A 240,828-nucleotide genomic window follows, 5' to 3' on the forward strand; every position below is an offset into this window, starting at 1 on the left:
GTTCTGTGAAGAACTGAGTTATGAATATAAAGAGTTTGAAATCCAGACCACTCTAGTACCGTATGCCCAAATAGTTATATATTATTTCGAAGGAGTATCAACGAGCTGACAAATATATTATTTTTGTATGGGAATCATGAAGTCAGTCAGTATCAGCTTGTCATGAATCATGGAATTTCTCAAATCCAAATAATGAGAGCATCGCTATTTATAATTATGTGAAGGATCATCCAGTCCGGATCCGAGGCTTGTTATTAGTTCTGAAAGCGATTTCGAATTTAATTTGGGATGGAAGAATACCAGAAAATATAAAGATTATGTTATATGAGAAGTATTATGTACCTATCATGTTGTATGGTGCTGAGACATGGGCGATGAGAGAGAATGGAGTAGAATATAAGCAGGAGAAATGAGGTACCTCTGGGCAATAAAGGGAGAGATACGTAGAGACAGAGTTAGGAATGAGGAGATAAGAAGAGAACTGAAATTGGAAAGCATAAGGGGAACGATAGAACGCATGAGACTACGCTGGTTTGGACATGTGAAGAGAATGGGAGAGGATCAGCTGCCAAAGAAAATGGAAGAGATGAGGATTGAAGGAAGGAGACCAAGAGGACGATGGAAAGACATAGTGGTCAACGAAGTGGAGAAGAGAGAACAGATGGCGTCAGGTTGAAGACGAGCGTTGGAGGGAAGACCGAGGAAGATGAGGAGGCATTGTTCATACCCAGACCCGGCACTAGCTGGAACGGGACACGAATATGTATGTATGTATATGTATGAAGGATCATATAAATAATTTTGAGTTAAATGTCAAAAATCTGGTTTGGCGCACTCACACAACTTTCCTTGCTCATTGAACTGTAGGCCCCATTCTTAAAGGAGAATAATTTAGGGGAATAACATAATGACGATTGGCAGCAACATATTTGAAACTACGATCAGACTACTATATATGTGTATATATTATTGTTTTCAGAGTACTTTTTCCTTTGTGTAAATTGTGAAATCCGATATTTTTTAAAAGTCGTCAAAACAGCTGTTCTACAGATGAAATATCTCGACTATGTGTTATTTTTATGAACTGCTCTACCTACCTACCTTATGCACGAGAAGGAGGTTACAAAGTCCATTTCTCAAGGATGGGGTGGACCCCCCATAATTTTCCCAGAAAGGAGACTCATGCCAGTTTATAGAGCTGATAAATAACTATACAGGGTATGAATTAAATAAAAAAATCGGTCAAGTCATTTTTCAGAAAATCGTAAAAAACATGGTTTTTTAGTAATCATCCGCCATTTTTCTCAAGAATATTATAGAGATCCTGCAATTTTCCCAGAAATGAGACTTATGTCAGTCGATAGGGCTTATGAATAGCTATCCATGGTATTTATTTAAAGGAAATCGTTAGAGCCGTTTTCGAGAAAACCTTGAAAAACATGGATTTTTAGTGATTATCCGCCATTTTTCTCAAGAATATTACGGAGCTCATGCAATTTTCCCAGAAATCAGAACCATGTCAGTTGATAGGGCTTATAAATAGCTATAGTCTACATGGTATAAATTTGGAGAAAATCGTTAGAGCCGTTTTCGAGAAAACCATGAGAAACATGGTTTTTTAGTAATTATCCGCCATTTTTTCCGCCATCTTGAATTGCATTTCATTGAATTTCTTATTTTCGGATCCTCATGGTATAAGGACCTTAAGTTTAAAATTTCACGTTGATCGGTTAATTAACGTATAGAAAACTTGAAATTAGGGTACATTATTTTTTTTTTTTTTTTGGTAAGCAATACTTTCCTTACCTATGGTAATAGGGCAAGGAAAGTAAAAATACTATTGAATACGAATTACTTCAGAGTGCATGGCATGAAAAATCTGCAAAATTAATACAGTAATAAATAGCTCCGTACATTGTATTTTGTGAGTAAATGCTTCAATCAGTCACTTCTCACAAAAGTGATAAGAGCTTTTCAGGTTTATAATGAAATCTTTCGAGGAAGTTTAATGCCGATTATCATCAGACCTAAAATATGCTGGCAATCTGAATATAAAAAAAACTATTGACTTAGCCTATAACAAAACAAAACATTTTTCTCCAGGAATGGGAAAGGGGTGCAGGAGTTTATTAGAAAACTTAGACTAAACGGAAGCCATCTTTACTTTAATCGCTTATTTATGACTATCCTGTTGATTAACTCCTGCAAAGTTGCACAAGCACCGTGAACTTTACTCCCAAGAACTTGTCAACTTCCTGGAGCGTAAAGCACTTTCGCATAATATTTACGGCAAATTTCAACTCACCTCCAGCTACAAACTAGAGATTCAAGCTCTTCTTATTATGGAAATACTCAATAAGGTGAGTCCACTGTATATACTATGTAAATACTCTAAGGTGTAAATACTCTAAAGTGAGTCTTCGAAGCCTGCGCTTCGAAGGATTCAGTAATAAACTGGACTTACAGATAAATACTGTAAGTCTGACATCACCTTCTGTATTTTAATTTCGAATCGCAAATCAATTATCAACATTGGCCTTTCCATCAATATAAAAATAATTTATTATTGATTTTATCTTATATTTATTCAATTGAGGCTATCTTAATTTTTTAGCACATTCAGATACGTATGCTCAATACCAGTTTGATTACATCTCGACTTCAAACCAACAATCCGTAACTAGACACTTTATAATAATTCCACAAAATTGATCTAACCATAATAAAAAAATTAATATTGTCAAATTTCACTGAAAATTTATTAAAAACTTTAAAACAGTACGGTACCATGGTTTTACGTTTACCAACGCATCAGTACAGCTGATGATGCGTTGGTGAACGTGAAACCATGGTACTGTTTTAAAGTTTTTAATAAATTTTCAGTGAAATTTGACAATATCCTTGTTTTCTTATTATGGAGAGATTTCACAATATCACCATCAATTCTACTAATTTTATTATGATCTAACCATGTACGGTTTCAATAATTGGCACTTGATGTAAGATGCTATTGAGTGTAGGGGCCTCAATCTCATGGCATTCTAATGAATAATGATGGTTTCAAAAAAATATGTATCATATTTCTATTCTCAATATTGTTATTGTGTCCATACTCAAAACAGAATCTTTATTTGAAGTTGATATACCCCTTCAACTATTTATATGTCTACAGCATCAGTGTCTTCTTTCTTTGATTATCATATCCGACTGAAAGTCGTGTATATAGTAAATACCGTCTTCCATGTATCCAAACGTAATGTTAGCCTATTCCTTCCGTTATTTTTATGCTAACACTTGACCGGCACTTGATAAACTGATAATTCACTATAAACTGTTCATTGCAGTCCAAATTTCCCAAGAAATAATTAATATTACTCACATCATGAATACTTACGATGGAAATCCAGTTTCGAAAATGTAACAAGTCTAAAAAAGCTCCTCTTAATTGAGTAGCATTACATTATTTGAACTTGAGAAACGATGTGTTGTGAACTATTCCAGCATTGCGCACATTGTAAAAAACATTGATATTCACATGAAGTATAATTGTAGCCTACAATGAACAATTATTTTTATTGTGATTACTTGATGTTTATCGATTGTACCGTAGTCCGTAGACCTACTAACATTGTGAGTCGAGCACCGGTATTACTGTTTATCAAATCGCTACATGTCGTCAATACTATCTACCGTCTCCTACTGATTGCAGACTTCAAAACGTATGAGGAAAACATCAACATTTCCTACTTGTTATTCTTTACCAAGCTTATAAAATTAGTCTTGGAGGGGGACGTGACTAGTTGCAACCAAAGACCAGAGTCTGAGAATAAGTGGTTCTACAGGTAATCATTAGATAACTTGAAACTCATGAGCGGTATGAACTTGAACAAGTTCAACAGCTTCTAATCATGATTTAGCCTTGCAAGGCTATTTATAAAAATAGTCTACACGTGACTGAAAAACTCAAATATTCAATAATTATCATTTCTTACCTGTACCTATTGTGAGAGAGGTAGTTGATATTTTACTATTTTCTGAACTATTAAATTATTTACAACAATATGGGAGCATATGGAACCGTCGTAGCAATGAATGAATGAATGTAGCCTATTGTTATTGACTCTATTATAACTGTATACTGTATTGAATCTATGTATTGTATATTTAAAACGCCAATATAGGTCTCTATGTCTCACAGACATTCATAGATGAATAAGAAAATAGACGTTTCATGATACAAAGTATAGGGTTGGAAATGAAATATGGATCATTTTAAGTAGCCGTTACACACTCATTTTCGAACGAAACTAGAAAAACTTTTCTTCTCACTAGTGTAAACTTCAAATACTTTGCCATTTTAATGATAAGAGAGGAAATCAAGTGGTCAATATTACTATTCCTTAATCAATTGTACTACAATTTTTCCTCACTAATTATGAAAATGGCGAAATTGAAGGTAGACACTAGAAAATTCAGATCAGATTCGTTTAAATGATAAGTGATAACTTCTAGTCTATTTCAAATTATTCATACTCCATTGCTGCCCAAAAAATTTTACAATTAACTCAATAATATACCAGAGTTTGTAAAAGATGGCAATTTGATGATTTTCAATGCAATATTATTATTATTATCCTTATATCCCTATATATTATCCTTTATATACTCAAACATTCAAAAGATGTTTATGAATGTGTATGGGGAAACTTCATGATTGAACTTCGTTCAACCATTCTTAACTGTTTCCCTGGAATGGTCTCTGTTAAATTCATTTTTCCAGGAGGGAGAGATTCATCAAGACAGATCTGACGACAAATGGAAATCGCACAGGAATACGCGCTACCGTGCAGTACGTCTCGTCTTATAAAATACTAGCCGTCAGGCTCGCTTCGCTCGCCGTATCCGTCTAGCCAGGGGGCTCCGCCCCCTGGACCCCCGACTGGATCGTCCAAAAATGAGATCAGCGGGCTCGCTTCGCTCGCCTGCATGTAGACCTCAGCGGAACCTCTGTACCGAATTTGAACGTATTATGTCAATTTGATCACGAAAAACACCTGTTACTATATCGGCGTGTCTTTGGCAAACAAAATTCTTCCACCTCAGCTAAACCTATGTGTACTGAATTTTTTTAAATATATTTCCATCAATTATTGAAAAAGGTGAGGAAACGCAGAAAAGCTGAGAAAACGCTAATTTTGGCTAATTGGATAAATTGGTATTTAGGAGGTCCTGGATAAATGCATTTCAATCTTCAACTTGGTGCCAACCTAACAAAGTCAACTCAACTTAATGCCAACCTGACAACATTTTTAATTTAGTTACCAGAACAACTGTTTCGAAGAGGTACTCTCTCTAGATTATAGTTCTATATTAACATATGGTATGGACATTTCAATTATAATAATTTTAAGATATTGGAATAAGAAGAATATACATGCTAAAAGAACTTTAAACCCTTAAAAACCACCCTTAGAGTTAAAATATCGCCAAAAGATTTCTTAGTGCGCCTCTAAAGGGCCAACTGAACATACCTACCAAATTTGAACGTTTTTGGTCCGGTAGATTTTTAGTTCTGCGAATGAGTGAGTGAGTGAGTGAGTCAGTCAGTCAGTGAGTGACGAGTGCCATTTCGCTTTTATATATATATAGATAGATTCCACTTTGATGACACGCCATAACGAGTTCAACCTTTTTGCGGGATGATTCTCGCCAGTAGCGCCCAACTGAAATAGCAATAATACGAAAAGTTGAGTCATCTTACCTACAATACCACCTTGCCACCTCTGCTAAAAACATCTCGTTTTCATTCTTTTTTCAACGATCTCTGCAAAGGAAAACAAAAATAATACTTCACCTAGCCCAGGCCTATACGTTTCCTTCCAAACAAAATTGAATCGTGTGAAATATTGAAAATTATTATCTGATCAAAGACAGTAAAGAAAGGGTCCTGATAACGAAGGTATAGTCTTTATGAACTATTTCATAAGTATTTTATAACTATTATATAAACTATAATATGTGATATTTCTGACAACATCCCAGTGTTTTATTATGCCATTATTTTTATTTTGACGTGACAACGTCTTATAAATTGGTTTGCCGGGTGACACTTCAAGAAACTGCGTTACGTTCCCACGTTATGCGCTCACAATGAGAGCGAGTGAGAGCGTTCACGGTCGTCTGGAAAGAGCACGAATAGGAGCAGTGGCGAACAATGCAGTGGCAGGCATTCACCTGGAGAGAGAGTGAAACGGAGCAATCTCCTGCGACTGCGCCACTGCTTAGTGAATAGGTTATGTGAATAAGAATAAGTGAATAGGTATAAGTGTAAGTATAATAGGTATAAATGAATAGGTTATGTTGTAGTAATCACAATGTTGTGGTAGTTTTCAATCACAAAAGTAGTATAAATCGTTTCTCAGCCAATAATAATTTGTTTAACTTGAAAAATGAGCGCGACTTGCTATGTAAAAAATTGAATCGAGCACAGTTAGCCCGCCTAAGAGCGAGAGAGACAGAGTGATTTTGTTGAGGATGTGTGAAGGTAAAAATAAAATTTTGTTAATATGAAATTCAGTGCGAGATTCTTTGTATAAATTAATGTTTTCAATATAATTCTTTGTATAAATAAATGTTTTAAATTGTTACTATTATTTCATCCTTCTTCCTACTATAGGAATGAATATTCACATTAAAATTATTTTACCACTCAAAGTCGTTGTCACGTAAAACTTTCGCCCGTATACCAACTTTACAGGCAACCATGCAATTTTTTTTTTACAACAATAATTACTTACCTTCGATTGTATCGTCTGTTTTGATTTAAATTGATAGAATCTGAAAGTAGAATTAATAACATGAATGAATCTTAATTATTTGTCAAAACAACTACGTTGATAGTAGCCTAATGTAGGACTGTAGAAAGTCGATGACTAAGTAATAAATAGCATGGAGTAAAGATATCGTATTGTTTATTTCATTTTTGTCTTTGGTAATAGCAAGTCAAATCATGAACGACTCGATTACTAATAATAATAATAATAATAATAATAATAATAATATAATAATAATAATAATAATAATAATAATAATAATAATAAAATAACGTTGATAGTAGCCTAATGTAGGATTGTAGAAAGTCGATGACTCAGTAATAGCATGGAAGTAAAGATAACGTACTGTTTAATTTATTTGTCTCTGGTAATAGCAAGTCAAATCATGAACGACTCGATTACTAATAATAATAATAATAAAATAACGTTGATAGTAGCCTAATGTAGGATTGTAGAAAGTCGATGACTCAGTAATAGCATGGAGTAAAGATAACGTACTGTTTAATTTATTTGTCTCTGGTAATAGCAAGTCAAATCATGAACGACTCGATTACTAATAAGGATGGTATCGTCTTGGGTCAAATAGCTCATCTTTTTTTGTAGTTCGCCACATTGAATGAATGAATGAGGTTTTATTCTCAATAAGTTTAATACAAGAAAATGTAAAATACATTTAAATACATAAAAAACAAATAAACAAGTTCATAATATACAGAACTGCATAGTGACGAATCACAAATCAAAAAACGTTAGGTACTTATTAAGAAAAATACAATCCAGCACATAAGATGCAACTTACGGACCGCTGGAGGGAGTCTAACACACTATTTTACTAAAGCAATAGAATGAACTGAAAAAGAGAAAAATAAATAAAATAAAAAAGAGAGATAAAAAATAAAAACATTTTAGGGCTTTAATGAAAATAGGAAATTAGTATTAAATTATAAAAGAGATGATGCAAATTAGAGAAAGCAAAAAATCATTAAAAACAAAATAGGGATTCATATAGTACAAAAAGATTAATTTATTGATTTATGTTGACCAAAAAAAAAACTGTAAGAAAAGCAGGGAAAATATAAAAAAAAACAAAGAGGAGAAAAAAAGAAAGCAAGATAACAGAATGCAAAGTTAACAGAGTGGAAAGAAAAATAGACAGATCAAACAATTATTAGGAACAAAAACTCTATAGCTTCGGTAGTGAGCGACAAAAGCCAAATTTTAATTAATCTCTTAATCTTACTTCCACAATTACATTCAGCAATGGCATTCTTGACCTCAAGCGGGCAAAGAATTAGAAAATCTAGGTGCCAGGAAAATGAACATTTTACGAAAAAGAGTACAGTTGGATTTAGGACATCTGAATTGGGAAGTCGCAGTTTGCCTGGTCTGTCGAAGTGCGGTAACAGTGAGTAACAGGCTGACAGTAATCAATATTGTCACACCTCTATTTCCACTTGTATATTCTATTTCCACTTATTATATTAAAAAACAATGACAAAACCTTAAATACATATAGGAACCTAACAGCCAAAATTTTAAGATGACAGAACAGTGGAAATGCATGATCGTCAAACTTACTGCCCCGTCATCAATCTTATATGAAAGCTTTTTGATGTTTAATAATTGGATCCTGATTAGCATAATAGGAGCTTCCCCAACATGTGATTCCATATTCAATTTTGGAATGTACAAATGAAAAAAAAGTTCCTTCATTACATTAAAATCGCACAAATATTTAATGCGATGGAAAATCATCAAGACTTCTTCAGAGTTTCAATTTGGTTCTTCCGATTCAGATTTTCATTTAGTGAAAGACCCAAATTTGATAGTCTTTGCTGGACTGATACTGAGACAGTCACAGCTAGAATAGGAACAAACTGGAGAGTGAAAGCGCAGTGGAGCAGGCAAGTCAGCACTTCCAGAAAGACTCAACATCATATAATTAGTTTTGGCTACATTAATTTTAAGTTTGTTACATGTAAAACATAAAGATATTAGAAGTGAAGTTGTTGGCTTAATTTCAATTTCAATACACATCTCATTAAATACAAAATGCATATATATTTTAATCCCTCTAGCTTTTAGCTATTTGAGGGATGTTAAAAAAAATACAATTCCCATTTACTTGGTTGCAATAACTTAAATAGTAAACAAATATAAGTATATAATATATTGAATGATGGTTATTAACAAAGTAAATTAGAAAATGCATAAATAATATCTTATAATATAATGTAAAACCTTCCTATATACCTATTAAAGTGAAAAGTGTAAATTTAAAGTATTGTGCTCACTATAACCTTAGTGTCCGGTTTCCCATTAGACAACTTTGGACCAAATAAGGCGAGGTGGAACTACCCTTGGGTCTCCCCATCATTGAAAGCCATACGCTAATAATTTTTTTTTTTTATTCAGATTTCTCTCACATTACATGAATGATAAGTTTCACAAATTGAATTAATCATTATACATATATCATCTTATATCTATCATACATGAAGTGAGAATCTATTAAAATTTTCTTATATTTTTGTGGCTGCCCCATGAAGCTAATTTTAGCTTATATTGAGGCATTGTACATACTCAGAGATATTTTTCAAAGATTTGAATTTATGGATGGAAATTTTTTAGGAAATACAGATTTGTAGATGTGTTTATTTCGTGGTAATAATGTAAGAGTGATATTTTTATCTATTGAATTGTGGAGTAGTAATTTTTAATTTCTATTTTCACTTGTCTGTAAGTGTCTAGATGTTGTAGATGATTCGGTAGACTATTGAGAATGGATGGTACAAAATATTGTGGTACAGCCTTTCCTATTTCAGTGAAGTATTCTGGTGTTCTATATTGTGTGTGTCTGGTGTTGTATCTGTTTTCATTGGTACGTCGATAAGCATTTTCAAAATAGTATTTCAGCAGTATTATATAATTGTATAGGTTTCTGAATGAGAGCAGTTTTAAAGTGTTTGTATCCACTCCTTGGAAAAATATTCTTTTGATTCTGTTGATTAGCTGACTTACTGGGTTCAATATATAATTGGGTGCATGTCCAAAGACAGTTATACCATATCGTATTTGAGATTCAACCAAGCTGAAGTAGACTGTTCGTTTTGCTTTCAGAGGCAGTAATTCTCTCATTTGGTAACACCTATGTGCTATGTACCTCAGTTTTTTTTGCTAGTATCTGGGAATGGGTGTGCCACTTCATGTTTGAGTCAAAATTCAGTCCAAGATATTTTACTGTATCTGAGTGTTTAATTTTCTTACAGTTGCATGGATTGAAAGTGGTGAAGCATTTATAGCTATGACTTTTAACTCTATTGTTTGGGTCAAGGATGTTTATACTCATTTTTGGGTTTTTAAATACTATTGTTTTTGTCTTTGTACTGTTTATATGTATATAGTTGTTGTGAAAGTATTTTGTTATTGTGTTCAAATCTTTTTGTAAATTTTTCAGCTGCAGTTGTTAAACTTTTACTTGCAAATAGCATAATGGTATCATCCGCATAGTTGTATACTTCTCCCTTGAAGTTGCAGTTTTTAAGATCACTTATATATAAGTTGAAGAGTAGTGGTGATAGAGGGGAACCCTGAATGACTCCAAATGTTTGAGATTTTGGTTTACTAATATTGTTTCCAATTTTCACCATTGTTTCTCTGTCACTGAAATAATTCTTCAATAACTCTAGATCCATTCCCAATACTCCCATCTTGCTCAACTTCTCTATCAGTATTTCATGCTGGATAGTATCAAACGCCTTGCTCAGATCCAGTAGTACTGCAAGGGTTGTTACTCTTTTATCTATATTCTTATTTATTTTGTATGATACTTTTTCTAGCAGTTGTGTTGTAGATTTGCCGGGTACAAAGCCATATTGATTTTCATTCAGCAGATTGTTTTGTGTTGAATAGTTGAGTAGGTCTTTGTGCATAATAAACTCCAGTATTTTCATTATAATGGAGATCGCACCTATGGGTCTATGTATAATGGGTCTATGGGCCTATGGGTCTAATAATAATAATAATAATAATAATAATAATAATAATAATAATAATAATAATAATAATTTTTTCCTTCGTCCTGGTACCCCCAGAAGATGGGAGTTTATTATAGAAAATATAACAAACAAAAATAAAAAATACACTTATAAAAAGAAATCTTACAAACAAAACAAATTAAGAATAATAAAAAAAAGCAAGAATGACAAAAGATAAGAAGATTCCCTTTCAGTAGAACATTTCAAATATTATAAGCCAGACGAATTATAAATTCTCCAAATAATAATAATAATACCTATTAAATGATCGCTAGTCTGACTAAACTATTGTGAGCTTGCATTTATACTGTTAAATCCAACCATATGTCTTATGTCAATCATCAATTATTGTAATGAAAAATAATTTCAATTTTGTTTTAACTTGACCTTTCCTTTGTAAATTTTGCAATTCCAGAGGTAATGACTTCAAAGATATGGGATTCTGCACTCAGGAGTTCTTTTACCATAATTATTGTTGAATCTCTGGGGTCTATACATTCTGTTTCTCAATCCATAGTTTATTTAATTTATTTCTCTAAATTGGTTTTTGAAATAATTCCATGTCAAATCAGTATAATTGGCTAGGGCCCCCATGGACGTAATTCCCAATAGCTGGCGATCAATACCATTAAAAGAGTTCTTATTATTCTTTTTACAATATTCTGTAATGGCTGTTTCAAAAAAATGAACTAGATTTCGGAATAGACTACGGTATCCTAATACAGTCATTCGGACACTGACGGTGTGTTCTGCAACATCGTTCAGTAGGCCTAACTTGAAAATAATATGGAATTAATGGTCATAAAATGATATATATTATTAGAATATAAGAGATATAATTATTATTTAACGAAAATCCCAAACAAATGCTGCAAATCACCCCGAAGACTTCTGCTACTGCAGACATTGACAACAGGGTTAACAGCTAGATGGAAATTCGATGAGAACTACTATCCAAAAATTAGTTGCCAGCCCGGGAATCGAACCCGGTACCTCCCAATTGCCAGTCAGGAATGCTTACACCAAACTGACAATATCTGGATAGCAGCGCTCATTATATTAGTATATTATATATTAATTAGCATTTGAATCAGTGCATTCTCTATTTAATTCCATCTGTAATATAAGAGATCTACTGATCAATGCTGTGGTGGTAGGTATCCGTCGTCCGATTGTTTTGGCAGTTGAATCATTCGATTTCTAATTAGAAGATCTGAATTGAAGAATTCTCACCATTTTTCGACAAAAGTTACAATTTTCTGGTAGTTATCATTGAAAATGTCCGCCATTTTGAAATGTATTGTCAAACTAATCTGGTTATTTACACTATGAACAGAAATATTGTGGATTTTCTCCATAGTTAGGTGAAATAGAAACGATATTGTCAGTTCCACATAATTTATTTGAGCCAAAATTGAGTTTCAATGACCTAAGACATCATCTTCGGTCTTTTTTGATTAGACTGTCTAACCAATTAATAGTTCTTCGTCTCGGGAGATTGTCTAACCAAAAAAGACTACTGAAGATTATTTTATGCCTTAATGAAGAATATGTCTTCCTGCCTGCTGCCTGAAGAAGATGCTGTCTGAAGAAGATGCCTGCCTAAAGATGATTTTGATGCCTTAATGCATTGAAAATTATGTGGAACTGACAATACTGTATCGTTTCTATTCACCTATTAATCTTGTTATGTTTCATCAATTAGGTCTTCACCTAATAAGTATGAAACATTCCAAATATGAACCCAATTGGTCAAAAACTGATCCTAAGTTTAAATTATTTTGTACAAATAAAAAATGGCGGATATCTGGTAAACGAAGCGTTTTTAGAAAAATTGTTGTTCTTGATTTTCTTTTCATTTTGTCCCATAAAACCATTTAACAAGGTTTGGCCACTCTGTTTACTCATTTCACATAAGTGTAATATAATCAGCCTAATAATAGAGTAAAATTAGTATACAGTCAAATGCAACCTGTACCGTACAAATGCTACTTTTCTATAAAGAAATGCATAAAATATATTGCAGCAGGTAATAGATTTGAGTTCTCATAAAGTGCTACAGTAGGATGTCAACAATACAGATTTTTTGAGCTCCCCAATGTAATAATAATGCTTCAGACTTCATCTTATGCAGAACAAACGACATGGTAATACGGTACGTGAAGGTAATCTGTTCGTTTTATTATTTCCATATGCTCAATTGAATTAAGTTGGTTATGGTCAAAGAATAGAAACAACAGACAATTAAAATATTTATTTAGTTTTAAAAATCTGAGCATATTATAACTCGATTACAAATATGTACAATTGAAATTATAAATACAATCACAATAAATTGGATTAATCGATATGTCTCTAGTTGCACAATCAAAGAAGAAATAACAAGGATAATCTTCTAGGAATACAACAATTAATTCTCTGGAAAGTTTGAAAATAAAGTGCAATATTATTATAAATTCTCTTAAATATTATAGCTGGATAACAACCATATAGCAAATATATATATAGCAATCATATTATGCAACAGGAATATTGGCAATAGAAGATTTTAAGGACACATAATTCAAGCATGATATACAACTATATCCTATTCAATACTGTATTTTATTTCCTCAATGATTGTTTAATTCATCAATGGTGTGTTGGAGTGCAGAGAATATTAACTTTATTTCATTCCTTTTTTCAACAGCATATACTCAAAAATAGGTATCTTTAATTCCATCAAGTATTGACATGTAACTAAGCTATACCTGTATGGAGATACATATTATGCATATTGGAAGATGTTCACTATAAACAGAATACATCCAATATTGGAAATAATATTTTTTCAATAAGGAAATAACTTACTAACAATTCAAGTGCTTCCGAATGCTTCAGTTCCATAATATACGAAGCTACTGTACCTAACTTAAAATAAATGCATTCCGTACTATTAATTTCATTGCAATATTGCAAGTAGGATTAACAAGTAGGCTACGGTGAAATACCTTTCAAATGTTATAGGAATTAATAGAAATTCAATCATGTGAATTTTAGAGCTTTCCATTCATGCATTCCGTACTATAATCTCATTCCAATATTGCAATTAGGAATTTCATGTACGTTGAAGTACCGTGTGCATATATATTATGGTACGGTCCTAGTTTAATAGGAATTTATTATAATTCAATTGAATATCATGTGAATTCAAAAGTTTTTCTAATATGAATTATGCGTTATGAGGTAGCAGGCTGTAACATGTAATATTATTTGTCCACAAATTTTCAGAAAAGGCCAAACATTCTCAAAAACTTGTCTCCTATTTCCAGAGATTTCAAGCCTTCAAGAAATGCAATTGTCACTTTGAAAGATCTTTCAGATACGATTGAAATATACAAAAGTCGGATTTCGTATTCGTACAATTTTCTATTCTTTTTTACAGTCACTCCTCCTTTACCAATATATTCTAAATGCAGAGTATTATGATCCCATATGGAAACAGTATCAAAATTTCAGACTTCTTTTGAAATCATTTCTTTTTCAAAGAAAAGTTGGCTATTCTACTGATATTCTTTCATAATTCATTTTTAAATTCAAGTGATAGTCATTACCGCTAATTATCGTTATTTAGAATCAGTTAATTTAATTAAGATGAAGATGTTTAGCAGCTCAATGATGTATTCTATTCACTCTCTACTATTATATGTCTCTTTTTTATTATGATTTGTATATTATGTTCCTATCTTTTAGTGAAAATACTTATGTGGATGCTGAGGTGAAATAATGGAGAGGAATGGAATCAAGGCACCAATCTGTACTATTTATCAATACAAGAACTGTGTCTTGTTAATTTTTCAGTTAGTTGTTAATATTTTACATTTTTGTGATAGAAGGCTACTTTCAAATTTTTTTACACAAATTCCCATCGTGATGGGGAATGAGATTGGAAATAGAAGAAACAAGGCACCTTAATTGACTGGAGGTATTTTCTCCAATTATTTTCATATCATTATCTTGGAAATCAATTGAAACTTCTCTTTTTTCATACTACATTTAATCAGGTTTAAAACTTGAGGCTGCGAAATCAAATTTAAATTCATGAGAGATAAAACTATTCGTATTTTATAGCTTTTTAATAATAAAATACAGTAAAGTTGGAAGAATCTGGAATCTTCTTCAGGTTTTGATATTTCAACGTTTTAACGATATGAAAAATTATATCAATACGGTTTTTTTATGTAACCATACTGAAAAAAAGATAGAAATTTTTCATGACTAGTTTTTTAGACTAGTATATAAAGCTTTCTCCTACAACAATATCCTTGTTTGGACGGATCTTTATAACTCCAAGCTCTTCATATTGAAGCTTATCTCTGGTTCTATCCTTTACATTTAGCTTTAGAAACTTATTTTACACTCAACTTATTCGACTAGATTAATTAACTGAACCATCTGCAAATCAAATTTCTCCTTCGTTGATCAAAATCTATAGAAACCCTCTAGTAAAAATGCTGCTTGATAAGGTAGCATCAATAATATTATATTTTCCACATTTTTTAGTGATTTATTTTTACTGGATAATATGAAGGAGCTGGGATTAAATAAATTTGATTTGTTTGATATTACTGTGTTCTCTGTGATTTACAAATTGCATTAGTTCTATGTTATCGTGCTTATAGTATTTTATTAACATGATTCTTAATTCATTTTATGCATATCATTTTTATATTTATTACGGTAAACTCACATTCAATTACTTTTTCCAAGTTTTTAATTTCGAAAACATTTCAATTTTAGATTACTGATTTTGAGTACCTATTTCATAAAGTATTTCAAGATGAGAATATTGTAATTTTGTATTACTAAATTATTTTATTATTTAGAAGTCTGATTTGACTAGGTCTTCACTGTATTGAGCTCATAAACAGCTTGGACTTTTAATTTTAAACAATCCATTGAACTCTTGTTCAATCCTTTAATAAGGATGTTTACTGGGCCAGTCAAGGTTCATTAAAATATTATAGGTGTACTTTATCCTTTATGAATATTGATTCTAATTTTTTTCGTAATATGAAGTGTTAATGAGACCTGAGTAGAGGTTTAGACCTGAGTATTGATATCTGAAATGAATAATATTTCTCTTCTATTGGTTGGCTTCTCTTCTATTCTTACTTTCAGCATCAATTGAATAATCTATTGATTATTTTAAACTCAATTTACCGTAGGCTAATGTATTTCAACATTGACTATATTTTCAAAAAGTATTTCATGTTTTACAGTACTTTGAAATTTAAGTTGATTGCAGTTTGTTCAACTTTTCATCAGTCAACCGGTTTTAACAATAGGTTTTAACAACCTTATAATTAGCCAAAGGAATCTATTTGGACCAGCTAACTTTGGAATAGATTAGCCTTCCATTGAGGTCGAAAGAATCACCAGGCTACGTTTCAACCTATATATGATAGGCTACTCCTTTTCCATTTCTATTTGAGAAAGTACCGTATCAAGTTAATTTGAAAAAGTATCAATTGTATTTGAGAAACATCACTTTTAATTGAGATAATGTCAGATGTAGATGAGAATAGTCAATTGTATTTGGGAAGTCATCACGTGTAATTGAGAATAGTGAATTGTATTTGAGAAATTGTCAAATGTGAATGAGAATATATCAATTGAAAATGAAAAAAATTTCCAATTGACATGTCGTGACTCTTCTGTAGCCTACAGGGCAGGTTTGATTTGAGCAGGAAAGGATACTGTACTTACATACACAGTATTCCAATTACCATCATAGGCTTCGCATGGGGAAAATTAATATTTTCAATGGTGAAGGTATTCCCCTGTACTGTTTACGAATGATTAATGAGAATTATTTCTATTGGCAACGCGACTTTTGTCTCCAAACATTTTGTGAAACATTGCACTTGATGAAGATCAAATTCTCTATGTTTATAGAGAAATCTCCTTGGTTAAAGTTGAACTTTATCATCAATCAATTGAATCTCTTGATCAAACAATTCGGCAATTCTTCAATGGATGTTGGGGCTTGAAAACAATGTTTTATTCAAAAACTAAACGTTTTATTGGAATATTAAATATATTATCATATTATTTCATATGAGTACAGTTATGAAAAATATAAGTAGGTACTGGAAGTACTGTTTTTTTAAAATCATTTCCCAATTACAACTGACAACATCTCGATTTCAAATTGTATGTTCTCTAATTGAAATGATACTTTCTCAAAATAAAATTCACTATTCTCAATTACAAGTGATGACTTCTCAAACACAATTGACTATTCCCATTTATATCTGAAGTTTTCTCAAATATAAATGACTATTCTCAATTACAATTGATAATTTCTCAAATACAGTTGGAAAAGGTGTAGATATAGGAAATCTGAAAACATTCAAAGTGTCAGAAACATTACCATAGGCTATGATAACAAATAACGAGAGAACAATGAGATTACTGAAAGACTGGTTGCACATTCCTATTCATTATAGACAGTATACTGATAACGAAAAAGTTATTTTGAATGAGACATTAACATTTTCTATGAGGCAGTAAAAGAGACGTTAACACCAATGGAATAGCATACAAACTGATACTATAAAAGCCTGGAATTCTTCTAAAATATTTATGTATTTATATTATATGAGGAAAGTGTTTTTTTATCCCTCATTGAGTGACGGACCAGGATCACATTGAAAACCAGATACCTATTTCAGCAAGGATCACATAAAAACTAGCTGATTTAACAGAGAATCACATTGAAATACTGCACGCTCAGCCAAGATTGCGATAAAGATTGGTTAATTTCAGGTGAGGATTTCTTTGAAATCAAGCATTTAAGCCTAAGCCACGATCACATAAAACCCATTACATGATTAAGCGAGGATCAAATTCTATTCACACACGGTTCAATACGAAAATTGAATGATTCATGCAAGGTCACATCCGAGGAATAAGCAAGGAGAGAATAAAAATCTGCTGATTTAGCGAGGATTACAGCTGATTTCGGCAGGATTCGATGGAAAATCAGCTGCTTAAAGAGGTGCCACAGATCTGCTACAAGATGTGGCAATGCTTAAGAGCCCAGCAACGTTTCCATTTACACCTGGAAATTGTCTTGTTGCATCCAACTCCTGTGCCCTGTTCTTCTTCCTCTTCTTCTTCTCTCACTTTCCTCCTGATATAATCTGAAAAAGAGCAGAGAATCAATTATTATGTTAGGGAAATTAATATTCAAGAAAACCTCTATTTTTCATTAATTATTGACACATCCCTCGATCAATGCAATACAGCTACTTGAACAATTCGTATGTTTTGACTAATGCAAAACTCATGAATAACTTTCCTATCCAAGCATCTACAAAAAGCATAACTACAAAATTGTTCCAGTCCATGAGAGTTGAATAACTTCAAGAGACATAATTATTTTCAGAGATAAATTCTCTAGAAATGTATATGTTCTTCAGTAAGTATTTGCAATTATTGACAATAATTTCAAGATTCCAACTCTATTGCCCGGTTGCACGAAAGACTGTTAAATTTTAATAATCATTTAATGCCATGATGAGCACCAATCGGAAAAGGCTTCTCGAATTGTTTTAGTGGTGAATTCATGATTAAAATTTAACAGGTTTTTGAGCAATTGATACATAGTTTTTTCCACTCATTCTGACTCGAAGAATTCTGATTGATATATGGATATTTTTGGTCTACTACTTGAAGATTAACATTATTAATTCTGATTGATGGTTATTTCTGGTAAATTTTGGTCTACTTGAAGGTTTTCTGTTTGTTTACAGATATTATACATACTTTTTACTATAAAATAGAAATAAAAATCTCAGTAGCCTATTTTAAATTATTTTATCACAACATGTTTCAACTCATGCCATTTTCAAGTTTTATTTTTGTTGTGATAAAATACTTTAAAAAGGGTACTGATATTTTTTCTATTTATATTACAAGTAGCCCTAAGCATAAAAGAGACAATACATTTCACTGTATATTCCCCAATAATGGTTCGGAACTCACCTGATACTGTCACTATCATACCTCCCACTATCAATACACACTATTTCAGTAGAAGAAAAGGACAATATTTCAAAACTTTTATTAGGTACGGTAGGCCTACTCTATTCTGTCTTATATGGAGGTACAGTATTTTTGCTTATTAATAACGATATATTTATACTGTATATATAGTCAAATATTAGGTTTATCTGTGCTAAAATCTTCATAAGGATAGCTGTTTGATCAATCTCTTTTTCTTTCCTGATTTACCCTACTTGATTTTCTTATTTGCTTCATTCCACTTTATGCTGTTTGAATATTTTGCTGAGCAGTGAATCTTACCAGAAACCTTGCGTTTTTCAATGGCGTCCAAACTGTCACAGAGCTCCTTGATCGGATCGACTTCGGGCTCAAGACCTTCGTACCAAATCCACAGCATCCTATGGCAATGCTCCTTGTAACTGTCTTTACCTAGAAATATACCAGTAATCATTGAAATATAAAAAACTTCAAAAAGTCTAAAACGATTTTCGTTTGATATGAATGAGTTGAGCTCAACTCACACTTACGCGACTCAGGTCGAGAAGAGACTCGACTCTAGTCGAGAGCATGTTTTTCCAAATGGTGACTCAGACCAGTCGACTCTAGTCTCCGCGACTGTCACCATTTGAAAACACATGCTCTCGACTAGAGTCGAGTCTCTTCTCGACCTGAGTCGCGTAAGTGTGAGTTGAGCCTTAATTGACCATTAGACAATTACTATATCCATGTTGTACATTAAAAAAGTTATAATAGACTTTTTTTTTATTGCATTTGTTATTTTTCTGAGAAACGACCGGATTTAGCCAATTATGCCATTATATAATGGCAAATAGGAAGCAATACCTTACTTTAAACAAAAATACAGATATTAGTTTCACTTCAAAATTTGGAATCCCTCAAGGATCAGTTCTATCCCAGCTATTCCTCATCTATGTAAATAATCTGCTGAAAATAGCACAACTCTGTCTTCTGAGATTACACCACATTAATTTCCAGTGAGTGGAAACATTAATAATGCCAATTCAGTGGGTAAATATTGGCAGAAACATTTGATTATGCCAACAATAATTGAAAAAAAGTTCAAAAATGGCTTCAAGAACACCTATTGACTCTAAATGCAAATAAAACAAAACACATTACATTCTCGCCCACAGTTATTGGATAACCATAAATTTATTCAAGTTCGAGCATTAAGAAATCAAACAATAGTAACATAAATCAAATGATAAATGTGGTGGCACATGAGGAAAATACCATTAGTACGAGTTCAATCCATCAGATATCTGGGAATTTCAGTAAACCAGCATATTAGGTGAAATAAAGATATCGATTATTAAATTTTTGGTGAGGGTTACTTTCATATTTGACTTTTCTTTTGCTGGTGCCGCCTGAAACAATTCAAGTTTTTTAGTTCTGGGTAGTTAATTTTATTTTATCTTCTTGTGATAAGTGTTTGAATTATTAACCTTTGATTTGTTACGTTGTTTTTTGGCAATAAATAATTGAATAATTGAATTTATCAGGAATTTGAAAAAATTCAAGTAAATTTATTAAAAACTTCTATTCACAACATGCTTCAAAATATTAATGCCATTTTCAAGTCAAAAATATTCAAATGGTACACGAGAATCTATACTTGGATTTTTATATCCAGATGTAATAGAATATCTATGATCCATAAAAATTTCTATAAAATTTAAGAGCTTGATACGAGGGTGAATCAAATGAAAACCTTAAAAGTGCTGTAAAGTTCCGAGAAGTTATAGGATTGATCCGGTAATTGGCAGGGATGTTTGTTTAAGTTTACACAATGACCACCAGGTGCGTTAAGTGACCTTGCTACACACAACTAGCGGTGACTTCAGTTGCAATATGGCCGCCCCATTATCAATATGCACCGCGTTAGATCAGCGATCAGTCATACGTTTCTTGAGCAGTTAAGGTTTCAAACCAATGGAAATTCATCGCAGGATGACAATACAGTATCGTGATTCATGTTTGTCCAGAAACAAACATTGCCATCAACCAGAAACAGAAAGAGCAAGTAAGGAAAGGTGCCATAGCTCATCGCCAAAACAAAAAAAAAATCCGAACTCAGCGATCAGCAGGAAAACTCATTCTGACTTTCTTCTGGGATGTAAACGGAGTAATTTTGGAGCAATACATTGACAGGGGAATGACGGTAAACAGTACCTCTTATTTAAATCGCTTAAAAAATCAACTTCGGCCAGCAAGCAGGAGTAAACGGCGAGGATTTGTAATTCAGGTGTGTTGTTACAGCATGACAACGCCCGACCACATACAGCCCGTCTCTCGGTTCAAACTATCCAGGATTTATCAAATTTTAATGCCTAATTCACCCACCTTATTCTCCAAACCTCGCTCCTAGTGACTTCCATGTGTTCGGAAGGCATGAAGATGCAATGGATGGCAAGCATTTCCAAAGTGATGAAGAAGTTAAAATCGCGGTGCATATGAGTGGCTACAGGCACAACCAAAAGAATTCTTCAAACTGGTATTCGTTCGCTTCCAAAGCGGTTGAACACTTGCATAACACTTCAAGGAGACTATTTCAAATAATGGTAAATGTAAGTTTTACTTAGTTGTCGAAATAAATAATATATAACACTTCTAAGGTTTTCATTTGATTCACCTCGTATAAGAAAAATGTTGCTTATGAACATTTCTAATTTCAATATGTTATTGAGTTGTGGGGTGATGCATTCGATACTCATGTTGAAAAACTCGTTGGTCTCCAAAAACGTATAGCCTATAGAATTTTTCTCAATTGTGATTCATGATGGAACTTGTATTGATTTGAACTGACCAGTATACTGATGTTTGATAGCCGTGATCTGGTCGTCGGTGAACGCCCAGTGTAGGGCCAGCTTCTTCCAGTCAGCGCTGTCCAGCTTGTGATAGGCCACCTTCTTGAATATGGCCGCCAGCCGGCCACTTCCTCCCTCCTTCGCCGCCTCCCTGTCGCCGCCCCCACCACCACCGCCCCCACCCAGCTTTACTCGCCGCCTCCGCTGCCGCACGAGGCTCAGTGTCACGTCCGCGCCACCCCCGCTTCCGGTATCCTTGTCTGCGCTCTCATCTTCCTAAGCACACACACACACACACACACACACACACACACACACACACACACACACACACACACACACACACACACACACACACACAAATGTTGAAATAAATTAACAAGAATCAATAATTTTATTCAAATCAACACAATACAATATACATAAAATGAATCAAAACACAAAAAAATCACAATCAAAAATAAATTTCTAATAAAATACAAAAACAGGCTTCATGGCGGCGGGGTGTGCTGAAAAGAAAGAAAGGTGGAAAAATACCTAGCCAACTATGGTTTCCCTTGTAATACGCAGGTACAGGGTATAAAAGTAAGGAATGAAGGGTGAAGAGGAGAAGAAAAGGGAAGTATTGGAGAAGAATGTAGTATGTATTATCAATACATATCAATATAAATATTAGATTTACCAAGATACAACTATACAATATATTTACAATCACAACTATACACTTCTCACAGAAATCAGTGGAAACGGAAAATTAGCGAAAAAGTATTTCCTATTATTTCACTATCATTGGAATATTTCATAAAAATGATATATTTGAATATATATCTCCAAATCATATACAGTGTGTCCCACGGAAGGTGTAACAGCCGAAGACCATGAATTCCACATGATCACATTTACATCGAAAAATTCCCAGTAAATTTTTCTTATATCGACCTTAGTTTTCGAAATCTATGAATCTAATGAGAGGTTGGTGACACTGTCAGATGATGATGGCACTGGAGGTGTGCGTGTGTGTGTTCTGTAATGGGTTGACAACATATAAAATAAAGTGCTTTTATAATAACATTGCTTTGTGCTTATTTATAAATTACTTTCGATATTTTTGAAAAACTGATTACACAGATATTGTCAAATCTACATAAAAATATAGGCATTTCTTACTTTTTCCAATATTATCCTTATATTGTTTGACAAATATTTTTCTAGTTATTGACGTTTTTCAAAAATGAACACTGACCAGAAATGTTCTGGAACTTCTCCATGATGAGGTGAAGAAGTGATTACTCAAATATTGTCAAATCCACAAAAATAAGTTTATTTAAAACCATACTCTAGTTCCGACGTCATACATGGCATTATCTTCAATGGAAACTCATATACTCATAATGATATTTATTAACTCTATTCCTTTTTATTTCTAATTATTATATTTCTTATGATTGTAATTATTTTATTTCATTCATACTTCATATTAATTTAACGCTGTGAATAATTTTGTTCTGATATGGCACCTGCTGAAAAACCCACGGGTTTAGCAGGACCCAACAATGTGAAAATGCATTTCCAATAAAAGTTATTGATTGGTTGACTTGTATATGATGCCAAGTATGGCTTTGAAACTCGAGTCTGGTTTTAAATAAACTCATTTTTGTGGATTTGGCAATATTTGAGTAATCACTTCTTCACCGCATCATATATGGAGAAGTTCCAGAACATTTCTGAAGACAGTGTAAATTTTTGAAAAACGTCAATAGCTAGAAAAATATTAGTCAAACTATAATATTAAGGATAATATTGGAAAAAGGAGAAATTACCTATGAGATTCATATAAATTGCTCTTTTGTTTGACGTCTTTAAACTTTTTATGAACGCTCAAAGTTTAAGAAAGTACATTTTTTGTCGAGTTCAAAGCCAAATTTCAAACAGTTTGAACGCTCATTAAAAGTTCAAAAAAGGAACAAATTCACAGGATTTGTAAAGGAACAAATTTACAGGATTTGTATGAATCTTATTGAAAATAAGATTTCCTCCCCACTGTTCACATGAAGTTTATATCACTATGAGATATAAGTAACGAGGGGAATGCTCCGATGTGTCAATTGTCGAATATTGATGACTGTGTGAATGCGTGTGTGTATGTGTCATATCATTTTCATATGTCCCATTATTCAAACTCCTATTCACGGACAAGGGCTTTGCGGAAGCTCTTTTGTGAATAGTATTTTTGTTTGCATCGGTTCTCACATAAAATGTTAAGGTTCATTTCCACCATCAGTACCATTATTCCAAAATGTTGATATGAGTTGTGCACTTATAAGTTTAAAGTTAATTTCTACTGTATTAATGATACATTATTATATAGTGCCAAATTAACCTTTCAGAAGTGCTTAGTATCTTTAAATTGTTAGTTATAGGTATCTGATGAGATTTTTATTTATTTTTATTTTTTTTTATTTTGTTGTATTGCTGATGTAGACAATAAAACTTGAAACTTGAAACTTGAAACTTGAAAATTTATTTCTGTTTCCAACTATATCCTTATAGTGAGATTCTGGTAGTTTTATAGTTACTGTATTGACGTTTTCAAATTATCGAGAAATCTATAGATCTCGAAAACTAAGGTCGATATCAGAAATTAATGTTACTGAACATTTTTCGTTGCAAATTTTATGTAGAATTTATGGGCTTCAGCTGTTGTTACACCTTCCGTGAGACATTCTGTATATCAATATAAAAATCAAATTTACCGGAATAGATTGATATTCTATTTGATTTTTTAATGGAAGACAGTGGAAACAAGAAAATGGCATCAAAGTCATTCCTAAAATGTTCACGTACTTCATAACAAGAATCTCAATAAGAGCGAGGGCAAATTGGAACAAAGCATTGGGATAAAGACTAGTGTTTTGAAATTTAGAAGTAATGTAAGATGTTTGAAGTGAGGAGTAATGTTTATTTCTTCATTTTCTAATATTAAGAACACATTTTCATAATAGTCGTAGTATAATAATGATGATGAGTAAAATATATAACACGAACTAGAAGAGGTTCAAGAGGTTTTGTCAGTTATCATCACCGCCTGAGCTCATTCGTGAATGCTGGCTATTAAATGCTCTTCATTAATTACAATGTGGATAGATCACAACATGCTATTCATTTGAACAATTGATAAGTACCTAGATATCTAACATAATTCAATATTAATTGACTCTCATCCATGCAATACAAACACAAACACAAAGTATACCAACTCGATTCACACAGTCGCTCACACATAGACCTTCATGACATTTTTTAAAACTATGCTAAACATTTTCACATTTTGGGAAAAATACTGTCATGTATTTGTAGTTCAATGTTGAGGCATTCCTATTCATTCTTCTAGATGAATCAATCGATCTCTGTCAATAAGGATATGGTAGCGGGTTTCTTCAAACAAACCGCATGGACATATAAATAAAAATAGAAATCTAAGTACCCTTTTTACTTTCCTTGCCCTATTACCATAGGTAAGGAAAGTATTGCTTTCCAAAAAAAATTAAGGTACCCTAATTTCATGTTTCCTATACGTTTCAAGGTCCCCTGAGTCCAAAAACATGATTTTTCGGTGTTGGTCTGTGTGTGTGTGTATGTGTGTATGTCTGTGAACACGATAACTCCATTCCTAATTAACCGATTGACTTGAAATTTTAAACTTAAGGTCCTTATACCATGAGGATCCGACAATAAGAAATTCAATAAAATTCAATTCAAGATGGCGGAAAAATGGCGGTTAATTACTAGAAAACCATGTTTTTCATGTTTTTCTCGAAAACGGCTCTAACGATTTTCTTCAAATTTATATCATGGATAGCTATTTATAAGCCCTATCAACTGACATGAGTCCCATTTCTGGGAAAATTTTAGGAGCTCCGTAATATTCTTGAGAGAAATGGCGGATAATGACTAAAATTACATGTTTTTCACGGTTTTCTCGAAAACGGCTCTAATGATTTCCTTCAAATTCATACCATGGATAGATATTCATAAGCACTATCAACTGGCATGAGTCTCATTTCTGGGAAAATTCCATGAGCTCCGTAATATTCTTGAGAAAAATGGCGGATAATGACTAAAAAACCATGTTTTTCACGGTTTTTTCAAAAACGGCTCTAACGATTTTCTTCAAATTTATACCATGGATAGCTATTCATAAGCCCTATCAAATGACATGAGTTTTTTTTTCTGGGAAAATTGCAGGAGCTCCGTAATATTCTTGAGGAAAATGGCGGATAATTACTAAAAAACCATGTTTTTCACGATTTTCTCAAAAATAACTTGACCGATTTTTTTCAAATTCATACCCTGTATAGTTATTTATCAGCTCTATCAACTGGCATGAGTCTCCTTTCTGGGAAACCAATGGAGGGTCCACCCCATCCTTGGGAAATGGACTTAGTAACCTCCTTCTCGTGCATGAGGTAGGTAGGTAGCGCAGTTCATAAAAAGAGCACATAGTCAAGATATTTCATCTGTAGAACAGCTGTTTTGACGACTTTAAAAAAATGACGACTGAAAAAATCATCGAATTTCACAATTCACACAAAGAAAAAGTACTCTGAAAACAATTATATATACACATATACAGAAGTCTGATCGTAGTTTCAAATATGAGCAAGGAAAGTTGTGTGAGTGCGCCACACCATATTTTTAAAATTGTTTACTTACAACGTGTTTCGGCTATATGATGATATAGTTATGGTATCAACCGAAACATTTCTATTTTTATTTATATTCAAGAGTAGCTATAAGGGAAAAAACACGTATGAACATAGTATATTTTTAGTTGAATCTTGAATCAGTAGCTGTACATTCTGAAAGGAATACTTTCATTTCAATAGTAAAACATGGAGGCTCGCTACTACACAATACGCATTATTATATTGTATGATTAATATTAAAATTTCATCATGATGAATGAATTGAGTAACAATAAATTTTTGGACTAACCGGCTCTGGATAATCCAATCTTGACGTTTTTATAATCATATCTACTATGGCTGTAAAACTACCTCTTGCTGCTATGTATAAAGGTGTCCTTCCACCCTGTAAAAATAAAATCAGTTAAATAATGAATCGGGCCCAAGTGAACCAATTAATTGAATAAAAAATTCTTCAAAATATACAAAGTACTATACTTCAGATTGAAATCAACCTTCCTTATACCCGCATTTATCAAAGTTTAATAACAATTCAAATGTAAAATAACGTTTTACAATTTTTCAACAAGAAATATTGTTCAAGAAGAATCAGTAAAACACTCATCGGATCAGGCCTATGTTTTTCTTGCTTAAATCTTATTGACGTAAGCCAAGTAATGGACAACTCAACCCATATAGATTTAATGCTCCATTAGATTTAATAAGTGTCCTAGAAACAGGGCTGTAGACTACAAAAATTTGAAACAATATAACTTACATAGAGGATAGAGCAATAATAAAATAGAATGACTGTTTATCTATTATCACAAAAGCCAGTGAGCGAAGTTAGGGCGTAGCCGGCCCTCTCCTCATAACTCGACCCTCAAATATAGGCAAATATTAATTATGATATGTATTACCTTGTAATAATTTACTTATTATAATTAAATAACTTATAAAAATTACAATATAAATGGACAACAATTACGAATATGATTTACTAAATCTTTTCCTTGTTTAATCACGAGTAGGAAGGGTTTAGACACTTTACATTTCATAATTCATTAATTTATTCGATGCTTCATAAGAATAATTTCAGTTCATATTTCGAGTATTAAATGTGATCAATAAGAGTACTATCAAGCTTCTTCTGGCATAGCAGAACAGAAGAACGAAAAAACTTTACACCAGGATAAGTTTATTTTATAATATAAGGAAAAAAATATTTTATTTAAAGCTCACGGCATAATTATGATGATGAGATTATGATAAAAAAGATAAGCGAATTAATTAATGTTCATAATTCAGTAAACTATAAAATTTTATCTGTTGCATCGATATAGGATATACATAGTGACATATAGTCTACAATAAAACGTAATTATTGTTCAATTAAAGGAGTATATGATGGGAATTTTCACATTTTTTCAAATGAATCAAACTATCAAACATGTGTTATTTGCCAAGGCTTGTAATAATTTCACACTGATTTATTAATGTACGGTATTTTGAAAGATTAATCTGTATGCCAAGTTGGTATGTTCTTCTACTGAATTTAAACAATCAGAACAATTGATAGGAGGTAAGGAATGGACCAACTTGAAAATTGAAATAAAATTACAATTATGACATAATTATATTAAAATACATTGTATTTGGATAATGACGACTTACATGATATTGCCAATAACAAATGTATAGAGGTATACTTCTCTGAAAGTAAAAGTAGGTACCTAACAAACATAAAAGGCTACTGTTAAATATATTTACCTGCTCCTTTTCAGCTATATTGGCACCAGCATTGAGCAATAATTTGCAGATATCTGTGAAGCCACATTCAGCTGCTAAATGTATTGGCGCTTGTCTCCTCTGAAATAATTCAAATATCACATGTCAATTAATTTGAATGAATTCACGTACAAGATAAAATAAAGTTGATATGAGATCCTAAGTGCAGTTCATGGTTGGCTATTATCACTAAGCAGCATAGTTTGGAGTTCTATGTCAAACATTTTTTCACATACAGAATCAAGAATAGAAAGCAGTTTATTTATAAGGGAATTGAGAGCAATTCTATTATCTATACGGATGAATTAGAAAAAGATTTGTAGTTCCCGAATAATTAAAAAGTTATTTCCACTTATTTGGTTGTTAGACTTAGTTTTGGAGGAACCAGTATATATTTTTTAATTCTTCTTTGGTTATTACCGTATATATGGAAGAAATTTGTTAGTCAAGTTACAGAGGAAGAGAGGATCGTGTGAAATCTTTTTGGTGTGAAAATGTTCAATGAATAAAATAGGTAATAGGCCTATAGATATTTGTTTGACAGTACAATATATGATGAAATAATTTATTTAAAAACTATATGTGTAGCCTAGGTCTATGATATGTGAATATATTCACATAATTTGTCAAATTTAACGAAAACCCAAACATAAGAAAAAAATTTTTTTTTGCTTAGGGTGATGCAAAAAATAGGCCTATGATCTGTGAATATTATATTCACATATAATTTGTCAAATTTAACGGAAACCCAAACATAAAAAAATATATTTTTTGCATCACCCTCAGCAAAAAAAAAAAAAACAGTTACCAACAGCCATTCTGTAGACTTCTGCGACTGCAAATATTGCAGGCTGTTGCCTAAAAATTATCTTTTGAGCGGAAATCAAATCATGTTTGCTGGATATGAATGTTACACCAGCAGTCAATCTCTGTATAGAAGCGCTCAATCATTTTATACTAAGCCAAAGCGGCTATAAATATTATGTAGGCCTATTATAGCCTAAAAGGATCAACTGTTGGTTTATACTCTACAGGTCTATTATAGCATAGAAGGATCACCTTTTGGTTTATACTCGATATGAGATTATATATTCGAGCATATATGCCTAGATGCCTAGTCTTGCCGCTGTAGGAAAGGACTCGGGATCGCTGGCTCTATCTCTACCCTTTACAGCATATGAGGACAGCGAAATAGAGTTATAGTTGTTACGACAGTTGAATTACAAATTTATCAGTCAGTCTATAACTACACCATAAGGTTCAATTGAGCAATATGCCATACAACCTTCATTTATTTATTTATTATTTATTTATTTATTTATTAGATAGAGCGAACAATACAATAGTCGGAAAAGAAAAAACAGGCTATTGCCCAAAACTTCTTCAATTTCCTGATTTTGTAACAAATCGTCCAAATATGTAGGCTATGTTCACTTCAATTTCAACACCAAATCTTCAATCTGAAACTATGAATCAGAATAAAACAAAGAATTTAAAATTTAGATAGATTGATAATGAAACTTCCGTTAAAACAAAAACCAAACTTCAAATATTCACAAAATATAGAGTAAAATCACTTAAATTTTGAGCTCGAAAATATCACTTTCACCATAGCTACTACAGCTTTATTTGTTATAGTTAAAGGCTACCGTATGACTCCTAAAACAACCTAAGTGTAAAGTGCAACCAATCAAAATGTAAAGTGTAACCAATCAAAGTGTAAAGTGTAACCAACAAAAGTGTAAAGTGTAACCAATCAAAGTGTAGTGTAACCAATCAAAGTGTAAAGTGTAACCAATCAAAGTGTAAAGTGTAACCAATCAAAGTGTAAAGTGCAACCAATCAAAATGTAAAGTGTAACCAATCAAAGTGTAAAGTGTAACCAATCAAAGTGTAAAGTGTAACCAATCAAAGTGTAAAGTACAACCAATCAAAATGTAAAGTGTAACCAATCAAAGTGTAAAGTGTACACTCACCTTGTTCATGATGTTGACATTGGCCCCTTTGTTGATTAGCATTTCTACTGTTTCAGTATCATTCAGCTCCACAGCCATGTGTAATGGGGTGTTACCGTTCTGTTTGGAGAAAATACAATTTAATTAGGCTATTATTCAATGTTTATATCATGAGCAGGTGCTCCGCAAAGGCGGGTAAAATAAAACACAATAAAGATAATATACTTTGAAATTGGAGATTTGTAGCAAAAAAATATTGACTCCAGCTTGGATTGAGCCATAGACCAAAATATGTGCCCAAAATATATGAGACCGATAATAAATTTCATATTCTCTATTGTTCTTGATATCGACCTTCATTCCGAGTCACGAATAATGGCAAAACGTCATGGATGTACTGGGCGAGTTCATAATTTGATAAGAATTTTCTTGCACGTAGCCTATATAGGACAAATTAGATAGTTCATTTTAATTATCGAAATTGGAATCAACTTATCAATAAATAAACATGAAACAGGTATGATACAGAGTGTTTATAAATGATTATCGGGGTTTAAACTCTTTATAAAATTTAATTGAACTTACAGGTGCCTATACTGTATATTGGATGCACAGAACAATATTTAGTAACATACCTAACATAAGTATCATGAAGAAGATAGTGAGTGATTCAATCAAGCAGTCTATCAATAAGTCGCCCAGTTATTCGCTTTTGAATATTTTTTCTTGCTTACACGCGTGTCTTATCTATGTATTAGTAGAGATCAGCCTTATTCAGTTAGATCTGTCAGCCGGACTGAAGGCGATCTCTCTCCCATGTGCCTAAAATATGACCGATAATAAATTTCATATTTTCTATTTTTCTTGATATAGACCTCTATCAGTAGCGAAACAGAGGGCCGAAAATATGAAATGTTATATTTAAATATACAGGATAAACGCTGTATTTATGGATTTGTCTCATTATGCTTTGGTCAAAAGTTTAGAGATGTCTAGGCTGAGAGATAAGTCAAGGCTGACTTATCAGACTTGAGGCCGAGATCTCTCCCAGATCTCTACATAAAGGATATTATTTATAAGCACCCAAACCCAAATATCGAATTCTAAATTCTAATTGCTATTTAACAGCTGTGAGAGGATGATTTTTTTGTGATTTCGACAATAATTATTGATTTATATGATTATAAAAAATTTATGATTCGTTATATAGATTTTGTCAGTATAAAAGTTATTGCGGACTTCCAAAAAAAAACTTACAAAAACAAGTTTAACAATACAAAATACCTATGTTAAGTACACTAGCCTAAAAGTTATGAATTACAAAAATTTACACAATATACACTAACTTTTTCAGTCTTAGTTAATATTCACACGAAAGTATGCTTTGACCAATATAATGTTCATCTGCACTTATAGGTAAAATGATTTTCAAAGAACTTACACTGCATTGTTTGTTGATATCACTACCGTGCTGCAGAAGAAGTTCTATCGTATTTCGGCAGCCTCTACCACTTGCTATATGGAGAGGTGTTTGAAGTTTCTGAAAAGCATAATAAGACCATATTTAGTGCCGTTTGCATAGTGAAAGCTTACATTGAATTGAATGGTTTAGTCTCAAAATGGATGAAATTATAGCAAACTTGACTTTAGTGCCTTTGCACAGTGAAAGCTTACATTGAATTAAATGGTTTAATCTCACAATGAATAATATTAAAGAAAGCTTAACGTAGCATTGATTTGATTCAGTTTAGGCTAATTTTTTGTTTAAACTGTCACTACAGAAGAAGGAACACCTACATTGAGTATTTACTACATGCTGGCACTCTGCAAACGACTCTTTTTGCTGGTTGCACAAAGTCGGTTGAATTTTAAACGTAATTATTTCCAAGAGAATCAATCAATGAGGCCGTCTTTTCAAAAACGCCTTCTCTGATTGGTTCTGGTGGAGTTAATCACGGTTAAAATTTAACCGGATTTTGTGCAACCGGGACTTACAATAATAAGTTGCGATGAAATAAGAAACGATCAAGTGACAGGAATCATTTGAGAATACACAGGAGAAAGAACAGGAAAATTTCGACCTTATAATTATGTGCTATTTGTAATTGGAAATATTAGGGAGAGCCATCCTCCACACCTATGGCTAAACTTTTCAAACAGGGAGTTTGAAATAGCTATGTGTATTGAAAATAATATTTTTACATATAAAATGACGAAGCACTCGGGAGAAATAAGTAACTGACAAATACTTTCTTCATTAACAATAATTTCTTAACTAGTTCAACTTATCCATTGTTCATTCTCTATATATAATTAAGCAGACTTGATGCTTACATTCTCAAACAAATTAATGTTTTCTCAACTGCATTAAATAATATTAAAATAAATATGATGTATTTAAATTATATAATGCTTATTTCATGAGTAAAAATAGAAACTCTTTTTGTATCATCATCATTTTTCTTAAAACTAACAAGTCTAAAACTTGTGCTAGCACATCCCAATAAAAAAATCGCATTCCAATGAGAGTACGTGTTATTGAATAAACATTATTGGAACGATTATTTAACAAAGGCACTCGCCATTCAATTTACAATCAATATTATTAACCTACTCATTATTAATGATTTTACAACACTTTTATGAGTGAAGTTAGTTTTGGAAGTTTTCCAGTTCATCGCATGCAGACCGGACTCCCCAAATTTGTTTTACTTTTTGTAATCTGAACAAAAAGTGTAGAGAATTCAGCAAGCTTTATTTTCGAATAGTTAGTTATGTCGATTGAACGCATTGTTCTCAAGATATGAGCGTCGAAGCAAACGCTGAATAATGCAACTTTTAAACCACGCTCATCCCCTTAGCACATGAGTTAGGAATGGGGACTTTTGATATGTTCTCCTCCTAACTAGTCTCAACAGAGCTGCAAAGTCGAAAATCTTGTTTGAAACATCCCCTCCAAATTCCTTTGTCAATTGGTCTATTGTTGCAAAAAAAGGTGTAGGGAAATTCGTAAGTGTGTGAAATTATACATCAAATTGAAGAGAATTCAATGCTCTACAAGCTCATAATCAGCATGGATTTTTCCCATCGATTTTAAAAAAGTTATAAGAGCAATAAAAAAATTGGTGGCGAACGGGTTTTTTTTAGAAAATGTCACACCTTCAAGAGCGTATATCTCGAGAACTAGAGGAGATATGAAAAAATTTGTAGGATGAATATTGTAGGAAATTATGTAAGCTTTAATTTGTTATATGACAGTGAAGTTCTTAGGATATATAGTTCTTGAGTTTTATTCGAGAAACCAAGAAATGGTACCTTCAAACCACCTCCACCCCCTTAGCACAGTGAGTAGGGGTGGGGGCTTTTGATATGTTTACCTCCTTACTACCCTAAACAGAACTGCGGGGTCAAAAATTGTCTTCCCAACTTTTCCCTCTATAACCTTTCCTTGACTGGACTAATAAGCGTAATTTGTCAATAATAATCCCATAAAATCAATTAGGCCTAAATTCTTATTTATTATAATGGAGAAGTGGAAGCACCTGAACTATACTTTCCCTATGATTGAAAATAATGTTCCAGGAAAATGAAAAATAATTACCAGCTTTACTGGCCACAACAATAAAAATAATGAAATGTTATAGCCTACAAAACAATCATGATAATCATAAAAACTGAAGTAGGATGTACAGATGTACAGAGAGCCTTATCAAAATGATATGATATCAATGATGAGGAACTAATATATGAAACTATATATGGAAAACTCTGCTGTTTCAATCGAATAAACAGTTATCTATCAAGGTTCATCTATTTTACTTGAATTTTTATAATTTTGACAAAAAAAATCCTCCTCACGCAAACGGATACGCTTCAAGAGATTTATTGATTATGTCATTCAATCTACGAATCTGCCAAGTCCTCTATTCATTCATAAGTCGTGTGCAAGGTTTGTTGTCATTGTTCCTATAATGAAGAAGTATTATCAAATCATTTTAGTTTGGCTGACTGCTCTAAGTCTTAATGTAGAAGCAAGTTCTATATTTGACATGGTAAGACAACATAAGAATAACAAGCGACATTATTTAAGAATAATATAGATATAGTTTAAATAATAATAGGACTGAAATATAATGCATACTAATGTATACTATTGATTTTCACTTGAACTGATTTGTAGTCATTATTTAACAACCAGTTGTTTCATCACTAGCTTTTCTAAATATAATTGGACTTAATATTGCCAACAATGGCTTATTTTCCATTCAAAAGCGTACGTCGATCCAAAAGTGATTTGAAGCAAGCACTACGGTACTGTATTCTTAATACTTACAATTGAAATCACTATAATCTCGTATGATTTTAGAAGCCAAACTTCATTCTTTCGACATTATTAATTCGTTTACATAATTAATATGACAAATATTATTATAACCGAGCTCCGCTCTGGAGTACAAAAACATATTAAATTTATTACAAAAGAAGAAATCATAATATATATGTATAGTTCATACAGAAAGGTTCTATCTAATCAAAGTGGATTGAGATCAATTTCCAGAGGAATGCATAAATTTCTCTCACAAAAGCATGTTAAATTTTAATCCAAATCAGAGAAGACCATTTAAAAAAGATAGTTTATCAGATTGGTTCTACTGGAATTAATCAGGATTAAAATTTAACCGGTTCTTGTACAACAGGTAATTGAATGATTACAAAAGTTCAACAGCTGAGTCATAATTTTGTCTCAGTTCCACACACATGCACTCGCTAATTCATTTCCATCATCAACAGACGTCAAAATTTCCAGCTGTTTTCCCAAGGACGTATTTATCCTTTTAATGTCTTTCAGCGAGTTGTCCCATGGTTGAGACCTAGTGCAATCGAATGTTTATATCATAAACCTACTTTCTTCTAAATTTCGTGAGAATCGTTAGCCGTTTTCGAGATCTGGTCAAATACAGATAGTCCAGTCAATATAGACATAAAAAGGGGGTGTGCTTGCAATTTATATTGTAGTTCTGATTTTCTAATATATCATTTGGTTACATAAGAGAAGTCCAGAACCAATTTCTTCATGCAAAATTTCCTTGTGCTAGATACAGAGTGGCCCAAAAAACCTCGTATTTTCGGCTCATTTTCGAGTTTTCAGCTATTTCTGCCAAATTTCATAATCGGACAGAAAAATTTGCTCCCGCCTTTTTTTTCATATCATGAAATTCTCAATAAAAAGAGATCATTCGGAACTCTCTATCTCCAATGAGTACTGAGTTATGATTTTTCAAAAATGAGTGAAATTTGAAGGAAAAATCAATTTTAAAGAATTTTAGTTTTTGATCAACAATATCTTCCGATTGTTGACATTTAGATGCATAATTCAAAATCCCCTCTATAGGCGTATTTTTCTGCTCTACAATCTGAGAGCAGGGAAAGCGCTCTATCTCAAATAGATTTCCAGGTACACCTGACAACAATGCTCCTTGTATTGTGATAAACACCTAATTTTCAGCTTCAACCATCAACACCAACTATATTGTCCTCACATTGATATTTCGCACAATGACATAAGTTTATGAGACCATGTTCTATGAGAATCACCCGCTAGATGCACTCCATTTCAGTATTTCCTAGTGGAGAGGCGTGCTTCAGGTCACCTCAAGGATAAACATTTCAAACACTTATAACCTTTGACACAATGCTCAGATTTCATCGTACCACACTTCATTCTTCTCGGCTCGTCAAGGCGGTCCAAAATCATGCATCATAAGTCAAATTCGGTCGAAAAATGAAAAATTTATTGTTGAGTGTACTTAAGCCCATATTACAATACACAAAACATGGCCAATTTCTATATTCAAAGCTACATGTCTTGTGAAAAAAAGGCGTGAGCAAAGTTTTCTGTCCGATTACGAGATTTGGCAGAAATAGCTGAAAACTCGAAAATGAGCCGAGAATACGAGGTTTTTGGGCCACTCTGTATCTAGCACAAGGAAATTTTGCATGAAGAAATTGGTTCTGGACTTCTCTTATGTACCAAAAAAATATATTAGAAAATCAGAACTACAATATAAATTGCATGCACCAATGTATATAGTGACTGGACTAAAATATATAACCATCTAAACAGAAATTGCTCGTTTAATAGTATAGAATTTACAATATTATTATTGTAATGCTGTGAATATTGAGAGTGTATCATGGTAGTTTTTTGTGCATTTCCATGTCTTGCCTTTCAGGTTTCAACTGATAAGAGTTGAGAAATTTTCTGAAATGGGTTTTGATCCTTGGAGAAATTATTGTGAGACATAATGATTATCTGGGCATTTTAATGAACGAATTTATGTAAGCTCCCAACCAACCAAGGATTCAAAAGCGATATGATAAGAGGTAATATTTAATTGGAGTTGCAGAAAAACCGGGGCATAACATAATTGAAGAGAAGAAGAACCACAGCCAGTTACATATAGATATTTATCTCGGGCCACTCCCGTGTTTCGGATGGACACGAAGCCGTCGGTCCCGGCTGCCTGAAAAGCAGTCGTTAGGTCATGTCAGAGGCCCTGAAATTGATCAGTTGCGACCTGAGAACTCTGACACCAGACCTGAGCCAGCCAGGTCACTCGACATTATTATTATTTTTAGTTACATATACAAAACAAAAAGCATACTATCGAAATTTTTCAAATTAACTGAAAAAAATTAATTTATTCCTTAAACTCTGAAACGTTTTCATCACTACTGTAATATGTGGGATGATATTCTACATTAAGATCTGTCTGGTTGAATTATAAATTTGAAAAAGTCGCACTTCCACGTGATTTGGGAACGTTGATGTTTTGTCGGGTGGAGGGCCGAGTCTCAACTTATTCAATTTAGTCTTAAAAGGTGGCTTGTTTTTGAAGGTTCTTTCTTGACAAAGTTCTACATGATGGATTTTTAACTGTAGAGTAAGCTACAGATAGAAGCTCCCTAAAATATGAATTTTCAAAATTGTAAATACATAATTCAATTGACACATACTTGATTTGGTTTTTCTATAGTGAGACCTTTCATGTAAATGCTAATATTCTATTGGTTTCCGTCGAATGTGCAGGGTCCCTACAAAGTCGACCAGAAACAGATAGGAATAGACTATTGTCCCATCAGCAGTAGAAGATGCGTCTATGCCAAACACCATAGACGCCGGATTGCTGGCACTTCTGACTGGCTTTGGAATGGGTCATTATCAGTCATTGATGTTTATATCAAGAATACAACAACAGTAAGTGTTAACGGTTCAAAAATACAATTTTTATTTTACTTCAAAATTAACGATCATAATAGCCAATGCTGGCAACCGCACACAGAAACAGACGGACGTATGCAGACAGACGGGGAGACGGGAGAAAAACCCTCCCCAGGTGTTCGAATGTTGCAAAGCACTTGGAAGTCCGTCTATCAGCAAATGTCGACTCACGTCTGTCACTGCTGAGAGTGTTGGCCAAGAAACCTTCATCAACTGCAATCTTTGAACTGTAATTGTTTGTTTGCTTATATAACATGAAACCATTTATAACAGGTGTAAAATCTGACAAAGCATTTATTGGAACGGTTCCACTTGTTACTCGTTCCGCTACTATGTAGACATCATGTCGTCATTTTGTCCGTCTGCACTGGCCAGTGACGTCACATCACGGTTCTACGCCACTGCTTTAATCAAGTTGGTTTTCTTATTATTCGTCGTGTTATTATTTGTCGTTTCAATTTTAATATTTATACTATTCGATTTTTTTGGAATTTATTTTGTCTTTAGGCATCTTACTTTCTAGATATTTGTTACTTTTTCACCAAACGTTTGTAAACGTGTTGCTTACGTTTCTAACACATCCGGCATGTTCCTTTTTTCAACGAGCATTTAGCGGTTTCCATGTCTTTTGCAATGGTTCCTAGTCAAGAGTGCATCTACGCTCTCGGTCTAAACTTTTTATCCATATTCATCTGATCTACGAAACGTTTTTAAAAGTGAATTATTCTTCCAAATTAATTCGTTTGTTCTATTCTTCAATTGTGATTCAACTATTCATCGATTTCTTCGCATATTTACTCTGATAAACTTTGTCAAAATTGCAACCTCGTGTGGGCGTTTATCGCTATTTATTTGATCTACGGAACGTTTTTAAAGTGTGAATTACTTCTGCAAATTAATTCGTTAGTTCTATTCTTCAATTGTGATTCAACTATTCATCGATTTCTTTGCATATTTACGCTGATAAACTTTGTCAAGTTCACAACCTCATGTGGGCTTCAATTGCCATTCTTCTAACAATTGGCTTCACCTCGTGTAACTCAAACTTTCAAGTTCATCATCTCTACCATTTGGAAATCATTCTAAAAATTCCACAACTTGAAAGTCGGATTATTCATTTGGGATTCTACATGTTCCTGCCTACATTTCCACTGGGGGATTGGCCTGCTGTGGTGGATGCTACTATTTTTGTCATCGCATGGCCGGATCACATCATCGCTTGCTGATGTCCTGTTCCTTTGGGTACTGCAGATTCATTGCCTGTCTGCCTGGCTGCATCTCCTCTTCAAAATTTTATTCAGGTTACGTAAATCGTTCTATTCAATTTTCATTTACGTATGTATCACATAATTGTTTTATTGATGTCTATCTTGACATTCAATTCACTGAGGCCACCGACGCCTATTAATTGATCTATTGATGTCTATCTTGACATTCAATTCACTGAGGCCACTGACGCCTATTAATTGTTTTATTGATGTCTATCTCGACATTCAATTCACTAAGGCCACCGACGCCTATTAATTCATTGGATTTGACAGCTACCCTTGGCTTTACAAGTGATTTTCTGAGGCCAATGACGCCTATTAATTGTTTTGTTGATGTCTATCTTGACATTCAAATTACTGAGAAGGCCTATGCCGCCTATATTTTAATGTATTCTATTTGTTGAGCACTAGCTACAGCTCATTGTCATTTATTATTATTCCTTTTGTAAATCATTGTCATTTATTATTATTCCTTTGTAAATCATTAAGATTGAACTTTGCAGCAATAACTTTTCATTATAGCACTCAATTTATATTCGCAATTCAGGTATCATTAATATTACCTTTTCGATTATTGTCAGGCTTCAATGGTCATTAATGTCATTGACCTAATCTCATTTAAATTTTGTATTTCTCTAACGTTTTATCACATGTTGTAATTTTCCCAAGATATTTGACTCAATCTACTTACAATTGTTTTTGTATGTGGCCATCTGCCTATTATTATTTTATTGTTATTAAATCTCATCTTGTTGATTCATTTAGTCTTTTATTGGCGTACTTACCACACTTCAAGCTATCAGTATTTTTATGCACAGAATTCAAAGATTTATTTGTAGGTATTAATACCAACTATCATTCACAGTCCACTGCCCTGACCTTGGATTCTGTCATAAAAATTGGTCCTCCAGCCCGTTCATTTTTGATCTAGTGTTTACCTAGGATAATTGTTAATTTTTATTACCCATTTCTTGGTCCATTGAACCTTAGGGTTTCAGTGACCATGTGCCTAATAGTCTAGCTTGACGCCAATGATTAGGTCCCACTCTAGAGTATATTTTATTCCATTGTACCTTTGTATGTTTATATTGTTTAATATTAAGCATTCACACACTTGTTTCAAATTTTCAGTACTGGCTGCAACTCAAAGCACGCTGCGACGTGTATGCACCAGCTATCAACTATCTTGTACCCTGAGAGACTGAACCGCACCACAGAGAAGGGATTCTTCTCTGTGACCGCACTGAACTGGTCACAGACGGCTATTGCGCATTGAGAAAACAACAGACGGCAAACTACACCGCCTTGCGAGCTCGCTACTTGACTCGCCGCACAGCAAGGTTGATACAACTTGCCTCAAACGCACAGGCGTGCCTCTCTGCGTACTGGACCAGCGCCCAAAGTTGCTTGTTGGCGCAGCAATCGCATTGCTACAGTGCAGCATCGTTTCGTTCACTCAGGTTTTTCTGTTAGTTTTTAAGCATGCCCGATCATGAGGAAGATTCACTTCCTGAGCCTTCTGCTCTTTCCAATGCAAGAGACAATTTACACCATGAAATAGATTGGTTCATAACCAGCTATAGCGATTATGTTGTGGACACTGAAGCCACTTATTATCAATTGTTGACTGTCAAAAACAAACTAGGTTCACTTAGAATTAAGTATGATAAAATCCATGAACAGTTATGGAATTCAGAGTTGCAAGCACAAGACACTTCAACTCATTTTGAAATACTTAATAAGTTTATCTCCATTACCTCTAAGGCAAACGCTGCATTAACTGCTTTTGAAAGCAGACAACGCAACAATGAGGCCACTGCTGGTGCTTCCCAGCGGCCAACATCTCAAAACTCACATTTGGCAAATTTTCAGTTGCCTCAGATTCCGCTTCCACGCTTCAATGGGGAGCTTTCAAAATGGCAAGCATTCTCAAGTGCTTTTACCAATATTATTGGTAATCAGGATAATATTAATGACTCATTGAAATTTTTCTATCTTCGTCAATCACTCAGTGGTGAAGCTCTTGCTAGAGTGGAACACATTGAAGCTGACGAAAATGGTTTTCAGCTTGCATGGAACCTCTTAAGGGAGAGGTATGACAATAAGAGATTAATTGCTGCCAGGCACGTCACGGCAATTGAATCTCCTCCTACCATAAAACGTAACTGTCCGCAATCATTACGGGCATTCATTGACTTTTGCAAGTCCCACATTACCGCGCTCGAAGCGCTTCAACTTGGAGTCCAAATCAAGGACTTATTGTACATGAACAAAATGTTGTTGCAGTTGGATACTGCTACTGTTCGAGAATCAAATTCAAATCAAATTTATTTCCTCCACAAAATTCAACAATTACAAAATTTAGGATAATGTACCTTAATCTAGTTTACTTACATTCTATCAACAAAATAAAGGTACAAGAGGTGGAAATGAAACCACTGGCATAAGTGAAAATCACTTGTTCGCCAGTAGGAGTAGCATATTGTCAAACTTCGGTCATCCACATCTAATTAAAACAAAAAAAAAGATGTATACAAAATAACATAAATAAATTACAACTTATATTCTAAGAGAATTAATCAAGCTATGTATCGAGACTCTTAAATTTAGCAGAATAGTAGTACAATTACAATGGATGTAAATTAAATTATCTACACAATATACAAATCAAAATAATGACTCTCAGTTATCCATTTCTTAATATTCCTTGGTACACTTTTGGAAAAGTGTACATGTATGTACATGAATGGGAAAAGAGTGTTGGTATACACGACATTCCCACCATTGATAAATTTTGGAATTTTTTGGAATCACAATGCAAAATCATGGAAGCTGTTGCTTCAAGCTCAGCTAACCATCATCAAGGAAATGTACAGCAAAGTACATCCAACTCGGTTGGTGCTCATAGCAAGCCGAAGTTCAATCAAAATCAATCGAATGTTCAAGCTAGGATGCAGGTTACTACCTCTTCTATGTCACCTTGTAGTTTTTGTAATTCTGTTGGTCATTTTCCAAATCGTTCATCCTATTAATTCATTGGATTTGACAGCTACCCTTGGCTTTACAAGTGATTTTCTGAGGCCAATGACGCCTATTAATTGTTTTGTTGATGTCTATCTTGACATTCAAATTACTGAAGGCCTATGCCGCCTATATTTTAATGTATTCTATTTGTTGAGCACTAGCTACAGCTCATTGTCATTTATTATTATTCCTTTTGTCAATTGATGTCTAACTTGACATTTAATTCACTGAAGGCCTATGCCGCCTATATTTTAATGTATTCTATTTGTTGAGCACTATTTACAGCTCATTGTCATTTGTTATTATTCCTTTTGTACTATTGATGTCTATCTTGACATTCAATTCACTGAGGCCAGTGACGCCTATTAATTGTTTTGTTGATGTCTATCTTGACATTCAAATCACTGAAGGCCTACGCCGCCTATATTTTAATGTATTCTATTTGTTGAGCACTAGCTACAGCTCATTGTCATTTATTATTATTCCTTTTGTAAATCATTGTCATTTATTATTATTCCTTTGTAAATCATTAAGATTGAACTTTGCAGCAATAACTTTTCATTATAGCACTCAATTTATATTCGCAATTCAGGTATCATTAATATTACCTTTTCGATTATTGTCAGGCTTCAATGGTCATTAATGTCATTGACCTAATCTCATTTAAATTTTGTATTTCTCTAACGTTTTATCACATGTTGTAATTTTCCCAAGATATTTGACTCAATCTACTTACAATTGTTTTTGTATGTGGCCATCTGCCTATTATTATTTTATTGTTATTAAATCTCATCTTGTTGATTCATTTAGTCTTTTATTGGCGTACTTACCACACTTCAAGCTATCAGTATTTTTATGCACAGAATTCAAAGATTTATTTGTAAGTATTAATACCAACTATCATTCACAGTCCACTGCCCTGACCTTGGATTCTGTCAACAGGTGATTCAATAATGTAGCATTATACAATATGTAAGATAATAGTAAGGTATACCATATTTTTATGTAAGAAGTTGATGATGAGGTCATATCAATTACATCAGTGTAATGTTCAATTCTGTTCACAAACATTAAACATAAAAAGTTTCCAAGTACTGGTTTGGAATCGGTGTGAGCTATATACATATACGGCGCGAGAATTCATGGATTCTTATTGGCTGCTGCCCATGATTATCTTTTTTTCCAGTGTTGTTTTCAAGTACACTCAATTCTATTCCTTTTTACATTGAAAGGTTTATAATTATTGAATGTATCTTCAATTATTTTATTTATATAAGCTATGGTATGAGAGGATCAGACCATTATTTCAAGAGTTATGAATGTTCAACATTTTGATCCTTGAGGGTTTTGATCCCTTCTCCACTAGGAAAATTGAGTGTATGAGACGGGTGATTATGATGTGCGAAATCGAGAACCAACGACAAATGAGTTGGTGATCGATGGCTGACGCTGAAATATATTTTCGAAAGTAAGAAAATTCGTTATCAAGTGTATTTTCAAAATCTGTTTGAGATAGAAAAGTCACAGTAGGATCCTACCCACATATTGGCTTTCATTATACACTGGTAGGTAACCCATGCTCCGCAAGGTGCTAATTAATAGCCTTACAAACTGATAACTTGACGTGATGGAATCTTGAAGGATTGAGAATAGGCCTATAAACCTCCTTAGTGGAATAAGATTCTATATGCAAAATTTCAAGTTAATCAGTCCAGTAGTTGTTTAGACGTGATGATGAGTCATTCGTCAATTTCCTATCCCTTACGTGTACAAGCCAGTTCTTTCCTTTATTATATGATTTGACTGCCTTGACTACAAAGAAGATTTGACTACTGGAAGATTCTATTATTTTTCAAAAGTTATAAATGCGTCCTAATTCTTTGGTCCTTGAAGGTTTGTATATGCCTTCGTCCATCAGAAAATAGCAAAATTCAGGTCAAGGGTAATTCTGTTGGTAGACCTAGGCCTACTCCCTACATGATCCTATAAGAGCTCATACACGCGCGATATAACGACCAAAAAGTTGATGTTACAAACATGCAGCCTGTAGGCTACCATGAAATATGGGTATTGTGAACATAGGTACCTAGACACCTAATCAAGATAAAACGGCCTGCCGGTACTTATTGTCTCAGATTGTAGAGAACATGAATACCTGAACTATCCATTCAGGATATTATCCTTCCAGGTTGATACCTTTATATTAACATTCAGGAAATATAGTTAATTGAAATATTAGTTACCTCCAAAAATCAGGGTTTCAAAAAACAGAAATTGCAAGATAATTGTACAGTTTCAAAAAACTGAAAAAAGAAAGTGAACACTGAACGAATCGATTTCTTGGCTACTTGTATGTGAGATTTTGGTGGTATTGTGAACATAGATGATTTTAGAAACGATTATCCTCAAATCATTTTTCCATTTTCAGATGAGAGTTGTAGCCTATACAAAAGGTGCAAACGGACGCTACCAAAGCCTGATTGATATTACGCGACCATTCTGTTCATGGTTGCGGCTTGTAGAACCATCGATGAACGATTTTTTGGAACCATGCTGGCTACGTTTACAAATGTTATTTTATTTTTCCGGTAATATATTGAAGACTTTTCTCAATCATTGAAAATTGATTTAGGTTTCCAACTATTCGATTGAAAGAATTATAGATTATATGTTCTGTTTGTTTTGTAAACAATCAACCAATAAAACCCTCTTTCCGCTACCACCCAAGTGGGTGCAATGCACCCAATTTGATGCATTGATGATTAAACCTAACCGCCCGGCGTAATCATATGATCACAGGCTAAAGCGTCAAGACATTTTATCGCAATGAAGGGATTTTTATTGTTTCTTAATTGGTATGCATGTCATGACATTTTGAAAGATATTTTAAATGAATGGAAAGAAAATAATATTTCTAGAGTAAAATGTTACCTATTACAAGTTACATGTGACACTGGTCAAGTGAATAAGCCTACATGTGACAAGTGAGCTTTTGCGACGGGTAGACACATTATTGAGGTCTATTTCATTTGCACAGTGACAATTTTAACATATTTATTTTTTTATGGAGTTGAAACTTGGAGTTGACATCCAAATTGATAACGTGGTGAACTTCAGGTAAAATACATCAGGATTCATCAATAACATCAGGATGTTATTGTAAATACATTTGTCCATTTTCGCTAATTAATGGGAAACGCACATACCTTACCATGTAGTTGTTCAAGGACTGGACAGCCTTAGTAAATCATTGAGTCAGAGTGATAAAAATTTAGAAAAATTATAACTGATACTAGAAGCCAAAACATTTTTCCTTAATTTTTTCAAGTGAAGATATTTCATATTTTCTGTAATAGTGTGAAATTGAGTGGGCATATTGTAGTTGTTTTTTTTGTGTGTCTTATTCATTTTTCAGGTTTTTGAACTGGAATGAACTTTGATTCGTACTTTCAGATTTTAGTGTGAGAATATTCGACCATGTTTATTGAATTTGCTAACTTGTTGCTTAGATGTCAAAATTAAAGCAATTTTCGTGCATTTTCCAAATACAGTTTCAATTTCATGTCGAAAAAGCCACTACCTATATTTGAAAATTGTACAAGCATTGACCTTTTTGCAGCTTTGGCTTTTATACTGGAAGTTATGCTCAATACTCGTGGTGGAAGAATAATTTTCAGTGAAAAATCCACAGTTCGAATTGAGACATAACCGGAAAAACATCATGTAATGGTGCGCGAGCCTCGGCCCTCCTCTGAATGGGTCTGTTGCCTATCCAGAGGGACAAATTGAAAAGTTTTTATAGTTATAAGTAATTTTTATTTAGTTAAATAGGAACCAAAATTTAATAGAGAAAGTGGGAGTAGAATATCCTATTATATTAAAGTCAGGAAATTATTTGTGCGTGTGAGTTCCAGTATAGTGAGTTTTCTTAGATCGAATGTGTGTGTTTCTGAAGAGTCCAAATTTAAACTGTAAAAATAGTGAGTGCTAAACTTTTGTTGTTTTCGTATTATAACTCAAAATTTAGTAACATCGGTTACATTTCAATAAACAAACAAAATATGCATATAATGGGAACTGCCTCGATAATTACCAGAGCATTCAAGGCTCACATTTGTTTTTGAACAATATTTGCATAAATTGTGATATTTTTCTGTCTAACTGCTCTTACTCCAACCCTTCAATCCTACGTACTCTTAATTTCCTAACACAAATACAACATACATATTAAAAATCAAATACAATAGAATGCAACATTTTTCATGAGAGACAATAATAATAATTTGGCTTAGATTATTTTTAGTGATAAAACATCTCACAATGACAGGAAAAAATACTACCATATTACTTTAAAAATAAGATGAGAAAAGTAATTCAATTGGAAATATTGTTTCAGGGCTTTTATGAAACAAAAGACTTCTTTCTACAACCGCAGAAGCATTTCCAGCTAGCTGGAGTTCCAGTTCTACCCTATGGATCTTACAAAATTGAATTCCGCATCAACAATGATATCAGAATCAACTGTTTTTGTGGTGTATTGTTCATTGATTTGGTTCCAGATATAGATGCCATACGAAATAGAACAATACAACATAACCAATTTTTCAATAATTCAACATATCCTTTTTGAACATCTAGATCTTCGGGTGACAACATATGTGGGCTATTATAGTCTGATTAAAACAAGTTGTAAATGTGCTACTAGATGACAAAAAAGATACAGTAGGATATCCACGAGGACATATTGTGCAGAGTTGCGACCTTCAATTGCAAGACCATATCACTTAATGTATTCAATGAGACAACCCTCTGTATCAACTGCCTAGTCAAATTGAATGTATCCATTGTTCATTCTCTTTATATAATTAAGGAGACTTGATGCTTAATTAGACATAATTAATTAGACTTGATGCTTGAAGAAGATCGACATCCTCAAACCAAATAATGTTTTCTAAACTGGATTAAATAAATTGATTAGCTACAACTTGAAATTCATTTGATCACTTCACTAGTCTCTAAGATGATTGTATGTATGCGTATGCTTTCAGTTTTTGAAATAATCTATTAAAAATCATTGACATTTTTGGCAAAGAATCACACTAGATTCTGAATCACTGAAAAATCTTGGATCGCTGATTCTCGAAAATATAATTATATTGAATTAATCAAATACTGTAGTGAATTAGTATGTTTTTACATATAATTTTGTTTAGCATTGAAAAAAATCAAATGTTATTTGAATATTCATTTATCATGAAGGAAGATTTCCATTTGGCATAATATGAATGAGTCAATGACAATCCATACCGATTTGGTTCCAGCTAATCTTATACATAATATATGCATATTATATATATTGTTTATATTATGAGTTAAAATAGAAATTCTTCTTTTATCATCATCATTTTCGTTGAAACTATATCAAGTCTAAAGCTTTTATGAGCATACCCAAAGAGAAAATCGCATTCCAATTAGAGAGTAGTTGTAGGCTACAGGCTAAATTGGACCGATAATTTAACAAAGGTGTTTGTCAGTTAATTTACAATCAATTTACATACTCATTACTAATTAGGTAATTTACAAAACTTTTATGAGTGAAGCTATTCTTGGACGTTTTTCAGTTTATCGCATGATAGTGATATCTTGTGGATGAGAACTGACTCCCCAACTTTGTAAACTTCCTCTTCAAATAGTGTATATCTATGGCATGTTTTCCCTCACATCTTATAAGCATAATTTGTCAAAATAATCCCATAAAATCAATTAGGCCTGAATTTTTTTAATTATAATGGAGAAGTGGAAGCACCTGAATTATACTTTCCCTATGATTGGAAATAATGTTCCAGGAAAATGAAAAATAGTTATCAGCTTTACTGGCCAAAACAATAAATATAATGAAATTTTATAGCCTACAAAACAATAATGATAATCATAAAAACTGAAGTAGGATGTACAGATGTACAGATAGCCTTCTCAAAATTATATGATATCAATGATGAAGAATTAATATATGGAACTATATATGGAAAACTCTACTGTTACAATCGAATAAACAGTTATCTATCAAGGTTCATCGAATAATTTATCTATTATACTTGATTTTTTATCATTTTGACAAAAAAAATCCTCCTCACGCAAACGGATACGCTTCAAGAGATTTATTGATTATGTCATTCAATCTACGAATCTGCCAAGTCCTCTATTCATTCATAAGTCGTGTGCAAGGTTTGTTGTCATTGTTCCTATAATGAAGAAGTATTATCAAATCATTTTAGTTTGGCTGACTGCTCTAAGTCTTAATGTAGAAGCAAGTTCTATATTTGACATGGTAAGACAACATAAGAATAACAAGCGGCATTATATAAGAATAATATAGATATAGTTTGAATAATAATAGGACTAAAATATAATGCATAATAATGTATACTATCGATTTTCACTTGAACTGATTTATTGTCATTATTAACAACCAGTTGTTTCATCACTACCTAGCTTTTCTAAATATACATTGGTCTTGATATTGTCAACAGTGGCTTATTTTCTATGCAAAAGCGTACGTCGATCCAAAAGTGATTTGAAGCAAGCACTACTGTATTCTTAATACTTACTATTGAAATCATTATAATCTCATATGATTTTAGAAGCCAAACTACGTTCTTCCGACATTATTAATTCATTTACATAATTATTTACAATATTATTATTGTAATGGTGTGAATATTGAGAGTTTGTCATAGTAGTTTTTTGTGCATTTTTATGTCTTGACTTTCAGGTTTCAACTGATAAGAGTTGAGAAATTTTCTGAAATGAGATTTGATCCTTGGAGAAATTATTGTGAGAAATAATGATTATCTGGGCATTTTAATGAATGAATTTATGTAAGCTCCCAACCAACCAAGGATTCAAAAGCGATATGATAAGAGGTAATATTTAATTGGAGATGCAGAAAAACCAGGGCATTACATAATTGAAGTGGGGAATAACCACAGCCAGTTACATATACAAAACAAAAAGCATACTATCGAAATTTTTCAAATTAACTGAAAAAATTGAATTTATTCCTTCAACTCTGAAACGTTTTTATCACTACTGTAATATGTGGGATGATATTCTACATAAGGATCTGTCTGGTTGAATTATTATAGATTTGAAAAAGTCGCACTTCAACGTAATTTGGGAACGTTGATGTTTTGTCGGGTGGAGGGCCGAGTCTCAACTTAATTAATTTAGTCTAAAAAGGTGGCTTATTGTTCTTGAAGGTTATTTCTTAACAAATTTCTACATGATGAAATTCTCAACAGTAGAGTGAGCTACAGATAGAAGCTCCACTCCCTAAAATCTGAATTCTCAAAATTGTAAATACATAATTCAATTGACACATACTTGATTTGGTTTTTCTATCATGAAACGTATTATGTAAATGCTAATATTCTATTGGTTTCCGTCGAATGTGCAGGGTCCCTACAAAGTCGACCAGAAACAGATAGGAATAGACTATTGTCCCATAAGCAGTAGAAGATGCGTCTATGCCAAACACCATAGACGCCGTATTGCTGGCACTTCTGACTGGCTTTGGAATGGGTCATTATCAGTCATTGATGCTTATATCAAGAATACAACAACAGTAAGTGTTAACGGTTCAACAATACCATTTTTATTTTACTTCAAAATCTATTCCTCATTAACGATCATAATAACCAATGCTGGCAACCGCACACAGAAACAGACGGACGTATGCAGACAGACGGGGAGACGGGAGAAAAACCCTCCCCAGGTGTTCGAATGTTGCAAAGCACTTGGAAGTCGGTCTATCAGCAAATGTCGACTCACGTCTGTCGCTGCTGAGAGTTTTGGCCAACAAACCTTCATCAACTGCAATCTTTGAACTGTAATTGTTTGTTTGATAAATAACATGAAAACATTTATAACAGGTGATTCAATAATGTAGCATTATATACAATATGTAAGATAATAGTATAAGGTACCATATTTTTATGTAAGATGTTGGTGATGAGGTCATATTAATTACATCAGTGTAGTGTTCTTCAATTCAATTCACAAACATGAAAAATTTCAAGTTTCCAAGTACTGGTTTGGAATAGGTGTAAGCTATATACATCTACGGCACGAGAATTCATGTATTCTTATTGGCTGCTGCCCATGATTATCTTTTTTTCCAGTGTTGTTTTCAAGTACACTCAATTCTATTCCTTTTCACATTGAAAGGTTTATATTGAATGTATCTTCAATTATTTTATTTATATAAGCTATGGTATGAGAGGATCAGACCATTATTTCAAGAGTTATGAATGTTCAACATTTTGATCCTTGAGGGTTTTGATCCCTTCTCCACTAGGAAAATTGAGTGTATCAGACGGGTGATTATGATGTGCGAAATCATGAACCAACGACGAATAAGTTGGTGATCGATGGCTGAAGCTGAAATATATTTTTCGAAAATAAGGAAATTCATTATCAAGTGTATTTTCAAAATCTATTTGAGATAGAAAAGTCGCAGTGGGATCCTACCCACGTATTGGCTTTTATTATACACTGGTAATTAACCCATGCTCCGCAAGGTGATAATTGATAACCTTACAAACTGAAAACTTGACGTGATGGAATCTTGAAGAATTGAAAAAAGGCCTATAACCATCCTCAGTGGATAAGGAATCTATATGCAAAATTTCAAGTTAATCAGTCCAGTAGTAGTATAGACGTGATGAGTCATTCGTGAATTTCCTATCCCTTACGTGTATAAGCTAGTTTTTTCCTTTATTATACGATTTAACTGCCTTAACTACCAGAGGAATACTAGAAGATCCTATCATTTTTCAAAAGTTATAAATGCGTTCTAATTCTTATTTGGTCCCTGAAAGTTCGTATATGCCTTCGTCCATCAGAGAATAGCAAAATTCAAGTCAAGGGTAATTCTGATGGTAAACCTACTCCCTACATGATCCTATAAGAGCTAATACACGCGCGATATAACGACCAAAAAGTTGATGTTACAAACGTGCAGCCTGTACCATAAAATATGGGTATTGTTAACATATGTACCTAGACACCTAATCAAGATAGAACAGCCTGCCGGTAATTATTGTCTCAGATTGTAGAGAACATGAATACCTGAACTATATCCTTTCAGGATATTATCCTTTCAGGTTAATACCTTTATATTAGCATTCAGGAAATATAGTTCATTGCAATATTAATTACCTCCAAATATCAGGGTTTCAAAAAACAGAAACTGCAAGAAAATTGTGCAGTTTCAAAAAACTGAAAAAAGAAAGTGAACACTGAAGGAATAGATTTCTTGGCTACTTGTATGTGAGATTTTGTTGGTATTGTGAACATAGATGATTATCCTCAAATCCTTTTTCATTTTTAGATGAGAGTTAAGACCTATGCAAAAGGTGCAAACGGACGCTACCAAAGCCTGATTGATATTACGCGACCATTCTGTTCATGGTTGGAGCTTGTGGAACCATTCATGAACGATATTTGGAATCATGCTGGCTACATTTTCAAATGTTATTCAGTTTTTCCGGTAATATATTGGAGACTTTTCTCAATCATTGGAGAATTAATTTAGGTTTCCAACTATTCGATTGAATGGATTATGAATTATGATCTGTTGGTTTTGTAAATCAACACAACCAACCAATAAAACCCCCCTTTCGCTATCACCCAAGGAGGTGCAATGGACCAAATTTTGATGCATTCATTAAACTTTAGCGCCTGGCGTGATCATATGATCACAGGCTAAAGCATCAATAACTTTTTTCGGAATGAAGGGATTTTTTTATTTTTTAATTGGTATGCATGTCATGACATTTAGAAAGATATATTAAATGAATGGAAAGATAATAGTATTGCTAGTGTAAACATTTTACCTACAGAAGCTCATGTGACACTGGTCAAGTGAATAAGCCTAAATGTGACAAGTGAACTTTTGCGACGGGTAGACACATTATTGAGGTCTATTTGCACAGTGCCAATTTTAACAGATTTTTTATTTTATGGAGTTGACATCTAAATTGATGAAGGTGATGAACTTCAGGTAACATACATCAGGGTTCATTAATAACATCAGGATGTTATTATAAATACATTTGTCCATTTTCGCTAATTAATGGAAGATTTATGAAGTTCTATAGTTTGGATGGAGAATGGGAAACGCACATACCTTACCATGTACTTGTTAAAGGACTGGACAGGCTCAGTAAATCATTGAGTCAGAGTGATATTTTTTTAAAATTATAACTGATACTAGTAGCACGAAACGGTTTTCCTTAGTTTTTTCAACTGATAATATTTCATATTTACAATAAACAAACAAAATCTGCATATAATGGGGACTGCTTCGATAATTACCAAAACATTCAAGGCTCACATTGGTTTTTGAACAATATTTGCATAAATTGTTATATTTTCCTGCCTAACTGCTCTTACTCCAACCCTTCAATCCTACGTACTCTTAATTTCCCAACACACATCCAACATACTTGGTATTAAAAAGCAAATACAATAAAATGCACTATTTTCATAAGAGACAATAAGAAGTATAGGCATAGATTATTTGTAGTGTTGAACCATCCTACAATGAAGGGAAAAAATACTACCATATTATTTTGAAAATAAGATGAGAAAATTTGGTCAATTGAAAATATTGTTTCAGGGCATTTATGATGCAAAAGACTTCTTTCTACAACCTCAAAAGCATTTCCAGCTAGCTGGAGTTCCAGTTCTACCCTATGGATCTTACAAAATTGAATTCCGCATCAACAATGATATCAGAATCAACTGTTTTTGTGGTGTATTGTTCATTGATTTGGTTCCAGATATAGATGCCATACGAAATAGAACAATACAACATAACCAATTTTTCGATAAATTCAACATATCCTTTTTGAACATTTAGATCTTCGGATGAAAACATCATGTGGGCTATTATAGTCTGAATAAAACAATTTGGGACATGAGCTACCAGATGACAAAAAAAGATAGAATATCCACGATGACATATTGTGCAGGGTTGCGACCTTCACTTGCAAGACCATATTTATCACTTAATGTATTCAATGAGACAGCCCTGTATCAATTGTCTAGTCAAATTGCATTTATTCAAGTATATTGTCCTGCATGAGAAGTCAATATAGCACTATTTGGCAACACAGATATTTGATCATCTGGGAGCTCAAGTCTCAACTCGTTCAATACAGAATAGCCTATCTAATGATAATGATACGGATGTTCTATTTTATGATAATTATTTGGGAGTAATAAATTGTTTTTGAATTTTGTTGTGAATATTAAATTATGATGGATGATTATTTTACATTTTTTTCTGAAGATCCCATTTTAACTCCAGCACAACTCATCAGAGTAACTTATAGGACTAACGAGTCAGACGAAGAGCCAGAAATTTCAAATAGCCAGAAATGTATAATATGTGAGAGAATGTGTGTAATAGAAGTTAAACTTGATAAAGTTGACATGACGAAAATATATCCCAGAGAACCAATAATAATTGAAATTTGAAACAGTGATGTCTTTTGATTAACTACTGATAGCTTCCAAACAGCACCTTATTCATTTATTAGGTTTACTACAATATTGTTTAATCAACCAATTTCAATATTTACACCCCAAAGTATTTTCCAATTTATTGTACTGTGAATATCCTACTACAGTTTTTATCTCTTATACGCGGTTGTTATGAAATTGTTTAATTTTTATGAAATTGTATTTATCTGCCTGAAAAACCTGGCTGATTAGAGGTTGAACGTAGGCCTACATAAGTCCAAAAGTTTCATGATTTGAAAACTTATGTGAAGGAGATTCTTATTTTATAAGATAATAAACAAAATGCAAAATGTTAATAGCATGTTCTGTTCACATACTATTCTGTTCCCAAATTTTGATAAATAATAACACGTCCGAAAAAAAAGGTTATGTTCTTACTGTGGAAAGTTAAAGTTCAATTTCTGTCCAAAAATATATATGAACTAGAAATTTTGAATTTAGAATGATTACAACACCAAATTATAGTCAAATATTGCACTTAATATCACCGCACTTTGAATAAATTAAGTTATTTCAGAAAATTTTGAAGCCAAAAATACAGACAACTTTCCACTAGGCACAGCAGTTACCATGAAATTTATTGTTAAATCAACAATATTCTTACTATTAAATTTTGTAAAACTTTAAAGTGAAAAAACACTCACATTCTTTGATGTGGCGACGTCCGTTTCGTGCTGGTATCGCACATTTTCAAAACATAGAAGATAACCTTAGGTTATCACCTTAAACACTTCAGTTTCTGTTTGGCTTGAAAATGTGCGATACCGTACCAGCACGAAACGGACGTCGCCACATCAAAGAATGAGAGTGTTTTTTCACTTTAAAGTTTTACAAAATTTAATAGTAATAATAATAGTGAAAACAAGATGGATAACCAATAACAAACAATATTCTATTTGAATCAACAAAATATTCACCTTATTGTTGTCACAGATAGTAGAAAAAACAACTGAATGCAAATAAAAATCAAAATGTATGTGTTGATAAATCAAAAATGTAGATAACATCAAAATCAATGTTTAAAGACATTGAGTGCTCCAAATACGAGTAACTAGTTGCAATTAGAAATCTGCAGGGATTCTGATTGACTGACATTGTTGTGGAGATGTGGGGACGTGCCTGCCCCCAGCAGGAGGGAGGCCATGGGCAGGTGGCGGTTCTCAATGGCCAGATGCAGTGCGCTGTTGCCGTCCAAGTCTGCCGCCTCCAGAGCCGCCTCTTGAGCGCTGCCCCCACCTGCTCCTCCGCCCCCAATCAGGAACTCAGCCACCGCCAGGTGACCTTGCTCACCCGCACAGTGCAGCGCTGTTCGGCCTCGCTATTTCAACATCAAAATTCAATATATTACAACATTATAACAATAAACAATATTGTAAAAATTATAACAATATACCATTCATTGTCGTCTGTGCAAACCTTAGATTGGAGCATTACACTCATAAGGAGAACAGTGCTACCAGACTTCACAGAAGGCAGACATTTTGTGAGAGAAAGAGTGGATTTTTTTTTTGGTATGAGTCGTGACTAGTATTTTATTATTACGATACTTGAGTTTCAATTATTTATTCCAATATTTAGCATAATACTTTAAAGAGAAAATAGGTGAAGTAGACAATGCACTATTGAGTCAACCAACTGATCCTAACTTATCATATACAGGGTGATTCTTAATTATGGTAAAATAATTTAATACTTCATAGTGGAGGTAAAAATAAGAAAAAAGTTCTTATAAACATATATCCATAAACGCTTCATTAGCGAGCTAGCCTATACTGGATGAAAGATTTCGCACGGAATTCAGTTCCTCTGGTGAAATACACCGATGCTGAACTGTTTGGGGACTAGTTTTTGAAAAACTTATGGTGGATTCATATGGAAAAATGTCTGTAAAACTGAATAAAACTAGTCTGGAAGCTGTAGTGTGAGTAGTTTTTGAGAAAAAAGTTGAAATATGCAAACAATCTAAGTAGAAAAACACAGACTTCTACGTTTGATGCCCAATAACTTTCTTTAATATAGTATAGAATAATAATATAGATAATTTTTAATATAAATTAATATTTAATATATAGTAATATAATATAATATAATATAGAATAATATTCTTTAACTTTCTTTAATATTCCATATTTAACAAATAATTTTTCGCAATAAAAATTGTAGAGAATTTAATTCTGAAAAGAATTATGTAAGCTGTGTAAACTAAATTTAGATAAAATTTTAATAAAATGTATTCTTCAAAGGAACTGAATTCCGGGCAAAATCTTTCACCCTGTATAGCTCGCTAATGAAGTGTTTATGGATATATATGTTTATAAGAACTTTTTTTCTTATTTTTACCTCTACTATCACGTATTAAATTATTTTACCATAATTAAGAATCACCCTGTATAGTTCAAGTTGAACTGTTGAATTGAAAATTTACTACTGGATCACTTTCTCATATTAACAACAGTACGTTTCCAGCTTACATTAAGTTTGTAGAACAAACTAAGTTTTGAGTGCCTGAAAACAGTTGTTAGGTGATGACAGAGGTCCTGAAATTGGTCAGGTGCGACGATCTCAAACCTCTGAAATCAGACCTAAGCCAGCCAAGTATCACAAGTGGAATAATTGTGGAGATGAAGGTGGAAACTTTTTTCTATTCATCAACAATATCAATTTTTGGCTTCATTATTGTTATAAAATATTTAAGTAGAAAATTTTAGTAGTTTGAATTGGAATTGAAATTTCAACTGAAAAAGGGGACATTGAAAGAAAACAAAGAAATATTCCCAATTGTAAACACAAAGATAGGATTTTTCAAGTTGACTCTTAATTGCAAGCACTGTATTTATTCAACTTCATAAAAATACAATCAATCTCTTGCAGAGAGGATCAATAGGCACTGTCCAAAGCTTTTCTTATTCCAATTTATAAAACACAGTAAAACCAATAGGTTATAAAAGGTGCGTAGAGACTTATGCGCTCTTCATCCGCTGCTTATTATGAATGTATTTGTTCAAAAACAGATATAATAAGCTAATGAGAAGTGGAATGCGCATGAGTCTGTATGCACCTTATGACACCCAGATAGCTTGTAATATTCTATAATACTTTAATTTATTCAGGACACAGTTAAGCATCATCAACTGTGCTTTGTGCTATTGGTAGTGATGTAATGATTCAATGATTTATTTCAGCCAAAAAATACATAAGTACATTAGGCTAGGTCATATTACAAATAAGTCATATTATTACAAAACATATATATTATCAGCTTAAAATTTTTATCACAAATGCACTAAACTTAGTCTTTGGAAGTATAAACAATAAATGCCATAATTCATGCAAAATACTCATACGTTTTAATCCTTAGAGATGAAATTAGAATAGCCTGAAAATGTAATGTGGTTAACTTGCGAATATGATAGATAAATTAATTACTGTGCAGATGAGCTGGCAATCATTGAATTGAAGTTGGCCTCCCTGAATTCTCCCTGATAATATACAGTAGCTGAATGTTACAAGAATACTAGAAGTAGAAGAATACAAGAAAGAGACTTCACTGTGTACAGCAGCAGGTACAGAACAAAATAGTGTTCAAAAATCCACCTTTAAAATTGTGGATTTTAAGAATGAAGACGTCAATGAGCACACGCCACCATCAATATCTACCTCTGATACTGTTTTTGGTGCGACTATTATGAATAGAGATACTATTGAATAGAGAATATTCTAGTGTTCCATTATCAATATTCACCTTGTCAGTAGCTTTGACATTGGCACCACAACGCACCAGCTGGGTGACGCTGTCCAGATGGCCGCCCAGGGCGGCGTGGTGCAAGGCAGTCTGGCCCACGCCGTCAGCCGCCTCTATGTCCACGTTCTCCAGTGTCTCAACCAGGAATTTCACAATTTTCGCACTCTTCACGGCACACTGCAGCAGGGTCTGGCCTTTCTGCACAAATTACATTCAAAATTAAATTAAATGTCTCAAGAACGACAGTAAAACTTAACGATACAGAGCATGTGCATATGCATATTTATTCAATATAATCAGTAAATCTTGACAATTGAAACAAATAGTCAATCTATTTTTTCTGCTGACGATGATGTTTACATGAGCTCCAGAGGCTTGTGAGTGGGTAATGAAACCAATGATGATAAGAGATGATTGGGCCTACAGCTTTAGATGTATTCCGAACCACCGGTAAACGCTTTTCACCAGTGTAGTGATTATATACATCATGTAGTCGATGAAAATTTTATTTTGTTGTCATTATGATTTATCATTTTTTATTCATCTTCCTCTTTTCTTATACCGATATATTCTTTCTCTAAAAAATTAATAATTATAAATCCCAAATAGTAACTCAACTAATTATTATATTCTATGTATATACTCAATTTTACTGTTCTCAGTTTTAATAAGGCCGAAATATGCTACTCCTACTGGCGAACAAGTGAATTTCACTTATGCCAGTGGCTTCATTTCCACCACATGTGCCTTAAACGTTTTTGCTAGTGCTAATATAATTTATTATACTAGGTTAAGGAACATGTACTATAAAAAAAACTTTGTATCTGTTAAGTTATGTGGAAATAAATTTGAATTGAATTTTGATTGATTAATGATATTCGGAGTTGGCTCTTAAAGTGGTCACCCTTAGAACGGGAGTAGTAGTAGTATTAGACGACCATTTTCTAGTTGCATATCACTTATTAAAAGAGCAAATCTTGCGTGCTAGCCATAGAAAGATTCATTGAGACTGTCAGGATTGGTTGTTTGAAAATAGTAGTTTGATATTTTTTTCAATTACCGTATATCAAGCGCAGTTGAGGAACCAATCTTGCGTGCTGACTATTCTATGTGGGCCCAATATTTAAAATTTTGAAACATGTAGCTTGTGATGCTATACGGTAATCTACTACAATTTCTCAATAAGCACTTCCAACGTTCACCTGTTATGTTCTGGACGAAAAAGTGAATCAATGTAGTTGGCAAACAAACTTATTCTGTAATATGGTTCCAAGAATATTTATGTTTTGAATTCAAAGTCGATTGGGTGAAGGGTTTTTCCAAGGTTGTACAACACACGAAAAAAATCAAGTCTAAACTGGAATTTCGTTTCGCTCGTTCAAAAGAGTGAATTGCTGACAATAATAATCAGTTTCACTCAATTATGGAGTAGTCTCCACAATATCAACAAGCATTGAAAAAATTTCATTCTCACTACTGTAAATCTTGAGAATTTTTCCTACATTTTGTACAAGGAAATTTAAGACTTCCATAGAATTGGATAATTTATTTTCATCCCTCTCTATTTTCGATTAATCACACTGTATTCCAATAATCATACTGAAATATTAGGCCTATATATCAGAAATACAAGATTAACTTTGCAAATGACACAAATGTGGAATTTATTTCAATAACCATCAACTGCATTGACTTAACGAATAGAAGTAGATAGGTAGTTTTTCAGATTCAACACATTTATTAACTTGAAAATTTTAGTAATGACAGCCAGTTTCACAAAAGTCTGTTAACTTTTAAACCAGATTATCAGAGAAGTCTTCTTTTCAAAAACAAATTTGTTATTGGTTCTCTTGGGAGTTAACCATGATTGAAATTTGAAAGGCTTTTGTGCAACTGGGCCTAAATTTTTTAGAAGAATTCACTGAAAAGGTCGCAGACAATGATAGTAGTATGTGGGAATCTGTTTCAAGTCTAATGGAATCATTGAGTTTGCTCCATTAATTTCATTACTTTGAACTAGTAAATAAAGCATACAGTAAAAGATACTGTTTCTAAATTAATATACTGTCTCTGATATAAGTGAAGTAATAGTAAGTCATATACAGAATGTCCCACGTAAAGCTGCGTACACATATTCGCGCTTCCAACCCGCACCGAGCACGCTCCTCCCTCGTACCGCCCTCGTACCACCATCGAACCACAGTCGCTCCGCCCACGCACCCATCATGAACGTTACGGAAGATGTTAGATCTTCTCGCGTTCCCCGGTCGAATCACTGTTGCTCGCCGGTCGATCATCAATCGCTCTGCTGGAGTGACGTTCGGTTGCGGAGCAGAGCGAGAGACTGTACGCACCTTTAGATGTACCAGTCGCAGACCACAGGTTACACATTAAATTTGCAAAAAATTACCAGTGAAACTTTCTTGTATCGACCTTAGTTTTCGAGATATATAGATTTTTCGATATTTTTTAAAAACGTCAATAACTAAAAACCTATCAATCAAAATTCAATTCCAAGGATATGGTTGAAGAGAGGAAGACGTTTCCAATAAGTTTAGTTCTAATTTATTCGTTTTTGAACTTTCTATGACCGTTCAATATTTTTGTTTGAAATTTGGCTTTGAACTCGACGAATGATTTTTCAACTTTAAGCGCGCATGGAAAGTTCAAAAACGTCGAACAAAGGAACAAATTACATGAATGTTATTGGAAATGTTTTCTTCTTTTCAACCGTAGTCGAACCATCATCAAAAATATCGAAAAATTGATATCTCGAAAACCAAGGTCGATATAAGAACATTTTATTGGTCATTTTTGTTGCATGGTCTACGGCTGTAACACCCTTAGTGGGACACTCTGTATAAGTAAATATGAATGTATTCTATTAAGCCCAGACAACTAAGAATATAAGAAAACTGATATTGAAAAATTGATAAAATCACTTCACTTAAATTAGCTACTTTATTCAAATTAATAAAAACAATACCGTATAAGAACTTGTAGTAACCTTTTATTAAAAACGATTTAAAAATCATTTTCGACCATTGGTCATCTTCAAGTTAAATGAATATGAAAAAAAATGAAATGTTAATTTTAACTTGAAAATGACCTATGGTCGAAACTAGTCGTTGAAATATTTTGAAGTTTTTAATAAAGATTAGTACAAGTGTTTATATTGGTTTTACTAGCCGTCAGGCTCGCTTCGCTTGCCATAACCGTCTAGCCAGGGGGCTCCGCCCCCTGGACCCCCGACTAGATCGTCCGAAAATGAGATCAGCGGGCTCGCTTCGCTCGCCTGCATTAAGACCTCAGCGGAACCTCTGTACCGAATTTGAACGTATTATGTCAATTTGATCCCGAAAAACACCTGTTACTATATCGGCGTATCTTTGGCGAACAAAATTCTTCCACCTCAGCTAAACCAGTGTACTGAATTTTTAAAAATTTATTTCCATCAATTATTGAAAAAGATGAGGAAACGCAGAAAAGCTGAGAAAACGCTAATTTTGGCTAACTGGATAAATTGGTTTTTAGGCGGTCCTGGATAAAAGCATTTCAATCTTCAACTTGGTGCCAACCTAACAAAGTCAACTCAACTTGATGCCAACCTGACAAAATTTTCAATTTAGTTACCAGAACAACTGTTTCGAAGAGGTACTCTCTCTAGATTTCGGTATAGTTCTATATTAACATATAGTATGGACATTTCAATTATAATTTTAAGATATTGGAATAAGAAGAATATACATGCTAAAAGAACTTTAAACCCTTCAAAACCACCCTTAGAGTTAAATATATCGCCAAAAGATTTCTTAATGCACCTCTAAAGAGCCAACTGAACATACCTACCAAATTTGAACGTTTTTGGTACGGTAGATTTTTAGTTCTGCGAGTGAGTGAGTGAGTCACCCCAGTCAGTCAGTCAGTGAGTGAGTGCCATTTCGCTTTTTTATTTATAGATTGATTGATTTGAAAAATTGATATATTTCGAAAACTAAGGTTGATTTAAGAAAGTTTTACTGGTAATTTTTTTTTCAAGGTCTTCGGCTGTTACACCCTTCATGGGACACCCTTTATGAATAAATATAAATTCTATTCTATATCTATAGTATTGAGCTCACCTTATCCCTGGCATGGACATTGGCGCCAAAGTTGATGAGCAGTCTGACGGCCTTGAGGTGGCCGTGCGAGGCGGCCATCATGATCGGCCTCATGCCTGTCTTGTCCTGCGCCTCAAGGTCGCAGCGGGCCGAAATCAGCTGTTCCATTATGTCCACATTGTTGAACGACGCCGCCCAGTGCAGGCATGTGCGGCCAAACTGCAAAGCATTCACAGAATACGTCAACTACAATAAAAATATAATAAAACTAGCTTACCCGGCGAACTTCGTACCGCCAAAAAGTCAATGTATTTCATGTCACACTTGACTTTATTTGGTGAATCATGAATCTGACAATCAATATTTTCATTTACATATCAATACGGACTTCCTATATGCTCAGTCATGCAGCATTTATTATTCCGAAAACATATTCTTCTCAATAAATTGGTAGTAATATCTATCAGTTAAGTGTGAAAAACTAGATAGGTTGAATCAGTGTTTCAATGATGAATTTAATGTTTTCATAGTTGTTTGTTGTCAATAGATGGTCCAGGAAATATGCGATGCACGATGAATTACACAGAATTCCATATTCTTTCCATCTTCCATTTTAGGATGAATATAAGCTAAGCTAAATTAAAAAAAAGTAAATTATTCTGTCATTCTTCAGTATTAATGAATGCAATATGAACAACACTCTTTCATTAGGTGAATAATTTCTTTCAACATTTTCCATAAAGTGTTTATTACAGCTTGTAACTGTAGAAGCCAAATCATATTATCACAATATGATCTTGAATCATGATCATCTTTCCGTTCTTCGGTAGCCGCTCGGCCGAAAATTTCGATAGGTCTGTAAAATGGATTAATAAATTTAATAATAATTATTATTAGCCCCCCCCCCCCAATTAAAATTTCTGGTCAGAAACCATCCCCAATATTCACACAACATATTCCTAAAGTTTCATGCCGTTCTGTCAAGTAGTTTTCAAGTCTATAGGGAACAAACAAACAAACACACAAACAGACATTAATTTTTATATATGGATAATACATAAACAGCAGAGTATAATTTATAATCCAAACAATTTATTTATTATTTGAAGAAATATTGTACAACTACTTCACATTGCAATGATTGGGAAGGGGAAGTCAAGTGAACCCGCAGTTATTTCTCTCTATTTCTATTGATCGATAGATTTTTAGTGATAATAATGTAACAGACTGCAGAAAGCCATGCATAATACACTTCCAACTAAATCTCATAGTAGTGGGAAGAGAGTTGTCTACGGAGACAAGAAAAGAGTATTCAATTGTGTTTTTGCTCCTACTCTCATGTATGAGGTGAAAGCTGGGGTACCCTCAAAAACCATTGGAGTAAGATAACTGCCACAGAAATGAGATACCCAAGAAAATTGGTGGGCAAAACGAGAAGAGATAGATGGAAGAATGAGAGGGTATGACAGGAGGTGGGGAGGAAGGCGCTGAGTGAGGATGTAAAAGAGAAGCAGCTCAATTGGTTCGGACATGTCACTAGGATGCAGGAATGTAGAGGAAACAGGAAACATGTCACCAGGAATGTAGAGGGTTGATGCAAGTGGTGGAGGCCAGGAGAGAAGGAAAACGGAGGAAAGGTAGACTGCGAATGAATTGAGAGTACTACCTCAAAGGCCTGGGTCGAGAGAGAGGAAGTTCCATGAGGGAAAGGAGAAGAATGGCTGAAGACCGGGAAAGTGGAAGAGATGGGCCGAGACTCGGGGACCCCTACGCTGTAATGGCAGAAGGGGGAAGAAAAAAGGAGAAGGAGTGATAATAATGAGAAATATTTCTTCTATATTTGGTTTTGAAGCATCTAAATTTGATAATCTGTTTTATCGAATTATTTAAGGATTGAAAACGTTGTGAAGTGATGTAAGACAAGACAGCCTATTTCGGACTATGTGTAACTTATCTAAATTTGGGGGAGGTATAGCACAAATTACATTTTTTCCTCCCCCTATCATTTTGATGATGAACGGTACTTATTGTATTCATTCATTCATTTACTTATTCATTTATACAATAAGTACATTATCAAAATTATAGGGACAGAAAAAATAAGGTAACCTTGTGCTATTCCACTCCCAAATTTAGATAACACATAGTCCGAAACAGGTTAAGTCTTGTAGTTCTTCAATTCACACAATTTTCAATCCTCAAATATTTTCACAAAGTAGATTTTCAAATTTAGATGCTTCAAAACTGAACATAGAAGAAAATATTTAACATTATTATAACTAGAATAGGAAATATTCACATATTAAAAATATAATTTTGAAGAATTACGGAAACAAACTTAATTCTAATTATTCATGTATGAATATAAATAAAAAATAAAATAGTTATTAACAGTTTGAAATAATTAATGTGGGACATAAAAGGAGCCTCCACGCGTGCAGAAAGTTTTCTGGCGTCCACTGGAAACGTCACGTAGGCTATATAGAGACGGCCACCGGACTTTCAAATGCACAACGGAACATCAGGCCCACTTTTTTGACAATAGTAAGCTTTAATGTTGAAAGCTTATCTAGACCTAAAGAGGATACTCCGGACACGAACAAGTAAAAGTAGTTCGAAATGAGCTTAGATGTGCATCTTTCCACTTTTCATCACATTTCACTGTAGGTCTACAATATACAGAGTGATTCAAGAAGAATGTCTCAATTTCAAACAGTCAAGTTATATTTTATTCTAAAAACGATACACACAATTGCACATAAATTTATGATGGTGTATAAGTGTCCTATGTGCCTCCTTTTGAGGCTCGGACGACATCTACAAAAGTGTAGGGTTTAGGGTTCACCATGATTTGTGAAAATGCACAAAAACGTTCACTTGAGCGAATCACATTCATGCTTCACTGTTTGATGATGTTTTCGGTTTCCCATATATGAGCATTATGTCGATTGACTTAACCGCTTACATGAAACGTTGCCTCATCGCAATGAACGAGACACGCCTAATCAATTGAATGAAAAAGACTAAGAAATTGTCAAAAAAACACTGATTTATAAGTGGTTTATTTAAATCAGTAGTTTTTTTGACAATTTCTTAGTCTTTTTCATTCAATATGAATAATTACCACAATATCAACTTCTCTACTACAAAAAAAATCCTTATCAATTCGCATGATTCATTTTGAATCACTCTGTTTCATGATATTCAATTTGTTAAGATACAAAATACTGATTTATAAGTGGTTTTTTTAAATCAGTGTTTTTTTGACAATTTCTTAGTCTTTTTCATTCAATATGAATAATTACCACAATATCAACTTCTCAACTACACAAAAAAAGCCTAATCAATTCGCATGATTCATTTTGAATCACTCTGTTTCATGGTATTCAATTTGTTATGATACAAAATATAGAAAGTGACCTTGATGTTTCTCTCATTCCAATATAATTAATATAATGTACATTCATTATTTGTATAACATTATGCTATGATAATAAGGAATATATGTCGCAAATTTAACACAACAAGCAACCGAGATTCACTTGTGATGTACCACCTATGTGCAGGGGTTCATGACAAAGGATAGGTCTACTTATAAACTTCATGAATGAAGACAATCCAATATAAAAATGGTAATAGTTTTGATGCAACGGGCTTAAAAATTCAATAAGAAGTAATATTCATAAAAATTCTTGTAGGCCTACACACCTGTTAAACCAAAAATAGATTGCTTTTTATAAATTAAATTGACTTGCAATATAGATTTTTCGTGTTTCCCTGAAGTGTCACATAAACAAAATTCAAAATTTGTTTATTTGCAGAAACCCTTGAGGACATCAAGGGCATTACACAAGTCAAGGATACAATCAGCAAAAAATATTTAACATACAAGCAATAGAGTCTCACTATTAACTAATAAGAAAATCCAAATAGCAATCAATAACAGTCTCAATACATTAAACACATTACAGGAGGTAACTACAGTACATTTATGATGAATTGTCATGGAAAATATTCATAGAACACACACTTTCATTGTCTTAAACATTGTCTATGATGTTCTATAATATTGAAAAATATAAAAATTAATATAAAATATTAAATAAAATTTAATATTATTATTATATTATTTAATATATAAAATATTAAATATTATTCGCCTCCATGGTGCACATTGGGTAACGCTAGATGATCTAGCAAATAATGGCGGTCAGACAAACTTATGTTCTCCTGACCAAAAACTACACAACATCTCAAAGAAATTGGAAATATACAGTGTATATGTAGGCATTTGAGACTCATGAACTTTATATGTGTTGTGTATCTGCCATACTCTATAATAATAGCGAAAAAAATCAATAATAATTGAAAAAAAATCTAATGGGAATTTTATCTTTGTTTTCTGAAAATCCAACACACTGTCATCATTTCATAATGATTATTATTTTACGAAAATCCTAAATAAATGCTGCAAATCACCCCGAAGACCTTTGCTACTGCAGACATTGACAACAGGGCTAGATGGAAATTCGATGAGAACTACTATCCAAAAATTATTATTATTGGATAGTAGTTCTCATCGAATTTCCATCTAGCTGTTAACCCTGTTGTCAATGTCTGCAGTAGCAGAGGTCTTCGGGGTGATTTTCAGCATTTATTTAGGATTTTCGTTAAATAATAATTATGAAATGATGACAGTGTGTTGGATTTTCAGAAAACAAAGATAAAATTCCCATTATTTAGAAATTATTATTATTGGATAGTAGTTCTCATCGAATTTCCATCTAGCTGTTAGCCCTGTTGTCAATGTCTGCAGTAGCAGAGGTCTTCGGGGTGATTTGCAGCATTTATTTAGGATTTTCGTTAAATAATAATTATATATTAATTAGCATTTGAATAAATGCATTCTCTATTTAATTCCATCTGTCATCATTTCACTTATTTTTTCATATTCACCTCATTTCTATTGAGGAAAAGTTAGTCATATTATTTCAAAAGGACTCAACACGATCCATTGAAATTTGGTTGGTATACTAAAGAATACAAGGTCTATAAGTTGAAATATCAAATTCCTCAAGTTACTACTGAATTTACCAGGATTTTCAAGTTACTACAGATTCTCCATCAAAGAAATTGGGGAGAAGGAAGCAAGAATTGATTGAATGGATAGTCTGTAACTATTTTTTTTCTTCAGCACTACAGCCCAATATGAGCTTTGGCCGCCACCACTACAGCTCTCCACGCTTCCCGGTCCTCTGTTAATTGTCTCCACCCTCCTCTGATCCTCCATTCGCCTCTGATGGTCAGTGAGTGAACACGTGTGCAGTTCGGCTCCGTTGAAAAGCGTTATTTTGTAGGGTTATCTTGTTAAAATCGATTCGAGCTTTACATTAGTGCATTAAGTTTTTCACATAGTTTAATAAAATATTTTTAAAAGTCTGATTTTCAATCAATTATTTGATCTTATCTACCTATATAATTATTTTACTTTATCAATTTTCTGTTTTTTTCTCTTAAATATTCATATTGATTAAAACTTTCACAATATTTCCATTAATAAATAAATCCTTAGTTTAAATAATGAAATTAATGTTCTGGTAGAGAGTTAGTGGGGAGGATATTTTTAATATTCTTTCCGAAGAATGGACATTGATATGTCCAAAGCTCCGCCAATTTATGTAGATGCATAACAATATAATTATTATCTATAGTTATTATATTACAAAATGCTTTTTCATATCATATACAGTTCAATAATTATTTTCTTAGTCTATATCATGTAAATTCATCTATAATTTTGCTGTATTGTAAGCTATTGTATATAAGTGTATAAGACAGTATATATTGTAATCTACATAAATAAAGTACTCAATCAATCAATCCTCTATATCCCATTTTTTGGAGATCGTCTCTCACTTCATCTTCCCATTTATTCTCGGCCTTCCTATCTTTCTTCTTGAATGTAGCCTCTCCTTGAATATTATTTTAGGCATTCTGTTTTCGTTCATTCTACAGATATGGCCAAACCATCATCTAAGCCGCTGTGCCTTTATAAATTTTACAATATTTCGGCCTTTTATCAATGCCTCGAGCTCTGAATTAGTTCTTCTCCTCCACTCCTTTCCTTCTTTAACTGGACCATAAATCTTTCTTAGGATTTTCCTTAGAAAAACGCCTAAATGGTTTTTGTCTTCTTTTGTTAACGTCCAAGATTCACAGCCGTACGTTACAACAGGTCGAATCAGGCTCTCATATATTTCAAGTTTCGTGTTTCTACATATGAGTCTGTTCTTCAAAAGTTTCATGTTACTGAAGTATGCTCTATTTCCAGCAAATACTCTTTGCTTTATGCTGTAACCCATCTTGTTCTCGTTATTTAGTTCAACCCCCAAGTAGCTGAAGTTCCTTACACCTTGAAAGATTTTATTCCCAATTAGGAGGTTTTAGTCTGTAACTATAGAGAGGAGAAAAGAATAGAGGATAAAAAGAGGGAGTTCTGTAAGTGGCCTTCATATCTGGAGTGGAACAATGGAATTACAATGATGGAATTGTCAATTGAGCACATCTCATATAGAAGTGCTGCTGCTGACAAGCAGTTCTGATTCTCAGTCCCAAGTACGAGGGTATATTAAAGGGGTTTCAGGACCACTCAACCTGCTTCAGTATTTTCCGTTAAGTGCCTTTCAAAGTTTTTCACCCACCTGAAAAAGATCAATTTTTGAATTCAGGACAATTGTGTGGAGCAAGAGGGGAGGAGGAGGAAGTGGAGGAGGAAATTGTGAAGGAGGTGAGGAGAGAAAACTGGATCACCAGAAAGAAAAGGAGAAGGGGAGGAGTAGGAAAAGGAGGAGGAGGAGGAGGAGGAGGAGGAGGAGGAGGAGGATAATGTAAATGAGAAGGAAGAAAAGGTGGTGGAGGAGGGGGTAGAAGAGGAAAAAGGAATAACAGGAGGAAAAGAAGAAGGAGGAGGAGAAGGAAGAGGAGGAGGAGGAGAATGTAGAGGAGAAGGAAGAGGAGGTGGTGGAGAAGGGGGTAGAAGAGGAAAAAGGAATAACAGGAGGAAAAGGAGAAGAAAGAGGAAAAGAAGAAAGAGGTGGTGTGGGAAGAGGAGGAGGAGGAGGAGGAGGAGGAGGAGGAAGAAAATGTAAAGGAAAAGGAAGTGGTGGAGGAAGGGGTAGAGGAGGAAAAAGGAATACCAGGAGGAAAAGAAGAAAGAGGAGGAGGAGGAGGAGGAGGAAGAGAATTTAAAGAAGGAAAAGGAAGTGGTGGAGAAGGGGGTAGAGGAGGAAAAGGAATACCAGGAGGAAAAGAAGAAAAAGGAGGAGTGGGAAGAGGAGGAGGAGGAGGAGGAGGAGGAGGAGGAGGAGGAGGAGAGGAGGAGGAGGAGGAGGAGGAGGAAGAGAATGTAATGAAGGAAAAGGAAGTGGTGGAGGAGGGGGTAGAGGAGGAAGAAGAAGAAGAAGAAGAAGAAGAAGAAGAAGAAGAAAAATTAGAAAAGTTATTGGAAGGAAAAAAGGTATTTCCATTGTATTTTGGAAAGAGGTTTTATTCAATATTCTAGTCATTATTACCTCAGTAGTTTAATCGATAGGACAGCTGTAGTTGAATAACAGTTACTGTTATCATTTTGCAGTTCAGATTGAAACAAGGTGTAAGAGGTGAAACTGTTTTAGCATCATATATCACTATGATCAACTGCGACTAGTGACAACGGCAAACTGCATTCATTATGAATATCTACCACGTCACTGAGAGGATGGATTACCTGCATGTTATCACAAGTCAGATTTGGAGCACGCATGCAACAACATTATACACATATGCGCACACATGCATCGTCACAAGCACGAGCAGCGAGCAGCGTTACATGCGAGCTGATTACACTCAGCTGGATACGATTCCCACTAATTTAATTAGGCCAAGAGACATTGATAAGAGAGTCAAGTTACGCTCCGCTTTCCTTGCCACCGTGAAACTGAACGAGACTAGAGAGTGATTAACAAATCTGTAGGGGAAAAGGAAAAATCCGCTACGCAGTTCACTGTTAAGGGCGCTATTTATGAAGTTGGAAAATATGTACAGATTTCTTACAAATAATGAATAACTCGAAATCTGAACAGTTAAAACGGTGCATGTGTGAAATAAAGCAGTTGCATTATTCACTGAAGAATAAAATGTGAAGTAAATAATTGAATAAAGAATTGTTTAAAAGTATACCGGGTGAGCGTGAGGTCCCATTACGCCTACATATCTAGTGAATATGCAGGATGAAAATATTTATTCGACCGAGATATCGACTAGATAGTGATGTAACATGTGGACTGGTTTTACACCTACTTGAGAAACGAAAATGATTCGATTCAACTTTTAATGCGTTTTAGTGATAAACCTTCCCAACAATTATTATTTATATCTTCAATTAACATGTTATATCAGTGGCGGTCGCCACCAACCCCCCCTCCCATGACCAGGGGATTTTTTTTCTATTTTTTTATGGGGCCGTTTAAACACATTTGCTAGTGTAATTTATACCTAAATCTTTTGAAAAACTTGTGTTGTTAAACAATAGGAATACTGAAAATAATAGAAATTGTATTAATTGCCGAACTGTTTAATAGAATATTAGACACCTTACAAAACGGCAAAACTACTCAACCTAAAAAGGCCTTTTCACACCGAGTTCGCAGACGTCGTCGACGTCCTGGACGTTTTTGAAAAAATAATTTGCTGACCATGCTATCGAATGAGTTAATCCACACCGCGCATACAGGACGTCCTGGACATCCCGGACGTCGGCGACGTTTTTCTGAGAATCACTCGCTGAGCAATTTTTCACAAACGTCCGCAATGTTACCATACAAATGGAAAAATTTAGAAGTGCCACCAGTAAAATGTTCCCAAAATGGCTTTGCACAGCCTTAAAATCACTTAACCTTACATTAACCTTCTTTGCCCCCCCACACAAAAATTCTATATTTGCCACTGATCTGAACTTCAAAAAAATATGTATTATTATTCATAATAAAAAAAACTATTCGGTAGGTATTCTATTCCAATTTTGGCCGGTGTGGAAAGGCCTTAAATAACAGTGAATTTTAGTGCTCAAATGCTTGAAACGTGAGTTTTAATAAAAAATATTGCCCTCCCGTACCTTCCCCTTTCCAGGTGGAAGTAACCCCCTGGACCCCCCCTGCTGTTGGACTACCGCCCCCCCCTTACAACTATCGTAAGACCATCCCTGTTTTATATCAATCTATAAAACTTCAAATCAGAATTATAACCACAAATAGAAATATAAATATAAATTGGTTTATTGACAAGGACATTTACAACAATGCATGGTCAATCGTCTTGTACAAAATTTCAAGTCACAATACAAAACGTCTAATTTTGACTTATATCATAAAATCAAGTTAATAAAATATCATTTGAACAGAGACAGAAATAATACAGTACATACATTAATTTTGATACTGTTTATGTACAAGTTTTCCAATTTATAGAGAGATAGTTACTTCATATGGTGTTAATCTAAATTGTCTTCACTTTTATTTTAAAAGATGTCTTGCTCAAAGTTTTAATAAAGACAGGTAGGTAATTATAGAGTTCCACAGCCATATAAATATAGAGTTTCTGAGAGGAGCTATGAACTCTCAAACTGTTTCGGTTTCTTATGTCATAAACATGGTGACTATTCACATCAAATATTTCATTATTGGAATGTAGAAATACAATCGAAAAATACACATACAGAGCTGGGAAGGTCATTACCCTCATTTTCTTGAATAAAGGTCTACAGCTTTTCTCCATACGATGCATCGAGAGGAGAATAATAAGTTATATATTATATAACTTCAGTTTTGATTGGATAAATAATATGTTTAGAAGACTAGCAACTACAAATGAGAGGTCAACAATCAGAAGTCACAACTTCTTAATATTGACTTCATATTCACAAGATATGACACTTGGAAGACTAAGGATAAGGTGGAGAGACAGAGTGGAGGCTGATCTGCGGTCGAGAGGGGATGAAGACACGGGGAGGAGATGGACAGGATTTTGTTGAGGAGACGGCTGAAGGAGGGAAATGACGACCCCATATGATTGGGATAAGGCGTAGCCAAAAAAGAAGAAGAAGAAGAAGAAGAAGAAGAAGAAGAAGAAGAAGAAGAATTCACTAGATATGACACTTAGATAGCCACCTGGATATGTAGGTACGTTAGGAATCCTAGAGAACAGAACAAGTTACATAATTGTAAAATAGTGGAGATTCAAAAAATCCTATTCCTACAGATAAAAAATGGGATTAAACAAAAAATATTAGAAGACGTGAGAAGTATGGGTTGATAAGGTGATAAGAACGAAACTAACAATAATGGAGGGACTATGAAGAGACTAAAAGAGAGATACAGTGTGTGAGAGAAAGAGATTGATTGAATATATGCCCTATTAAGGCTGTGCAAAGGCTAAAAATAAACTTTCTACTGGTGATAATTTTCAAAGTTTTTCGATTTGTATATCATTTGTATATTATTTGTATATCATCAAGCTATCAAAAAAGAAAAGTTTTCTCAGGAAACCATTTTCTTTTTTATCATTACTCTTTGAGATATGAGCGCCTAAAGTTTAAAATTTTGGGACAGAACATTTCAAATTCGGTGAGACATACATCCATGAGATTTAGAGAATAAATTCTTCATGGTATTGTTGATCTAGTGGAACTAAATTTTTCTGAAAATATCAATTTTTGATAAAGTTATTCAATTAACAGAAATTTACCTGAGATAACTAAACAAAAAGGTGAGTTAAAATAGAAAGTTATTTTTGATCATTTTTAGTAAATTGAATAACTTTCTCAAAAATTGATATTTTCAGAAAAATTTAGTTTTACTAGATCAACAATACCATGAAGAATCAATCCTCTAAATCTCATGTATTTATCTCTTATACCTAATTTTAAATGTTCTGTCCCAAAAATTTTAACTTTAGGCGCTCATATCTCGAAAAGTAATGATCGGAAAAATGTTTTCCTAAGAAAACTTTTCCATTTTGATAGCTTGATGATATACAAATCGAAAAACTTTGAAAAATATCATCAGTAGAAAGTTTATTTTTAGCCTTTGCACAGCCTTAAGGGCGGTACAACCACACAGCCCTCTACATAAAATGAATTTCATTAGATTACAAATTAATAAATGACAAGATAGAATACTTACTGGAAAATACAATAATTGAAATGAAAAGAGAATCTAGAGAAAGAGAGAGATTAGATTAGATTAGATTTCTTTATTTATGTAGTTTCAGTATTTACTGGCTTATACACTAATTTACATTTAATGACGATAATGCTAGTTATTCAACGAATTTCACAAGGTATAAATAATTAATCAATGAGAATAAATATAGGAATGCAATTAGAATAACGATAATATAATAATGTGATGTAACTTCATAGATCGGCGGTATTTCAACAAATTCTATTCTTTTAGAAGGATATAAAATAGACATTAACACACGACCGGGAGAGAGAGAGAGAGAGATTATATGCCTTTATTGGGGCGGAATTAGGTCTCCTGGTCCTCTCTGCCACACAACCCTTTACAAAAGAAGACAAATTTACATAAGAACAGAAAAAAATAGATTACATTATGTAATAAGATTACATAAGATTAATATAAGTAAATTAAACTATTAATCAAAATACAATAACATATAATAAAAGAGTATTTTAAACTTTATTTATTTATACAATTGGAAATTGTATTTTGAAATTATCTTCAGAAATGAAGATATGAAGATCTAATCAAGTTGCCATTCACTCACACATGCACACAAAAAACCCTAAAAACAAAGATTTTACAAAGTATAATAATTATCATAAAACAATATATTAAGATGAAATATTTTTTGTATCTGTGGTTGCAAAAAAAGGGGGAAATGAGTTAAATTCATGTAGATTGATTGATACAATGTAAATAGACAATAAAAATAAAGCTGAACCCGACCCAAGCCTAATCTGCGCCACCAGATCCCAGCCAATTCAATACTGCCGCGCCAAACAGAGCTCGATCGCCAATACTCTTCACAGTTGGAGGTAACAGATTCCAGATCCGGCAAGCTGATACATGGAATGATTTATTATACATAGATGTTTTATGATTTGGAATAACCAATAGTTGGGAGCCCTGCCTGGTACCTCTCACACTACGATCTCCAATAAAAACAAATTTATGAGCTAAATAACCTGGGGTTTTTACATGCAAAAGGTCATGAAGCAGCATCAGAATGTGATACTCCCTCATTTGCTTGAGTTTTGGCACATGTAGTTGCTGGAAAAATGGGGTGATATGATCATCTCTTCTTAGATTGAAGATGAACCGGATGCAATAGTTCTGAGCCCTCTGCAGTCGCTCGGACAAGGCCACAGTCATGTCATGTGATTGAGAGAGAGAGAGAGAGAGAGAGAAATAGTAGCATAAAGTGAGGTTCACTACTCACATTGTTTCTAGAGTCGACGTTGACAACGTATTCCCTGAGGACCTTTCGACAGGCTTCGGCGTCATCCTTCAACACGGCTTCGTGAAGTTTGGCGTCATGCTTGCCTGCAAACCACATCAAACCACTCATCAAATACAAACTCAAACCTCAGTTCAACTTATAGTAAACAACCAGTGGGGATATAACACAGTTATACTTGAGTAATAACATAACGCGATCAGCTGCACAGTAATCAAAGCCGCGATAGTAACGTCTGGTAGAAATGATAGAAGAGTGACAGAGTGCGAGTAACTTGATGAGTGACGCCAATACCTACTATTACTTCAGGCAATACTACTATTACTTCAGGCAATACCTACTATTACTTCAGGCAATACCTACTATTAAGTAATAGTAGGTATTGGTGAGGCTGGGACTGAGTCAGATCGGTTCGCCACTGTGATATGGTACATCAAATGATGGCTTCTGTCAATAACTTCGTTTACACTGCTATTGCCGAGTCAGCTTCAAACGGTCCGGTTAGGGGAGGGTGTGAAACAATCTTTCATTGTACATTATTTTGGGAGCTACCGGTACTCCTGATTGTAGCAATGCGCTGTATCAAGGGAGAGTACTTCCTTTTTCTAAAAAGTTCTACTTTTAAACTTGAAGTCATAGACTAAGAACACAAGAGTTATATCCACTCATCTCTCATCATCATTAATTCCATTACTCACGCAGAGCCTGGAGATCTCGGTGCATTATCCTCAGCAGTTAAAAGCTAATTAAAACTACTTTGAATTCAAGAAATGATATTCACCATCAAACTACAACAAGATTATGCACAGAAAACTTGAAGAACGTGTGAATTTAGAAGATTTATTTTTTTAGTGTTAATAATGTATAAGACAAAGGGACAGGGAAAGGGACTGGGAATTTAATTACTAGGATATGACCGACTCCTGGCAGACAACTTCAAAGCCAGTCACCAACCTAATAATATCAAAAATAATTTAATTTATTGTGTAATAAATTCTATTATTGTATTGTATTGTTTACTACGATTTTGTAAATAAAGTTTGTTTTACTACTACTAAAAACTAATTAAAAATAATTGCGGTAGATGAACAAAATGTTGATTTCACTTCTTCGAAATAATGATGAGAGCATCAAATCTCAATGTTTGAGAGAAGCATTCTGGCAATTGTAAGCCTCGAATTAACAAATTATTAAGCCTCAATCTTAGTGAATTTTGGCTTCAAGAGTCAAAAATCTAAAACAATTTTCATAAAATCTCAAGAGGAAGAGAATACTATTGGAAAATGTAACATAGCTACGCTACCCCAAGACTTTTCCTATAGTGAGGTCGACGTTATAATGACAGTATTTGATCAACTTTGGTTTTGCTATCCTTGTCTATCATTCGACAAAGCCGGTGGTACTATCCTTTCCTAGGTCCGTCCACAACGATGCCAATTATGTTTTTGACAGTGTAGAAATATAATTAATTAATGCAGAGAATCGGCATCGCTATTCTTCTATCTTCATCCACTGTCATTATAACGTGGACCACACTATAGTTTAGCTGCTTAGTTAGCAGTTTAGCTTTTTTGGCTTGTTGAAATCCACGTTCTTGCCAATATATAAAAGACTGCTTTGTTAAAGAAACATTCTGAAAGCTTTTTCTTGACATTGACATTGAAGATTATAAAAGTTGTCTCTGCTCTGAGCTTGGAAGTCATAAACGTTCCGCTTCGTAATTGGAGATAGTAAAATGTGTATCAAACTTTTCACAAGCAGCCAGTCTCGCCTGCAGCTCTAGTTGGAAAACTAGGCTACCGCTAACGAGCATGTTACGTGCAGTTGTGTGCAATTTTATATAAAATGACATTTTAAGTTACCGTATCGTGACTTGATGGAACCTCACGTTTCGTGACAATAGTGGGTTCAATAGCCTTTATCTCAACTCAATCTCGCTTAGTTTACTCCTCACTCTGGAAATATCACTTAATGTGGACAGAAAATACTAAAATGAGTACGATAACATACTTCATTTCCGAACACACAATCACTCATTCCTCCAATCACTTTCTTGACGAGCTGTTCACTTTATCCCTCCAGAAATTTGGTTCCACTCTCGAGCCTCAATAAAGGTTGCACGTATCAAAGTATCTGACATAGGTAGATTTTAATTTCCGTCAGGATTGGAAATCACACCACCCTTGATTATAGTGAGGTCCACGTTATAATGGCAGTGTTTGATTAGCAATGGTATTGCTATCCTTGTCTATCATTCAACAAAGCAGATAGCGCTATCTCTTTCTCGCTTTCCTCTGTTGCAAGATCGTCTTTTGACAATGTAGAACCCTATTATATCAAGCGAGCAATTCTGTATTTTTATATCTGGTTATTTATGTTCAACGGATCTCAAAAACGGCTCTAACGATTTTCTCGAAATTTGGAACTTAGTAGGTTTATGATATAAAAAAACTCGATTGCACTAGGTCTCATCCTTGGGAAAACTCGCTGAACGACATTAAAAGGATAATTCATCCTTGGCTGAAACAGCTGAGACTTTCGTCGTCTGTGGATAGTAAAAAGTGAGCTAGTGATTCTGTGAAAAATCAGAATATCTTATCCCCGAAATTCATAAGCTGACGTATAGCCAGCTGTGAAATATAAACACGATCATTTTAGAGAATTGTGTTCTGTTTATCAATAAATAAAAATAACCAATATTTAATAATAAATTAACAAAATATTTCATCTTAGAAATAAAAATTCATTATGAAATGATTAAAAAATATAATCATTATAAATGTATTTTAATATATCGATTCAAAATCGATGTGTGTGAAATTAGCATTAGCAGTGATCTTCCACGGATATAACTTCATCAAATAGCTTTTATTCGATCAACTTTTATTAGAAATAATGTACTTAGTGATTATGAAACATCAGACACAACAAAATAAAAACATAGTTGTCATGGAAAAGATAGCTCAATGAGTCATATTACTCATTTAAATAGATAGATGAATACTAACTTCCAACTACTGTTTTACTCTACTCAATGGGCTCTACAATATATCATTGATCATCTTAGCATATAATCTCAATTTATTTTTGCAATCAATTTCTAACAATTAATTTGCAAAATTGTACATGAAACATTGAACCTATTCTAAAGATGGGTTTACATGTTTGTGTGTAAATGCTGTCGTCGACCACAACAGGGTGAGGATCTCAGATTGAATAAATTTAAATTTGTCTAAATAACCTAAAAGAATATGTTCAATTATGTTTTAATGGAGTTTATACTTTTAAATGGCAATATGTTGATATTATTAGAAAAGTTCTAATTCTTGAACAATAAGCAGAAATAATAAAAGTCATTTGATCAGTTGTTTTAGCACACTTGAAATTTGGACAATATGAATGTCAACAATGCTTGTCGTCGTCGACCGCGAAAGTTTACGCACAAACGAAAATGCACCTCAAGGTAAATTGAGTAAAGGGCCCCATACACTAGAGAACTTGGATCGGCGAACTTGGTTCTTGCGAACCATGTTCCCCAGTGTATGTGGAAAATTGGCGAACCGCGAACCAAACTCGTGACGAATTTGGTCTTCAATCTGGATTAAAAGCTTTGTTCGGTTCGTCCGCTAGGGCGATATATTCTATCTATATATTTATTCAATATATTTTCTCCCCACAGCAGCTGCAAGCTTTGATACACTCATCTCTAGACCCCGAAAGACACTGAAGTAATGAACGGTTGTTCGCTCTCCCCACTGCAGTGTGTGGGACAAATCCTACACGAACTTGCTTCCCCGAACCAAGTTCGCTGATCCAAGTTCCCTAGTGTATGGGGCCCTCAAGGTTAGCTACACACACATCGATTTTTGTTCGGATGATTTTTTGCCGTGCTCATGATTTCTATCAGATTAAACGGAACTTGACAAATAAAATCTTTATTCCTCCACCTACTGTCTAAAGTACTTACTTTACTCCCTGAAACATAATACTAAAGTGTCACTTTTTCGCTCTCGGTAGTAAAAAACAGAAAAACTCCCTATGGAGGAAAAGTGACTCCATTTAAATAACATGGGAAGCATCTCTATTTTAAAACTTACATTGTAATAGGTTAGAAGGTCTAAGCTCAGATGAGAAAGCGTAATAGAGGTGTATGTCATTGAGTCAACTGAATTCAATACCACAACAAGAAATTTGATCAACTCATGAAATATATGTTTATATGATATTATATCAAGTAGACGATAAAAATTTATACAATTTTTAAAATATTTTATTCTATTCAAAATACCAGCCAACAAATATTTTTGATCTGAAATTCAAATCTGAAACGCGTTATCCGGAGTCAGCCATTTTTGGTAGCCGCTCAGCTGATATAATTGTTACAACTTTAGCCGATAGATAGCGCAATCGGCAGTGCCAATCAGCCGACCGGTTTTTAGGTTTAAGATTTTAGGTTATGTTGTTAGGAAACATCGTCACCAATACGTGAGTTATTAAAATGATTGTATTTGCAGTTTCTATCAAAAAATGTAGATGGAGGAAAAATGTTGTGTACATCACGAGCGAAAAATACTTTTTCTCCCTCAGGAAAATTGTTGCCCTCGGCTTCGCCTCGGGCTTCAAACTTTTTCCCACAGGGAGAAAAAGTCGTACTTTTCACTCTAGATATACAAATAACTATTGATCTAATAGAATTCATAAGGACGGCAAAAACTTGTAGGAACAAAAATCGATGTGTGTAGCTAGCCTAAGTTATTGGAGTGAGTATGTATCAGAGTATTTGAACAGTAAGTTTGGTAGTGTGGGAGTGAGTGCTAAAGTATGCGAGTGAAGGAGCAAATTTTGGGAACCGAAATCAGCTCATCAGGTGAAGAGAGCCCATGCTTATCAATGAGTCATGGCCAGGCACTGAAACTCCCCTGCCAATGTTCACAAGTCCTGTCCTCTCTTATCAATAAACTATCCCGATTACTCACTTGAGATTTACAGCCATGTAACTAGGTGTTGACTCAATTTGTCAGAGCCAACGATGTAGCAGATATGTGGAGAGGTCATGCTAGCATTCGGAAGACTCCTCTATACTTCTTCACTGTGATAGCACTTCTATTCACAGCTGGTGATCTCCGGTTGAGTTGAGAGCTCTTCAGCGTTGAATTGTAGGTACACACGAGTTCAGCGCAGATTTAACGTTTGATTTTGTTCAAATAGAATGTTACCCTGAAGTAGGGATTTGTTATTCATACTGTTTGGAGATAGATTTTCAGACTCTCGAAATTTGTGGAACCATACAATGGAATATCAGCATGTTTTGATGAGATTCCATTTTTCGAGAAGAATATGAGTAGCCTATTACCAGAGGAAAATATTAGATAGAAAGATAATAGTATCTTACGTCACATGCACGTGAAGGGGCTTTATGCAGGCGAGAATGATGACTCTAGTCGAGGCGTGAGCCGAAACTAGAATTTCATTCGAGCACTGCAAAAGACATTCACGTCCAAGTAGTGTACACTATATTTTGTCATAATAATCTAAAGAAGAATAATTGAGAAATAGAAAACATTACCTGCTTGTGCTGAAGTTACTACATGCATTCTATAAACATATGTTTACAAATTCCGAATCAGGAATTTTGTGGAAGTTGACAAAACTTCCACCTGGAGCGCTGATTGTGTTTTTTTGTAGCAGTTTTGCTGGTCCCATTTCGGAACTAGGAAACATACTCGACTGTAGAGAAAACATATGGTTTCATTACAGTAGAGTATGCTGTAATGAGAATCATATTATGTTTCTTTGTTCTGCAAACAGCTGTTTACCGGCTTGATTTCATGCATGGAAAACAGCTGAGATTGAATGACTATAACAAAAATGCCTTTTTATTTGAACTTTACAACCTTAAAAGTGGTGTGGACGAAGTTCAGGCATCTCTTAAGGTGCGTACAGACTTTCGCTCTGCTCCGCAACCGAACGTCACTCGAGCAGAGCGATTGATGATCGACCAAGAGGGGAGCAAGAGTGGAACGCGCGCGAGAAGAGCTAACATCTCACGTAACGTTTATTATCGGTGCGTGTAGAGAGCGGGGGCGGAGCGATTTCGGAACGAGGGCGGAGCGTGCGCGGAGCCGGTTGGAGTCGCGTATATCTGTACGTAGCTTTATACAATTGATATTACAGGGTTTCACAAGCAGAAGGACCGGTTTTAGAAAAAAAATATTGAAAACATTCATACAGTATATTTATTCAGTACATTCATGAAGTATATTTTCACGAAATTATGAAATTTAAATAACGGCAAGGACTTGGCCCCAACTTTTCACATACTCAATTACTCACAAAAGGCTTGAGTTAACGAAAATACGTTATGAATGTTCAATATTGTCTTTCTTTGGCGGCACAGACAATATTACCAACTCTGCTAATTCATCCCAAATTGTAAGTGAGGATCGGTCTTCTATCACTGAAGCTTTAGAGTCTGATATTCTGTTTTAAATAACAGGAGGTGAGGTAGGTGAACTACATGACTATCAACAACTCTAGGGTGATGATTACTAACAAACTAAATTGAGTTATTGTCAAAAAATATACAATATAAATAAAAATATACATGCTCTTTTTTCCAAAAATTGGAATATAATAATATAATAAATAATTCCGATATTATTCTTCCCAACATTCTCCGTTATGTGTTGTTTTTTTTTTTCATTTTTATTTATTTAATTTAATGACAAAAATTCTGATTTTTATGGAAAGAGGTATGTTTGCTGTTGTAATGTGTAGCCTATACAACAAGTGAAAAACTTAATTGAAAATCGATAGTTGTTTTTAAAATTCGTCCGAATCAGCAAACTTACCGGTCCGTTTACGCTTGGAGGCGGTAGTTGGGCGCCTGAGGTTGGTTGGTGACGTCACGGGTGCCGCCTCCGCCTGAACCACCCCCGACCCAGCCCCCAGTCCACCTCCGGTCCTCTCTTCTTCTTCGTCTTCTTCACTGCAAAATAAAATAATTTGAAAAATCTAATAGAATAGAAATATATCGATTGAAACTTCACTGTAAATATGTAGGTAGCTTTGCAGAATATACAGGGATCGGCATATTAATCTGACGATTTTGTAGTAATTGTTATGTTGGCACCACTGTCATTGAAAAGGCGGGAGTGTTGTACATCGACATTGCTATTTCAGTAGCCAGTATTTCGTCGTCAAGTGAACATTGAGCGTTTGTGATTGAAGCCATTTTGAGTTAAATCGCAGAGTATCAATAACATCTCATCTATACGTAATCATGTTGAATTTCTGCAACGGAAAGTAAATTACATTCAAGGACATGAAATTTGGTTTCAACAGGATGGTGCCACTGCCCATAAGGCGAGAATCGCAATGAATGTTTTTCCGAATGGTTTCCCGATTTGGCGACATCCATTGGCCAGCCCGTTCACCTGATCTAGCAGTTTGTGATTTTTTGTGTGAGGCTATCTCAAACATAAAGTCTTGACTAGTCGATCACAGTCAATTACATAACTAATGGAGAAGTCATTCAACGCGAAATTAAAGCAATATTCTACAAGTGATGATTGGGCGAGCAATGGCAGATTTTAGAATTAGGTTAAGTTAGTGTGTGAAAGGTAACGGGAAACATTTGGATGACATAATCTTCAAATTAAATAACTTTTTGAGTAATCTATGTAATTCACTGTAAATTGCAAAATCTGATCTTCGATTTGATATTTCACATGTTTTAATTGTACGAAGACATTGATTATTATCACCCAAAAATCATCAGATTTTCATGCCGGACCTTATTTTCTTTAAAACAATGAAAAAGTTAAAATCGATAATTCTTGAAACTGGAATATTTTACAATCATGAATCAGTCTTGAAATTTTTTAATGAATGAATGAATGCCGAGTGATCTGGTTGGTTCAGGTCTGGTTTTCAGGTCGCACCTGATTAATTTGAATGAATTTTATTCAATTTCTACAAAAATTTACAGATAATAGAAGAAAAACTGAGGATAGGTTGTACTATTTTTTATTAAATGTGAGATTAATCTTCATATAACAAGAGTTTACTTTATTGCTATTATTTCTTCAGTCTACAAAAAAGATGTCTGGGCAGAAAATCATCAGACAGCACTCATATTAGCGTAAATATATGAGTAATGAGATGTTTGTAAACGCAATATTACACTCAATTTAAGAAGTAGTTAACAAACGACATCACATTACATGGTGAAAAGAAGGCAATTTTCCAAATACATGTTTCAACTGCTTCTGCTCTATTTTTCTTGAGCTTGAGTGAAACAGACGTTTCCTCTGAACTCATCGAACAGGAAAAACCTTTCACTTGCATGAACAGCTATTTTTCTTTAGCACAAATAGACCAGACTCGGTTAACAGACAGAATGTTCAATTCACTTTCATTTTATCAAGAGAGTAAAAGGTTTTCCATGACAGCAGATCGCCTCCTGTATCAATTTCAACGCTTGTATGAACATTATTTCTCATCACAAATTGACCTGAATCGGCTAGCAGACAAAATGTTCAATTCACTCATTTTATGATAAGAGAACCGAGCGAAAGTTTTCCATACGAGCAGAGACGACGCCATTTTTATTGGATTGCTTGTTGAAACGAGCAGCAAACGGAACTGAATTCAGAAAAGCTGCTGCATTCATCTCTGTATATTTCATATTAGGCGAAATGAAAACACGTAGAATTGCGTTTACCGTGCTGTTTGCCAATGCTGGAAAGATCGACAGATAAGGACTGGAGAATGGGAAGAAGTAAAGAGAAGAGAGGGTAAAGTGAGAGAAGGGTGGAAGAGGGTCATAAGGAGGGGGTTAGAAAGGGTGAGAGGGGGTTGGAAAGGAGAAAGATGTACGGAGAGGGTGGTAGGTGAAGTGAGTGAGATACTCGAATACAGTAAGAGGGGTTGAAATATTAGAGAAAGGGGAAGCGAGTAAGTAGAACAATGAGAATGGAAGATGCAATGGGAAAGAAGTGTGAGGAACAGGTAAGAAGAGAGAAGAAAATAGAGAAAGATTTGAAAATGGAGGGAAACAAGATGGTTTGAGGGTTTGAAACTGTGAAGGGAGATGCAAAAGTTGAATAATTATGAAAAAGGAGAAAGTATAGTTGAAAAGAAAGTGATACGAGACAGAGAGTACACTAGGTTGAAGTAGCTAGCAATTGAAAAAAAGGAGAGGAATTCAAAAAAATGAGAGGGAAATTTGTTCCTCGTCATCTAATAAAATAAGGGGGAAGGTGAACGTGATCGTATGCTGCTTGAGAGAAGGAAGAAGTTTGAAAGTGCGACAGAAAAAAGGAGGGGGATGTTTGACGGGCGGAAATGGTGAAAAGAGCAATGATATTGGGGGAGGAGGAAGGAAATAGAGGAGAAAGTGGGAGGAGGGGTGAACAAACGCATTATAACACGACCAGAAACGGAAAGGCAGAACCAAGCAGCAAGCGGCAACACGCATCAAGTATTCACGTCACAGGGTGTTTTCTTCCTTCTTCATGTTTTTCTTGCTCATCTTTGGTATTATTGTTTTGTATAAATCCTCTATTCAACGTATCATCTTTCCTTTTTCATCAAATTATTCACTTCCAATTCATTCATCTTGTCAATTGTTTTTCTCTCTTTGTATCAATATCTAGTATAGAAGTACAGTATTAATATATTTCCTCATTAAATTTCAATTGAATTTTTCACTCTTCCAATGTCCGTTTTTAGAATGCCAAAAATAGTGCTTAAAGAGAAGCTTCACTCGAGAAGAAAACAAGGCAGACGATGGGAAGATGAGATGAGGGATGATTTGATAAGGATGGGTTATAGAGAATGGAGAGGATTTATAATGGATAGAAATGTTTGGAGAAATGTTGTGGAGGAGGCCAAAGTCCACAATGGGCTGTAGAGCTACAGAAAAAATGTCTGTTTTATATGTATTCTTGTCTATTCTTCATTTTTCACATCCAATTTTAACCTTCATCTAGTCCATGTCATACTTTTTAAGCACATTCATAGTATCCATCCATAAAACAGATAATATTTTTTCAATTCTCTTCTTTTTCTCTCGCTTTTTTACATTTTTCAACTAATTTCTCTTCACTTTTCTTTCTTGATTTTCTACTACCGTACCTCTTTTTCCCTCTCTAGAACTAGAACTCTCCTTTTCATTGACTTCTCTACTTCTTTCTCTTCTTGAGAGTCAAGTGTTAGAGAGGGCCGACTGCGCCCTAACTTCGCTCTCTAGGAAAAATAAAGGCAGTCATTCAATTCAATTCAATTAAGTACAATGTATATATATATATATATATATAATATATATATATATATATATATATAAGTTCTACTATTACTCTACTTCTACTCTGACTTCTCTCGACTCTCTATCACCTTACCTTTTTTTACCTTCTCTAGAACTAAAACTCTGCTTTCAATCTGACCTTCTTTTTCTCTCTTTCTCCCTGCTTTTCAAGTTTTCTCTTCTCTTACGATATCATTCATTCAATAAGAGTACCACAAATCATAGAATACATAATGATTGGAAGAGGACAACAGGCTGAGCTCAACAACAATGTCTCTCCCACATTTTAATAGATAGAAGTTTCCAAAACAATGAGATTATATATTCTTCTTCTTCTTCTTTGTCTCTCCCCACTATGCATTCACTTTTCTAAAATTATGAACCCAATCTCTCCCCACTATGTATTCACTTTTCTGAAATTATGAACCCAAAATTATGAACCCAATCTCTCCCCACTATGTATTCACTTCTATAAAATTATGAACCCAATCTCTCCCCACTATGTATTCACTTTTCTAAAATTATGAGCCCAATCCCTCCCCACTATGTATTCACTTTTCTAAAATTATGAACCCAATCTCTCCCCACTATGTATTCACTTTTCTAAAATTATGAACCTAATCTCTCCCCACTATGTATTCACTTTTCTAAAATTGTGAACCCAATCTCTCCCCACTATGTATTCACTTTTCGAAAATTATGAGCCCAATCTCTCCCCACTATGTATTCACTTTTCTAACATTATGAACCCAATCTCTCCTCACTATGTATTCACTTTTCTAAAATTATGAACCTAATCTCTCCCCACTATGTATTCACTTTTCTAAAATTATGAACCCAATCTCTCCCCACTATGTATTCACTTTTCTAAAATTATGAGCCCAATCTCTCCCCACTATGTATTCACTTTTCTAAAATTATGAACCCAATCTCTCCCCACTATGTATTAACTTTTCTAAAATTATGAGCCCAATCTCTCCCCAATATGTATTCACTTTTCTAAAATTATGAACCCAATCTCTCCCCACTATGCATTCACTTTTCTAATATTATGAACCCAATAATCATCATTGAACATTGAAGCCAATCGACTGTAACCAACTGGAAGGAGCACTTCCCATTTCATAAAAATTTTCTTTCATTTCATCTCTTCCACCTCGTCTACTATCCTCACTCGGCTCACTTCCCACCACATGTTGCTTAATGGAAATGTATTCAACGTTCCATCATCTTCCCTCTTCTCCTCGATTCGTTGCTTCTGTTGTTCTCCAAATCCGCTGTTTTTGTAGAATATAAATCCCACTACTTCCCATCATTCATTGCCTCTTTTGTTTCCTCTCCAGTCTCCACATTCAATGCAATGAAAAGCTTCAACACTGGGCCTACCCTTCACTGTTGGCTCCATTGTTTCTCATCTCCAAATTCACATTTCATATTACAGAATGACTTTCACCATTTCCTAAAATCACTTTGGTTGTTTCTCTAAATCACATGTCGAGTAATAGAATAAGTTTCACATCCTATTCTCTTTCATCTTGCCTTCAGCCGTGTTTCGCCTGCAAACTCGCATCTCGTATAATGGGGTAAGCAGTACATCAAGCCACTCTCAACAGCTACACCAGGCGCGCTCAAACAAATCTATTCGATTCAGGAAATTCAATTCAGATCAGAAAACAGAGAACTCGCGCGATCCACAAACACCATTCTGCTACCGAGTTTCTGAACCTCACTTTTCCAAATTCGTTCATCGTCTGTACTTTTATCTACAGTAGTGACTTTGGTTGGGATTCAGAGTGTTATAACAGATTCACCAGTCAGTTTTAGCTCTAACTAGAAACGAGTGAAATACCAAAGAAGATGGTATTTAAAAAAGGATTTATTAACCCTAGAGAGGTCGCGCAAGTGAAAATCACATGAGGGGTCGCGTTGGGTGGATTAGACCAGGTGCAGTAATATGTGACAGAGTACAATGAAATTTGAGATTTTATTGTTGGATTTTCTAGTCTTTCTTTTTCACTCACGTCTTTCTTCTTTTTAACACTTTCTAAAAGTCTCAAAACTCGTTCCTCTTCATTTCATTCATGTTTGAGAAGTAAAAGTAGCACACCCAAGGAGTCGCGCTGGGTGGATTCGACCCATATTCGGATAACGCGACAGGTCGCACTGGGTGGATTCGACCAGTACTTGTTGAAAAGCGTGTGTGACAGTGTCTGGGACAACGAAAATAAGGCGGCAACTGCATCACTGTCTAGTGCGAGAGTCCATTTGAAGGTACTTAGGAGGGGGGATGCATACTTTTCATGAGTGCAAAGAAATAACCTTGATCAGTTATGACTGGGTGCAAAAGACCAAGCGCGACCCCTCCCGGGTTAATATTTCTATTTTATTTGGTAATTCTTACAAATCAGTTGCAATAATCTCCTCAAGCCCTAATCTCAATCCCTGCATGAGGTGATGTTCACTGAAGAAAACTTGACAAACCTATTTGACCGAGCGAAGTGAGGTCTAAGATTCAAGTCGACGGTTTTGCATTTACCTTTATGTTTATACATATTATGTTCTGCATTTACGGCGAAACGCGGCAATAGATTTCCATCCAATTTGACAGGTATGTTCCTTTTTGAATCTTGCGTCGACGTGAGGTTTTTTAAAATTTTACATTTTAAGGATAATACAGAAGGAAAAGGAGTCTTGAATGAAAAATACTAAGAAATTGTCAAAAAACCACTGATTTATTGATAATTAGAAAGACCGGTTTCGGTTATTACACCATTGTCAATCTCTGATAAACAATGAGTTTATCAACTGAGTTTATCAGAGATTGACAATGGTGTAATAACCGAAACCGGTCTTTCTAATTATCAATAAATCAGTGGTTTTTTGACAATTTCTTAGTATTTTTCATTCAATATGAATAATTACCACAATATCAACTTCTCAACTACACAAAAAGAGAAAAGGAGTCTCCTTCAAACGCCAATATTACCGTAAAAATCAGACTATAGAATTATTCATCATAAATTAGCTGTCGAGTGGATTATTAATTGCATGAAATTATGCATGCAATTAATATCTCAATGTCAAAGTTAGTAGACAGATTAACGTTGTCTGTCTACTAACGTTGTCTCAATGTAACTTTATAAAAAAATCAGCTGTCGTGTGGACTATATTATATTGCATGCAATGACGCATGCAATTAATAACTGTCCAATTTTTCCGTCCTTATAGATTCTATTAGATTGAACTTATCATACACATGTAGAACATATGTGTTTGTCAAGCTCCGTTCAATCCATTAGAATCTATAAGGACGAAAAAATAAACATTATGTTAATAACTTTGGTGTAAATGCAGCTTAGTATTTTCTCTCAACCTTTCTCTGCTTTCAACTCGGGCTGACCTGTTGCCAGTATGTCTTGAAGGAGATTAGCTTTTGATGTTGGCATTTTTGATACATCAATCCCAACAGCCATTAGCTGTTTTCACACAGATATCTCTCCGACACGACATTATAGACAAGATGCACTCTGATGGACATTATAAGATGAGGCTGTGGTTTATAACTGCGCGATGTCTACTGTTCACAGAGCTTATAGTAATTTTTAATACCTACTCATTAAAGTCTAGTAAAATCTTATTTCAAACTAGATTGTATAATCAGTTCTGATAGTATATTTTTCATTTTATTCGTGACAAAATTACTCTCATCAATGTTCAATTACTATTTGAAGCCTTTCAACTCAGGTCATCCATTAATAAATCAGTTCAACCTCATCCGATCTTTCGCTTTCAATCCGCCGATAATGAAGGATCTAAACTCGTTATTACTGCGAGAGGCGAATGAGGAAAACTTTTAATTCGATTCACCCTTAACTATGTTGGCAAATTTACTTGCAACCGACACTCATTTATCGTCTTTCTTCCTTGTTCAACTTCATCTATGTAGTAATTTTCCTTCCTTTTTTAATCAACTTTCTTCATCAAACCTTTTTTCTCTCTGGTTTACCTTATCTACTTTATCTACTTCTTTCCAACGTTATCGCTTCTTCAACGTTTTCTGTGGAATTCGTTAATCATCAATCATTATCACGTTTATTCGTTCATAATTTTTCTAATATTTTATCTCGCCCATTTCTTATAAATTATTTCGATTTTCTCTTCGTTCAGCTTCCTTCTTTATTTCTTTACTTCTATCTGCCATACTCGTTCTTAATCATTATCCAACTTCATCCCTTTTATCTTCAAATTTAAATTCAATTTATTAAACTAAGTACCGGTCGCACAAAAGCCGGTTAAATTTTAATCGTGATTAATCCCACGAGAACCAACCAGAGGAGCCGTCTTTTCAAAAAAGCCTTCTCTGATTGGTTCTAGTGGAATTAATCACGGTTAAAATTTAACCGGCTTTAGTGCAACCGGGCCTTAGAATTACAAATCAAATAGACAAAATGCAATCTTCTTTTAGAACTTCATAATCTAACTTAGTTTACCTTTCCATCTTCTTCTATCGAATCTCTGCGATATTCTTCAATCATATTTCCACTTCAATAATCATCAACTATTCAAGACTTTCTTACTTGTTCTAACAAGCCTTCTTCAATATTACTTACACTATCACTTGGCTTTTTAAATTTCATCTATGTGTTGTACTCCACCAATCGATTTGTTCCACCCTTCTCCAATCACCAATACTAGTAGTTCTGTGAACAGAAGACCTCACGCAGTATTCTCATCCACAAGTACCTGATTGAAAATATAGACCTTATGGAAATACAGCAATAGACTGGCTTCTTCACACATCTGTGTAATCACTTGTCAGCTGATTTATGATGAATAATTCTACAGTCTGATTTTTACTCCAATATTGGCGTATGAAGGAGGCTCCTTTTTCCTTTTATATTATCCTTGAAATGCAAAATTTCACAAAAACCTTTTATATACGTCGACGCGCAATTGAAAAATGAACATTACTGTCAAATTTCATGAAAATCTATATAACCGCATTTCGCCGTAAATGCGCAACATAAAAACATATAGAAATTTAAACATTCAAACATTTGAACATTAAGAGAAATGCCAAACCGTCGATTTGAATCTTAGACCTCACTTCGCTCGGTCAATTATTTATATTATCACTGGGCTTTCATCAATTTCATCAAAGTGTTGGCCTACTCTACCAGATTTGTTCCAATGGATCAAATCACTTGAATCGCTTTTCCATCCATCATTCTTCTTCACTGTATCCTTCTCGTCCGACTTATTCACATACAGAGTAAACTCTATTCTGCAACACTTGTGAGAAGAAATGAGTGTTAAATAGTGCATTCGTATCCCTCATACCTTATTCCTCCCATAGTGAGGTCCACGTTATAATGGCAGTGTTTGATTAGCAATAGTACTGCTATCCTTGTTTATCATTCAACAATGCGGATAGCGCTATCTCTTTCTCGCTTTGCTCTGTAACCAGATCGTCTTTTAACAATGTAGAATTAATAAGGGCTGTTCGGTACACTTTTTTATTCAAATTGGATAATCGTTTTCAATATAATTGTTAAGATCCGTTTATGATCTGGAAAGAAAACGGAGTTAGCACTTCAACAACCCATAATTCGCTTATTAGACCACTTAAAAATTTCAGTTGCCACTTTTTCTCTACCTAATAATGATCTTAACCAGGGCTCTCCAACCTACGGCCCGCGGGCCACATCCGGCCCGCGGATAGATTTTGTCCGGCCCGCCGAGAGTTATTGCTGCAGATTTTTAAAAATATATATCTATACACATTTTTGACAACAACTGTGAGTTCAGTACTCTTCTCTTACTAGCCACTACATTTCTTAATAAGTGTATAAAATTAGCTGTAAACAAGCAGCGATCAACCATTGTGAGATATTAGCAAATGGTCTGCACGGACTGTACATGTCTCTCCCAGTAAAAGACTCTAAAAACATGCTCGAGCTATGTTTTCTCTTTTCGGATCTACCTACAAGTAGTGTGAGCAGAGATTTTCAAAAATGAAGTTTGTTAAATCCAAATACAGATCTTCCTTGTCAGATGAACATTTGAAAACAATTTTAATGATCGGAGCCACAAAGTTTGATCCTAAATGGGCGGACATTCTAAGTGGAAAAGAAATGCAATCTTCTCACTAAAAATAAGTATTCTCTTTTAGCTTGGTAACTTTCTGTAAATTCGTGTATTGTCAAGTTGTCTTATTACTATTAAAAAAATTATTATCATTTTGTTTAACTTGCTAAATTTATGCATTGTCAAGTTTTCTTATGACCTTTCTACACTCAAAAAATTGGACTTTGCATTGAAATGAAATGAATTGGTTTGTTTTTTCCTGTGTTTTAATTAAACCTACTTGAAACTCCTCATATTATTTAAATGGAAATATAAAAATTTTACACCCCACAAATCCCCTGTCGTGTGTGTCCCCACAAGTCAAATTCCACGTACATCCTTGTTATTGGCCCTCTAAGCCTCCCAAGAATTAACAATGTGGCCCTTGGATAAAAAAGGTTGGAGACCCCTGATCTTAACAATTATATTGAAAAAGATTATCCAATTTAAATAAAGAAAAGTGTACCGAACAGCCTCAATTAACAAAATATTTAATCTTAATTATGAAAATTCATCATGAAATTATTGAAAAATATAATTTTATGCTTGATAAAATTAATTGATTATTTTAAACGAGAATGAACAGTTAATATGAATCAATAAACCTGTATCAGCTACCGTTTATAGAAGGCATTGTCAAGACAGAGGATCGGCAACATGATTCTGCTATCTTTCTTCACTGCCATTATAACATGGACCTCACAATAATTAAATTTTAAATACCAATCAGATAATATTCCTCCAATGCCAATTTGATCGGGGTTCGAAACATTCTAGTCTCCCGATTGAGTATACTAAATCTCCAACGGATAATATTATTCATTCCGTCCTTTTTGCAAGCTCACCACTCCAGATTATTCTTCTCTCTTCTGTCACGCTGACGCACGCGTGACACGTAGAAAGCGCGCTCCCCACACCCTTTACAGACTCACCCCCTCTCCGAAGAGCAGCGAGAGCTATTTTCGAAGATGACCCGAGCGTGACCTTGCCTTTACCTAGCCCGTGCCCGCTGACTCTGTTATCAGCATCCCTTCCCCCCTCTCCCCAAACTCACGTTTCCCCTCCATCCGTTGCGCATGCGCAAACAACGCACACGAGTTCCCGCGTCGATGATATCACCCCCCCCTCATCACCTTTTTCCAGCGAGAGGGGGTTGTTGGTATGATGGTAGGGTTAAAAGCAACACCGTCTGATATGCTGTTCTGCTACACAATACCCCTTACAAAATAACATTCAACTCACCCCCACCCATTGAAAAGAGGGAGAGCTTGATGTTTGATTATAAACCGATCCATAATCAAATCGGAGAGGAAAGAATTTGAAATTTCACATCAGTGAAACTTGCGCAGACTGTACTGCTAATGTCATAATAATTATTGGTGTCAAAAGTGATGAATATTGACGTTAATCAATGATGGGATCTGCTATGATATTAGCACCCTCATTAGCATCAACCCACCTGTTAATACGGGACACAATTGTGAGATCTCAAGAAATAATTTGGAATTTCCCAGAAAATAGCATACACTGTTAATTTCATACTTATCATTGTAGTCAGAAGTGACATAATTATATTGACGTTAATCTCTGATGATGGGTGATACTCTACATACTCCTCCCCTCTCAGTAAACTCAAATTTGAGAGAAAAAAAGCAAATAAGTGAGTTTCATTAAACACACTACCATGCAGGGGCGTATATAAGGGGGGACCAGCCCCTTCCCCCTATCATGGGGTAACATACACTGTAAAATAACATACTGAAATGTATGTTATTTTGTATGTTATTCAATAACATACTAACATTAAATTACATACTAGAAAATTACTCACAAATTTTCCAATTAATGGTGATTTAATATGATATTTTTGTTTTTTATTCTGTTTTCAACCGTCAAAATTTAAAAACTTAGTTTTCGTTGTTTTTGAGTGAAAATGGACTAAATTTTAGTAAAGTGAAATCATAACCCTATTTTGGACTTTTGAAATGTTATCTAAATTTGGGAGATAAATAGTACAAGGTGTGTCCTTAGTTTTTCTCTCCAAATCAGTGCTTCTATGTAAAAAATATAAATAAATAAAAATAAAATAACATATTTTAACCTAACATTAAGCTTGACCCCCCCCCCAAAAAAACAAAAACAAACATTCTATATACGCCACTGCTACCATGGAGAAAAGATAGCATAATACTATATCTTCTCTCTATGACACTACTCTTCTCTAGCTGAAATCATTATAATTATCAGATTGTCAGATGTTATGAGCATTGGCGTTAATGATGGTATGATATACTCACCCTTTCAGTAAATTGTGTGAATAAATGATCAGCTCAACCCTCTCTTACTGGGTTTCAATAAACCCTCACCCCTTCCAACCCACCACCATGCGTTGAGATGAATCGAGGTATCGAGTGATACGGGCTCGTCTGATAATACAATTTCCGAACCACCTAGCCATGATTTGAAATTCGAGTCTTGTTTCTCTTGAATTTGGCTGAACCTTTCTCACTACTGTACCTCTTCTTGTTCTTCTCTCAATCCTGTTAGTTCTTTTCTTTCTTCCTTCTATCAGTCTTTGTTGTCCTATTTTCATAATTTGTCGTATTTGAGGATTTCCATCGTCTCTTTTTCCTTCTCTCTCAATCATGTGCGTTCTCTTTTTCTCATCTTTCTTTTGGTAGTATTCACTCTATATCTTTTTCCTCTTTTTTTGATTATCTATACACTCTCAAATGTAACACTGATTAACACCCTCGCTTTTCCAATCATTTCGCCTACTCTTTCAACTTTTTCCGGGTCATTTATGATTTTGAGTTTGAATCGTATACGATTCTCTTCAATGCGACTGAACATCCCTCACTCGTTCACTCTCTCCCTGTTTCTCTCTCCTTATTTATTCTCTTGTCCTAGTTTATTCTCTCTCACACACTCTCTGTCTCTCTCTCTCTCTCTCTCTGTCGTGTGATGACGTAATCAAGATGGCGTCCCCAACACATACAGTAAATAAGGGTCATTAAGCGCTAACCCTGTTAGATGTAATGAGTTTGCTTTACCACCACGCTTGGTTAAGCTTAGATAGGACTACTAAACTGCGGTTGCTTCCAAGATCTATATGCCACAACATATATAGTTATGGAAGGATTAGTGAATTTTTCACGAGATTTATTATCGATGTGTTCGATTTTTCAGTTCGTTTCGTAGGCAACCGTTGAAGCGTGTATGAATTCAACAGTCAAATAGTGATCAATCATTGGTTGGTTCAATCCAATGACGGCTCAATCAATAGTCAATTATTACCAACAAATAAAACGCAAATAACAGAGAATTTGCCAGATTCTCGTCGGAATTTACAATTTTGTCGACTTTTCAATTCGATATTCCCAACTACAGGATTTGATTTTCTCTTTTCAATGAAAACGCAGTATTGAAAACACAAATTTAAATTGGGTTTTCATTATGGAAAAGTACCACAAAATCACTCACAACACAACTGTAAGGTTAAAACGCAGTATAATTATTATTATTATTTGAGATGCTTTTACTGAATTATGCTCTACATTCATTAATTTATAAATCAGCTTTCATAATCAAATGACATGATTTCAATAAGAATAAATTGTCAAGGAACAAGCTGACAGAATAATTTCATAATGGAAATTAACAATAATTTATTTTTGGCTCATCCCTACTTCGCAACCTAAGAAACAAATATGGGTAAAATCATGAATTTATTGTAAATCAGATACAGTAGAACTCCAATTATCCAAATTAATGGGGACCGGGACCCATTCGGATAATCGGAGTTTTTTTTAATTGCCATTGGAGAGAAAAAAAGCTACGTTTTGATATTGCACTATTTTTTTATTTAATTAAATGAAAGAAACATGATATTTTCACATGTTTTAAATATAAATAAAATGTACTTATGTACAAGGGAAGGACAATAGTGAGCGAATGCGCAAACACTGGCATCGCAGGGGGAAGAATTATAGCGCATTTGGACATTTTTTTCTGAAATTGATTCGGATAATCGGTGATTCGGATAGTCGGAGTTCGGATAATTGGAGTTCTACTGTAACAGCAAATATGAATTTATTTGAATCATTATTATTAAAACGTTGTTGTAGTCTAGACACTGTGTTTTAAGTGAATATTTAAATATCACTTAATTTTTATGATGAAATGAGGAGGAGGTATTCAACTCCTGAGGAGGAGCTTCATCACTGTTTTTAAACTGCGAGTGTTTTTGAAATATTTGTCACGACTACAACAAAGTTATTATAATAGTGTTTCATCGTGAAAAACAACATCAATTTCAAAAATATATAAATTACTAAGATATAATGTCAAGTAATAGAATGGTAATCGATTTAAATATTAAAAAAAAAATCAAAAAATAAATAACATCAAATACATTCCAAAAAGCAAATACAATAATGTTTCATAATTTCTAATGTGTTCCCTATAGGCTACCCTGTGTGGGGACACTTGAATATTTATAATAAAATATTAATATACAAATTTAAATATTATAGCATGAAGAACATGATAATTGAATAGGCTATGATATTATATTGAAATAATCAATATGTCAATTATAATCATTCTCGCACACACATTCACACATGCACACACACACACATACATACACAAAACTTAAAATTATGTAAGAAGTGGTTGCTGTTTTTTTCATATTTAGTTCAATTCAATTCATAGTTAACGTTTCGTTTTTTCAAAGTGCTGATGTGATTAGACCATAAATGAATACGCGTTTTTGAAGAAAGAGACAGTGATTGAAATTTAATACAGTCTTACTGTTTACGCATACCGGACGGGATTTGTGAGTTCAATGATCTTTAATTGTTGCAATGTTCATGTCGTGTAATGTGTATAAACCCTTTAAATGAATATAAGGGTTTCTGAATAAATAGACTTCCTGCTGAGCTTCCGATTCTGTTGCACACCTGAACCCAACATGAACTGTTTGAATATTTTGAGAAATATTTATAGAGATAGTGCAATGCACCAGAAGAGACAGCTGATCCCAGGAATTTAATAAGGAAAAATGAATACTGGAAATTGAGCCGTCTGGCATTCTGTATGTACATCATGCGCCATTCATTTCCGACTGAAAGCAGGCAAAACCAGCCTTCGGAAGGAATTTGCTGTCATAATGAAGAGAGACTCCAAGCAACAGGTATAGAAGGCAGAAGGCAGGCAGCGTGGCGCTGCCTTTGAGTTCCACTCTTGGAACCTCATTCTGGAATGACTGAGGGCCCATTACATTACACGCCAACCCCTTTCTTCCCCCTAACCCATCCCACAACCTCATTCTACCTCATAATCATCATTAGAGGACCCTTACCGCACTCCTCATTCCACCAATTCTCGTCCATCCATTCCATTCACCCTCTGCTTCTTCATTCAACAAGATCCTTCTCAATAATAATGTATGTTCGAGTTTGCTTCTTTTTTAATAATGAACTTGGTTTGCAATACGTTCATAATATAATTCCTGATACTGTAATTATCAAACGAAAATCCAAATTAAATGCTGTAAATCCCCCCGATACTGTAATTATTATTAGACGAAAATCCAAATTAAATGCTGTAAATCCCCCCGATACTGTAATTATTATTAGACGAAAATCCAAATTAAATGCTGTAAATCACCCCGAAGACTTTTGCTACTTCAAATATTGACAACAAGGTAACGGATGGATATTCCTGATAATATATTAGGCGAGATATAATGATACTTATCCATGATGGAAACACAAGAATATAAAAGAATTACAGACATATCTCGACACCTATGGTATCATCTTCAGTGTAGAAAATCTGAAACTTGAATTTCAACATAATGAAATGGAGGTTGGCTTCAATATATTAAAGATTCAGTTGTGTTGTAAACTTGGAATAATTTATGTTGTGATATTTACCCATGATATTGAAAAAGAAACTTGAAGATTGTTGAGATTCATAATCCAATTTTTGGTGATTGATAGTGTGATTTTTAAGTGTGATAGTGTGAATTTTAGGTGATTGACACTTCTTATTAGCAATCCACTATTTTTACAATTATATAGATACATTTTTTACCCTCCACTGAATAATTGAATCTAATTTTTGTAAAGTCAATATTCTGTTACATTTTATTTACAACCTATAAGTAAATACGGTACGTTGAATTAGTATACTACACCAATCAGACCTATATTCAAGACCTAATTACCACACATTCCTTTCCAATAATCATTCGTGGTTTCCTGATGCTCTATCATGGTAAAATCCATAATATTACTTCCATAATTGACCGAGCGAAGTGAGGTCTAAGATTCTAGTCGACGGTTTGGCATTTCTCTCAATGTTTATATGTTGCCCATTTACGGCGAAACGCGGTAATAGATTTTCATGAAATTTGACAGGTATGTTCCTTTTTTAATTGCGCGTCGACGTATATACATGGTTTTTGGAAATTTTGCATTTCAAGGATAGTATAAAAGGAAAAAGGAGCCTCCTTCATACGCCAATATTAGAGTAAAAATCAGACTAAAGAATTATTAATCATAAATCATAGTCCAGGCAATTAATGCTCAAGAAAGGGTATAGAGGGAAAAGTTTGGAAGACAATGTTTGACCCCACAGTCCTGTTTAGGGTAGTGGGGAGGTAAAAATATCAAAAGTCCCCACCCCTACCCCCTGTGCTAAGAAGGTGGGGGTGGTTCAAAGGTACCATTTTTGGCTTCTCGCATATAACTCGAAAATTATGCATTTTACAGACATGACTGTTCTTGAAATTGAAGCTTACATAATTTCCTACAATATTGATCTAACAACTTTTTCTATATCTCTTTCACTTTTCGAGATATCCGCTCTAAAAGATGTGACATTTTTGAAAAAGACACATTTTCCTTCGATTTTTTGCTATTTTTGCTCTTATAACTTTTTTAATATCGATGGGAAAAATCCATGCTGATCATAAGCTTATAGAGCATCAAATTCTCTTCAATTCGATGTAAAATTTGACAAGTTTACGCACATCCCCACGACTGTTGCAGCAGCTTCAGTGTTGAGTGTGAGATCTTCAGTTTTGCAAAAATAGACCAATTGACAAAGGTATTTGGAGAGAATGTTTTGATCACAATTTTTGACTTCGCAGCTTTGTTGGGACCAGTTAGGGGGTGAACATATCTAAAGTCCTCATCCCTACCCCTTGTGCTAAAGGGATGAGGGTGGTTTAAAAGTGACAGTTTTCAATGTTTTGCTTACATGTTCATATCTTGAGGAAAATGCGTTCAACCGACATGACTAACTATTCAAGAATAAAGCTTGATAAATTCTCTACAATATTTGTTCTGTGGAGATTTGTGATATCTCCAATAATTTTCGAGATATACGCTCTTAAATGTGTAAAATTGTTTGAATAACAGCTTTTAATCTAACTTTTTGATGTTTCAGGGCCAACAACTCTCCAACAATGCATCGTAAAAATGAATGCTTCTTTAAAAATATTTGTATCTCGAATAATCAATAATTATAAATTTCAAGTATAAAACGTTTGAGCTATTTAACTGATATTATAGTAATGAATCACGCGACATGATTTACTTGACATTCACTTCATGATTGAAATGAACAAATAGCTACAATTTATCGTTAGATAGCTGAGGGTACTGCAAACAAAAAAGTCTCTCCTAATTAAAAGTTTCAATTCCACTTCAGTAGCAAGACTGATCAATCCATCAAAACAGCAGCGATACATTTTCTACTTTCTTTGGAGAGAAGACAAAAATAACAAGGAAAAGTTGCTGCAAACAAGGAGAGAAGGTACTGTATTGCCAAAGATGAGAGCAGAAATTTGTTCCAGGTTAGAGATTGCTTGTTGAAAAGTTGAATAGCGTAAAGGAACATATTTCCCGACTCGTGCAGCTCAACTTTTGCAAAAATAATTATAATCTTCAGTCAACAGCGAAATTGGAATGTAGTTGAGATAAATGCCGGCAACTTCCTTTTTTATTCTTACTTTCTAAACTTCAAGATTGGATTTTTGAACACTCGAGGCAGCGCTTCTGCGGCAAAGATTTATGAGAAGAGCTGCACTGTTCACCCCTTTTCGCCCCAAGATTATTGCTGCCGTTCCGCAAATTAAATTCTAATATTCGATTCATTGTTGGAATATTCATCAGCTAGAACCTTGGAGCCTGATAAAAAATTTATAGATGTTCTTTTAACAGGATTTTGTTTGCTGAGGGCCACTGAAAGCTTTGCCTACCACTTTGGGTATCCACCACTTCATTAATAGAACTCTTCAGTTTTGCTACAATGTTGGGAAAAAATAAAATACCTCTTGATGAGGCTCATTGTTTATTATGTAAGAAGTCGAAACTAATAACATTTTTCTACTTTCCAGGAAGGTACTTTTAGTTGAAGTTGAATTGGAATGTAGTTGAGATAAATGCCGGCAACTTCCTTTTTTATTCTTACTTTCTAAACTTCAAGATTACTGAATAATAGTTGGACTCAGAGTATATTTTGTCACCGAGTAGTCTGGACTTCGACCCATTTTTGTCCTTCCCTATTCAGTTTATGATAATTTATTTCGAGCCCATAGAAAATGTAGTTCTTGGAAGAAAGTTTATAAAACATTGACTATTTACGGGGAAAATGTTACTGCAGTTTTGACAGTTGCCAAAAGTTATGTTGGCGAAAGGGGTCGGGTTAATGTGAGAAGTTGAATAATAAACTCTGAACAAATGCAGGGTGAAAGATAGAAACCAAAGTTGAAGTTACTTGTAGTGAGATAAAACTTCCAAAAACAAATTTTATCCTATGTACTGTACTTACTATACTAGTTGATAATTTATTCCATTGAGTTCATTATTGAACTACAGTAATCATACTTCTGTGTCTTGCAAATAGTATATTACCAAACATCTCTAGAATGCTTTAGATGATGTTTCAGAATTACTTGACTCAAAGCTCGTGATGAGTTATTTATTATGATTGTAAATTTATTTTTAGTTATTATACATGTCAAGTTATTTATAAATCTATTTTTTATTCAATAAAATCGGAATATCTATGAAACAAGAATGAAAATAATGCATTGCACTTGAAAAAATGTACTATACAAATTCATGCGAGTCAGGTATAATTGATTTTATTTAATCCAGTTGCCATCAATCAATTGTCCCTGTTTCAATTGAATGAGGGGTACGAATAGACAAATCATACGAATGGGCGAATACAAATTTTCCAAGTAAATCAGATACATTTGTTTTGAATTACTTGAAGTTTAGGGAACACAGAATATAATCAATCTTCTCACGTTTTGAGGGATATTGACAAAAGAGTTAATTAGGGACTAATCAAAAGTTTCCAGACTAATTAGTCTTGGTTAAACCAACCTGAAGTTTCGGTTTACTCAATTCAGCTGCTACGTTCTAGAAGAATATCGGAGACATGGAACGGTATCTGATCTCGAGAGCTTGATAAGCACGTTAATGACACTACTAAGCCTCGCTTAGTGTAATTTTACACTATCAGGTTTACTTATACACTAAGAATATTCATCATATTTATTGGTTTAGTTAATTCCAACCATAATCTTGCAGATTCCCAAGGGTATTTTCTCACTCCATTCAATCACTACATAATCTCTATTTTCAAATAAAAAAGGCATTATACTCTATTATATTACATCAATTCTACAGCTATTTACAGCAATTCTATTACTGACTATATGCTTCCATATAGCAAAGATTCTCACTATTTTTATTTACTTACTGTGAGGTACCTATGTTTACAGCATTTATACTTTATATGTTATGGATCGATAATTTTTTTCAAACTAATATCCATCACTATGTTTCTTGAAAATATTGGTAACGTTTCTCAACTGAAGTCGGCTATGTAGATAGTACATATATAGTGGAATAAATAGTATGTAGATACTGTAGTTAATATACTAATCATGATATTCATGTTCGAAATATTATTTAAGTAGATACAATAATCAATATTTGTATTCATTTACCAAATATTATACGACCAGGTTTATTCTATGAGATTTATAATATTAGGGAACTATTTTAACTGTACTCTAGTTGTATTCTTATAAAATATATAAGTTATTATGTGTTTTTGATTAATTTCAACGTTATAATAAAAGTATATGACCAGGTTCATGTGATGAAATTTATGATATTAGGAGAATTTTTCAACTGTACTCTGAATCTAAATTTGGTGAGAAATTTCAACTCCTTATTATACGACCCGGTTTATGATATGACATTTATGATATTGATAGAATTTTTTAGCTGTACTCTGGGACCATTCTTATAATGGGACCTTTATATAATGTGATGTTGATAAATTACAACTTCTTATCCTATCCTATACTATTAAACGAGCAATTTATGTTTAGATGTTTATATGTTTATTTATATCTGTATGTGACCGGATCTCGAAAACAGCTCTAACGATTCTCACGAAATTTGGAACAAACTAGGTTTATGATATGAAAATTCGATTGCACTATATCTAAACGCTCGGATAACTCGCTGGAGGACATTAAAAGGATAAATACGTCCTTGGAAAAACAGGTGGAAATTTTGTCGTCTGTCGATACCGTAATGGAAGAGAGTGAACGAGTGCATGTGTGGGATCATCCAGTTGATCTCACGAGAAGATTAATATTCAGCAAGAAAAACTGGACTTGAACTTAAAACTGAAAAACCTTTTTTTCGTTTATTTATCTCTTTTTTAAAAACATTTTTACTTCAGAAAGTCCAAAATAGTAACTAGATGCTGTTAGTGTAGAATAGTACATTAACAAATATTGTAGCAAACATAGTATATCATTCTAAATCGAATTCATAGTATATTTTGTAATTGATGATGTTTTTGTTTTTTGAAGTGTGAATAAATATTGTAATTTTGGTGAGTGATAGTCGCTAACCTAGATTTTGATTTGGACTGTAGTATAATTGAAAAGGGACAGTTTTGGGCATAAGCCTGTTGTGCCTCCTCATATAACTGGGAAAATAATTGTACGACTGATAAAAATAAAAATATTAATCTGAGTACCCTTATAAATTATTTTGTCACTAAATGTTACGGCTACTAATGCCAATGGAAATGGCAGCATGTAGTGACGGAATAATAGGCCTATATTATGGTACTAAGATAAATTTAAACTAATTTTAAAATTTTTTTTTATATTAAAAGTAGCCCTAAAGAAAAAAGACAATTATTTATTATATTGACAGAATGTCAGCTGTACTCTTATAGTATGAGCTGTTAATAAATTCAATTTCTCAAAAGAAAAAAAACTCGGTCAGTTGCAATTACCTCATGGCGTGTAGAAACCGTCGACCACCGACCGGCTTTTATCAGATAAGAGCACGACACAGAACACGTCCAACACGCAAGAGATCGCGAGTGACACTGAAAGGGATGTTGGAGGAGAAGCCAACATAGGGAGGAGAGACAGAGAGAGTGAAGGAACAGTTTCACCTTTCCAGCGTTGAGCATGCGCAATTCAATTCTCACTTTGCTCTCATGGGAGACACGAGGCTGTGCTGTGGTTTGAGACTGAACCATCTCTTAGCATACAGGATGAGATAGCAGCCTCCCATCAACTCCCTAATGCTATCTATGGAAATGGACCGTGATGTTTTCAGTAAACTCCGACAATAATTCTTCCGGCTGACGGAGTGCTTTGGGGACTTATGATGGAAGGCATGGAATGGGGTAGTTGACTTGCCAAGTTATTCTGAATGTCAATTCCGTCTTCTATGAATGAAATAATGAATTATATCCAGAGTACATAAGACCAACATCACAAATTAGCGGGACCAGTCTCAATTTTATTTATTCATTTACAAGGGAGTGTCTCGATTAGACACTCGATTATACCAGGTCCTATTCTACAATGAAGCTCTGGTACAGTAGTTCGATTGTACCAGGTGGTATAAACAATACCTGGTCTAAGCGAGACATGAGCTTCCGACGTATATTCCGATTAGTCGAGGTGTGCGATTACACCAGGTTGTAGAATTTTGTATAGTCAAATGTGTAGATTGCTCCAGGTACAGTCGGTTCCTTGTAAAATGGTCCTTTTTCGCAAGGCTCTTTTTCATGCATACCTTTTCATTACCAATGTCGGTGAATAAAAGCACTAAATACATGTTTTTTGGATTGTTCGAATCACAAAATATCATTTGTTGAGTGAGCCAATTTTCAAAAATGTTCATGAATATTCAGATTTAGAAAAGGCATTGACAATAACGATATACGCTTCAGCCGGGCGGGTCCTATTTTTATGGTAGCGTAGCTACCGACTGTACTTAATATATATATAACAGCTCGTGCTTCTGCCATTACAGTATAAATGACACCTGGTACAATCGAACTACTGGGCTAATCGAAACATTCGATTAGTAGAGGTGATTAGTTGATTGAATCGATTCATAGATGAGTCGTTCAAGATATGATTGGGTCGTAGCATAGCCACCTCTAAAGCCGTGTTCACACTGAACAAATGTTCGACATACATGTTCGGCAAACATGTTTGTTGAGGAGCTCAGGGACAAACATTTTTAAAAGTTGGGACAATTATCGCTTGTCAAACAAAAAATTACTATTTTGACAGCTGTACAACATAAAACCTGTTCTTCCTACTTACAAATATTTTGTTTGGTGACGCGTCCACACTAGCCACGGGAAAACATTGTTTGTCAAACATAATAAAATTTTCCCAAAATTTTTCGACAAACATGTTTGTCGAACATTTGTTCAGTGTGGACACGGCTTAAGACTGGTACGTCGGCTGTTCGTTGTATGGATTAAAAAGAAGCAAAAATGAGCTGTTAGAACTACTTGAAGGGAAATTCTAATGTAATGGGATAAATTGAGGAAATATATTGATAGATTCCATATTGCAAGCATAATATGGTATGAGGTGTAATAAATTATTGTAGTAGAGAATGCGGAGATCGAAATATTATACTCACCGATTGTGGAACTTGCTGATGAGACGCTGTGTTTAGTAGGAGCAGTATTAATCATCAACTTACAACTTCTCCTGAATGCTTGTATCCAATTTATGGCAGCTTTTTGTGAGTGGACAAGTGAACTGGAAGAAACAACACAGAGTGAATAAATGGAAATGGATTAAATAATGGGAATGGATAATGAAAAAAAACTGGTGTTGCGCACTCACACAACTTTCCTTGCCGTTATGGAAATTTATCACCTGACGTTAGTGTTCACGCGCATCGAATTTACTATGCAAAGATCCAAGCCAGCTGGTGACAGGACAATAACGCTGGAGACACACGAAGTCTGCTATCTCTTCATAGTGAATGATTTAATAGAATCAACAGTTGTCAACAGTTTGCAATTGAAATAATAGGGTCTAACATTTTCTCGAATTTCGAGCTTATTTTGAGTTTTAGGTGAAAATGTTACTGAACATTAATTGTAGAGATTTTCATGCTCAATCTTTTCCATTTGGAATTTTTTGTTCAAATTGTATCTGAAGCATGATAATTTGGAATCTAAAATCGAACTTTGCATAGATGGGGCGGAGCTCCTGAAATTTTTACAGATATGGGACTTGTGACAGTTGATATAGCTCATCAATGACTATTTTAGGTATAAATTTGATCAAAATCGTTGGAGCCATTTTCGAGAAAATCGCAAAAAAACCCTGTTTTTGGCAACATTTTCGCCATTTTAGCCGCCATCTTGAATTGCATTTGATCGAAATTGTTCGTGTCGGATCCTTATAGTGTAAGGACCTTAAGTTCCAAATTTCAAGTTATTACGTTAATTGGGAGATGAGATATCGTGTACACAGACGCACATACACTCATACACACACACACATACATACAGACCAATACCCAAAAACCACTTTTTTGGACTCAGGGGACCTTGAAATGTATAGAAATTTAGAAATTGGGGTACCTTAATTTTTTTCGGAAAGCAATACTTTTCTTACCTATGGTAATAGGGCAAGGAAAGTAAAAATGAAACAGGAAGAAATTCGATCGAGAGCTAAAATTTAAAACTTCTTTTAAAAAAATCTTCAGGGTGGTTGACAGTATTTAATTTGTATTCTCGTTTATTAATTAGAATATTCATAATACACTAGAATCAATTGAGTTCATTTAATTAACAAATTTATTAAAGGTACCACAACAATTCTAATCTGTGTAAGATTTTAAAAATTCTACTCACCTTTAGATGCTTTACGTCATCCAGAAAAGTAAACATGTAGCCTACTGTATCTACAGTCTAATCCCAGCCATGTCATAAGTCGAAGGATCTATCAACTTCCAAATCAATACTTGTCTTGATTATTACCAATAATGATAGCTTGATGATGATGATAATAATAATAATGTCTTGGAAAATAGTTTTAAAAAATCATTCAGATAGTGATCACAGTGGAGGTGATTAGTTGATTGAATCGATTCATAGATGAGTCGTTCAAAATATGATTGGGTCATAGCATAGCCACCTCTAAAGCCGTGTTCACACTGAACAAATGTTCAACATACATGTTCGGCAAACATGTTTGTTGAGGAGCTCAGGGACAAACATTTTAAAAAGTTTGGACAATTATCGCTTGTCAAACAAAAAATTACTATTTTGACAGCTGTACAACATAAAACCTGTTCTTCCCACTTACAAATATTTTGTTTGATAACGCGTCCACACTGGCCACGGGAAAACATTGTTTGTCAAACATAATAAAATTTGTCCAAACTTTTTCTACAAACATGTTTGTCGAACATTTGTTCAGTGTGGTCACAGCTTAAGAGGTATTAGAGGTGGCTATGGCCATAGATATAGTTGAAATCTCCGAAACTATAGAAACACTTTCATTCTAGAAGCATGATAATTATCGAATTGAGATGTAAAGGACCGTGATAATAGATTGAACACTAGACCAACAATAAATTGTTTGGATTAATACCAACAGTAACCAATGGAGGCAAAACAATTGATCAAACTAGTTGAATAATCAAATTATTCTCAGTGCAATTTTAATGAAATCACACGTTTTTCTTGCAACACCATAAATTCGATTGAGATTTTTCTTGCTGTTTAACAGAAATAAACTATAAATGAATGAGATTAAATGTAACCTAGAATACTAATAACATGTTTGATGATCCAAATGGATAGGAACCAAAACAAGGAGAGATGAATGAATAGAATATTTTATTTATTTATGGATGAATACAAACCTCCATCAATCAACTAAATTATAATAAAATAGCTCTATTCTGAATATGATGAATTATTTTCGGAATTCGTAATATTTAAAATTTTCATCACTGGGAAGATATAGTTTGACTTTGATATCATTTGAATATATAGACTTTGATATAGTTTATACTGTATCCTAGGCCTACACTTTCTGGTAATGACGCTATGAACAAGCGAGTATTAACAAGTAGCAGGTAAGAAACAAGTAGAGTTTTAGTAGTGTATACAGTATAGTTTTCTCAAGTTTAAAATGCATACTTCATAGAGCACCAATTTCAATCAAATGATCCAAGAACTGAGGAATATTCTCCCTCAATGACAGCTGTTGACAGGATTCAGCATAAGGATTCTCATTGGGGAAATCTTTGACATAGTCTTCAGTAGTCACATTATCGAAAGACAGGGCTTTCTTCGAGTCTAGGGTACAGATCGGAAAGAGACTGACAGCCACAACCAAACCAAAACAGTCGGTTCTTCTCAATTCTTTGTCAAATTTCTCCCTTGTCATTTGCACTTGAGTGGGCAGACGTGAATTCAAACGATCGAGATAAATGTCAGTTAGGATGGCAATGTCAGCCACACTTCGAAGGCTGGTATAGAAGAGCATCTGCAGATCGAACGCGGGGCTTGTCCAATGGCAGAACTGGAGATCGACAAATCTGCAACAAAATTATCAATAATACATTATACAACATATAGTTATTCATAATATAATGTATAATTTATACACATAGTTATTCATAATATAATATGATCATAAAATAATTGAAGGGACTTGAAATGTTGTCAAAAATCCACTTTATTTTAATAAAAATTAATATTTTACAAAAATAAAAACACTTCACTTATATGGGCTACTTTTGAACAAATTAATAAAAGCAATATAAAAATCTAAAAACTTTAGTTTTTTTTTAAATAAAAGATTTGTACTACAAGTACTACAAGATTTTTATATTAAATCACTTTTTGCTTTTTGAAAAAACGACTAGCAGTCAAATATTTTACAATAAATGAATAAATCACTCACTGGACGAGATCTTTCGGCAGTTCCGCCATCTTCTTCCGCCATTTTTATATTGTTTTTATTAATTTTCACAAAAATATTATGAACTTAATGTTTTATCAATATTCATGCCACAAACTTAATTATAAAATAATAATTCATAATATGATACATAATTCATGTTAAGTATATAAGTGGAACCTTGATATAGCAATTTTTTTCTGGAGTACCTTGAAACGTTTATATAGCTCAATGTTGAAAAGACTCCTGAATAGTAAATTATCCAATATGAAGTATGAGCCCCTTATAGTAGATTTTAAGTGTGAAGAACCATGCCTTTGAAGTATATGAAAACCTATGTGTACAAAATTTCAATATTTACTATTTTAGTGATAGGCTAATAATGAGAAAAATTTTTCCTATGTTTGGTTTTGAAACATCTGTGAAGTGAACAACTACATGACTTCTATTTTGGACTATGTGTAACCTTATATAAATTTGGGAGAGGAATAGCACAAGGTTACCTTATTTTTTCTCTCCCTATCATTTTGATGATGTACTTATTGTATGAATCAATAAAGAATTTAAATTTATGTAGTACATTCCCCACGAATTTAACCCCGTCATTATACAGTGTGGTTTGCCGGACCCCTATATAGTACGGTACATATTTTCCAAATTCGATCTCTATTTATATAGTAGACCCCGAATTAGTAACAGACCTCGTAATAGTATATTTTTTAACGGTACCTTGAGATGTAGATCGAGGCTCAAGTGTATTAGTTTTGCTGAGGATTATACACATATTTTAGACCCTGAGCTTGTGCGTGAACGGAATGATATGATGAGAGATGAGTGGTAAGTTATTAATGTTTCAGTCACAAAGTGATACCAGAGACAACTGATATCACGCTATCTTTTCTCTAAGGTGATACACAGTTCCAGAATGCTGAGTAATTCACATCAAAAAATTTGAGTATAAAAATAACAGCATTTGGTGATTTGATTATTGTGATGAAAATTTGGAAGTATTTTATAAACCAATATAATTGAGTTGATAAGTCAATACAGTAATTGAGAATATAAGGAGGCATTCGGTATTTCTCCAAGATTAGACCCGTACTAAAGCTTATTAAATTTTATTAAGGCCCGCCGCAAAGTAGACCCACGCTAATCCACGAAAAGCAACCCACGCCGTGGGATGTTTTGTAAACCATTGCTAAGCTTCTCCAGACATCTGTGTAATACATGCAATGAATAATCCACTTGTCAGCTGATTGATTATGAATAATTCTATAGCAATGGTTTAGAAAACATCCCCCACGGCATGGGTTGCTTTTCGTGGATTAGCGTGGGTCTACTTTGCGGCAGGCCTAAGTTGAACTCTAGTTTGTAGAGTGTAAGCCTGGTTTCTAGAGTGTTTCATTTTTAAACAATAACATTTCTAAGTGATCAATTCTATTGTTAAAACGCTTTTATTACTTGAAAACAATCACAGTTATGCTGAATTTGATTTGAGTATCAAGTATTATATTGAAGTAATTATAACGTTTTTTTCAAAATTTTCAACAAAACCTATTATGTAAGTTGGAAGAGAAATATGAAATTTATCAGAGTCAACAATAATTATAGAATAATACAATGGTGCTAGTATAGCTCTTAGTATTCAAACATTTATCAGGTTTTCTATTTTCCAAGTGTCACGATAGTGACAGAACCGTGTCTCAAAAATAATTTAATTATAATTTTTTTTAATAAAATACAGTACTTTCAATTATTTTAAATGTTATAAAATATAGTATAATTTAAACAAATTCATTTTCATCTTAAACTGCAGAGCAAGAGAGGAAAACGTTCTATTCAATAAAAATGTCTTAGCAAAGCTTCCACGCCATTGGCTAAGAACTTAATACAAACTCAGCAGTTGCGCTGACAAAATTTTTATTCCTAAAAAGACCACTCGCTTCTCGTTCAACTGCGGTATCGACCACGAGTCCAGGTTTACCCAGGAGAGTCAGCTCCATATTTTCTGTAAGTTTCTTTTTCTTTAATTTTCTTTCAAAATTCATTGTCATCCTTTTAAACAGTAATATCTCAAATAATAATAATAATAATAATAACAACAATAATAGAACGTTTTCCTCAACATATTTTTTTTAATAAATTTAAATTCTTAAATAAAATCAATTTCATTTTAGATAATTAAATATAAGCCAACGGTTTCATAAGAAAGGGCGTAATTGTTTAAAATAAGATTTGTTTTGTTTAATCATCCGTATTACCGATTTTCAACCTTTTGTATCTTTTTAAATATTGTTCAAAATTGATAAGAACTTTGTGTCAATAAAAACTAAATTACTTTTCCAATTCTTACTTCTTCTATTTTCATCCTATTTCAAAAATTCAAACACCTTGTGTGAGTCAAAATTTTTATTATCAAAATTTCCAAGTTTTTGTGTTTTTTCTTTATATAAAAAAAGACACTGGTGGAGGCGTTCCTGTTCCTGTGAGGTAATTGAATGAATTGATCGAAACCCATACGATTGGAGGAATCTGGGGATTAAATCATTCAATTATCCACAAATTTAAAGATCCTATAATTTTTGGTAGTGTGCTTTACCAAACATCGAGTAGAGGCACTAACCACTAAGAAGAATACAATCGATCAGTAGGCCTACTAACGAATTGATTATTTGAATAAATCACATTAATGTGAAGAACATAAATAGATGATGAAATAACACATAACAAAACACTTATAATCTTTTCGTTAGACTGGTCATTTCTCTTTATTCTTTTATTTGTTACATATGGTGAAGGCGTCGATCGCCCATCATCCCATATATTTGTTACATTTTGTGGAGTTTAAGCCGGGTTTTGTGACTTTTATTCTATCACATCCAATCTGACAATAACTGTTGGACTTTTTCGGTAACCTTTTGCTATCCCATTTACAAGAATACTTTCTACTTAAAAAAAAAAATTATGTTTGTAAAACACAAGGTTTTTGGATTTTTAATCATCAAATTCATTCTTATTTAGTTTTAAATCAATCAAGTTCATTATGGATTAACATTGACAAAAAAAAACTTATTATTTTCATAAAATCTAAATATTGAAAAAATATAATATTGAATAATTATTTTTGAATGAATCCGAACGTAAGGATAAAATATGAGTAAATAGGAGTAAATTATCAAATAAATATCCTCCCAGAATAAACAGGAAGGAAAAAATAATAATAATAATAATAAGAATGTAAAAAATATTTATCTCATCATTCAATCTCGAATAATTCGTATAGCACGAGTAAAACTTAGTGTTTGTAATTAGTTGATTGTTCTTTTGAAGAACGTAAACTTGCATTATATTTCATTCTTCTAGGTCACGGTCACCTTTCACTTTCATTTCATCTTTCCATTGTGTGCATGCTATTGTAATAATTAGAATCTTATTCATTGTAGTATAAAGTGAAACTTATTCTGGCCCTATGAGGTTGTTGCTTCAATGAACCGTAATATTCCAGACTTGCGTGATATAAAAATAAAAAGTTTAAACCTGGAACAAGCTACAGAATTAGCATCACAATACAGATTATACATTCCCAAAAACGCAGATATCGATTACATAAGATCCAACCTTCGACTGCTTAAAATAACTTTAGTTGATGTATCTAAATATTTAGAAGAACAAGAGTTTGCTATCCAAAATATAATAAATAGAGTTCCTCTGTCTGACACACTAAAAATCAATTTCCTGATTTAGTTCTATTGGAAAAGACATTAAGAACAATATATAAAATTCAAGACGGTGAATGTTCTTCCAAAAGCATCACTACAAATAATATCACACAAACAGATCAAATAAGCAATAATACTAACACTACTCAAACTGATTCCATAATCAACGACACAAACACTACTCAAACTGATCCCATAAACAATAGTATCAACACTACTCAAACCGATCTCGTAAGCAACAGTACAATCACTACGCAAACGGATCCCTTGAGCGATAATAAAATGACGGATAAAAAGCGCCCATTTATTACGCCAAAAACATTTTCGGCCACCCCAAAGAAAACATATGCGAGTTTTTCTCCTATTACGACAGAACAGCCACTCTGAATGGTTGGGATGACACCGAAAAACTACAATACTTGCCATTCTATCTGAACAATAGTGCATTACAATATTTTGAAACTCTCAATGCCTCAAATCCAAATAATTTGACCTATCAACACATGAAAGAATCTCTGACTAAATATTTCGAGCCAGTAGGTCAAGCTGAAAAATTTGAAATTCAATTGAATAATAGAAAAATGCAAAACACCGACACACTTCAAAGTTTCATGACTGATGTTCTATTCCTTTGTAGTAAAGTTGATCCTCAAATGGGATAAAAACAAAAAGTCAGGTTCATTCTACGAGGTTTGCAACCATCCATATTAGATAAAATCATTATGCTCCCAAACAACTCAATCAAGGAGCTGGAAGAAAATTTGAAAAAATATCAACTAGCACAATTCATACATGATGACAGATTAGGTATTTTTGATCAATCATCAAATCAACAACACACCCACAACAGCGACCCAATTGAAAAACAAATTATTACATTAACACGCAAGTTAATCAGTTAGAACACGAAAGATCTCAAAACACACACCAAACACATAGACAAACACACAATCCCACAAACACAAATCACGATGTAAAGCAGGGATTCGCTGAAACCGATTCCAAACATGTCTGTGAGGGAAAAAGATTCCACAGAACAGACAATTTATTCTGTAAAATTTGTAAAAAAGCTAACCACACTACACAAAACTGCCGTTTAATAATTTGAAAAATGTGACATCTGTGGAAACTCATCACACAACACACAGCAATGTAAATTTAACGGTCTAACTCAAAAATCCAATGCAAACACCCAAAACAAATGCGCGATTTGCAATAAAATTTTGATTCAAATATAATATGATAATATTGATATTTAAAATGCACAAAAATAAAGATCTATAAATTAAAGTAAAATGTTTTAATTTACAGTAGCGAATATTCAATCAATAATATGTAGCAGTGAATCTAAATGCCAAACAAATAATAAATTTAATATCTCGATGTAAAATAATTATTATTAACTTTTCAGAAGCCAGAACCCACCCAGTAAGTCATGTTTCCTCAAGCCCTTCCCTTACTATTTCTGATATGGTGTATGGAAACAGCAGCTGTCAAGGTGTTCTCAGGAGTAATTCTTCAACCAATTCCTCACGTACACGCTTATGAAGCTTCTGTGCCTATCAGCTACAAGACGAACTTTCCAATGGCGCAGATGACTCTTCTCCAAGCGGACAAAGTATTCCAATTCAGATGCCCACTACACTCTGATTGCTCGATCGAAAAAGTTATTGAGCAATTATACAACTCAACAAATGAAATCATCAAACATGATCACCAGAAAACCTCGAAAATGAGTCGCACTACTCGGTCGATCGACGCAATAGGAGACTTCCTACACTTCTGCTGCTGCACAGCGACAGACGGAGAGCTCCATGGACTCGAATTCAACGAGCAGCATATTACAGACCACCTGAATGCTTTCCAAAGTCTCGTGAAAGAAGACCATCAAGATCTAATCAAAGTGACGGGCGAATTAAACCTCTTCACTACCAACATCTCTAATCAGTTCCATGCAGCCTACAAACTTTTCAAAAAATCACAAGTAGCAGCAGATGAAGAACTCTACACTCAAATGATTGCATACGCTTTTCACACATACTCACATCTATACCTCATTGCCAGACGAAACTTCATCACATCAATAAAAGAAACCTGCCAACAAAAATGAATACCAGCAAACGTCATCAAACCAGAATTGTTATTGAAGGACCTCTCTCAGCTACAAGAGAAGATGAATTCAACAACAAATCAACAGTTGGCGGTCGATCTCAAAAATTATCAGCAGCTATATCAACTTCCAATAACAACATGCCGAGTCACAGAAGAAGACGTTACAATCACGGTGAAGATTCCAATTGTCACGAAAGCATCGAACTTCACTTTATTCAAGTACATTCCCACCCCACTCAGCTGGAAAAACCAATCGTGTTGGCTGCCAAGAGAAGACATGATCATTGCGAAAAGCGGAAACACCATTCAAGTTTTGGCCGGAAAACAACTAGAGCTTTGCCAAGTACCCAAAACAAAGCTCTGCTATCTACCTAGACAGCAGCATTCAGGAGAATTATCATCAAAATGTACGGAGCATCTCGTTATGTCATCAACGTTACAACAACTACAAGAATTTTGCGTTTTCACCTGTACAAGCAACACGGATGCCGTCCAAATTCTAGAAATGTCACCTACGGTATTCTATGTCACCAACATTCAACCAGGGACATCAATTAAATGTGAAGGAGGAGAAGAACAACTATTATCGACTACTCTTCCAGGAACAATTCAAACATCTATCCCGTGCAACTGTGAGCTACAGGAGAAGAACAAAACACTTATCAGAAAGACATTTCCTTGTGACTCCCGTGCTCCTCTAATTCCAAATATTCAACACTTCTTACCTTTACACTGGCTAAATATTAAATCATTAATAGAAATCCTCATTTTGATAATTTTACTGATATTTTGAAAGATGACTGGAATGTAACAATACCAACATTGTTTATTCATAACAATATATCACCAGATTTTTTTGAAAAAGTAACACTTCCAAACAGTTGGTATGATATTTTTAATTCTACTTCCATGGCATTCTATTTTATTTATGCATGGTTAGCACTGATTACTTTGGCATTACTGTACTTCATAAATAAGATTCACATGCTACTGACTCTAAAAAAGGCTCAAGAAAAACCCACAATACATATGATGGAGCTTAAAGATTGAACAGTCAAATACCACAGAAATTGTTAAAAAGAAAAACGTTTTGATGTAACTTTTCTTTTGTGTGTCAATTGTCTTATGTAATTAATCAAAACTGAACATAGGATATTATTTAGTTGTGTTATTGATCTGTATTATTTATTTATTGATCTATTGAATGCTCTATTGATGAATATTAATTTACAAATTATTGATATTTCAATTGAATTACATGATTTACCTATTGAAGATTAATTAAATGCATTATTGTTGAATATTATTTTATTACTAATTATGGATTTTTCATTAGTATTATAGTATGATTGACCTTTTGCATATTATTTTAATGTATTACTTATGAATAGGCTACAATTTTTATTCTAATTTTGGATTTTTCATTTGTATTCCACGATTTACCTATTGAATATTTAATTGAATATTATTTGAATACATTATTGATTGACTTTTCATTTGTCTTGTATGTATTAAATATAATAAAATTGAATGCATTATTGATTAATATTATTTAAATAATTGTTAATTTTTCATTTGTCTTTGATTTAAGAAAATAATTTTATTATGTCTATGCATTATTAATTAATATTATTTAATTCATTGATTTCCAATTATATCAGTTGAATAACCTATTTTAATTTTTGTCTATTTTATTATCGGTATTATTAATGCATTATTGATTTCTTTATTAGTATGGAATAAGATCCAACTTAATTAATTAATATTATTCAATTATCATTTTTTAATTATAAGAGAAACAATTATTATTATTATTATTATTAATACATTTTCATAGTTAGTAGGATTATTTGTATTATCATTGGGTATATATGTATTTTAACGAGAAGAGTAAGCATAGTTTTATTGAATTCTTTGAATAACATTTTTTTTTAAATTCTATAAATGTAAAAGAAAAAATATCTATATTCAAGCTACCACGACCAAGATGATTATTACTGAATAAACTATTGACAAGAAAGAAGGAATTTATCAAATTTATGTTACCATATTGATTTAATGAACTGTTAATGTAATTATTATGTTATACTCTCTCTCAATCAGAATGTGTATTGTGAATTATTGTTCAATAATTGTCTCTTGCTTTGCACTTGTAGAGCCAAGGTCGGCTCTTCCCCTAGGGGACGGGACATGTCACGATAGTGACAGAACCGTGTCTCAAAAATAATTTAATTATAATTTTTTTTTAATAAAATACAGTACTTTCAATTATTTTAAATGTTATAAAATATAGTATAATTTAAACAAATTCATTTTCATCTTAAACTGCAGAGCAAGAGAGGAAAACGTTCTATTCAATAAAAATGTCTTAGCAAAGCTTCCACGCCATTGGCTAAGAACTTAATACAAACTCAGCAGTTGCGCTGACAAAATTTTTATTCCTAAAAAAGACCACTCGCTTCTCGTTCAACTGCGGTATCGACCACGAGTCCAGGTTTACCCAGTAGAGTCAGTTCCATATTTTCTGTAAGTTTCTTTTTCTTTAATTTTCTTTCAAAATTCATTGTCATCCTTTTAAACAGTAATATCTCAAATAATAATAATAATAATAATAATAATATAATAATAATAATAATAATAATAACAATAATAGAACGTTTTCCTCAACATATTTTTTTTAATAAATTTAAATTCTTAAATAAAATCAATTTCATTTTAGATAATTAAATATAAGCCAACGGTTTCATAAGAAAGGGCGTAATTGTTTAAAATAAGATTTGTTTTGTTTAATCATCCGTATTACCGATTTTCAACCTTTTGTATCTTTTTAAATATTGTTCAAAATTGATAAGAACTTTGTGTCAATAAAAACTAAATTACTTTTCCAATTCTTACTTCTTCTATTTTCATCCTATTTCAAAAATTCAAACACCTTGTGTGAGTCAAAATTTTTATTATCAAAATTTCCAAGTTTTTGTGTTTTTTCTTTATTTAAAAAAAGACACTGGTGGAGGCGTTCCTGTTCCTGTGAGGTAATTGAATGAATTGATCGAAACCCATACGATTTGGAGGAATCTGGGGATTAAATCATTCAATTATCCACAAATTTAAAGATCCTATAATTTTTGGTAGTGTGCTTTACCAAACATCGAGTAGAGGCACTAACCACTAAGAAGAATACAATCGATCAGTAGGCCTACTAACGAATTGATTATTTGAATAAATCACATTAATGTGAAGAACATAAATAGATGATGAAATAACACATAACAAAACACTTATAATCTTTTCGTTAGACTGGTCATTTCTCTTTATTCTTTTATTTGTTACATATGGTGAAGGCGTCGATCGCCCATCATCCCATTTATTTGTTACACAAGATACAAGTAGAAACCATACAATTATCGGGAGGGAACAACAGGGCCAGCCCAAAACTGTTCCTTTCTCAAATTTTGTTGGAATATTATCGAAATTTGTACTTCAATTTAAAAAAATGTTTCCACTCACTGACACTTTTTAACTTATAGTCTTCAAACTACAAAGATAGATAAATCATTTAATAAGTGATTCCATTTCAAAACTAATAACCTCATAATGAAAAGTTTCCTCATGTAACTTTTCCCCACTTATTCACATATTGTCAAAGTGTGCAGCAACATGAAATTGAATTCACAATTAATTATACATTTACAGATGGAAATTACTAAGATATTGCAATCATGCAAATGCTAATGAATTAATAATCATTATTAAACGAAACTCCGAATTAAATGCTGTAATTCACCCCGAAAATTTCTGCTACTGCAAATATCGACTACAGGGTAAACAGCTAGATGGAAATTTTCCCGGGCTGACAAATAATTATTGAATAGTAGCGCTCATCGAATTTCCATCTAGCTGTTTACCCTGTTGTCAATATTTGCTGTAGCAGAAGTCCTCGGGGTGAATTACAGCATTTTATTTTGGATTTTCGTTTAATATAATTATTACATATACATTTCTTCATCTTCTTCCTGTTGAAAACTGACCTGGTTTCCAATATTCTGCCCTGTTTATCATGCTTGAAGAGAATGTTATTGGTCCAAAAATCTCCATGATTGAAAACGTAGAATCCTCCCTCCTTGCACTGCACTTCCTCGACCACCTTATCCCATACACTCTCTGCGGCTTTCCTCAGCCTCGGACTGTACTTTCTCAATTCATCGAACTCCTCGAAAACATCACTCATCGTCTTGAAACTGTTGAGGATAAACGATTTCTGAAATATGTTCGAATTCACATACATCGTTTCTCTGGAAACTTCTTCGAAAAGATTCGGATTTTTTCTATGTAAGAGATAAGAAGCGGCATGAAAATCGGCCAGAGCAACCAAAGCTGTCTTACAGTGATTCAAATCCATTCTAGCGATTCTATCCACCATTTCGAAGCCCAGTGGTTTCAGGTCTTCTAAAATCAGTAGATCAGTCCTGTCGCATTTCAGAGATCTGTGGAAAGCAAATAATATCTTTAAAATAAGTTAATAGGGATATGCACAATGTTGTTTTAGCCAGCAAAAGTGCTATTTGATAACTCTGGATTGTGAACGCCCCATCTAAATCCAACTGCAATAGCGCTCCAATCTGATAATTTGTGTAACTCGAAGTTTATAACCTAACTTATGCTACCAAATATGACCAAAACAAATATGGCCGCCGTTTTAACAGAGTTAGCTAGAGTTAGCGGACTCAAACCTGCGCTATCTGCTATCTCGTCTGCTATTTTTTTTCTAATGTACTACTATAGCATTGAGTTAACACAGACTTAGCAAATAGCAGGAGTTAGCGAATAGCTCGACTTAGCCAGCTAACTCCAACATTGTGAATACCCCTATTGCATATAAAATGTATATATTTGATGTATTTGAGAGCTGCATAACATAATTTAAACCAAATTGATTTCAAATTATTATTCAAACCAAATAAATATGGAATTAATGATCAAGTATCTCCATGATTGAAAACATAGAGTTCTTGCTCCTTGTATTGTGCTTCTTCAATCTCCTTATCCCTACACTCTGTGGTCTCTGCGGCCATTGGTCTATTCGAGGCAGGATCGGTGTAGTGATTTCACAAGTGCTCTGATAAACCAGTGGCACAGACAATATTCAATAATAACGAAAAGATTTAAATTAAATTCTAATAACCATGTTATGCAGTATAGATTACAATGATTTCATGCATGTATCTACTCAAGAAATGCAAGTACCCTACCCCAGAATTGACCTTATCCAAGTCATGTACTGCTGCAAGAGTATTACGGCAGAAATAGAACAATATATAAATTAAAACAATATACAAATGGAAATAAATGAAAAATTGCATATTTTCAAATTCTAGTGGATATGAAATAATTATTATTATTAGACGAAATTTCAAATTAAATACTGTAAACCACCCCGAAGACTTCTGCTACCTACTGCCAATATTGACAACTGGGTAAACAGCTGGTAGGAATTTATATGAGAGCTACTATCCATAGATTATTTGCCAGCCACTGGAAGTAAAGATAGCATAGTTTAAAATAATTATGCTTAATAAAAAAGGATAATTGGAGTCTAATATCATTTAAATTAGAATAGTCTGAATAAGAATAATGGAGGGTCCACGTCTCGAACCTAAGTTGCCAATCTATAGTGAAATAAAAACACACATAGGCTATATAATCAAATTCTACAGTTTTATTTGGTAGAGGACCATGGTTTCGTGATTTTCAAGCTGAAAATGTGACCTGTATGGTCACGAAACCATGGTCCTATACCAAATAAACTGAAGAATTTGATTATATAGATGTGTGTTTTTATTTCATTATAGATTGACAATTCAGGTCCTAGACGTCGACGAAACCATGGTCCTGTACCAAATGAAACTGTAGAATTTGATTATATAGCCTATGTGTGTTTTTATTTCATTATGGAACGGTTCTACAACGTTGACAGTGACTCAGTCGAATTTTTGACAATCTATATTGATCCTGGGTGAGATGTACTTATTAAGAACTAAAGCTACCCTGAAGTATAGCAATTTTATTGGTGGATTTTAATAAATTAATATCAATTGAGCATGACAATAATTTTGGGTTAAATGTTGATAATGTGTATATTATAATATTTTATAATAATAAAAAGTGGTTGACAATATTTTATTTCAATTTGTGTTTTCATTACGGAAAATTACCACATCACTCAAAACACAACTGTAATGTTGATAATATATTTACAACTAGCCGTCAGGCTCGCTTCGCTCGCCATATCCGTCTAGCCAGGGGGCTCCGCCCCCTGGACCCCGACTGGATCGTCCAAGAATGAGATCAGCAGGCTCGCTTCGCTCGCCTGCATTTTCGTTTGAGCATTTTTATCATATGTTAGGACAATCCAGTCGGGGGTTCAGACTAAACGTCTGGCTAAACGGATATGGCGAGCGAAGCGAGCCTGACGGCTAGTAATATAATATTCCCAGGATTGAAGTAGCAGTGCCCAATCAATTATTTTTCCGCGATAAATGCATTTAAATCTTCAACTTGGTGCCAACCTAACAAAGTCAACTCAACTTAACGCCAACCTGACAAAATTATTAATTTAGTTGCCAGTTAACAACTGTTTCGAAGAGGTACTCTATCTAGATTATAGTTCTATAGCAACATATGATAATATGGAAATTTCAATTATAATTAAGAGATTGGAAGAAGAAGAATATACATGCTAAAAGACGAACTTTAAACCCTTAAAAACAACCCTTAGAGTTGGAATATTGCCAAAAGATTTCTTAGTGCGCCTCTAAAGGGCCAACTGAACATACCTACCAAATTTGAACGTTTTTGGTCCGGTAGATTTTTAGTTATGCGAGTGAGTGAGTGAGTGAGTCAGTCAGTGAGTGAGTGCCATTTCGGTTTTATATATATAGATGAGATGATAGATCAATTACTATAACATATATATAATAATGGAAGATTTATTACCTTGGCATGAATTTAATTCCGATCAATTCTTCCAAGGAGGGCAAGACCTTCTGATAAGCAATCACCTCCTTCTCGTTCAACGAGTAGTCCTTGATAAAAGTGTGCATTACACCCTCCGGAAACGTTTTGATTATAAGGCTGGTCGTTTTCTGAGCTCCATCTGCCTCAGAATAGTCCACATTGAGTCTGAGAAGTGTGCTGAGGTAATGCTCACCCACTGAGGCACCTCTATCCACCCTCACTGAGAGGAGCCGATCACATGCCAATGCCTCACAAATCACATCCTCACTCAGGAAATCTGGGAGGCTCAGGGTCGACATCTGCAATGAAAATTAATAGTACCAGTCAGCATTAAACATTAACATATTCCAATACAGTTTATTGAATAACAAATTTATTATTATCAATTTGGCCATTAAATGAATTTATGGATTACACCCATAAAAAATCTCAGAAGAATGTATTTTATATGTCGGTTAAATTACATAATCACACTCCCGACCATTTCTAACAGCTGTCACACAGCCAATTTAAGCTGGGTTTGAAAGATTTATCAAATTTCTAAGTGCTTGTACACTGAATATTTTGAGATTGACTGGAGCTAAGTGTTACTGTACATCCTAATAAGTATAGTAGTATATTTTACTGATAGTTTTTTCAAGTTTTGTAAACCTTCTATTGTTCTTTGATTGTCTGACATGGTTCATGTATTCTAAGATATTTATGACCGATAAAATATGTATTTATTGAATTATGAATTCACGATACCTACGGTACCTATACGGTGGTAGAAGTCCTAAAATGTAGAATATTGGTACTATAAAATAATATGACCCTATGAGAGCCCTGTAAGAACCTAAATAAAATATTATCATTACTAAATGCATTATTTCTGAGTTGTAATAGCAAGAACGTAAAAGACTTACAGCAATTCATGAAGTATTTTCTAACATAAATATGATTTCAAAAGCATATGAATGTGAAGTTGTAAGGAGAACTTTTCAATTTGTATTATTTCTGTTCTTTGTATTCAATTTCCACATTACTGAGTTGATTTGGAAAACTAGAATTTAGAGATGATTAGAATCTATCATTCATAATTTTATTCATATTAATAATAGCTCTGAGGTCTCCATTTCTGAGCCACTACTTTTTATTTTCCCGCAATAAAATCATAGTTCAATTCTCAATATTTGTTTTAAGCTAGTTTATCAACGTGAAGTTGTCTCATTAGTTATGTACATCCCACCTCAACTATTAAAACATTTATTTCACCTTATTCCATGCATAAAAATTCATAATATTATATGAATATTGTACTTACAATAAGCGTGACAAAACAGAGTTACAATTTAAGTTTTTTTCGACTTCTTATTAACTCACCTTGTCTTCCAATCGCATCCACACTAAACTACTTGAAAATAATGAATAATGAAAATTTTAAAAGAAAGATAATAAATTAATAATTAATTATTAATTAATTTTAAAAGAAAGATTATAAATTAAAAATTATTAATTAATTAATAATTATCTTTAGAAAGATTACCAATTCTGCTTGAGTAGTTCAACCGTGGCATAAATTATACATAATAGGCCTACCTAATATCAAGAACAAGTCACAAACAATAGATATTTGATAGTTATGAATATTTCACGAAATAATTGGAAAATTTTCAATCTCTTACCACAACTTTATGTTCTCGTCACCACCACAATAAAATTAATAAAAAATATATTTTTCTAGTTATGCTATCGTTATTCAATTTATTATATATTTCGCACAGCGGCTTACAAATGGAGACTCCAGAGCTATTCTCTTATTATTTGTTTTGCATGAATGACAGATTTTAATTATTCTTATCAATGACAGTAGTTCATCAAACTTCAAACCGTTATAGATTATTCTGAGAATGTATCCAGCTGCTACACATGATAAGAAAAATCAATATTGTCACAAAATTATACAGCGTGATGGATACAATATCAAAAATAGCCGGATTATAATATTTTGTGGGGGCTTTAAACAGTTTAAATTCAATTCAGAGTGCATTTATACTATATATTGTATTTCTAATGTTTTGAAACTTATTCAGCTATCATTGAAGAATATTGAACATTACAGGCGTAAGCCTTTTGTGCCTTCTCACATAAGTGTAATAATTGTAGTATACATGACTAAATAAATAAATAAAATGAATAAATAAATTATATTCTCTCGATGTTGAACAGAGCATTTATTCTATGTGGTATGTTCTACTTTATGTGTTGAAAAACCAAAAATTAATAAGTAAGGAATAATCAGGTCATGAATGAGACTCACCTTCAATCAGACAGATAATTGAGATGTTTTCTGAATTCAAGCCTAAAAAATTGAGAACATGTAACCAATGTAACTGATCCAACTCATAGGGAATGTTGAATTTCGTAAATCTCAACAGCGGGTAATTGGCGCTGTGTTGAGTGTTGAATATTAGTATTATCAGAGCTGTAAAACAAACAGAAAGATAGCATGAGATGAATATTCTGTAGCAGCAATATAAGATCTTGAAATAAATTAATAAAACTTCGCGAGGATTTTTATTATCGCGAGATGTTTATAGTGCCGAATTACTTCAATAACTTTTTACAACAGAAAATTTTATCCATTTTAGAGGTATTTTCAATGGAAATTGGGAAATCTTTCTTAAAATGCACAATCTGATATTATGATAAAATTGAGACAGTGATTTGGATAGAATCCTTGATAAGTTCAGTACAATATTTTTGTCATACTTGATTATTTCATGCTTACCATCCTCATACATTAAGTTTCATAAAACACTTATTGACATGGGCTACTTTCAAATTAATAAAACAAAATAAATCTTATAGCACCCTTTATTTAAAAAAAAAACTTTTAAATAGTTGAACAACTAGTTTCGGTTTAACTACCGTTTTGGTCTACCGACTATGGTCTACTCACCATCTTCAGGTTATAAAATAAAATAAAATTCAATAACTAAGTTATTGAATTTTATTTTATTTCATAACCTGAAAATGGTGTAAACCGAAACTAGTTGTTCAAAGTTATTGAACTTTATTTTATTTTATAATCTGAAGATGGTGTAAACCGAAACTAATTGTTCAACTATTTTAAAGTTTTTTTTAAATAAGGGTGCTATAAGATTTATTTTGTTTTATTAAGTTTCATCTACTCAACTCTTGCCTGGATTTTGAAAAGTACGGTATCCATCTAAATTCAACAGAATTCGTTCAACATACAAAATTTAACAGTATAAAATATATAAAAATTTACACATATACTGGAAAGTTCAAGAATTATTATCGATGAGTGAATCTTCTTCCAATATATTTGAAAAACAAATATAGTTTTATTTTAGCAATTTTGTTTTGTATATATTCCGATTACAGACTGTATGGACTGAGCTACTAATCTGCATAATCTTGGATTTTGATTGCTGATAAGTTTGTAAGTTAACTTGAAAACACACCAACCAGTGAGCATTGGTTCCTTCTACTCATGTTTCATGGAGTTCCGTTGCAAAACGAAGCACCCACAGTCTGCTTTCGCTGCGCCTGATTGTGGGTTTGATTCCCGCCACGAGCAAGGATGTTTCATCATCTCATCACGTTACCTAAGCACAAAGTTATGTGAGCATTATTTATTTATTTATTCAGTCATGTACAATTATGACACTTATATGAGAAGGCACAACAGGCTTATGCCAAAAACTGTCCCTTTTCAAATATATACTACAGTCCAAATTAAAATATAGGTTAAGCTACTATCACTTATTAAAATAACAATTTAAACTTCAAAAAACAAACTAATCTTCAATCGAATCATCCAGAAAAAGAAATAATATTTAAGTCAGTTTCGTTTGATCAATATTTATTATTTCATGCAAGGACTTGAAAGCCTTGATCAGCTTCCTGATACGTGTACATAAAATAATATAAAAATAAATCATTAATTTAATATAGAGGAAGACTTACAAATACAGAGAGATAGAAATAATAAATACCGTACTGTAGTGAGATATATATTACTTAATTATAATCTAAATTACAATACAGTATAGGGATTGAAAAAAGAGAAAGATTGAATGGAAAAATTATGAACAGAAAAATATATGTATGATTGATTAACATATCCACAAACCTGCAAGCAGGGATGAATGAATACATGGAATTCAAGGGATGTACTTGAAATGGCCCAATGGAGAATCAACAACGTCTCCTCTTTTAAAATTTATCTGTAACTGTAGTTCCTGAATTATACAAATCCTAAACTCAAGCTTTCAATTGAGTCCTGGTATAGAAGGATTCATTTCTATTAGATACTGCACTATTATGAATGAACACAGTTTACATGGAATAGGAGAAACAGAGTACTATACTCGTATAGTAAATCAACGCACTCCATACGAGAAACATCACATATCAATAACTTATATTTATTGAACAATTATTGTTTCTAGAAGTGTTAAGATTCTAAAACAGTTTCTTTCTTTAAATATATTAACCTGGAAATGACTTTGAATATTAATAAATAAATGTGTGAGAAAAATTTAATATGAGTAGCAAAAGTGTGTAAGCCTATTTTAGTAGCCTACAATGTGCTATTTTATAATAAAAATATGGGGTATTATAAATATTAAGGTATTGAATAATCTCATTAAGAGTAAACATATTTGGGAGATAGTCAAGGAATACTGAAGAAAGGTAAGAAAAAAATTATCAAGTGTAATAATCACAGCACGTTTTCAGTGACATTTTATTTGGGCCAAACTCTAAAATAGACAGGAAATTTTATAGTTGCAGCCTAATAATTGAGTTACGGTATCTTCAAATTTTGAAAGACTGCTGATAAAGTTCTCACAATAAAAATTATGTAATATCAGTACAATGTTTCAACTAATATCATTCATGCCGCGGTGCCGCCAAAGATATGAGAATATCTTACTCAGTAGCATGTGTGTCTCATTCTCTAAGCTTTAAGAATTCATATTTCATACCTTATAGCAGCAACGCTAGCTTTTGTGGGGAAAAATACATAATTTGGAAAATAGTTAGTCTATAGGGAAAATGAGGAGGTTTCTCTATCGATTCAACTAGATATTTACATGCCTTCAAATGTAAGTTTTACCTACGGCTATGGTACGGTAAATATTAAGATTTTATATTTTGCAATGTTATATACTGTAAAGAGAGAAAACCGTTATTAAACTCGAATCTCTATTAGAACAATAAACTTTACAATGAACAACTAGATATCTACATGCCGTCAAATGTAAGTTTTACCTCAGGCTACGGTACGGTAAATATTAAGATTTTATATTTTGCAATGTTATATACTGTAAAGAGAGAATACCGTTATTAAACTCGAATCTCTATTAGAACAATGAACAACTAGATATTTACATGCCTTCAAATGAGATTTTATATTTTGCAATGTTATATACTGTAAAGAGAGAATACAGTTGATAACACAGGAATCTCTATTGGAAAAATAAACTTTGGAAATCAATTTTGGGAGACATGAGATGATTTATATTTTTAAATAAAATCAAATCAAGAGATGAGTAAATTCCAACGAATCTTGAGACTTAAATTTACTGTACTTCCTATTTATTAATAATGAGTTATTTATATTGTCATCTGTAGTATAGATAGTGGAATTAATAAATCTTCCAACCCGGAAGGATATGCAGGGCAGAGAAAAGTAGGGATACAGTGGCCACGTTATTGCAGAGATAGAGCGGACAGCGTTGTATAATTTTTTGTGAGTGTTCAACACCTCATAATAAGCATAGGCCTACCTAGTTTCCTCCGTGCATCGACTGAGCCTGTTCTGTCAACTTGTCAACCACGCCTATATGGCTATTCATCACTCTAATTGGCTGAACTGGTTTTACATCCTTCTACCCCGCATATCCCTCCAAGTTGGAAGATGTTTCAATTCAACCATAGTTATTTATGATAATATAATATTCAAGAATTATAGTTTGTGTAAAATAAGTTGAGACTTGGCTCTCCATCCGAAGAAATTACAGGGTTGCCAAATCGTGTAAAATTGTAACTTTCTCAAATTTTCATTTCAACGTCAGAATTGGATGTAGAATATCATCCTCGATATCCTAGTAGTACTAAAAAAACTTCAGGGTTGAAGGATAAAAAGGAAATTTAACTTTTATGATAAAATTGGAAACATCGCGAGATTTTTTTTCTTTTGAATATCACTTCTCTCAGAATCATGGGGCGTCGTAATGCCTAATAATTTTATATCAAATTAACGAGGAGAATGTCTCCTTTCTATTGGTGTTTGGATCATTTTTATCTGACTTATAGTTATTTTTTGATTAATTATTATGTCTGTCAATGTCGAGACATTTCGAGCAGAAAACATGAAACTTTCGACATGCTAGAAACTTTTTTGTTTCAAAAGATAAGTACGTGGTGAAAGCCAAAAAGTTTCTCAGAAATAACTGAAATTATTTTTCTAATTGGCAAAAGTAGTCGGAAGATTGTATTTTGGTCTCCAAGGAATTTTAAAGTCAGGAGAGGTATGCATTGTGTACCAAATTGTATGCTGAAGGCTGGCAATTTACAAGATATTTGACTGAATTATTTCAAACGAAAGCAGCTGATTGACTCTAGAAAGGCTGTAATGAAACATTCACTAGTAGATATAAAGAAAATAAAAATCTCAGTACCCTTTTTTAAAAATATTTTATCACAAAATGATAAATGACTTGAAAATGGCATAAATGACCGAAACATGTTGTGATAAAATATTTTTAAAAAAGGGTACTGAGATTTTTATTTTCTTTATATTTATATTACAAGTAGCCCTATACAGGAAGCAGATAAATCCACTAGTAGTTCTGTGAACAGTAGACCTCACCCAGTATCCTCATCCACAAGTACCTGATTGAAACTATAGACCTTATGGAAATACAGCAATAGATAATAATTATGATAATAGAGCTTCTCAAAACATCTGTTGTAATCACTTGTCAGCTGATTTATGATGAATAATTCTATAATCTGATTTTTACTCTAATATTGGCGTATGAAGGAGGCTTCTTTTTCTTTTTATATTATCCTTGTAATGCAAAATTTTCAAAACCTTGTTACGTCGACGCGCAATTAAAAAAGGAACATACCTGTCAAATTTCATGAAAATCTATTACCGCGTTTCGCCGTAAATGCGCAACATATAAACATTAAGAGAAATGTCAAACCGTCGACTTGAATCTTAGACCTCACATCGCTCGGTCAATAATCATGTGGCTTGCAGTTGCTGAATTTTTCTATCGTTCTATATTTTGTTTTTGTTGATCCCAGCTGTTGATAGCATATGGTGGCACACCATTCAGCCGCTATCCTTGACTTTGAAACTCCTGAGAGGCAAAAATACGCTCTTCCGAGTACGTTTGACAATAGGAAAAATAATTTCAATTTATTCTGAGAAACTTTCTCGCTATCACCACCTACTTATCTTTTGAAACAAAAAAGTTTATAGCATGTCGAAAGATTCATGTTTTCTGCTCGAAATGTCTCGACATTGACAGACATAATCATTAATAAAAAAATAACTATAAGTCCGATGAAAATGATCCAAACATCAATAGAAAGGAGACATTCTCCTCGTTGATTTGATATAAAATTATTAGGCTTTACGACGCCCCATGATTCTGAGAGAAGTGATATTCAAAAGAAAAAAAACTTTGCGATGTTTCCAATCTTATCATAAAAGTTGAATTTTCTTTTAATACTTCAACCCTGAAGCTTTTTAGTACTACTAGGATATCGAAGATAATATTCTACATCCAATTCTGACGTTGAATTGGAAATTTGAGAAAATTGCAATTTTACACGATTTGGCAACCCTGTAATTTCTTCGGATGGAGGGCCACGTCTCAACTTATTTTACACAAACTATAATTATTAAATCGAAGCTACATGCACATTTTTTTTAGGTAGGCCTACCGTACGGTACTTACGGCACTTGGATAGAAGTTACTTACACTAACTTTATTAGTGAACCAGGAAGTACAGAAATAATGGGTAATGGATGAAGCTGAAGGTATTAAGGTATTAAGGAGACACAAATTATTTTTACGTGTCTCTTATATAGGCTAATTATATAGGAACATTATTTTAAAGGATCGGATAACGAGTCAAAAGGACATAAAGGTCAAAATAATTATATTAGGCTATACTAGGATACTTGTATAGTTAGTAAATTAGGCTAACCGGTACCAATGTATGATAACAGACATCCAAATTCCGAGTTAATCCTTCCACAGCATTTATTGTAAGTAAGGACCACAAAAAAGTTATAAATATTTTCTCTAGCAAAAATATAACATTTTCTGGAGTTCTTATATATTAGCATTCAATTAAAATATAATTTAAATCGATCATCAAAGTTTATGAACTCTAAAAACTTCAAGGACAACATAACCTCAAAGTTTTTTTTAGTTAATAATAATAATAGTAATCTAATTTTAAATATCTACCTACCTGATGTTTACAATTATCTGAAACATACTTGATTAAATTTCAATTTACCTGTAGTTAACAAGTGAGTAACTTATCCTTTACCCTGCCTAATAATCATCTCAAAAGCAAAGTTTGAAAGTTTTTGAACTTGACAGTTCACAACAGAGACAGAGTAGGAGAAGGAGAAACGGAAGATCGCTATACCACAGAATAATATAGATAGATATAGATAATATAGATAGCGATTCACGTTGACTCGATAACACTATAATATCTATATATGTTTTGTACAGAGTGTTATAGAAGTAGTGTCGAACATTTTAGGATATTGTTCCTGGATGTTAGGAGACTACAAATGACGTATTTGAAGTGTCCAAAACTCAGCGGTTATCCTTATAGCTGCCATTTTGTTTTTTTTTCACTTTGAAATTTTTATCTCAAGAACAATATGTTGTATTGATCTGAAATTTGGCATGAATATGTATGCTATAAAGACTCAACTTTAAAAAATAATATAACAAATTTTTGATGTTCATATTCAAAATGGCGGCCATTTTTAATTTTTTAATTGCAAATTTCACGAAAACCGTTCACTTAACAGAAAATTTTCAAGAGACAAAAAAGTTAGCAAATTTCATCAAGAATTCAAGGATACCTCATTTATTAAGATTGGTCAGAGAATAACAGTGAAATTAATTTTTAGAGAAAAATTTACAGACAATTTGCTTGTTCCCCCAAAAAGTGCATAAAACTTAAAAAATACCCCTTTTTTAAATTTGTAGCTCCAAAACCAGGAATCCAAGAACCCTGCGCGACCACTCAATTTATTTGACATTTAATCGTCTTTAATTTTTAGAGGATGCTTTTTCTCGAAAAACCCGAGGTTTTCGAAATAGAATGGAAAAATTGAAAAAAGTCTCAACATTTGGGGTTTTAGGGGTGTCTGACATGTCAACAAATTTTATATTCGAATTCAGCGCCCTAAAATACATATAAAACCGACATGAAAAATTATTTGTGTACAATAGCCTATACAATGCCTAAAAATCATGGAAAAGCTTCCATTCAATTTGCGCCCATAAAACGTTTCCGCCCTGGGCATTTATTTACCTACTGCGCCAATTTTTAGAATGGTGCCTGTTTGTCATAGGTAGACTACTGTTTACTTTAAAACAATTGTAATAGAATTTTCCAAGACCAAGTAATTCTTTAATTATCAACATTATTAGCGTTATTTATAGTGATAGGTCTATTTATATCGATTATCGTTACGGTACTGTATAAAATTAATTCTATAGTTATGGATTGTGGATTGCATTTATAAATAGGTCTATCGGTAGACCTTCCTCCTAGAGTTCCTTTATTTAAATTATACGGTATTGTGGAAAAACGAAAAACGATCCAGGAACGTCATCGAATCATATTATCATCTCTTTATTGAACTCTTTTCTCTTCTCTTTTCATCCTATTTGTATCCTACCTTTCTTCATTACCGTATTTCTCATCCTATTTGTATAAACCTAGGCTATCATTTTTATTTTATTTTTCATCACATTTTGATTTTTAAATTTGTATTTACTATTGAATATATTTTTCAGTCTTATTATTATTATTATTCACACTTTTCACTAGCTATTTCTTTTTTTCCTGCATTAATTGTAAAACAAATTTTGTTCCAATAGGCTTAATCCTACAAAAGTATTGTCATAATAAAATAAATAATGATAGCTAAGAGCAAAATAGTACGGCGGTATTGAAAGTACCGTACCTAATTCACGATATAAAATTTACCCAGGATCGACAAAAAATTCTTTTAAAATAAATTCTTAATTAATGAATTAGAATAAAATTAATTCGACTAATCACGAACATAATATGAATAACACACTGTTCAATCTCCAGTATCAAATAATGTTCTCCTACACTCAAGTTAAAATCAAAAGACTAAAATTATCAGAAGTAATAAATGGAAATATTTATTAAATATTGTTTTATCTACTCATTTCAATAAATATTTTAATACATCAAGTGTTGTAACCCAGCATTATTCTATCTTATTTTCCAGAATATCGGCAGTTGAATGTTTTATGGAAAACTCATCTAAGCTTAGCTAACCGTCACTCGGAATCATTTTCTGTTTTTTGGAAAGCACTATCATATTTATAAAATAAAAGTACTAAGGGATATAAGGAGTGGTAAGTATAGGCTATCAATGTGAAGTATTTAAAAGAAAAACCTGTTTCTACTAGAACTCTCAACTGCCATAAAACTATAGCATAGTAGGAGTTTCGCTAATTCCAAGTTACTGTACTGTGATGAAAAAAAAACTATCAGCTAAAATTTTTCGATTTCGATAAGGATCGAACCATCAAAACTCTGACATTTCACCTTTGCGGGGGATGAATTTTAAATAAGCAAAACTCGTTTTGGACACTTTTTCAACAAATAAACTCAAAATTGGCAACACATTCTCCTTCAGAAAGATATTAAAAATAGTCGCCGAATTCTTATTTCCACTCAATAAAGATGTCAAATCAAGTTTCTCAACTTTTACTCTTACACTGTTGTTTTGTAGCAAAGATTTTGAGGTGGCATTTTACAAAACATTCGGTGAACAAACGCTTCTCCAGACACTTCCAAAAATTAATGTAACTTATAGCACCCACAAAATTGCAACAAAATTATTTTAATAGCAATAATCTTGAATAAGAGGCTATGGTACCTACCTTATAAATTTGCAGGCCTCCTAAAATTGCCTCCCAAGGCAACCGTTCCAATCGCATAGGCTACAGTAACTATGAGTTTTTTGAAGCCGTTGAGATGATGATAGTCTATGAATAATTCACATCCATTCATTGTACAGAAACATTCTACAAATACGTAGAATCAAAATAAATCTTTCATAAACTACCTATCACATACTTACCTACTATATCTAACAATTATTATTCAACATTCCAATTGGAGCCACTTTGCAACAAATCATTACTGTAATTTATAAAAGATCATTGTTTTAAAAACTTCATTCAACAACAAAACGTTCAATAATATTTTCTCGAAGATCACTCTGATGAGTAGACCTACCAACATTCTACTCATTAACAAAACTTATTGAAATGACATTAATTTGTTTACCCTTGTTTCCCGCAGTAGCTACTGTAGGCTACCATTAAATTTAATAATTACTGTATTGTAAACAGCAGCAGGAAAAGTTTTTAATAAACGGTATTTTCCTGTTTACAATTCACATTTCTTGTAGATAATAGCAGTTTCAGCCACAACTTCTTAAGGGCTCATGAATTTGTTAATTTTTAGATTCAGTACCTACGGAAAACTTATAGGTGATAAGTTATTAGGCCTATAATCATATTTTCAAAATGATAATCTATATAATATATAAAAGCGAAATGGCACTCACTCACTCACTCACTTGCAGAACTAAAAATCCACCGGACCAAAAACGTTCAAATTTGGTTGGTATGTTCAGTTGGCCCTTTAGAGGCGCACTATTAGGAATGGATTTGGAAAAATTTCCAAAGATACGCCCAAAATCTGCGTTTTTCCATAGTTTTTTCAGCTTTATCGAGAACAAAAAATGAACAGAAAATGTTCAAATTTAGTACAGAAGCTCAGCTAGGGTGTATAATAATGTCGGTTAGAAGGAATTTGCAATAACGTCAAAGATACGCCCAAAATTAGCGATTTTCCAGCGTATTTTGCTTTTTCAGATTTATCGAGAACAAATGGACAGTAATTATTGTTCAAATTTAGTACAGTACAGAACTTAGCTAGGGTGTAATAATGTTGTGTAAGAAGGAATTTGCAATAAAGCCAAAGATACGCCCAAAATCTGCGTTTTTTTGGCTTTCTCAGCTTTATCGAGAACAAATGAACAGAATAAATTGTTCAAATTTACTACAGAAGCTCAGCTAGGATGTAATAATGTGCTAGAAGGAATTTGAAGTAACGTAAAAGATACGCCACAAGATCTGCGTTTTTCCAGCGTTTTCTCACCTCTTTCTATAATTGATGGAAATATATTCAAAAATTCATTACACAGGTTTAGCTGAGGTGGGAAAATTTTAAAGGCTAGACTGGAGTACAATAATTCTCATAATATCCTAACGAAGTTTTCCACCCTGCACTAAATATTGAAATTATTCGGTGATTGAATAGAGCGAGGAAGCAAACTTTGACTTTCTGATGGAATGAAGCATGCTCAAATGAAAAATGCAGGCGATCGAAGCGAGCCCGCTGATCTCATTTTTGGACGATCCAGTCGGGGGTAAAATGCAGGCGATCGAAGCGAGCCCGCTAATCTCATTTTTGGACGATCCAGTCGGGGGTCCAGAGGGCGGAGCCCCCTGGCTAGATGGATATAATTTTTACTCTTATTACTTATAATTTTCAAAATGTGAGAGTTCTCCCTACAGTCTCTCATCTTATATTATTAAATTCATGCTTTAAGGCGATTTGAAAATATCAAGCGCATAAGTTACGTGCTTTTGAAAAACTATAATAATTAGGATAGTGATCTCCTAGATGCAACTTCAACTCAGTCTTGACAAGTGGACGTAATTGCCTACAGCCTTGACATGATCATCCATAGACGCAACTATATTTTTATTTTAGTTCAAATTCAATCCAATTATTTACAGTATAGCCTATTACAGAGTTAAGTGATCAATATACAGAGTCAAGGAAGTGTACTACAATCAGTGTATTCTAAAATGATGGTCAGTTAACAGTCCTCAAAACAAGTTTTAGTTATGAAGACCATAGGCTAATTGATTTTTTTCAATTAGCTTACGGTATTTTAATGCAACATTTATTAAAATATGGATGAATTTCCATGAAAAAACTGAATATTATTATTGAGCTCTATTATTAAGAGTTGGAAAAATAAATGTCTCAATGCAGCATATTATTTTTATTAGGCCTATACTTGAATGAATCAATCTAATGATTAGAAAAAAATTGTAGAGATAAAATTTACGCTTAAAATAATAATTATTCAAATGATAGGCATAATCATTGGCACATCAGTTTAGACTGTTGAGTATTGTAAAATGGGGAAACAGAATAGGATGAAATTAGAAAATTCAAAGTATTATAATAAAAATTAGTAAGGATGCCTTTGTGGAGGGAAAGAATTCATAAATCATTAATGTAAGCTATAGGTATCTTAATAATAAATCACCAATGTTATAAGTTATTTGGGAAATATAATAACGGGATTTATAATTCAAAATATAAAAAAGAATTAATTTCAAATAATCACTACAATTAATTTCAAACCTGAAGATGATGTAAACATAGAAACTAGTTGTTTTAATTTATTTTATATTTAAAACTTTTCAATAAAAAAGGGTACTATTATGTTATTTTATAAATAGGAATTAATTAGGTTGCAGTTGGAGAGGAAAATAGTTTATGAATTATTAAAGGTAGCCTAGGTACTATAATAATCATAGTTATTCATGGATTATTATAATATTATAGCCTACTGCATCAAAAGTTATTTCAGAAACAATACAGTGCTTCAATTCAAACTAGAATATGTAGAATATTTGTGTAATAATTTCTTTGATGTTTCTAAATCTAGAGCCTTGCGCAATTCGATGTGGGAAAATTTTAAACACATTTAAACGAAGTTTTAGATATTGTTCTGCTCATCGTCCCTCGTCTGAACCGGTGTTTGCAATGCTTACATGTTACATCTACATCCTGATGTTTATTTTCAGATTAAAAAAATGGTCTTTCACTAGTAAATAGTAATAATATCTCTTAATTTACAGAAAATTCAGTCATGGAGTCAATTCCAGAGTTTGTGAATGCCGAACTATTGACAGAAGCTCTCAACTCATCAGTCACGGAAATAGAAGTGAAGCCTGCTTTGGGTAGAGGCGAAAACTACCTCAGCAGACTTTACAGAATCAGAATCAATTACGCCAGCAATCCGGTTGAAAAGCTGCCAGAAACTGTGATAGTCAAACTACTGCCCGTGGGTTATTTGGAAACATTTGTGAATGAAAACGGAATGCTAGAGAAGGAAATCAAAATGTACACAGATTATTTACCTTTGGTGAAATTACATTTGGGGAGAAACTTGGCCCCAGAAAGTTTCAAAGTTACAAGGAAGGATATGCTCATGCTTGAGGATCTATCTTTGGATGGATACAAGATGAAGGACAGAATTTTGCGATTGGATCGCTATCATGCGGAAGCCGCCGTCAAAATTCTTGCCGAGTTTCATTCTACTTCTATTTTTTTGCGAGAAAAGAATTCTGAAATCTTGGAGGAAGTTTCAAAGGAATCACAATTCCACAACGAAACCCCAACTGAAAGAGATTTTATTGTCAACAGATTCAACATGTTTATGATTGAATTAAGAAAATATCCTCATTTAAAGAAGTATGCAGATTTGTTTCATGATACCTTAGGAGCGGATATGTGGTCTCGTTTCATGGAAGAGATGAGGAGGGACTGTAAATGGTTGAAGGTTTTGAATCATGGTGACTTTTGGACCAATAATATTCTGTTCAAACACGACGGCGATGGCAAAATTTTAGATTTGAAGTTAGTAGATTTCCAGTTCACGAGATTCGTTTCTCCTGCCATGGACCTCCAGCTATTTTTCGTGACAAGTTTGAGTGACCGATCAGACATCGGTCATCTCACCGAAACTTACCGAGTCACCTTGAACAGCAAACTACCTAGCACCATCACACCGCTTGGTCGGGCGCATATTCAAGCTGAGCTAGACCGGTTCGAGACTTTTGGGTTTATTGTGGCCGCTTGCTTTCTGCCGGGCGCTGTCATAAATCGCCAACAAATCATCAATTATGACGACACAACTGAAGAACAGTTCAGTTCCGGTGCGGAGGAAAGTCCACATAATTTCATGTACAGAGATGCAACATATTTGAGCATGATTGAACCGTTGCTTATGCATTACCATGGACGCGGACTTTTGTAACAACCTTCATCTTTTATTCATAGGAGTGATGACAAAATTGAGATTCATCTGAATATTTTCTAGATACAAAGTGCTAAGGTTTATAAAAAAATCGAACTTTATGAGACTTATAAGACCAAAAATCACTTTTGTAATATATGGACTTTTTGATATTTTCAAGACAAAAATCATTTTTAAGATGCCTTCAAATTTTTAACATTTTAAAGAAGTGATCATAAAATTGTGCCCATGAAGCTAGAATTAGGTAAAAATTTATTTGCTTTTGATTGTGATAGAGAAGGTGCTGGAAATTGTGATAGATAATAAGCGATGATAATTATCAGAATAGTAGATTTTAATAGTCTTAGGATAATGATAGTATTCAACGTACATAAAAAACAATAAGTTATATTATTACAATAATCTACAACTATTTTAAATAATAATACAACTTCGATAAATTTCTTAACAGACTCACTTTATAAAATCAAGACTAACTCGATAAGATATTGAATTCTGTTAAAAATCACAGTGCTTTCATCTGAAATTGATAGTAGCCAAGTAGCTACTTAAGATGAATAGTGAAACTTTTATACATTAATATAATATATAAAAATAATTTTTCGTAACGTGAATGGATTCAAATAAAGTGTTTCTTCATAATACGTACTCAATAATCATTGACTTTATCAATTCAAGAATTAAGAACTATTTTCAGATTATTACTTGGCTATGTGATTTCAAACAATAAGTTACTTGAAAACAATAAGTTTTCGTTCACAAGATAATCGTACCAAAGATACGAGCAATTAAAAAAGCTATTAATATAGCTTAATAAATAAGTTGCACAGAGTTTCACCAGAATGGAGTACTAGAAATACTTCAGCTCATTTTAGATATTGTTTGTTCTTACGAACTTATAGTTTTTCAGTCTCTCCTCTCCTTTTATAATAGAGTACACATGCAATACTTGAGTGAATAGATACTCCACTAAATTCAGTGTGCAGTAAAAACTTGCTTGAGTTGCAAAATCAAGTTGCATGTAGCAAAATTGTTTTCTTAGTTATCAGTTTAAAATTATAAACTAAAGAAAGTTTCAACGATTATTAACTTATCAATTCAAAAGTCCAAAAGAGGTATTACTACAGCTATACCATTGCATTTCGAACTATAAATTAATATTTTTATGTTATGCACGTGTGTAAAATGCTCATATTTATAAAAAAAACTTGTGATTACAGTTCAGAAGAATATTTCATTTACCATTTTTGGTAATAGAAACTGCAAATCATTCAATTTATAAAATTTACTACAATTTTATCATTTAAATAGTTGGGAGAAAAATTCAGATGAAACCTGAACTATTTCTCTCACATATTAGATGAATAACATAGTCTGAAAAAATGTTAGGTCTAGGCTACTAGCTATGAAATAACAAAATAATTTATACTATAAAAATAGCAAACCTATTTGTAATAAGCCTTAACAATTCATTTCAATGGTGTTTTTCAGATTATCATCAATCAATATGTCAGTGAGCGTTACTGTATGTGTGCATCAAATAAATGTATGAACTTTATATATTTTTCAACATTTTGTATTACGAAATGAATGCTCTAATGAATAAATAAAGAGATTGGAATATTACAAGTGTGACACTCTTAGTTATAAGCAAAGCAATGAATTCCAAATTCTAAGATTAATTTCAATAATTTAAATTTCCATCAGATAAAAGAGATTAGAACATTCCGGAGCCGCATAAAATACATTTTTAGAAAAATATTTAATTCTCTTCCCCTAACCGTAAGAAAAAAAGAACGTCACGTCAGTTATTCAGGTAATTATCAAAAACTTCATCTTAGACGAGTTTAGATGAGAAAAGTTATAAAATATTGTTATTTAATTGAATTTCGTTGAACATTCAAAATACTGTTCAACACTGCTAGTGAAGATTACAAATTTAATTAATATTACTGATTGAAGAAAATTCAGCCACTACTGCTCAGGGGTAATTATTTAGATCTTAATGGTTTTCGTGCAATCGTCTGAAAGTGTGCATAAAATAAGTTTTCAATGAACTATTATAATTAACAATTTATGGAAGTGTCTCCACTCGGTAGCCTACTATAGAGGAAATTTGATATTAATTTGATTTTGTTTTGTAAAATATCTCTTAGGTAGTATTAAAATATTTTAATTAAAAATTAATTACTGACAATCTATCAAGACTATAGGATACTCATAAACAGAGATACTCATAAGCAGAGAAGCCTAGTAAAATTACTTAAAATACATTTTTACAACAGTCATAAGTAGGCCTACTTACTGATTGTTTTGAAACTGATTTAAATGGCAGAAAAATAAAAAATTCAATTTTTGATATCTAAGTTTTTAGTTTAGAATTAGTATCAACAAAAGAATATTCTTATAATTCTTTTTTAAATTGAGAACAAACACAGTTGCAAGGTGAAATTACATACTTCGTTATAATTACAATCAATACAGTCCTAATGTACTTCACAACGCAATAAACAGAAAAACATAATAAATACAAAGAAGCATAATAAAACAGAAGCAGAGAAACATAATAGACATATTGATTTAAAAACTTGAGGTACTCAACAAAGGTTGAATGAAAAAGACTAAGAAATTTTCAAAAAACCACTGATTTATTGATAATTAGAAAGACCGGTTTCGGTTATTACACCATTGTCAATCTCTGATAATCTCTAATAGTTTATCAGAGATTGACAATGGTGTAATAACCGAAACCGGTCTTTCTAATTATCAATAAATCAGTGGTTTTTTGATAATTTCTTAGTCTTTTTCATTCAATATGAATAATTACCACAATATCAACTTTTCAACTACACAAAAAAACTCAACAAAGGGTTTAAAATGACAAAATAAAAAACTAAAAAGTTTTTCCAACATCAAGTGTACATTTTTCATATAAAAAATTTTTTTGCTAACATCAAGTGTACATTTTTCATTTTTAGTGTAAGAATGTATATTGCGAACAGAGCGTAAAGTAGCTGTTTCATGTGACATAACCGAGGATTGTAACCAAAAGCCCATTGGTGGGTTACTGATAGAGTAGTTTTCTAATTGAAATAGCAAACACACATTGAAATGAAGCTCACTGGACATCATTTATTGATCAAATACAAACATAGACATGAGGAACGGAACAGTCACCTGATCTGATTAATATGTGTTGAGTGATGTTGATGTTGATGCTGATGTTGATGCTGATTCTGATGTTGGTGTTGATGTTTTGGCTGGACTGGGGATGAACGTCACCAGTGAAGAACCTATTTTACCAACCACTCTAGGACTATTGTTGTTTTCACTGTTTCTCATCACTTCTGTCAGTGAGATCGGAGTAAAATTATCGGTGACTTCAATCACATCATCATCATCGTCATCAGAGTCAATGCTGATTATGTTGGCACCTTCATCATCTGAATCGTCAATTATTATAGGGCACGATTCAAAAGGTTTCATCTCCTTCAAATCTTTAATAATTGAATCTTCCGATTGTGAACTACTAGAAGCTTGCTCTTCTACCTTGGCTACATTAAAATTTGAAGCAAAGACTTTCTCTGAATGAAAACTTTCATCACTTGATCTTTTCCTCTTCAAACTTCTTCTTTCAATAGAAATATTTTGACAGTCACGATCTTCATTGTTTCTTCTTTCGATAGAAATAATTTGATAGTCACTATCTTCATTGTTGGAGTCATTGTCATCATTCAAATTGCTTTGTTGGTGATGCCTATCGGGAATTATGAAAGTTGAGGTATTCTCAGGAACTTCAGGAATTCTTTGTTCATTCAAATTGCTTTGTTGGTGATGCCTATCGGGAGTTATGAAAGTTGAGGTATTCTCAGGAACTTCAGGAATTCTTTGTTCAAGGCAGGGTGTCACTGAGGCAGGTTCATAACCATCACAGTCTATAACTTCGATATTAGAGTCTGTGCTGGCATCATCAGCTAGGTCCGGGTCTGGGGCTGTAATCGGGGTGGCCACTTGGGGTGGTCTGTCCTCTGTCCTTTCTGCGCTCTGGCATGTATCACACTCCCATCTAGATTTTGTCCTAGACATAAGGCACTTCCTGTGGATACCCTGCGAACCGCACAGGGAGCACAGCAGTATTTGCCACATCGAGTTTATATTGTTGTCGGTGAAATCACGTCCCCTCCGGCAGACACATTTCACCGCATCGCAACGAGAATAGCGTTCCAACAGTTCTCTAAAGGCTCGCGGTTCTGTTTCCCAAGACGCATCTTGTTCTGGAATAAAAATTCCATTATCCACTAGAGCCTTTGAAAACTTTTGTTGATTGTTGCACAACGGACATTTCAAAGCGTAGCTTCCAAAGCTGAAAGCAAGTCCCTGTAGACATCGTTTGTGAAAAAATGCGTTCTTTTTACAACATGGTGCCCAGATGGTGTTATCGTTGAGCTCAACATTGTCCAAGCAGACAACACACTCCAATTGAACACCTTTTATAATATCGAACACCTGTTTTGGTATTTTCTGTGTTACGCGGTGCTTAGGACAATACGATGGGAACTGGCCCAAAAACTTATGAGAACAATTGTTTTTGACGCCACATGGGTAATGAAACACAACTTTACACCTTGCGGTCTGACATCTTACGTTGGCCCCAGCGCCATTACAGAATGTACATTGCACTTTCGACAATAAATTTGCAGCTTTTAGGATATCATCTTGGAGGAAGCCAAGAATTCCCTCCTCATCTTCTCCCTTCTGAGCAACACACGATGACAGGAGCAGGCAGAAGTAGTGCACCTCGACTTTGCCCAGTCTGTAGACGGAGCCATAGGTGATTTCATCGGCCTCTCTGCCTTTGCACAGGGTACATCTCTTATTGCGACTGAACTTGTTCAATTTGATCGCTGTTTCGGCCATTCTGAAAAAGTAAGTCATTATTATAACATACAGTCAAGTTGAACAGCAACCAGTCAACATGCAGTCACTTTATTCAAAATCTCTCTTGAATAAGTGACGCTATTATCACTACCCTGTTTTATTCAGAACGGACGCACGAGAAAAATATACATCGACGGACGGACTGGTTCTGACATCAAAATTAAAACAATATTGTAAGAATAGCCTATTATTATGTTTATTTTAGAAAAACTGAAATCAGGTTCAAAAATCAATCATATAATTAACTTCTAGATAGTTTACCGAATAATAATTGATATCTCCACTAATTTACATGTCATGATAAAAACGTTACATGAACGGAAGGGTTGGGTTGGATCTAATGGACCCACAAGCAACTTGAAACATGTTTGACAGCAGACTGGAGCGATCATTTAGAAAAACTAAAACAATAAGTCACTTTAAAGGCTTTTTCAGGACGTTACACCAAGAGTCACCTTGCTAGGAGGACAATTACTTCAATTGCACTTGAAAATGAAAATGTTTGGGTCTCACAGACTTAGCCCAGCCCGTCCGTTCTAGAGTTAAATGTGTGACGCTATTATTACTACGGTATACTACAATCAAGATGAAAAAGAAAATTTCAAATTTTCAGCTATTTCCAAGTCATCATACAAAAAGTGTGTGGACGAACTCTTACATCTTGAATTGGTTGGAATTTATGTAAAATCAATGAATGAGATGAAACCCCAGTGGAAAGTTTGAACTGCTTTGGTTATTAAGATATTATTTTAACTCCGATGATACATGAAAAAATCTGGTGTGGCGCACTCAACTTTCCTTGCCGTTATGAAAATTGATCACCTGACGCTAGTGTTCACGCGCATATGAGTCTACTATTCCAAGATCTGAGCCAGCTGGTGACAGGACAATAACGCTGGATACACACGAGGTCTAGCTGCTATCTCTTCATAGTGAATGATTTAATAGAATCAACAGTTTGCGATTGGATAATCACATTTTCTCGAATTCCGAGCTTATTTTCAATGTAAGGTGAAAATGTTACTGAACATTAATTGTACAGATTTTCATGGTCAATCTTCTCCACTCATTTTTTTTTTGTTTAAATTGTATCTGAAGCCTCATAATTGGGAATCTAAAGTCGAACTTTGCTTAGATGGAGTGGAGCTCCTGAAATTTTTACAGATATGGGACTTGTGGCAGTTGATAGAGCTTATCAATGACTATATTAGGTATAAATTTGATCAAAATCGTTGGAGCCGTTTTTGAGAAAATCGTGAAAAACCCTGTTTTTGACAACATTTTCGCCATTTTAGCCGCCATCTTGTATTGCATTTGATCGAAATTGTTCGTGTCGGATCCTCATCGTGTAAGGACCTTAAGTTCCAAATTTCAAGTTATTACGTTAATTGGGAGATGAGATATCGTGTACACAGACGCACATACACTCATACACACACACACACACACACACACACACACACACAGACCAATACCCAAAAACCACTTTTCTGGACTCAGGGGCCTTGAAACGTACAGAAATTTGGAAATAGGGGTACCTTAATTTTTTTCGGAAAGCAATACTTTCCTTACCTATGATAATAGGTCAAGGAAAGTAAAACTTGTATTTTTAGTTGAAGAGTATAATATAGAATAGTTACTTGATATTTTATAAATAAACAGGTGATGTTCATTAACAAAACATTACCATTTGAATAAGTTAGTTTGCTTCAGAAAATAAATTATCAAATCGTTCAAAAATAAGTCAGTCAAAAATGAATCAGAACTTACTAAAAAAGGATTCAATATTACAAAACAGGATTTTATATTATATCATGCTGATTTTGGAAGTTTAGACTTGTCTCAAGAACCATGAATGCTGAACTTTTTCAACAGTCTAGTTTAGACATGACAACAACTTTGACACTTAAAGGTGCGTACAGATTTACGCGCCGCGAACATGAGCAATTCACTTTTAATCAGCTGATTCCAAGCTTTTTATATCTGTATCTTACCGTTTCTGTACAAATACAGATATAGTCGGCTGATTAAAAGTGAATTGCTTATTTTCGCGGCGCATATATCTGTAAGCACCTTAAGCCTTCAGCCGATCACATAGCGGCGTTGCCAGATAATGTAAAATTGCTACTTTTGAAAATCTATAATTTTAACTACAGATTGTTAGTGAAATATGTTTTTTCTCACAATTATGTTGATATAACTCATTATTTGATGAATCCCATTATTTAAATTCATCAAGAAGGTTACATTTCAACACTACAGATCCTGATACTTCTAGATCAATATTTTATTCTTATCAATTTTTGGGCTTTAAGCCTGTTGTTCCTTTCCCAATCATTCATAGTTGAGAATGATATTGTATCTATCAATGTATAAATTGTATAAATAAATAAATATTCTGGAATAGAATATCAGCGATCAAATTTCACATATTATAGATCTGTGGTAAAATTGGAAATAAAAATGAAAATTGCAGTTTCACACAATTTCGCTACGCCGCTATTTCAAATCGTAATTCATTTTATTCATACTATTACAGTTAAAATATAATAAGGTTTTTTACCTTGTTTGTATAGAAATACAAAATGGAGAATATTTCAAATTTTGGACGTCTCGACACCAATCAAATTCCTGTGGGAAAAGAATAATACAGAATGAGAAAACTCATAAAATTTCTGTAAACTTCACATAATTATAATATCTATCAAGTTGGATAAATACAAGCCAAAATCAATACCTGTAGAACATACATTTTACTTTTGTTGCCCTATTACCATAGGTAAGGAAAGTATTGCTTTCCAAAAAAAAATTAAGGTACCCCAATTTCTTAATTTCTATACGTTTCAAGGTCCCCTGAGTCCAAAAACATGATTTTTGGGTGTTGGTCTGTGTGTGTGTGTGTGGTGTGTGTGTGTGTGGTGTGTGTGTGTGTGTGTGTGGTGTGTGTGTGTGTATGTGTGGATGTCTGTGAACACGATAACTCCATTCCTAATTAACCGATTGACTTGAAATTTTAAACTTAAGGTCCTTATACCATAAGGATCTGACAATAAGAAATTCAATAAAATTCCATTCAAGATGGCGGGAAAAATGGCGGATAATTACTAAAAAAACCATGTTTTTCACGTTTTTCTCGAAAACGGCTCTAACGATTTTCTTCAAATTTATACCATGGATATTTATAAGCCCTATCAACTGACATGAGTCTCATTTCTGGGAAAATTCCAGGATCTCTGTAATATTCTTGAGAAAAATGGCGGATAATGACTAAAAAAACCATGTTTTTCACGATTTTCTCGAAAACGGCTTCAACGATTTTCTTCAAATTTATACCATAGATTGCTATTCATAAGCCCTATCAACTGACATGAGTCTCATTTTTGGGAAAATTGCAGGAGCTCCGTAATATTCTTGAGAAAAATGGCAGATAATTACTAAAAAAACCATGTTTTTCACGATTTTCTCAAAAATTACTTGACCTTTTTTTTCAAATTCATACCCTGTATAGTTATTTATCAGCTCTATCAACTGGCATGAGTCTTTTCCCTGGAAAACTAATGGGGGGTCCACCCCATCCTTGAGAAATGGACGTTGTAACCACCTTCTAGTGCATAAGGTAGGTAGGTAGAGCAGTTTATAAAAATCTGGTGTGGTACACTCACACAACTTTTCCTTGCTCATTGAACTACAAGCCTCATTCTTAAACGAGAATGATTTAGGGGAATAACACAATGACGATTGGCGGCAACATATTTGAAACTACGATCAGACTTCTGTATATGTGTATAGTTGTTTTCAGAGTACTTTTTCCTTTGTGTAAATTGTGAAATTCGATATTTTTTTTAAAAGTCGTCAAAACAGCTGTTCTACAGATGAAATATCTCGACTATGTGTTCTTTTTATGAACTGCTCTACCTACCTACCTCATGAACGAGATGGAGGCTACAAAGTCCATTTCTCAAGGATGGGGTGGACCCCCCATTAGTTTCTCAGAAAGGAGATCTCATTCCAGTTAATAGAGCTGATAAATAACTATACAGGATATGAATTTGAAAAAAATCGGTCAAGTCATTTTTGAGAAAATCGTGAAACACATGTTTTTTTAGTGATTATCCGCCATTTTTCTCAATAATATTACGGAGCTCCTGAAATTTTCCCAGAAATGATACTCATGTCAGTTGATAGGGCTAATAAATAGCTATCCATGGTATAAATTTGAAGAAAATCGTTAAAGCCGTTTCCGAGAAAACCGTAAAAAACATGGTTTTTAGTGATTATCCGCCATTTTTCTCAATAATATTACAGAGCTCCTGCAATTTTCCCAGAAATGGGACTCATGTCAGTTGATAGGGCTTATAAATAGCTATCCATGGTATAAATTTGAAGAAAATCGTTAGAGCCATTTTCGAGAAAAACGTGAAAAACATGGTTTTTTAGTAATTATCCGCCATTTTTTCCGCCATCTTGAATTGAATTTTATTGAATTTCTTATTGTCGGGTCCTCATGGTATAAGGACCTTAAGTTTAAAATTTCAAGTCAATCGGTCAATTAGGAATGGAGTTATCGTGTTCACAGACATACACACATACACACACACACACATACACACACACACACACAGACCAATACCCAAAAATCATGTTTTTGGACTCAGGGGACCTTGAAACGTATAGAAAACTTGAAATTGGGGTACCTTAATTTTTTTTGGAAAGCAATACTTTCCTTACCTATTGTAATAGGGCAAGGAAAGTAAAAAGAACACTGTCATAGTCTAGATATTTCATCTGTAGAACAGCTGTTTTGACGACTTTTGAAAAAATCATCGAATTTCACAATTTACACAAAGGAAAAAGTACTCTGAAAACAATTATATATACACATATAAAGTTGTCTGATCGTAGTTTCAAATATGAGCAAGGAAAGTTGTGTGAGTGTACCTCACCAGATTTTTTAATCATGGGTTGAGTTTGATAAGAATGATTATTTTTAATGTATAATAGTATCTTGGAATTCATCAAAAAATAAAATATAATCACGTTCAAGAAGTTAGAATGACGGCGATTGACACTCTCGATAGGAGTGTGATTAACCCTAGAGCTACATCGGTTGTAAAAAAACCAGGTCAAAAACAAGTTAAAATATGAAAGCTAGCACATTTTTGTAAAATTTTGTATGTTTGTTTTTGTGAATGACCAATGCTATACTGTAGTTTGAGATTGTGACGCAGTCAAATTAGGCGACGACAACAAAATTCAACAACCAATCACAAACAATAATAATAATAAGCAATAATTCTAAAAACATGAGCAGTGATCAATGATTGAATACTGAGCCGTTCAGAGTAATTGGCTAGCGCCTTCGGCACAGTCGCAGACGTTTTCTTTTCCGTCATATTTGTCCTCTCTTTGTCTTATAATCTTCCACTTGTCTTTTTCTTCTCGACGTCTTCGTCGATCCATCACATCTTGGCCTCCTGTTCCTTCTCATCTTTTGCAATCTATGGTGCTCAAATTTTTTCACTTGTCAAATTTTTTATAATATTTTCGTCGACCAATCCTTCATTATCTTCCTTTTCTTTTCCTTTCTCGACAACTTTCTACTGCATAATATTTTAACAGTTCCCTTGTATAATTTACATAATCTCCATCATAATGTGTACATTATTTTTAATATTTTTTATATTTTCTATGAAACTGTTGATTGTACTCTAATTATCTTATAATTACTGATATTAATCTCGCTCTTTATGTCTGTATCTTTCCTTCCTTCCCTCTTTCTAACAAACCCTGTTACGCATCTTTCCTTTCTTTACCTTTTCTCTTTCTCATTTTTACTCTTCTCCATTTTTTCTACTGGAATTCTCTTAGGGCGTAGATAGCCAAAAAATCACAAATATTGGAAAATCTCAAATTCTTCCTCTTTCCACATGTACTTTCTTCTCCACCTATCCTATTCATATTCTTCTTTTTCTCTTTTTCGCTTCATCTCCACAACGTTTCCGTTGAACAGCTCGTCTCTCTCTCTCTCCCTCTCTCTGATGCTTTTCTCCTTTCCCTCTTCATCCTCCTTGCATCTTCTCCTCCTACTCGCTCCACCTTCTTTATCGTTATCCTTTTCATTCCCATTCTCCAACCTCTTCTAAATGTTCTTCCTCTGATTCTAGTCTACTTTCTTCTTCTACATCTTCTTAGTTGAGCAATCAGCACGCACACTGATTTCAGTCCAGATTGTCTGTCAATATAGTAATCAGTTCATTTAATTTTCCTCATCACTACAACTGCGATTACAGAACTCGCGCTTCAGATTGTGTGTACTGTGTAAGTGTGCAACAATAATTAAGCTGAAAACATGGATAATAATATGGTAAGTGCATTCAAATTAATTAAATGATAACTGAAATCATTACTGGAGATTCTCCCCATAAGAGTAAAGTGGAGCAATCAATTCAGATGATAATTATTTATTCATTTATGTTTTAGCTCCTCTGAGATTTCAGGTTTTTTACGCTTTTCTAATCACTTTTGAATTTATGTTGTTTCTCATGAATGTTTTTTCCATCCCAATGACAAAAATTTATCAACTAAAACATATTCAGCTCATTTCAAGTAAAACCTTGACTACATTATTAACTCAAACTAAAACATATTTAGCCAGAAATATGTCTATGATATTTACCTAAACGTGTTGTTCAAATTTTTCATGACCGTGCAAATTCTTCTTCCATTTTGGATTGATAACTTTTGAATTTTGTTTTTTGTCTGTCAAGCCGGTTTCCTGGTAGTCTGCAACAGAATTTATTCACATGTTAATTAAAAAATATTATTCATAAAACTAAATAATTAATGCATGGTTAATGGTAACCTAAACACATCTACAGTAAACCGAACTGTTAGAACTACCCTGCTTATTTGTATTTTTTCTTTTTAATTTATTTGATGTGCTTCATGATCAGGGCAGGGGTTAGGGAATATTATTATTGTTTATAAGCTTTTTTCGAATTAGTTTCTGATAAAGGATCTGCAGTAATGAAACAAGTAGGCTTACACCGGTTAGTTTTAGTTTTATTAGATTATCCTGTTTTTAAATATAATATTATATACAATATATTACAAGTTTAATATAATATCGTTTTTTGATTTCAATGAGGTTTTAAAGTATTATAATACTAATATTTCACTTCATTATTGGGAGACAAAGCGGTTTTTGATAACTCTCTGAAACGACCTAAATTTATCTACTTGAAGTATGTCACTGTTAATAATAACTTGATAGAATAAAAACACAATATTATGTTGTATTTTCTACTTTGATTAACTGATAGATCAATGATAACTTACGTTGAATTCAAATGTATGTCTGTTTTCGCGCATATAAATTGGTGGTTTCAAAAACGCGGGTAAAAAGTGAGCAATTTGAATCATGCGAGGAATATGCTAAAACAGTAGGCTTGCAAATCTCTAGTAGCGAAAGCAAGGTACGGTATGGAAATGCTTTTGAATGGACCAACTTGGACTGGTTTCTAGTGTTAAATCTCTTGAGCTCTTTCCTCCTTGACCTTGCCTAGAACGACACTGGTCAACATAGTTCAAAGTCAATACCCTGCCAAAAACCTGTTCGAATTGAAAAAGATTCAAAAATTTCTCCCATCAATTTTTTGCAAGATTTTGTGTTGGTCAGTGTCTTTTCAAAGCGTTTTTGTGCTTGATCTCCGGTCTTGGAAGGTATGCTCACCATAAATTATTGATTGGAAGCTTTAATACTTAGACTAATATCTTCAATTTCAGCAACACTAGTTTTTAAAGGCATAACAAACTTTTAATTATGCAAAATAATAAAAGATTTTTAGTGATGAAATTTATCTAGTCTGTGAAGTTATTATTCTAAATTAGCTATCTGTGAAATACTGTGAATATTTCATTTAAGCTCTACATATCTATTTATTTATTTATAGACATGAGATACTGCAACAGGCATTCGCCAGAAACTGCTTTCAACCTTAATTAAAAAAAAAACAGTCCAGAGATTATGTAAAGTTGAATATTAAAATATTATATTAACAATATTCTTGGTCTAAATCACTACCAATAGTGTGAGTTCTATATTATGAAAATATCAAGAATAAGGTCAATAATGTTTGGGACTCAAAATAGAAATTTTTAGAGTACAAAAATAGTGTTTATTACTATCTAGTAATTTTTCATACTTTTAACAAAGCATGCAATTTGTCACTGTTGAGTTGCTGAGTAATACAAACAATCAAATTGGATTGTAAGATTATTCAATTCTATTCATTCATTATACCCAACATATTATAATTATGATTCACTCATTTATTGATAGAGTAAATAGGTAAAACTCTATTTACAGACGATCTTATCGTTAAAGTTATGTTTCTGATAAAACTGTATAGTGAAAAAATGAGAGTATTTTTCCTCACAAATTTATTACTCTAAACACTAGACAATTATTACTTTCATTTTGTATTGAAACTATTAACATACTCAAAACAATCAGCTTGCTTGATGACATGAGGTTTGACGGAATTGTAAAACACAAACGTAAAACTAATTTTAAATTAATCTAATGCACATACTGATATTTATTAATAAACGTTGATAAATCAATTAATAAATTAAAATTGATAGAAAACCAAATAGTACACACCCAAAACAGTGAATGAGTTTCTGATTAAAGATTCCTACATATTATTTTCTTTGTTCACCAAAATTTGTTCAAGGTTAGTCTTGATACAATATTAGCAATCTGGTTCAGCCATCTGATTAAATGTATTAAGATAGTTCAACAGTTGAATTTCTATCATATTGCAATGAACTTACATTTTAACCGCGGACAAAAGTTCTAGTATTAAAAACTTGATATTCTGATTTGCTTTTTTTGAGTAAAATCTACTAAAAAAATAAAATTTTTCGTTCTTTTGACAACTGAAGAGTACTTATAATATGGATATGGTCTTAAAAAATACCTTTTTACAACGCTCTTCATTAAAATAATGCATTTGCAATGTTTCAAATTTTCTACGTAGTGAAATGTTTACACACCATCCAGTGGGAGAATTCCAAAGGTCAGTTTGTAATCCGTTTTGAGCTCATTCATAATAGTTATTGAGAATATTTTGCAATATTCACGTGTTACTTTTAAACTCAAAATTTATTCCTACCATAAGAAGTGTAAAACTTAATATTGTTTTTTCATTTTATTCATTCAATTTAATAAAATGATAGTGTTTATAGCAAAAATTAACTTTTAATATCATATTGTTCATAGTTCTATCTATTTATTATTTTGAGCAATAACTAAAATTAACAGTACAGGTGAGCAAGAGAGATAAAAAATTTTCTTAGTTTTGAAATCAAATCAGAACAATAGAATATATTGTTGCGAATCAAAGCTTTATTAAGAATCAATGAGAAGAAAACCAAGTACCGTAGTTGTTTCACCTGGACCTTTATTTCAAGAAAATTTACAAGTAAAAATTTAATTTAATTATAATATCATCATTATAAATCATCCTATTTGTTAGAGTTGAAACAAACCAACAATGAGATTTTAAAACAATCTAGCGTTTTATTTGAATATATATTTTAAAAACATATAGACACATTTATGTCCAACTTCTCTTCAAAAATTTTTCCTCATTACTCTTGCAAAAGTTATTACAGTTTGCAAAGTAACTCGACATGAAAACTAGAATAATAGATTAGAGAAAGCTGATTGCTTTCAAGCAAAGTATTATAATCACTAAGGTATCACAAATGTATTCACTACTATGCACATTATTATTCATGGTTTATCCTCTACTTGTCGAATATTCCTAATTTTATTTCCAATAAAAATCTTTTGTTCTAGATGATGTAATATATGTCATACGTGCTCATTCACATAATTCGTTTTTTCTTCGTCTTCATCTTGCACACTATTGTATCTATTAAACTAAATCTCACATATTTATATCCTAGTATTCCAACTAGTTCCAAAAGTTAATTTTGTGAGAATATGCACTGATAAACTTTGAGTATCACTTCATCTACCATCTGTTCACTGTATTTTTCAAATATTTCCTACGTTTCAGCTCATTTTGAGTCATCTTGCTTTGTTTACAAGCCCAATTCAGTAGAAGCACAGTCTAAACATAAAATTAACCGTAGTCCGACAATCAATTAACAATATTTTTCAATTCAGTAACGTGAAGGTTCATTGCTGCAGCTCCTTTATTGGAAGCTGTGTCACTTTATTCTAACGTACAGTTGTTTACTGACATTTCGATCAATTACTTTCTTGAACGTTCATAGAAATATCAATATTTTTTAACAATCAATATACGGCTGCAATCATATTGGATATTGTTGAAAGAAGATAATAATGATCTAAAACTATCTTAATTAAATAAAAACTAATATTGTAATGGATATGGAAATATCCAAAGTTAGTAGACAGTTCTGTCTACTAACGTTGGAAATATCAATATTTTTAAACAATTAATATACAGCTGTAATCTTACTGGATTTTGTTGATAGACAATAATAATTGTCTAAAATCTTAATTGAATAAAAACTAATATTGTAATGGATATTAAGGATAAGTAACCTCCAAATGCAATAATATTAACAAATGTTTAACTTTTCTTTCTGTTTAGGCTAGTAGTGAAGGTCGCATCTGACATGATGCTGTGGTAGACATCTGTATTCAAAGAAAACTATTTGATATTAACAAAATGAAAATGAAAAAGAACTTTATTCTGCCTTTGAATAAATCTCTGATCTATAAAAACTATTTGATATAATAGTTCCGGTTGTTCCACCAATCTCAATCTTCAGTAAACACTATAGTATGAGTCATTTTGATAATTCATTGCTACACCATTATTAATTGGTAAATTCACTAGAGAGAGTTTACTGGAGATTGATAATCATTGAAACTTGATACACAATTATCAATCTCTTGTAAACTCACTAAGTAAGAGTTTACTGGAGATTGATAATGATGTATCAACCGAAACTAGTACCTAAAATGGTTTAGATAAATCAGTGGTTTTGAAATGGCAAGTCGTTTTCATTCAAAATCAATATTTAGTTGTTTGAGAGAACCTAATAGAGCTGAACGTTCACTACAGTGTTTTGCTATAAAAGTAATAAACTCATGCAATGCAGGATTACAAGAAATAATACGAGTAAAAACCACTTTTCTGTGATTCGGGTCTTGCCCAAGGCAATAAATATGTTTCCTCATGCTCATGTCCCATCTTAACCTTCCCATTACCCTCTACACAAGCTTCCCTTCCCATTACACAAGCTTGGAGCTTATGAAGCATCACTCTTAGGCTCAACTCACACTTACGCGACTCAGGTCGAGAAGAGACTCGACTCTAGTCGAGATCATGTGTTTCCAAATGGTGATGACACTCAGACCTGTCGACTCTAGTCTCCGCGACTGTCACCATTTGAAAACACATGCTCTCGACTAGAGTCGAGTCTCTTCTCGACCTGAGTCGCGTAAGTGTGAGTTGAGCCTTAGTGAAAAAAACTATGGAAAGCATTACGTACATTTTATCACTCATTAAAATAATAATGTTCTTTCAAGAGTGACCAGTTCTTATTTTAGAAACTTTAATTTATCATATCAATAATCAAAAATTTTAATCAACTTCCCTAATGTAAAGAAGATGCTCAAACTCTGAATTTATCTGGAATGAGACCTACTACGAGAGTAAAATATTGTTTGATAGGCAAACTCTGATTTTATCTGGAACGAGACCTATTACGAGAGTACAATATTGTTTGATAGGCAAGTGCTTTTGTAAATGACAAAGCATTATTTAACATTGCATAGGCATTTTGTAGAAAACTGCAGATCAACATATTAATGAATAAAGAGAAGATTGTCAATTTCACTAATGACATTCAGACTCTTGTCTCATTCAGCAGAATGTCAGTATACTATACAAATCACATTTGTGATGTTCATTCATTCATCTTTAGTATGGATTAGTTCCACAATATATCCAAATCAAATACCTAGGATATCTAGTATCTATATCTCTTAGATATGATTCGTGAATTCTACTATACTTTCCTTATTATTTTACTCTTAGTGATGTGGGCTGTGTGAATATTTTTAAAATAACAGGGTATTAATTAGATGATAGGGTACATATCATTTATAGTGGAGTGTATATTTATTCATTACATTATCTTTGTCTATTAGGAAATTATTCAATGCATAAAACTTCTTTGTTTATTTGTATTAAATGTTATAGTATAGTATCCAAATTTTTATTGTAATTGTTTTGATGAATAAACATTTTTAATACCCGGAACAAGCTTATTTGCAATTTTCAAGTTTGTTAAGATCTCTTAGATCGAATCAATTTTTTACTTCTATTAAAACAGTATAATTCTGCTAATAACGAATTTTGAGTGCTTTTTGCTCGAGTGGAAATCTTATGCCCGGCTTCACCGAGCTCATTCAAGGCATTTGAACACCAACGCTTTACAACGAGTGCACTAATATAATATGATTTCTATGGCATTAGTTGCTATCAATAATTCCAGTGCACACTTGTAACGTATCCGATTTGACCATGTTCAAATCTCTTGACCGAGCTTAGTGAAACCAAGTAGAAGCTACAATCAGTAGAAACTCCTTGTAATGAGCCAGACTGGATAGTTATGGGATTTTGGCTTTCACTTTTCTTAGAACGGGAAGGCATTTCCTCTCTTTATTATAATGAGGATGAGCAACAAAACTGACAAGTGATATCAGACAATGCTAATATAGAAAATCCATTTTTCTAGAACTTGAGATGAACGCCCAATTCCTTGAAATGTTGTTCAAGACACAGTAATATTTATATTACTTGGGTTTCGGAAAAGCCTATTCTATATTTTTGTATTAATTTTTGTGCTAGACTTAATCTACCTATTATATCATTTCTCTCCCAACCATATACAGTGCACATATACAGTTCAATAATTATTTTCTTAGTCTATATCATGTAAATTCATCTATAATTTTGCTGTATTGTAAGCTATTGTATATAAGTGTATAAGACAGTAAATATTGTAATCTACATAAATAAAGTACTCAATCAATCAATCAATCAACCATATCAAGTATTATATTATTTTGTGCTAATACATTAAGGGCCGGTTTCCGAGCTCGAGATTTAGCCAAGTCCTAGACTTTAAACAGCAGGAGTCAGAAAATTGGTTTTCCAAAATGGGGCGTAGTCGCAGTCATTGTCATAGTCACGTTTGAATTAAATTTCGAAAAACTAGAAAATTGAACCCAAAATGAAATAAAGAGGATATAGTGTAAAGTTTCAGCTATTTTGAATTATTTAGGAAAGTCTAATTTCGTCAAGGAAAAACGTTTCCAATTTTAGAAATGTGAAAATAAAAACTACGACTACTGTTATAAAAGCTGCGACTACGCCCCATTTTGGAAAGCTAATTTTCTGACTCCAGGTGTTTAAAGTCTAGGACTTAGCTAAATCCCGAGCTTGGAAACCGGCCCTTAATGCTTTTTCTTCACCTACTACCTAAAGTTGCTTTCTAATATAAATAGATCAGAATACTACAGTCCTACCTTTTCTCCCATGTTGAAGGCCACGAGTTATAACATGACCCTCAACCCCTCAAACGGTGAAAGAGTGGCTGGCATGTTAGGGATGAATGGACGGTAATGTATCTTTCACACAAATCTTTTCCTCACTCTCTCTCTCTCTCACTCTTGACCTTGGACTGGACAAACCATGTGACGTTGACATGCAATAAGGTGATTGCTGGGATCAAGACGTTGGAGAAGTTTTCGGACTTCATTCCTTTTTCAACAAAGGTTATGTTTGTGTTTGTGAACTACTACAGAGGATGCAGCGTGCACAAAACTACTGTGACCGCTTCATCTTCAACCTCAGACGTCACAACCATGTGACAGAATATTTTGACCGACTTGGACTCATGAAGCTACATGAATGTAGGTCATTTCATGCGGTTCTCTTTCTGCATAAAGTGTTGAAAACTCAGACACCCAAATACATAGCTGAAGATTTTCACTTCGTGAGTGACATTGGTCGGGATGGTACCCGGCATGGTTCCCATTTGCTGGCTGTCCCAATTCATAGGACAAGTCCTTTCTTGTGATGGCTTGTGGATTGTGGAAATCATTGCCTGTTGAGTTGAGACGAATTGAGGAGCCTCGTCGGTTTGGCACGGCTGTTTTAAGGTGGATCAGGGGTGGTGTGGGTGGCTGGACCTAGCACAAGGTTCTTTGGCGAGTTTTCTTTCTTTTTCTTCTTTTATTTTTTTATTCTTCTTTTTCTGCTTCTACTTCTTCTTTTGTAAAATTTGAACTATTTTCAATTTTTAATTTCTATTTATATCTTAATAATTATAGTTAAGGTTTTTTTCTACATTGATTATTATTCTGTAATTCAATAATATTTATCAACCTTGTTTTTGTAATATTGTATATTTTTTCCCAATTTGATTTGTTTAATCTTGAATTATTCAGCTTTGTATTGGAGGGTTGAGTGTAAGAGAGGGCCGGCTGCGCCCTAACTCCGCCCTTCTAGGTTAAAATAAAGGCAGCTATTCTATTCTCTCTCTCTCTCTCTCTCTCTGCATGCATACGGTCAGTGCAGATATTGTTTGAAGTGAAGGTACCGGCTACCGGGAACGAACTGACCTAACTCTTAGGCTCAACTCACACTACCTCGACTCAAATCGTACGACTCCAGTCGAGGATAAGTCAGTCTCTCGACCTTACAACTTTTTTGATCATTGTCATCCATGCCATATCTCCTACGGTCTACTCATGTGGGGTCACTCAGCCAAGGTTATGGACATACTGAAGCTGCAAAAACGGGCCGCCAGGATCATTACTGGAAGCGAACATCTTGCTCATTGCAAGCCCATTTTTGCTAGGCTGGGTATTCTAACTGTAATCAGCCACTTCCTCCTTCTCTGCCTCATGTACGTGAAGAAGAATCAACAAAATTTGTTGACTCGGACTGATGTACATCACCACAACACCAGGCATCGAGAGCTGTTTGACGTCCCCATGGTGCGCCTCCAGAGATCGCGGGTATATGCTATAGGAGTTCAGCGCTACGCTACTTCAACAGGCTGCCTGCAGGGGGGAAGCAGTTGGACCTCAGCGTGTTGGAGAGAGTTGTGACCGGTTTTCTGAGAGCCAGGGCTTATTACGATGTCCAGGAATATGTGAATGATGACCTGTCTCAAATATTATCAGGCTAAAGTGCCATTATGTTGAAGAGCAAGACCTCATATGATATAATTTTTTTCGATCTGAACTTGATCACTGCCATCTTGATCATTTTAGTGTTTTTTGTTATATTTGTTTTATTCATGACATGACGCCATCGATCCTACAATTGTGGGTAATGGATGAAGAAGAAGGTATAAAGGTATAAAGACATTTCCTCAGCAACTTCAAGTCAATGCCTGCAACGCTTTCCTGGCTTACATAAAGTCAACATTTATTTATTTCATCATTCAAATGAATTTTATTCTGGATTTTGTTCATATGTATTTCATCTTTCAGATGAATGTTGATGAGCTGTTTGTTGAAACTGGAGAATGCGGGAAATACCAAGTACTTCAATACTTTTTACTAGCTTTTCCTATCATCTTTTCATCTTATCAAACCATCACGTACATCTTCTCTACTGGAATTCCTGATTACAGGTAACCATGAAATTATTAGTATCGTAGAAATATTTCTAGAACATTATAAGGTTATAGATTTTAATATTACAAATCGTTATTACAATATAATATGATTGGGAGAAGACAACAGGCATAGTCCAAAACAGTCCTTCTCCCAAATTTTGATGAATAAAAGTTTCGAAAAATGAATGAGGTTATGATTTCACCTTCCACTTTAAAAAGTCCAATTATCACTTCAAAACTAATGACTTCAACATCTGGCACGTAATCTATCCTTAGCAATGCACAAAAGCTTTGGCAAAAGTAATTTGCACAAAAGCAAAAATATTAGAAGCCGTAATACCCTAACATCACTACTTAGTATTGTTTCTTTTACGTTCTGCAATATCAGCCTGTGCAGCTTATGAATCAATAAATCTTTGAAAGATCAGGAAAATAGCGATATTTCCTATTCATGAAATGATTTTCGAAAATAATAATTCATTTGTGGGATAATGCTATTCTTCATAAGTGTCATGTAAAACCAAATTGAGAACTTACCTGCACAATAGAAATCGCAATTCCAAGCCAGCTCAGAGACTTTTCAGCCAATGGCAGGCCACCGGATTACCATGCACACCAATAGTAATGACGAGGATTGTGAGTTCTGGAACACAATAGATTATATCTCTATTTTAGATCCAAGTCTTATAAGACCAAATGAGTTAGACATGTTCAGTTACCATTATTTAATGGCACATAAATTTCAGTTCTAAAAAACTTGAGCTACCTTAATTATTTAGAAAAATAATGGCTCAAAGTGTCTTGAGATTTTGTCTGTAAGATATTGTGCTTTTGTTAAACTTAGACTAGTCTATTTCAAATTTTTGTAATGTATGCATTTTTGGCAAATAAATTTCAATTTTAATTTTTGAAGACAAAACTTAATAAAACACATTGTAATATTTACTTGATATAGAAGTTAAGTACTAAGGAAACGTAGCATTCAATTGATAATTAGGAAGAACTTTAAGAAAAAATCTTAATATGTGTCCGATATTTATGAGAAAGTCACTTGGACAAATAATTAGTTCTATATAAATAGTAATTAATTAATATTAGAAAACCTATTATGAAAGTGTAAAAATTGTTGGTCAACAAAATAGGCTGACATATTAGGACCTAAACCAATGAATTACTGAATAAGTAGTATGTCAAACTAGAGAAGTAGCTTGAAAGTTTTGAATTTTTTCATGGAAGGTGTCTTAATTACTTGGTCCAGTTTGAGGTTACATTTGACTATAAATGTTGTCTGGAATGTTCATATTTCTAATTAAAAAACAGTATCAACGACGAAGATATAAATAGGATGTGCTCCTCCATAGATATTGTTACAGTATTCTTTAGTTTTTTGATAGTTTTGGAAATTGTAATATATTTGTATTCAACAGTTTTCAATCGCACTGTTTTATGCAAGATGAATTTGCATCATTGATTTCTTTTTCTAACTATATTCATATTAAATTATGTATAGGTTTTCAACCTGCTTCTCTCTCAAAGGCATGGGCTCCTATTTCACATCTTTTTGTGTAGTTGAGAAGTTGATATCATGGTAATTATTCGTATTAAATAAAAAGACTAAGAAGTTGTCAAAACCACAGTTTTTATAAAAAGTAGGAAGACTAGTTTCGGTTGTTACAACATTGTCAATCTCTGATAAACTAAACCTAAACAGAAACTAAGAGATTGACAATGGTGAAACAACCGAAACCAGTCTTTCTACTTTTAATAAAATCTGTGGTTTTGACAATTCCTTAGACTTTTTATTCGATACTTTACATCTATTCAATCATACCTGAACTTATTATCCATATCTTCATGAATCAATGTTTATTTTTTCAAGTAATTTTTATATTATCATGACAGTGCTATTTCAATGTATTTGTTTGCACGGAAAATAAAGTATTTCAAGTATACTAAGATTAACGGTTTGTACACTTAACACTATTATCCATACAGTACGTGAATGTTTCATTTTTGCGTTGAATTACTGGAATGTTTTATGCATGTGTAGATGTCTGGTGCCAGAGTGCGAGAACGAGACGGAATCGCCGAAGTTCTCGCCGCCATGGCTGCGATCGGCCGTGCCGATGGAGGCGGAAAGCGGCAGCGGTCACCCCGCCCAGTGCATGCGGTTCCGGCCGCTAATGAACTGCACAGACGGCGGTCTGGTGGACCGCTGCACCGCCGACCTGTTCGACCACAGCGATCCCATACGCTGCCACCAGTTCGTCTTCAGGGAGCACGAGAGGACAGTCGCGTCTGAGGTTAGTCTCGTTATTGTCAATTGAATTCACTAAAATTCTTCACAATCGTACGTTGTACTTTTTGTATTGAGTTGAATTTCCTCAATTTATCAGTTCATCAAGGGAAGTTTCTCAGATCTGCCAGTTCTCAAATTGTCTGGTGTATGAGAGTGGACTCCTTTCATCGACTGGGTCTTAGTTCATCAATGTTATCGCACGTTAATTTGTCGGTCCCGGCTGAAGTAGAACAGTCGTAAGGCCCATTGACAGTTTAAAGCTGTGCAAAGGCTAAAAATAAACGTTTTACTCGTGTGATATTTTTCCAAGTTTTTCGATTTGTATATCATCAATCTATCAAAATGAAAAAGTTTTCTCAGAAAAACATTTTTCTTCTGATCATTACTTTTTGAGATATGAGCGCCTAAAGTTTAAATTTTTGGGACAGAACATTTCAAATTCGGTAAGAGAAAAAAATCCATGAGATTTAGAGGATACATTCTTCATGGTATTGCTGATCTAGTAAAATAAGAAAATTCTGAAAATATCAATTTTCAAGATAGATTTTCAATTAACTAAAAATAACTTTTTTCAATCAACTGAAAGTAATATTTTTAAATTAACTAAAAATAATTTTTAGTTGAGTTATTTTTTGTTATTTTTGGTAAATTGAATAACTTTTCCAAAAATTGATATTTTCAGAAAATTTTTGTTTTACTAGATCAACAATACCATGAAGAATCTATCCTCTAAATCTCATGGATTTATATCTTACCGAATTTGAAATGTTCTTCCCAAAAATTCAAACTTTAGTCGCTCATATCTCAAAAAGTAATAATCGGAAAAAAATGTTTTCCTGAGAAAACTTTTTCATTTTGATAGATTGATGATATACAAATCGAAAAACTGGAAAAATATCACGAGTAGAAAGTTTATTTTTAGCCTTTGCACAGCCTTGACCTTCTAGCATGGTGATGAAATGACAAGTACAGCAAACTTCTTATCCACTTTACTATCCACACTTATAATTAGAATTGTTATCATTGAATGTTCCCACATCATCTTACAGATTTTTTTATTGTATTATTTTATTTATTCTCCTTTGTGAAAGATTCATTGTCATGATGGCCTCAAGACGTCACAGTGGTTAATTTGATATTACTTTGTCATATAGTGTGTACTATTCTTAAGGTTTTTTCTGAGCCTTTGAGACTTTTGTATATTAGGTGTAATACTTTCTTTAGCTCTATTTAATTTGATTTGTATATCTCTTCTTACTTGACTAGAATTGAAGCAGAATAAGTTAGCTGCAACTCACTGCCAACACACAAGGAACCTTATGTTGGCAGTGCCAAGTATTACATTAATAACTATTGTTGTGCAAGTTACAATCAATGTCTATTTGTAGGTACAGTAGTTGTATATTGCATACTATAAGGCCCGCCGCAAAGAAGACCCCACAAAAAGCAACCCACGCCGTGGAATGTTTTGTAAACCATTGCTAGGCTTCTGTAGACATTTGTGCAATACATGCAATGAATAATCCACTTATCAGCTGATTGATTATGAATAATTCTATAGCAATGGTTTAGAAAACATCCCACAGGTGGGTTGCTTTTCGTGGATTAGCGTGGGTCTTCTTTGCGGCGGGCTTATGATTGTATTGTACAAGTATTTGTATGTGATTTTTGGCAATAAAATTCAATTCAAAATTCAATTAATGACACATTGAGGCTTAGTGGAATTTCCGTCAGGAACCCACCAATAAAAGCCATACAAATATTACTATTATTATTATTAGTTCATCAAGAGGAGTTCCTCAGATCTGCCAGTTCTCATATTGTCTAGTGTATGAGAGTAAACTCAGTTCATCAAGGGGAGTTCCTCACATCTGCCAGTTCTCGAATTGTCTAGTGTATGAAATTAAATAAACATAACCTATAAGGTTCTCTGTTTAATTATGTTTTATAAGAAAAGGTTAAGGAGGTTGGGTTTTGGCTTTTAAATAGCAATAAGTTGATATTATTCGAAACGTTTTGTAAATTCTAGATAATAAACACAAAAAATCTGGTGTGGCGCACTCACACAACTTTCCTTGCCGTTATGAAAATTCATCACCTGACTCTAGTGTTCACGCGCATCTCAAGTCACAAAAATCTGAGCCAGCTGGTGACAGGACAATAACGCTGGAGACACACGACGTGTGCTATCTCTTCATAGTGAATGATTTAATAGAATCAACAGTTTGCGATTGAATAATCTCATTTTCTCTAATTTCGAGCTTATTTTCAATTTTAGGTGAAAATGTTACTGAACATAATTTATAGAGATTTTCATGCACAATCTTTTCCACTTAAATTTTTTAAATTTAAGTTGATTGGGAGATGAGATATCGTGTACACACACACACACACACACACACACTTACAGACCAATACCCAAAAACCACTTTTTTGGACTCAGGGGACCTTGAAACGTATAGAAATTTAGAAATTGGGGTTCCTTCATTTTTTTCGGAAAGCAATACTTTCCTTACCTATGGTAATAGAGCAAGGAAAGTAAAAATTGGGGTACCTTAATTTTTTCGGAAAGCAATATTAGCTCTATTACCATAGGTAAGGAAAGTAAAAACACTAGCTGATATAGATCAGCTGAAATCAACAAATTTTTATTGGTGTAAGAGCTCTATCTGTGCTGACGTCACCAGAATGCACTATGGCCTTGTTTACGGAGGTAGTGTGTCAATGCGCCTATGCGACCGGCCCAGAATATGTTGTTCAAATTTGTTTGACAAAATATGCACTCTCTGTGTTGCTTTCAATCACGTTGGTTTCCAAGTTTTATACCTGCTAATTGTATTTTCATTATTATTCTACGACATTCATTGTAATTTGATAATTCAACAAGTAAATATTTTCCAGTTTAAAATTCTGTGTCCTGAGAACGAATGGAAAATAGCTCTGGTTGGGACAACCAACTATCTCGGATTCTTGATAGGAATGCCAATAGCCGGTGTTCTGTCGGATAGGTGAGTGAAACGAAAACATTTATGAATGAATATGATGTGAAATGTGATGAATAGGTAGCTAAAATTCATTCAAACTGTACCATATAAGTTTTTTTTCATTCGAAAAAACGTCAAAATCTCAACCAGTGAGCAGAAAGTCTCATATCAATATAATATAGATGGAAACGGTTCTGATATAGGCTAATGTATTCAACAGTAATCCATTATTAACAAAATGAAGGTAGCAAATATTCAAATTAGTATGGTTTTTAATTTGCTAATTTGGATACAACATTGGTTCCGGTCTTACCTTATATGTGAAATTTACAGATGGAATTGAATAGAGAATGCATTTATTCAAATGCTAATTAATATATAATTATTATTTAACGAAAATTCTAAACGATTGTCAGTTTGGTGTAAGGGTAAGCATTCCTGACTAGCAATTGGGAGGTACCGGGTTCGATTCCCGGGCTGGCAAATAATTTTTGGATAGTAGTTCTCATCGAATTTCCATCTAGCTGTTAACCCTGTTGTCAATGTCTGTAGTAGCAGAAGTCTTCGGGGTGATTTACAGCATTTATTTAGGATTTTAGTTAAATAATAATTATATGTGAAATTGTTTCTTGAATAATATTCCATTTTTGTTTTGAATAATCAGACCAGATTTTTAAGGTTTCGGCGCAATTCTGACAGTGAGATTAGTGAACATTTCACCAACAGGATTGAATTCTACTCAAATTTCATTCAAAAGAGTGATATTTTTGTTTTTTATTCTGTTTTTAACCGTCAAATGTAAAATTCTTAGTTTTCGTTGGTTTTTAGTGAAAATGGACTATATTTTAGAAAAGTGAAACCATAACCCTATTTCGGATTTTTAAAATGTAATCTAAATTTGGGAGAGAAATAGTACAAGGAATATCCTTAGTTTTTCTTTCCCAATCAGTGCTACTTTGTAAAAAATATAAATAAATAAATTTGGTTTTCAAAAAAAAAAAAAAAATACTAGTTTATAATAACTTCGACAGTTTAATCCCCTTGAAACAAACTTATCACGTACTTATCACGTGACGACGTACTCGTCAAAAACTCATAATCAATTTCATTGTATTCAACTGTTTTTTTATTTTTACATGTTCATTTTAACCAACAAAAGTTGGCTAAATGACTAATTACCGGTAGTAAAAAAGAAACTAAAATATGAAATCCGGCATTTTTTCTCAATATAATTTTTCTGAGCGTATATTTTATGAGAATGTTATACAAGACTGAGTACAACAATATCTCAAGCTAACGATAATCCAAAAAAGTTAATACTCTTGAGAAGATACCCTGGTTTAAAACTTCAACTAAAATAGAACACTATGATAGTTAGAAATTCTTAACTGTATTGGGATTATTTTATTGGCATCTAGGGGTTTAGCTAAACACTTAATATTTATGAATCTCCAAATTCCTATAAGTCAGATTAGAGCACGATCTATTGATTTGTCATTAACGCGATGACATTATGTTACTCTTTTATAATCTGATGAAGACATTGCTGGACTGTGACGCTGTCTACAGTTTATGTATTCTGTTTTTAATTACATGACTAATGAATGTTCTAATAAGCTCAACCCGACTGTTTCTCCAAATAAATTCAATCAACGCAGAACAGCATTTATTTTATTTCAGTTACGGAAGAAAGACAATACTGATTGTATCCTGCTTCCTCCAATCATTGATTGGAGTGCTACGCTCTTTCTCTCAGGACTACGAAGTGTATCTTCTACTCCAATTCATGGGAGCATTTTTTTGTGGTGCTTATAATGCAGGATTCATACTAGGTAAGATGTGACATTATCGACTTTTTTAAATAATAATAGATCGGTGTGTATACATATAGTGGTCCGTAGTTCTAAGGATGCTTCTTGATTAGAACTGGTATCGATTTTTCATCTTCACTACATCCTATACTATTAAACGAGCAATTTATGTTTATATGTTTGTATTTCACCGGATCTCGAAAACGGCTCTAACGATTCTCACGAAATTCAGAACAGAAACCTACTATAATATAAAAATTCGATTGCACTAGGTCTCATCCCTGGGAAAACTCGCTGAAGGAAATTAAAAGGATAATTATTATTCATACTTGGACAAATAGCTGATAATAATTATTTCGACTTCTGTTGATGATGGAAGTAAGTGAGCGAGTTCATGTGAGTGGGACTGTGTCAAAATTATGACTCAGCTGTTGAACTTTTGTAATAATTCAATCAGGTACTTAGTGCCGGTTGCAAAAAAGCCGGGTTATTTTCAATCCTGATTCATTTTTCCCTGATTATTTTCCAGTAGATCCATCTTTTTGAAATGGTCTTCTCTGATTTGGTTTACGTGAAATTAATCAAGATTAAAATTTAACCGGCTTTTGTGCAAACGGGCCTTTGTGAGGGAAATTTTTGCATTCATCTGGGAATTAATCTCAATTTACTGTGATTAGATAGAACATTTCTGTATGAACTATGAATGTAATTATAATTTCTTCTTTCGTAATAAATTTTTTATGCTTTTGTACTCTAGAGCGAAGCTCGGTCCCCGATATTAGAAATTGTGCAACACGTCAATTTTTGGGTAAAAAATGAGACACTGGCGTTTTCTCGCAATAAGCGTATTTTGATTACATGGTTAATAATAGGCCTACTAATAATAACATTTTTGATGCTGATAAGATTGTTGATGGTTTGTTTGGTCGCTTGATGATGTTTGTGGTAAGAGATTATTTTCTTCAGGAATAAACATTTTCGAATAAACGATTCACAGATTGAATCAACTTTGTATTTTCTTCCATAAAGGTGGATAGAGAATGATTTGGATTTTAAAATTATAGTTATGTGAAATTATGGAGTATAGTTGCATATTCTAATTGAAAAAAATTACCTTTGAGCATTTTTCTTTCTTTAATTTCGATTGCATATCAAAAATCTCCCGAATTGAGTATCTTCTATATTTTACAATGAGAATAACAAGTAATATGAATTATCAAGCATAGTATTATCATAGACAAACAATAGCGTAAGTAGATATTCCATGTAAAGGTATAGATATAGGGCGTTTATGTTGCAACTTTTACTGTTATCTCAAGCCGATTACTGTCGATTTTTACTGTTTTGCTGGGGTGAAAGTGTTTGCACAATATGAGAGGCTACCTCACATAGCTTCACGGGAAAGAACCACGTGGACTATAGGCTTGAGATAACAACAAAAGTTGCGACATAAACGTCCTATACCATGGGATATCTACTTACGCTATTGTTTCTCTATAGTATTATTCATGTTTCAGCTTTGGAGGCGGTTGGACCATCAAAGCGTGTTTTGGGAAATGCCATTATCTGCTGTTTTCATTCTTTGGGTGAAGCCAATGTCGCCTTCACAATGTGGATACTAAAAGACTGGAGATGGATGTCCCAGGTTCTCTTTGGGCCTGGCCTACTCTCTCTTGCTTATTATTGGTAAAACCCTGAGAGAAGTAACAATTTTTATGCACTGATTATTTTTAATTTTTATTAGTTATGTTAATAGGTAAGCGTATGTGGTTATGATAGGCGAGTAGAGTGGTTGAGTAAGCAGAAACTTATGGTACAGATACAACTTGTCTGTACTTATCGAGTACCTACAAACCTTCCTGCTTACCTTCAAGTTTGAAGGGACTCAGAAACCCACTCATCCATTGATCCAATTGAAAGCTTAGGTTTGTTAGCCGGATACATATGTCTCCGTTTAATTCTGCTCAGGTAATCATATTGATACCTAACCTAACCTAATCCTGAAGGTTAAGTCTCCAGGTAATTCAGCTCAAATCTCAAATTTCTGTAAGATTCAAGATAAATTAAGGTGCTTTTGATCAATAAAATAGTTTCCAAATAAGACCAAGGACTGAGGTAGGTTTAAAATTAATCAAAATACTCTGATTTGAAGTTTTTGGTTACACAAATTAGTTCTTGAGACGTACCGTACCATCGACACACATTTCCGGGTTTGGTTAGATAAAGTGAATGATTTGGGCCCAGTTACACAGAGCCTGTTGAATTTTAATCGTGATTAAATGCTAGAAGAACCAATCATATGTGGCTTTTCTGAGAAGAAGGTTTCTCTGATTGGTTCTTGTGGCATTTCATTATGATCCAAATTTAACAGGCTCTTGGGTAACCTGGTCTCAAGTAGTTGAACCGCTTTGAAAAGCTGAGTTGGGATTAGGTTAGGATTCGTATGAAGACCGATATAATTGCCGAGTCAGAAAAAGCTGACTTGAAAAGATGGCAGTTGGATATTAACCAATAAAACCAGATTCAGACTAATGGACATTGGGATTTTTCGATTTTGGTACATTTATTTATGAAGTTGAAACTATTAGATCTATTTTAGAAATTTTTAAATATGAGTCATAAAAACATTATATATTTAAAAAAATATTTTCTACAATTTAACTTATTGATTGGATTAGGTTATTGAAAGCTATTTGTTTAAAGAAGACATATTTTGAGTTTTTCAAACAAGACTTACCCAATTTATTTGTACAACCTCATTTGAAGTGTTGGGAATGTGTTTTCCAGGAAAACAGAGTAAGATACTGAATAATCCTAAGCCTGTTGAAAAAAGAATAGAATTATTAATACCAGTAGGAGAACAATGGGTAATTTACATGATCAAATCAAGAATTGACCTATTCAAACATAATTTGTAAAATATAATTTTTAAAAATTAATTACCTAATTAAAATTGTTAATTAATTTTCTACTTTTTTAGTCGTAAATTGACTGAGTCAAATTTTTTTTCAGCAATGAATGTTTTAAAAATAATCTATTGGTTTAAAATCCCTGTTGAGCATCAAATGGATAATAGCTAAATAATTTGTCTAGAACCTCTTTTTATATGGAAAAATGATTCCTTGTCAAATCAAATATGATTTGCCTAATCCAGTGCACTGCAACTAACGCTGTGGAATCATTGGATAGATTAAATCGCAAATGTTTACTATCCACCAATGCTTTTACAGTTGTATTCATCAGCTACTTCAAAACATTCATTGACAAAATAAATAATGGCAAAATATACATTAAAATTAAATAATTGATCAAATAGTAAATAAATATAGGCCTAAGTCTAATTGCTGATAATTACTTTCTAACCTACAAGAAATAGACAAAGAAGCCGGTAACTGTGAATTAGTTAGAGCGGATTGAACTTTGACCTCCCTGAAACAAACTTGAGGGATGAAATTGTACCACCTGTAAATAAGAATCTTGTTTGACGTCGGTACCAAGTGCTGTAACACGTTGTAGTGAGGCTGCTCAAAGGAATATTCAGTTGCCTGAACCCAAAGCTGGGTGTGCAACAATATCTAATACCGTGTTGCTTGTTCAATGATCGTTGCGTCCTATCTATTGAACATGAACTTTTGAATGAGATGAAAAATATAATAATTCGCGTACATCGGACATTGGTTCCTCTGCACTGTCAATATCAATATTTTGTTACATGAACCAATAAAAACTTATTCGATCTCAAGTGTCTGTGTGGATGAACGATATACCGATTGAGATACCCAGTTGGATCTAATGATACGGAACTAATTTCTTGCTTGATGAGTAATCTATATTTCTAGTGATAAGATTTTATTTGTTTCTCTATCCGATTAATCTTCTTAATCCTTCCCTTTACTAGCGTCAAACTTGTTTGTTTTGAAGAGCTCTCTCATTAAACTTTCTCTTCTTGAAATATTATTGTCAGCATACCGCACAGAATTCTGAACTTATAATTTAAATCATCATATTCATGATTAATGAATAGAAATAATCAATTCATGAAATAATTCCAATAATATTTATATAAGGCCCATGTCAAGAAGAAGAGAGAAGAGCTTGGAATCAAATATAAGAAGCTGTATTGGCTGATCGGAAAAACTCCATCTATGATGCTATGATGGCTATAGTATTGACCAATAGAAAAAAAAATTATAATAGAAGACTGACTATGGATGAGGAGAAAGAGGCAAAGTTTCTGGGCTTCACACTTGACACTTGCCTTAGTTGGTCCCAGCATATTGACATTGTTGCTAGCAAGCTGAATAAGGGAGTCGTCTTAATTAGAAAACTGAGGTCATATGTCAGTTTGGATGTTTTAAAGGTGATTTATTACGCTCACATCAATTCTCATCTGTCATATGGTACCATACTTTGGGGTTCCAGAGCTTACAGTGGTAGACTTTTTAGAATACAGAGAAAGGCTATCAGACTGATTTGTGGGCTTTCTAAGCGAGCACAGTGTGATGAGCATTTTAAAATTCTGGGAATATTGACTCTACCTTCAATATTTGTTCAACAGAGCCTTATTTATGTTAAGGAGAATTTGGAGAAGTTTGTGGAGCAGGGGGTAGGCTAGTTCATAGCAATAACACTAGAAATAGGGGTAATTTGACTACTTATCGGTATACCTATTCTAGTACACAAAAACATTTCTATTTTTATCATTAAAATTGTTTAATTCACTTCCTGAAGATCTTAGAAATATGGAGAATGGAACTTTTAAAATTCATATGAAACGTTTCTTAACAACTAACCCTTTAAACAAGATTGAAGATTTTTATACATTAGCTAGGAATATTCGGTTATAAGTTGAAAATCAGGTGACATATTATCATGGGGTACTGATAGTGTAACTTACTGATGTAATATATTTTTATTTTGTATCATGTTGTATTTATTTAACACTTGTATTGTATCTGATGACCTCAGATATTGCTGCAATAAAGATTCTATTCTATTCAGTTGAGCTAATTTTAAATGAAATAACAAAAATACAAAATATTCTTATATTTTGCTATTAGACTTTTTCAAAGTTTAAATATTATTGTTTAAAAACTTTTTAACGAAATAATCTATTGATGTTTAGATGTGATTCTAGGTCCAGTGCCGAAATACCTGTCATTAAATTTTCGGTTGGGATCGATTTAGTAAGTTATTTTGAGCACAAAATCACAACAATTAATTGGCGGTTATTATTATTTTTTTTTAAATTAACGAAGTTCAAAGTAGCACAATTTTAGGTACCCTAAAGGTAGACGCACACATATCGTCATCGGACGGACGGCACGCATCGGACGTTTAAATTTGATGCATTGTTTTCAATTGAAGTGCGCATACCTATACGATGCGGAAAACAATGCATCAAATCTAATCGTCCGATGACGATCTGTGTGCGCCTACCTTAAGAGAACAACCAACTGAAAGCGGAGCGGAGCGAGGCGTGGCGTCAAGGAGCGTCGTGAACAATATCATGTTAAGTAATGAGCTAAAACACACTGCAAGCGTCTACTCGCTGAGCGGAGCGGAGCGTGGCGTCAAACTTTGGAACAAGCTGGTTTGTTTTTTATAGCGTCTACGAGCGGAGCGTCAAAGCGCGAGTGCCCTATTAATGTACATACTAGTAGTCTACTCTTGTACATGATAATGCACTTGTTCTACTACATTTTCTACTACCATCTAGTACACTAGTATATTTAATGTTTGCCCAAAATCCCCTGTAATGTGTATTATTTGATTATTCAAAAGAGAACATTCATCTATTGCACTTTGAAATAATTAAAGTAAGGCAATTCTAATCCATTTCATTCAAATTTCTATAAAATACCTTGGTGTTATTTATTTACAATAAAAATGACACTTAAGTAATAACATTGGTAGAATAATAAGGTAGTCGTTGTGCTAGTTTTTTTCTAAATTCATAGGTGACAAAGTTCAAGATAAGGTTAGAATTTCACATGAACAATTTTTATAAAATTTTAGTCCAAAATAATAAACATGAAAACTATAAATTTTGAATTTAGATTGCTTGAAATAATAAATTCATCAGAAATGTTCCACACAATTACCATTTGTAACAAATAGTATTGAGTTATTTTTAAAAAAAATTTAGAACCATTGAAGAAAACCAATCTTTTAAACTTTGTAATTACAAGTCTGTCTTCAGAAGATATTGGACTCCTCCAATAATTGGAATTAAAATTCTAATTATTAGTGACTTGTTTTTCTAAATCTGGCTTCACTCTCGTCAAAATATAATCAAAGGTTGAAGTTGACATTCGCATGTAGCAGGCTACTCAAAAAATCGGGACTCATGCTTTCTTAAAACATTATACAGATAGTGATATTCACCAAATAGTCTACGATTCAAGTTAATTTCATTAACCCACTCCGTCCTAGCAGGCTTAGCAAAAATCCAATACTTTAAGTAATATTGTTTTCATATAGTAATGTCCGTGCTAACTTGGACAACGTCATTTTCTAGACGCTTGACGATCAGACGCATCCCTTACCTAACCTAAGCTTTCCTAAGCAGAACTTTTCTAACATTTAGGCTATAAAAGTTTTTCAAGATATTTTTTTTTCAAACCAAACCTAATATTTTCTAATATTAATGATTTTTGAAGTGTCATTCAGGTACAGTTGAAACCAATTTAACTGTGAATATAATTCATTGGAGGTGTTTGAAATGTCGTGAACAAAGTGAGGTTAGTAAAACTAAATTATAATCTTTTAATTTTGTGCTCAAAATTACTTACTAAATCGATTCCAACCAAAAAATTGATGACAGGTATTTCGGCACTGGTCCTAGAGTTTAGCCGATGTGTATATAAAACTTATATTAGGCTTATGTTATGGGTTATTTTTTATAGGAAGTTTTTAACTTGATGTATTGTTAACACTTATTGTTTGAACAAAAACTTACTATAATGAACTATCAAGTCAAGCAGGGTCCTGATTGCAATAATAAAATAATGAAAAATGGGCCTACAAAATATTCTACAAAGTAGAGAACTTTAACAATACTGTAATAATGTATTCCTATTCATTTCATTTGGTGGTTTACAAAAGTGAGGTTATTCTTGGAAATGAGCGGGTAGTACATGAAAATTACCTTCATGGAAAATGTTTGTAGTATCAAGAAAAATGTTGGAAAACGTAATTGATGATTCAATTAATTCAATAAATTTTTATTCAAACTTGATTTAATAAGAATTCAATGATTAGATAAGAAGTAAACTGGTCAAGATGAAATTTCGACCTTCAATGTTGGCACCAGTTGAAAGCTAATTATAAAATGCGGCAAATTTTAAACTCTGAACAATTTACAGAAATTATCCGCTTTATTTAGTAGCCTAGACACAGTATACATACGTAGCCTAGATCCGCAGTTATAAATAAAAAAATTCTGAGTAATAATCTTAAACCTGAAAGTTAAAAAACGTAAAAGTTTTTAAGATTATGAAATCTGAAAAATGATAACTAAGTTTCAAGTTGCTATTTTTTTAGAATGCGTTTCTATTTATATTAATGTTAATAATTATATACATAGAAGACGATTTAAATATTGATAATAAACTATTTGGACTAGATATTTTTGAGAGTCAAAGAGAAAGTTCTGGGTGAATTTGTGTTATTATTTTATGGATTTTTAGGTACTGTATTTTTTGTTCTCAACAAACAACCAAGCATTGAACTTATTTTAATATTTTTAATAAGAATAGAGTAATATCGGGTAACTTATACATTTTTTTGGTTGATAATATTTTTCTAATGTTATTTTACAACAGCAAATAAGGCTTAGGCCTTCGAAATAATTACCACTACTTACTTGCTATTTCTAAACTTTCTGGCAGGTTGGTGCCAGAATCAGTGAGATGGTTGATAACAAAGGGAAATGTGGAAGAGGCAACTGATGTGTTCAAAAGAATGGCGAAAATAAATGGAAGGGAGTTGTCCCCGGAATTTGAAAGTCGAGTTGAAGCTATGTCTACTTCAAATCAGCTTCCTCAACCCCCAGCCAAGGAAATGATCCAAATCAAAGATATAGAGGTAGGACCACGTAATCCATTTAATAAATAAAAAAATACAGAGCTCTTTCCACTTATTAGACCAGTATCTTTATGATACAAGTTTTCCATTATTCATCTCATAAGTAGTTTCAATAATTTATTGAATTCTGTTAATGCTTTGTGTAATATGTGTTTATCTTTATCAATATGAAATTTTTTTACATGATATTATACATTATCATCAAAATATGGAATTTCCTGGAATTTATATTCACTAATATTGATGGGTATCGATATTTCAAATACAAATATTCTATAAATTTATCGATATATACAAGTGGATGAATACGTTCCAAAATGTTTTATCTTTATTGAAATCATATTAGTTTTTAAAGCCTTCTCTAACACTTTTGCTAGGAAACTTTAGTTTTGCTAGCTTATTATTATCATATATTTTCATTCGTCCATACTAAAATAATGTATTGAATCATAAAATCATATGTATTGGTTGCATTGGAGGATGTCTTCACATCGATAAAATTGTTTGTTATATTAATGAATGTGCACGTAAGATGAAAATCACCATTATCAATAGCCTATTATTATCAGCAGTGTTGTTATAATGTTCTTTGGGGTTTTTATCTCATACAATTATTATAGAAATGATGAATTCCCTCCTTGAAGTTTCAATGATAATTGAATTTCAAAATAATCAATCAAAATAACTCTCACTGAATCTTCTATTTCTATCAGGTTCGAAATTCGTCAGTGGGATCTATCGATAATACTAAGAGAAGGAACAGTGTGAGAAAACAAACATCAGCATCAATGAAGGAGATTCTAAAGTCGCACACACTAATGTTCAGGATATTCTGTGCTGTTTTTTGTTGGTAATATAGATTCTAATTATCTTCATGATTATTTTAGTTACTTCAAGTTGAAATTTTGAAAAATATTCAATTAATTGAGTCATAATCACTTCTCATACCACCTATGATGGTGCAAACCATGGTTACAAACCAGTGAGGGTTTGTTTGTCCTACGTAGATTAACTCACATAGTTAATCATGAAGTTTTAATGAGTGTCTTTCATGCTCACATCCATAGCCATTTAGCCTATGGGATTCAGCTCTGGGGAAAATGTTCGGCATCTGTTAAACTTTTCAGACTCCAGAAGAAGGCCATTCGAATAATTTGTCAGGCACCACCTCTAGCAACATGTAGGCCGCTTTTTCGTAAACTAGGCGTCTTGACTCTCCCATCTTTATATGTTTTTACTTGTCTGATGTACATGAAAAAAAACCTCAATGAATATAGTCGAAATGGTGACATACATAATTATCAAACCAGAGGAAGGTCAAATCTCAGAATTGATTCTCACCAATATGCAAGTACCCAAAGGAATTGGAGAAACATGTCCATTAAGTTATTCAATGAGCTTGCCCCTGAAGTAAGACTGTTGAGTACTTCACTATTCAAGTCACACATAAAAGGCTTACTTACAGAAAGATGTCTTTATTCTGTTGGTGAATTTTTTGAATAGCTTCAGTGTTCATCTGTTTAACTGTAACAGTTTTGTTGTGACTTGTGTTGGACCCTGTTTTAACACCTACTATTTATCAATTGCTGCTGTTTATTACGATATTTGCCAATCTTGTTGTAAAATTTTTTTACAAAAATATTATTTTGACTATATAATTATTATTTTTAAAATATCTTGACTGTTTTTAATATTATTGTATTTTGACGTTTGTTACAACACTTTGTGTTCCATGACAATAAAGGATTATTGATTGATTGATTGAATGATTGATTGATGATCTTATGATCTATGTCTGTCCAAAAGAAATCATTTCGGAAGTGGCATCATTGTCCAAAAGAAAGCATTTCGGAAGTTGTTCAGTCCATGAACCGGAGCATTGATTCACTTCTGCAGTGGACTGTTGCCCATAAGCTGATTCTCAATGCACAGAAGACCAAAAGCATTGTCCTTGGTTTCCTTGGGATGCTAGACGTGATGAGCATATAACGCCCTACTTCATGCAACTGGAATGGCTGAAACTCAAAAATCGAAGGAAATACTTCCTCCTGATTCTTGTGTATAAGATAATAGTGAGGAGTGAAGGACCAGCTTATCTTCGTAATTCATTCACTTTGTTAGCTTCTGTTCACACCGCTCGTCAAACCAGGTCACATTAGTACACACTTCAAATCCCTCATCACCGTCTTCATCCATCTTCAACTCATCTTTCATCACTACAGCCTGCAGAGAGTGGAATGGTCTTCCAACTCAATTCTCTGTCTATTCTAAGTCTATTCTATGTATCTTTCCCTCTTCAAAAAAAGATTATATGCTCACTTGCTTGGAGTTGATGAGTGATCAGTCCTTATCGCCTGATTCTAATCCATCAGATTTTTTCTTTTTTTCCATTGTCTATTTTAGTTGATATTGCATACGGTTCACTTTTGTTCCTTTATTATTATTTAATCAGTCTCCAGTCCATTATTATTTTGTATTGTCTTACACATATACTTATTGCATTAATTATATTCTATTGGATATTATATTAATTATACTATACTTAGTCTTATATCTTTATTTTTTGCGTGAATTATAATATGTATATAATTTCTGTATTGCTATACAGAATATAATTATATTCTGATTTTTTTTTCTCATGCTACTTATACATATAGCCTAGCACAAAATAAAAACAGTCAATCAATCTCAAACTTCTTCTGTTTTATTGCGGAAAATTCAAATATTGTTCATTCATACACTCATTTGCTAAAAATATGAACAGTTTCACTGTATAGTAATTATTTTTTCTTACAGTTACCTTGAAAAGTGAGCATTCCTGCACTGATTACAAAACGCAAAGAATCACTTTTCCGCTCTAGTGCGCAAAGCATTACTTTGTGTACTCTTAATACTTTGCATATTATCATGCAGCCATCCCAATCAGCTGTTGACATTGTTGGCGTGTATTTTGAATGCGAATTTGTTCTATCTATATTTTTACTGATTTTCAAATAAATAAAAATGAGAACTCATTAAATTATACATTTTGAATATTATTAATTATTTATTATTTCAAATAGATAATATTTTTTCATTCATAAATTGATTGGTTGAAAAATTTATTTATAAATTAAGATTCACTCAAAATTATTCAAATTTTCAAATTAATTGGATTAATTTAATTTTTAATTTGAATAAGTTATCGATTATTAATTTTCAATTGGATTATCAAGTTTAAAATAAATTAAAGTTGTTATTAATAATAAAATTATACAGACAAACATTTTATGCATTTCAGCCATCATTTTACCCATAATCAACCACTTTTCATATTCAATGGTAATTGTAGGAAAAATTTAATGTGAAATACGTGCACAAAGTTCCCCTGCTGCACTAAAAAAACCATTCCTCGCCTACGGCTCGTGCGTAAACGTTTCTTTTGGTACGTCACTTTGCGCACTAGTTGCACGAATAACTATAAACATACAATTGGTTAACAGTAATTTCTAATGAAATCATCAATTTCCGTTAATTTATTCAAATGTCGTAGTAGGAATTATAGAAAATTATCATCTTTATTAAGTTACTTATGGAATACGCACTGTTATTGATTATAGGCTGATCAGTTATTGATATTACAGGTGTATAATAACGATGGTGTTCTTTGGCTTGGCATTGAGATCTGTGACAGTTGCTGGCAATAAATACAAAAACTTCATTATGACTGTACTTTTGGGCGAAGTGCCCGGTTACATAGCCACTTACATCCTGATGGATGTCAAACAAGTGGGGCGGAGACCTTCTCTCTATCTCTCTCTTGGTCTCACAGGAGTTACGTGTCTCTTGTTTCATGTCTGTAGAGGTGAGTACAATACATGAAAAATTTGTTTTAATAAGCTGGAAAAATCCTATCCTACTTCTACATTCATTTTTCAACAAATAAATGATACTACTTCTAAGTTCATTTCACAATGATATTTTGTTATTTATATCATTTACAAGGAATGACGTTCACGATCTACCTTCATTCTTTCATGCTGTGCATAGGGTGAATAGTTTTTTATAATTTTTGTCGTACATAATGGAATATATCGCTTGGTTTAGCGCTCTCATAGAGATATCTGAAACTACTAAAATGATGCATCTACAGTGATTTGTAGTCCAAACTGTAGCTATAAAAATCAGCAGACTCGTTATAAGATTTTAATATAAAACGTTCAACTGCATATCCATAATAGTGGATTTATCAAGATGAACTGGAAAATAATTATCATTTTAATACGTAGCTTATATTTCTTTCAATAAAAGTCCATCTGATAATTTCACGAGGATATAGATTTTACAAACCCACCCGTTTTAGATTGATCTCAAAAAACTACGAAGAACGTATTTGTCTTTATTGATATTATTTTTCCAAGTAGGCCTACACCATATTCTGATTAGATATAAAATTAGAGTACGGTATATATTTTTCTGATATTTGCGGTTATTATTTTACCATGGAGATTCTCAATTGCTTTCCAATAATGTTAAAAAGACGTATAATTTACTAGATTCAATTCATATCACATCTGCAGTCATATATAGGTTTGATTTCTATTACTTCAACATAAATTCAACTTTATGACTTCGTCATAATATAATCTTACATACATCCAATTTCCTACCTGTATATGTACGAAAACGTCTACCTATATCAAAAACCTACTATCTTGATTGAAACATTTGATATCATCAAATATCTAATATTGGAACCTATAATGTTCAAAAATACCTTAAAAATTTACCATGAAACCCTAGTTATATATAATTTTTAATAATTCAACAGACTATGCCACACTGCAGTTCCTTCTGATGCTGATTGGGAAATTTTCGATAACATTTGCATTTGCTGTGATCTACATTTTTACTGCCGAAATGTTTCCAACTGAACTCAGAAACTCTTTGCTGGGCATTTGTTCAATGTTCGGTCATGTCGGCTCCATGCTTGCTCCGCAAACAGCTTTTCTCGTAAGTAAAATATTATAGAGTCATTTCAATTAACTTTTTTTTCAAAAGTGATAATTACAAGAAAATATAAAATTTTTAACAGTTTTTGGTACGGTAATCATATATTTATTTTTTAGAGATATATTACTGTTGTATATATATAGTTACTGTTGTAGATATAAAGTTGTATATATTTTTTCTAAAATCATTCAAATCTAATTCATTTATCTTGCCATAAAATAATACAGATTGATGAAGTAAATATTCTAACTTACAAAATGGTACTACCGGCAAAGAACAACTTGTGCGCCGGCAGTGATTTTGAACAACTAGGTGCAGCAAACATGTCAATAGAAAGACATATAATTTAAAATATTAAAGTAGTTTTATAAAAGCAAAAACATACAATGCAATTCAAATCTGGTTCAAGTCCTTACAATTGTTTTCAGCTTAACTGGATGCATGTTTTTCGACGCATATTTTTACACGATTTCTAGAACATTAATCATTTCTAATAGACTCACCTCTATGTTAAATCTATAAGTTTAATATGGTACATTGGACTGAAGAACTGTTTGATTACTGTATACATTAGACTGAATGATTGGCAATTATTAACAATCTGATTTTGATTTGATTTTGATATGGATGTTCAACAACAATGTATTACATAGAACATCATCAACACTTCAAACATTTCCTTCAATCCTTATGGGATCAAAGATAGGCCCTTGTGAGCTGGTGATATATCAAATATAGCATCTGCGTGTAAAAAAGTTGATTCGTATATGGCTTTTGATGGTGGGGAGTCCCTTGCGGGAAGGTTCTACCACCTCGCCTGAATATTATTATAATTTAAGCCGTCAATGAGCCTTACGACTGTCATACTCCAGCTGGGACCGACAGTTTAACGTGCCCAACCGATAAAACGGGAGTGATCTTGTCAAAAACCTTTGGTGATGAGCGGGTTTGAATCCGGGATCTTTATCCACTAGCATCTGTGATTATTAGTCGACTGAGACCCAGTTTCAAGGACTCTTATTAAATCTAATGTACCATTAAACTTAAAGATTTAATATAGATGTGGGTCAATTATAAATTATTAATGTTCTAGAAACCGTGTAAGAATATGCGTAGAAATACATGCATCCAGTTCAGCTGAAAATAATATTCAAAGGACTTCAACCAGATTTGGATTTCATTGTAGGCTTTATGTTTTTACTTTTCTCTAAAAGGATTCTTTCTCGAAATGGTCATCATCTGTGACTTTTTTGACATGATTATGAAGTGACTATTTTCCACTTATATTCAAGATTGTTTTGTATTGTGTCACATAATCCATTTTGTTTTGATGTTTGATGTATCTTATCTGAAATTGTTGAAAGATTTTCTTCAAATTGAATAATTTTTCCCCAGGCGAAACCATTAGATCCAATGTATGTTTGGGGAACGACTGCTTTGATAGCTGCTGGACTATCATTTCTATTCCCTGAGACCATAAATGCAAGGCTTCCCGACACCATAGGCGAAGCTGAAAAACTTGGTACAAAATCCAACACAAAATGATACCAAAAAAATGGTACAAAATGTTGTCAACAAAAATAAGAAGATTGTTTTGAAAAGTGGGTAGGTAAGCCACCTCTGTTACATTGATATTTTTATTTTTTCATATTATAAAAATGATATATTCTTGTAGAAACATGATTGGATATTTTTATTTTGTATCTATAAGTCATTACTGAGAGTCAATATCAACTACAATCAATATTCATCTTCAAGTTTGATATATCAGTGCGCATTTCTTCTTCACTGAAAGTTGTGACATTCTGAATGATTAAATAAATTCATGACCAATTTTCAAGGAGAAACTTAGAGCTGAAAAGGAATTAATTATATCAGCAATCAAGAGTACCAGTTATAATAATACTGATTAGTTGATGATATTGGTTGCTAGGCATTGAGTTTGTCCTCAATTGTAAAACCAAGTTAATTGAGTTCATAAAAAGTAATCAAGAAATTCTCTCACGAATCCGAACCTGAATCTCATTTACTGATGATTATTAGATGAGAGAGGCTTGGAAAAAACTGACGCATAGGAGGAAAAAACTGACGCCGCATGCAACTTTTTAAAAAGTTATCTATATTTCTATATAAATTTATAAATTATTATGAATATTGCTGTACAACTTTCTTCAATAAATAGATATTTATAATATTTTACAAGTTACATTTTCAATTCTTCTCCTATGTGAAAGAAACAGAAAATATATTTTCTTCAATACAGAAATCACTTCCATGAAATGTTTATTTCTATAAAACTGAATTGAATTACATATACTGCCACTGTATTCATAAGCTGAATATAGAGCTAAATATATTGAGAGATTCAAATAGAGAGGCAGCAGTCAAAATCAGTTGCAGAACTTTATAAAAATAGACGACATAGAGCTCAGATAATTATGTACTATTCAAACCTGAGATTATTGTTTTACAATAACAATTATTTTGTCTCTTTTCAATAATTATTATCAAATGAACTCTTCTAATTAAATCGTGATTTTAAGGAAATTAAATTAATTTTATTCAACCAAATTAGTTTCTTACTGATTAAAATCACTTCACTTATGTGGTCTACTTTATTCAAATTAGTGAAAACAATATAAAACCTTTAGTACCCTTTTATTAAAGGGTAAACTTTGTTTTAAAGTTTTTGAAATATTTTAATAAAAGGGTACTATAAGTTTTATATTGTTTCTCATCAATTCTTACTGATTGTTTGTTTTTCAACTCAAGTCAAATATTGAATATTTTTATTTTGCAGAACTATTGCCACTATAGATTTGGAAGCAAGGTTCATAAATTTGAATTGAACTTGTCAAAAAGGAAATTGAAATCGGCCTGGAAGCGGGCTGCTGCTGGCTGGTTGAACTGTTAACGAGTAATTACCGTTTGTGATTACCGTTGGAGTAGTCGTTGTAGAACTTTTCAGTTTTTAGTGGTGTCCGTTATTTCTTGTAGCGACACTCGACGTTGTACCACCAGTCGCAAACCAGGAAGTCCTGACTGAACAAAGTCCCATTGGGGCAAAGCATTGGCTCACCTGGTCCCTCCCCAACGCACATATAAAATACCTGCGCAATAAGCACCACCAATATTACTTAATTTTATACAATGTTATGATAAAATATAATATATGACTAACTCTCTGTGCCGGAAATTTTTAATTCCTTCAGAACTATGAACTAGACGCTCTTTTAAGAGATATTTAATAAATTTTTATACTAATTGATGTAACATAAGTGTGAAAATTTTATTAATAGGTCTATAAGAAGGCTGTTGTTTAGAGTTGCTGACGTGCCAAGAAATTATAGTGATGATGTACATATATATAGTATTATTGTGAATAGAAAAGGATTCTTAGTAATCCTCTAAATGAATTATTTTTCTAGAAACAATAAGAAAATTATAAATAATTATTTTAAAATGAAAATTTTTGTGAATGAAGTTTTGTTTGCAGTCCATAGATTATTTTTATGTCACGTGTCATGAATCCTTCATGGATTTAAAGGATTTGTCAATTGTCTCAATTTTTTGACTGAAGCTTATGTTACAATGAATTCCAATATTATTCTACGGATGGGAATAAATTGGAAATTGCATTTGTTCAAATGCTAATTAATGAATGATTATTATTTTGGATTTTCCTTCTAATGATAGTTCAATATTATTCATTATACTGTAGTAACCTAGGTTAGATCGAATTTGGATGAATATTATGATAATAGAGTTACGGTATGTTATATTATATAGTCACAGAGCTATTTGTTCTTTAGATTGGCTACCTGAAAAAAGAGAGGCTTTCAATGAAAACTGTTGCTTTCCCTATTTTTTACAAACAAAAGCAAATATTATAGTCTGAACTTATATTCATCTGAACTATTCATCTTCAAAAAAACCATTCCCAGTCCAAAAATCCAGACTTGGATTCACACAATCGATGAAACCGTCATTATAATAATTCGATAATCATAATTGATTTTTGAAATGTCGATTATGAAGATTGAAAACTCATCTCTGCTCAAATATAATCTATTACAGTTTTTGAGACAATAATAGGCCTATAATACACAGAGGGGTTATCCCCTCAGCCTATGCACAAAAAATATCCTTAGTAGGTCAGTAGTCATTCTAACAATGCTGCTGGCCTTTTTTGGGACCAACCCCCAAGATTTTATTTTAGGGTGATTTGCACTTATCAATGATAAAATAATATAAACGGTTGAGAGCTTCATCCTAATGGAAGCCTATTGTTACACTCTCTTATAAGCCTTCCCCAATCCCATATATTTTGATTTGAGTGCTTCAAAGTACTGTGATGAAAGTAAGAATTACCTGACAACCTGAAGATACATCAGCAACGTAGCGAAGACCGTCTGCTTTACACATAAATCGAGAGTTATGAGGAGGCTTACTTAGGATTGGATAGTCAGTTCCAGCCTCTCCAGGAATCACATCTAGAAAAATAGATTATATAAAAATATAATTTGATTAATTATGTTGAATAGCAGCTTTCAAATTAGCCCAGTCAATAAAGGTTTTTTCGGTCCGAAAATTAGATGAAAGCTGAATCTCTCACCATTGATACAGCCCTCCTTGAGGGTAATTTTCTTAAAAGCCACAACAAATTATCCTGCGGCTTTCCCCCTTAGCATCCCTCAAAGTTGAATAATGCAGGTAATCACGGGACATCAATTATCTCGACTGTAATCATTCACCGTATAATGTTCTAATATCGGGGCACCGGCTTCGCTCGTTATTCTTATTAATTTATTGATAAATAGAACACAATTCTCTAAAATGATCGTTTCTATATTTCACAGCTCGCTATACGTCATCTTATGAATTTCGGGGATGCGATATTTTTATTTTTCACATACTCACTTTTTTACTATCCACAGCTGTTTCAGCCAAGGATGAATTATCCTTTTAATATCGTTCAGCGAGTTTTCTCAAGGATGAGACCTAGTGCAATCGAATCTTTATATCATAAACCTACTATGTTCCAAATTTTGTGAAAATCATTAGAGCCGTTTTCGAGATCCGTTAAACATAAATAACCAGATATATAAATACAGAAATTAATCGCTTAATATAATAGGATTATATGTCATTCGATTTATTACATTATGCACTACAATGTTAGTCCTATATACAATTTTTCCAATAAAACTAACAGTTTTCTTGATAAAACAATATAATATATATATATATATATATATATATATATATATATATATATATATATAGAAATTAAGGGGTTTTTCGATTCGTTTTTCCTTAGCAAGGATTCAATAGCAAGTGATTTTACAGAAAAGTATTTCGGTTTGATACCTACTTTTATATGCATTCTTCATTTTACATTTTGGAAAAATACACTTTTTTGAATTATTCCTATTGGGCAGTCTCTGAAAATTAATATGCTTGCTATTTTAATCCAGATCGATGTGACTAGTGAATGAAAACAAAATAATTTGTTCTTGAACTATTATTGACTACAGTTAAATTTTACTACCGGTACCTATTTTTGTCGTCGAAAATAGTTCAAAATCGAATTATTAACAAGCAGTTCATCATTGATAGTAGAATTGATTGGAACAATACTGTAAAGATTGGAAATGGGAGAAAGTTAAGAAATTTAAATAGGTTTGAAAAGTTATCAAATAATAAACATACATTTCCCAGAGTGGTATGATTTAGAATTATAGTGAATGAATAATATCCTCTTGCATATTCACAATGATAATATAATATCATTTCAAAATGTCGGTAATACTGTATTTTAAAATTAGATTGGTGACATGGAAAATCTACTTCATGCTAATAAGTTGCAAATAACGTTAAATATAAAATAGAGCCATCCGTTTATGAAAAGCCTAAATGATAATAGTGCATACTGCTTTCATGCATGATAAATGACATACCGTACCGTATGTAGTCTCGAATCCTTGATAGTACAGATTATATAATATTAGGCTATATGTAGCTAAAATATAGAATGTTATATGAGAGTAGGTATGAATATAGTATAGGTGCACTCATCTCTCATCATCATCCGTCTCATTAACCACGCACAAGCCTACAGCTCATGTGGGCATCATCCTCAGCAAAACAAAACATGCAAACAAAGAAAATTCCAAATTTCATATGCCATGCTCAGCCCTAATTGTAATTGCGTATTTATAAACTTACTATTCTGCTGTAGAAGGAGTCCTTTCTCGACGAATTGCCCCTTGCGGAAATGACCGGACTCTGCCACATGTAGCTTCACTTGCCGATCCGCCAAATCCTGGTAATCCAACGAATTATCCCCTCCATATTTGCTAGCACCAAAACTCCGTCCACTGGTCTTAAAATTGTTGTCCTCGTTAGGATCGAACCTTGCAATCCACTGATGCAATACCTCACCACTTTTATTCAAAACATGATTCAAATCCAGTTTGGAAACAGTCATTCCTGATTTTTGTACTTCTGGAGACATCAAATTTTTGTCCATTTTTGTCGGCTCAAAATAACTTTCTGTGTGTGCTGAGACTTCTTCTTCCAGGTTGATTTTGATGGCAGACGTTGTATTGGGCAGCATATCATTGATTTCCTGAATTGAAATTCCCGTTTGCATGTCGGATAACGTTGATAACTTATTCTCGGTTGGTTTATAAGTGTTTGTAATATAAAAGCCACTCCTACTATCATCCGGTATGTAGGAACTGGTCTTCCATACTTGATCACTGTAAACAGTTGTTGGTCCCGGATTTTGAAAATTTGAGGTAGTTCCTGGACTTCTATCATAGCTTCCACTTGTTTTCACATTTTCATAGTCTGAAACAGTTCCTGAACTCCTATAACTTGTAACTGTTTCTGGACCTCTGTAACTTGTAGTTGTTTCAGGACCTCCAAGGAATCTCCCTATATCTGAACCTCTATAATTTGGACTAGTATTTGAACCACTATAGTTTGTAGTATTCTGTGAACCTACATAACTTCTACCAGTAGTTAAACCAGGAGAGTCTCCACTGGTCTCTGGACTTCTGTACTTAATGGTAGTTATTTCTGAACCTTGATAAGCTGTACTAAGAGTTCCTGAACCTCCATAACTTGCACTTCCACTTGAACCTCTGAAAATTGTTGGTGACCATGAATCTTCCTTATCATTATTGAAATTGGGTGGATCCGCAACATACACACCTCCACTCTCAATACTCCTGCTTTGATCATCATAATGCCGCCCACCCCTTCCACTTTTATTATTTTCCACCATATCACGATATAATCTCTCCTCATTTACTTCGTTTTTCTCATGTTTCCACCTCATACCATTCGTGGAAACTTCTCCCAATCCGAAAATATCATTTTCAGAATAAACAATAACAGGACTATTAGCAAAATTGTACGTTCTTGGTGCAAAGGTACTAGGGGAATCACTGGATATATTGTCAACTGGGCTTAAAGTTTGAGATGATTGATTGATAGAGTTGACTTCAGTTGTTGTAGAATGTATCACTCTGTATTTGATTGGTTTGGTTGTGTTGAAGTTCAAACTCTCATCTAAGCTTCCAGTTACACTTTGGAAGTTTCTTTCAGTTGTTCCATATATTTCTTCATCATTACCGGGTGAATAATCATCAAGAACTGACATTGGTGTAGTTTCTTTTGGCCTCACGAAGAATATATGCTCGGTTGTGGTGAGGGTTATGACTGGTGGTTTCAAATAATTGGTCGGTCTACGTCTGATCTTCTTCACGCGGTTCTTTGGAGTTCTTTTAGATGCATCTTTATTGCCATCTTCTCTACTGCTTTCTTCGGAGCTTTGATACCCTGGTGTTTTCATGTATTTGGTTTGATAGACTCTGTAAAATTGCCTGGCTTCATTCTCAAGAGCAGAGGACTGATGATTTTTCTGGGGAGGAACCAAGAAATGGGGTGGCTTTATTATTCTCACCCTCTTGCTATGCCTGTAACGCTTCTTTTGTCTTAAATCATCCTCTTCATTATCAGGGAGACTGTCAACTCCCTTACCAACATTGGCTAGACGTAGAGTTCGGAATAGATTTGGTAACTTCTTATCTTGTGTATCTTCAGTCAAATTTTGTCGTGAATCAGTTTTGTTTGTGATTTTCTGGCTTTCGAAGACATTCACTCTCCTCAAATACAGTCTCCTGTAGCTGGTCTCATTGTGAATAATCGGTTTCCAGTCATTTGATCGTATTGAATCGGATTTGTTTTCCAGGTTGAATTCTCTATCGAAATTTATTTTGTATGGATCATATTGTTCACTTGATTGTCTTTGCACGTCTTTCTTATCGGGCTTAGCTGGTCTCAGATCGATTACCAGAAGCAGCACAAGAACCCCTGAAATAGAAAATATCATTTTTCGCTTTTAAATAATTCTAATTATATCTTATTCTGAAAATCCAATATAGGCCTACACATCACCATATACTATTCATATTGAATGAAAAAGACTAAGAAATTGTCAAAAACCACTGATTTATTGATTCTAATTATCAATTGATATTGTGGTAATTATTCATATTGAATGAAAAAGACTAAGAAATTGTCAAAAACCACTGATTTATTGATTCTAATTATCAATAAATCAGTGTTTTTTTTGACAATTTCTTAGTCTTTTTCATTCAATATGAATAATTACCACATTATCAACTTCTCAACTATACAAAAAAATATACTATTCATTTCCTAGAAGTGAGAACAATACAAGAAGGATGAAGTATATGAAGGATATTATTTTTATCATCTCAAAGTGAGAGGCATCATACTGTGACTTAACGTGGATGAAGTTATGGTGCGATTATACCATAGAGAAACAATAGCGTAAGTAGATATCCCATGGTATATAGGGCGTTTATGTCGCAACTTTCACTGTTATCTCAAGCCGATTACTGTCGATTTTTACTGTTTTGACCGGGTAAGAGTGTATGAACGGCACAATATGAGAGACTAATAGCGTCAAAAAGCTTCACAGGAAAGAACTACGTAGACTATCAGCTTGAGATACTAACAGTAAAAGTTGCGACATAAACACCCTATACCATGGGATATCTACTTATGCTATTGTTTCTCTATAATTATACGTTTCAAGATCTTCCAATATAATATATTGCACATAATTCGGTGCTGATGATAATTCATAAAATTATTACACGTTACATTGAAATATAAATTGGGATGAAAATTTTGGAATTCCAATGTCCGGTTTTACCAAGCTCGTCGGTCAAGACATTTGAAAATGGTCGAATCAGGTATACTATTTAAAACAATATGAACTTCTTCAATGTTGTTTTCCATCACGAACTGCTCATTATTAAATCAATAATACAATATTGAACATTTAAATGTTATTATGCGAACATTCAAATTATATTTGAGAATCAAAATGTTCACATAAATGTTCCCGCGCACTCGTTGTATATCGTAGCTGATTTAACCGCAAGTTCAAATGTCTTGACCGAGCTTAGTGAAACCGGGGACTAGTTCAATTTCTCACAAATAAAATACATCTTTGATGTAATTCAAGTTCAAGGTCCACATTTATCACAAAATTGGCCAGAGCGAGAACTTTTTCAAAATTCAAAGTAAGTTTGCTGGAAGCTATTCTTACTAACCAGTCTCAGTCAACAAAATTATATTTTTTCCAAATTTGAATTGAAAACAGTTTTCATAGTTTTTATTTTAGGCCTACTATATAATATTCACAATAGAATAGAATTGTATGACGTTTTATTTGATCACAATTAGGGCCAAGCCACACGAAGCGTTTTTTCAAGTGTTTTCAGACGACAAAACATGAAGCTCTGCTCCGATTGGCTGTTGGATTGACGTTCGGGAATCAGCTGATAATGAGCCGATCGGAGAGCTTCGTGCCCTGCCGACTCGTCTGGAAATGCCTGAAAAAAGGCTTCTTGTGGCTTGGCCCTTGAAGAACCCTCAGTTCAACAACTTTTGGAAATATGGTAAGAATATTGTTCAGTTAGTTAACAAACAACACTGTAAACTAACGCTACGGTGAGTATAAAAATTATATCATGAAGTTTCGCTTGCTCAGTGATTAGATCACACGTACCGTATATGGTCTGATTTATCCTAGCTAGTTTTAATTTACTTTAGTTAGTTTACTCAGATTAATTGTTTTTTTTTTCAAATATCGATCAACCGCCACTGTCTTAATGCCTTTTCTATTGACAATATATAACAGGAAAAATCGCATTTATCCAGAATTCTCCATTGAGAATAAATTGATAGTCAAGCTGACACTGGTAAAGAGAATAGACTACATCAGCCAATTATTATTAATGTGATTTCATTGGAAAATTACTCATCATCTATAATAATAAAGGAAAGAATCGGCTTATACATGTAGGGTATATAAGAGATTCACGAATGACGCATCATCACGTCTCAACTACTGAACTGAATAACTTTAAATTTTGAATATAGATTCTTAATTTACCGAGGATGGTTGTAGGCCTATTATCAATTCTTCGAGATTTCAGTAGATCAAGTTCCCAGTTTGTCAAGTTTTTAATTAGATCCTTGCGGAGCACGGGTTACCTGCTAGTCAGAAATATAATTTTCAATGACTTAAAATAGGATTTATCATAAGATTATCATTCCATATACAGTAATAATCAGTTTGATGAATGAATCAATTGATATTTCAATAATGCTCTCTTGAAAGTAATTTCTCAATCTTTGATAAGTAATATCACAGAATACAGCATTATAGAAGTTTATAAAAAAAGACTTATAAGTTTATTATTAGTAAAACAAAATAAATCTTATAGCACCCTTTATTTTTAAAAAAAACTTTAAAATAAAGGGTGCTATAAGATTTATTTTGTTTTATTAATTTAAAAGTAGCCCATGTCAATAAGTGTCTATTATTAGATACATTCTATAGACTATAAATAGACTATAAAAATGAGAAAATACACATATTATAGAAGTTTTCTCTGGTTATATTGAGTTTGTGAAAAACATGAAAACTCAACTAGAATGTAGGCATACTGTAAGAAGTTTGAAAATTCCTTACCTATATGAAATAATCCAAATTTACTAGGGCTGACTAAGTTACCCACATCGAATATTACCATCATTGTAATTCTGATTTCAGCTCATTTCAGTTCCAAATCTCATACACTCACTTCACTATTCGTAATACAATAATCACATTTACGCACTTTTGATCTTATTGAGAAAAAACAGAAGTTACAATAATCCGGAGACTATCCGATAAAAACCACAGCTTGATGAAGATTGAGAAAAATTCAGGTACGATAAATTATTATAAATGGAACAAGAATTGATGAGAACAAGATTTTGAAAAGTACGGTACTACAAGATTTGATAGCAGAAGCGAGACAATGTTCTGTCTTGAGCGGAACGTAGTTTTAGCAAAACTAACATTTTCTTTGAGGATGTGAGGTCGTTTATGGTTTGCAATATCGGAAACTGACCATCATCCATCGCGTGAAGCTAACTACAAAGAAGTGCACCTTAATCTGTTGTTGGTGTTGTGAAAAAGAATAAGTGGAGGCAGGAGACGAATTAGAGAAAGAAGACAAAGAAGAAGAAGAAGAAAAAGAAGAAGAAGAAGAAAAAGAAGAAGAAGAAGAAGAAGAGGAAGATACAGCTAGCAGAAGAAGAGAATAAGGTAGTGAGAAAGGAAGAGGAAGAGGAGGACTGAGGTAGAGGATGAGGAGCAGGAGGATTAGGAGAGGGAGGAGAAGGAGGAGGTGAAGGAGGTAGTGAAGGAGGAGGTGAAGGAGGAGGTGAAGGAAGAGGAGGATGAGGAGGAGGAGGAGAAGGATTGGGATGAGAATGAAAAGGAGTGAGAGGAGATCAGAAGGAGACTGAGAAGAAGGAGAAGAAAAAAGAGATTGGTAGGGAAGAGGAGTAGGAGGAGGAGGAGGAAGAGGAGAATGAGTGGTAGGAGGAGTAAAAAGGAGGTTGGTAGGGTAGAGGAGTAGGAGGAGGAGGAGAAGGTATAGGAAAATGAGGAAGAGGAGGAAAATGATGTGGAGGATAAGGAGGAGAAGGTGGAGGAGAATGAGGAGGAGGAGGGAGAGAAGAATGAGGGGTAGGAGGAGTAAAAAGGAGGTTGGTAGGGCAGAGGTGTAGGAGGAGGAGTAGAAGTTGTAGGAAAATGAGGATGAGGAGGAAAATGATGTGGAGAAGAAGGAGGAAGAGGAGGAGGAGGAGGAAAATGATGTGGAGGAGAAGGAGGAGGAGGAGGAGAAGGAGGAGGTGGAGGAAAATGAGGAGGAGTAGGAGGTGGAGGAAAATGAGGAGGTGAAGGAAAATGAGAAGGAGGAGGAGAAGGGGGGAGGTGGAGGAAAATGAGGAGGAGGAGGAGGAGGAGGAGAAGGTGGAGGAAAATGAGGAGGAGGTCAAGGAAAATGAGGAGGAGGTGAATGAAAATGAGAAGGAGGAGGAGAAGATGTAGGAAAATGAGGAGAAGGTGGAGGAAAATGAGGAGGAGGTGAAGGAAAATGAGGAGGAGGAGGAGGAGGAGGAGGAGGAGAAGGTGGAGGAAAATGAGGAGTAGGGGGAGGAAAATAAGAAGGAGGAGGAGGAGGTGGAGGGTAATGAGAAGGAGGAGGAGGAGGAGAAGGTGGAGGAAAATGAGGAGGAGGTGGAGGAAAATGAGGAGCAGGTGAAGGAAAATGAGGAGGAGAATGCTGAGAAAAGGATGAAATGGAGAAAAGGACAGAGAGGTGGAGGAGAAGGATGAGTACAATGAGGTGTAGAAGGGGGAGGAGTGCAGTGAAGAAGAGGAATGAAAAGAAGAAGGCAAATAAGAGAGAGGAAAGAAGAAGGATTCATCTGTGACACGAATGAAAGAGGTTTCGAGACAAATCTTTTGATAAGAATTGAACGATGGGAGGAGATTGACCAAGGAAAGAGGATGAAAGAAGATTTACGAGCTGTTACAGCATAGAGGATGGTAGAGTGGCAAAATAGACGTTCAATAATATTAGAGAGATGAGGAGGATTGGCGCTAGAGCTGCAAGTATGATATTATTCAAATACAAATATTTTTTATTCCATAAATACAAATGTTACTTTGTAATACAGACAATAAATTTTCATTCATTCATTGTATAAAACACTATAATCATAATACAATTATGACATTGGAGGAAAAACTAGGCTGAGCCTGTACTAGGCCTATTTGTCTCCAAAAATTTTTATAAAATGTTAATGTTGTCCAAAAGAAGTTATGTAATCACACACTGATTCGTCACTTGATTTTCGGTCCAGGAATAATAATTTAAAAATTTTGAATCTCGAAGGTTGATTTTAAACTCTAATTGAATCACAGAATGTATCACAATAAATTAAAAACTTGAGAAATATTGCATTTATTTTAAAAATTTGAATACAAAATCAAAAACCTACTCACTATTAGTTATTTACTGGAATATACCTCTACAAGACTATATTCGTCTCCTGTTACAGTGGGTAGCCAATAGTATATTCATAATATGTCTATAAATACTAGAATGTCCGACTTTGTAAACAAGAAGAAGGTAAGTATAAAGTAGTTTGTATTAGTTTGGAGAAAGAAAACTGAGAATATTGATTTAGAAAGCTGAAATGTGCCTGTAAATTATAAAAAATCTGGTTTGGCGCACTCACACAACTTTCCTTGCCGTTATGAAAATTGATCACCTGACGCTAGTGTACACGCGCATCTCAAGTCTACTATTCAAAGATCCAAGCCAGCTGGTGACAGGATAATAACGCTGGAGACACACGAGGACTGCTATCTCTTCATAGTGAATGATCTAATAGAATCAACAGTTGCCAACAGTTTGCAATTAAATAATCACATTTTCTCGAATTTCGAGCATATTTTCAATTTTAGGTGGAAATGTTATTCATCATTAATTGTAGAGATTTTCACTCTCAATCTTTTCCACTTGAAATTTTTATCGTGTTCACAGACATGCACACATACACACACACAGACCAACACCCAAGACTCAGGGGACCTTGAAACGTATGGAAATTTAGAAATTGGGGTACCTTAATTTTTTTCGGAAAGCAATACTTTCCTTACCTATGGTAATAGGGCAAGGAAAGTAAAAAGTTGGAAGGAAGGGTTAAAAATTGTTGTACCGGTATAAACGAGAGAGAAATACAGCCTAATGAGAGTGAATTATTGATATTATGGAGATGAATGAGCAGGAGAGAGAGCCAGCAGAGATAAAGGAAAAGCTGAGGGTGTGTTAGAAAAAAGAGAGAAGAAAGGTAGAGGGAGAAAGAGTGGGAAAAGTATTCATTAAAAGTGATTTAAAAGTCATCAAAAGAATTCATTAAAGAGTTTTGATTGATAGTTCTGCACGCACCTTCATGATGAATTACTTCAATCATTACTAACTTATTTTCTGTACTCCACACTCATATTCTTCTATCAAACTCCATATTTCCACAAGCATGCTTATTTATATCACCGCTTCAAACTACAGCACAGTGTCTTCATAATTGTTTTCTCAATATCATTGAGGATGGAATCGGAGAGTGTAATTGACGGATAAATAAATAACTAGCGAAACTTCTACTTGTTGCGCGATTACAGCAAGCGCTCTGGCACGCGCCGAATCGGATGTACAGAATAATGGAATGGGAAAACGAGAGATAGGAGAAAGAAAAAAGAAAGAGACGAAAAGCGTTCTGGAGATTGAACAGACAAACAATGATGCTCTCTGTCTCAAGGTGGTCACCACCTGCCGCTCATTGTTAGGCTGCAATTTTATCGCAGAGATAAGACCACTAATTTTCCAGCGCTTGCTATCAGCATCTACGCTATCAGCAACAGACTAGAGTAGTCAAGGACGTTCTGGTAAGGTGTCCAACACACAATTAACAACAATAATGACCAGACCATCAGCGGCGGAAGAAGAAGAAGAGAAGAAGAAGAAGAAGAAGAGAAGAAGAAGAAGAAGAAGAAGAAGAAGAAGAAAAAGAAATAGTGAAAGAAGAAGAATTATTTACCGGCACCTTTTCAAATCATTATTTAATGAAAAAATATCAATGCTATCAGAATATCGAACTCATCGTCATCATCATAATTTTTCTTCTTCGTGGTTAAGTGGTAGAGTGGACATTACTGTCCGAACTTCATCACATCAACAAGAAAAAGAGTCATTCTTCTTTTTATTTTTCATCTTCTTTTTCTTCTTCTTTCATTTAAAAGTTACGATTAAAAATTAAATTGATGGAAAGTGATAAAGGCACCACGTGCTCACGTTTATTGATAGAGTTTTTTGTCAAAATGAATAAAAAGGAAGCATTTCCCAAATCATATTTGTCTTTTTTGTGCTTTCCCATGAGTTATGGGTACGGTAGTATGAAATGATAGGCCTACAATTGGAATATTTATATTTTTCAATAAATTTCATGTTCACAAAAATACCTCCAGTAGTTGTTTTCCTGCTTTTTCCAAACGTGTTTGAAGGACTTCACTCATCTTTTCTCTTGAACCGTTGCAAAAGCAAGGAGTTTGATGATGGAGAGGGGGAGGGGTGGCAATCTGTTTGGATGTGATTGACCGTGAAAAGTGACGAATCATGACGATTTCGATGGACACATCACAGTGTGGCAAATCCTTAAGCGATCTGATGGGTAAGTGGTTATAATAAAGAACAATAACAGATCACTCACCTAATAGGATTTATGAAAGTGTAGGACGCTTGTTAGAAGCAGAACACTTTCAAATAGTAGGCCTACTAGCCACTGTTGCAGGCTTATTGAAACTTGAGATTGATTTCAACAGTAAATGATTTGATGATTGGTTGGAGAAAACATTTTCGCACAGGATAAAATCATATTTAGGTAGGTACTTCAATTTTACTAGCGACAAGGATATAGGCCTGCTGTTTAGTTTCGATAAGAATGAGAATAAAATAATAAGAATGAATTTATTGCTTTAAGGCACAATACAACATGCTATCGGAAATGTCAAATAAAATACAAACAAATTAATAAAAACTTGTATAGTGAGGTCCACGTTATAATGACAGTATTTGATCAACTTTGGTTTTGCTATCCTTGTCTATCATTCGACAAAGCCGGTGGTAGGCTACTATCCTTTTCCAGGTCCACAAACATGTCAATTATGTTTTTGACAGTGTAGAAATATAATTAATTTATGCAGCGAATCGGCATCGCTATTCTTCTATCTTTATCCACTGCCATTATAACGTGGACCTCACTATAGTAGCCTTTATTAGAAATTTTAAAATATTTTAACGACTATATAGTTTCGACCATAGGTCGAAAACTTGAAAATCGGATCGGTTTTATGTTAACTTGAAAACGACCTATGGTCGAAACTAGTCGTTAAAATATTTTAAAGTTTTTAATAAAGGGCATCAAGTTTTTGTATTGTTTTTTGTTTTTATTAATTTGAACAAAAGTAGCCCATATAAGTGAAGTGTTTTTATAAAATACAAACAATATTACTTAAAGCACAGATACATAGGTATGAAAAAATAAAAAAATACAATAGCAATTCAAATATACATTTAAAAAATATTCTTCTACTGGCAGTTGAAAGAAATCTGACATGTAGTTTATAGGATTATTTAGAAGAAGGGCTTCTAGGTTACATTTGAAACTTGGAAGGGGAAGGTTGCTGGCTGAAGATGGCAGGAAATTGAAAAGTCTTAAAGAAAATTACTAGAATGAGTCATTATCTTTTTTAATCTTGTGTAGGGTACATCAATTTTGTGTGATGATTGTGATTCGATTATAATAATAGCCTAAAATGCATTCGGAACATGTAATAATTATTAGTATATGTAATAAATTATTAATAGGCTACAGTAGTGCTTTATCTAGTCAGACCATACTTTTATTCATTCATTCATTAAGATGATTTGAACTGGTTGTATAATGTAATAATATTTTGTTAGCTGAGGACCACAAATAAGCTACAGCATATTTAGTGTTGTCGATTCCACACTAGTGGTCACAGTTTTTGCTCCATATTTTAGAAGTAAGCTAAGTAAATAAATTGTCATAAAAACCTAAACATTTTTCTTCTTCTTCTCTCTTCTGTCTTAAATTCTCTTTTCTGTCTTAAAATACCTATATTTAGTGGTGGCTTCCTCCCTACTGTTCACATGAAGTTTATATCACTATGAGATATTTGTAATAAGGGGAATGCTCTGATGTGTCAATTGTCGAATATTGATGTATGTGTCTTATATTTTTCATATGTCTCATTATTCAAACTCCTATTCACGGACAAGGGCTTTGCGGAAGCTCTTTTGTGAATAGTATTTTTGTTTGCATCGGTTCTCACATAAAATGTTAAGGTTCATTTCCATCATCAGTTCATTATTCCAAAATGTTGATATGAGTTGTGTACTTATAAGTTTAAAGTTAATTTCTACTGTATTATTGATACATTATGATATAGTGCAAAATTTAACCTTTCAAAAGTGCCTAGTATCTTTAAATTGTTAGTTATAGGTATCTGATGAGATGTTTTTTTTTTTATTTTGTTGTATTGCTGATGTAAACAATAAAACTTGAAACTTGAAGTATTAGCAAATGCTCAACTTTATTCATATGGCCCATTGAATCGTCATAGTTATTCGCTCGTACCTTGGAACTGGCATAAAACTAACTTCTCATATAGAATGAAATAAAAACACAAATATACTGTCAAACACTACAGTTTTATTTTTGGTACAGGACCATAAAACGGTAGAATTTGAATATATGTGTTTTTATTTCATTATGGAACGGTTCTACAACATTATTGACAGTGACTCGGTCGAATTCTCATATAGAATTATTGTCCGAGAAAGAAGTTATCGACTCTCATGAAAAATCATTCAGAAAGGAAGGAGAGGCGCAAGAACTAGAAATAATCTTCATTGAAGGATAACATGAAAGTTTAAGACGCGTACCTACGGTAGATAAGTTTCTAGGCAGTTGGCCATGAAATTCAACATAGAAACAAGGTGAAGAATGCAATGTTGTAATACCATCCATTATAATGATATTATCTTGTTCTTCACTCCCACTTGCATCGTAATTTTGCCTACTTCTTTCTCTTGTACCGCACATCAGTGGCAATTGGGTCACTTGATGCGCTTCAAGAAACCCAACTACTAACTGCATCTGGGTTCTGTGGATAACATGGGTTCCTCTCTGCTGTGATCTTCCACGCATGCGCTCATCACAGATAAAGGGAGGATGCTATGACTAGAAACCTAGTTATCGGCTCTATTGCAAGAAACGAGAAATAATGAGCGAGGCAATTAAAACCTCTAAAATAATAGAAGATGCAATTGGATTGCATCTTTAGCTGTTGGTTATTTTTCCGTTAAAAGTAAAGCAATAAATTTATACAAATTCCAGTAATATTATTAAATTTATGTGACTGGGATATCCTACGAGAGAAATATTGTAATTTGATCTTATATAGGAATGACAATTCAAATAACAAAAGAGTATAACATGATAAATTCTCTAGAATTTCGAAATGAAAGTAGCCTAATCAGTTTTTCAGAGGCAAAGAGTCTAGAGTTGAAGTAGGAAGAGTTCATACAAGTTTGAGGAAAGTTAAAATTCATGAAAAATCAAAAATATAATGGGTGACAATAAATTCAAGTATCACTGATTTCTCCTGAGCTCAAGATCAAAGGATCCCAAAATCACAATATGTGATCAGAACACAGGAATTTGAAAGTTAAGATTAAAGAATAGCTGGTATAATAATTATTGATGTGAGCTATAAAAAAATCAAAGAACATTTTTATTTAATAATGCTTATTATTCCATTGATTAGGGTATGACAGTAGCCTATTCCAACAAAAATATATGCTTAATAATCATGATAAACCCTATGCTATTAAACGAGCAACCTCTGTTTATATGTTTGGATGTTTTTATTTCACCGATCTCGAAAACGGCTCTAATGATTCTCACGAAATTCAGAACATAGTAGGTTTATAATATAAAGATTCGATTGCACTAGGTCTCATCCCTGGGAAAACTCGCTGAAGGAAATTTAAAAGGATAATTATTATTCATGCTTGGAAAAACAGCTGATAATATATATTCCATCGTCTGTTGGTGATGGAAGTGAGTGAGCGAGTTCATGTGTGTGGGACTGTGTCAAAATTATGACTCAGCTGTTGAACTTTTGTAATAATTCAATCGGGTACTTAGTGCCGGTCACGGTAATTAGATGAAAAATTCTATATACCGTGGTGCCGGTTGCAAAAAAGCTGGGTTATTTTCAATACTGATTAATTCCAGTAGATTCATCTTTTTGAAATGATCTTCTCTGATTTGGTTCACGTGAAGTTAATCAGGATTAAAATTTAACCGGCTTTTGTGCAACTGGCCCTTTGTGAGGAAAATTTTTGCATTCATCAAGGAATTATTCTCAATTTACTGTGATTAGATAAAGCATTTCTGTATCAATTTTATTATAATTTCTTCTTTTGTAATAAATTTTTATGCTTTTGTACTCCAGAGCAAAGCTCAGACCCCAATATTCTATCTAAATGTGCGTACCGTACTGTTCATTTACTTCAGATTACATAGAATGGAATATTATAAAGGTTTACAGTATACAGGTATATTAAATTTAATACCTGCACAAGAAACAATCTTGGAATATATGAAGGTTATAGATTTAAAAAAACAGCCATAAATAAATTTTAGAATTTTTATTAAAAATGACAAAATAAAACACTGTTTTGCTTAAATTGAAATTGGGTAGAAAAGTTTAATATTGAAGAGAAAGGAATATATTTTAACATGTTTTTAAATTATCTTTTTAAATATTTTAGGGTTTACTCTTTTGTCTCTTATTAAATTGTTCTTCCTTTTTCACTTTTTTACTATCTTTATTTTTTTCAACACTCTCCCATTGTTGGTACCCTCTCAATTTGCAGCCTAAAGTTATAGCTTTTATATCCTTTCAAACTCTTTAAGCTATATAGTTCAAAGAGTAATTGTGTGTTAAAATGGTTTGTTTGATTGCTGCATCTTTAAATGGAGCTGTACCTCGGTACCTGTATCATCACTCACTTAATTTAATAAACAAACTGTGTCTATTTTAGTCTTTCAATTGTTTTCTCCAACTCTGAGCAGTTGGCTCCCGAGAAAGCGTCAACCTGTTCACCGTTCTTGATAAATATAAATGTGGGTATCATTCTCACGTTATATCTTGAGCCAAGATCGGCAGCAGCGTCCTCTTCGACTTCGATCTCCAGGAAAATAACATCTGGATTTTGCTTAGCCAACTCCACATATTTAGGTGCAATTCCTTTGCATGGTGGACACCATGTTGCATGGAACTTGAGCACAACTAGCTTTGATCCTGCGTTGGCCAGTATGTTATCAAATACGTCAACATCGTCGATCGATTCAACTCCCTTGGAAGAACTTGAAAATGCTTGTATATTTTGTGCATTATTGTTACCACAGTCATAGTTGTAAGATGAGCCACCTCCATTCCCACCATATTCATAATTGTAAGCTGAAGCTCCATTACCACTCTCATAGCTATTCCCAACCGACAAACTTATATCAAGATTATCTTCACAAGTTACCAATTCCAATATGTTAGGCATGATGTTGATTACCGCCTTTTTGCTTTGAAAAGATGAAAATGTCACTGAAAATTTTGCACCTTCACTCGGTCACTTCCCAAATTTATTTTAAAAGATGAAAATGCCACTAAGAATTTTGCTCCTTCACTGCAGTGTCTTCCAAAATTTTATTAAAGTAGTTGTTGATTTGTTTTCATAAGAAGATGTAATCATATGAATTGAATAAACATTCAACACTACTCATATGCTAAATATACCTTTTTCATCACAGCCTCCTCTATACATTGGAGAATACACGTTCTATTCTAGGAACATTAAAAAGACTGTACTTTGGCTAAAGTGTACGTCCAGTGCAAAAATTTAATGTAAGGTATTTTGGCACTGGACGTACACTTACACCCTGTACTTTTCTTACATTAATATTTTGATTTTTGGACTAGAAGTTTTGTTTAAGTTAAAATCATTACGTCTACACAATAATTTTTGTCTACAATTAAGTGGAAGCAAACAATTTTTTCAGTTGTACACTTTGTTAAAGAGCATACTTCTAAAAAAAGTTACTCATATTGTACAAAACGTGTTACGGCATACGTTTTATAAAAAAAAATTGTAGGAGTTTAACTTCTTTTTTCTATAGTAAGTCATGTCGGTGGAAATATTTTCATATCTATAGCCTATATACCAAAAGCTTGAATGCTGAATAAAGATACATAGGTAACAATAAAATTGGATCAAATTAAAATTTGAATATTGAGAGGAATAGGATACCACCTAATTATTTTAAATTAACCGCCTTCTTTATTAAAGTCGACTCTCGATCAGCTCGATATATTATCGAAATCAAATTGAACTATCGATAAGACGGCTATTATCGATATTTATGATTTATCTATGTTATCCGTCTTCTGCTAAGAGAAGAGGTTAGATTTTCGCTTTTTCCGATTCAAAATTAAAATTATATTAAACAATTATTTTCATGTGAAGTAATATAAGCAACACCGAAAATTAATATTCAAAATGGCTTGTCACTTCATGGGCCATCCGGCATTCAGAAATATTATTTTCAGAAATAATTCCTCTGAATTCTTTTCACAGAATTTGATACGGTAAGTGACAGTAGTTTTATAACTTGAATCTTTAGGAATATTTCATCATAGCTATTATTGTCCTATTCGTATTTGGTATAGTCTACTCTCTGTTATAGTTTTAATTTTTTACTCTTCATGACTGTGATAACCTACCCATCGGCCGGGGGCTCCCCAGAGCCGAAAGATCCGTAAAGAGCGACTATAGCCTACCTAGTGTCCGTTTGGTAAAGGTTTTGTGTGTTGTGTGACTAATCTAGAAAATAGAAGTAAGAATTAAGCTTATCATTTGTTATTAATTTAATGCTATAGCTGTATTAAAAGAGTCTTAGAAAAACGAGAGTAAAGCCGCGTTTACACCGGAGTTGGCAACCAATGATTGCCGACATTTATCGGCAATTTTGAGTTGCACGCATTAAAACAACTGCAACTCGCATTGCCAACCGTAGTTAGAGACCGATTTTGCGAGTTGGCAATCGAAATTTGGTTTTCCGACCGGAGTCGGTAAAGATCAAAGGCGGTTGCCAATCCCGGTTGGCAATGCGAGTTGCAGCGCTAACTTGAGTTGCAACTTGAGTCTGCAACTACCCCCGCTACCCCTCCCCCCTGTTGGCTCCACGTGGTCGCGCTGCGTCAGTTCCTCAGTTCAAGCAGGCTAGTCGTCGTGACTTGTTGTGTTTTGTTGTTTGGTTGTTGTTTGTGCTAGTGCAATGTAAGCTAAGCTATACATTACTCAAGCTAAGCTATATATTTCTTAAGCTATAGAGTTTCTTTGTTTGATTTGGAGTTTTTTTGATGTATACATTATTTCTAATTTTATGAATTGTGTTACTTTGGAACATTAACTTAACTTTGTGTTCATATTTTATTAACAAGTCACTACCAGGTTGCAACTTTTTTTGTCTAGATTTATTAACAATTAACTTTTGTCTAGATTTATTCAACTCAGTGCACAACGTAAACAAATAAAAGGAATCTAAAAATAACAATATTTAGTAATTTTCTTTCTTTGCTCACCTGTATGTTATCCTTCAGGAAACCTATAACAGCCTCACAAATCTCTGGCACTAAAATAGATATCGCACTTTTGGAAACTTTAAACAAATAACTGATACTAGTATAAGAGTCGCCACTCGCCAAAAAGCGCAATGTAATAGCCAATCTTTCTCGCACTGGAATTGCTTTCCTGTAGTTAGTATCCTGTTTACTAATTATGTGTCCAATACCAACAATTAAACTTTCAAAATCGTCACTTGACATTCTTAAAAAGTTTTTTACACTGCCATCGCATCTCAATTCTCCCGTCAAAGGATCTGTATCATCTCGATTTAAATCATTTAAAAGATCGCTGCCGCTATACTTTGCTCTTGCCTGCAATGAAGGTCGAACCCAGTATCTTCTCGGTTTTCTACATTTGATAAAATAACACACGCTGCCGCAGCAAGAACAACCTCTTCAGCACTCGACATTCTACATACTGTCTGATTTTCTACATACTGTAAAGTTTAGTTGCAGTTGCAGGTTGCAGACCTAAAAACAAACTATGTGCCCAGGTTGCAAGTACAAGTTGCAGACTTCCATCGGCAACTAGCGTCTGCAATCGAAATCGGCAATTTTTTATTGCCAACTCCGGTGTAAACGCGGCTTTAGACTGAGGTAGAAATACCCTAACTTAGAAGTTCTTCATCCATTACCCACATTCAATGGCGTCAAATCTTAAAAACACCAATTGGTAAAAAATTAAGACACTAAGTTAGTATCTCTGTATCTACGGTAACGATTGCTTTAAGACCGTTGTATAACATAAGGACACCAGGGCGACTCCAGAAAGGTACGTGTGTAAAGTAAACTGGGACACCAGTGACATTCCTATCAATGGTGTCCCAGCTGTAGCCGGTCTGGCTAATCGGAGTGAGACACCAAAACCTGATGTTCGGCTACCAATACCTAGTGTTACGTATCGTGACCGTGATGTAATGAACGCAATTAGAACAAAATGTCCTGTGATTCTGCTATGATTCTACTTGGAAACTTTCTGTCCCAGACCTGTGTCCTAATTTAATACGGGCTTTGAGATAGGTAATAAGCGTTGCATATAGCCTACTTTGAAAATTTTAAGTGAATCTAATGAGTGTAGCCTATAAAATTTTTGCCATATTATTTTGATAGCATAGCACAATTTAGGATTCATCTTAGGAGTTAGTTTGATATCTCGAAAACAGATCTCGAGGGTTAAGACTTTCTATGTACCTGCTGGTGGAATTCCACTGCCAGAAACGTATATTTACATTTGTTGATTTAACTTGAGCTTTTATTACTTGAGAACACCAATCTAAAAGCGAGTTACAGGGCTTCAGTTACTTTTGCGCTCATTACACTAGGGACACCAGAATTTGGTGTTCAGACACTAGGTATCACTTCTAACACCAGCCAGAACACTGTTGGCTACTTACGCGAATAGACACCAGTATTGTTTTGCTGGGGTTCTAATGCAATACACGCCTCATGTATGTTTTTGTTTTGTGTATGGTATTTTATGTTTTTGACGCCATCGATCCCATATTCTGGGTAAAGGATGCAGATTTAGGTATAAGGTATAAGACCTTACATGCATTGTAATATAAATGTGTATTGAGATTTTTTAGGTTGAAATTTTGCTTTCACTCTTTACAGAACGTTGAATCATTCATGTGGCGGCACTTCTACTACTACTCTGTTTAGTAGTAAGACTGATGCAGGAACAGAAAGTTCTCCACCGAATAGTTCGAACTTTGAAGGGAATGTTGATAAGACTGAACTGGAGAAACATCAACAGCTTGTGAATGAGTGGTGGGACCCAAGGGGCCACATGAAAGGCCTTCACGCTATGAATGACTTGAGGTAAGCTTCATTCATCGTATTGTTTATTCATTCATTCAAATTTGGAGATGGCTGGAGGGGAGAGGCTTGTAGTGCTTGAACACCTTTTATCAACTTACATAGGTATGAAGGTTTATTACTTTCCTTGCCCTATTACCATAGGTAAGGAAAGTATTGCTTTCCAAAAAAATTAAGGTACCCTAATTTCAAGTTTTCTATACGTTTCAAGGCCCCTGAGTCCAAAAACATGATTTTTGGGTGTTGGTCTGTGTGTGTGTATGTCTGTGAACACGATAACTCCATTCATAATCAACCGATTGACTTGAAATTTTAAACTTAAGGTCCTTATACCATGAGGATCCGACAATAAGAAATTCAATTCAAGATGGCGCAAAAAAAGTCGGATAATTACTAAAAAAAACATGTTTTCACGGTTTTTTTTCGAAAACGGCTCTAACAATTTTCTTCAAATTTATACCATGGATAGCTATTCATAAGCCCTATCGACTGACATGAGTCTCATTTCTGGGAAAATTGCAAGAGCTCTCTAATATTCTTGAGAAAAATGGCGAATAATTACTACAAAAAACATGTTTTTCACGATTTTCTAAAAAATGACGACCGATTTTTTTCAAATTCATACTCTGTATAGTTATTTATCAGCTCTATTAACTGGCATGAGTCTCCTTTCTGGGAAACTAATGGGGGTCCACCCCATCCTTGAGAAATGGACTTAGTAACCTCCTTCTCGTGCATGAGGTAGGTAGAGCAGTTCATAAAAAGAACACATAGTCGAGATATTTCATCTGTAGTAAGCCGTTCTCCTGGTGACAAAGGATTTTGTCGCTGATGCTTAGTTGTTGAAATTGTGCTAGGCCCTGAGGTCTGCGGATAGTGCTTGAACATCTTTTATCAACTTACATAGGTCTGAAGGTTTATTACTTTCCTTGTCCTATTACCATAGGTAAGGAAAGTATTGCTTTCCAAAAAAATTAATTACCCTAATTTCAATTTTTCTATACTTTTCAAGGTCCCCTGAGTCTTGTGTGTTGGTCTGTGTGTGTATGTGTGTATGTCTGTGAACACGATAACTCCATTCCTAATGAACCGATTGACTTGAAATTTTAAACTTAAGGTCCTTATACCACGAGGATCCGACAACAAGAAATTCAATAAAATTCAATTCAAGATGGCGGAAAAAATGGCGGATAATTACTGAAAAACCATGTTTTTCACACAAATTTAATTTTTCTGTCATGTCTTTGTGGCTCTGTAACCACACTATGGACATGAAATATCACATGCTAAATTGTAAAATTTCTATCAACTTGGCCTCTCGCTAAGTGATATTACTCTTTTCAATAAATTGAGCAATATTTTATTAATATTTAAAAATCCAAAATAATTCTGGTTAATTAATTTCTTTTCTCAAAATAAATTAGATAAATTGAAATTTACTATTTTACTCGCATTTTCAATTTAAATTGTAATTTTTCAGGGTGAAGTTTATAGCTAATGGTTTTATAAATGCTGGACAACTAAAAGAAGATGAAACACAAGTAAACTCCAAATACCTGCAAGGTTTGAAAATATGTGATGTAGGCTGCGGAGGTGGAATCCTATCAGAAGTAAGTAGGCCTAAAGAAGAAAATCAAATCCAATAACACAAACAAATATTAATAATCTAAACAGTGGTAAATCACTTAGATGACATTATAGAAATATTTTTTATTCATCGTCAAGGGAAATTCAAATTTGAAGTATTGTAATCAAAGTTAGGAACTAATTTATCAATGAAGCTATTGTATCTAATGTTTTGAAGGTACACGGTTTTATCTTTTAAAATAGTGTGAATTGATGAAATTTCCAACAGGATACCTGAAGATTTGGATTTGGAAGATTTTTAAATTTGAGTTGTTACTGAACAGTTGAAAAGTAACTGAATTTTTATGGTTTTTTATTAATTTGTTATCTATAATCCCAATTCAAAATAGCCAATTCATATGATTACCATTTTTAAGTGTTCCCAATATCGGGAGACCGAGCTTCGCTCCGAGTAAAAAAGCACGAAAAAATTATTACGAAAGAAGAAATTATAATATATAATTTATAGTTCATACAGTAATGTTCCATATAATCACAGTGAATAAATTGAGATCAATTCCCAGAGGAATGCAAAAATTTCTCTCACAGAGGCCTGATTGCACAAAAGCCAGTTATATTTTAATCCTGATTCATTTCACGTGAACCAAATCAGAGAAGACCATTTCAAAAAGATCCCTTCTCTGATTGGTTCTACTGGAATTAATCAGGAGTAAAATTTAACCGGCTTTTGCGCAACCGGCACTAAGTACCTGATTGAATTATTACAAAAGTTCAACAGCTGAGTCATAATTTTATCTCAGTCCCACACACATGCACTTGCTCACTCACTTCAATCATCAATAGACGAAGGAACTATCATCTGTTTTTCCAAGGATGAATAATTTATTATCATTTTCATGTCCTTCAGCGAGTTTTCCCAGGGATGAGACCTAGTGCAATCGAATTTTTATATCATAAACCTACTGTGTTCCAAATTTTGTAAAAATCGTTAGAGCCGTTTTCGAGATCCGTTGGACATACATAACCAGATAACCATATACAGAAATTGCTCGTTTAATATAATAGGATTTAAACCTATTTTTTTTATTTATTATTGTTAGACCAAATAAAAAATAATATATTTTTCACTGTTTATTATGTAGGTATAGAATTCTCATATAATATCAAGTGTGATACTGAATATATATTATTGCTCATTATGTATATACTGTAGTTGTATTTACAAATTGAGAAAACGTTTTTCAAATCATAATATTCATTTCTTCAACAGGTCTTAGCTCGTCTTGGAGCCGATGTTACAGGCATAGAACCTGGTGACGATCTTGTAAAATTGGCAACAGCGCATGCAGAAGCCAGCACATTGCCTAATAAACCAAAGTACATCTGTAGCTCGATAGAGGAACACGCGAAATCGGCAGAGAACACGTACGATGGTTTAGTCGCGTCAGAAGTTGTCGAGCATGTTCCAAATAAGAAAGAATTTCTTGAAGCATGTCTACAAACTATAAAGGTGACTACTCCTACTCACTCTTACAAAACTTCAGTCAGTTCAAAATCATAAAGATTCTACTCAGTGTTTCATACTAGTATCATGGTACATGTTTATGGCCCATATAATAATAAAAATATCGAGTGACCTGACTGGCTCAGGTCTGGTGTCAGAGTTTTCAGCTCGAACTTGATCAATTCCAGAGCCTCTGACATGACTCAACGACTGCTTTTAGACAGCCGTGACCGACGACTTAACGTGTTCATCCCAAACACGGGAGTGGCCCTAGAAAAATATCTTGCCGGAGCAGGACTCGAACCCGGGCCTCTGAATTATAAAGCCAGCATCTGTTTCACTCGACTACGGCCACGCCACTCCTGTATGACCCATAACTTCCGTGTTCTGTCCATTGCAATAGGTTCGTTCTCACAGTTTCACATAGTAGTGTTCAACTTAATTTATCTTATTATTTTTATATAACATTTTTTTGTTTTTTATTTTTGTTGAATGCAAAAAATATTTTGTTCTTCCTTCCTACGTGGGTTGCAATCACCAATCAAATCATTATTATTTAGTTTAGAGTTATTAGTACCCACACAATACATTTTGGATAAGGAATTCAAAACTGGATAAAAAACAAAAATATTACACTTTTTCTTCCTAGACCATGTCTATGAATTTCTATAAAATCACAGTTGTTTGATTTCTATTAAGTTGAAATAAGATTGAATTTATTTACTGTTTACAAGTTTGTGTTTCTTCAATGGTTCCAAATTTTCTTTAATAATTCAATATTATTCGTTACAAGTGCTAATTGAATGGAATATTTCTAATCAATTTATTTATTCAAGCCATCTAAATTCAAAATCTATAGTTTCCATGTTTATTTTGGACTATAATTTTATCAAAATTGTACACGTAAAATTCTAACCTTGGACATTGTCACCTATAAATTTGGAAGAAAAATAGCACAAGGACTACCTTATCATTTTATCTACCAATGTTACAACATTAGTGTAATTTGCATTGTCAATAAATAAATGAATAAATAAATAAATTGTTGTTCAAGATTCAATAGAATAACGATTGAAATGACTGTTTGAATGATGTAATACACAAAACCGAGTAAATTAATTGTACAGAATCTATTTTGTAATAGACTTGATGTAATAAACTTCATATTACACATTATAAAAAACTTCCTTCAAGAAGTTATGTATTTTCTTTTAAATGTTTATTCTTACAGTAATTAACTTAGATTATGTAACATCAAGTGATTATCCTTTTTAAGCTCTGATTTCTAGACGCATCCTGGTAATCAAATCTTTCGGTGGAAATCGATTTGTGAGATGTATTCCTTCAAGATCTTGTTACTCGTCTGGTACGCCAATAATGTTTGTGTTTTTGCATATAAGGGGTCGCCGCCAACCTGTCTCCCCGACAACTAGTCTCCTCGCTATTTTGATCACAGGCGTCAGTAAATCCCCTGGTAAAATATACCATTGCCGTCAACTAGTCTCCCCGACAGTAAATCCCCTACTAGAACGAAGGAGCCTAGTTGTCGGCGACAACTAAGCTCCTCACACGCTCACGACAACTAGTCTCCCCGACAGTAAATCCCCTACTAGAACGAAGGAGCTCCTCACACGCTCACGACAACTAGTCTCCCCGACAGTAAATCCCCTGCTGGATAGGCCTATGAGGGGTCTGGTTGTCGTGATCGTACCCGACAACTAAGCTCCCCGACAGCTAATACCCTATTGAACATTGAAACCAGCCTGAAGCGGGCGGGGAAGTAGTACAATCACAATTACTGTTTCACACATTCTATGAATCCGATTATTAGAAGAAAAGCTTGTTGTTGTTGTCACTTCTATCACTGCAGACATAAAATGAAAAAATAAACTATTTCTCTTTCCAAATTCAACTGACTTGGAAATGTTCTTTATTGAATTGGCAAGCATTTTCAGAATGAGTTTGTACGTCTCGCAAGTGACTCGTATGTATAGAATATAACATATATTATCAAGCAAAACTCTGATCCACTGTTCAGTCTTCAACTTATGGCATTTAAAAGTTTAGATTGAAACTTTATACTCTTATATTTTTGTTTTTCCATGTAATGTGAATTGTAGGAATAATTCTACATTGATTTGTCACTATTCTCTTTTGAATAACTATTCATTAATTTGTAACTATTCTCTTTTGATTAATTATGATTGATCAAAGTTAATCTTGATTTTTTAATATGGTATTTTTTCTAATATAACTCTTAAAAAAGCGATGAATGACTTTCCCAGTCATCTAATCCATAGAGTAAGTGCATGAAATACATATGTCAGTTTACTCGCGAAAACTCCGGCACTCAGAGCGTGCGAGGAGCTTGATTGTCGGGTTCGGTGACGACAACCAAGCTCATTGCACGCTAGCGTCAACTAGTCTCCCCAACAGTAAATCCCCTACTGGTTCAGAGGGGATTAGTTGTCCGGACCGTAGACGACAACTAAGCTCCTCGGACGCTGATGACAACTAGTCTCCCCGTCAGTAAAGCTCCTCTTTCAGGAGCTCAGTTGACGCCGTCAGTAAATCCCCTCGAAAGTGGTTTTAAAAGGAGCTTTACTGTCGGGGTGCTTAGTTGGCGCGTTCCCCATATAAGTATCCACATATTTAAAGTTTTCCCTTGACACAGAGTAGTTTGAAAAAAGTTATAAACTGTCATCATGTTTGTAGGATTGGAAGATACTAGTAGTTCTGTGAACAGTAGACCTCACGCAGTATTCTCATCCACAAGTACCAGATGTCAACCGTTTTAAATGTTAACAAACTCAGTTCACGTTTGAATTTGTATTCCATATGATATAATTCATCCAGTTCCGTGATGATCTCTCTATCTGATGAAAATTAATTATTTAGAATCAAAAATATTATAATTTCTGCAGCATTATTTAGTTCATTTGTTCATTTTTATTCACCTATTAAATTAGTTTTTTCGAATGTGACTGATGGGCACGCATAATAATACCATGACTGCAAAATAAAATATTGAAACCAAAGACCTTAAAGCTGCGATTAGACCAAATTTATCAAAAAAATGTTAATAACTCAATCCTTTTAGATTCTCTTAGATTGAACATAACTTATCATACACATGATGAACATATGTGTTTGTCAACTTCCGTTCAATCTAATAGAATCTATAAGGATTAAGTTATAACCATTTTGTTAATAACTTTGGTGTAAACCCAGCTTAAAGATGTATACCTCTTTAATGTATTTGATTGAAACTATAGACCTTATACAAATACAGTAATAGACTGGCTTCTCCACACATCTGTGTAATCACTTGTCAGCTGATTTATGATGAATAATTCTATATTCTGATTTTTACTCTAATATTGGCGTATGAAGGAGGCTCCTTTTTCCTCTTATATTATCCTTGAAATGCAAAATTTCCAAAAACCTTGTATATACGTCGACACGCAATTCAAAAAGGAACATACCTGTCAAATTTCATGAAAATCTATTACCGCGTTTCGCCGTAAATGCGCAACATATAAATATATAAACATTTAAACATTAAGAGAAATGCCAAACCGTCGACTTGAATCTTAGACCTCACTTCGTTCGGTCAATAATAAATAACTTTTAGTTTAGTGAACTCAACCTAACTCTTACAAATGATCATGAAATTAATGTATCTTGTATTTTGTCTGTAGCCCGGGGGTTCACTATTCATAACAACACCAAATCGCACGTTCGCCAGCTGGCTGGGTTCAGTGGTGATTGCCGAAAATGTGCTCAACATTGTGCCCAAAGGAATTCACAACTGGAATCTGTTCATCACACCCAGTGAATTGAAAGCCATTCTCGAAAAGCGTAAGTATTCCATCACATTTAATTATACTTTCCACATAGAAAGGAAACACAAATAGATTTCCCATGAGATAGGGCATGCCGTTTCGGTTATGACTGTATCTTCAAACCAGTATGTTGTCCAAGTAGCTCTGTTACTTTGAGTTTAAGCCATTTCAACACGGGTTTGGGTGGAAAAATGATGTAGTGGCGAAGGTAGCTTCAAGCTTCGGAGTTCTACATTTAATGCATGTAATTCGATGGTGGTGCACTCTATTTATTTATTTATATCTACCATAGAGAAACAATGTCATAAGTAGATATCCCATGGTATAGGGCGTTTATGTCGCAACTTTTACTGTTATCTCAAGCCGATTACTGTCGATTATTGTAGATTTTTACTGTTTTGGCCGGGTGAGATTGTATGTAAGACACAATATGAGAGACTGCCAGCGTCACATAGCTTTATGAGGAAGAACTACGTGGACTATCAGCTTGAGATATCACAAAAAGTTACGACATAAACACCCTATACCATGGGATATCTACTTATGCTATTTTTTCTCTATGTATCTTCTTATTGTATTTTTCTCTAGGGCTACTTTTGATATAAATAAAAATATACATATGAGTACTCTTTTAAATTATTTTGCACGACATGTTTCGGCTACTAATGCCATTTTCAAGTAATTTGAAAAAAACATACTTTTTTATCCATTTATTGGATAGAGCAAACAATACAATAGTCGGAAAAGAAAAACAGGTTATTGCCAAAACTTCATCTGTTTCTTAACTTTGTCTCAAATCGTCCGAATATAGTGAGGTCCACGTTATAATGGCAGTGGATAAAGATAGGAGAATAGCAATGCCGATTCTCTGCATTGATTAATTATATTTCTACACTGTCAAAAACATAATTGGCATCGTTGTGGACCTAGAAAAGGATAGTACCACCGGCTTTGTCGAATGATAGACAAGGATAGCAAAACCAAAGTTGATCAAATACTGTCATTATAACGTGGACCTCACTATAGTATGTAGGTTATCTGGTTTCACTCTTTACAAAATCATGGGAATGTGAGTTTATCTCTTGGATTCTATCAAACGGCACAAGTTCATAGAATAAAACCGCTTTCTCGGAATACTTCAAGATAAGAACTTTCTTGACATGAGAAATAGCTGCTTAGGTTTGATAGTAGTAAGTGGCCAGAAGTGGGAAGGTGAGTCATTATTTCCTCTGCTAGCTATTCAGTGCTATTTCGTATGAGACAAGTCGAAGAAGAAACTTGAAGCTTTGAGCATTTATTAAGTGCAATATTTGAAATCGAATGAAAACTTTCTTCCCTTTTTTATTAGTTCATTTTTATTTTGGATTTGTATTCTAACAAGCAATCTTCAAAATCGGTTAATATTTTATATACTATTTTTCATTTCTATGAATGAGTGGTGGATTTTTTAATCGTTTTCAACTAACTCAATTATGCTTCTTTTTTACAGTTGGTTGTCGGAATGTACTAATGAACGGAGCGATGTATGACTTCATAACTAACAGATGGTTCTTCAGTACCTCACAGTTTCACTATGTTCTACATGCAGTTAAAGTTGATAGGAGTATTGAATAAAACAGATAATTCTGGATTTATAAAAGCTTTCACATTATTTTATAGTGGTGTCTGATGTGTCATATATTTATACAAGTTCTCCGTTTCTAGAATAATTATTATGCTTCTTCAGTATTTTCTGTGAAACTTATCTGGCACAAGTAATCTCCTTTTAAGCTTGTATGTACTAGTTGATTTTGTGAATGTATAATATTTGTATTCTGTACCATTATATTTTGATTAATGTATCATTCTATGAAATAAATATTCCATATCATAAATTATTGACCTGATACTTATTTTTACCATATTATTTTATATCTCCTAACAATGCAACTTAAAAAAAACATTTTCAAACGGTTTCATTGTTGAAAATAATTGAAACAACATTTTATAACAATGATAATAGTCCAGTCGACGAAGGGTTATAGAGGTTCAATGTGATGTATTATTTCACTATTTCATGTTTTCCTCTCATTGTTACAGCAGCTTCACTGTGGGGGTTAAATTTTCAATTTTGAGATTTTTTTTTTTATTTTTCAAAGAAATCTAAAGGGGTTGTCTGGAACACAGTTTTTCTTTACAGCTCATTGGGACTAGTAAGGAGGTAATCAGCAAAAGTGCGCATCTGTAGCGCCTTAATTTGTTAAAGGTGTGGAACCACTAAGTTGACACTTGTTGCAAAGTTGTAAATTTCACCCCCACATTAAAGCTGCTATAAAAACGGAAGGAAATATGAAATGGTGAAATAATAAATCAAATTAAAGAGAGTTAAATGCTTTACAAACCTACTATAAGCATTCATTTTCACTACACATTGTTGGAAAGTAATAAGCCTTTAAAGATCCAAAGTGTATAAAACCATGCTATTTCAACAATCTCACCCTTTAAAAAGCAAATGTTTTCCAAAACAGTTGAAAATATCCCAAAACACTACGAAGCAAAACTTGTAGATAATTTATCAAGCTTCATTTTTGAATGTCTAGTAATGGCAGTTGAACGCATTTTCCCAAGTTATAAGCGTGTAAGCATAACAATGAAAAATGTCAACTTTTAAACCACCCTCATCCCTTATTCACAAGGGGTAGGGATGGGGAGTTTTGATAATATGTTCACCTCCTAACTGGTTCCCTCCCAACATAATAGCTGCAATTTCAAAACTTGTGTTTAAAACATTCCCTAGCTCCGAATTCATTTTGTCTATAATTCATTTAGACCAATTATTGGTCTATTGTTGCAAAATTGAATAGTTCACAGTCAATGCTAGAGCTGCTACAAGTCGTGGGGAAATGCGTAAACAAGTGAAATTATTACAGTGTACCGTACATCAAAACTATGATAATTCAATGTTCTATATTGTGGTCAAAAAACCAATAGGTCTACTGTTGGATCAATTTCAAGAAAAAATGAAATTACAATATTTATTCAATTATTTTTTTGTCCCAAAGGGTACTAAGATTTGTATTTTTATTTATATTACCGTATTTCAATTATATAATTAAAAATATATAGTATGCTTTTGGAGTTATGAGGGGAAGTTTTTTTGTACCTACTACGGTAACTGCATACTCTTAATTTTTGTCTGTGCAAATTCCTCTTATTCAATTTCTTTTCAATCAAATGAGGCTGAGGAATAATGATAAACGACTACATAGATTTGCAATAAAATATTATCGCCAAATTATATTTCTCTTCTCAATAATATTATTCCGTATTATCCAAAATTTTAAATAATATCCTTGCAAACCGCCAAGAGTTTGAACTGAAAAATGACGATCTGAGATCGATGGCGATTGGCCTATTCGGACGCATGCGCAATACTACAAACATTTAACCGTCAACTCACATGTTTTGAATTCTGAAACTTCGACTCCGACTCAAACTTCCATTTTTGTTTTTCATTCTACATCTACACTGAGCTTGAAGCCGTTACTGAAAGAAACAAAACTGTTAATATTTGAAGAATTGAAGGTATTTTGTGTTATCTCATGCAGTTTTCAACTTTCTGCATAGAAGTTCTTCTTTTAAACTTTCATATTGTTTTTAATTTTGTTACAAAAGGACGCAAGCAGGTAAGAATAGGCTACTCTTCTATTTTTTAACTTGCTGTAAATATTTCATGCCTGCTAAATTCAAATCCTCATATCTATTCCTGCTTTTGTACATGCACTTGCTTGTTACTTTTATGAACACTTCTTTATATTTTCCCTAATATTTTATTTGTTCAATGAAATTCCTTACAGCATTTGTGTTATTATGTAGTCTACTTATGCTACAACAAGTTTTATCTCAACTTTTACCAGTATAATAATGTTTATAATTTAAAAAGTTGTGCTCAGCCAGCTTCAGTTTTTGGTTGAACGTTTTTGAAATGAATAGTTTGCTTCTCACGTTTGTATAAATTATGGATGACAATCTATTTTGTGTAGCGTGATATACAAAAATTAGATTGTATTCCAAAATGTAGGTACTTATTAAAACCAATAAAATTATATATTGAAGTTATTGTATTAATTTATTAGGCTGCCTATATTACAATACTCAGTTTTATTTTAATCAAGTATTTTTACCAATCTTGTTGAGTTAGCTCTAACAACTATGTTTTTAGAGTCTCCTCTATTTAGACTAGGCTATAGTCCTTTTAGTTGCAATACGGTAGACTACGGTACCTTTTGTAATTCTTTTTAAGCTACTTATATCTATCTATCCTCATAGTAGATTAATGAAATAAACCTAATATAATGCAGGCCTACCTTAATAGTAAATATATATGTAGGTAATTGTAAATATATTACCAGTGCCCAAAATAATATTTTATACACCTAGTGCCGGTTGCACAAAAGCCAGTTAAATTTTAATTGTGATCAATTCCAGGAGAACCAATCAGAGGACCTGTCTTTTCAAAAACGCTTTCTGTGATTGGTTCTTGTGTAATTAATCACGGTTAAAATTTAACCGGTTTTGGGGCAACTGGGCCTCAGATCAAATTCTGTACAGAATAAGCTATAAACTGGTTTGTTACTGGCTAAGAAACATTATAAGTGGCTGGTTTAGTTTTGGTTTTAGCTTTTTAGATTAATATAGGTACTTGTATTTTGGGATGACTTTGCCTACAGTACTTTTCTAAAAGATTTCTCAAGCATGTAGCTACCCAACTAAATGAAACAACTTGAATCATGAAAATTATGTGGGTACCTATAAATATAGGCTATGTAATTCCTATAATACCGATATTATCATTAGGTACTGTGAAATCACACATACACAGTGTCCTAATTACAGTTGTGTAGTAGGTTGAAATGACTAAAATTTCAGTAGTTATCTCTGAAACTATACATTTGATCATGTTATACTTATATAGAAATTAATGCATTTTAAAAAATATAAACTTGTGTATTACAGGTGTCTAAAATAATCTAAAATGTCTCAGTTTCATTTCGATTTGAATTCTGCTTTAAAAATGGACGAGCCTACCAAAGGCCCGATTCCGCGATGGCAGAAAAAGGGCTTGGATTCTAGTTCAAGGTACTATTCTATTAGATAGTCTAAGTTAGTTTAAAAGTTAACGAGTTTATAGGTTTTAGATTGGTTTGATGTAGAATATTTTTGCAGCATATTAATTATTCATGAATCATACGGTACCAATAACTTGGAAGAAATTTAACAACACATCTTTATTAAAGTTCTAATTTTCTAATAATAGAGTAGCTTCATCAAAGTTGATGCATATCTGATCATTCGCCTCATAACTACGAGAAGTATAGGATACTTTCTTAATTTATCATAGATTTTCAGTTTCTAATACTGCAACTTATTAGGTTACCTGTTTCACTTCGAAATCATTTCACTGGATTTGGTCGTGGTAGAGAGGATTGAACGCTGGCTTTGAAATTCTGAGGCCCCAGGTTATATCCACAGCCGATTAAGATCTCTTACTCGGGCTTCTACGTGTTTCGGATGGACACGTTAATTCGTTGTTCCTGGCTACCTAAAAACAGTAGTTAATTCATGTCAGATGCCATGAAAATTGCCAGTTGCGACCTTAAAATTAGACCTGAAGTAGCCAAGTCACTATACACTCCTTCATTTATAAATTTCTCTGATGTTTTATAAAATAATATTCAATTGCTTTAATTTTATACTAAAATAACCTACATAGCCTACATCAATGTGTAATGTGCTCTTCCAAGGAGGGATTTTTTTATGAAGCCTATATAAGCCTTGGCCTGTTCATGGTTAATGAAATGTGATGATATCCTTGGGGGGGGGGATTCGAACACACAACCAGGCGCACCAAAAGTAGGTTCAAATTTATCTATCAATATTAATAGTTTTAAACGTTTTTAAAGTAGGTACTGACTTGAGACTTATGATCCCGCTTTCCCGCTAACACAACCAGTTCCGGAGGTGCAGAACATCAAGGAATTCCTGTCTTTGTCTACTCAACCAGGTGATCATGAGGCCCCGGAGTGTGGAACAGTTTCTGTCCTGGAAACTGTTACTGTTAACTCACAACTTTAGCCCGGTGAAGCCTACCTACTCTTGGCCAAGCTCTTGACCCATGAACCGCCGTCACACTTCTTCCTGGCAGTCGAGACAGGAACACTCCTGGCATTGGAGACAGGAACACTCCTGGCAGTAGAAACAGGAATAATCCTGGTAGTAGAAACAGGAACACTCCTGGGTATTGGAGACGGTGAGCACTTTTTCATATCAGGATAGTTTACAATAAGTCTGGATTTGACGTCATCAATTCAATTCAGCTTCAATTGAACCAACTTTTCTGTGTTTGTCAAACCTTACACTTCCATATTTTTTTTACAAAATATGTGAGTTATTCTCTTGCATTTAAATTTAAACAAAATAGGCCGACATGTTCATCGATATCGAGATGTAGTCGACAGTTACAGTACTAGCTTGGAGCAGAGGCAGAGATGTAAAATTTGAGGTTAACTTTGCTAAATAATTTCGTAGTTTTTGTCTTTGAAAGTTTAGTTCTAAATCAGGACTGAAGTACCTTTTCCTTGAGTTAAAAATGGTCAAATGCAATCAAATGAATCTGAACAATTAATTACAATAATACCAAGAATAAATCGATACATCGATAATCAATATGCATCTCGATAGATTAGTATTCATTGAACGATGACGTCAAATCCAGACGTAGTGTAAACTATCCTGATATGAAAGAGTGCTCACCATTGGAGACAGGAACACTCCATGCAGTCGAGATAGGATGATTTGATAGTAGTCGTTCCACTAGTACTTAGGGGATCGAAGTGAGCGATTGAATGACGACGACGAGACTGGTTCACCAGATTGGTGCACTACTCGCGCATCAAGCCCCATCGATATTCGGTTTTAAAATCCCGGACCTCCTGTTACTGGCTCTTTTCATGGCAACGTAACCGATCCATTTCCGTTCACCAAACGGTAGACTTATAAGGGTGACTTTAAGGTCCACTAAATGGACTGGCACCAACCACTACCTCCATAAACAAAGCTATAGTGCATGACAGGTGGTTGATGGTGACATGAGCACAGGTAGGGCTACTACACCAATAAAAAATTGTTGATTTCAGATGATTTATATCAGCTAGTGTTTTTATGATCTATATCAGCTATTATTTTTATGATCTATATCAGCTAGTATTTTAGTGTAGGAGACCTACCTCATTACCTGTGCTGACGTTACCATCAACCACCTGTCATCCACTATGGTTTTGTTAATGGAGGTAGTGACTGGCACCAACCCGCAGTAGAAGTCAACCAAGGTGATAGCCAGCTTTACCATGCCTGCTGGCTACCTACTTGAATGTTTTCTAGGCTTCAAAAGAACACAAAGCAATGTGGGAAATTAACTTTGCCCATCAACCTTTGATAAACTCAAGTCGGAATGGTCGTGGGTTCGAATCCTACGGAGAGCATGACTCTCTGTGATCGTGTAATCATCTCATCTCATTTCCCATGCACAAGTTACAAACGTATGACCTAACCTAACCCAACCTTCATCAAGCAAAAATTAATTATAAATTATACTATCGATTCTATATTAAAATTATACGCTAATAAATCCTCATTCTCATCTCTCAGTGTATCACAAAACTTCCTCATACTCGACTCTTGTTATTACTAGATTCCTTAACATTTAACGTATCCATAAGCCTCATTTTGTCATTCTGAATCATTTGGGTTCTAATAAAATCCACTACCATTACATACAAATTTAATTCCATTCAATATTATCATTTTTAATATTTAGTTGACAAATAAGTTTGGGAAATCTGAACCACGGCTTCCAGAGTGCAACTGCTTTTTGAATATAGAATAAACGACTAGAATTGAAAAAAAGAATAAAATAGAAGAGGAAATATCGAATAGCAATCTTCATCATTCCCTGGACAACCATGAAATTTTGTCTACAAATTTATGGTTTGAAAACTTAGTACAAGAAGTTTTGCCAGTACTGTGTAATGAAATTCAGTTTCTCTAATTTATCCTTTCATAGTTTCTCTACAGCTCTTTTAGATGATTTTTCACAGTGTAGTTTATTATTATTATAGATTGTGTGCTTTGATAATTTGTCTTCAATCTGAGATGTAGATGTAGTATCCCAAGTATTTAAAATTGAAAAGTTTTCTAGATTTGTTGAGTGGACAATGATGGATTTTTCAGTTTGAGGGTAGTTCTATGTATAGTTCTATGTATTTTTATTGATATCACTTCACACTTTTATTGTTCAGTCTATCAATTATCAATATATGCAGCTCTCAAAACTTGGAATTCTCAGTATGAAATTTTATATATCATAGAGACATGCCACTTCTTTGTTTCGTAGTTTAATCTTGAATATTGTCTATTCTGTAGCTCTTGCAGTTCATGAATAAAATATTCAATACTAATGATTGATGTTCTCAAACTTTCAGCAGTATCAACATAAGCTTGAATAATTCGCTGAAGCCTAGATCTTTCTCGATGAATGTGACCTCCAAATCTCCAAGCAGAAATAATGGCAAGATGGGTGGAGAGGGGGCTGGGGGCATTTTGAAGAAAACCCCATCCAAAACTCCCTCCAAGACACCATCAAAAACTCCAAAGAAGTCACCAGGTCAGTAATTTAAATATTCTTTCTAAAGGAGAGTTTTTGATGAAGTATTATGCTGAAGAAACGTGCTTGGTGACTGACATTGAAAGTGTTTTTACCATTCGTGAATTTCAACATTCATCGCATATGGATCAAGAATTCATCTACTTTGATAAAGCAAGTGCTTATCTTCTCTACACACCTGCACAGTTTGAAGGCTTTGCTTTTTTATCCGAAGTTTGATGTTTTGTACTGGTACCATGTAAAGTCAAGTTGAACAATTATGTTCTTGAACACAATAGGCAATTGGTACCTTCGACTTACATCATTATCCGAGGATTAAAGATCACCCTGAAGGTCTCAATTGAGTAAACGAGAGCCATAAAATCCTGATATTCTGGTCCTAGGGTATGTAATACTCCTGTAACAGGGCATGAGTACAGGACGGGAGGATGTTATACGGGGGGTGTAGAATTTATTCAAAATTCAGATTTCTAATAACAACTTGAGTTACGAGCAAAGTATATTGCCTGAAGTTTTCATATTGAAAAATTATTAGTGCCAGGTAGCCTGTAACATTTGAATATGCTTCAGTCTGAGGTTGAATATGTATGTCTTCACTGAGTACAATATTTCAGAGTATACTTTGCGGAATCAAATATGACTTGAATTTTCAACAAGTTTACTAACAATATTATCGTATCAGCTCTGAAACAGGGAGTGCATGTATCTTTTGTCTGTCGATTAAGTATTTCCTGGTTGAGATTGGAGTTGGAAATTAGATAATTTCACCACCAATCGATTCATATTAGGCTTATTAACTGTATCATTGGTAATTGAATCCCGATGACCACTTGACCAGCCCACAAACTATGGTAAATTGGGATTCACTCTCAGCAGCGAAATAGTGTATTACGCTACTAGCACAGAAAGTTAGTGTTTACGGTATGAGGACAGTTTGTTATCCGAATACCGTAAACACCTTTCTGAGAGAGTCGCGTACGATATTTTTAGTCACACTACAGGTATAGCTGACGCCAAAAAGTTAGGCGGTTTCGTGGGTCTCTTGTGCGTTCCAACAGCTGATGTTGTCAAGTAGAGTTGTCATCTAGCTTGGCAATAGATAGATGCATTGCATCAGCTGTGAGTAGGTACACCATGTGACTCACGAAGCCGCCTAACTTTCTGGCATCAGCTATATAAGAATAATAAATTGAATAAGAATGTTTTATGAGGGGGGGGGAAACTTTGATGTCGCATATCTCAAGAGCCAGTCGTCGTAGGGTACTCAAAGTGGGGTGGAAATTTCCGATCTCACCCTCCTGAACACAATGCACCATATGGCACAGTTGTCCAAACACATTTAAAAAAAAATCAAAAAGCGGCTGGAAAGAGTACCCTTTCCGGCCTTAGCCGGAAAGAAACTTGTTCTGACGTCAGACGAGAGTCGTCTGCAAACAATGTCTTTCAGATCTACGTAGGGACTGGAAAACAGCTGCTTTCTGTGCAGTGTGGCGAAAAATGATTTACTAGCGTGCAGCTCACATTTGTTACTGACATATTGTCAGAGAATGATTCCATACACCTCAATTCGAGGAAGAGCATATCCCTCAAAACAAACTGATTAAAGTAATAGATTGAAATTGTGCCTGCGTGAAGAAAAAAATCGTTCGTCACCTCGCAAACTACTGCCGTTCAATTAGTATTTTTCATTAAACCTACTCTCTAGTGTAGCATTGTGCATGCTTTGTTAACCACTAATTCAGTAGCTCAAATACAACCAAAATAGTTGTTTCACAATGTTTCGACTGTTGATGATCTGAGATCGTTCCTGATAGTCTGTTCTATGTATGGATCTAGGAAAGGTGCTGTTTAAGTTTTCCATAAACTTTTATTACATCCTGTACCTATATGTACATTATTCTCTTTCAAGATTTAATATAGTTTCTCCACCAGGATACGTGTCCCTGCGAAGCTATAATATGATGTTTTGCCTTAAACTTAATTATATTTTCTCATTTTGAATGAATAGGCTATTATTTATGTGATATTTTCGAGCTCAAAATTTAAGTGTTTTTATTCTTTATTTTGTGAATTTATAGTTTGTTTCATGTTTTTAAGAAACTTTTATTATTAATCCATCCAAATTTAAAATTGTTTGTTTTATTCTAATTTATATTTTAGATTGTGATTTGGTGTAGAAATTTGAATGGACATAACCTATAATATTTGGACAATTTAAAACTAAATTAGGAAATTGAAGAAGTTTTAGGCAATAGCCTGTTTTTTCTTTTCCGATTCTTGTATTTTTGCTAACCTTATAAATAAATAAACTTATTAACCTGAAATTATTAAAAAACTTATTTTGATGGATCACTGATATGATCCAGAGTTGTATTATATTTTATTTCTAGATTGGCACGTTCCTTAGTACACTATATAATAATAATTCTGCCACTTAATTCATGTTTATTAAACTTATGTATATTTGTCCACTTCTCAGCATGTTATTCTAAATTTATGTGTATGTAGCTTGAACGGTTAGCTTAGTTTGCATGCGATTTATTTTTGGCTGGAAGAGTGATATTGCACGTTGCAGGTGTGCTGAATCTGACGACTCCGGCTAAAGGAAGGACCCCGGGCGGCGGAGATCGCTTCATTCCCGACCGCAATGCTACCAACTTCGATCTCGGCCATTTCAGGGTGAGTGTGCTGTTCTTTTTTCGAAATTAATCAGTTTTCCGCCAAATTACTAAATTGTATCATGTAGGCTATACAGAATTTCACCCTGAACCGTAGATCATGTTCTTTCAGTTTCGTTAAGTATTGTAAAGTGAAGTATCTCGTAAAATATTACATTTTGGAAACATCAGAATGTTGGTATTAGTAAATTAGTCTCATCTATATTTATATAAAAGCGAAATGGCACTCACTCACTCACTCGCAGAACTAAAAATCTACATGACCAAATTTTGTAGGTATGTTCAGTTGGCCCTTTAGAGGCGCACTAAGAACGGATTTGAAAAAAAAATCCAAAGATACGCCCAAAATCTGCGTTTTTCCAGCGTTTTCTCAGCTTTATCGAGAACAAATGAACAGAAAATGTTAAAATTTAGTACCGTACAGAAGCTCAGCTAGGGTGTAATAATGTTGTGTTAGAAGGAATTTAAAAAATACGCCCAAAGATGAAATATGTCAAAGATACGCCCAAAATTAGCGTTTTTCCAGCGTTTTTTTGCTTTTTCTCAGATTTATCGAGAACAAATGAACAGAAATTGTTCAAATTTAGTACAGAAGATCAGCTAGGGTGTAATAATGTTGAATTAGAATGAATTTGCAATAACGTCAAAGATACGCCCATAATTAGCGTTTTTTGCCTTTTCTCAGATTTATCGAGAACAAATGAACAGAAATTGTTCAAATTTAGTACAGAAGCTAAGCTAGGGAGTAATAATGTTGTGTTAGAAGGAATTTGAAATAACGCCAAAGATACGCCCAAAATCTGCGTTTTCCAGCGTTTTTTTTTTGCGCTTTCTCAGTTTTATCGAGAACAATTGAACAGAAAATGTTTAAATTTACTACAGAAGCTCAGCTGGGGTGTAATAATGTGTTAGAAGGAGTTTGAAATAACGCCAAAGATACACCCAAAATTAGTGTTTTTTTTTTTTTTGCGTTTTCTCAGTTATTTCATCAAGTAATTGACAGAAAATTTTCAAATTTGGTACAGAGGTTTAGCTAGGCTCTGAAAATTTTGTGATGAGGTGACTTAGATATTTCATCAAAGATACGCCCAAAATCAGCGTTTTTCCAACGTTTTTCTCAGTATTTTGACTTTCTGATGGAATGAAGCATGCTCAAACGAAAAATGCAGGCGAGCGAAGCGAGCCCGCTGATCTCATCTTTGGACGACCCAGTCGGGGGTAGACGGATATGGCGAGAGAAGCGAGCCTGTCGGCTAGTATGATATAAATGTAGTATCATTTCATGGTTGAAAATGTAAATTCTGGTAGAAAATGTAAATCCTGGTAGAGGGGCCTCGAACTTTAAGTTTAATTATTTCTTTAATATATCAAATCTGTATTATTGATATAATTTGAAAAAACTAAGAGAGAACTGAACAAATTTCAATAATAATAATTATTATTAGGCCATAATTATTTTAAATATTATAATGATTACCTATTAAACTAGTTTTTCATCATTCCAATCATTTGAATGCTGAAAATAATTATATTAATGGTCTAATAACTTTGTTGACCAGTGTGGTGTTTATAATCTTCATCTTGATAATGGAGTATCAAAGGAATCTATACTATTATATCAAAGAAAAAATTCTGAATGAATGATTCACTCTTCTTTCTATGTATTTGTTCTGTTGAAGATGAGCTTTGCTTTTTTCTCTCCTGTGAATCCTATCTAAATAAAGTCAGAATATTGGTATTAATATTGTATGTTATATAATATGATGCGGTTTCATTGATAACTATCATTGTTAAGGTTATCATTAACGTATCATAGATGTGGTTTTAAAACGTAGCATAGAAAATACGTGTTGGGGTATTGTGTAATAATTATAATAGTGAGGTCTCGACCAACTCTCCCATGTGCTTTTGTAGCACAACAAAATTTAAAGTAACATATTTTATAATATGTTATAATTATAATTTATAATATTATAAATATTAGCCTATAATTATTATTATATGATTATTATATTAAATCAATATATTATATATTAATATAAAATAAATTTATATATTTATATAAATATATTATATTATAATTATTATATTATTATTATTATTTTAATCATATGTTATAATTTTTTGATTTGGAACAGATGCTGGATGAGCCAGTGGATGCGAACATGAGTCCAACACAGAAGGACATGCAACGCAACATGATGGAGAACCTCTGTGGTCAGGACATCGAGAACGCGCGTGTGCTAGCCTTTCAGAAAAAAGCTCCAGCTCCTCCTGATGTAAGTAATCAACTTCACATTATTAATCATGTTGATATCTTTTCTCAATCATATTGTAAAAAAGTCCATCGAATCCTTCATGCGAGGTAGTTCAACTGCCTCACTTTGATGATTGAATAAAGATGTTATATAATTAGTAAAAATACTAAACTTTCTCATGTTACATACAACGTAAAAATGCTACAGTCCGTGCAAACGTCAAGGCTATTTAAGGCTGAGCAAAGGCTAAAAATAAACTTTCTACTCGTGATATTTTTCAAAGTTTTTCGATTTGTATATATCATCAAGCTATCAAAATGAAAAAGTTTTCTCAGGAAAACATTTTTTCTTATCATTACTTTTTGAAATATGAGCGCCTAAAGTTTAAATTTTTGGGACAGAACATTTCAAATTCGGTAAGAGCTAAATCCATGAGATTTATAGGATAGATTCTTCATGGTATTGTTGATCTAGTAAAACAAAAATTTTCTGAAAATATCAATTTTTAAGATAGTTATTCAATTTACCAAAAATAACTCAACTAAAATTTATTTTTGGTAAATTGAATAACTATCTTAAAAGTTGATATTTTCAGAAAATTTTTGTTTTACTAGATCATCAATACCCTGAAGAATCTATCTTCTAAATCTCATGGATTTATATCTTACCGAATTTGAAATGTTCTGTCCCAAAAATTCAAACTTCAGGCGCTCATATCTCAAAAAGTAATGATCGAAAAAAAATGTTTTCCTGAAAAAACTTTTCAATTTTGATAGCTTCATGATATACAAATCGAAAAACTTAGAGAAATATCACAAGTAGAAAGTTTATTTTTATCCTTTGCTCAGCCTTAACACCGTCGTAGCGTAGCTTGAAATACGTGGTCGTCGTATCTCCTAATTTTAATCAATCTTCTCATTTCAAACTTCCGTAACGTAGATCAACATTAGGAGATATGTCGGTTATGTCTTTCAAATAGGCCTACGTATTTCAAGCTATGCTTTGACGGCAGTGTTAGATGACTTTTAGTTTGAAGCAAGGGACTCTATGACCAATGGTATTTCTTGAAAGAACTGGAGCACACTGTTGCCGTTTTCTATGCTGAATCCATCAAAATGACCTACCTTCGCTCTCTTTTCCAATCTTTTACTTACACAGTTAGCTCACAGGCTCTCTGGCTTCTGTGAAATCTGGCAACACTGTACTCCATAAGAACAATGCTGCAAGGTTTGGACAGACCATAGTAAAACATCCAAAATGTCATTCTTTACGTTACATTATTTTAGAGGTTCTTTTTACGGACTGTTATCTACTGTTAGTGGTTGTGAGAATTTTAAGTTGTTTTCTAGTGTGCTTGCTAGTATTTTTTTCATCTCTGTCCTCTTGTTTCTCTTCTTCCAACTTTTTCTTCTTTCACTCCTTTTATCTTTTTTTCTGTTTTGCAATTGGGTACAGACATTATCCCCAATAAAATAAATAAATTAGCAGTTCCTGTATTTTTATGTATGTGCTTTAGTGCAGTAGCATATATACAAAGTGGATGAAAAGTCTGAGAACGGCTTTATATCTCATACAAAAATGTGATTTCAAGGTGGTTGTCAATTGTCATTGGGGATCCTTCTCAAATTGGAAATATCAACTTTACTATGACTTTAAAAATATGGTCCGCCATCTTAGATCCGCCATTTTGCATGCAACTTTATTTTTTAAATAGGAAGGTGATCATGCGATACATGATTTCGATATGGAATTCAAGACAAAATGGATGGCGAAAACCGCACATCGATATCTCAAACCGTTTTGGTAGATATTCACATTTAATCAATACCACTTATTTCATTTCTGATTTGCATGCTATTGATTAATAATGTGGATTTCTTCCAAACAGTTTAAGATATCAATAAGCGGTTTTCGCCATACATTTTGTCTGGAAATTCCATATCGAAATCATGTATCGCATAACCCACCTTCCTATTTAAAAGAATTATTATATCGTATGAGATCGAGTACATCACATCATTTTATTTACAAAGTAAAAGTCACACATTTAAAATCAGTGCGTCAAGCCATTGGATGAAATTTGGTGTTGCTTGATGCACCTCGTCAAGGTTTCCATTAAATTTAAAAATTGGACATTCTAACATTAAATGATTGATTGTCTGTGTCTCAGCGCCACATTCACATACAGCAGTGTCAGCAAAGCCCCATTTAATAATAATAATTTAAAAAGAATGAAGTTGCATTCAAAATGACGGACCAGATTTTTAAATTCATAGTAAAGTAGTATTTTCAATTTGAGAAGGATCCCCAATGACAATTGACAACCACCTTGAAATCACATTTTTGTATGAGATATAAAGCTGTTCTCAGGCTTTTCACCCACTCTTTATATATATTATTTTTTCAAAGCTTTTATGTAGGCCTATTCTGTTTTTGGCAAATGAATAATTTCAAGTTATTTTCGTTGTAGGGGCACACGAACTCAATGAAGGTGGTGTACAGCCAGTCGAAGGCGGGCACCGGCTCGAAAGGAGGCGCTGGGGGTGGCTTGGGGACGTCGCGCTACATCTCACAGGCGCCCGACCGCATCCTGGACGCACCCGAGTTGGTCGACGACTACTACCTCAACCTGATCGACTGGAGTCCGGCCAACGTGCTGGCCGTCGCACTGGGCGTCAGCGTCTACCTGTGGAACGCCGACTCGGGCACCATCGACCACCTCATGGATCTGGACGGCGGCGGTGCCGACTATGTCAGCTCGGTCAGCTGGGTGCAGGAGGGCAGTGTGCTTGCTGTCGGCACCAGTCTCGGCCCTGTTCAGGTACGCTACATCTCACTTTCTTCAAATAAAATATTTTTCAATTAAATACTTGATGCACAGGCACTTTCCGAACTCTCACTACATAATGACTGTGTAAAGGGGCACTTACCACTACCTCCGTAAACAAAGCCGTAGTGCATTCGTGTGATGTCAGCACAGGTAGGGCTCCAACACCAATAAAAACTAGCTGATATATATCAGCTGAAATCAACGAATTTTGATTGGTGTAGGAGCCCTACCTGTGCACCAAGTATTTTTTTAATCCATAACTCAAACGGACAGTGCAGTGACTTTCCTTTATTCTGTAATATAATATGATCAAATATCGTCATCATATCTAGTCGAAGGTCTTCTAGACGAATATTTCTCTATCTAGTCGAAGTTGAAGGAATGAATTCGTGGTTATAATTTTTATTTGAGGTTATGTTTGTGTTCAGCTTGTTAGTTGTTATTATGTTTTGTTTGTTACTTCCAAATTGAAATTAATTAGGTTAACATGAAATTAAATTGAAATTGAAAGATTCAGTTTCAACCTTCTTTAACCTCAAAATAGTTCCAGCAATCAGTTTTCATAACTCAAATACAGTATGAGTAACGCTAGTTCGCCTCCATGGTGCACATTGGTTAACGCTAAATGGACTTGCAAATGATGGCGGTCAGACACTTATGTTCTCCTGACCAAAAACTACACAACATCTCAAGAGATTGGAAATATACAGTGTATATGTAAGCATTTCATGCTTTATATGTAGCCTACCGTGTATCTGTCATACGCTAAATAAATAAAATTAAATTCGAATTATAGATTTGTTACAGACATTTAGGATTAGGATTGTTTCGATAGTCGATCACTCAAATGCGTGAAATTGATTTTCGTACCAGATTTTTTCTCTGACAAGATCTCTGTTGCTACATATTTTACTGTAAAACTAGCCCAAATATGTAGTATCATGGTATACATGGTATACATAGTATGTAATATAGTATATATAGGGTTACATCCACCTCTTACCAAACGTAGATGTAACATCAACTGTCATTTCATTTCAAATCATTTTTATTTCACCACCTATATCATAAGGATGACATCACAAGGGTCAACTGCGGCACGTAATGTTGAACTATAATAAAATGACGCCTCAAGGAGAATGATAACGTCGATAAGATTAGATTCAGTCCAAGTTGATGAGCTTTTTGCTTGTGCTTGGGTAATGTTATACGATGTTGAGGTGATCCGGGCTCCTTGATATCCATGACCTGGGCGGGACTCGAATTCAAGACCAGGTGGAAGTTGCAAGCCTCATACCACTCTACCACACCGGCTGGCAAATTGATGTGGCACTGGGGTTTGATACTACAACCTTCCGATTACTTGAAGTCTTTTCCCCACCTTTTTTCTCTCAGTTGTGTCACAATATGTGATTCAATTTGCAAATTAGACAATTTAAGACAAAATTAGGAAATTGAAGAAGTTTTGGTTAATAGCCTGTTTTATTTTCCGACTATAGTGTTATTTGCTCTAATAAATTAATAAATAAAGTGTTATTATTATCGTGGTAGAGTGGACATTACTGTCCAAACTTCACCACATCAACAAATAAAAACGTCATTCAATTCTATTTTATAATTAATAATTGATAAATTTATATGTAATTCACTATTAATTGATTTTCAAATGCATGTTTATAAATGGCTGAAACTGAACTATGAAGAGTATTCAAAAAAATCTTCCAATCAAACCAGCTGTTAGAATGATATCTGTTTAGCTGATATCAATCAGCTAAATAGGCGGTTTCACTTGCATGACAAAATCAATGTTCTGTGTATGCCAAGATGGCCGACTCTGATCTACACTTCCCTTTCCTAACTGTTCCTCCACACCTTCCTTCCTCCAAGGATAATCCTCTCGATAACAGAAGATGCGTATGTCTGTGTGGGAGAGAGACAGAATTATTTCCAGCTGTGTAATCTAGCTAGACAATTTAATCGATTTGATCAACATAATCTGATTTGTTGATATGACATGATAATCCTCACTAAAGTGATTAGTGAGTGTTATTTTGTTATTCAATTTGGTTTGTATATAATCTAAATTATATATTTTTTTTGTTTTCAATAATGTTGAACCTGAATTCAAGTGTATGGAACATAATCTACTTTCTGGACTATTTAAAGTGTATAAATCAAAATTCGGGAAAGAAACAGTTTTGGGCTGTGCCTGTTAGTACTTCCCCAATCATTTTAAAGAATTGTGTTCGGTTTATCAAAAGTAAAATGCAATTAGAATAACCATAATATAATAATGTGATGTAACTTCATAAATCGGCGGTGTTTCAACAAATAATTGTCGATTCTTTTAGAAGGATATAAAATATCCTTCCCATTAACACACTACCAGCGTCTCACAGCTTCACGGGAAAGAACTACGTAAACTATCGGCTTGAGTTAACAGTAAAAGTTGCGACATAAACGCCCTATACCATGGGATATCAACTTATGCTATTGTTTCTCTATGGTTCTATTTATATCGCTTCCATTGGATATTTGAAATAATAATAATTATACAGCAATATTGTTAAACAGTTGAACTCGTATTACACTAGGACACCATACTCGGACACAAGTTATTTGAGGTCACCAGGAATCACGGAAAAACTCCTGAATCCAACTCTTTTTAAAAGGGAAGGTGGTCTAATGTGACATGATTTAAATACAGAATTTCAAGAGAAAATTAATGGCGAATATCGCAAATCGTAATCTCAAATATTTACTAAGTTATTCATATTCTGAGATACTAATAAATCGTACAAAAATGAGATAAATGAGTACATTGAAAACCTAAGAACTATCAAATTACACTTTTTTAAGTGTAATTTGACACTTATAGTAACTAACATCTACTCAGATATATAACTAACTTAACTTTGAAAAAAAGGATCTTTTAGATTTTTAATGTTCTCATTTTTCATTGTTTTGTTGCGTTATTTATTAGTATCTTTGAATGTGAATAACATTGAAACGGGTTGAGTCTTCTATGTGCGGTTTCCGCCATTCACTTACTCTTGAAATTCTGTATCATATGACAACCTTCCCATTTTAAAAAATGAAGTTGGATTCAAAATGGCGGGCGGATCCCAAGATAGCGGACAGACATTTTGAAGCGACAGAAAAGTAGTTTTTTATTAATTCGAATAGGATCCCAATGAATCCTACTGTCAAATTATCCTTGTGAAAGTAGTATTAAGCTGTTTCCATTTCACTAACTCTGTAAAACCTAATACAAGTTGCGAATTTCAAAGATCAATACAACAGTAAATGAGCGAGTTCTCCAACCCAGTAGGGTCACTAATTACCTTTTATTTAACCAACTCTGTATAATACAAGTTGCGATGTGATCAAATATCAATAAAACACTTTTTGTGTAGTTGAGAAGTTGATATTGTGGTAATTATTCATATTAAATAAAAATCTAAGAAATTGTCAAAAACCACAGATTTATTGATAGTTAGAAAGACCGGTTTCGGTTGTTACACCATTGTCAATCTCTGATAATCTTATGGTTTTCAAAGATTATCATTAAACTGATGGTTTATCAGAGATTGACAATGTTGTAACAACCAAAACCGATCTTTCTAACTATCAATGAATCTGTAGTTTTTGACAATTTCTTAGTATTTTTATTCAATCAATACAACAGTTCATGAGCAACTAGTCACGTTATAATCACTGTTGTGTAATGTTTGTTTGCAGGTGTGCGGCCTGAAATGGTCGCCGGACGGCCGCTACCTGGCGAGCGGAGGCAACGACAACCTGTTGAACGTGTGGTCGGCATCGGCGGGGCAGCTGGTGGCCAATGGGGGCCAGCCTCTCTACTCGCTGAGTGCCCACCAGGCGGCCGTCAAGGCGCTGGCCTGGTGTCCGTGGCACTCGAGTCTGCTGGCCAGCGGCGGTGGCACGGCCGACCGACACATTCGCTTCTGGAACTGCAACACCGGCGTCTGTCTCAACTCCGTCGACACAATGTCACAGGTCCGTCTATACCATACTATGCATACGTTCTGGGCGAATGATTTTTTCGGCCCTCAGTTCTTCACGATATCAGCTCATCTATAGTGAGGTCCACGTTATAATCAAACATTGTACGATCATATGCTGATAGTGAATGTTTTTGTGATTTTTCTGGCTTCAAATTTATCAAGTTTTTAAAATATTTTTCAATTTATTAATGCATTTAATAATTAATATTAATATTTTTCAAGTGTAATAATAATTTGTTTCATCTTTCTGATCAACCGAGATACAAAATTTTTAGTATAATGTATATTTAGACTGTAAATTTTTGTGATCTTTATAAGAGTGTTTTCATAACCTCATTTGGACTATTTTTATCAAAATTAGGGAGAGGAACAGTTTTGGGTTTATCCTGTTGATTCTCTCCCAATCATTAATTTGATGTTGTGATTAAGGAATGTAATAAATGTAGATGTAAATATAATGGCAGTGAAGAAAGAAGGAGAAAAACGTTGCCGATCCTCTGTCTTGTCAATGCCTTCTATAGACGGTAGCTGATACAGTTTTATTGATGTAAAGCCGTGTCCACACTGAACAAATGTTCGTCATTCATATTCGGCAAACATGTTTGTTGAAGAGATCAGGGACAAACATTTTAAAAAGTTTGGACAATCATTGTTTGTCAAACAAAAAATTACTGTTTTCCAAACATTTTCAGTGCTGACAGCTGTAAAACAAAACCTGTTCTCCCCACTTACAAATATTTTGTTTGATGATGCGTCCACACTGGCCCACAGGCAAACATTGTTTGTCAAATATAATAAAATTTGCCCAAACATATTTGTCGAACATTTGTTCAGTGTGGACACGACTTAATATTAACTGTTAATTTCCGTTTTAAATAATTATATTTTATTGAGCAAGAAATTATATTTTTCAATAACTTCATAATGAATTTTCATAACTGAGATGAAATACCTTGTTAATTAATTATCAATTCTACATTGTTAAAAGACGATCTGGCAACAGAGCAAAGCGAGAAAGAGATAGCGCTATCCGCTCTGTTGAATGATAGACAAGGATACCAATACCATTGCTAATCAAACACTGCCATTATGACGTGGACCTCACTAAAGTGCCTATTTTGGCCATTTAGTTAGAAACTGAAACAAGTGGAAATTTGAGCCGTTTATCTGTCCATACTCACCGTATCATGACATCACCTAAGGCTGGCCACTAACGGTTTATCCACTACCTCTGTAAACAAAGCCATAGTGCATTCCTATGACGTCAGCACAGGTAGGGCTCCTACACCAATACAAATTTGTTGATTTCAGCTGATCTATATCAGCTAGTGTTTTTATTGGTGTAGGAACCCCACCTGTGCTGACGTCACCAGAATGCACTATGGCTTTGTTTATGGAGGTAGTGGTTTATCTTGCACATACTCATTTTCATTATGAACGTTTATCATCAGCGAGAGGCTTCTAGCATAAAATAAACAACCAATAACAATAAATAATAAACGACTAAAAAATTATAAATTATCATGATGGAATAATAATTAGACTGCAAATAGAACAGCGAAGAAAAATGAACAACAAAAATCGTAGATACAAAAACCTAACTTCACAAAATTTAGCTTGAAACCTTTCGCTGTGATGACACAACAATGTATGCTATAATTTGTATCATGCATGTTGTTTAACTGTTAGTGGTCAGCCTAACATACAGTATTGGACTCATGAAAAGATCCCTAGCTGTTCGGTGTAGAGGCGAGCCGAGGTAGAAGGAAGCCGATTGCGCATGTCTGGTTGCTGTATCCATAATATTATAAAATCTGGTGTGGCGCACTCACACAACTTTCCTTGCAGTTATGAAAATTGATCACCTGACACTAGTGTTCCCGCGAATCTCAAGTCTACTATTCAAAGATCTAAGCCAGCTGGTGACAGGACAATAACGTTGCAGACACACGAAGTCTGCTATCTCTTCATAGTGAATGATGTAATAGAATCAACAGTTGCCAACTAACAGTTTGCAATTTAATAATCTTATTTTATCGAACATCGAGCTTATTTTCAATTTAAGGTGAAAATGTTACTGAACATTAATTGTAGAGATTTTTATGCTCAATCTTTTCCACTTGAAATTTTTTGTTTAAATTGTATGTGAAGCCTGATAATTGGGAATCTAAAATCAAACTTTGCATAGATGGGGTGGAGCTCTTGGAATTTTTAACAGATATTGGACTTGTGGCAGTTGATAAAGCTTATCAATGACTATTCAAAATATGAATTTGATCAAAATCGTTGGAGTCGTTTTCGAGAAAATCGCGAAAAACCCTGTTTTTGACAACATTTTCGCCATTTTAGTGCCTACCTACTCAAATCCAAGTAAATCACTCTACAATAATTTTATTAAAGCACTCTACGTTCCAGTTTGACAGTGATGCATCAAGATGTGAGCCGCGGCCGGTGAAGGCATTAGGCCATCTCATGCACGCGATCCACTGTCTCCAGACTCTTGGCAGCGAATAATTATTCCGCCATCTTGAATCGCATTTGATCAAAATTGTTCGTGTCGGATCCTTATCCTTCACACGCACACCACACACACACACACCACACACACACACACACACACACACACACACACACACACACACACACACACACACACACACACATACAGACCAATACCCAAAAACCACTTTTTTGGACTCAGGGGACCTTGAAACGTATAGAAATTTGGAAATTGGGGTACCTTAATTTTTTTCCTCACCTATAGTAATAGGGCAAGGAAAGTAAAAATTACGGTATGCAGGCTGGTTAACTCAAATAGCTGGATACAACTCAGCTGGGTGATCGCATGTTATTGCTATGCATGGTAGCGTATTGATGCTGTGTAATCTGTCCAGGGATTAAGTTGTGGATCCGGGTCTGTAGTCTGCATCCTGTCACCTTAGTTAGTCACTAAGGAGAAGAGAGGTCTCTCCTCCTCATAAGGAGTTCCACATGTTACTCTTCAAGTTTACAACTAATCGTTTTCAAGTTTTTTGCGAAAGACTTTTCAAGTCGTCTATGCCTAGAAATGAGAAAAGTCATGAGCTATGAAGTTATTATGAATGATACTAAAATATTCCATCAATCCTGTCTTTATTCCAGCATTCTATGATTAGAGTGTAAATACAGGGTGATTACTGGGAAACGCATGTTTTTCAAATAACGAGAACTGTTGCAAATCAGAGTGAAAATACAGTGTACAAAATATGAAATTTCAAAATAAAATTACTTATAATTTATTATTTGAAAATTACATCTCTAAGGTGGTGGCCTGCTGCTTGGATACATTGTTGAAGGCGTTCTTTAAAACTTGCTACGGATTTTGCTAACATGTCTCTAGGAATGCCGTTGATTTCCTGGCTAATAGCTTTTTTAAGTTCCTGTATTGTTCGTGGTTTGTTAATGTACACTCTAGCTTTCAAAAATCCCCACAGAAAGAAATCTGGAATTGTTAGATCCGGTGAGCGAGAAGGCCAAGTGACATCACCAAAACGCGAGATCACTCTTGTAGGGAATGTTCGCCCAAGGAATTCCATACTAATGCGAGCCGTATGTGCTGTTGCCCCGTCTTGTTGCAACCATACATTACGTATCTCCATATGTTGACGGCGCAGTTCTGGCAAGAAATATTCTTCCAACATATCCAGGTACCGTTGTGCATTCACTGTGACTGTTCTGCCATCGTTGTCTTCAAAAAAATAAGGACCAATGACCCCCTTTTCACAAACTGCACACCACACAGTCACACCTAAGCTATGATGAGGTCTCTCTGCCAGTATTTGAGGATTGTCTGCACACCAAAATCATAAATTCTGTTTATTTACTGCTCCGTCCAAGTGGAAATGCGCTTCATCACTCATAAGGATAACTGCATTGTCATTTTCTTCCAAAATTTCACTCATTCTGTTACAAAATTGACACGCTGTCTCTTATCTGCTTGACTCAATTGATGACATACTGCCAGCTTGAAAGGATGGAATTTAAGATCTGTGACCCAAATCTTTCTCACTGTTGATGGGCGAAGTCCGAGTGCAGATGCCCGCTTCCGGATTGAGCGGCTAGGACTCTGAACTGTTGCAAGGCGCACCCTTTCAACAGCCTTAGGGGTACTAACTGTCCTGGCAGGTCCAGGAGGTTTCCTCTTAAGCAAAGATCCAGTTGTGTTAACATTATGTATCCAACGCAATATCGTGTTACGATCAGGGATAGCACCATGCCGTGCAACGTTAACATGTGCACAAAAGTCTCGCTGAGTCTGAGTAACTGAGTTCACCATTTGCGTAAAACCGTCGCATGACGAACGTACGATGCTCAAGGTTCCACATCTCGGCTACAACTGAAACTGCACGCTTCCCCCTCCACAGCACTACAACTTCCCGCCGCCGCAAATCGACATTCCTTGTATACTACGCAAGTCAAAAACATGCGTTTCCCAGTAATCACCCTATACTAATGTAAATAATTTAATCTATATTTCAATTGTAAATAATTTCATTATTAAATTATACACGTATACACAGAGTGATCCGTGGTCTAGTGCATAGAGATCTTGCATAGCAACCTAGAGATCCCGGTTCAAACCCGCTCACAGCCAACAGTTTTTGAACAGGTCACTCCAGTGTTATCGGATGGGCACGTTAAATTGTCGGTCCCGGCTAAAGTATGACAGTCGTAAGGCCCATTGACGGCTTTAATGATATATTGAGGCGAGGTAGAACTTCCGTCAGGGACTCTCCACCAATAAAAGCCATACGAATATTATTATTTTTTCAATATATATTTTAATTACAGAATGTTTGAGCTTTAAGACATTTCTCATCACAAACACTGACTGGGATGGGATGGGAAGGGATGAAATTAAAACAGTAATTGTTCAGCAATAGTTTTTTTTAAGATGCGTATTCGAATTTATATTTTCAGGTTTGTTCGATACTGTGGTCCACGAACTACAAAGAGCTGGTTTCCAGTCATGGCTTTGCAAAGAATCAGCTCATCATCTGGAAGTATCCATCCTTATCGAAGGTTAGTATCTTCTCAAATCACAGGCATTTCAAGCCCACTAAATCAAAACTTTATAGAATTAATAGAAAATGTTGCAATTGTTGCTACGTGACTGACCCGTAGCACCAATACAGACCCATATTAAAGCAGTGACAGACCCATATTAAAGCACCAATTACTGTACTTTTAAAATCATGCAATATATATCTACATATCAGGTCAAGTAGGCTTTTATTGTGAAAGTGTTAATTGTAAGCTCAAAATTTGAGTAGTTTTACAATATTTTGTGTATTGTAATTTTTTGGGTACGGTATTCTATCAACCTATCCAAATTTTTAATTGATATCTTTGTTTCGATAAGCAATTATCAAGGAGAATGAATATAACTATAGATGATGTGAGTATGAATTTGGACTTTGTCCAAACATTTGGACAATTTATGAAACTAAATATACTAAATTTTAAATTGAATTTATTGAGTAAAAGACACACTTTACATTTTCAATGTACAATACAAGTAATATCAAACAAATATAATGAGCCCCGAGATGATCCGTGTGGGGTTCATCTATATAAAGAAATTAAATAATAATGATATTATAAAAAATCTGGTGCGCACTCACACAACTTTCCTTGCCGTTATGAAAATTGATCACCTGACACTAGTGTTCCCGCGCATCTCAAGTCTACTATCCAAAGATCTAAGCCAGCTGGTGACAGGACAATAACGCTGCAGACACACGAAGTCTACTATCTCTTCATAGTGAATGATTTAATAGAATCAACAGTTGCCAACAGTTTGCAATTTAATAATCTTATTTTATCGAACTCTGAGCTTATTTTCAATTTAAGGTGAAAATGTCACTGAACATTAATTGTAGAGATTTTTATGCTCAATCTTTTCCATTTGAAATTTTTTGTTTAAATTGTATCTGAAGCCTGATAATTGGGAATCTAAAATCAAACTTTGCATAGATGGGGTGGAGCTCTTGGAATTTTTACAGATATGGGACTTGCGGCAGTTGATAGAGGTTATCAATGACTTTTTTAGGTATAAATTTGATCAAAATCGTTGGAGCCGTTTTCGAGAAAATCGCGAAAACCCCTGTTTTTGACAACATTTTCGCGATTTTAGCCGCCATCTTGAATCGCAATTGTTCGTGTTGGATCCTTATACTGTAAGGACCTTAAGTTCCAAATTTCAATCATTCCGTTAATTGGGAGATGAGATATCGTGTACACAGACGCACACACACACACACACACACACACACACACACACACACACACACACACACACACCACACACACACACACACCACACACACACACACACACACATACATACATACAGACCAATACCCAAAAACCACTTGGACTCAGGGGACCTTGAAACGTATAGAAATTTGGAAACTGTGGTACCTTAATTTTTTCGGAAAGCAATACTTTCCTTACCTATAGTAATAGGGCAAGGAAAGTAAAAAATTAATGATAAACATAGGTAGAAATAACAATAAAAAAACTTCACCAAGTATAAATAAATCATAATTGCTACAATATGAGAAAAAATATTTCGTGCTGCAGCCGAGCAGTCTTCATTTCACTGCTATTCATTAATTTAGAAAATTTAGACCAAATTGAGAAACATAAGAGATGTTGGGTAATGCCTGTTTTTTCTAAATATCGTATTTGTTTGCTTTATTCAATAAACTATTTATAAACTGTATTGTTTGAAAGCCAGCGCCTTATAAATTCAAAATGGCCGCCGTGTATTGTTCTGAATAATGACCAGAGATGGGGTTGTATGTACTGTACTTGAAATTTGGTTTCCAGTTTTGTCACAATCATTTTGTTAAAAAAAAAAACAATATTGATAAAATTGCATTCTTGGTAGCGAATCTTCAATAACCAATGATTATATAGTGAGATTCATTTTAAGGCTGTGCAAAGGCTAAAAATAAACTTTCTATTGGTTATATTTAACAAAGTTTTTTGATTTGTATATCAAGCTATCAAAATGAAAAAGTTTTCTCAGGAAAACATTTTTTCCCCATCATAACTTTTTGAGATATGAGCGCCTAAAGTTTAAATTTTTGGGACAGAACATTTCAAGTTCGGTAAGAGATAAATCCATGAGATTTAGAGAATAGATTCTTCATGGTATTGTTGATCTAGTAAAACAAAACTTCTCTGAAAATATCAATTTTTAAGAAAGTTATTCAATTTACTAAAAATAACTTTTTGTTGAGTTATTTTCGTTCATTTTTTGTAAATTGAATAACTTTCTCAAAACTTGATATTTTCAGAGAAGTTTTGTTTTACTAGATCAACAATACCATGGAGAATCTATTCTCTAAATCTCATGGATTTATTTCTTACCGAACTTGAAATGTTCTGTCCCAAAAATTTAAACTTTAGGCGCTCATATCTCAAAAAGTAATGATCTAAAAAAAATGTTTTCCTGAGAAAACTTTTTCATTTTGATAGCTTGATAGTATACAAATCGAAAAACTTTGAAAAATATCACCAGTAGAAAGTTTATTTTTAGCCTTTGCACAGCGTTAAACAGTCATCATTGATTGAATGGGAGCATTGATGTTATCCATGGGGAATTTTGACAATTTTGCAGAAAATTTAAATAATTAGACAATTTGCAGAAAAGTACCACTGGCTCAAGCCCAAAACGGTTTCATTTCTTATGTATACAATAGTCCAAGTGTAGCTAGGTTATGTGTCACTGTCACATCATTGAATTGCACTACAAGAACAAAGATTTTCAAGTAAAACGAAAAAAAGGTTTTTATAGGTACTTCTAAAATAAATGAAATCTATATTATAGAATCTTAAAAAGTAGAAACTTATATGAAATATTGTAGAAATTGTAGATCAAGAAACCAAAAACACTATTTAGCACTTGTTTTTCATTCAGGTCTGTACAAATAATAAATCTGTTTGTTCATATATTTTTATATTTAGACATTCAATTATTCAGAATTACACTATTTGTAGAAAAGTAACACAGGAACAAGGCCACAAATGTTCCAATTCTAATTTATACAACAATGCGAATGTAGCTATGTAATTGTGCAAATAGTGTAGGCTACTAATAATTTTATTATTATTATTAGCGTATGACTTTCAATGGTGGGGAGACCCAAGGGTAGTTCCACCTCGCCGTATATAGCCGCTACCTCTGTAAACAGTTTACGGAGGTAGTGATAGGCATAGCTCAAAGTTCCCTTAAGTTCCCTTATGGGAAACATTGGGAAACCAGACACTAAGGTTATAGTGAGCATAATACTTTAAATTTACACTTCTAATAATTTTCACTTTTACTAATAATTGACTTTGAAAATAATGATGATGTGTGTTATTTTTTCTTATAATTTGTAAATATTGTGAATTGGATTGAATAAAATTTGAATTTGCAGGTGACAGAGCTGACAGGACACACTGCGCGAGTGCTACACCTAGCCATGTCCCCTGACGGCAGCACGGTGATCTCGGCCGGCGCGGATGAGACACTCAGACTGTGGAAGTGCTTTGCGCCCGACCCCGCCAAGAAGAAGGAGGTCAAGGAAATGAAGAGTGTCACCAGCATCTTCAAGCAGGGAATTCGATAATCTCCACCCAACAACGACAAACCAAATTAACTTATCATCATAAGACTAAACTAATCAACAACCAAAAATAGTGTCACTGCATTTTAAGACTACTCCTGCTTTGCGCCATAGCTAGTAATAACGGCAAAATTTGCTTGCTGAATGAACTTTTCTTCGTGATGGAGTGAGGGAGACAGGATCGTTTTGATGAGGGGGGGGGGGTTTATCGTAACAAGAAAATTCACAAATTTTCAAAACTTTGACTGAATTATATTAATTTGTGACTAAGGCCTGGTTAAAACCACTCAGTTATTGAATCTAATGAACCATTAAATTTATAGGTTTGATGGTTCATTAGATTTAATAAGTGTTCATTAAAATACTCCTGCTTTGCGCACCATTGCTATTGATAACAGCGAAATTTGCTAGCTGAATGAACTTAGCTTTGTGTGGATGGGAGGAGGGGGGAAGTTTTATCGTTTTTCAACAAGAAAATTTACAAATTTTCAAAACTGACTGAATCATTATAATTTGTGACCAAGGCCTGGTTAACATGACACTTATTAAATCCAATTGGATCTTTATTAAATTCATAGGTTGAGTGGTTCATTAGATTTAATAAAGTGTTCATTGAAACTATATTAAGCCTCGATTTCTAGGACTCTTGTTTAATCTAATGGACCATTAAAACTTCCGATTCTATGTAGATCTAATTTTCTATTAGATTTAATAAGTATCTTAGAAACTGGGACAAGACGTGACCTTTTTAAAATAAGCGGAGTAAAATTGTTGAGTTGCAAAATATTGACAAATTAAGAATTGTGACCACGAACTTGGAAGAAGCCGAGAAATAAGTCCTAACGTTCTCACGTATATCTATGTTGTGTAGTTTGTCATATTAATCAGGTGTTGAAATTTGTGACCTGTTTGTTTTCTTCGAGCTTTGAAGACGATCCTAGTTTTTAAGTTTATATGTGTGTAAAAGTCGTGTTCAGATTGTGCTAATATTGAGGGGAAATAATGTTGACATACTGTGTAATCTTGATCTATCAGAAAAAATATATTGAAAAAATGTCAAAATGGGTCAGAAGAGCAGTGATCACAAAAATTATATAAGATAAATATTATTATTGGGAACTTATACTACCTTTCAAATTTATTCTTATTGCTTATTTTTCACTATGGCATCACTTCTGGCACAAAACACAGGTATAAATTTTTGATCTGAAATTAATCAGAATTATCAAATCTGCCAGTATATTTATAAGAATAGTTTTCGTAATACCCAAAAAAATAAAATTGATAAATATTTGAAAAAACTTATCACAAGAACGTTCTTCTTATACCGAAGACTGATCCACAAATTTAAAAATGTTTTTCATCACAATGCTTCTCTGGCATAGGAATGTTTTGTCTTACTAAAATCTACAGTTCCACATGATAATGAAATAGTCTAGATTCATTATCTAACAGGAATAAGAATGAATGAGTGACCTTACAATTGGACCAACAACCCCTCAAATTTACCAGCATGGTCACCAATTGAATTTTTATTCAGTTTTTGATGACGTCCCTATTTTGCAATCTGTGCTTTTCAATGCGTTGCTCCTATTAGGTCATACTATGTGTATATATTCGTGTTTTATATGACAAGACTTTTTACATGCTCAATTGACTATTAATGATATTGCCTTGTATTATAGAAAACATTTATGCTACTGAAATTTTTGTAAAGCATGAAGAATTGTATGGAAATCTACTTTGTAATTTGAAATTTTCAATAAAGAATGTCATCAAGAAAAGTTCATCTTTAGTGAATTAGGTACCCCACCTACTTTCTATTAAGTCTTATTGATTTTTCTTTTACAAATTTCCTTAATTCAATTAACCGTGAAATTTCTCAATTATCTAACAGTTGATGTTTCTATGATGAGAGGTGGCTGTATTTGTCACAGCTATAAGTTTAATTTGGGTCACTCTGGAAGTCAATTGAAGGAGCAGTGTCCCGTTCAACTTTTAAAAATGTTTTTGATCTACAAAGTCTGCAAACAGAGAGACAGGTCAGTCTTGAAATTTGACTACAGCGCATCTTTCTTTGTCAAATGGATGACATTTGTTACAAATTAATTTATTTTATTAAGAAAGAAGCTGGAATAACAATATTGAGAGATAATACAAGAAAGTATCCTGATATTTCTGAACGTTTTGGACGAATGGTAGCGTACTGTTGAAGTGTTTGGTCTAACAAGTATACTAGTCGTTCTGTGAACAGTAGACCTCGCGCAGTTATAAACCACAGCCTCCTCTTGAGGCAGACGCAGACGTGTCGGTAAGATATCGGTGTGAAAACGGCTAATGGCTGTTGGGGTTGGTGTATCAAAAATGCTAACATCAAAAGCTAATCTCTTTCAAGACATACTGGCAACAGGTCAGCCCGGGTTGAAAGCAGAGAAAGGTCGAGAGAAATAAATATAACATATTATGTTATTTGGTTAGATGTTAGACTCTGTTGAGAGGTCTATGTTATTTTAGCTATTAATTGAATGCAATTAATAGTGCATAAAAATTGCATGCAATTAATAGTCCACATGACAGCTTTACCATGATTTTTTACCAAGTTACATTCAGATATTAATTGCATGCAATTAATAATCCATTCGACAGCTGATCTATGATGAAAATTCTGGTGTGGCGCACTCACACAACTTTCCTTGCCGTTATGAAAATTGAACACCAGACGTAGGTGTTCACGCGCATCACAAGTCTACTATTCAAAGATCTGAGCCAGATGGTTACAGGACAATAACGCTGGAGACACACGATGTCTGCTATCTCTTCATAGTGAATGATTTAATAGAATTAACAGTTTGCAATTGAATAATCACATTTTCTCGAATATCGAGCTTATTTCAATTTTAGGTGAAAATGTTACTGAACATTGATTGAAGAGATTTTCATGCTCAATCTTTTCCACTTGAATTTTTTTGTTTAAATTTTATCTGAAGCCTGATAATTGGGAATCTAAAATCAAACTTTGCATAGGTGAGGCGGAGCTCCTGAAATTTTTACAGATATGGGACTAGTGCCAGTTGATAGTTCTTATAAATGACTATATTAGGTATGAATTTGATCAAAATCTTTGAAGCCGTTTTCGAGAAAATCGCGAAAAACCCTGTTTTTGACAACATTTTAGCAGCCATCTTGAACTCCATTTGATCGAAATTGTTCGTGTCGGATCCTTTTATTGTAAGGCCCTTAAGTTCCAAATTTCAAGTCATTCCGTTAATTAGGAGATGAGATATCGTGTACACAGACGATACACTCAAACAAACACTCACACACACATATACAGACTAATACCCAAAAACCAATACGAAATTTAGAAATTGGGGTACCTCAATTTTTTTTTGGAAAGCAATACTTTCCTTACCTATAGGGTAATAGGGCAAGGAAAGTGAAAATTCTATAGTCTGATTAATCCTATCTTCAGAATCGATGATAAACTGTACAGTGACATCGGAGTATGGAGGAAATTCCTTTTCCTTTCATATTATCCTTAGAATGCAAAATTTCAAAAAACACCTTGTGTATACATCGACGCGCAGTTGAAAAAGGAATATTCCTGCCAAATATCATAGAATTCTATCAACGCGTTTGGCCGTAAATGCGTTACACACATACTCACAGACAGACGAAAGAAAATCCGAATTGAAAATATACCTCACTGCGTTCGGTAAACAACCGGGCATTCCAACAACCCATTACACTATTTTATAGTTTCACATTTTAAACGCTATTCTATCCTATTATCATTATTATATTATAAGCTGCTTATTGCTTTGAATGGGGAGATTATTTTGCATAATATTAGGAATGTTGATTCGTTACATCAATTACATTTTTATTATCAATTCAAATTTATCTGAATGTGTATACCTGGTCTGCGAGAAAAATCTTTGATGGTCATCTCCATGCACTGAATTCCAAGCAGGAGGCAAATGATGCAAGCAAAGGTTGTGTTTGAAGGAGCAAGGAGGTGTGCATTCATTCATGTGCAGATCGGCTTTGACGCTGTTTATGAAGCTATTTGGGGTTGCCAATTGGCCTTTGACAGCTCACCCCAAACACAATACGAATATCCATCTCAAAAGACCGGTATCGATTTACAGGCTTAGAGGAGCCCAATCACTTTGCAGACCCCCTAACAGGCTGCTAGCTTCAATCGTCAATATTTATCTCGGTTCTGTAGGGGTCGGCAGTGTGTAAGTAGGCTCACTAATAAAATATCAGTTGCAACGTAGATAGGTTGAACAATTTTTAAAGAATTGAACAATTTTACGCAGAATTGGAAAGTATGTCCAATTCTAATACATTAGAAAGTATTACATTAGAAATTATAAAATATATATTCTAATACATTATTATTTTTAGATTTTCCGATTGTGTAATCTATATGAATAAAATCTACTCTATTCTATTCTAAATTAGTATTTTTTACTGGGTAAAATCTTATTCTTACCTATAGCTATAACATAATTTGTATCTATTTTTTAGTATAGCTATTAACT

The 240,828-nt window shown here is 33.7% G+C and overlaps 10 protein-coding genes across 31 annotated transcripts; 5 read left to right on the forward strand and 5 right to left on the reverse strand.

Annotated features, from left to right (window-relative positions):
- Window positions 1-13,109: 13,109 nt before the first annotated feature.
- Window positions 13,110-101,627, reverse strand: LOC111046113 (ankyrin repeat and death domain-containing protein 1A). The gene is made up of 13 exons (XM_039433063.1): window positions 101,490-101,627; window positions 80,551-80,687; window positions 73,682-73,785; window positions 61,205-61,402; window positions 57,084-57,281; window positions 54,435-54,659; window positions 31,620-31,718; window positions 30,200-30,298; window positions 28,206-28,304; window positions 26,746-26,841; window positions 21,750-22,026; window positions 19,223-19,351; window positions 13,110-18,057 (listed from the first exon to the last, which is right to left on the reverse strand). The coding sequence occupies exons 1-13, from the start codon at window positions 101,492-101,494 to the stop codon at window positions 17,927-17,929; spliced, it is 1,797 nt and encodes a 598-aa protein (XP_039288997.1). The 5' UTR covers window positions 101,495-101,627; the 3' UTR covers window positions 13,110-17,926.
- Window positions 34,105-46,737, forward strand: LOC120352459. 2 transcript variants are annotated; one of them, XM_039433064.1, is made up of 4 exons: window positions 34,105-34,230; window positions 37,269-37,436; window positions 44,181-44,340; window positions 46,149-46,737. In XM_039433064.1, the coding sequence occupies exons 1-4, from the start codon at window positions 34,150-34,152 to the stop codon at window positions 46,157-46,159; spliced, it is 420 nt and encodes a 139-aa protein (XP_039288998.1). In that variant the 5' UTR covers window positions 34,105-34,149; the 3' UTR covers window positions 46,160-46,737. The 2 variants fall into 2 exon arrangements, 1 of the variants encoding a protein (XP_039288998.1); XR_005571852.1 differs by lacking the exon at window positions 34,105-34,230 and adding an exon at window positions 36,462-36,562.
- A 3,726-nt stretch (window positions 101,628-105,353) lies between the features above and the next one.
- On the reverse strand, window positions 105,354-128,152 carry LOC111046112. 7 transcript variants are annotated; one of them, XM_039433071.1, is made up of 6 exons: window positions 127,851-128,152; window positions 122,766-122,905; window positions 121,591-121,755; window positions 119,271-119,590; window positions 116,306-116,761; window positions 105,354-106,081 (listed from the first exon to the last, which is right to left on the reverse strand). In XM_039433071.1, exons 4-6 carry the CDS (start codon window positions 119,588-119,590, stop codon window positions 105,682-105,684), a joined length of 1,176 nt encoding a protein of 391 aa, XP_039289005.1. In that variant the 5' UTR covers window positions 121,591-121,755; window positions 122,766-122,905; window positions 127,851-128,152; the 3' UTR covers window positions 105,354-105,681. The 7 variants fall into 7 exon arrangements, with proteins under 7 accessions (XP_039289005.1, XP_039289010.1, XP_039289006.1 ...); XM_039433076.1 differs by having other exon boundaries at window positions 122,762-122,905; window positions 127,851-128,004; XM_039433072.1 differs by lacking the exon at window positions 127,851-128,152 and adding an exon at window positions 127,803-127,824.
- LOC111046104 lies at window positions 124,215-136,938 on the forward strand. Of its 7 annotated transcripts, none has more exons than XM_039433081.1 (3): window positions 124,215-124,408; window positions 129,847-129,976; window positions 133,580-136,938. In XM_039433081.1, exon 3 carries the CDS (start codon window positions 133,591-133,593, stop codon window positions 134,758-134,760), a length of 1,170 nt encoding a protein of 389 aa, XP_039289015.1. In that variant the 5' UTR covers window positions 124,215-124,408; window positions 129,847-129,976; window positions 133,580-133,590; the 3' UTR covers window positions 134,761-136,938. The 7 variants fall into 7 exon arrangements, with proteins under 7 accessions (XP_039289015.1, XP_039289018.1, XP_039289016.1 ...); XM_039433082.1 differs by lacking the exon at window positions 124,215-124,408 and adding an exon at window positions 124,473-124,563; XM_039433080.1 differs by lacking the exon at window positions 124,215-124,408 and adding an exon at window positions 127,516-127,593.
- A 761-nt stretch (window positions 136,939-137,699) lies between these two features.
- Window positions 137,700-169,621, reverse strand: LOC111046111 (G2/M phase-specific E3 ubiquitin-protein ligase). Of its 4 annotated transcripts, none has more exons than XM_022331604.2 (6): window positions 169,465-169,621; window positions 165,241-165,323; window positions 155,947-156,052; window positions 146,375-146,481; window positions 142,262-142,329; window positions 137,700-139,678 (listed from the first exon to the last, which is right to left on the reverse strand). In XM_022331604.2, exon 6 carries the CDS (start codon window positions 139,675-139,677, stop codon window positions 137,947-137,949), a length of 1,731 nt encoding a protein of 576 aa, XP_022187296.2. In that variant the 5' UTR covers window position 139,678; window positions 142,262-142,329; window positions 146,375-146,481; window positions 155,947-156,052; window positions 165,241-165,323; window positions 169,465-169,621; the 3' UTR covers window positions 137,700-137,946. The 4 variants fall into 4 exon arrangements, with proteins under 4 accessions (XP_022187296.2, XP_022187297.2, XP_039289001.1 ...); XM_022331605.2 differs by having other exon boundaries at window positions 169,298-169,619; XM_039433067.1 differs by lacking the exon at window positions 169,465-169,621 and adding an exon at window positions 165,447-165,464.
- Window positions 145,039-178,764, forward strand: LOC111046110 (solute carrier family 22 member 21). 5 transcript variants are annotated; one of them, XM_039433068.1, is made up of 13 exons: window positions 145,042-145,201; window positions 145,863-146,062; window positions 155,282-155,424; window positions 157,460-157,712; window positions 160,610-160,716; window positions 162,373-162,524; window positions 164,021-164,189; window positions 170,396-170,591; window positions 171,305-171,441; window positions 174,215-174,435; window positions 175,402-175,583; window positions 176,979-177,188; window positions 178,384-178,764. In XM_039433068.1, the coding sequence occupies exons 2-12, from the start codon at window positions 146,048-146,050 to the stop codon at window positions 177,126-177,128; spliced, it is 1,725 nt and encodes a 574-aa protein (XP_039289002.1). In that variant the 5' UTR covers window positions 145,042-145,201; window positions 145,863-146,047; the 3' UTR covers window positions 177,129-177,188; window positions 178,384-178,764. The 5 variants fall into 5 exon arrangements, with proteins under 5 accessions (XP_022187293.2, XP_022187292.2, XP_039289002.1 ...); XM_022331601.2 differs by having other exon boundaries at window positions 145,039-146,062; window positions 176,979-177,192; XM_022331600.2 differs by having other exon boundaries at window positions 145,039-146,062.
- Window positions 177,683-190,216, reverse strand: LOC120352460. 2 transcript variants are annotated; one of them, XM_039433066.1, is made up of 5 exons: window positions 190,024-190,216; window positions 186,670-186,882; window positions 181,812-183,968; window positions 179,955-180,076; window positions 178,529-178,693 (listed from the first exon to the last, which is right to left on the reverse strand). In XM_039433066.1, the coding sequence occupies exons 2-5, from the start codon at window positions 186,731-186,733 to the stop codon at window positions 178,568-178,570; spliced, it is 2,469 nt and encodes an 822-aa protein (XP_039289000.1). In that variant the 5' UTR covers window positions 186,734-186,882; window positions 190,024-190,216; the 3' UTR covers window positions 178,529-178,567. The 2 variants fall into 2 exon arrangements, with proteins under 2 accessions (XP_039288999.1, XP_039289000.1); XM_039433065.1 differs by lacking the exon at window positions 190,024-190,216 and having other exon boundaries at window positions 177,683-178,693; window positions 186,670-187,224.
- Window positions 190,217-195,322: 5,106 nt separating this feature from the next.
- LOC111046103 (thioredoxin) lies at window positions 195,323-196,428 on the reverse strand. Its single transcript, XM_022331590.2, has one exon. The coding sequence runs from the start codon at window positions 196,244-196,246 to the stop codon at window positions 195,725-195,727; it is 522 nt and encodes a 173-aa protein (XP_022187282.2). The 5' UTR covers window positions 196,247-196,428; the 3' UTR covers window positions 195,323-195,724.
- Window positions 196,429-197,092: 664 nt separating this feature from the next.
- On the forward strand, window positions 197,093-209,000 carry LOC111046101 (ubiquinone biosynthesis O-methyltransferase, mitochondrial). Its single transcript, XM_039433087.1, has 6 exons — window positions 197,093-197,331; window positions 199,984-200,190; window positions 201,668-201,797; window positions 203,045-203,284; window positions 206,980-207,139; window positions 208,613-209,000. The coding sequence occupies exons 1-6, from the start codon at window positions 197,243-197,245 to the stop codon at window positions 208,735-208,737; spliced, it is 951 nt and encodes a 316-aa protein (XP_039289021.1). The 5' UTR covers window positions 197,093-197,242; the 3' UTR covers window positions 208,738-209,000.
- Window positions 209,001-210,586: 1,586 nt separating this feature from the next.
- On the forward strand, window positions 210,587-238,062 carry LOC111046109 (cell division cycle protein 20 homolog). Its single transcript, XM_039433094.1, is given in 10 exon segments — window positions 210,587-210,788; window positions 212,119-212,241; window positions 215,643-215,824; window positions 218,400-218,503; window positions 220,641-220,781; window positions 223,231-223,674; window positions 226,743-226,752; window positions 227,294-227,610; window positions 232,578-232,679; window positions 236,090-238,062. Coding segments are annotated over 9 exon segments (1,596 nt in total). The 5' UTR covers window positions 210,587-210,788; window positions 212,119-212,137; the 3' UTR covers window positions 236,282-238,062.
- The last annotated feature ends 2,766 nt before the right edge of the window (window positions 238,063-240,828 follow it).

The sequence above is a fragment of the Nilaparvata lugens genome, chromosome 7 (genome assembly GCF_014356525.2).
Source record: "Nilaparvata lugens isolate BPH chromosome 7, ASM1435652v1, whole genome shotgun sequence".
Taxonomy (NCBI): Eukaryota; Metazoa; Arthropoda; class Insecta; order Hemiptera; family Delphacidae; genus Nilaparvata; species Nilaparvata lugens.

What these genes read in the sequence shown, in the direction of transcription:
- LOC120352459 (XM_039433064.1), top strand. Translation starts at nt 34,150, where the DNA reads ATGAAGAAGTATTATCAAATCATTTTAGTTTGGCTGACTGCTCTAAGT. An exon ending in CAAGTTCTATATTTGACATG is followed by an intron (nt 34,231 to 37,268) that starts GTAAGACAACAT and finishes TCGAATGTGCAG; the next exon opens with GGTCCCTACAAAGTCGACCA. An exon ending in ATATCAAGAATACAACAACA is followed by an intron (nt 37,437 to 44,180) that starts GTAAGTGTTAAC and finishes TTCCATTTTCAG; the next exon opens with ATGAGAGTTGTAGCCTATAC.
- LOC111046113 (XM_039433063.1), bottom strand. An exon ending in CTCCAAGCGTAAACGGACCG is followed by an intron (nt 73,786 to 80,550) that starts GTAAGTTTGCTG and finishes TGTGGTTTGCAG; the next exon opens with GCAAGCATGACGCCAAACTT. An exon ending in ATGTCCATGCCAGGGATAAG is followed by an intron (nt 57,282 to 61,204) that starts GTGAGCTCAATA and finishes TAATTTGTGCAG; the next exon opens with AAAGGCCAGACCCTGCTGCA.
- LOC111046112 (XM_039433071.1), bottom strand. Translation starts at nt 119,590, where the DNA reads ATGTCGACCCTGAGCCTCCCAGATTTCCTGAGTGAGGATGTGATTTGT. An exon ending in GGAATTAAATTCATGCCAAG is followed by an intron (nt 116,762 to 119,270) that starts GTAATAAATCTT and finishes TGCTTTCCACAG; the next exon opens with ATCTCTGAAATGCGACAGGA. An exon ending in GGCAGAATATTGGAAACCAG is followed by an intron (nt 106,082 to 116,305) that starts GTCAGTTTTCAA and finishes ATTTTGTTGCAG; the next exon opens with ATTTGTCGATCTCCAGTTCT.
- LOC111046104 (XM_039433081.1), top strand. Translation starts at nt 133,591, where the DNA reads ATGGAGTCAATTCCAGAGTTTGTGAATGCCGAACTATTGACAGAAGCT.
- LOC111046111 (XM_022331604.2), bottom strand. Translation starts at nt 139,677, where the DNA reads ATGGCCGAAACAGCGATCAAATTGAACAAGTTCAGTCGCAATAAGAGA.
- LOC111046110 (XM_022331601.2), top strand. An exon ending in CTTGTTTCATGTCTGTAGAG is followed by an intron (nt 174,436 to 175,401) that starts GTGAGTACAATA and finishes ATAATTCAACAG; the next exon opens with ACTATGCCACACTGCAGTTC. An exon ending in CTCCGCAAACAGCTTTTCTC is followed by an intron (nt 175,584 to 176,978) that starts GTAAGTAAAATA and finishes ATTTTTCCCCAG; the next exon opens with GCGAAACCATTAGATCCAAT.
- LOC120352460 (XM_039433065.1), bottom strand. Translation starts at nt 186,733, where the DNA reads ATGATGGTAATATTCGATGTGGGTAACTTAGTCAGCCCTAGTAAATTT. An exon ending in ACTCCTTCTACAGCAGAATA is followed by an intron (nt 180,077 to 181,811) that starts GTAAGTTTATAA and finishes CTATTTTTCTAG; the next exon opens with ATGTGATTCCTGGAGAGGCT. An exon ending in ATGTATCTTCAGGTTGTCAG is followed by an intron (nt 178,694 to 179,954) that starts GTAATTCTTACT and finishes CTTATTGCGCAG; the next exon opens with GTATTTTATATGTGCGTTGG.
- LOC111046103 (XM_022331590.2), bottom strand. Translation starts at nt 196,246, where the DNA reads ATGCCTAACATATTGGAATTGGTAACTTGTGAAGATAATCTTGATATA.
- LOC111046101 (XM_039433087.1), top strand. Translation starts at nt 197,243, where the DNA reads ATGGCTTGTCACTTCATGGGCCATCCGGCATTCAGAAATATTATTTTC. An exon ending in CACGCTATGAATGACTTGAG is followed by an intron (nt 200,191 to 201,667) that starts GTAAGCTTCATT and finishes GTAATTTTTCAG; the next exon opens with GGTGAAGTTTATAGCTAATG. An exon ending in CATGTCTACAAACTATAAAG is followed by an intron (nt 203,285 to 206,979) that starts GTGACTACTCCT and finishes TTTTGTCTGTAG; the next exon opens with CCCGGGGGTTCACTATTCAT.